The sequence below is a fragment of the Lygodium microphyllum genome, chromosome 1 (assembly GCF_053477565.2).
Source record: "Lygodium microphyllum isolate KBCC chromosome 1, Lygodium_microphyllum_v1.1.10, whole genome shotgun sequence".
Classification (NCBI taxonomy): Eukaryota; Viridiplantae; Streptophyta; class Polypodiopsida; order Schizaeales; family Lygodiaceae; genus Lygodium; species Lygodium microphyllum.
This window is the reverse complement of record NC_141135.1, coordinates 137,722,877-138,009,478: the sequence shown is the minus strand read 5'-3', so window position 1 is coordinate 138,009,478 and position 286,602 is coordinate 137,722,877. Positions and strand designations below refer to the sequence as shown.

The 286,602-nt window shown below is 41.9% G+C and overlaps 3 protein-coding genes and 1 non-coding gene across 7 annotated transcripts; 1 reads left to right on the top strand and 3 right to left on the bottom strand.

The window, feature by feature from the left end:
• Window positions 1-47,509: 47,509 nt before the first annotated feature.
• Window positions 47,510-165,514, top strand: LOC148041726 (Chlorophyll A-B binding family protein). Of its 2 annotated transcripts, XM_087681742.1 has the most exons (7): window positions 47,512-47,812; window positions 48,187-48,282; window positions 48,363-48,529; window positions 113,379-113,525; window positions 135,817-135,949; window positions 136,071-136,163; window positions 165,023-165,509. In XM_087681742.1, the coding sequence occupies exons 1-7, from the start codon at window positions 47,750-47,752 to the stop codon at window positions 165,338-165,340; spliced, it is 1,017 nt and encodes a 338-aa protein (XP_087537868.1). In that variant the 5' UTR covers window positions 47,512-47,749; the 3' UTR covers window positions 165,341-165,509. The 2 variants fall into 2 exon arrangements, with proteins under 2 accessions (XP_087537877.1, XP_087537868.1); XM_087681751.1 differs by lacking the exon at window positions 113,379-113,525 and having other exon boundaries at window positions 47,510-47,812; window positions 165,023-165,514.
• Window positions 126,580-127,512, bottom strand: LOC148041728 (uncharacterized). Its single transcript, XM_087685975.1, has one exon. The coding sequence runs from the start codon at window positions 127,510-127,512 to the stop codon at window positions 126,580-126,582; it is 933 nt and encodes a 310-aa protein (XP_087542101.1).
• Window positions 133,318-133,415, bottom strand: LOC148041727 (U6 spliceosomal RNA). Its single transcript, XR_015692641.1, has one exon. It is a non-coding gene; the product is annotated as a U6 spliceosomal RNA (small nuclear RNA).
• Window positions 165,515-217,898: 52,384 nt separating the features above from the next.
• On the bottom strand, window positions 217,899-219,813 carry LOC148041725 (uncharacterized). Of its 3 annotated transcripts, none has more exons than XM_087681735.1 (3): window positions 219,262-219,813; window positions 218,377-218,437; window positions 217,899-218,221 (listed from the first exon to the last, which is right to left on the bottom strand). In XM_087681735.1, exons 1-2 carry the CDS (start codon window positions 219,641-219,643, stop codon window positions 218,394-218,396), a joined length of 426 nt encoding a protein of 141 aa, XP_087537861.1. In that variant the 5' UTR covers window positions 219,644-219,813; the 3' UTR covers window positions 217,899-218,221; window positions 218,377-218,393. The 3 variants fall into 3 exon arrangements, with proteins under 3 accessions (XP_087537861.1, XP_087537843.1, XP_087537852.1); XM_087681726.1 differs by having other exon boundaries at window positions 217,902-218,168; window positions 219,262-219,812; XM_087681717.1 differs by having other exon boundaries at window positions 217,899-218,437; window positions 219,262-219,812.
• Between the last annotated feature and the right edge of the window lie 66,789 nt (window positions 219,814-286,602).

Sequence of the window (286,602 nt, the reverse complement as noted above, 5' to 3'; positions counted from 1 at the left end):
CTTGGGGACCTTCCGGGATTCACTACGTGAGCATACTGCGACCGATCTGCGCACCAGTGGTATCAGAGCGGAGTTGAGATCAAGAGCTTCCAATCGCTACCAATCTCGGGCGAAGGTGGAGCTCCAGGAACGATCGGGCTCTACAGTCAATCTCATCGCGAACCGTCGATACAGGCAGACTTCTAGCAATCAAGAACCCCTGTTTCTACTGTCAGATCGCGAAGGACCAGGCTCTGCAGGCGGAGGACCACGCATCTATCTCCTTCATCAAGTCGTTGAAAACCAAAGATAAGCTTCATTATTTTTATCATTACTTCTTTCAAAAAGCTTAAGAGAAAGCTTAAGAAGCTTAATAAGCTTAAAAAATTCACATCGAGGTCTAAGAAGACCCTTCCGATTTTTCCGCGCGGAGAAAAAATGCCCCCCCCCCCCCCCCCCACGAAATCACGACGACTGAAGACTAAGCTTTTTAAGCTTAATCACCTAAGTCTCAGCTAAGTCACTCAAATCAAACAGGGCAACAAAGTCATTAAACTCCGGGTCCTGCACATCAGAAGTCAAGTTCAGCAAGTCGATTGGAATCAAGTCCTGCAAGTTCATCAAGTCGACCTAAGTTCTGCAAGTCTGCAACTCTGCAAGTCGGCTAAGTCTGCAACTCTGCAAGTCAGACTAGTCAACTGGAGTCATAACTGACTAGTGCTCAAAACTCCTAGAAGGCTTGTTCCTATGCAAAAACTTTGAACTGGAAAGTTGTTCGTGGCAAGGTGTTCTACCTATCTCCAAGTTCGTTGAAGTACTTTCAGCAAACGAAGACGGAAATATTGTATATTTTCTGAAAATTGAGAAAGAAATATCCAAAAATACATAACCTTGTAACCCCGAATTTGAGCTACGCTCATCCCGCTAACCTAATTTTGAGTGAGAAAGGTTTATTGAGTTTTACAGGATGACGACCCCACATATGGATGATCCTATGACTGAAGACGACCTACCTGAGCCTACCATGGAACAAAAGATGGATCTAATCATGTTACAATTGGAAGAAGAGCGAAGGGCTAGGCAAGCATTGCAAGCACAATTGACAAAATTACAAAGAGCATCCACCGACAAAGAAGAACCACAAGCTGAAGATTTGATTCGTCGTACCATCGACGGCACTCTTGAAGCACAAACCATTCGCAAGGAATCCAAGATAAGTAAATGAAGTTTCAAATTTCGCACTTTCAATGGCATACGAGAAGGAAAGACTGTTTTATCATTCATTAGCCAGTTTGATGACTATTTCCATGAGGAAACTTATCCAGAAAAAGATAAAATCAAGTGTGTTACTAATCATCTGATAGATAGAGTATCACTTTGGTGGACTGTAGTACGCAAGAGCATAGAATGTCCTGCTACTTGGGAAGATTTCAAGAAGAAGTTCATGCAGAATTTCCTTCCACCGCAATTTCATGAGAAGGCTATCAAGCAATGGGATTTACTTCAACAACGGGATCGTGAGACTATTCCACAGTATACAGAGCGTTTTTGGAATGCACTCCTACAGCTACGCATGCGTGAAGACGTACCAGAGACGACACATAAGCGAAAGTATATGTCTGGACTTCTTGGACATTACTACGCTGAAGTGAACATGTTCAAGCCTGCTACCCTTGAAGATGCCATCTCCTTAGCTCACGACACTGAAGATAAGTTACGCAGAAGAGACAGACGACCACAGCAATTCCAAGCCAATGGTAATTATGCTTCTAAACAATTCAATTCCAATTTTAGAAGGTTTAATCCAGGTCGTTTCTCATCACCATCTTTCCGCAAGAATTGGGCTAAACCACCTGCATTTCCCTCCAATGTCAATCCAAATTCTAAGCCTATTCCACAAGCAAATCCAAATGTACCTAGACTTCCAGCCATTGCAAATAATGTAACCAAATCCAAGCCAATAGTATGCTATAAGTGTCACCAGCCAGGGCATCTCGCAGCAAATTGTCATTCAAAGAAGCCACCAGCACATATCAACTATCTTGGAGCCATGGACGAAGACGAGTAGGAGGATATGCCGGATTTCACTGAAGATGAGGATGATACTACTACTACTTCCGACACTTTACCAAGTATGCCTACTCCACATTCATTGTTGACTATGAAATGTTTGGTGCATGGAAATGAAAGAACTATTTTGTATGATGACGGTAGTACTCATGACTTTATTTCAGCAAAATTGGTAAAGGAATTGAAATTACAGACTGTACCTACGCATTATCGCATAAAAGCTGCATTTTTAGGCACTAGGTACAATGGCACACAAGAAGTACAAGATTTAGAGATTCAAATTGGTTCATATATTGAAAGAAGAAATTTCTTAGTTGTCCCATTACAGTCAAGCGACATTATTTTAGGAATGCCTTGGAGACACCAGCATAATCCAAATATAGATTATTCCACGCACACAATGAATATTAATTTTCAAGGAAAATCTATTACATTATATGGTATGCATGCATCTAATGTCTTTCCACTACTTTCGCATACTCAAGCAAAACGTGCACTACGCAAGAATACTAAAGCATATCTCATTTGGGTGAATGAATTGCACGCAAAGGAAAATCATATGCACCCTAGGTATAAGGAATTTCTTGCATATTTTAAAGACTGTTTTGTAGAAGACCTACCACTAGGTTTACCACCTTCACGACCAGAAGACCATAAGATTGATCTAATACCTGGTACACAACCACCTTGCAAAGCACCATATAGGCACAATCAAATAGAGCAAAAAGAAATCCAGAGTCAAGTTGAAGAATTACTAAATAGAGGCTTAATTCGACCTAGCAGTTCTCCATTCGGTGCACCTGTACTCTTAGTCAAGAAAAAGAATAATACTTATCGTATGTGTATTGACTACCGAGCATTAAATAAGATCGTTGTAAAGAATAGGTATCCTATACTTAGAGTTGATGACCTCCACTCTGTTAGCTCCACATTGAGCTAATAGCAATTGAGGTCAATTGCTATCCCACCCCGGGGGTATGATGCCAGGAGGCATATTCCACGGTGGATTCTGTGAGGTTTTACGGTGGATTCCGTAAACTTAGATGACCGGGGCTTATATACAAAGAGGATTCTTTGTACAAGAAGTTGATGGGGATGCCTGTCCTTTTTGGACGTTTCATTAATTTAGTGTGTACATGGGTGATTCCATAGCGGGTGATTCCGCAAAATGCATATTAAATTAATAAACGTTTATGAGTTTAGAGTGCGCACTCGTAATAAATTAAGGTTAGGACTTATTTCTAACCAGTTGATTTATTTATGTAGCTGAAGACTGCTAGGTATTCACTTTTGTCGGTTTAATTGTGTTATTTTACTAACGATTGTGAATGCTTCAGTTGATGTGTAGAGATAGCAGCAGTGGCAGAGGAAAGCATTGGAGTCTAGCGAGTATTCGACCTTTGGATTATATTTTGATAGGTGCCACGCCTATATTTTGTTATGTCTATTGAGACATTGATTATTGATTATTATTTTGTATGCGCCTATGCGCACGGATATGTTATTTCTATTTTGGACATTGAGATTGGGCGTGCCAAACTCTATGGGCACCGTCCATTAGCTTTATTTCCTATTTTTGTAGAAAGCAGACTCAAAAGCTAAAAGCTTGTCATATTTTGTAAATTGGGCTATTATTGAGTATGAAGATGGAAATATACATAAAATACATGCTTTGTGAAGCGCTCACACAAGGCATGGGGGGAGATTGAACCCAATTGGTCTCTTGCTTCTTGTCGTTCATGCTTTTACATTGTTTTTTGTGCAAAAAGGTAGAGTTCATTGTTCTTGGGGACCTTCCAGGATTCACTACGTGAGCATACTGCGACCAATCTGCGCACCACTTTTTCTCCCCCCCCCCCCCCTCTCTCTCTCTCTCTCTCAATGTATATGAAAATTTGTGTTTGAAAAAATTAAATGAATTCTTTTAAAAATATTTAATTAAAAATTAAATTAAAAAGGTTAATCTAATTGAGAGAGAGAGAAAACCTAAGCCCTACACATGAGGAGAGAGAGAGAGAGAGAGAGAGAGAGAGAGAAAGAAGGGCGAAGGAAAAGAAACAGAGATTATAAGTGAGAGAGGACTTTAAAAAAGCTTTTTAAAATGTTTAATTCAAAAAAATTAAATTAAAAAGTTTAATCCAACAGAGAGAGAGAGAGAGAGAGAGAGAGAGAGAACCTAGGCGCTACACATGAGAGAGAGGGGGAGAAGAAAAATGTTTTATTTAAAATAGACTATTCTTTTTCCTCTTTTCCCCCTCCCTCTTCTTCTTCTTCTTCTTTTCTCTCTCTCTCTCTCTCTCTCTCTCAAAGTCTGTGAAAAATTATGTTAGAAAAAATTTTACTTAATTTTTTAAAAAATATTAAATTAAAAGAAAAGTTTAAATTAACAAGTTTAATCTAATTGTAAGAGAGAGAAAGAGAGGCAAAGAGAGAAAACCTATGCCCCACACAAGAGAGAGAGAGAGGAGGGGTGGAATTTTATATTCTCTCTCTTCTTCTCCTCTCTCTCTCTCTCTACCCCTTTTTATCCTCCTCTCATTTCTCTTAATTTTCCTTTTTTTCTTCTCTCCCTCTCTCTTTTTTAAATTTTATCTTCTCTCTCTCTCTCTCTCTCTAGATATTTAAATTTAAAAAAATCTCTTTTCTCTTTTTTCCCATCTCTCTTCCTCTTTTCCTCTTTCTCTCTCTCTCTCTCTCTCTCTCTCTCTCCTCTCTTTTTATTTTTTTATTTTTCTCTCTTTAAATTTTTTCTTTTCTCTTTCTTTTAAATTTTATATTTTCTCTCTCTATAATTCTCTCTCTATGTCCAAATTCTCTCTCTTCTTCTTATTTTCTCTCTCTCCTTTTCTTCTCTCTGTCTTTCCTCCCACTCTCTCCTCTCTATTCCTTTTTTATTTTCATTTCTCTCTCTCTCTTTTAAATTTTATATTTCCTCTCTCTATGATTCTTTCTCTCTCTTCTCCCCCTCTCTCTCTCCCTCCCTCTCTTCTTTCCTTTTTGCTCTCTTTCTCTCTCTCTCTCTCTCTCTCTCTCTCTCTCCTTATTTTAATTAAAAAGAAAGTTTACATTAAAAATTTTAATCCAACTAAGAGAGAGAGAGAGAGGGGGGAGGGGGAGAAGAAAAAGGTTTAATTAAAAAAAGACTATTCCATTTCCTCTTTCCCCCCTCTCTTCATCTTTTTTTCTTCTTCTTCTTCTTCTTCTTCTTCTTCTTCTTCTTCTTCTCTCTCTCTCTCTCTCTCTCTCTCTCTCTCTCTCTCTCTCTCTCTCTCAATGTGTGAAATTTTGTGTTCAAAAATTTTAAATTATTTTTTAATAGAAATTTTTAATTTAAAAATTTTAAATTAAAAAATGTAATCTAACACAGAGAGAGAGAGAGAGAGAGAGAGAGAGAGAGATAGAGAACCTAGGCCCTACACATGTGAGAGAGAGGAGGGAGGGGGAAAAGAAAGAGAGAGATTATAAGTGAGAGAGAGGAATTGAAAAAAACTTTTAAATTTTTTTATTAAAAGAATTGTTTAAGTTAAAAAGTTTAATCCAGCTCTGTGTGTGTGTGTGTGTGAGAGAGAGAGAGAGAGAGAGAGAGAGAGAGAGAGAGAGAGAGAGAGAGAGAGAGAGAGAGAGAGAGAGAGCCTAGGCCCTACACATGAGAGAGAGGGGGGGAGGGGGAGAAGAAAAATGTTTAATTTAAAAAAGACTATTCTATTTCCTCTTTCCCCCCTCCTCTCTTCTTCTTTTGCTTATCCTTCTTCTTCTTCTTCTTCTTCTTCTTCTTCTTCTCTCTCTCTCTCTCTCTCTCTCAAAGTGTGTGAAAATTTATGTTCAAAAAACTTTAAATTAAAAAAGTAAACAAATTTAATCAAAAGAAAATTTTAAATTAAAAAGTTTAATCTAACTGTGAAAGAGAGAGAGAGAGAGAGAGAGAGAAAACGTATGCCCCACATATGAGAGAGAGAGAGAGAGGAGGGGGAGGAATTTTCTCTCTTTATATTTATATTCTCTCTCTTCTTCTCCTCTCTCTCTCTCCCTTTTTATTCTCCTCCCTTTTCTCTTAATTTTTCTTTTTTTCTTCTCTCCCTCCCCCCTCTCTCTCTCTCTCTCTCAAAATATTTAAATTTAAAAAGACTTTTCTCTTTTCTCTTTTTCCCCATCTCTCTTCCCCTTTTCCTCTTTCTTCTTCTTATTCTTCTTCTCTCTCTTTCTCTCTCTCTCTCTCCTCTTTTTTCTTTTTTTCTTCTTCTCTTTAATTTTTTTTCTTTTCTCTTTCTTTTAAATTTTATCTTTCCTCTCTCTATGTCTAATTTCTCTCTCTTCTTCTTCTTATTTTCTCTCTCTCCCTTTCTTCTATTTGTCTGTCTCCCCCCTCTCTCCTCTCTTTTCCTTCTCTCTCTCTCTCTCTATAATTTTATATTTTCTCTCTCTATCATTCTTTCTCTCTCTTCTCCCCCCCTCTCTCTCTTCCTCTCTCTTCTTTCTTTTTTGCTCGTTGTATATTTCTCTCTCTCCCTCCCTCTCTTCTTTCTTTTTTGCTCTTTGTATCTCTCTCTCTCTCTCTCTCTCTCTCCTTATTTTAATTTAAAAAAAAGTTTCAATTAAAAATTTTAATCCAACTTTGTGTGTGTGTGTGTGTGTGTGTGAACCTAGGCCCTACACATGAGAGAGAGGGGAAAGGGGAAGAAGAAACATGTTTAATTTAAAAAAGACTATTCTCTTTTCTCTTCCCCCTCCCCCCTCTCTTCGTCTTCTTTTCTCTCTCTCTCTCTCTCTCTCTCTCTCTCTCTCTCAAAGTGTGAAAAAATGTGTTTGAAAAAATTAAATTAAAAACTTTAAAATATTTAATTAAGAGAAAAGTTTAAATTAAAAAGTTTAATCTAACTGAGAGAGAGAGAGAGAGAACCTAGCCCTACACATGAGAGAGAAAGAAGGGAGGGAAAAAGAAAGAGAGAGATTGTAAGTGAGAGAGAGGAATTAAAAAATATTTTAAATTTTTTTAATTAAAAGAATTGTTTAAATTAAAAAGTTGAATCCAACTCTGTGTATGTGTGTGTGTGTGTGTGTGTGTGTGTGTGTGTGTGTGTGTGAGAGAGAGAGAGAGAGAGAGAGAGAGAGAGAGAGAGAGAGAGAGAGAGAGAGAGAGAGAGAGAGAGAGAGAGAACCTAGGCTCTACATATAGGAGAGAGAGGAGGGAGGGAGGAGGAATTTAATTAAAAAGGGGAGGGGGAAAAAAGAGAGAGATTATAAGTGAGAGACACGAGAGGGAGTTTTAATTTTAAAAATGAAGGGGGGAAGGCTTTAATGTAAAAAGAGAGAGGGAAGAGAAAATTAGAGATTACACGTGAGAAAGAGGGGAGGGGAAGGGGCTTTGATTGAAAAAGAGAGGTTTGGAAAAGGGGGTAGGTTCGGGAAGCCATTTGGAGGTTCTGGGCTTTCCGAACCTATAGCGAAAATAATATAATAGTAAGACTAGACTAACCTACCTTGATTTCTCTCTGTGTATATGTGTATGTCCATGCATTCACACTTGTGTGTATCTCATTAAGAACTTGTTTCTACATCTCTCTCTTATTCAAAAACTATTGTCACTGAAAAATTCTCTTTCTCTCCCTCACTCTCATTAATATAGATACATGTGTATGTGTGCATGTTGGAAGTCCTAACACACGCATACATATATGTATACACATATGATTAGTTTAAAAAAGTATAACTATATTTTATAGCCTAGAAATATTAATATTATAACAACATGATGTCAAGTTAGCAAAGAGATGCACAATGAGAGATCAAGATGATGCGCTCTCTCTCTCTCTCTCTCTCTCTCTCTCTCTCTCTCTCTCTCTCTCTCTCTCTCTCTCTCTCTCTCTCTCTCTCTCTCTCATTAAGAATATTGATTGGGCATCGAATTTATACTTGTTTTTACCAATCAATATCCCTTCTTGCCACCACAACAAATAATCTCCAAATATGTAAGCTTTAATAATGAATTTTTATTTTTTAACCAATGTTTAATAAGGTTGCTAGAGCTATGTATAAAGAAAAATGTTTAGTAAGTATTTGGAATGGATACAAATATAGACATATTTATATACCAATCCATGCTTACCGAAGAGAACTTACATTTCATATTTGGAAAGAGAACTTTTTCAATGTCACCCATAATGTGACCAGCAAAGCAAAGACTCTTCTAATTCTTAGAGCAAATGAATTTTATTTTGTTGAGAAAATACAGACATACCTTGCTTGGTTAGTTATGATTAAATTTATGATAATCTTTTACTATCATTGTCTATTAGTTTGTGAAATAATAGTACACTTGCCAAAGGTCAACATAATACGAATCTAGATCTAGATCGCTTGTAAAAATTATTTTGTATTGTAAATATGAGAGAGAGAGAGAGAGAGAGAGAATATGTATTGAAACACCTTTCATAATATAATATAATACGTATTCTATCAATCCAGGGTGCTAGCACAAATTATTTTTGGTTGAGAGAGAGAGAGAGAGAGAGAGAGAGAGAGAGAGAGAGAGAGAGAGGGGGGGAGAAAAAGATTGTGTTGTGTGAGAGGAGAGAAAGAGATAGAGAGAATGAGCTACTTATATGTAGAGATAGATAGATAGATAGATAGAGAGAGAGAGAAGAGAGAGAGAGAGAGAGAGAGAGAGAGAGAGAGAGAGAGAGAGAGAGAGAGAGAGAGAGAGAGAGAGAGAGAGAGAGAGAGAGAGAGAGAGTGTGTGTGTGTGTGTGTGTGTGTGTGTGTGTCTGAAGGTGGTGATGAAGGCAATGATGGTGGCGATGGTGGTAGAGCTAGCGGCAGCAACGTGACGGCGATGGTGGTGGTGGTGGTGGAAATGGAAGTGAAAGTGGATGTGGGTATATCTAAGGCTACAATAAGTGAACTATGTGGAATAAGAATAGAAGGGTTGCCAAAAAAAATCACTCAAAAAAATCACTTCTTGCCCTTCCCCACCTTTTGGATGTGGAGAGACCAAATTAATTAGTGATGAGTGCTGGTCTCTACTTGGCCTTTCTTTGATGATACTAGGTGTTCACTTGCTCTTGTATTTTCTTTTTTCAACAACTGCACTATTAATATCAATTTCTTATAAATCAATTGTAGTCTCTTTATTAGGAGATAACAAAGTGCAATATACTCCTAAGAATGCAACTCATTTTACTTACCACATCTTTGGAACCTTGTGTCTCTTGTGTTTGTTTTTTCCTTGAGTATTTCTAATATAAACCTTTCTCATTGGAGGGGTATTCACCTTCTAGGTAGTTGAGGAAGATAGGGTATATTTCGATATACCTCCTCATCCCACTCTTGCTCTATTCGGTAATCCTCATATATGCACCAACCATCCTGCATGTCCACCTAGTCCTCCCATTCTTCTGGCAGAGTTTGTATAGCCCTCCTCTACTTTTGCTTGTATATGAACCTAACACGCAAAGTTACCATTATGTTTCTAGAATGGATCGGCAAGATAGCATCACAAACATGCTATAAGAGAAGGATATTGTGAAACTACATGTATGAAAGCCTCTATGATATTAACTTTGATGACCTCTATGATTCTATATCTTTATTCGACTTGAAATTATGGAAGATGGTGCAAAACATTTGATTTCTATGTTGTCTCTTTATCTCTTGTGTGTATTGGAAGAACAAATTGTGTTTCACGCGAATGTTATAATAGTCCCTCCAGCTTAAGAGTAGTCTCCTTTTGCCATCTTATAACATGGCCCAAAAGGTGTCTTGTCTCACACCCAACTTCGAAAATGTGCATTTTCATATGCTCAAATCAAAGTTATGCTATTTAATATAATGCATCAGACTTACTATGTTGATAATATAGACAAACAATAATAATCTACATTCAAGCATATCCATCAACATTTGAATTTTTCTATGATCAAAACTCTCCATGGCCTTCAATATCCTTATGTGATCTATCTCATTTAGCTTTGAGGATGCCATTGTGTATACTCTCTCCTCATTCAACACACCCTTGGTCTTGGAGCCCCACTCCAAGCATGAGACAGTTTTGTATTAACAAAAACATTGTTACTTTGGACCAATGTAGTTTGAGTACATATTAATAGCAAGTACAAAGAGGTAGTAACTTACTGACACCACTTCTCTCTGAGGCTAGGATATGCAACTCTTGGCAAATATCAAGTTTTCTTAATGAGCTTTTCATTAACACTATAGTACGTCTCGGCCCACTTGGTTCTAAACTTAGAGTTAGAGAGCTATGTCCGTTTCTATTCGATTAGCCACAGCACCATATCATACTCAACCTGCACTTGGTAATCAAGGAAAAAGTTATTGCATTAAGGAAAAATTCATTAAGTGAAACGAATTGTTAAATTAGCTCGAAGAACTACCTACCTTCCACATGATGTGGGCAAGTACAATCAATGGTGCCTTGTACCATGCAAGAATAGATACTAGCTTTCTGTGCGCTTGCACCCATGTCTTTGAATCATCAATTAACTTGTCAAAAATAATTGCATGGTCAGCCTACCCCTTAGCATCCTTGCTTCACAAATGAGATATGGATACAAGGTATGGAAAACCCCATTTTGTGCCAACCTGTATACATTTTACATCAAGGTCCCATACATATTTATTCATCCACGTGACATTTAGTGCACAAAGGCATTCCAAGCATATGAGAAAATGATCCAATGTATACCTATTTATATAAGATATAGCTAACAAAATCTCCCCCTCTACAATGCTTGTCACTTGTTCACAAGGTGACAATCAATGCACACATGTTTCGCGTTATTTGGAAAGGTTATTGCAAACAATTAAATATGTTAGCGATGACATAAGCAACAAACACATTTGAAAATGTTAAGGTCCTATAGTTTAGGGCCACTCACATATGTGTATCTCATTCATCCATGTTGTGAGCCAATGGTTACCATCCCAAACATAAAACATGTAATTTGACAAAAAGGCCCAATTGGTGCCATTGATTTTTGCATCAAACTTCTTGTGCTTCTTTAACCAATGGGAATCCCACTTATTTCTAATTGTATCATCAACCTCCTTGCATCAATGCCTTGGAGTCTCCAATGATATTATGAATATACCCATCCCTCTAACATACCCATTGCTGAAAAGGGTCTTTGAGAGTTGCTTATACCTTGATGTAACTTGTCTTATCATAGGCATGGAAACCAAACGACATAATAGGATGGGTGGCAAAGGGGTAGATATCCACATCTATATGAAATGATGAAGTAATACCCACATCAACATAAAGAAATAAAAATCATAATCAATATCATGTCACCATCTCTTATAACCGCTCACACTATCAATGTTTCCAACTTGTCTTTGATGCAAGATTGCACAATACATTTATGGCAAGTGATTGTGAGAGAAATTTTGCCAATCGTATCCCCGTCGGTCTCTAACATGTATTTCTTTTATGTTCTTTGCATTCGTTTATTCTTGCTTTGCGTGTAGCCATGCCCTTGTTGTGCATTAAAGGACTTGATGCTTTAATGGTCATCACTCTCCTTGTCAGTATCACTCTCTAATACTACGAGTTTTCTCTTTCCCTTCCTTGTCTGCGTTGTCAAAACATGTCCACCTTCTCCTAATGTCACTCCTTTCTAAAGGGGATGCAATGGCAGTGGAGAAGGAGAAGAGGAAGATATGGGAGAGAAGAGCACACACAATGTAGGTCCTGTCAAGAATGGTACGATAGCCTTATTGCACTATCTCATATATATGAATAAAGAATATGGGCAATTAGTGTACACAGGCAGGCCCAAGGGCCTTTTACCCCAACAACCTCCCACTAAAAGGCCAATGGGGGCCACGGAGTGAAGAAACAAAGAAAAAAGGAAAAGAGACAAGGTAAGGAATCATGATATCTCACCCAACGCCCAATCGGAAAGCAAGCTATGCAATAAGCGGGAACCTTTGTGAAAGAAGAGTCAAGCATCCCCGAGTCCATGACATCCAGGAGATAAGCGATCCTACAGCTCCATACAATGGAGCAATCCAAGAATGCTTCTCATGAAGCAAGCACGACTCATGAGTGCAAGGCTGTAATGTATAAGCATCAAAGTAGCGCATAGCATCAGCATGGCACATAGGAGACAGCTAAGAGCACATAGACTCTCCAAAGTCAATCATAGAAGAAGGGCTAGCATCCCAGACACATGTCAAACGGGGTCTCAAGATAGTATGCAGCCTCAGCAAAGCGAGAGACTGGCATAGGACTGTAGCATCAACCATGAAGCGCACTGAACGTGCATCAAGAGGCTTGAGAAATGTCTACATCTCATAAAAGATAGCATGACAACTGTGTATAACCTGCTGGTGGGCATCCAAATCCCATAACCTGTAAGTCTGAAAGTCACCATCTCCATAACCAAGGAGGATACATCTATGTGACCTAGGCATATCTGGCATATATACAAATGCATGGCAGCCAAACATCCTCAAGTAATCATAGGAGGGTCTCATGCCACTCCATGCCTCGTGTGGTATACTGCTATCCAAAGTCGCACACGGCGTCCTATTAAGCAAGTAGACTGCCGTCATAAGGGCCTCAGCCCAAAAGCCATAAGATAATCTAGCTATGGTAAGCACAGAAGCAACCTTTGCCTATAGAGTCAAGCACATGCCATGAGCAATCCCGTAATACCATGCGCATAGGAAATCAATGCCAAACTGCTGAAAATAGGACTGAAAGTTGGGAGAGATAGCATGACTCTCATAATCCATTTGCAAGCACCTAGGCCTGCAAGCAACAGAATCCATAAACCTATTTAGCATAATTGCAGCATCCTCAATCCATACAAAGGGAAAAGACCAAACACGGTGGATAGCATGATCCACGAAGGTCATAAAGTACGATGCTCCACCAAGTGACAAGGAAGGCATAGGTCCATATACTGCACAATGGACAAGATCAAGAGGATCATGCCTCTCACGATCACCATAAGCCAAGGGGGATCTACAAGGACCAAGAGTACAATCAGGACAAGCATCAAGATCTGTGAGTGATGTATAAGGCATCAATGAGTCTGAACAAGACAAGATCTCCATCTCTCTGTGGTGCATATGGCCTAGGCAATAATGCCATAACAATGCATGTGGTATCCGGATAACTACAACCATAGAATCTCCCACATGAGAGACATGCACTGGGTAATGAGAACCAACTCTAGAACCTCTGGCCAAAACCAAGCAACCACGATAGATCTTCCATGACCTATCCTAAAGAGAAACAGAGTAACCTACATCATGCAACTGACAGATAGATATCAAGCTCTTACTAAGCATAGGAACATGTAATACATCATGGAGCACAAGAGAAGTCCCATCATGCAAAGCTAGGTGTATGTCCCTTGTACCAACAATAGCATAAGTCTACTCAAGGCTCAAATAAATACATTTTTCAACCTCCCTGTAAGAAGAGAACCATGCTCTATGAGGGGTAACATGACAAGATGCCATAGAATCCAATAGCCAATCTGAGGTGTGGGCCGTATCACTAAGCAATAAAGTTGTAGGGAAACTAGATGATAGGAGTACATGCTCAACTGCATCATCATGGGTAACAACATGTACCTCACCACTAGTAACAATGGTAACACCCGCTGCATCTCCTGTATCTCTGACTCTCTGCTCATGTTGAGTCCATCTCTGTCTCTACTACTCTCGAATCCATCTGAAACATTTTCTTTTAACATGCCCAAGCTTCCCACAATTGAAGCATATATCTATAGAAGAAGAATCTATAGAAGACAACAAAGAATCCAAGTTATCATGAATAGGGCTATCCATAGCATCCATGGAGCTCAAGGAGATGAGGGTTGTCCCAATGGAGAGAACCTACTCATAAAGACAATCATTTGCAAGTACATCAGTGGTAGAAGCATGCTGCAAAGGCTCATGAAACATCAACGGATGGGAGGACATAAAGGCATCAACCAAGGATGCAAAAGCTCCCACATGAAGAAGAGTCGTAGCCAACTGCATGACATAACCAACCATAGTACATCAAAGCATAAGACATCTGTCGTAAGAGCATACGGTATTCAGCCATGAAATCAGCCCATAACCATATGCATAAGCATAGCTCTGCAGTACATAATGCCATCTGGGAAAAGCCAAGTCAAGCCAAGACCGGCAAGGGGCAAAAAATCCCCAAGAGTTAAGCTCCAAGAAAAACCCACCAGGAAAAGCCCAAGTATCTATACAACAACATCCAAATAAGTGGCTCTGTAAAGTACATGACAATAGACAAAGTGCATAGCCGAGTAAGCATCAAGAGCAACTATTCTCTGAGATGTATGGGCAAAAGCAACCCAACTAGCATAGAAGCTAGGCAACATAGGAGCAACAAAGCCATAATTGCTAAACCCAAGCACTGTTAAGAAGTCCACTAATCAAGGAGTAACCCACAAAGAACCAAGCATCGATGATCAATGAAAGCCCAATAACCAACTACCAAGATAATGGAGCAAGCACTGCTCAAACATTTATCTACATCCAAGTAAATCCAAGATCCATAATCGTGGCATTAAGGGCCAAATAGCATCCAAGCTGCATAAGTGATAAGTCGACCAAATCCAAACTGCTCCACAAAATTCTCAAATGCAAGTTGATTCAAGCCCAAACATTTGCCATATTGTAGCCACGAGCCCAAAAGCATCCACATTAGACATCAGTCCCATAATGGGTAGCACGAGGCATAAACCTTGACAAGTGAAATGCCAGCTGCAAAGAAAATGACAGTGAACCAAGAATTGAGCTCTACTCTTTACTCAAGAAGCATTTGTGAGCATAAACATCAAAGTGGCATCATCCAAATACATCAACATATCACCCCGAGTAGTCAGGTGCACCCATAGACCATAGGCATAACCAAATTGGAGGTAAAATAACCTGTCAACCAAGGTAGCATAAATCCCAACCAACAATGAAGTGTCTGCATCCAAATCAAGGCTCAATAGCTCTCAAATAGCATATCCGGGCATAAACCATGATGACCAAGCATCAATACATCCAACAGGACACCCGAATGCCAACAAAGAGCATTATGCATAAGCCGTCTCCCTAATAAAACCTTGCTGTGCCCAAACAATATACAAGAGTAAATCCCTACATAAATCGAGCTATGGAAGCTCAAACCAAGTCCCAAAGCATCTCAAAACATTGGGCAAACATCCCCAAAGTATCTGGGCATCAAATACCAAGCCTCAAGAGCATCACATAAGCTAAGAGCATGACATTTTCTTGCTTTAAATCAACCTAGATCTATTGCAGAACATTTTGTGATCAGAATTTGGTAGATCTGACATCACCATTTCATCCGGAGTGTGCCAAAACCCCAAGTTAGTCTCTTATCTTGCCTAAATCAGGTTCCAGATGCCCGAGATATGAGAACAAATGGGATTTTTGAGCTAGATTTTGAAATAGTTGTAAAAAAACGTGAGCTGCTACTATGGGGCCTGCTGGTTATGCTAAGGATAAGGGGGAAAATGGGGGCATACAAGGTGCCCAATGAAGCCAAGGAACACCTGCAAAGAGCCTATGAGGACCGGGGAGTGGCGGGAGATGAAATCTTACCTCAGGGGGAAGAAGCCATGGTTCGCATTAAAGCTCCAAGCTCTAGGTCTTCAATCCAAGCTAGGTAAACTCCACGATCAAGCTCTGATCCAAAGCTCTGATACTAGTTGAAGGAGATGCAATGGCAGTGGAGAAGGAGAAGAGGAAGATACGGGAGATAAGAGCACACACAATGTAGGTGCTGTCAAGAATGATATGACAGCCTTATTACACTATCTCATATATATGAATAAAGAATATGGGTGGTCAGTGTACACAAGCAAGCCCAAGGGCCTTTTACGCCAACACTTTCCCACCTATAAGTACAATGGTGGTTGCTTGTAGCTCAATGGATGTCAATGATTGTGTTGCTCTCCCTCTTTCTCTTGAAGGGTGACTCCCCCTTTGTAATTGCATGCTGGTAGTCACAATAACATGTCTTGCTCTGGGTCAGGGAGGCAAGTGAGAGTCCTCAAGAGACTTGTCAGGTCATCACTCTCTTTCCTACAAACAACAATCTAAAATAACGTAAGAGGGGGAGATAAAGTGGCCATAACAAAAGTCAAGAGAGGGGCTACTTACCATCAATTTCATTGGCCATTGCACATTTCTGTTTTCTTTAAATTCAATCTTAGTATTACCTATGCCATAGGTCTTCACACCTCTCCAATGCATGACAATGACAAGAACTCCCACTCATCCTCTAGGGAGCAAGCTCAGTGAGGGTAATGTCTGATAGACTAAACCTTCTCCTATGCTTTCATCACCTCAAAAAGAGTGATATCATATTGTCTTTTGAAATTTGATTTGGCTCTCTCTCTCTCTCTCTCTCTCTCTCTCTCTCTCTCTCTCTCTCTCTCTCTCTCTCTCTCTCTCTCTCTCTCTCTCTCTCTCTCTCTCTCTCTCTCTCTCCACTTAAGAGACAACAGTTTGTTTTTTGCTTTTTACTTTTTTTATTTATTTAGCTAATTTAATAATATTTATACTTACATTATTTTATTTATTTAATCAATTAGTTATATTTATTAGTATATATTAATATATTAATCAGTTTGTATATTAATTAGCATGTTAGTATAGTAATCAATTAGTATAAAGTCATATCTTAGTATATTAATATTAATTAATTTATATAAATCAATGTGCTAGTATAGTATTATTAATTAACCAGCATAATAATTAATAGGATAGTATACTAATATGTTAGTTATATGGTATTTTTTAAAGGGATGAAGTGAGAGTGCAAGTGTGTGTGGGTTAGGATCATTTTGCCACCGAGAAAGGGGTCACCGCTGCCCACATATATGTTAGTTATTTGGGTTTAGGCTATGTAAGAGAGAGTGCATGTGGGCAAGGATGGTTGAAGAGAGAGAGTGCATGTGGATTGGGATCATTTTGTCAAGCACCGAAGAAGGGATCATTGGCGCCCCCATATTTGGTGAAGAAAAATACGTCAAACACCCCTCCCATCGCAGCTCTCTCTTCATACGACACATGTCTCTCAGTCTCTCTCTCTCTCTCTCTCTCTCTCTCTCTCTCTCTCTCTCTCTCTCTCTCTCTCTCTCTCCCTACTATTTATCTATCTTTGACATGCATTTAATGATCCACTATCTCAAAGTGGTTATATAAGGATATAGACCCCTATGACAGAGCCCCCCCTCCAAGGTTCTGAAATATTTACTCAATCCCACAAGTATGTACACCTCTCTCCCTTGCTTCCCCCCCTCGGCTCTCTCTCTCTCTCTGTCTTTCCGTGCCCCCTCTCTTTGGCTCTCTCAGTCTCTCTCTTTCTACCCCCCCTCTTTGTCTCTGTCATATGTGGACCCACATCCACACACACACACACACACACACACACACACACACACTCTCTCTCTCTCTCTCTCTCTCTCTCTCTCTCTCTCTCTCTCTCTCTCTCTCTCTCTCTCTCTCTCTCTCTCTCTCTCTCTCTCTCTCTCTCTCTCTCTCTCTATCAAATGACATACACTCCCATACTAAGTCTTTCACCATCACCCATATCTGACATGTATATTCATTCATGTGTATATAGCTTTGGAAATGGATCCATCGTCAAGTGCTACACCAAATACCGAGGTCCATATATATATATATATATATATCCTCCCTCTCTGCAAAACCTATTATGAACTACGCAAGAAATTAGTTCTTGATATTGAAAGAAAAAGACATTTGCAATGGCAATGGCTATCGTGTTCTTGATATCACCCATATGAATAGCCGAATACAAAGCACAGCGATCCATTGTAACAATGACCATGAGGATGGCCAAGTATATGCTCTAGACACCTTGGGCTTGCAAGACTAATTTGTCAAACAAGGAATTGGGCACACATTGCATCCTTCCCCCACAATATACCCACTCAAAGTCCTTATAACATTGAGAAAACAACAATGGAGCCCTAAGAGGAACACCAAGGAAAAGGGAATTCTCTTGCAAGAAAATCTATCTTGTAACATCAACAAGCTTGTTTATCATGTTTTATATGATCACAATGAAGAAAAGAACACCAGGCACAACAAATCTTCATACAGCATCATGCAGATCTCCCACGGATTTGATAGAATCAACCATATTCTTCAACATCTTCACAAAATCCATCAATAGAACAAAGAAAGCAAAAGAATACACCATCTTTGAATGGAAATACATCACATAGTATTCATCTTTAATATCTTCATTGTCTTCTCTCTCAATCTCTCATATACAATCACTCTGTTTTTGTAGAATTGGCTATCTCTGACTCTCTCTCTCTCTCCATCAATAATACATCATATCCTCACTACAATCTCTCAAAATCACTCTCAATAATCCTTCTTAGGTCGTGGATACCCCTCCCAAGAGGTATGTCTGATATGAAAAGTCATCAGAACCACTACAGTGTCCTTTCATAGCTCACTACTGTCACTTCACTCTAGTCTTCACTTGAGTCTTCAGAAGCTACTTCTTTCACTTCTTTCAGCTCCTTTGCACTTGTATTCACCTCTTTCCAAAGCTAGAAAACTTTCCCAAGCTACACTCTCATCCATCAGAACACATACAGAAGCATACAGAACAGTCACAGAACAGTACCAGAACAGCTACAGTACAGAACAGAACAGAAGCTCTACAGAAGGTTACAGAAGGTCATCAAAACCACATAACTCACTTTCAAACCATTCCAAACTCTCACAAACCATTCAATAAACTTTCACAAGATCTCAATCTTCATCAATCAATACTCCATCCCTCCCTACAAAAGATAATCAGAACAAAACAGAGCAAAACAGAAGGTATACAGAACCAATCACAACCTATCAGAATATCACATAACCACTAACAAACATTATGAACTTCCAAAACACCATCATTATCATCCAAAACACTCTCAAATACTTCCATTAACAATCATACATCACTTTAAATCCACCAAAAATCAATCATTTAGACCTCAAAAACAACAAAAATCAGCCAAAAAACAAGTCATTTCAACACTCAACAAACAATCACTATGAAAGCCTCACCACCGCTAGACATTGCAAAAAATAAGACCATCCCAATCACGCTTGATGTGGAAGAGGAGGGGATACGGCCATCCTCTCATGCTACAAGTGTGGCTGAGTAAATAATGTCTTTAAGGGCTGACACCGAGTGTTATGTCATTTGCTCCAAAATATGAGTGTTATAGAGAGAGTGGAGGAGATCCCAGTTTTGTATGATGGCAATGTGGTCTACGAACTTCCACCAGTAGCAAACAATATGTACCCAATGGAGGGTATGGAGCAAAAGTACGATGGCCATTGCTAGACAAAGACCACATCAACATCAATGGCATTCCCTAGTATTGTTCGTCACCAAAGCAAGTGTGTTAGAGAACTAGTGTATCCAAATTGAAATTGTGATGGCCACTCAATTTTTGGCTCACCAAACTAGGTGGCATGGATAGGTATAAGACTCTTCATTTGCAAAGTTATTAAAAGGATTGTGGGGGATAACATGACCTAGTTTTGTTAGCCTATTACAAGTAAATCATATTGATTAAGTCCCATTATATGACATGCAAGAAAACTTAATACCAACATACCGGCTGTTGGAATGTCAACTAATGGTCTCGAAAGCCTTAGATGCTTCTATTGTAAGCATCCCCCAATCTTGCTCTCCAAGTGTAAGTGTGTAGTGTATTATGTGATGTTAGTAAGCACAATATTAAGATTGTTCATCCACCATTCAAGGCACACATAACTATGAGGTGCAAAGAGGCACATGCAGAGCTAATGTTAAAGAGGTGCGAAAGATAGCAGAGGAAATGATAAGAGACTTTAGTGCAGCTGGATCTCAACACTTGCAAATGACAGTGGCTAGAAGACTAATGACAAGTGTCCTAGTTCATGAGTAAGGTGTTCCCATGTTTGGCATTGAACTCTCAATGATGCTTGAGGAACTCCAACCACTCATTTAGAGGAATGGGTAACATTTTATTCAATTCATGGATACAACGCATCCCAAGAATATCATTAAAAAGCCATGCATATGAAGTTCAGTATTTCGTGCATATAGGTTCAAACACATGGTCCATGCAACACACTGATGAACGCAACCAAGGGATGGAATTTTGTCTTTTAAAGTGAAATCAATGTTGTGCATATAGAATTTTCAATGGTAGTGCGTTTCCCGGGCAAGCCATTGACAATGATACTAGATGCTTTATATTCAAAATATCAACAACTAGGCTAACCTTAGGGTTGACTTAGTGAATCATATGAGAAGGGATAGCATTGGGGACCTATGCAATAGTTAGATATGCTTCAACCACGTGCATCATATTAATGATTAGACCACCATGGCAGTACATGTGTATGACCTAAGGTAGATTCTCTTGCACAATTCTACCATCACAACACAAACTTAATGAATATAGTTCTTCTTAAACTTCAATTCTTGTAATGTGTTTCTGTAATGTACAAGAGTTGATGACTCTAGCAATATGTGAGATAAAGGAAGATGATATAGATGGACATATACTTTTTTGGACAAAGATGAATGAAGTGATAGAGAAGTGTGGCCACCCAAGCATTGATTTTCAAGGATTCATGGCACATGAGGTAGCAGCCAACTGGAGGGCCATTCGCATAATGTTCAATGGTGGTCCGAATAACATAATGCAAGGAAGGGAGAGATCTTGCTTATTTCATTGGGAACAAAGTCTCCAAATATACACATCACAATATGTGCACAAGAGTTTCCAAGACGAGCATAAGCATTTATGCTGCATGTGGAGGTGTGCATCCATAGAAGATGATGCAATAGTGCAATACCAACTCATTTGAGCTTGATGGGCCTCAAGAAAAGTTGTGAATTGCAATACACCAACAATGAATTGTTGCCTTAGTTAGTGGCATATTTAATATCCACATTGGAGGCACACTTTGCCAGTCTAATACTAATTCGTAATAGTAGGATATGATGTGCGTTGCAATTGTTTTCTCACACTCCATACCCTCTCATGTTGGTATTTATCCAAGTGTAGAGAACATTGCTCATATGCCAACCACAAATCTAGAAGAGCCAATGCATGCAAGCTATTTGGCAGGGAAGGGATTTAAAGGATCTATCACCTAATATGATGCATGTGTTAGTAATTTAGCCAACTTTCTAATACAAAGCACAAACTGGCATGCATTCATTGGCAGAAAGTTCCATGGTGCAAGACCTAGTGCAGAGAAGCTTTTGAGTTGACTACAATAAGGAATTAGCCCCACACCTCAAGCAGTAGCAAAAGGATGGTTAAGGAGGTAGCAATGGAAACTAAATTACATCAACATCCTAATTCTTGAGGGGACAACGTGATTGTAGTGAGGAAATGAAAGATCGATGGGAAAGTGGGCCTAGAAGAAAGGGCACAAGAAAACTAAACTTTGAGGACCCTTTACCTTTCAAATGTTGGAGTAAAAGGCCCTTGGGCCTACCCTGTACAATGATCTCCCATATTCTTTATTCATATATATGAGATAGTACAATGAGGCTATCATATCATTCTTGACAGCACCTACATTGTGTGTGCTCTTCTCTCCCACATCTTCCTCTTCTCCTTGTCCAGTGCCATTGCATCCCCTTCAAGTGTTATCAGAGCTTTGGATCAGAGCTCGATCATGGAGCTTGTCCCGGCATTACTTCAGCCCCTGGATTGAAGACCTAGAGCTTGGAGCTTCAATTTCAGCCATGGCTTCTTCCCCCCGAGGTAAGATTTCATCTCCTGCCTCTCCCCTGCCCTCATAGGCTCTTTGCAAGTGTTCCTTGGCTTCATTGGGCACCTTATATGCCCCCATTTTCCCCCGTATCCTCAGGATAACCAATAGGCCCCACAATAGCAGCTCACGTTTTTTTTTGTGCATGTTTCAAAATTTGGCTAAAAAATCCCATTTTTTCTCATATCTTGGGCATCCGAAACCCGATATAGGCAAGGTAAGAGTCTAACTTGGGGTTTTGGTACGCTCCAAATGCAATGGTGATATCGGATTTTCCAAATTCTGATAAAAAAATATTCTACAACATATCTGAGTTGATTTACAACAAGAAAATGTTGTGCTCTTAGCTTATGTGATGCTCCCAAGGCTTGGTATTTGATGCCCAGATGCTTTGGGGATGTTTGCCCAATGTTTTGAGATGCTCTGGGACCTTGTTTGAGCTTCCATAGCTTGATTTATGTAGGGATTTACTACTATATATTGTTTGTGAAGTAGCAAGGTTTTATCAGGGATGGCTTATGCATAATGCTCTTTGTTGACATTCAGGTGTCCTATTGGATGTATTGATGCTTGGTCATCATGATTTATGCCCGGATATGCTATTTGCGAGCTATTGAGCCTTGATTTGGATGCAGACACTTCATTGTTGGTTGGGATTTATGCTACATTGGTTGATAAGTTATTTTACCTCCAGTTTGGTTATGCCTATGGTCTACGGGTGCTCCCAACTACTCGTGATGATATGCTGATGTATTTGGATGATGCCACATGGTTCTTTTTGCTCCCATAATGCTTTTGAGCAAGAAGTAGACCTCAATTATATGGTTCACTATCATTTTTTATTTGCAGTTGGCATTCCACTTATGATTGCTTATGCCTAAGCTACCCATGTGGGTTTATGTCTTGGTGGATGCTTTTGGGTTCAGCTGTAATATGGAAAATGTTTGGGCTTGACAAGACTCGCATTTGAGGAATTTTGTGTAGTATTTGGACGTTGATTTGGCTTTTTCCATTACAACCTTGGATGCTACTTGGCCTTATGTTCCGATGGATTGGATCCCTGGATGTTTGGTTTATGCAGACCTGTATTGAGCAATGTTGCTTCCTTGTCGTGGCAGTTGGTTATTGAGCAGTGAGACTGCTCATTGATACTTGGATTTATTACAAGATACCTGGTTGATTAGTGAACTTTACAGTGCTTGGGCTGTAGTTATGGCTTTCTTGCTCCCTTGATGTCTAGCTTCTATGCTAGTTGGGCTCTTGTTGCCTGTCCATGTTAAAGAGCAGATGTTATAGATGCTTGCCTATCTATGCACATGGTCTACTATTGTATACCTTACAGAGCCACTTGTATGGATGATGTTGTACAAGTGCTTGCGCTTCTCTTGGAGCTTGACTCTTGCAAGATGCTTTGCCACTTATCGGTCTTTACTTGACTTGGATGTTTCTAGGTGGCATGTTGTACTGCAGAGCTATGTGTATGCGTATCGTTATGGGCTGATTTCATGGCTGAATATCATATGCTCTTATGATATATATCTTATGCTTTACCGTACTGTGGTTGGTTATGTCATGCAATTGGCTACGACTCTTCTTTGTGTGGGAGCTTTTACATCCTTGGTTGATGCCTTTATGTCCTCCCATCCGTTGAGGTTTCATGAGCCTTTGCAGCATGCTTCTACCAGTGAAGTACTTGCAAATGATTGTCTTTATGAATAGGTTCCTCCATTGGGACAGCCCTCGTCTCCTTGAACTCCGTGGATGCTATGGATAGCCCTATTCATGATGACTTGGTTGTCTTCTACAAATTTTTCTTCTACACATGTATGCTTCCATTGTGGAAAGCTTGGGCATGCTAAAAGAAAATGTTTCAAATGGATCAGAGAGCAGCAGAGATAGATACGGACTCAACATGAGCAGAGTGTCAAAGATACAGGAGATGCAGTGGGTGTTACCACTGCTACTAGTGGTGAGGTACATGTTGTTATCCATGATGATGCAGTTGAGCATGTACTCCTATCATCTAGTTTCCCTACAACTTTCTTGCTCAGTGATATGGCCCATGCCTCAAATTGGCTATTGGATTCTATGGCATCTTGTCATGTTGCCCCTCATAGAGCATGGTTCTCTTCTTATAGGGAGGTTGAAAAATATATTGATTTGGGCCTCGAGTAGACTTATGCTATTGTTGGTACAAGGGACATGCACCTAGCTTTGCCTGATGGGACTTCTCTTGTGCTCCATGATGTATAACATGTTCCTATGCTTAGAAAGAGCTTGATGTCTATCCGTCAGTTGCATGATGTAGGTTACTCTGTTTCTCTTTAGGATAGGTCATGGAAGATATGTTGTGGTTGCTTGGTTTTGGCCAGAGGTTCTAGAATTGGTCCTCATTACCCAGTGCATGTCTCTCATGTGGGAGATTCTATGGTTGTAGTTATCTGGATACCACATGCATTGTTATGGAATTATCGCCTAGGCCATATGCACCACAGAGAGATGGAGATATTGTCTCATTAAGACTCATTACTATCTCATATGTCACTTACAGATCTTGATGCTTGCCGTGATTGTACTCTTGGTCCTTGTAGAGCCCCCTTGGCTTATGGTGATCATGAGAGCCATGATCCTCTTGATCTTGTCCATTATGCAGTATATGGACCTATGCCTTCCTTGTCACTTGGTGGAGCATCGTACTTTATGACCTTCATGGATCATGCTACCCACCGTGTTTGGGCTTTTCCCTTTGTATAGATTGAGGATGCTGCAATTATGCTTAACAGGTTTATGGATTCTGCTGCTTGCATGTCTAGGTGCTTGCAGATGGATTATGAGAGTTGTGCTATCTCTCCTAGCTTTCAGTCCTATTGTCAACATTTTGGCATGGATTTCCTATGCCCATGGTATTATGGGATTGCTCATGGCATGTGCCGAACTCTAAAGCAAAGGTTGCTTCTATGCTTACCATAGCTGGGTTATCTTATGGCTTTTGGGCTGAGGCCCTTATGATGGTAATCTACTTGCTTAATAGGACGCCACGTCTGACTTTGGATGGTATTATACCACACGAGGCATGGAGTGGCATGAGACCCTCCTATGATTACTTGAGGATGTTTGGCTGCCAAGCATTTGTATGTATGCCAGATTTTCCCATGTCATGTAAATGTATCCTTCTTGGTTATGGAGATGGTGACTTTTAGGCTTACAGGTTATGGGATTTGGATGCCCACCAATAGGTTATACGCAACCGTCATACTGTCTTTTATGAGACGTAGACATCTCTCAATCTTGATGCACATTCAGTGCGCTTTATGGTTGATGCTACAGTCGTATGTTAGTCTTCCGCTTCACTGAGGTGGCATACTATCTTGAGACCCCGTTTGCCAGGATGCCGGCCCTTCTTCTATGGTTGACTTTGGAGAGTCTATGTGCTCTTAGTTGTCTCCTATGCGCCATGCTAATGCTATGCGCTACTCTAATGCTTATGCATTATAGCCTTGCACTCATGATTTGTGCTTGCTTCATGAGAAGAATTATTGGATTGCTCCGCTATATGGAGCTGCGGGATCGTTTATCTCCTGGATGTCATGGACTCGGGGATGCTTGACTCTTCTTTCACAAAGATTCCCACTTATTGCACAGCTCGCTTTCCGATTGGGCATTGGGTGAGATGCCATGATTTGTCACCTTATCTCTTTTCCTTTTTCTTTATTTTTTCACTCCCTGGCCCATTGGCCTTTTAGTGGGAGGTTATTGGGGTAAAAAGTCCTTGGGCTTGCCTGTGTACAGTGACCACCCATATTCTTTATTCATATATATGAGATAGTGTAATAAGGCTATCATATCCTTCTTGACAGCACCTACATTGTGTGTGCTCTTCTCTCCCACATCTTCCTCTTCTCCTTCTCCACTGCCATTGCAACCCCTTTGTAAAAGGCCCTTGGGCATGCCCGTGTATAGTGACCTCCCATATTCTTTATTCATATATATGAGATAGTGCAATAAGGCTGTCATATCATTCTTGATAGCACCTACATTGTGTGTGCTCTTCTCTCCCGCATCTTTCTCTTCTCCTTCTCCACTACCATTGCATCCCCTTCATCAACCAATCAAGGGCTGTATCACCAAATTCTTCAGAGAAAATGGTGGTGGAGACAGTCCTTCGTGACATCATTTGGGCAAAAAGGAAGGATTCCAGTTCATAATCATACACAATGTCAAAGATAGTTGGGAGCTGGACAATAAAATTGAAAAAAACCAATCAAAAACAGGATGCATGGGATGCCTACACCATCATTTTGGGGCATCATAGAGTGGCTTAAGGGGAGAAGCTAGCAATTAACATGGAATGTAGCACATAGTTCTTGTGGTTTTGTAATGATTGTGTGGACCCTACATAAAACATTTGTTCTTCCATTCATTACACACCACCCAAAGTTCCATAAGTATGGCCAATTGCATGAGGCACAAATTTTACAGCAGAAAAAATCTACGTATTGGAGAGTGGTGGGCTTATTTTACAAAAGGTGGCACAAGGAGTGGATTCTAACGACGACTCATGTAAATATCAGAGAGGCATTTCACAAGCTATAGGGAAAGGATAGACTCAACATTAGCTCTAGATGCAACTATGAAAGGCCATACAATGGTGAAGCCCTTTGAAGCATGAGCTTTTTAAACTAGAGACTCCTAACTCAAGTGTCTTGCATGAGTTTTATGATGTGCACATTGAAAAGAACCCAACATGTAATTGTTGGGATTTTATGGACCATGTCACAAAAAGAGAAGCATATTTGGCATACAAGCACCTTGTACTATGTATAACTTTGAGTGTTTGGATGGATACAAATGTAAACATGTTTATACACTAACCCATGCTCACTAAAGAAAACTTGCACCTTGTATTTGGAAGCTAAAGAACTTTTCCAACACCACCTATATTGTGACCAACAAAGCAATACCAACATTACCTCATCTAATTTGCTTGGTTAGCTTAAGTCAAAATCTGACAAGCTTTTGGTGATGACCTTCTTTCTCTTAGTTTGTCAAGAAACAGTACTATTGTTAGAAGTTAAAGCAATATAAGTATACATTGGGATTGCTTATATGAATTGTATTGTATCAAATTCATTGGGGGGGGGGGGGGGGGGAGGAAAATGAGCTATCAATCCATTGCAATTAAAGTTCTAATAATACAGAGTGGATGCACGAGCTATCAATTCATTGCATGTATAGAGAGAAATTGAGAGAGAGTAAAGAGATGGAGCGATTAGAGAGAGAGAGAGAGAGAGAGAGAGAGAGAGAGAGAGAGAGAGAGAGAGAGAGAGAGAGAGAGAGAGAGAGAGAGAGAGAGAGAGAGAGGTGAACCATGATCTACTGTTTTGGGGTGTTGCCTGCCAGAGAGAGAATCATTTACATGACATAAAGTGCTATTTGAGGTGGTGTTAAGAGAGAGAGAGAGAGAGAGAGACACACACACACACACACACACACACACACACACACACACAGAATTATTTACATGACATGGGGCACTATTCAAGCGGATGTTAAAAGAGAGAGGAAGAGAGTGATGAGAGAGAGTGTGTATGCATGTGTTCTTTGCACATTAAAAAAAGAGAGAATGTAAAGAGAGAGAGCAAGAGTGTGAAAAGAGAAAAAGGCAATATATACGTAGAGAGAGAAACTGAGAAACTGAGAGAGATAGAGAGAGAGAGAGAGAGAGAGAGAGAGAGAGAGAGAGAGAGAGAGAGAGAGAGAGAGTGTGTGTGTGTGTGTGTGTGTGTGTGTGTGTGTGTGTGAAGTTAGTGGTGGTGATAGTGGTGGTGGTGGTGGTGGTGGAAATATCTAGAGGTGGAATAAGTGGACTATGTGGAATAAGAAATGGTAGTTCCTTAGAAAAGTTCACTCAAATACTCACTCAAAAATCTTACTTATTGCCCTTACCCATGAAGTGATAGTGATTGGCACCCTCGCCACTTGGAATGTACAAAAACTTACCCAACTCTTATTGGTGCTTCCTTAATTTCCAATGAAATTGTAGCCAAGAGCTCTTATTGGCGGTAATTGGAAATTGTAGCACTTGCATTGGAAAAATGTAGATTCTTACTCATAATGAAAACACCCATTTAACTCTATCATAAGCCTTGTCAAAGTCTATATATGACAAGGATGGATTTCTAACCACTAGCAATCACTCAATCTGGCATAACAACCAAATTTAAGATTACATCTTAAATCCTTTCCTAGAACACAAATCTATCCTAATGAGAATGAATTATTTTGGATAATGTGCATTTGAGTCTCAATGCCACCACCTTGGCCATGAGTTTATATGATAGATTCAACATAGTCAAAGGTCTCGAGTGATTTAACTTGATTTTTCCCAATGATTTAGAAATAAGCTTGACAAGTGCTTGATTCACGTCACTAAGGATGAATCCCCTGCATGCATTGAGAAGATCGGTAAAATCGTTGCTCATCCTCCCATAGGGCCTTGTAGAACTTAGTTGGCATGTCGTTATGGCCAGGAGACTTACCATCCTCCATCCTTCTTAGTGCAAATTCCACCTCACCCATCAAGAAGGTCCAATCAAGCTATTCTCTTTCTCCATTTGATAGTGCAATCTCATAGCCCTCAAACAAGATAGACATACCATAATCATGCAACTTCTCAAACTCAAATCCAATAATGGCCAAAAAGTGAACATGGAAAGCTTACTACCATTTGAATCTTCAATTTAGCCAATGAACTCTCTCCTACCTTTCTTCTTTAAAATATCAAAATAGAATGAAGGGGGCATCACCTTCAATCACCACTGGGTGTTTAATTGAATATATGCAACTTGAATTCAAGCAACTTCTTGAGCTTTAAAGAAAACTTTAATTTCTTGTAGAGAAGTAGACAAAATTGGGTCATTAGGATGAATACTAATAGCAGCAAAAATAGTAAATCAATGTAGTGGGAGCTCACGCTCAACCGCCAAGACCCATGGACCACTTATTGTTTCAAGCATTTCAAGCAAGCTCTCATGGCTATCTCTCACCTAGCCGAGGTGCCGTCGATCCTCTCGGGGTGTAGTGAGCTTACCTTAATGCTGAAATGAGTTGCCCCCTCTCTTGCACACGCCGGTAGCTCCACGATCCTAAATACTAGCTCAAGCATCCTCAAGCCTCCTCCATCTCCAAGCTCCATCCACCATAGCTGCACGCATGAGAAAAGAGAAGAGAAGAATAGAGAGAAGAATAGAGAAGAGGAGATGGTGAAGAGCTTCATCCTCTTGATCCCTCACTCCCACACACTCACTCACTCCCTCGCACTCTCACACTCCCTCTCTCAAGAGCATACACACAAGCAAGGTGAAGAGAAGAAGAGAGGACTCTTGTTAGCCACACACCAAAGAATGAGCTTCCATTTACTTTTTGAACTTTATATACAAGCCCTAAAATCCCATGGGCACCCATTCCTTTTTACATGACCGGCCATTGTGGCAAGGTCCCTTTTTCTAATTCCCTCTTCTTGCTTCATGCCCTAAGCCTATACCCATCTATTCTTTTACAAATGGCATAGGAGGGAGCCTGGCGCTCTTTTACAAGAGTTTTTTGAGTTTTTTGAGGTGCCTTTCATTTAAATTTGTGCTTTTTGCCTCAGCTTAGCTTTAGGGGCCACTTCTATGCCTTTGCTCTTTTTTCATCTTTTTTTCACTTTTTCCTTCATTTTTCTGTCATCTCGAATTGAGGTTAACATTACCCCCTCCAAGACGGGTGCTAGTCCCATGGCACTTCTAGCTGTTTATTGGGAAAGGGTAGGCGGTTGGCAAGTTGTTGGTCAGGTGATGGTAGGGCCACATGTGGACTCAGATGCTTTGGAAGCTTTGGCAATGATGGTTGATGGAGAAGCCAATCAGATGTCAAGTGGATGATGGGGCCTCCGAAGTTGGTAGTTTGCTGCATTTTGTAGTACCTAAAAGGAGAAGGTGCGGTGCTCTACCTAAGGGGAGTGTCTACCTTACTGTGTGGTGCATTGTGTTTGTGCTAGTGGAATGGGGAGCTGGGTCTAATGCACGGGTGATGTCCCACACTTGAGGACCCCGTTCGTGCGGTAGGGAGGTGCGGTGTGTGTAACGTAGGGTGACAAGTCTAACCATAGGCGAGTGTTACCTCCCTAGGTATGTCCTGCCCTTGATGTGCCCTAAGCGTGAAGTGGGGGGTCAAAAAGGGGCTAGGGGGTTAGGAGTGGAGCTGGCCAACCGAAGCCACCGGACATACCTAACTCGAAGACCCCTAGGTGTAGCGATCGTGTCATGTGTGGTCCTGGTTGTGTCTTCATGTGAGTCTTTCTTTCCATGTCTTTTTCTTTTTGTGATGTGTTTTCTTGCCTTCTTTTCTTTCTTTTATTTTTCTTTTCTTTTTCTCTTTCTCTTTTTCTTTTTTTTTTAATTTTTATTAAGCTAGGATAATAGCCAATTTCTAACTTTCATCATCAAAGTGAGGTAGAGAAGGGGGCCGGATAGTTTTGCTAAAAAACTGCTAGCTCTGCATAAATCCCTTGAGATTCATGCAAACATGGAGTGAAGTGGTGGAGAGGAAGTGGTGGTTACATCAGGTGAACTGGGTATCGTTCATATCTTCAAGAAGAGCTAAGCAAAAAGAAGGTAGAAGGCTATCTCTCATCATCAAGTGTGTCATGGCACAACTATTGATGGCGTTAGGATCAAAAAAGAGGGGTGGGAGGCCACGTTCTTGTGGGGTAGGGTCCTACTTAAGTAAGAGTTTAAGAAGCCTAAGGTAGTTACAGGTGGTTATGAAGGCTGGATCGGGGCAAGAGGAAAAGTCGGCGAGGAAGCGGGTCATGGAAACGTCTAGGCTTTCAAAGGTGAAGGTGAGAGCTTATTCAAAAGAGGCACAATTAGGATTATAGATAATCGGGAAGTCATAGCATCCATGGAGGGTAGCGTCAAAATCCACTCCTACCCTACGAGGGTATGCCATAAATGTAGGGTTGTTCCTCTCGTAGGGTAAGGTGTTGCAAAAGGCCATCCATGCAAGCATGCTAATGTCGCACACTCGTCTCCTCTAGATGGGCTGGCAAGGCTGGCAATTATATCCTTGTACAGAATGTGACACTTCAAAGACCTTATTTTGCCAAAATTCTACCTCTTCGATCCCCTAGAGAGGGATTCTTTTCTCTCTCTTCCAACCATTGCTAGCCTAGTCGGCTTCTAATCGCAATCACTTCCTCCACTGCTTTAAGTGTCATGTCTATCCTCAGGCTGTTGGGCAGAAGGAAGCTAAAGTAGAAGGGTTTATTGTCCCTTTCCTATCGCTCCCAAACTATTAATTCAGTGTGGAAACCTACTGGGAGGTCATCTGGGCATGGTGGTAAGGGTGCGGATGGTTGCACAACCGGCTTGGCTCTCATTTGTTTCCTGGTTTCTTCCTCTAGTTTCTTTCTCCTTTCCCTGAGAGCGGCTTGTCTTTCCGCAGGTGTGTCAATTGATGGTTGCTGTTGGGAATGTGGCGAGGGGGGTTGTGGGATCACCTCTTCTTTAAATATGCCCATATCAAATTGGAGTTCAGCTTCATCCCTATGTCGATCTGCTTGCTATGTTTCCTCTTCAAAGCCTAATGCATCGACCTCGTGGGGGGTTAGGCCAGCCATCAATAAGTACTTTCATTGATCATCAAAGCTCAGTCCCACGACATCGGGTTTTGGTGGCATGTGCAGTCCTGCTTGCAAGGCCTTGCAGGCTGTGCTTAGTTTCTTCTTTGCCACCTTGAGGGACTCCCCTTCCTCTGAGTAAGTGGTATCCATTAGTGTGTTCAATAAGGCTTTTTGTTGAGTGTTGAAGGCTACTTAGGCGGCCTCTACTCTACTCTTTGCAAGGATTTTCTCTTTTTCCATGAGAGCCAGGCTACTCGCCAAGGTCTTCATCCTCCGTTCATTCTATCCCTCCCATTCTTCAGCTCTCTTCTTCATTTCCTCCATGCCTTCCCCTTGCCTTTGCACCAGAGCTATGAGTCTTTGCTCCTCATCTTTCAATTCTTTGCTCATTCTCTCCTACTCTTTTCTTTCTAAGTTTAGCTTCTCAATCATGGTCTCCATCTCCTTGTGATGTTGTTCTTCCTCTTGCTTCCTTTCCTCTTCTTTGTTGGCGGAAAACTCCTCCATGCCTCGTTCGATTTGATCAATCTTTGCGGTTAGCTCTTCATGTTGCATGATCAAGAGTTTATACTCCCTCTGCATTTTTACCAACTCCTGATTCTCGTCTTCCAGCCGCTGCCTCCAGCTTTCCTCCATGTCATCCTTAGCCTTCAACTCCTATTTGAGATCAAAGATCTCCTTTTCTTGCATGGCTATCTATCGGGTCTTTTCAAGCTAAAAAGTAGCTATCGACTCTTTTTTCGCAACTAACTCGGCCACAGCTATCTTCCTCTCCTCTTTAGCTTTCTCTAGTTAAGAGAGCAATTTAGCAATGTATTTATCATAATTAGTTGATGGCATCATCGTCGTGTGGATTGGAGTGGTTGAGGCCTCCACTTTTTGGAGTTTTGGATATTGTCGGCCTCTTATGCCTCGTGGTTGTGGTTTCCATGCTCTCCCCTTCGGCTAATCTAGGCCATAAAGTTTGAGACGTCGGCACTAGTGGGGATACTTGGGGTGAGGGTGGCTGCTTCGGTGGTAGGCACCAGGAGGGTCAGGATAGGATGGATGGGGCTTTACCCTTGCCTTCAATGACGGCTGGCGGTATGATCTCCAGCACCTGAGTGCTTGAGCCTGGCCCCTCCTCCCTGGGCGAGTTCAAAGCTCCTAGGTCATCTGCCCTGCTTTGTTGCTTTATAGACCGACGTGTGGCTTCGGCCTTGTCTTCCTCCTCCTTCCTTCTCAGCTCCTCCTCTTCCTCAGCAACCCTTCTCTCCCTCTCTTCTTCTACTTTCCTAAATTCTTCCTCCAGTTTATCAACTTCTTCTTTTTCTTTCTTCTTCCTCTCTTCGGCCTCCTGTTTTGACACCTTCTTGGCTTTCTTGGCTTCTTCCTTCGACTTTTCTACTTCATGTTTCTTCTTCTTCTCCCTCTCTTTTGCCTCTTTCAAGGATTCCCGTTTTGCTCTCTCTAAGTCCACCTTCTCCTTTTTGCAGCCTTCGTCCTACTTCTTCTTTTGTGTTGTCCTCTTCTTAGGTTTCTTTGCTTGCTTTTTTCTTGATTGTTCCTTTTGTTCTCCCCTTTCTTCATCACTTTTGATCCTGTCGCTAGACAACTCTTGGTCCTGGTGAGGGGGTGATCTGTCAGGTGTTTCTCCTTCTCCTTCCTCTGCATCCTATGCCTCTTTTACTACCTCCTGGATGAGGGCAGTCAAAACACTTCCGTAGCCGATGAAAGAGGCTTTGGATTAGGCTTTCTTCCTCTCAATGCTTTTGAAGGCTAGGGACTCCCCGCCTGCTGGCTTGCTCCCCAAGGCTAGTGCTTTTGCTACCTGGTCTATGGCCTTGCGCACATAGCCATTCCAGTCAACCTCATCCAGGGTACGAGCAAACACATTCTCCAGCACAGGATCACTAATCCGATGCATGAGGGAATTGTAGTGCTAGCCGGAGAGAACAAAGAGTGCACCAGTTTTGCATGCATATGCAGGTTTCAGCATCAAGGATATCCTGGATACTGATGCCGTCATTGGTTAGCACCTCTTTCCTCTTCATCTTAAGCACGGCATAGACGTCTCTTTTCTGCTTCTTCTCCACCTTAGGCTCTAACCCCAGTGCCTTCTCGACCAAGGCTAGGTTCAAGGGTACCTGTACCTGTTTGGCCTTTTCTCCCCTTCCCACTGTTACAATCCCACATTCCTGATCTAGGTTGTAAGTTTTGAGGAATTTCACACACTTTGTGTGGTCAAGCACTTGTGCAAACTTCTCGAGGTACTTAGCGAGGTTGCACTGCTCTATGACCCTCTTGGCCGCTTCCTCCTTGGCCACTACTTCCTCGACGTTATGGATGGTTCGAAATTTTAGTTGGTTGTAGGCATGGATTTCCAAGGAGATGCCATACTGGGTGCTCTCCTCTTCCGTGAAGGGGAGTCGATGGGCAGGGTCTTGTTGCGACATCTTTCATTCCTATCATGAACCATAATTCCCATTAGTGCTTTTAAAAATAATAATTTGCTAAAAAGAAAGACTTTATGTTTGTTAAATAAAAGCATTAAGATCCAACACAGATTCTTCCCTTCAGACTTTTTGCCTTTTATTTCAAAGCTTTTGTGACATTCCTCCTACATCACCGATTTCTTATGTGTTTATGTGTTTGCTTGATCTTGATTGGTTTTAATTTGATTCACCTTACCCTCTCCCCTTCCAAATTGAGAAGAATCCTTCCTAGGATTGAAGGTTAGGAGATCGAGGGCATTCAACATTCAGATATAAGGGTTACTTGCACATGAGTCAAGTATAGAATTTTGGGTTATACTCCAGCTGAGCCTCGCAGTCCAAATCGAAGGGTTGGATACTTACATGTGTGATGTAAGTGAGGACATTTGTTAGAAAATCACCGAAATTGACACAGCTAGTGATGTGTAGCTCTTCTTCCGTCAGGAGACGATCAAGATATGGGTATCCTTTGACGTGCTCTTCCATGGGTCAGTCACAAAGAGCGGTTAACACTCTATATGAGGTGGGTGCGACATAGGTTGGGTCATACTCCAATGTCTTGATTGCGCAGCGTTGCTCAGCGTTGGTCATGATTTGATATCCTTCGAGTTCCCACTACAATTGCAGAGTGTACCAATTTCGTAAAAATGGGGAGTCAGTGTCAGCTAACGCTTTCAACTCCTCGACTTCTTTGTCAGTGATGGAAGAAGTCACGCGCTTATCGTAGGATGTAATGAGGCGTTATTTGATGGCTTCTTCTCTTGATATCTCAGTGCGTAGCAACTTGGCAGCTAAGTGGGGTGTTTTGAAAAATGTGAATTCGAATGTTTCCCAGGAACAAGACATAGTGCGAACTTCAGTTGTGCTAAAGGCTCTTGCAACAGGCCTAAGTCCAAGCAATCATAACTTAGAGCCAGCGACATAAACGTGGCATCTAAGTGTCTAAGACAAGCAATAACATCATCCCCTGTGTCTTCAGCTAGGTCTGTGGCCATAGTTAATAATGATTTCCGCTCATAGGAGGGTTTAAGGCATGCAGGTGGCTAGGGTTTGATGGGGCTAGAAGGCTTGGCAGCATATGGTGGCAGTTGCCCATGAAGTGGTGGTTGAGCCTCATGGATGAGCATCAGAGTAGTAGCTGCTATGGATGGGCTGCTACACTCAGATTGGGTTTGGCAAGTCTTATCAGAACTAGCATGGGTTGAAGTGTGTAAAGGCATTTGTGGTTTGGGCCGATAGGCTTGCTCAACTCTTCTGGGCTTATGCGTGGGTGAGCTTGTAGGAGGCGAGTCCTGGAAGCACTGTGGCTTCTGGTTCTGAGGTTCTATGGGGCTCAGGGTGATCAAGCTTGAGGGCGGCGTGTGAGTAGTGCATTGGACCATTCGAGCCTTAGGGATTCATATCCATGCATTTCCCTCATAGTAGCCTTGCGTGTGTGCAAGAGGGCTTTAGGAACCCATCTTGGCTTGATCATGCTTCGATTTCTGTAATTGCATCTCGGCCTCCTAGGTTTAGAGTTTCTTGTGCTACGAAGACATGAGCATCTACTCCTAGGCAGAGATTGCGGTTATTTAGGCCTCCATTGAAACTTAGGTTGTTGGGCCTTAGCTTTTGCTGATGTGAGTGGCGGCTCGTGAGATTCGGTGGATGGTGGCTAAGCACTACCCCCCTCCGTAGACTTGGCTGCAAGTATTTCTACCGGTGGCCTTGCGGACTTTGATGAGGTCGCACAACCCTTGTTGAAGGCTCTAACAATGCAACTTTGCCTATGGTGAGGTGGATGCGGTGCGAGTCATAATCGACATTGCAATGAGTTTGCTTCTTGAAGGTTCGCCCTAGCACTGACTCCGTGCCTGCATCTTTAGTGTTTGGCAACACGTGTCTCAAACTCAATAGCAACAGGAGCCCTGCACTTGCCAAGAAGTGCGTCTGAGCAACCCTCATATGGGCTTAATTTGGCATCAATGGGCTGTAGTGGTGGTTTACCAAGTTGGGTCCAATGATCGTGAGTTAAGACATTGAAGTCTACTCCCTCGTCGATCAAGGCATGGAAAGTGCATGTTTGCTTGGTAGTGATCGTGATGTGGAGGTATACGAGTTCTACGGCTTCCTCATCCTCATCATCAATTTTCGTAATTGTGGCGACTCGTACTTTGACAGGGGGTTCTAACATTGGTGGCTCATGCAACAGATGCGTGGAAGGGTAGTACTTCTAAATGCAACTGCCATTGAAGAAGCCTATGCCCTCGCTGTCTAGAGTCTCAGCTCAACGTTGCCAGTTCGGTTGATTGCATGAACTTTGAAAGGCCCAAGACCTCTAAACTTCATTTTCTACTTGTGTCCTTTAACTGAGTATAGGAGCACTAAGTCGCCCTATTCAAAGTCGCGCTGCTTGACATGCTTGTCAAACCAGCTCTTGCATCGTGCCTTCTCGCATATGAGTGCATGAGTGGCTAGAAGGCGAGTTTCCAAGAGGCGTTCAAGTTCAACTAGGCATTGTGTCCATGCCTCGCTCCCTTCCCATCATTCTTGAAGTGCTATTCTCAGGCTAAGAAGGAAGGACTCTACTAGTAGAATTGCTTCAGTCCCATAGATCAACCTAAAGGGAGTCTGGCCGACAGCCGTTTTATAAGTTGTACGGTAATCCCACAAGGCTAGCATCAGCTTGTTATCCCAGTCGCTGCTGCACGAAGCAAAGACTACTTTGGTTAGGACGTTTACAAGGATCTTATTTGTGGATTCTACCTGCCCGTTTTTCTGAGGGTAGGATGGAGAGGATTTTCAATGGATAATTAGAAAGATGGATAGAAGATGCACTATCAGTTCATTGATGAAGTGCGTGCCTTAGTCACTGACTAGTTCGATGGGGCAATCGAATCATGAGATCACCTGCTCCATAAGAACTTGTCACTCATTCTAGCGTCATTCTTTCGTATCGCTCTCGCTTCTACCCATTTCGTTAGGTAGTCTATGGCCACAATGATATATTTGGCCTACAAATACTATGTCGCAAGGCTAATAGGTCCTATGAAGTCGATCCCCCATTTTTCAAAGGGTTGTCGTGCAATGATTGGGGTCAACTCCATTTGATCCTTGCGAATCGGGACCTTTGTCTACTGACACTTATCATAACGCTTGACGAATCGTGTTGCGTCACAAAAAAGCGTGGGCCACCACAGTTGAGATTACAGCACCTTGCGGGCTGTCGTGTCTTTGCTAAAGTGCACTCCAGCAATTTTGATGTGCGCCTCTGCGAGCATGTTGTGCATGTCATGCTCGCATATGCATCTATGCAACAACTCGTCTTGCCCTAGTCTATATAGTTGGCCTGCTACCAACTAATAGGGTTGGAATTTGAGGATAAGTTGCCTAAGTTCAGCTTTTTCTATCAGTCGCTCAGGCAGTCCATGCTTCGGCACTTGGACGATGTCATCTGCCCAATATGGCATTAGATCAACCTTGAATAAATCTCTCTCGCAGGAAAGGTTAAATAGATGGGCATCTAGTAATTCATTAGCAATGCCTTGTCCAGTGGCCTCTTCCGTGGGGATGCGTGGCATGTGGTCAGCCATGTAGTGTTGTTTTCCCTTCCATACAACCACAGAGAAGTCGAATTCTAAAAGTAGAAGAAGCCATCGAGCTATGTCTCCTATAGCACAGGGTTTGTTTACTAGATATAGCAAGGCTTGATGGTCCACAAAGAAATTAAAAGGCGTAGCCAACAGATAATGTCGAAACTTCTTTACAACAAATACCATGGCTAAACCCTCTCTCTCAGTCGTCAAGTAATTCATTTCAGTCTCAGTGAGCTGTCTGCTAGCAAAGCTCACTGGATAGTCGAGGTTGTGTTCGCCAAGTTGGCACAACACTGCCCCCATGGTGAATTTCGAAGTATCAATATGCACATGCAATTTTGCCTTTTTGCATTGATTTGGGACAGTATGGCTGGTCATCTGAAAGACACAGCTCTCTTTAACATTGCCAAGTTGGATGATACCAACTATGGGTATTGGAAGTCCCAAATATGGAAGGTTTTGGTGCAGAAGTTGTAAATTAAACCCTTGCGTTTCAAAGGTGTCAAACTTGAGGATATGGATGATGATGTTTGGATGGAAGTTGATGAGCTATGGAAGTCTACCATTATTTTGTCACTCTCAGAAGAGGTCCATCATAATGTTGTTGAAGATGAGAATTAAAGTGCATGGGATTATGGGAGAAGATTCAGGAGCTCTATGCGCAACAAAGTCCTACGTCACATATGTATTGGCTGAAGTAGTTAATGGACCTTCGCATGAAGGAGGGGACCTCCCTTTCATCTCATTTCAGTCAGTTTCATGCTATCATGAAGTCTATTGTCATAGGATATTGAGTTCAAAGACAACTTGCACCTGTTGTTTCTGCTTGGCACCTTGCCTGAATCATGGGATGTCTTCTGTATTGCCATATGCATGAACAAGCTTGATGGGCTATAAATCAGAGATGTTGAGAGTGCTTTATTGACTGAGGAAATCAACAGGAGAAACAATGATGCTTCCTGCTCTTCACATGCATTGATTATTAGAGGTGGCAGACATGGCAGGCATGATAATGATCATTAGGGCAGGGACTCTCAGAAGTCCAAGTTCAAGTCACGTGGTCACAGTAAGTCCCGTGGATAGAAGTCTAATCTTACATGTCATTATTGTGGGAAAGCATGACATATTAGGCCGTAGTGCCATAAAATGCACAATGATAAGTGCAAGGAAAAGGAAAAAGAAAAAGCACAGGAAAAGTCTTTTGAACGCATTATTGTACATGCAAAGTCTAGTGTGAAGATAGAAGAGGTTAATGTCATGCAGGCCACTGATTCAAATGATGATTACATACTTGCAGCTTCTTCATGCGATGCCTTACAGACTTCTGAGATACATTCTATGTATGCACAGTGCTAGCTCTTGGATTCGGATGCATCCTTTCATGTGAAATCCTGTAGAGATTGGTTTCATACCTATTGTACTATGTCTGGTTCTGTGCACCTTGGTGATGACAGGTCTCTTGACATTGTGGGAATTGGAGATGACAGGTTGCAATTTCCTTCTGGCAGCTCTTTTGTTTTACATGATGTACATCATGTACCTACATTGAATCGTAGCCTTATATCAGCTGGACAGCTTGATGATGCAGGGTATTTTGTGTCTTTTCAAGACTCTACATGGAAGATTACTCATGGCAAGCTTGTACTTGCAAGAGGTGCCAAGTCTAGCAGCCTCTATCCCTTACTTGTATCCAGAGCTACATTGGATCATGTTTTGTCAGTGGGTTCTATTTCCCATGTATCCCTTTGGCATGCTCGTTTGGGGCATATGTCTCTTAAAGGAATGAAAATGCTCTGTGCTTTGTAGTATCTTCCGTAGCCCTGGGCTCTTGTGCACTCAAATGTATGTGGGCCCATGCCCTGTCAGACACTTGGTGGGGCAAAGTACTTTGTTACTTTCATAGATGATTACTCACGTAAGGTTTGGGCTTATCCCATAAAGAGAAAATCCAATGTCTTAGACACATTTCAGCATTGGCTTGCATTAGCAGAGAACCAATCTGGGAAAAGGCTCAAATGCCTAAGGTCAAATAATGGGGGTGAGTATGTACCACTTGCTTTTGAGCAATTTTGTGATGAGCGGGGTATTAAGCGTTAGTTGACCGCCCCCTACACCCCACCCTAGAATGGTATGGCTCAATGCATGAATATGACTATTCAGGAAAGGGTCCGTAGCATGCTTAGCCAGGCTGGCTTACCGCAGCACTTTTGGGCTGAGGTAGTTACCACTGCAGTGCATCTCATTAACAGGTCGCCTAGCAGTGGCATTGACTTTCAGGTTATAGAGGAGGTATGGGTAGGCAAACCCCCCTCTTATGATCATTTGCGTGTCTTTGGCTGTGAGCCATTCTGCCATGTGCCCAAGGACAAACGCAATAAGCTAGATCCTAAGAGTGTTAAATGCATTTTCATTGGCTATGGAGATGCAGGAGAGATGGGTTACCGTCTATGGGATCCGCAGGCGCAAAAAGTGATCCGCAGCCATGATGTCATCTTTCATGAGGACAAAATGCATATGCAACCTGAGAAAGTGGTTGAGGTACGTAGAGTTATCTTTCAGGGGGAGCCACCTGCTCCCGTTCAGCCCACTCCACGGCCAACTAGACAACATGAAGTATCACCTGATGCTCATGGCCCAGATGTTAGACATGCTAATGCTAGATATGATGTCGGTCAGGCAATGGAGCCTGGATTGAGGCATTCTACTAGAGATAGACGACCTCCTAACCATTTTGCACCCTCTATGGATTATGTGTTGGTTACAGATGTAGGAGAGCCTCTCACTTATGATGAGGCTATGCATCGAGGTGATTGTTACTTTTGGGAGAGGGCTATGCAGTCTGAGCTTGACTCATTGCATAAAAATCAGACTTGGGTGGTTTCTTTGCCTCAAGGTAAGAAGACTTTGCCATGCAAGTGGGTGTACAAGCTAAAAAATATCCTTGGACACCCCAAGCCAGCATACAAGGCTCAATTGGTTGCTAAGGGTTTTAAGTAGGAGCATGGTGTTGACTTTGATGAAGTCTTTTCTCCTGTAGTCAAGATGACTACCCTACACTTAGTCTTGGCCTTGGTTGCACAGCTTGACCTGGACTTGTACCAGATAGATGTTAAGACAACTTTTCTACATGGGGACTTGCATGATGAAATTTACATGGAGCAGCCTAAGGGCTTTGCAGACCCTGGCAGGGAACACCTAGTGTGCAAGCTAAATAAGAGTCTATATGGCTTGAAGCAGGAACCTAGGGAATGGTACCATAAGTTTGATACATTCATGCAGTCACATGGCTACAACTGCAATGCTGTGGATCTGTGCTTGTACATGAAGAAAGCCCATGACAGTTCTTTATTGATTTTGGTACTCTATGTGGATGACATGCTTTTAGCAGGGACAGCTCATGAGGAGCTCGATGCTCTTAAGGCTTAGCTCAAGAAGAGCTTTGAGATGAAAGATCTAGGACAAGCCTCTCATATACTTGGTATGCGCATCATACTCAATAGATCTCAGGGATTCCTCTATCTATCATAGAGGGAGTACGTACATAAAGTCCTTAAGTGCTTCCACATGTAGGATGTTAAGCCTATTGGCTATCCATTACCTTCTTATGTGAAGGTTTCACAGGTCGATTGTCCACAGATAAATGAGTAGAGGGCCGAGATGGCCAAGATTCCCTATGCATTAGCCATGGACAGTCTTATGTATGCCATGATAGCCACCCATCCAGATATTACTTTTGCAGTTGGGGTTGTGGCACGTTATATGGCTACACCTAGCAATAAACATTGGGATGCCATGAAGGGTATCATGAGGTACTTGAAAGGCATAGCAAATATGTGTCTTTGTTATGGCATCCAGGATACAGGAGTCGTGGGGTATACTGACTTTGATTATGCAGGACATGCAGATAGTAGGAAGTCCACTTCTGGCTATGTGTTCACTTATGCTGGAGGGGCTATCTCTTGGATGTCCAGGGTGTAGAAGTGTATGGCCTTTCTACTACAGAGGCCGAGTATATTGCAGCCATAGAGGCTTGCAAGGAGGCTATCTGGTTAGGCCGTTTGATTCTAGACCTTGGTATGCATACACTACATTCAGATTCTATGAGTGTCATTCAGTTGGCCAAGAATCCGATCTTCCATGCGAAGATGAAACATATTGAGGTGAGGTATCACTTCATTCGCGAGGTCATTGAGGACAAGTTTATTGACCTTGTCAAGATTCCGACTGAGCAAAATCCTGCAGACTTACTCATGAAAGGCCTCATTACCGACCGCCTTGCCTTCCTCAAGAGATTGATGGGCATTGGATGAGATGACATCTTTTTCCTCATCCTATTGTACATGTGTACATGTTGTACTATCTTTTTTTTTTCTCTCTCACTGGGGCAGATTCGCCTTTAAGTGGGAGGTTGTTGGGGGTAAAGGCGCCTCTGTCTACCCGCTCGTGTATTACTACACTAAGAGTACCCACCACTGCACACCGCAGGTAGCGGGCGCCTATCACAGTCATTTATTCTTTATTCTTTTAGTGATAATTTGAATAAAGGAAGACAAGCTTCGATCCTTCTTACCTTTGAGGTTGTATTTCACTATGCCTTACAGCACCTTGTGGGCTAGCTTCTGTTCCTCTTCCAAGTCTATTATGATGGCCTCTATCGTTCTGTTGTAGTGCTCATACCGAGCGTGCGCATTGTAGATGCTCACTAGCTGTTGAATTACCTCTAGAAAAACTCCTAAGTTGAGTTCCTCGTTTGGCCTACGGTCTGAGCTTTCCTCTGTTATGATCACGTTCTCGTGCTCCACCAAGCTGGTCAGATCCACTTCTCTAGCACCGCTTGCTTGGTCCTACTTTGTGCTTTGGTCGTCCGTCTATGTCTTGGGATCTTCTCCTCTTGGTGGGTTCCTTGAGGTGTTTATCTGGGTGAGTTCATTGACTTATTGCATCCAATCCTCAATTTATCTCTACTCAGTATGTGTGTGTTTTTTCCCATGCACTTGTGCTCAATCAGGTTTTCAGTTGTCCTTAAGTGTACTTCAAGTTCGAAAATTCTAGGTGAGTGTGGAAAACAAGTATCTAAGCGACTTATGCACTCTCGCTTTGTTTTAGGCCTAATAGGCTTGTTGACCCACTTCTGGCCATCTTGTTAGGTTTTAGGGTTTCTCACTACATTGTCTTACCCGTTTTAGGTATGTTCAAGGTCTTTGGCTCAGCTGGCTGTCGCTAGGTCTCTAGGTCTCGCAATAGCCTATTCAAGTTGCTAAGTGGCTGCGTCCTATGAATTTCCCTATTCCTTGCGCCAGAATCGAGTTTTGTGCATCGGGAGGACTCACGAAGCTTTACGTGGCCAATGGGTCTAGTCTAATTTCTTGAAAATTTGAAAAAATCCTGACTCAGTCCAAGCCATCTGAATTGCAGCGGGCCAAGTGATGGATTCGGATGGGTCAAGGGCCGAATGGAAATTGTGGGCCGAGTTGTTGTGGCCAAGGGCCAAATGGGAAGCTCGGACAGGGTGACACGAACAGGGTGATTCGGACAGGCTAAGGAGATTCACTCGGACGGGCCGAGGGGGTCTATTTGGACAGGCTGAGGCACGTGGGCCGCGGGCCGAGGGCCGAGTTTCGATATGGCCAAGTGAACTTTTCGCCGAGTTGGTTCGTTCGGACAAGCCAAGGGCCAAATGGGGTAGATTGGTGGAGATCCGAGTTGCGAGTGAGCCGAGTGATATGCTCGGATGGGCCGAATTGACTAGTGGGCCAAGTCGGTCGAGAGTAAGTGGACCGAGGACCGATTCTGGGACTCGGCCTAGGAATCGGCCACTCAAACGAGTGGAATGGCATGCAACGACAACAGCAAATGCACTAATTTGCTCAAATCTTGTGGCACATGCAATCATATCACACAAGAGCTTCCAGATCAGTATCAAGGCATAAGGGAAAGGGCTTGATATACTTGGAATGCGCGGTAGACTCCCTGGCGGCAAGATCGAATCAAATCTCCAAGAGCTCTCTCTCTCTCTCTCTCTCTCTCTCTCGCAATGTCTAGATATGAAATGAGCTCTTCCTTGATCTCTTGGCTCCTAAACCCCTTCCCGGGTAAGGTTTTGATGTCCCCAATCACTCACTTGCCGACATTAAACATCCCAAGCACTCTTTTTTTCCATTTTTGCATGATTTGTCCCCTGTTTTGTCATGTTTTACAACAGCAAAACTTATGCTTTTCCAATCTGATTTCCTAATCCTAACCTACGCTAAATGCAACAAAGATCGAAGGCAAAAAACTGAAATGATTTCTCCATCTTTTCCAATCATCAAACCAAGAAAATAACCCAAAATACTTACTTGTTTCGAAGATAAAAAAACCCAAACTTCCTACCTATCTCAAGCTCCGTTTCGGGGATGAATCCCTTACTTCGATGCTCGATATGAGGTGCCCAAGTGCTCAAGCTTGAATTCGTTGATCCCAGCAACGGAACCAAAATGTAGTGGGAGCTCACGCTCAACCACCAAGACCCATGGACCGCTTATTGTTTCAAGCATTTCAAGCGAGCTCTCATGGCTATCTCACACCTAGTCGATGCACCGTCGATTCTCTCGGGGTGTAGTGAGCTTATCTTGATGCCGAAATGAGTTGCCTCTTCTCTCGCACATGCCTATACCTCCACGATCCTAGATGCTAGCTCAAGTATCCTCAAGCCTCCTCCATCTCCAAGCTCCATCCACCATAGTCGCGCGCGTGTGCGAGAAAAGAGAAGAGAAGAAAAGAGAGAAGAAGAGAGAAGAGGGGATGGTGAAGAGCTTCACCCTCTTGATCCCTCACTCCCACACACTCATTGACTCCCTCACACTCTCACACTCCCTCTCTCAAGAGCACACACACAAGCAAGGTGAAGAGAAGAAGAGAGGACTCTTGTTAGCCACACACCAAAGAATGAGCTTCCATTTACTTTTTGAACTTTATATACAAGACCTAAAATCCCATGGGCACCCATCCCTTTTTACATGACCGGCCATTGTGGCAAGGTCCTTTTTTCTAATTCCCTTTTCTTACTTCCTACCCTAAGCCTATACCCGTCTATTCTTTTACAAATGGCATAGGAGGGAGCCTCGAGCTCTTTTACAAGAGTTTTTAGAGTTTTTAGAGGTGCCTTTCATTTAAAATTGCGATTTTTGCCTTAGCTTAGATTTAGGGGCCGCCTCTACGCCTTTGCTCTTTTTCCATCATTTTTTCACTTTTTCCTTCATTTTTTTGCCATCTCAAATTGAGGTTAACAATCAAGCTCTCATGGCACAATCCAAAGCATTATGCCTTTAACATGAAATAGCTCGGCCATGTTGCTTGGTAACTTCTATAACATTCCACCCAACATAACACTAGGTCTTCATATTGCCTCTACATATGCTCCATCCTCTTAATAAAGTCAACTTTATCAAGGAAGGAAGTGTTGAGTCCAGAGGGGGGACATCCTTTGTACCTCTTCTAAGGAGAGCCCTAAAAGTCACCTACAAAGGACAATGTTCGAATGCCATAATCTTAGGAATGATGGTAAACTTGTAGTCAAAGGACAACAATCAAACCTTATTGTATGCATACACGATCCAATCAAGTCACCACCAATGCCCTTTTAATTGATGACTATGCCACGTGAAAAGTGCTTGAGACATGGAAAAGACAACAACATCTATCAATGCATGCATGATTATAAGCATTTATTTCCATAGCTAGCATGCCACTCTTGCCATGGGAAGATCGCTTCCTTCCTTTATCATGTTTCAATCCCCAAGCATAAGTATGGGTTGAGACTAAAGTTGATTTGTGACACAATCCCACTACTTTACTTGTTTAGCTAAACTATTGGATGTATCATGTAAATAATACAAACTTTCTCCCCAACCAAAGAGATCTATAGGTGCACCCGTAAAGGATCATTCACTGTTCCATTTTCTACCACTGGATGAGAGAGAGAGAGAGAGAGAGAGAGAGAGAGAGAGAGAGAGAGAGAGAGAGAGAGAGAGAGAGAGAGAGAGAGAGAGAGACATTTCCTACCAAGACCATCATGTTAGCCCTAGATTTCTATGTTTTGACATATTCATGATAGAAATATCAAGTTTAATTACAATATCTATATAGTTTGTATATCTCCCTCTCATTCTCTCATAGTAGATGTAACGTCCTCAAGTGACAATTGTAAAATGAGACAAGCTAGTCTTAAATTAGGATGTGTGCTGTTGGGGGTAAAGACCCTTGCGCCTAGCCACCCATATATTAGTTATACAAATAGTGCCTATTTGTCAAAAGAGGTAGAAACCCTAAAGGTCACGTATAAAAGAGGTGGAAAAGAATGAAACAAGCTATTCATGTGTATGCAAACTCATGGTCTCCTTATTCTTTCTTATCCTTTCATGCTATTATGAGGGTGCAAGAGAAGGAGAGAGTGAGTAACTTACGGGAGAGAAGCTCTTGCTATTCCTTTTCTATTCTCTCCTTTCATGGTGAGAGGCAAGGTCGATATGTGTAGTGAATAAATTTGTCATAAGATTGACCTATGTGTGAGTCGATTAGGTGAGATGTAGCTATGACTAAGTGTGTCGTGCCCTTGCATCAATAAGTGTTGTGGCCCAAATCCCACCATTGAACTCATAGAGCACAACACATTTGGTGTTTGATCTGTAGCTGCAAATCGCCTAGAGACAAGTGGAAAAGGTTGGATTGGGGTGATGTTTTGTTTTGAAGAGATGTGAAGCCCAAGATTTCAAGCTCTGAAAATTTGATCCATTGAATGGAAGGTTGTCCTCAACGGGGCTCAACGGGTTGGTAGTGATGAGACGGGAGAGGGGACCTTGAGCCCTACGAGGGTCATTTGGTTATTGTTGGATGCCTTTTCTAATGGTTTCTCTCCTCTCACACATAACCCTACAATGGCCAAGGTGCTCTATTAGAAAGAAGTGCAAAGGTGGATTGACCTATAGGATGATAGCACACTCTTTGGCATGAAGTCACTCACCATAAGGGATTGAATGAATAGGGGGTTGGATGGTTAGTTGAAGTCATGAGGCAACTAAAAGACCATTGATACGCATCTTGGATAATTTGGGATGTTAGCTTACTAAAATGCTTCAAAATGGAGGTTGTAAGATTGTAGCTGATGCAGGGAAGAGATCTGACTTCACTCCTAGGGACGACAAGCAGATTTTCAAGATGTATGGGCATTGGAGAAAGAAATCTCCAAGAACAAAGTTGAGAACTTAGAAGAGAAGGATTAGAAGGATGTGGGTGTGCACTCCATCTAGAAAGCTAAATTTGGTGTTATGGAGAACCATAGTGGATAAATGGCCCACGATGGAAAGGCTTGCTAGGTCAAGAAGAACTTTTCCACTCTATGTTCTATGTAGAAGACATGTGGAGTCTTTACAACACCTTTTTTAGGAGCACCACATAGTGAAAAGGTGTTTGGTCCAAGCTAATGAAGTGGGTGGGTAAAGTTGGCTGCTATACTAATGTTAACATCAAAGGGGTTCTTTTTGGTGACTTTGGTCTCCTTATGGTAGAGCTTTCAGATGTTTTGCTAGCAATCACAATTAGGAGTATTTGAATGCATAGAGATGCCAAGTTGTTTGGATAAGTCTTGGCTTACTTTAGTTTTGCCCTAACTTAGTACAAATTGGATATTCTTATAGCGCCCAAACAATTAGGGTAAAAGTCCTCTAGCTATAGAATTTATCATAGATTTCTACTAGGATATAGTAACCTCATCAGCACTTTGTGGATGATTGAAATATTTCAAGCAATATGTTGTTATTTTACATTTAAAAAGTTATATTACTTGAAAATTTTATAAAAATAAATATAAAAATAAAAGATATGAATTGTTTGACTTGCATACAAGCAACATTCAATATCTAAGAATTTGTATCGCAGCTCTAAGTAGCCAAAAACATACATCGTGTGTTGCCCGTGGAGCGAAGGAAGTGCAGAACGTGTTGATACCGCGGCCTAGCCAAAACAAGAGGCCAGCTCGTGCGACAACAGGCCTCTTTAGCAGCAACCGTGTGAGCCAAGATGAAATGGCAATGAGACGCGTGTCCGGGAGCTAAAAAACTTTGCGGCTTACGTTCTTCGTCATCTGCTGGCCGGTAACGTTGTGACTCGTGAGGTGGTCCATGGCCATGGCCATGCTATCTGCACTCGTTGCAAGATCGTCAGCCTCGCCTTCCTGTTTCAAGGTAATGCACGCTTCTCCCTTTCTGAATCTATGAGCTTGAAACTTCATCTTGGAAGCATACCATGTATATGGCGTTAAACTAGCCAGAAAGCAAACCAAACATTAACCCGTCTCTCACAAATTGAGAATGCCTAGTTTGTTTGTCGATCGTCAATACTGGCTACTTTATTTTCATATCAAGCCAGTGACATGGGATCTCTGTGACTTGTTTTCGGTGTCATGGTGCTGCATTTAGGTTCTACATCAGCCTTGCAAGACTAAGACTTCCATGTAGACCATGCATGCGATCTTGAAGAGCATTGCTAGCAGCATATGTCTTCAGTTGCAGAGAGAAAGGGTCAAGTAATAAATTGTACTGATCCTGGCATGTTTCAGAATGGCAATTCTGAGAAGCTCTTGCAATTCCCCAATCTGGAGAGGTCGGGAAGGCCAAGGTATCATCGCTTCAGCTGTAGAGCTTCTTGGCAAGAGGTATGCCAAATTTTGGAGTCGGCCACAATCCTTGAACACACTAGAGCATGGTTCTCATTGTCGTCTCACTAATTAATCAGCTGGCAGGGGTGCTGCTATTCTCTGCTTTTCCATTCACAATTGTTAAAGCTATTGCAAATAGTCCTCTAGGGGCACAACTTGAAAGACAAATGCAAGCATCCAAGTTGGCAGCCAAACAAAAGGCTTCAGAAATTGAATATGCAAGGGAAATTGCGAGGGAAAAAAGGTGCTCAGATCGACTTTCGCAGTTTTATATCATCATTTCTCTTCCAAATGATTGGTTTCAAATTCTATTACCATTGGGTTTGGTGGTGGAAAGCATTGTGGATAGGCAAAGAAAACAGTGTGGATAGGCAAGTTTCACTTAAATATACCCCAACCCCCTTACTTATTGTTCTATGTGTGTGAGCGCTCGCACATGTAGATGATGATCTTGATGATACTCATCCATACATGTCTCTGCAATTGCTTGCTAAGAATGACAAGAATGTAATGGTAATTGGTGACAACTTCCTTAATTAATCATTGTGCTACACCTAGAGATAAAAAGGGGGAATCAAGGCAAGTTGAGAAAAATACCTCTTCTTTTTATTGTTCCTTGTGTGTGCATATGTGCACACTTGTGTGTACGTGCATGTGTTGCTGATTTGTTTGCTGCCCCTGCTTCTATTACTCCTGAAATGATTGATGTTACATTGACTTTCCTATGTCACATTCAATTCATAAAGACTACATTTTTGGTAGAGTTTGTGCAATAAAGGCAACCTGAGTCTATTATGCTTGTAGCATGCAATCAAATGTTTGTGTCAGCCTTCGGCAATTCTTGTGTGTCTCAGATGGACTTCTTGCCAGACACAATAAACCAACTCTTTGTGCATGGAAAGTATTCGTTGGAGTAAGAGTCTTTGCTGAACCGCTGATTGTTCAAAAGCCTAGAAGAGTATATTTTTATTGCAAAGAAGTGTGTTAATTCTATCCTGGTTCAAACTTTGGCCTTCTATCCAAGTTTAAATGTACACTTTGCATTTGTACATTAAGTTATTAGTTAATCATGGCTCTCAACTATTAAATCCTACCATTGATGGATTTGCCCAAGTCCTACATAACTTATGTAATACCTTGCCTGCCCAAAGAGCTAGAGGTGAATCACATGTTACACTTGAGCTTGGAAAAACACATTTGGTCACATAACCCTCTTTTGAAAAACTACAAGTGTCCTCGATTGGATGTAGGTGTGACTAAAAGGCATGCAATACTAAAATATGTTCAAAACCAAATGACACTTGCAACATTGGCCATGGCCCAATGCTGCTGCCATTTAGTTGTTTATAAATGTATTCCCAAGTAGTTGTGTATAATATCTTTGTGTGAAATACCATGCCTTCGTCTCATCCAATTCTTAATGGCATACAATAGACATTGCTGAAACATGAGGTCTCCTTAATAAAGCACCTACCACTATATTTTTCTTACTTTCCCCATGCACTATCGGAAATTGAAACATGAATTAGAAATTTGCCCAATGTCGATGCTTCTCAAGTAACTTAGACTATGCGAGAAAATAGTGCAAAGTGTGATGATCTGTCTACAAGACAAAGTCAAACCCTAGCATGTAAGGTTTCCACACAAAGAGAGCATGTACAATTGCTAATAACTTTTCTCATACACTTGTATATTTCTTTCAACACCATGTAAAAGCCTATTTTCGCACAAGGACTGCGTAAGAAAACAGCATAAAGTCAAGTGATTTGTTTGCATTACAAAGTCAAAACCCCAACAAGAGAGAGAAAGAGATAGAAGAACATGAAGATCTACTATGTAAAGTATGCTGAATACAAAGGAATGCAGATATGTACATGGTCCCAGTCCGTATGTCTGCGTATCTTGACCTTGACAATATCTCTCTACTAGACACCTCAAAGTCTGCTACAATCTGCCCGATCTCTGCCCTGAAATCTGCAATTGCAAGAATGAGAAAGTGTGCTGGTGTCAGGCTATTTATAGCCTATTGAAAATGCCAAAAAAAAAAGGGGTTGGCCGCATTTAAGTTGCATGACTGGCTGATTGTACAGCAGTCCGACTGGACTATCACGTGGCAGTCCGCGACTGCATCGTGCATGGCTGCTGTTGGCGTGGCAAACCTGCTCCGCACACCGATATTGTCTCAAATGACTGCCCGGCTGGAAAACTGGATATGTATATAGCCTAATTGGGAAAAAAGCCTGTCCAGGGGATGAAAAATCTCTAACACCCCCTCTCAGATCTTGGACGAGGCATAAGGCTTAGGGATCTGGAATGTGGGTGAAGTAGAGCCTGGGGAAGTGCCTTCGTAAACAGATTTGCAAGATTGTCTTTAGTCTGACAGTACTTCATATCGCTTCTCCCTGATGAAGTGGTATTGGATCTCTATGTGGTTCGTCCGGGCATGGAATACGGGATTTTGTGCCAAGGGAATGCAACTCTTATTGTCGCACCGCAAAATAGTAGGACGAGTTTGTCAGAAGTGGTGCAGCAATGGAAGCATAAACAACATGCTGAAATAAACTGCTGAACACAAGACAAAAGAAAAGAAAGAGATAACACAATACAAATGAGAACTCAGATGTATACTCGGGAAATGGAATCCATATACCAAGGCATGAGACAATACAGATACAATGTGAGTCACCGGCTGTGGAGACATTGGTGCCTGCTACCTCTCTCCAAGGACTATCCAGTGATGAATAAATGTGGAGGAGGGAGCCTGACAATATATAGACCAAATAAATGCAAAAAATATGATTGGTGGCCGACTGGCTGCAAATAATGCCCAAACCTCAATAAATAATGACAAGTAAAATGCCTAAATAATCTATGTGCCCAGCATGTTGAACCATAAGTCTAGACTCAACCATTAACTGACTAATCTGCTAACACCCTCTCTCAGATCATGGGTGATCTGATACAATACAATATACAATGATAATGTTGCATCATAGTACATACTGTGAGAGTGCGCAACAGAAGAAGAAAACATGAACACGGAGGAGAGACAGAGAGAAAGCAGAGAATGAAGGAAGAAGATCTGCACTGACTGAAATGGATGCTGAATACTCTGAAATGGACTGATCAGTCCCTGCACGCAGCACGGAGCGTCAGTGAGGGCACCGGATCAGGCTGGAAACAAGGGCAGAACCGATGCCGGAGTGGGAGAGGAGAGAGAGTGCGCTGAATCTGAAAGATAGAATGTAGGACTGATGGGGGGGGGGCCTGCTATAAATAGCCCCCCCAGCCCTAAAACTGGCCGATAGCCCTAAAACTGGCTGATTGGCCCAAAAGCTGGCCGACTGGCACAAAAAGCAGCCAATAAAGGCTGATTGCCACCCGAGAAGGGAAAACACACAAAAATCAGCAACACATAAAGTGATAGAGCTCCTCTGTCTCCTGCCAGACTCTGACAGGAGCTCACAACCAGGAGATGATAGACTGAGAATGAAATAGAGCAGGCTAACACCCCCTCTCAGATCCTGGGAGGGTCTGAAGACCTAACAACCGCATGTGATGAAGCAAAGAAGCCTGAGGCAAAGGCTTCGTGAAGAGATCAGCCGCATTGTCTGCCGTGGGACAATAAGCCACCGCCAGCTCCGAATCCACGATCCGCTCTCGAACATAGTGGTACTGAACCTCAATGTGCTTCGTGCGAGTATGAAACACTGGGTTCTTCGCCAGAGCAAGGGCACTCTGGTTGTCCACGCGTAGCATCGTAGGTCCTGTCTGGGAAAAGCCAATTTCTGCCATTAAGCGACGGAGCCAAACTGCCTCCATAGCAATCTAGCATAAGGCCCGATACTCGGTCTCTGTAGAAGAAAGTGCCACAATAGGCTGCTTCTTGCTGCTCCAAGAGACAGCACTAGATCCAAGGGTGAAAGCATAACCTGTAGTGGATCGTCTCGAACCCACATCACCTGCTCAATCAGAATCACTCCATCTAGAAAGAGTAATCCCATCTCCATACATGGTCCCGTAGGATCAAGTCCCCTGTAAATACCGAAGAACACGCAAGGCTACCCTCCAGTGATCCTGTGTAGGAGTCTTCATAAAAGAAGACAACAAAGCCACCACAAAAGAGATATTCGGCCTAGTGTGAATAAGCCAGATAAGAGAGCCAACAAGGCACCGGTAACGAGTGGCATTTGTAAGGGGGACTCCATCTGCCAAAATCTTGGACTCAGGGTCCATGGGGCATGAAATAGGCTGATTCTCGGCTACACCAAACTCTGAAAGAAGAGATGTACCTGTGCTGTGAGATAAAGATGCCCTGTGCCATCTGATAGATCTCCAGACCAAGAAAGAAGCGAAGGATCTCGAGATGCGTCATGTCGAACTCCTGCCGTAGAATAGACCGAGTATGCTCCACCTGCTGAGTATCGCTCCCTGTAATAATAAGATCATTGACATACAAGATAAGCAAAACACAAAGAGAACCCACAACCCTAAAGTAGAGGTTGGGGTCATAATCGGAGCGCTGAAAACCACTCTGTAGAAAGAAGCGGTCAATCCACTGGTACCAAGCACGAGGAGCCTGTCTCAGGCCATAAAGGGCCTTCCGCAGCCTGTAGACATGATTCTCCTTCCCCTGCACAAGAAAACCAGGAGGCTGTGAAACATAGATCTCCTCCTCAAGGACGCCATTCAGAAAGGCTGACTTGACGTCCATCTGATAAACAGGCCAACGGTGGTGAGCTACAAGAGCCGAAATAACTCGAATGGTAGACATCCGAGCTGTAGGAGCAAGAGTCTCAAAGTAGTCCAAACCTGCTCTCTGTGTAAAATCCTTGGCAACAAGCCTAGCTTTATGCTTATCCAAGGAGCCATCTGCAAGATACTTGGTCTTAAAGACCCATTTCACACCTATCACCTTTCGTTTCTTGGGACGCGGTACAAGCTCCCAAGTATGGTTCCGCTCAATGGAATCGAGCTCTGCCTGCATAGCCTATCTCCAAATATCATGTGCAAGAGTCTCCTCCACTGTGGAAGGCTCTAAATCCTGAAGAATCTGAGACATAAGAGCATAGTTCACACAGAGTGAACTATCCTGCTGGGCCTGTAAGTGGGCGGATTTGCGTAGACCTGTAGAAGATGCAGGAAAGTGAGTAACTCCTGAATCTTGCATAAGCCGGCGATACCACAAAGGAATCCTAAGAGACTCCTCCTGCTGCGAGGGAGATCGAGTAGTCTCCGGAACCTGTAAAGCACCTGTCTCTGAGAGGGACTCCCCCTCACCAAGTGAAGGTAGATCCTTCCATCTGAAGAAGACTCCCCATCGGATGGCGGTGTATCCCTAGAAGACTCCTGAGAGGAAATTGAAGGGATGGAAGAACTCGAAGAAGAAGGAGTCACATCTGCCAAAGGGGGAGGGGAAGCCGAAGTAGGAGGAATGGGAGGGGGAGGAGTCGATGAAGAAGGAGGGGTGCTAAGAGGTATCCTGGAAGGAAGAGAAGGGAGAGAAGGTGGGGGGGGGGTCCGTCAATGTCGAAGAAGCACCTGTAATAGAACCATCAAGCAGATCGTCGGAGGCCGAAGCCTCATCAAAGATCACATCCCTGCTCACCTCAATCTTCTGCGTTGTCGGGTCATAGAACCGATATCCCTTCGTGGTCGTGCTATAGCCCACGAAGATAAGCTGTCGCGACTTAGAGTCGAGCTTCGTCTTCCTCTTTGTCTTGGCCACATGGACAAAAGCATCACATCCAAAGATGCGAAAGTGGGATACGGAAGGCTTCCTCCCAAAGAAAGCCTCATAGGGAGTCATGTCCTGTAATGCCGAAGTCGGAGAGCGGTTGCGAATATGCACCGCTGTAGCCATCACCCCACCCCAAAGGAAATGAGGAAGACTCCTATGCTCCAGCATAGATTGGGCCATCTCCACCATGGTCCGATTCGCACGCTCCATCACACCATTCTCAGATGGTGTGTTCGGATGGGAATACTCCACCCGAATGCCGTGATCCCTGCAAAACTGAGAGAAAAGGTGAGAAGTAAACTCGCCACCGTGATCAGCTTGAACGCCACGAACTTTGGAAGTTATTTGTGTCTCCACAAACACCTTCCACTCGCAGAAACGGGAGTACGCCTCGCTTTTGTACTCCAAGAAATAAGGTCACACATAACGACTGCATTCGTCCACAAGCAGCATCAAATACTTGGTGCCCATAGGTCCGCAAAGGTCGGTGTGAACCAACTCAAGCGGAGAAGAAGCCCTTCTAGAAGCAACCTGTGGGTGAGGCTGCCGATGCTGCTTGCCCCTCAAGCAGCTAGGGCACAAAGTGTGAAGATGAGGGAAATCTGGAAGTTTCTCTTGCCGAATAGAGTCAAGGTTCAAATGACCATAACGAGCATGCCAAAGCAGCCCAAGCTCATAGGAAGCCCTCGCAGCCAAGGTTGTGAGCTTGTAAAGCCCATCCTCCTGTGTACCTGTCCAAAGAGCATCACTTGAAGAAGCATCCTCCACTGTGACTGCATCCTGTGTAAAAATGACTCGGGTACCGAGCTGAGTAAGACCATGCACATACAATAGGCTAAAGCCCAAATTAGGTACATAAAGAACTTTGGCGGAAGAAGACTGCTTGTCAGAAAACATAGGTAGCGTCTCTACGCCTCGAACAGGAACTGTAGAATTGTCACCAATGGTGATGGTGCCCCCTCTGGAATGAAGATCCTGAAGCCAATCCTATCTAAAGGTCATATGAGAAGATGCTCCGCTGTCCACGAGCCAAGGCTTCTCCTAAGTGGTAGAAGCTAGGGCTGTATCCTCCTCAACAAAGACATGTACAAACGTAGACTCTGTCGTGGCTGGGGCCGCCTTCGAGTCCTCCTTGGGCTTTAAATGGGGGTACTTCTGCCAACACTTCTCCTCGGGATGAGTGCCCTTCCCACAGTGTGGGCACTTGGGCTTCTTCTCCTTCGCATCCTTCTTGTCCTCCTTCTTGTCCTTGGCCTTCTCCTTCTGCTACTTCTTCTTCTTGCCGCCACTTGTACCTGCAGTAAAAGCCTTGGTGGAGCCACTGGCTCCCACCTCTCTGAGTCGCTCGTCATGCTCCAAGACAAGCGGGGAAAGTTCCTCCCATAGGAGTTTCTCGCGGGTCCTCGAGGTGATGAGGCTGGTGTAGAAGACATCATATTGGGGTGATGGCAGCTGAGTCAAGAGAATCATCGCCATATCCTCGGATGATATCACACGACCAAGAGAGGCTAGCTCGCCTCGCATGTCCTCCATCTTCATGATGTGCTCCTTCAGAGAAGAAGAATCATCAAGACTGAGCATACGCAACTTCTTCTCCAAAGAAATCTTGTGGGCAAACGTCTTATGCTGATACAGAGACGCAAGCTTCTTCCACACTTCCGCCGCGGTCTTTAACCGGTGAACATGTACAAGAACCGAGTCATGAAGACTCATAAAAAGAAAGGAACGGGCTCGAGAGTTGAGTCTATCCCACAAGGCTGCACGGTCCATAGAGGCTCCATCTGACGAATCCACAGGGGGACGGTCGATGGGTGAAGAAACAAGCTCCCATAGGTCAAATGTATCAAGGATGCACTCCACCTTGCACGACCAGAGGGAGTAGTTGGAACCATCCAACTTATCTTCCTTCGGAAAGGAAGGGAGAATAGGCACCTGGATAGAGGGAATCAAGGAAGGCATCCGGACATCTGAAGCAGTCTTTACGGATGGAACCTTCACTGTAGATGGAACCCTCTGAGATGCATGGATTGAAGAGGGACGAGTGCGAGGAGTCTCCTCCCGTCGTCGAAACTCCTGATAATCCTGCCTCCGCTCAGAGGAATGATGAGAAAGGAGCTCATCCTCTGAGTCGTCAAAGCCTGAAAACTGGTAAGACATCTTCCAATCTGCAAAACACCAAACACCAGAGAAAACTTTACCGATGCCGAAGAATGACCAGCAGTATGGTCACCAATCACCAAAACGCAGGCTGGGGAGGCCTACAGACACCTGGAGCTGCAAAACGAAAGGTTGTTTGATGAATATCACCAAGACAGAAGCCGCCAGCACCAAAACGCGGCCTGGGAGTAGGTTGCCAGCAGGAGGAGAGCCGCCTGGAGATGGAATGACAGCCAGATCAGCAAAGTGCAGCCTGGAGGAGTGTCGCCCAGCTGTAGGAGTGGCCACCCTGATGAAAATGATCCTTGAAAGAGGTTGTTGATGACGTGGCAGCCACTGGAGAGGGCGCCTGCAGCAAATGCAAGGATTGTGACCTCCTGGAAGGGCCGCCTTGGCAGTTGGGGATGAGGCGGCAGCAGCAGAAGAGTGGTGTGGTGTCTCTCTCCAATCGATGAAGACCTCCGTGCTCTCAGTTAGGCGATGATATCATGTGAGAGTGCGCAATGGAAGAAGAAAACACGAATACGAAGGATAGAGAGAGAGAAAGCAGAGGATGAAGGAAGAAGATCTGCACTGACTGAAATGGATGCTGAATACTCTGAAATGGACTGATCAGTCTCTGCCTGCAGCCCGGAGCGTCAGTGAGGGCACCAGATCAAGCTGGAAACAAGGGCAGAACCGATGCTGGAGTGGGAGAGGAGAGAGAGTGTGCTGAATCTGAAAGACAGAATGTAGGACTGATGGGGGGGGGGGCTGCTATAAATAGCCCCCCCAGCCCTAAAACTGGCCGACAGCCCTAAAACTGGCCGACTGGCCCTAATCTGGCCGACTGGCACAAAAAGCAGCCAATAAAGGCTGGCTGCCACCCGAGAAGGGAATACACCCAAAAATCAGCAACGCATAAACTGATAGAGCTCCTCTGTCTCCTGCCAGACTCTGACAGGAGCTCACAACCAGGAGATGACAGATTGAGAATGAAATAGAGCAGGCTAACACATACAACAATGTCCATCATAGTAGAACCATGGATACCCAAGTAGTGGATGCACAAGCCACCGCCAAGGAGCCTCGGAGAGAACCTGATGTCGATGTCGATTGTATCAGCTCCTGAAGATAAAGATCATAGTAGCTCTCAATGTCTGTCAACAATGCCCTTGATGTAGCATACGTGACCATCCTGTCACCAATGCCACAGTGCAAAAATGACCATGGATTCCTTGTCTTTGGCCAAATCGCTAAAGTGTCCCCTCATGTGAGCTCCAGACAAAAGCCACTTGCTCTCTGTCAAGTAACTAGCTCATCATGAACCTGGATGTCAATCCTAGCTCCAGGATTTGTACATACCAGACCTCGGTTGATGCGTCAGGGATGTCCCTCTCTGGATGCTGTGCATCTGTATAGACATATAGATGAGGCACGGCTGCTGTTAGAGATCACAGCTTGATCAGGGGCAGCAGGGCAGGTACAGCCAGTACAGTGGCAGGTGTGCAATCGGACTGCACAGTCGGACTGCCACGTGGCAGTCCGACTTGTGCAGCCAGTTGGCTGCATTTAATGCAGCCGACAGGATATTTTCTGGTGCCCTGTTTTGTCCAGATTCTGGCTATAAATAGCCGACATCTCCAGCAGTCTTCGACACTTCTTTGCTCGCAGATTACAGACCGGTGACACGTGCAGATTCCGTCTCTGTTCGCAGATTTCAGACAGGAGACAATGCAGACTGCAGCGGACTTCAAGGTGAACAGCAGGTTGCATCGTCGAGGTGGAGACACGCAGTCCAGTGCACTGCGCCCGTATATATATCTGCATATCTTTGTATTCAGCACACTTTATACAGCAGATCTTCATCTTCCACTGTCTCTTTCTCTCTCTTCTCTCTCTGTGTTCTCTCTCTGTGTCCTACGCTTGCACACCACTGCACTCTGACATGGTATCAGAGCAGTGTTAGAGGGCTGACTGAGCACAGAATCAGCCTGAAGAGGAGTTTCCATCGCGACAAAAATTTGCGTTTTTTGCGTTTGAGGGCAGATAAGAGGGCTGCACCTTGAAACAAGGCTGAAGCAAGTGTGGGCGCACAGGAAAGGAGTCCAGGTGGTGGACTTGCTGCTGTTTACTGCTGTTTGACGTGGAGGAAGTTTGAGTTTTCAGCCTACAAGTGCAGGTTTTGCTTTTTCGTCGCCTTCGGCGGGTGAAGAAGTTTCAAGACGCGGAAGAGCCTTAGCAGGCTGAGTTTTCCCAGTCAGAGGGGGCTGCTTTTGCGTTTGTGAAGGCATTACAGGTGAAGATGTCTATAGAGATTGACTTGGAGTTCCAGTTGATTATGGACTGGAAGGTGCCTGTCTTACCAGCTCTTCCCGCAGATTAGAAGCTCGATGGCGACAATTACCGCATTTGGCGTGTCATGATGTTGGCCATCCTTGAGTCCTATGATTTGGCGAAGCTTGTACAGGAGGAGATCGACCGGCCCTCGGTAAGAGATGAGTCCAAACTCTCTTCTGATGCTCATGCGGAGTTGGCCAAGGCTCAGTCTCATTGGGACAAACTGAAATGCCAGGATTCGTTCCTTTCTTTTTCTATCTTGTTCTACAGCCGTTATCGCTCACATCGAGCACTTGACGGTGGCTCGGGAGATATGGTTGGAGCTTGATCAGATGTACAATCGGATGACCCTTATGAAGCGGGTTTCTTTGGAGGTACAGATGCGGACCTTGTCTGTAAACAAGTCTTCTTTGTTGCGGGAACACATCAATAAGCTAAGGCAGCTTCAGATGTAGGTTCAGAATGCGGGGAAGCCGACTTCCTCCGAAGACATGGCGATCACACTTTTGTCCCAGTTGCCGCTACGATTCGGTACATTTTACTCTGCCCTTATTGCTTCGGGGCGAGAGTCTACTCTTCGGTGGGAAGAGTTGGTTCCTATGGTCTTGGACCAAGAGGAACAGTTAAAGGGACAGAATGCTTCCAAGTCGGAGGCGCTGATAGGTCAAGCCTCTCAGAAGAAGGGGAAGGACCAAAAGAAGAAGAAGGGGGATAACAAGTCCAAGAAGGACAAGGAGAAGGACAAGGACAAAGACTCCACATGCCATATTTGTGGAAAGACTGGCCATTGGAAGAAGGATTGCCCTGACAAAGACAAGAAGGACACCAACAAGAAGGACATAAAGGATTTTGGAGCGGTGGCTGCACCCTCATCAGCTGCATTTCTTCATCTAGCTGTCATTGAGGACGCTTCACCGAATGCTTCTGATGCTGCGATGACGGTTCCCCAGGCTCGAGAGTGGATCGTTGATAGTGGTGCCTCCCGGCACATGACTCCTTCATCAGATGGTGTTGCCCAGTTGCGACCCTCGCGTGGGCAGATTCTCATTGGAGACAGCTCTTTAGTATCTATTGCAAGTCGGGGTAAGATGCAGCTTATTCCAGATGGACGAGGTGGTACCCATACCTCCGAGGTTTTGCATGTACCAGGCTTAGGGTACCATCTCTTGTCAGTTCATAAGATTTGCTTCCTTGGCCTTTTGGTGGAGTTTGACAGTACTACGGTGCGAGTCCTTGATCGTGGATCGAGGAAGGTTCTATCATCCGGATATGAGGAAAACGGCATTTATAAATTGAAGTCTTCCACCGCCCTCTCTACTCTTCTTCTTACCTCTCAGTCACAGTCAGAGTTATGGCATGCTCGGTTTGGTCACGTGAACTATGATTATCTTCGGAGGGCGTCACGTGGACAGCTTGTTCGAGGGTTGCCGGATATAGTGGTGAGCCAGCAGCCATGCGTCTCCTGCATTCGGGGGAAGCAGCATAGGGATGCCATTCCCCACACAGCTTCGCGGCGGTCTACTTCACCGATGGAGCTTGTATCTATGAATCTATGTGGCCCTATGAGGAATGAGTCCTTGTGTGGGAGCTCGTACTTCATGTTGATCGTAGATGACTACAATAGGATGACATGGGCCTATTTTTTGGCATTAAAGTCAGAAGCTTTCTCACACTTCAAGGATTGGCTTCTCTTTGAGGAGAACCGATCGGGCCGGACGTTGAAGACCTTGCAATCTGACAAGGGCGGTGAATTTGTTTCTAATGAGTTTGCTCGGTTTTGTGCAGATAAAGAAATTCACCAGGAGTTTGGCAATACCAACACTCCTCAAGAAAATGGCATTCTTGAACGGAAGAACCGCAGTGTGATCGAGATGGCGCGCACCATGATGGAGCACCGACGGACCCCTCAGGTTCTATGAGCCGAGGCTGTGGCTACTGCAGTCCACATCCTTAATCGATCCCCTACTTCGGCCGTGGAAGGGATGACCCCGTTTGAGGCTTACTTTGGGACGAAGCCAGATGTTTCTTACTTTAGGGTCTTTGGGTGTGATGCCTATGTTCACATTCCCAAGGCTCACCGTGATAAATTTGAAGCCGCTTCCCGAAGACAGGTATTTGTTGGCTACAGCTCCCAGTCCCAAGGCTATCCATTGTATGATCCCGTCAAGCGGGATGTGTACACTAGTCGAGATGTGCGGTTTGTGGAGGTTCTGGCCATATCAACGGGTGAGGAGCATCCCATTCTTGGAGATCCAGGGGAGAGTTGGGCTCCTTCTACAGTTCCATTGGAGCCCGTGCCTTTTGATTATGATTCTGTTTCTGACACAGAGTCTACTGTTCCACCGGTCACCCCAGAGGAGTTACCACCGGTGGATATTCCAGAGTCTTCCGCTGATGGAGAGAGATGAGGGGAGGTTCGGCCTCCTCCTCGTTGGGCCCGTGACACACTCCGTGATTCAGGGATCGAGGGGGTTCCTAAGGAGTGGGGACCGCAGGATGGTCCGCGGCGGTCACGTTGGCACCAGGCACATTCAACGGAGCTTGTTTGCTCTAACTATTGTTTGATGACCCGTGTTATGTAGGATCGAGAGCCCACCTCCGTGAAGGAGGCTTTACAGTCCGCACCATGGAAGAAAGCTATGGAAGCCGAGTTGGAGGCTATTGAGAGGAATGGCACTTGGTCACTCGTGCCCCGCCCCCCGAATAAAAAGGTGATTGGCGTCAAGTGGATCTTCAAGACCAAATACCTTAGCGATGGTTCTTTGGATAAGCACAAGGCTCGCCTTGTTGCTAAAGGTTTTGGACAGCCCAGGGATTGACTGTCATGATACTTTTGCCCCCACCGCTCGTATGGCGACCATAAGAGCTATTCTTGCCTTGGCTGGCCATAGGAGATGGTCTGTTTACCAGTTGGATGTGAAGTCGGCCTTCCTCAATGGTGATTTGAAGGAGGAGATCTATGTTGAGCAGGCTCCTGGCTTTGGATCTTCAGATGGGAAAGTCTACAGGTTGAAGAAGGTCTTGTATGGCCTCAAGCAGGCTCTGCGTGCATGGAACGAGAATATTGATTCGTTCCTCCAGTCTCAGTTGGGATATCGGCGTTCCAAGGCCGATCCGCAGCTTTATGTTCACACTTCCGAGGATGGTTGTGTGCTTTTTGTATTATATGTTGATGATTTGATTGTCACAGGTAATGATGCACAGCAGGTCCAAGAGACGAAGTCAGCTTTACATCGGACGTTCGAGATGACGGACTTGGGTCTACTCCATTTCTTTTTGGGCCATGAGATTTATTAGTCTCAGAGGGGGATTTTCATCTCTCAACAGAGATATGTATAGGAACTCTTGGTGTCTTTTGAGATGGAGGATTGTCGGGTCCTTTCTACTCCTATGGATCCGAACTGGAAGGCCACTTTCCATTCAGCTTCTCCTATGGCGGATGCTTCCCGCTATCGTCAGTTGATTGGATCCTTGATTTGGCTTCTCAACACTAGGGTTGATCTTTGTTTTGCTGTTGGGCTCTTGGCAGGGTTCATGAGTGAACCTAAGACGGTGCATTGGCAGGCTGCTCAGAGGATACTTCGGTATCTGAGGGGGACGTTTGATTTAGGGATTCATTACCCCGCAGGGACAGATGGTTCACATCTTGTACTTGCAGGGTGGAGCGACTCGGATTGGGCCGGTGATGTGGACCACAGGCGGTCTACTACAGGTTACTGTTTTACCTTCGGTGCAGGTGTTATCTCATGGAATAGCAAGAAGCAGCCCACGGTAGCCCTTTCGTCTACTGAGGCGGAGTATCGGGCCGCGTCTTCCACCACATGTGAGGCTGTGTGGCTTCGGAGATTATTGGAGGAGCTTGGGTGCCCCCAGACTCGTCCTACTTTGCTGCAATGTGACAATGAGAGTTGCATTGCCTTGGCACGGAACCCTGTTTTTCATGCCCGGACGAAGCACATAGAGATCCAGTACCACTTCATCAGAGAGAAGCTTCTGGATGAGACCATCACTGTGGAGTACTGCAAGACGGAGGACAATCTTGCGGATTTGTTTACGAAGGCACTTCCCCAGGCTCTACTTCGGAGACATTCCAGATCCCTCAGGCTTTTACCCTGCCCAGGCTCTGAGAGGGTGTGTTAGAGATCACAGCCTGATCAGGGGCAGCAGGGTAGGTACAGCCAGTACAGTGGTAGGTGTGCAGTCGGACAGGCAGTTGGACTGCATAGTCGGACTGCCACGTGGCAGTCCGACCTGTGCAGCCAGTCAGCTGCATTTAATGCAACCGACAGGATATTTTCTGGCGCCTTGTTTTGTCTAGATTCTGGCTATAAATAGCCGACATCTCCAGCAGTCTCCGACACTTCTCTGCTCGCAGATTACAGACCGGTGATGCGCAGATTCCGTCTCTGTTCGCAGATTTCAGACTGGAGATAGTGCAGACTGCAGCGGACTTCGAGGTGAACAGTAGGTTGCATCGTCGAGGTGGAGACACACAGTCCAGCGCACTGCGCCCGTGTATATATCTGCATATCTTTGTATTCAGCACACTTTATACAGCAGATCTTCATCTTCCACTGTCTCTTTCTCTCTCTTCTCTCTCTGCGTTCTCTCTCTCTCAGTCCTACGCTTCCGCACCGCTGCACTCTGACAGCTGCCCCATCTCACCACCCTCTCACACTCCCTCTCTGGCACTGGAGAGTCCTGAGGGATATCCGCATCACCACTACGAGAAACCAGCTGAGGAAGGGGCTACTAAGCCCTTCCCACGATCTGAAGAAGAGGATCCTTGCCGCACCTTGGACTTCGCCTTGGCCGGAGGATCGGAATCGGAATCTGAGGCAGATAAGGACTCGTCGGAGGAGTCCGCATCTTACTTCGTCGTCTGCTCCTTTTTCTTCCTCGAAGCCGCTAACTCAGTGCAGTCCTTCTGTAAATGACCTTTCTTGCCACAGTGGTAACATTGGGCCTTCGACTTCTTTGTCTTCAAACCTCTCTTTGAAGCTGCAAAAGCATCATTGGAATCTCCATATAGTGTATCATCAGTGAAGGTGCACAAAGGATCCATCTGTAGGGGATTTAGAAAAGAAGTAGAGAAAAAAAAAGATTTGGAGAGGGAACACAACCAAACCACAAGCATAGACTGCAAAAAACAAGAGTTCACATACAGTATAACCCAAAAACTGATCAAAAGAAGCCAAAATCTGTTGCACAAAGTCAGTTCAAATCTGCGAGAAACAACAAAAACGCTTGTTCTGCTAGTCGCCCAGCCCAAAATAGTGCTGAAAACAACAAAACGCAGGTTGCACACTGCATAAACAGGTGTAGGGAACTGTTGCCAGCAGCCTGACGATGAAAACACAGGGCAGCAGGAGGTGTTGGACAGCAGATGATGGCAAATCTGCAGAAAACGCAGGCCAAACAGGTTGCCTGTATGGAGCAGCAGCCGCCTGATCAGCAAGAGGGAAAACAGTCCTAAAATCAGCAATAAAACACAGCAGAAACACAAAACCTGAAAAGTGATACCATGTCAGAAGTGGTGCAGCAATGGAAGCATAAACAACATGCTGAAATAAATTGCTGAACACAAGACATAAGAAAAGAAAGAGATAACACAATACAGATGAGAACTCAGATGTATACTCGGGAAATGGAATCCATATACCAAGACATGAGACAATACAGATACAATGTGAGTCACAGGCTGTGGAGACATTGGCACCTGCTCCCTCTCTCCAAGGACTGTCCAGTGATGAATGAATGTGGAGGAGGGAGCCTGACAATATATAGGCCAAATAAATGCCAAAAATATGACTGGTCGGCCAGCATTAATGCTGGCCGACTGGCTGCAAATAATGCCCAAACCTTAATAAATAATGACAAATAAATGCCTAAATAATCTATGTGCCCAACTTGTTGAACCGCAAGTCCAGACTCAACCATGAACTGACTAATCTGCTAACAGAGTTTGGGATAGCCAAGATTCTCCAACAATCTCCGGAGCCACACAGTCTCACATGTAGTAGAAGACGCGACCCGATACTCCACCTTAGTCGAAGATAGGGCTACCATGGGTTGCTTCTTGCTACTCCAAGAGAATACTTGCACCCAAGGTAAAACAATAGCTTGTAGTAGACCACCTATGGTCCACATCGCTTGTCCAATCCGAATCACTCCAACCTGTAAGGACAAGATCAAAAGCATCTGTACTTGCTGGATAGTAAATCCCTAGGTTGGAGGTCCCTCTTAGAAAGCATAGTATCCCTTGGGCAGTGTGCCAATGCACGTGTTGAGGTGCACTCATGAACCCAGCTAAGAGACCTACAACAAAACATAGATCAACCTGTGTGTTGAGGAGCCAAATCAACAATCCAATCAGTTGATGATAGCTGGTAGCATCCGCCAAAGGAGAATCTGAGTGTGAAGTGGCCTTCCAGTTCGGATCCATAGGAGTTGAAATGGACCGACAATCCTCCATCTCAAAAGTCACCAAGAGCTCTTATACATATCTTTGCTGAGAGATAAAAATCCCCCTTTGAGTTTGATAAATCTCGTGGCCCAAAAAGAAATGGAGAAGTCCTAAATCCATCATCTTGAACTTTTGGTGTAAGGCTGTCTTCGTCTCTTCGACCTTCTGGTCATGGTCACCTGTAACAATCAAGTCATCAATATACAAAACAAACAACACACGACCACCCTCGGAAGTGTGCACATATAGCTGCGGATCAGCCTTAGAGTGCCGATATCCCAACTTTGCCGAGAGAAATGAACCAATCTTCTTGTTCCAAGCATACGGAGCTTGCTTCAAGCCATACAAGGCCTTCTTCAACCTATAAACCTTCCCATATGAGGAACCAAAGCTAGGAGGTTGCTCTACATAGATCTCCTCCTTCAAATCACCGTTCAAGAATGGCGACTTCACATCCAACTGAAAGACGAGCCATTTTCTATGACCAGCCAAGGCAAGAACAACACAGATTGTCGCCATACGAGCAGTGGGGGTAAAAGTATCATGGAAATCAATACCTGGGAGTTGAGCAAAACCTTTAGTAACAAGGTGAGCCTTGTGCTTGTCCAAAGAGCCATCACTATGGTACTTGGTCTTGAAGACCCATTTGATACCAATCACCTTCTCATGAGAGGGACGAGGCACAAGGTACCAAGTGCCATTCCGCTCAATAGTCTCCAACTCGGCTTCCATCTCTTTCCGTCAATGATCAGATTGTAAAGCCACCTTCACGGAGGTAGGCTCTCTGTCTTGCATAACATGGGACATCAAATAGTAGTTAGAGCAAACAAGCTCCATAGAATGTGCCTGGTGCCTCCATGACCTCCGTGGTTCATCCTATTGTTGCCACTCCTCAGGGACCCTCTTGATCCCTGAATCTCGGAGAGTGTCATGGGCCCAACGAGGAGGAGGCCGGATCTTGCCTCAGCACTTTCGATCTGCTGAAGTTTTTGGAAGGTCCACTGACACTGGAAGAGCAATTGATGAATCCAATGGTTGGGAACTAGGCTCCTTATCCGAAGAAGAGTCCTCAAGAGACACAGGCTTGAAAGAAACAGTCACTGGGGCTGAGCTATCACCACGATCTCCAAGAATAGGGTGGTCCTTACCCCCCTTTGGAGCTGAAACCTCCACAAATTGAATGTCACGGCTCGTGTAGACATCCCGCTTAACATGAACATACAATTGGTAGCCTTGAGACTGCGAGCTATAGCCCACGAACACGTCTTTTGGAAGCTGCCTCAAATTTGTAATACTGTGTCTTCGGGATGTGAACATAGATATTACACCCAAAGACCCTGAAGTAATAAACATCTTGCTTTGACCCAAAGTACGCCTCATAAGGAGTCATACCAACAACAATGGAAGTAGGGGAATGATTAAGGATGTGAATTGTAGTAGCGACAACCTTAGGCTATAGCAGCCAGAAACGTCAGAAACGTTTAGAAACGAAACGTCAGAAACACGTTTCGTAAGTTTCTTTCAAGAGGGGATAAAATAAGAAACGCAGGTTTTTTTATATAGGGATTTTTAATAGTTTTGACTAGGAAAAGAGGTTCTAAACCTCTATGGAACTCTCTCTTAAACAAAGAATGGCCAATTAAGCTTGAGTAATAATAGAGTCAATTGAGAATAATACGTTACATATCCATGATCCATTATTGACTTGTCACTTATGCGAAAGTTAGTCTTTGGACAAGCTTTACTATGGTTTAGAACTCAAACATTATGATTTATATATATTATACAAAGAAAATTGAAATTAACATGTAAATAGCCTATCTACAATATGAACCAAGTCAAGTTGCAACATCATGATTCTCATTTTAAAACAAACTGGCAAAATGTCAAAATCGAGAATGAATCATAATATATCATAAATAACTCATAAATGAGACTAAAGTTGTATAATATTCAACTCTCAAGACAAGAATAGATACTAGATTGACAAAGTCCAATAACTAAACAAAATCACAAAAAAATCAATCTCTCATCCAAAATCTTGAGCCCTCACGAGTCATTACATATCATCGTCATCATCATGTTTAACATTGCCCAATAGTTTTGGTTAAAAAAAACCATGTTTTGGGTTCCAACTTGGTGGAAAAAAAAACACCCACGTTTTTTACTCTCAGAAACGTTTTGTACTTAAAGAAACGTTTCGTTAGTTTCAAATTCATAGAAACGCGTTTCTTAGCTGCTATGCTTAGCCCATAGACACTGAGGTGTCTAATGATGTATGGTATGGGCCATCTCAATCACTGCGATTCTTCCACTCTAAGATGCCATTCTCTTGAGGGGTGTTTGTATTAGCAAACTCCTGGTGAATACCATGATTTGCACAAAAATGAGCAAACTCATTAGAAACAAATTCTTTGCCCTTATCCAATCATAAGGTCTTCAGCTTCTGCCCCGATTGATTCTCCTCAAAGAGCAACCAATCCTTAAAGTTTGATAAAGTCTCCAACTTCAGCTTCAAGAAATAGGTACATGTCATCCTGCTATAATCATCCATAATTAGCATGAAATACAAGCTCCCTCTAAGGGACTCCTTTTTCATCGGTCCACAAAGATCAACAGAAGCAAGCTCTATGGGTGCTGAAGACCGCCTCGAAGCCTTGCTGGGAACAACATCACGAGTCTGCTTTCCACGAATGCAGGATCCACAAGGCTGCTGGCTCACCACAATATCCGGCAAACCTTAAACAAACTGGCCCTTAGACGTCGTCCGAAGGTAATCATAATTCAGGTGACCAAATCGAGCATGCCAAAGCTCGGATTGAGTTTAAGAGGTAAGAAGAAGAGAAGTCAAGGCAGAAGAAGACTGCAACTTGTAGACTCCATTCTCCTCATAACCTGAAGAAAGAATCTGCCTCGATCCTCGATCAAGGATCCGAAAAGAATCCACATCGAATTCGACCAAAAGGTCAAGTGTACAAATCTTGTGCACCGAGAGAAGATGATACGCCAAAGCCAGTACATAAAGTACCTTGGATGCATTGGCACCACCACGTCCATTTAGAATAAGATGCATGTTGCCTCGTCCTTGAATAGGAATAGACAAACTATCACCAATGTGAATCTGACCATGGGAAGGCCGCAAATGAGCACACTTGCTGAAGTAGGAGTCATGTGCCGGGAGGCACCACTGTAAATAATGCACTCTCGAGTGTACGGGGCCATCGATGCAACATCAAAAGCCATCAGGGTCGAATCCTCAACCACCTCAAAAATTGAGGAAAGCAGCTGATGAGGGAGCAGCCATTGCTTCGAAATCCTTTGAAGATTTCTCCTTCTTTTCCTTCTCCTTCTTCTCCTTGTCAGGGCAATCCTTCTTTCAGTGACCCGTTTTGCCACAAATGTGACAAGTAGACTCCTTTTCTTTGTTCTTCTTAGATTTGTCCTCCTCCTTCTTTTGGTCCTTCCCCTTCTTCTGAGAGGATTGACCAACCAAAACCTCAGATTTCGAAGCATTGGTTCCTTTCAGTTGCTCCTCTTGGTCCAAGACCATAGGAACCAACTCTTCCCACTGAAGAGTCTCAGTTCGTGCCTTGAAGCAATCAAGGCGGAATAAAAACCATTGAAGCGAGGTGGTAACTGTGAAAGGAGAGTTATCGCCATGTCTTCAAAAGTGATCACCTTCCTTGTGTTTTGAACCTGCATTTGAATCTCCCTTAGCTTGTTGATATGCTCCTGCATGGATGATGACTTGTTAACACTCATGGTCCACCATATGCACTTTCAAAGAGACTCGCTTCATGACGGTCATCCGATTATACATTTGATCCAACTCCAGCCATATCTCCCGAGCCACCGTCAAATGCTCGATATGAGAGATAATAGCTGTAGTACATGAGAGAAATAAAAGCGAGCAAATGCTAGCATTGAGTTTATCCCAATATCCTTGAGCCTTTGCCAACTCCACCTTCTCATCGGAAGAGAGTTTGGACTTGTCGCATGAAGAAGGATAATGGATAGCCTTTGTAACAAACTCCGCCAAATCATAGGACTCCAATATGGCAAGCATCATGACCCGCCAGATGCGGTAGTTCTCGCCATCGAGCTTTTGATTTGATAGAAGAGCTGGTAGGACGGGCACCTTCTGGTCCATGATCGCCTGAAACTTTGTCTCGGCCTTAGAAGACATCTTCACCTACAATGCTTGCACAAAACACAAAACAATCCCCTCTGACTGTGAAAATACAGCCTGCTAGGACTATGGTTTGCTCGTAAAAAAATCCGGACTTGAAAGCCAAAAACTCAGCCTTCCTTCTCTTGGAACAATAGCAAACAGCAGTAACTTCATCAACTTTGATCCTTTTCGGCATGCCCACGCTCGCTTTAGCCTTGTTCCAATGCGCAGCCCTCCCGCTCGCCCTCGAGCACTGGAAACGCAGCCTTGTATCATGCTGAAATCTCCTCTTCAGATGGGTTCTTCACTCAGTCAGTTTGTCTTCATTGCTCTGATACCATGTCAGAGTGCAACGGTGCGGAAGCTTGGCACCAAGACTGAGAGAGTAGGGTGAACACAAAGAGAAGAGAGAGGGAGAAAGAGACAAAACATGAAGATCTGCTGTATTAAGTATGCTGAATACAAAGGAATGCAGATATGTACACGGGCATAGTCCATATGTCTGCGTATCTCGACCTCAACAATGTCTCCCTATGGGACACCTTGAAGTCTGTTGCAATCTGCTTGATCTCTGCCCTGAAATCTGCAACTGCAAGAATGAGAGAGAGTGCTGGTGTCAGGCTATTTATAGCCTACTGAAAATGCCAAAAAAAAAGAGGTTGGCTGCATTAAATGCAGCCAACTATGTTGCATGACTGGCTGACTGTACAGCAGTCTGCCGACTGGACTGCCACGTGGCAGTCGGATTGCATCCTGCGTGGCTGCTGCTGACATGGCAAACCAGCTCCGCACACCAATACTCTCTCAAATGACTGCCCACCTGGAAAACTACGTATGTACACAGCCTAATTGGGAAAAATGCCTGTCCAGGGGATGACAATCTCTAACAGGTTTTTGGACACTTGCACTGATTTTGGTGAGGAAGACGATAAAAGCAGATCATACAGCAAAGTTCCTCATGCAAAATATCTCCCAGTACGAGATAAAAGTGGATAATATGGCAAAGTTATTCATATAGAATATCTTTAAATACCATAGCATCCTTAGTCTATCATCAATGATAGAGATCCGAGAATGATTAGTTTATTTTGGAGAGAAAATTTTGAGAATATGGAGACTACTTCGAAGTTCTCATCATCCTTTCATTCACAAACAACTAGAAAGTTCGAAGAGGCAAATTCAACTATTTTGGATCTTCTTAAATGCTTTGTGATTGAGTATAAGGCCAAGTGGAAACAATATTTGTATTTAGTAAAGTTTGCTTACAACAATAATTTTCATAGTTCCACTAGTACGGCACCTTTTGAGATTGTTGAAGGCAAAAAGAACATTCCACCTATCTTGCTCACTAAAGCCAAGGCCTTTGAGGCATATAAGTATACGGAGATTTTGAATGAAGCTTACAAGAAAATTAAGCTAGCTCTCCAAGAGAGCTACCGGATCATTGAAGGATTCATAATGCCCTTCATGTGAGTCTTTTGAGACCCTTTTAGGAAGGTGTGCAAGAGGATATGCTTGATGAGTCTAACGGTGTGAGAAACTAGAAGAAATTTTTGTTCCAGATTAGACCTTCTTATTCATTGATGCATGCAAAGTGGATGGAGGAGGGTGACTTAGCAAATTCACCTCAATTGTTGCAACTTTATCTAGGGGCCTTTCGAGCAGAATTCACTCAAGGCTCCTTGAAGTTTAATAGAGTGGTAGAGATCTCGAACATTGCTTGATGCTTAAGAGCAGGGTAGCACTCCACTCCCTTGGTATCTATGGGCTGAGAGATCTAGAAGTCACTTGATGATACTATATGTTCCTCTGAGGTGTTGTTTGTTGACAGTATATCTGCTTTGGTACTTCTATGATGAGTGATGTACACACTCTAGTTCGGCAATAGTATATGGATGTGAACTATAGCACTGAGTATCACATACACTATTGTATGGGACAATTATCATGTGTACCATTGCATTTGCAGTATATCAAGAAAGTGAATCTCTTTTGTTCTTCTCAGTAGCCCTGTTTTCATTTTTATTTTTTCCTAGTTTTTTCTCATGGTCAATCTCGTATTGCAAGAAACTTTCCCACCAAGCAATTGCATTCTCTATCAAGTGTGAAATACTGGATGGCTGCGTCTTAGTGCAATAATTTCATTCTTCTCTTGGCAACCCACAACAATATTTCTCAATTTGTTCTTCCATGGGCACCACTCTGTAAGAAATCACTGGCAACACAAAGCTTTCCTAAATTGCTTCTTGTGATTATCAATGTTTTCACCATTTGCACCGTCAAACTTGTGTGACGTAGTCTTCATATCCACCTCAAAGGTGCTAGTAAGCTACATAAATGAGAACACTTGGCTCAAACCCAACCCAATTAGATGGTGCTCTCCCTTGAATCAAAATAGATTGCCACCACTGCATAGCATTACCCTTTTTTAAAGATTGCTGCCTTTCTCACCTTGAAAGACTCTGTGAAGCTCTCTCCATAATAAGCTACATCAAACAACTAAAGAAAGGTAAGAGCTTTTAGCTTATCTTGCATAGTGGCTGCAAAAGACTCTGCACTTCTAGCATTCCCAATGGGTGTTTGGTTTACTAAAGCAGCCCCATTCACTTGTGCATATCACATACCTACAATGCCCTACTCATTAACATGCATTCGACTCTGAAAACCTGGCTGCTCACCAACATTACCATATATAACATTCTATGCATTGTGAATCCTAGGCAAACCTTGCTTAGCTGGTTCATCAGCCTGCATAACTCGAAACATTGAACCAACTTATGGGACTAAAAAACATTCACATGCATATGTTGATCCAATGGCTGTCCATCCAAAGCATCATCAATATGCTGTGACTCCCCTTTCTTGGATGATATTGGATCCTCATACAAATCTTAGCTTTTAGACATCTTTGCTGAATTATATTGCTGACATTTGATTTAAGTGTGCTTGCAGTACAGAAAACCACATGACCACCTCCTTAAAGAAGATGGTGATCTCCTGGCAATGGAACTGGCTTTATAGATGCAAAGCAGATTATTTAAAATATGCAAGCACTTAACTTAATTGCAATTCAACAAATAATCACACGCATAGGTGGGAGCTAGAATGCTCTTGCTCAGAGACAAAAGGATGAGATCGGCCCCAAAGCTTGGAGCCCCTTGTGGTATTTCTTTAGGATTACTAGAGCCATTCAACTTGAGTACAAGGAACTTGATTCTACTCTGAAATCCTAAGTTCAGCCACTAGCAATCTCTAACCAGCAAATTGTTCTTGTACTTGCTCTTCACAGATCTGTCCATCCCTGCCTGCTCACTAAGTTACAAGCTACTCTCACCCACTCTGACTAACAGACTCCAGAACAGATTACATCTATCTTGAACACTCCACTTTTTGCATAAAAAGTACTTGTCACAGATTTTTACCACTATAAACAACAAATCCTATGCCCTCATGAGAGAGATGTGCTGTGCATAGCCTGCACCCAACCCTAGACAACAAGTCTACACTGAATGGAGAAGCTTCAAGCTGTCACTAGTACCAGGCAATTCAATTTAGCCCTTCACTAAGCTGTTTAATCGAAATTTTCATGCACAGAGGCAGAGAATATAAATTGTTCTTCATGACAATCGATGAAGAGAAGAGAGAGAGTGCTGATGATGCATGTAGGAGGCCATGAATGCAAACGAAGCTACTGCCCTACTGCCAAATGAAGTCATCTTGCTCCCAGGCTGCCATGATCATGCACATATTGCCATGATTGATGCCAAACTTCCATGATCAGTCCAAATGTTTGACATTTTTTCCTTGTAGTTTTTTCACATTTGTTGCTAGAAAAAGCATAAAATAATCCTTAAATTACGAGTTTTGGTGTCTTTGCTCAAACTTTGGTTTCATGTCCAAATTTAACAATTTATCATGAACTTTTGGTCCTAAGGCACAAAAAGGCCAATTATTCTAATGTGCACTTCACACTTAAATAATTAGTCTATCTTGGCTCTCAGCTATTGAACCTTTGCCAGCAATGGACCTGCCCAACTCCTACACAGTAATACAATGCCTGCCCAAAGAGTGCTCTCTCTCTCTCTCTCTCTCTCTCTCTCTCTCTCTCTCTCTCAAATAAATAAATAAATATATACACACACCCTTGGTAAAAATTGGAAGATTAATAATTGATCGATCTTAGAGAGAGTATCTACAAAGTAGATATACATTTGCTTATCAAGGATCATGCATGGTTAATGGCCAAGGGCAATTCTTTATGGGGTCTCCACAAGGGCAGAGGATGGTTGAAATCCATAGTGATGGTGGGATGGCTCAAATACAACCCCTTTTAAACACAAATTCTGTTGAGCTAAAAATGCATTATGTACTGAATAGCTCTTGATTACAGCCCCAAAACTGAATTATTACCAAACTTTCCTAGAGAGTGTAGTGTTCCATAAGGCAAACCCTAATTTGGGAGGATCCACTTATCTATAAATAGGAGGCAGCCTGTCCACTCAGTCCATCTTTTGATTGCAGATTGTTGGCACCTTGTTCTCTACTATCCACACCCCTTCCTAGGGGATATCACAGTTCGAGCTGCTGTTCATCAGTCAGGCACCTACATCCAGCCCTCCATTTGCAATTGCTGACTAGTTTTCAGCCTTCCACACAGCTGCATTCACTGTTGTGGTAGTTCCCAGCCTGCTATCATTGTTTCAAACCATCAGCATCAGCTTTGCACCCTCCAGATAGCTGTGTTTGCTGCAAACAGGTCCATCCAGCCTACATTTTGTGGATTGCAGCTGTCGCCAGCCTTCCAAGAGCCCTTCTACAGCTGCCTTTTGCAGCGAGTTGCTGTCGCCTGCATCCTATAGAGCATATCCAACTTGCTGCCCATTGTTTAGTACTGCCACTACGTATTCAGCCTAATCTAGACTCTCTAGATCTGCATTTGCTGCTGATGATCACATTCGAAGGCTGTTTGCTACGTTTTAGGATGCATACAGAGGACGACACACTCTCCAACTCATACTTTCTGCCCTAGTCCTTCAAAGACATGGGAGTTCGAGGTTTTGTACACTCCACATAGTGTGTTTACTGCATCGAGAACTATATCTATTCACTTATTTTTATTTACTCATTATTCTTTCATCTTCTATGTTCATTGTCTTTGAGTTACCCTAACTTGCTAAGTTCTTTTATCAATTTGTGCTTTCAGCTTTTTCTATATTCGTTTTTTTGGTGCATAGTTGTAACTTGTTTTGACCATAACTTTTACATATAAACTCATAATAGGATCATCACGGTACTCATATTGAAGCAAACAAATTTGATGGACAAGTTTGCACGTGTAGAACTATGAAAATCCCTTCAAAATAATAAAAAATGCTCCTTTTTTGTAACGTGTCATTTTTTTATATTTTTCGGCTTGGAAAACTTATAATACTCAAAACAAGTCATGGCACACTTGGAATGGACTCTGGCAATTTAATTTGTGCTTATATTCTATGTTTGAGTATTTCTTTACGAAGCCTTCATGTGGAAAATGTTGGTTGGTGATCTCCCACTTGTTGCAGCCCTCTCGAGACACACTATTTCAGATGGTTTTTTCTTTGTTTGTAGTACAGCTGAAGAGACCTCCCATCGTAGGTTTTTGGTTTGCTTGGTTGCTTAGTGCATATGGACTCTCTTGTCTCGAGTTTGACGTTTAGTTTCCAAAAGCTCTATGCATTCAAAGGACTGGGTTTTTGGAAATATGAAATTACAAGTTTTGAACAACCCCATGCATTGGTGGCTTTCAAGTTTTTGTGCTTTTGGTGATGTTGGCATAATCGGATTGTCCATAATGCTTTCATTTTTAATTACTGTTTTGGCATGCATAGCCATATTGGTTGTTTGCAAGGCCTCCTTTAGTAGTGATAGTTGAGCAAAATGGAGTATGCAGGTCTTCTTATTATGAATGATCTAGCTCCTTGGCAATGCTGCCATTTATTTAGTCACTTTGGGTGATACTTAAGAAGTCATGTATGTGTTATATTCTTTATAATTAATACAAGTACCCATTACACGAGAGAGAGAGAGAGAGAGAGAGAGAGAGAGAGAGAGAGAGAGAGAGAGAGAGAGAGAGAGAGAGAGAATCTTGTACTTTTTTTCGTAATTAATACAATTACCTTTTACGAAAAAGAGAGAGAGAGAGAGAGAGAGAGAGAGAGAGGCAAGGTGACTCAGAAAATTGAGAGAGAGAGAGAGAGAGAGAGAGAGAGAGAGAGAGAGAGAGAGAGAGAGAGAGAGAGAGAGAGAGAGAGGGATTCTGGCCGCTACGTTGACGTCGAACCCTGCCGTCGTTGTACCACCATCCCGTTGTCTCTTGGACTTGCGCCCCCTCTCCGCTGACGCCTAGACCTGCGCCCGTCGCTTGCGTCCGTCGCCTGGACTTGCGCCCTGGCTCTGGGCCCGACTGAGTTCGCCAGGCAATCGCGTCGCCCCTGGTCACCTGCTGCACACCAGCTCGCCTCCACTGGCTGCGCCACCTATCCTTATAACCAGTTCGCCCTCACTGTTGTCCTTGCCTGTCTGCGAACAGCTGGTCGCACTACACTGCGCATCGCAGAGAGAGAGAGAGAGAGAGAGAGAGAGAGAGAGAGAGAGAGGAGGATGAGGTGTGACGAGAGAGGATTGGCCGCCATGGAGATCGCGTCGCCTGTGCCTGTCGCGCCGCCATAGCCCGTCTGCGTCCACGTCGTCGCCTGCAGCTGCTGTTTCGCCGTCGTCCGTCGCTTGCCCCTGCAGTTCCGTCGCCTGTCGCCCGCGGCTGCAGTTCCGTCGCCCGTCGCCTGTCGCCCGCCCCTGCAGTTCCGTCGCTCGCGGCTGCCCTTGGCGCCCTGTTCCGTAGCTCCCACGCCCGTCAGGCGCGACTAAGTCCTCCGCCCCGCTGCGGGTCGGCCCATCGTCAGCGGCCCTTGCCTTGCTGTCGCCTGCCTGAGTGGCGGCCTCTGCACCAGCACTTTGATCGTTTGCCCTCTGTGTTTAGGGTTTCTGCTGGCGAGGCCCCTGTCCTGTGCCCTCGACTATCCCGCGCTGCCGTCGACTGCCAGACCTGTGTTCCACCCTCAGGCCCTTGCACTGTTAGGGTTGCGCCCTGCCACACGTGCTCTTGGGACAGGCCACGACTCAGGTTGACAGACGGTGGCAGCCCTTGGCCCTGATTCCGATGCAGAGGAGACAGAGGATATGGTGCCATGCACGGAGGAGCTGCCTCCGGGTTCTGAACTGCCGCCTGCTGGCAAACGCTCCAAGCACACTTCTGATGAGCCAATGGGTCCTCAGGAACGGTCCTATGCGCAAGTGGCCTCTGATCCTGTGGATTCGCAGGAAATCGACTGGGAGCATTTGCTAGACTTTGCCAATACTCTGCTTGGCGATTATGTCCAGCATAATACTGAATCTTTTTCTGAAGCGGGAACGGATGATGTGCTGGAAGCTACGGTGGACCCTAAATCAGTCTTGAGATCTTTCTCGGTTTTTTATGATCGTGCAGTTATCCTTTTCTTCACTGGCAGGATCCCGGTGCTGTCACATATTCGCCAGTGGATGCACCATTTATTGCAAGGGGAGTGTGTTGAGGAGATCTTCCTTGGACCCCGCGGCTTTTATGAGGTGCTGTTGAAATCGGAAATGCATCGAGCTGAGCTCCTGTCCAAGTTGCCACTATTCTTTGATCGCCGCCTGGTCCATGTTGTACCATGGCGCCCCATGGCCGACTTCCAGCGTCTGCTTCAATGAGAATGCCCGGTGTGGGTGGAGGTGGAAAATTGTCCGGCGGTCTATTGGCCAATGTTGAAGGATGCCATGGCGGTTGTGGGCACGGTGCTGGTCCCCCCAAGCCTCAGGGCAATGAACCGGAACCATTTATGCATGTTATGGGACACGGCCAGGAAAAGGCCCGCCTGGCTTCGCCTCAGTTGTTCAGGCATGCATCCTGTGCATTTTCGCTTGAAATGGGGCAACTTTGCGGGGCACTGCTTCTCATGTGGGAAATTGGGACATTTCATGGCTGAATGCCCTGAAAGGCAACCGTCTTTGGAAGATCCACAGGTTATGCTGCCCAAGGACGACATGGTGCTTGATGCTCCGCCCCACGAAGTCATGGATAAAGGCAAACAACCGGTCCCGGGTTTGGATTCCCGTCGCATGGACTGGATTGAGGCACGTCCCAAAAAAGGTAAAAAGTTGGATGCAGGCCTGACAGATCCTGGGCCTCCTGTTTCCCAGGACTCTGTGCGCACGTATACGCGCAGAAAAGAAACGGTCACTTCACAGCAGGCTCCGCGCACTACGGCCCCGTCGGCCCCCCATAATCAGGCTCCAAGGAAAGTCTATATTGATGGTCCCAAAGGCCCTCCTGCTAAGCTGGCGTTTGATACCAAAGGTAATGTGATTACTCCCTGGATCGGCGTTATCCCCGCCCCACTCCCAAGGCAGTGGATTTACCCTCTACCTCTAAAGCAGGTCGCCAGAATTCCTTTGCAGTATTGGCTGATTTTTTGGATGAGGGCGTCCTGGATGCTCTCGCGGAAAAGGTGAAATCGAGGCAACAGGTGCCTCATTCCTGACTTTCTTTTTTGAAGAGATATGAAGCTAGCCACATGGAATGTTCGAGGCATTTGCTCTCGCCATAAGCAACATGCCATGTGGACCGTCTTGCATGAAAATCGGTGGGATGTATTGTGTGCAGTTGAGCACAAAAGTCACGGTGAAGCAGGGAAAGTTGTGGACTGTCATGGATTCCGTCTGTTTTATGCAGGCACCCATGCTACGCACTATTCGGGCGTGCTGATGATTGTCCATGAGAAATATCAGCCTGTCCTTATTAAAAATGATGTGCAGGGCCGCTTTCTGGTTATCGAAGTCTTATTTGAAGGCGAGATTTTATGGTTACTGGGCCTCTATGCGCCGAATGATCCCGCATCCCGACGGGATCTTTGGTCCACTTTGCAGGCCTCCATGTCACGTGGCCGAAGGGGGCTTTTGATGGGAGATTTCAATATGTGTATTCACTCTTCTCAGTCCACTTCAGCGCATTCGGTCATGGATGCGCCGGAAAGCCGGGTGTGGAATTCCTTTGCTTTGCATGTTCTTAAGCAGGATCTTTGGTCCTGGCTTCACCCTTCCTTTTCGGGGTTTTACTTTTCATTCTGCACAATATGCAACTACTTGGTCGCGGCTGGACAGAATGTATATCATGCAGGGGGACGATTTTCTTCCCGAGATGCTGGAAATGAAGGTCTTGCAGCAGTATGCGTTGTCGGATCATTTCCCCCTTCAGCTGGAGATGCGGGCACAATCTATTGCACCTTTTATGCAGTTGCTGGATAGGCTCCCGTTACGTTTCAACTCCTCTTATTTGAAGCATCCAATTTTTCAGGCCTATATGCAGCAATTGATCGAGAGGTTCTTATTGGACTTCGCCTCTGAGGGCTTGCCTTCATTTGCACGGTTGCTCTCTAATGTACGGCGTGTTGCTCGGCAGTATGGGATCCATCATGCATCGCTTTGCCGCCGTCGTCGATCTGCAGCAGAGGAGCTACTGGCTTTGGTCCACTCCTTGCTCCTGGATTCCCCAGATGATGATTTTCTGCTGTCATTGGAGAGGCGTTTGGCCCATCTTCTTCAAGTATTTCAGTTGAAATCTTATCAGCAGGCCAAGCTGCATACCTTGACTGACACATTTCAAGATAGTGCCTGCTAGTCTCATAAGTTCTTTCGCGCCCTGCATGCGTCTCCAGCTCGCGACAATATGACCAGACTCCAGGATCCGGAGGGTCGCATGGTCATTGATCCGCAGACCATTGTCAATATGTGCAGAAATTATTTTATGGATCTCCTTGGTTCTTCTCCCTTGCCTTCTAGCCAGGTTACGCATGCTCGCGCGGTCTTCTATCATCTGGTCCGACAGCAGGTTCCATTGGATATGCAAGCCACTTTGGAGGCGGATATTTGCGAGGAGGAGGTCATGGATGTTTTGTTGCACCTGCCGACGGATAAAAGTCCTGGCTGGGATGGTCTCACTAATGAATTCTTTCAGAGCTCAGCCACTTAGTTGGTGAAGCCATTGGTGGTCTTGTTTCAGCAGGTTTGGGAAACGGGGGTTATGCCCTCCTCATGGAAAGAAGGCCTTATCAAACTGATTCCAAAGGTCCCTTCACCGTCAAAGCTGCAACACTGGAGACCAATCTCTTTGATGGGCTCCATGTACAAAATCTACTCCAAAGTGCTGGTGAATCGGCTTCACAAGCACCTTCCCGCTATTGTGCATCCTCTCCAATATGGTTTCATTAAGGGCCGCAACATTCTGCATAATATCTTAAATGTGCAAATGGCTATTGACTATGCGCGACACTCCGGTCAGGAAGTGGTATTGATTCAATTTGACTTGGAAAAGGCGTTTGATTATGTGGACTGGTCTTTCATTGCAGATCTCATGTCTGCTATGGGCTTCGGCACCCGAATGTCCCGATTGATCTACACCATTAGTGTTGCGGCTTCATCCAGAGTTATGCTCAATGGTGGGGTTACTGAGCCCTTTGTCCTTGCACGCTCAGTCAGACAGGGTTGTCCTTTGAGTCCGCTCTTTTTTGCCCTGGCGACGCACCCGGTCCTTTCAATGTTATCCTCCATGGCAGATTCGGCTCAGCTAGCAGGGCTGTCTCTTCCTTTGGGCCACCACTTCATTAGCCAATCTTTGGCTGATGACACCTTTATGATTTTGCAGGCGGACAGGGACAACATTTGCAAGGCATTAGATGTTTGGACGCTTTTTGGTCAAGCCTCTGGGCTTCGCATCAATGCCTTTAAGTTCGCCATTCTCAGTTGCACGGAGCCTGATTTACAGTCATTAGGCTGGCAAGGCCAGGTGGTTTCCCGTGGCTCTATTGTCAGACATCTTGGATACCCAGTGGGGGTGGATGTACGGCCAAAGGACCTGCTGGACTGGATTTCACAAAAACTGGCGGCAAAGTTTATGTATTGGAAGTCGCAAGCGTGGCCCTTCCATGTCCGCCTCAAAGTGGCTCAGTCAATTATGCTCCCAATGCTATCGTATTTCCTGCCATTGTTGCCATGGACGCCTACTACTTTGAAGCCTCTCACTCACCCCATCCGTTTCATGCTATGCAAGAAGGATTCTCTGCAGGCAGGCATTTCTTGGATTTCATGGTCGCATACATGTACCCCTAAGCGCATGGGTGGTGGAGCTCTTTTGGATGCAGAACATCATATGCTGGCTCTCCGTTGGTCCCTTTTTCGGGCCATGTGTGTGAATCATCACCCGTGGACTATCATAGCCCGTTATTTCCTTGAGGACGGCGGGCTCCGCCATGGTAACACCCGGCTTCGGGCCTCCTGGTGGCATGTCCTTAATGCTGATTTCCGTTTTTCCAGCTCCTCTTCCCCTTTGTTACAGCACTTGGTCGACTCTTGGAAAGTGGTGCTCAAAAAGGCCCGGTGGCACCCGGTAGGGGACCGCTTGCAGACTAACTCCTTTCAGCTGGAATTGTTGGCAGTATCGAGACTACTTTCATGGGAAGACAAAGATCAGCTCAGACTGCGATTTAACCGCATGGCCCGTTTAGGTGTGACGTCGGTTGCGGATGCTACCCTTGCCACGCGCAATGTCCTCATATTCTTTCGGACTGCTAGGCGACTTTTCAAGATCCCGCGCGGATACCGTGATTTATGGGGAAAGCTGTCGGCGGAGCTTCAGGGCAGGCAACCCTTTCCTGCCCTGGCTGTGGATCGCCCTTGGCAGGACTGGGACCTTGCAGGCCGGTTGAGTCTGGAAAAGGCCTCTACTAATCAGGTCTATCATCTTCTTATTCAGGATCGCCAATGGCTGGGTGACAAAGCTAATACTGTTTGGGGACTGCGGAAATCGCTGACATGGTGGCAGACAACGCTGATGGAGGGCTGGCTGAATAAGGCACCTTTCAAATGTAAGGTCTTTCTTTGGCGGGTAATGATTGGTGGTCTTCCTCTTGCCTCGGCCCTTGCCAAGCGTCGCATCTCCAATGGCACTTGCTTCTTCTGTACCACAACGGCGGAATCAGCTCGACATCGTTTTCTTTCTTGCCCGCTCGCCAAGAATATCTGGTTACTCTTGTCGCACATTTGGCGCACTGTGGTGGGCTCCTCGCTAACTCCTTTCGACTGGGTTTTTGGGCGCCCGAAGTATCCCACACCGCCACAGTTGCATATGAAGATACTATTTCACTTCTTCAGATACTGGGGATGCTGGCACATTTGGACCACGCGCAATGCTTTTCTCTTTGATTCGGTCTCTAATGTACCGCGCCATGTTGCCAGGCTTAAAGGCCTCTTGCACTGGCAGTTAGATCTCATCCGACACGCTGACTTGCTCCCTCGGGAGGATTTGCTTCCTTGGCATATGGCAATTGCCTCTGGGTCGTTGCCATGATTCGTGTAACTTTTTAGTACACTACTACTGGGATTTTCCCCACGTTGGCCTAGGGCCCTCGTGCCTCTTGTAATCAGAAAGAGAGAGAGCTAGCGAGAGAACTTTTTCACCTGATGGCTTAGTGTCATCAACTATCTTGTAATCAAGTAATCTTGTATTTTTCGTAATTAATACAATTACCTTTTATGAAAAAGAGAGAGAGAGAGAGAGAGAGAGAGAGAGAGAGAGAGAGAGAGAGAGAGAGCTCGCCCTCTGCCTGGACGTTCCGTCGCCCCTTGCCTGCTGCCCGCCCTGATCTGCCCGTTTTGCCACCAAGGGCCAGCAGCCAGTCCCACCCAGGTTGCCACATAGAGCGCGCGACAGCGTGAGCCAGCAAAGGGAACGAGCCCGTCTCTGCCTGCGAAGAGGAAGAACGGCTTGTGCATTCCTGCCTCCCGTGAGATCTTCGTTCGGCCTCGGACCGGTATACGCAGTGATACACCATGGCCGGCTTGGACCTGGATTTTATAGACCAAACGGTGGTAGCGCTTAGTCCGGACTCTGATACCGAGGAACCCGATGATATGGTTCCGTGCAATGAAGAGATGCCCACTGCTCTTGACTTTCAGCTTGCAGGCAAACGCACCAAGCACACTTCGGAGGCGTCAATGGATCATCAGGATCGTTCCTATGCTCAGGTTGCTTCGGACTCTGCAGACTCTCAGGATGTTGACTGGGAGCATTTGCTAGAGTTTGCCAACACTTTACTTGGCGATTATGTTCAACATAATCAGGAAGCCTTTTCTGACTCTGCACCGGAAGATGTTTTGGAAGCCACTGTTGACCCCAAATCTGTCTTGTGCTCCTTTTCAGTATTCTATGATCGCGCGGTGATACTCTTCTTCACTGGTAGAATCTCCCAGCTTTCTCGTATTCGCCAGTGGCTGCACAGCTTGCTACAAGGGGAATGTGTTGAAGAGATTTTTGTGGGGCCCCGAGGTTTTTTTGAGGTGTTGTTAAAATCTGAGACGCACCGTGTTGCTCTTCTGTCTAAACTGCCTCTGTTTCTTGATTGTCGTTTGGTCCATGTTGTACCATGGCGCCCAATGGCAGATTTTCAGCGCCTGCTACAACGGGAGTGCCCTGTATGGGTTGAAGTGGAAAATTGCCCGGCTGTTTATTGGGCACTGTTGAAGGACGCCATGGCTGCTGTGGGCACGGTTCTGGTCCCTCCAAGTTTAAGGGCAGTGAATCGTAATCGCTTGTGTATGCTATGGGACACTACCAGGAAAAGGCCTGCGTGGTTACGTCTCAATTGCTCTGGCATGCATCCCTTACACTTTCGTTTGAAATGGGGCAATTTTGCAGGACACTGCTTTTCCTGTGGCAAATTAGGGCATTTCATGGCCGAATGCCCAAAACAGCAACACACTTCAGATGCGGGGCATGTTGCGCTCCCCATGGAAGATATGGTATGTGATGTCCCATCGCAGGATGCTATTCACCCACCTAAAGCTCTGGATAAAGGTAAACAACAGGTTTCGGTTTTAGACTCCGACTCCCATGGCCCAGACTGGGTTGAAGTACGCGCAAAAAAAGGTAACAGGGTGATTGCTGGCATGGAGAATTCTGTGCCTTCTGCGCCACAAGATTCCATGCGTACTTATATGCGCAGGAAAGAAATGTTGCCGTCAGAGTACTCTCCTCCTGCGATGGCTTCCTCTGCCCCCCGTCCTCAGCCCACTCGGAGAGTGTATTCGGATCGTCCAAAGGGTCCACCAGCTAAGCTGACTTTTGATACGAGAGGCAACGTCATTACCCCGTGGGATCGTCGTTATCCCCGCTCCATTCCCAAGCCAGTAGATATACCGTCTACCTCCAAATCATGTCCGCAGAACTCTTTTGCCGTGTTGGCTGATTTCTTGGATGAGGGAGTCCTGGACATTCTCGCAGAAAAGGTCAAATTGAGGCAAGCTGTGCCTCGTACCTGATTTTCTTTTACAAAAACACATGAAAATAGCCACTTGGAATGTGCGAAGAATCTGTTCTCGCCATAAGCAACATGCCATGTGGACTGTATTGCATGAGAATCAGTGGGATGTCTTGTGTGCTGTTGAACACAAGAGTCACGGTGAAGCTGGAAAAGTTGTAGACTGCCATGGCTTTCGTCTGTTCTATGCAGGGACACAGGCCATGCGTTATTCTGGTGTGCTCATGATTGTACACGAAAAATATCAACCTCTTCTTATTAAAAATGATGTGCATGGCCGCTTTGTGGTGATTGAAATTTTACTCGATGGAGAAATCTTATGGTTACTTGGTCTCTATGCACCGAATGATCCTTTATTGCGCCGGGAGCTTTGGCATACTTTGCAAACTTCTTTGTCACTTGGCAGACGGGGCCTCTTCATGGGAGATTTCAATATGTGTGTTGATTCCTCGCAGTCCACATCGGAGCATTCGGTGATGGACGCGCCTGAAAGCCGCAGGTGGCATGAGTTGGCTCTTGCTGTTCTTAAGCAAGATCTCTGGTCCTGGCTGCACCCGTCTTCTACAGGGTTTACTTTCCATTCCGCTCAGTATTCAACAACTTGGTCGCGGCTGGACCGCATATACATAATGCAGAATGATGATTTCCTCCCTGAGATGCTTGAAATGAAAGTGTTGCAGCAATATGCATTGTCGGACCATTTTCCTCTACAGCTTGAGATGCTTGCACACCCCATTGCACCTTTTAAGCGATTTCTGGAGTGGCTCCCTTTGCGTTTTAACTCATCTTATTTGAAGCATGCAATCTTTCAGGGTTATATGCAGCAATTGATTGATAGATTCTTACTGGACTTCTTCTCTCAGGGCACTGCTTCGTTTGAAAGATTGCTCTCTAATGTGCAGCGGGTTGCTCGCTAGTATGGAATCCATCATGTCTCTCTTTGTCGACAGCGCCGGCAAGCAGCAGAGGACTTGTTGGCTTTGGTCCGTTCTGTGCTGATGGACACTCCAGATGATACATTTCTACTAGCACTGGCAATGCATGTGGCTCATCTTATTCAAGAGTTTCAGTTGAAATCGTATCAGCAGGCCAAATTGCAGCATCTGACGGAGACTTTGCAAGATAATGCGTGTCAAACTCATAAATTCTTTCGAGCCCTCCATGCCTCTCCTGTTAGAGAGAATATGACTAGACTTCTGGATACAGACGGGCACCTGGTCCTTGATCCGCAGACTATTGTGCATATGTGTAGGGATTATTTCATCGATCTTCTTGGTTCCACTTCTCCACCTTCAGCCCAAACGACTCAGGCCCGTTTAGTCTTTTATGACCTAGTTCGTAATCAGGTTCCGCAAGACATGCAAGCCACTATGGAGTCAGATATTTGTGAGGCGGAGGTTATGGATGTTTTGTTACACTTACCCAAGGATAAAAGTCCTGGCTGGGATGGTCTCACCAATGAGTTCTTTGAGGTTTTTGCTACCTAATTGGCGAAACCATTGACGGCTTTGTTTCAGTAGGTGTGGGAAACGGGGACTATGCCTTCCTCATGGAAAGAAGGACCTATTAAATTGCTTCCGAAGGTTCCTTCGCCGTCTATGTTGAAACATTGGCGCCCAATTTCTTTAATGGGTTCTATGTACAAAATCTTTTCCAAAGTAATGGCGAATCGGCTCCACAAGCATCTCCCTGCCATTGTGCATCCTCTTCAATATGGTTTCATTAAGGGCCGAAACATTCTGCACAATGTGTTAAATGCGCAACTGGCGATTGATTATGCACGGCATTCTAATCAGGAGGTCGTACTGATTCAATTGGACCTGGAAAAGGCTTTCGACTATCTGGACTGGTCTTTTGTTGCAGAGCTTATGTCTGCTATGGGCTTTGGTGATCGGATGTCTCGACTGATCTACATCATCAGTGCAGCGGCGTCTTCGCGAGTCATGTTGAATGGAGGCGTTACCGCGCCATTTGTCCTTGCCCGGTCTGTCAGACAGGGGTGCCCATTGAGCCCGCTCTTCTTTGCCCTTGCGACTCATCCGGTTCTTTCGATGTTATCTCATATGGCAGCTTCCACTCAGTTGGCTGGATTGTCGCTTCCTTCTGGACAACATTTCATTAGTCAATCCTTGGCTGATGACAGTTTTATGATTCTGCGGTCGGATAAGGATAACCTTCGCAAAGCATTGGATGTTTGGGCTCTCTTTGGTCAGGCTTCCGGCCTTCGTATCAATGCGTTCAAATCAGCCATTCTCAGCTGCACGGAGTCAGATTTGCAGTCATTGAATTGGCAGGGTATCGTTGTGCCTCGTGGTTCCATTGTCAGGCATCTTGGCTACCCCTTGGGCGTTGATGTTCCACCAAAGCAACTTCTACAGTGGACTTCTCAGAAACTGGCAGCTAAGTTCTTGTATTGGAAGTATCAGGCTTGGCCATTCCATGTTCGCCTCAAAGTAGCCCAGACAATTATGTTGCCGATGCTCACATATTTCTTGCCCTTGCTGCCCTGGACTACTACTACTCTGAATGCTCTGACTCAGTTTATTCGTTTCATGTTATGGAAGAAAGATTCCTTGCATGCAGGCATTTCCTGGATTTCTTGGTCGCATGCGTGCACCCCCAAACGCATGGGTGGAGGAGCTATTTTGGATGCCCAAACTCACATGCTGGCCCTCCGTTGGTCTCTTTTCCGTGCTATGTGTTCAGATCATCATCCGTGGGTTGTTATAGCCCATTATTTCCTTGAGGAGCAGGGGCTTCGGCATGGCAATACCCAAATCCAGAGTTCGTGGTGGCATGTCCTTAATGCCGATTCCCGATTCTCTTGTTCCTTTTCATCACTGCTTACCCATTTGGTATGTTTCTGGAAACTGGTCCTCCGGAAGGCTCAGTGGCATCCAACGGAGGATCGCTTAGTTGCTAATTCTTTTCAACTGGAATTGCTGGCAGTCTCGCGGTTACTTTCATGGGAAGGTAAACAAGAGCTTCGACCACAATTCAACCATATGGCACGTTTGGGCTTAACTTCAGTCGCGGATGCCACCCTTGCTAGTCGCAATGTGTTAATATCATTTCGTACAGCCAGGAGGATCTTTAGGATCCCTCGTGGATACAGGCCTTTATGGGAACAGCTTTTGATGGTGCTCCAGAGCAGACAACCATTTCCTGCCCTTGCTTCGGATTGTCCTTGGCAGGATTGGGACTTTGAAGGCCGGTTGAGTTTAGACAAAGCTTCCGCTAACCAAGTCTATCATCTTCTGATTAAAGATCATCACTGGCTGGTCACTAAAGCTAATGCGCTATGGGGATTGTGTAAATCCCGGTCATGGTGGAGGGCAACTGTGATGGAAGGGTGGCTAAACAAGACACCCTTCAAATATAAGGTCTTTCTTTGGAGGGTGATGATTGGGGGTCTTCCGCTTGCTTCGGCTCTTTCCAAGCGACGAATATCCAATGGCACTTGTTTCTTTTGCACCACCAATGTCGAATCTGCTCGTCACCGATTTATTTCTTGCCCTATCGCTAAGAAAATATGGTCGTTCTTGTCAGCCGTTTGGAGAGCAGTGGTTGGTTTCTCGCTAAGGCCCTTTGATTGGGTCTTTGTGCAGCCCAAATACCCAACGCTGGCACAGCCACATATGAAGCTCGTGTTTCACTTTCTTCGATATTGGGGCTGTTGGCATAACTGGACCATTCGGAATGCTTTTCTTTTTGATTCCGCCTGTAATGTTCAGCGGCATATTGCTAGGCTTAAGGGTCTCTTGTATTGGCAGATAGATTTTCTTCAGCATTCTGACTTACTTTCCCGAGAGGACTTGCGTCCCTGGCATATGGCAATTTCCTCTATATCTTTGCCATGACCTTGTAACTCTTAGAACTAGAACTGTTTCACATGATGGCTTAGTGCCATCATGTATCTTGTAATCAAGTAAACTTGTAATTTTTTTCGTGATTAATACAATTACCCTTTACGAAAAAAAAAAAAGAGAGAGAGAGAGAGAGATGGTTCCATGGCATGCTACCATTTCTTTAGTCACATTGGGTGAGAGAGAGAGAGAGAGAGAGAGAGAGAGAGCGAGCTATTATGAAAAAAGTGGGAGAGAGATCTATTTGACCAAATAGGTGTAGCTCAGTTGGTTAAGTTGAATGCGTGGTGACTAGAAGGCCTTGGGTCCATGACTCCTACCTTCTGCACGATCATTTAGTATAGGCCTAGAAAAAGGGGGATTTAAACTTGGGTTAGTGAGTTAATAAAATAAGTGGCTTGTCACTAGGGTAGCCACTTGATTAGGAAATAATAAAAGAGGGAGATCCATTTAGGGCCTCCATACACACAGGCTTTGGTGGAAATTGACCATCGTGGAGGGATGGATCAATAAAACCCCATTTAAATGAAAAGTTTTTCTTTGGCGAATGGTGATCGGTGTCTTGATGCTTGCTTCAACACTCTCTTAACGAAATATCTTTAGTGACTCTTGCTTCTTCTTCACTACAAGTGTGGAGACTTCTCGCCATAGTGGCTGTGAGGTTAGGATTTAGTAGCACGCACACACTCATGTACACTCACTGTGAACGAGTGAACGGCAAGAGAGAAGAGTGTTGGAAGGTCACATCCACTATATGAGAATGATTTGAAAGTACAATTCCTAAGGTACTAAGTACCACACCCATTGATGGGTGTCCACATGGAAAAAAACCCTTATTTAGCCAAAAGGCAAAAAGTATCCGTGGATAAGGGAATGTTCATACTAGAACTTCAGAGGAACATGATAAGTATAATGAACCCGTCTCGAGTGAATGTATATAGGAAATAGGCAGATCAATCCCCAAATGATATCAATCCTAGAGCCTTGCAAAAAGGCTTCAAATTTCTCTAGGGAGAGCTTTTATAAATACATTTGCCAAATTATCTTGTGTAGGGATATAAGCCAAGTCAATCTCTCTTGCATGGAGTGTCTCTCTGACATAATGTTGATGCACCTCAATGTGCTTAGTGCGAGCATGAAAAACTATATTTCTCGCAACTGCCATGACACTCTGACTGTTAGTATAGATAGGTGTGGGTGATAGTTGTCCCATACTAAGATTGATCAAAAGGCATTTGAGCCATACACATTTCAATATGTTGAGATAGAAAGCTCAATATGTATGGACATTGATGGTGAACCATTTGGTTAGATGGATCCGTATGTCTATACTTAGGAGGTCGGATGACTCTTACATGGCCATTGACTTGTTACTTATTATATTTGGTTGTTGCACCTATCTACAGCTGGCATAGTCATAGTTGCATTCTTACTACGTATGGACTAGTTCATTCCATACAGTTTATAGCGTATCGTACGGTATGTATCCGTATTAATTCGTATAAAAAACAGACCTGTCATGAGATGTGACAAGTGGTGGGACTCTTGGAAACTTGTGTGACAAGTGTCTTGACACTTGTCTCTTCTCTATGGCCTTTCTTTTTGGGCTGAATACTGTCAAGAATAGAAACAACCAAATTTAGTAAGCACAGTCAGAGTACAAAATTTACTAATTTTAGAATGACATCCCTATTTTTTAGGACTAGCATTTTTAGGCTAATTCGAGGCTCCTAAATTTTAGGGACCTATGTGGTTGGACACTTGTCTTATGCTACTCCACTTTTCCCTTTTGTACTAGCTCTTCCCTCTCCTATAAATAAGAGTTCGTTTTTCTTCATTCAGCATTATTTTTCTTTGTTGTAAACTCATGTACAGTACCCACAGATAGCCAGAAGCTGGCCCCATCCATCCCCATCATCATCCCCCACTTCTCCATTATTAAATTCCTCCATATTCCCTCTTCTATCACTGCTGTTTTATAGGACAACAAGCCTGTAAATTCATTACAGCACCTTCTTCTCGAGCTCTTTCTTCCATTTTAGCAACAAGAAGCAAGCCCTATTCATGTACTGTTGATCAACGATGGAGAAAGGTTGATTTCCCCTCTTTCTTCTCTCATACTGTAAAGAAATCAGTTCTTATCATTGCATAATAGGTAATGCATGTGTGCTTGTACATCTTTGCATGATCTTGTGAGAGTGAGAATTACTTCTCCTCACTCTCAGGTTGATTGTAACTGAGCTTTTCCCTAAGGGACTTGGGTTGAGCAGAAATACATTCCTTCTTGGGGGGGGGGGGGGGGGGGGGGTTTGCCCATCTTCAACCCTCAATCTTGTCTCCATTACTTTTACATTTTCATGGCTGTAATTTTGTGAGTAATTTTCATTTTCAGCTTTAAGTGTTCATTCTCTTTTATATTAAATCTCGAAAACAAGCGAATATCATAATTGTTAAGTATACTACGTTGTTTGGGGCGTTTACAAGACTACTTTTTGTCCATGAAGACTGGACCATACAATATCTTCCAACTTCCAAGCCTTATATTTATTATCATAATTTCAAGCCTCTCTCACTCTCTCTCCCAACTTCCAAGATGAATACGCAATTTCAAGCCTCTCTCACTCTCTCTCCCAACTTCCAAGATGAATACGCAATTTCAAGCCTCTCTCTTTCTCTCTTTGTCTCTTTGTCTCTTTTTCTCTTTCTTTCTTTGTGTCTTTCTCTTCCCCTTTCCCCCCCAAACTACCATGCCTCTCTCTCTCTCTCTCTCACACACACACACACACATATACAAAAGAACGAAGAGCCTCTTTGTCCATCCACCCTACACTTTACTTTTTTGTACGATGTACGATGTATCTTGTATATAATCCCATTTGTCTACTTGTAGCACGTTGTGCATATTGTGCGTCAAGTTTTGTCTTGTTACCCTTGTGTATTCACCTTATTAACTCAAGTAACATTGCTATTTAAGCTCTAAACGTGTGTTCTATCGTTTGTAGTCGAAAATAACCAAGGTAATTTTCTTTTTCGTACCAATAGCGTACCATACCTTATAAAATCTTAAGGTATTAATTAGTATCATATTTTATCATATCATATTGTATTGTACCTTTCATACTTGACAACCCTGGGTATAGTTATAATGCCAGCCAATTAGTATAGTCCATTATGCACTATTTGACGTAGTAGGTCACTTTTCTTTATGTTGTATCTTATCTATACTTTGTGTACATTAAAAAATGTGTGAAAGAAGAAGAAGAAACCAGCAAGAAAACGTTTTGGCTTCCATCTCTTTTTATGTGTTGTTGAGTGAGTTTCTCCTTGTGTGTATTGTGTGTGTTTGGCGCAACAACTTGAGTAAGTCTCCCCACTATGAAATTTGTGATATGGTATGAGAGGTATATCATTGATAGAGGTTGGTTTTGGAGGTTGAAGTGAATGAGAAGAAGTAAGGATTTGAATAAGGAAGCAATGGGTAAGAAGCTCTACCATTTTCCCACTCTTTTTCTTGGATAGTGCCTGTGGAGGTATTGGATACAAGGTAGAGCAAAAATCTTAGATTACTGTGAGATTTGGTATGTGAACAAAGGAGTATAGATTTTGCAAATAAGCTTTTTAGGAACCAGAGCTGAGTAACTTTGTGATTGCAGATGAATTAAAGGTATGGAAAGAACGGAATGCAAAAGACAAAAAGATAATGTATTAGCTATCTGCAATTATTAATAATACTATGGTTGATGTGATAAGTAATTGATATGCATCTAGTAGTGATGCATTGGATGATATTGATGTGAAGAAAATTGCTAGGGTTTTTGCACCGAGGACACATAGAGTGTACGACCATGACAGAAACACAAAGAGACAGACATAGATACAGAGGGCAAAACTCAAACCCTAAACGTAAAACTCAAAAACTCAAACCCTAAACGCAAAACTCAAAAACTCAAACCCTAAACGCAAAACTCAAAACTCAAACACAGAAACTGAAACACAAATAGAACAAGGAAGAGAGAGAATACAACTCTGAAGTGAATGAATGATGTAAATAAATATAAGAGTGTACAATGTGCTCAAGGGTAGAGCAATGTCAGAGTGTGATGTCCATCGGAGATGGATCACAAGTTTGTGACCTTTAGTCAAAGTGTGAAGAGAGAGAAAACTGCAAAACGCTGGTACCAGGGGTTGCTAGAGACAGAGGTGACAGCTGTAGAGTGGCGAGATGACACCAGGCGGCTCTAGAAGGATGCAAACGTAGGCTGTAGGATGTCACCTGATGTTGGAGATGTTGGCGATGGTAACTGGAGACTAGACGCAGCCTGGGAGATGGCGCGTGACAGTGGGTGACAACTGGAAGAAGGCTCGGGGACACTGCGAGGCAAGAGGGAGAGGTGGCAGTAGTCGCAAGGGCTGGACAGCCACGTGGAGGTAGACTGATGGCTGAAATCTGCACTGGAGAATGTGAAATCTGCACAGACGGAATAGTAGTTGAATGGGGACAGCTTGTCTATTTATAGATGTGGAGGGGCGTCCCAAAAATTAGGGTTCACTAAACTCTCTCGAGCCGCTTCTCGTTTTAGGGTTTTACTCTAAAAGAGCATTTTTTAGTGTGTTTTGGGGCTATTTAAGAGGTAATCAGCAAGTAATGCATGTTTTAGCTCAACACCCCCTCTCAAGCCCAAAATTTAGCCAAAAGGTTAGGCTAGCCATTGTGATGTTTAGTGACCCCAAGGCGTCCCACCCCAAAGCAGTTAGGGCATCAGACAAAGGGTGCACGCGGCGGCTGCCCAGTGGCCTACCAAGACTATAGAGGCGATGGGTATCTTACCAAGGGAATCCAAGTAGTCATCCCAGAGAGGATAGGGCATTGGACAAAGGGTGCACGTCCGCTGCCTAGTGGCCTACCAAGCCCTACAAAGGGGGATGGAACCACATGGTTTTTTTTTTTTTTTTTGGAATAAGTGAGGTAAATTTTATGGGAAGTGGCCGATTGAGTAATAGTGACCCAGAAGACGAGAGTAGGGAGGGTACACCCAACACATCACAAAACAAAACAAGCTAACCCATCCAATCAGGGCGTCGATGACGAGGGAACATAGGTGATGAGGTATCCATGTGTTGAAGAAGGATGGTGGTGGGGTAACAACTACCGCCAGTGGAAACAGCTTAGGATCCGCTCAAGTGGTGCTTTGCATAATGAGATGCAAAGTATGCTACATGCTGAAGAATGCTCATGCAAGAGGTGCCACTTGGACAGTGTCCCTCATGGGAAAATTGTTTACTTGCCCAAGCGCTCTAGTACAAAGATAAGGAAATCATCATGCAATGCAAAGGGTAAGGTACAACAGGGGGAGAAGCCGATGTCAAAGACAAAGTGCTGAAGCCTGTAGAATACCAAGAAAAGTAGGAAACCCCTCTCAACTTGGATGTGGATGCCGAAGATGAAAGAAGAGCCTGATGTCGGTCTTCGTGTGGTGCCAAGAACCATAAGGAATGAAAGAAGATGAAGTGGATGAAGCACCCTGCTAGAAGAGCAAGGTAGAAGGCACTGCTATGATAGGATCGAGAGAGATGCTACACGATCTGCCTTGGGAGGGGAAACCACCATGTTGGAAGAAGAGCAAGCACTCCTAGGATGATGAAACCATGAAAGGAATGGTGCGCATCCCCATGTCTCTAGCCCAGGTAGGACCAAAGAAATTTGCAAGTTAGCCCTACACTGAAAGACAAGACATTGTAAAAGAGATGAGAATCTGCAAACACAGAGGTTAGTGGTGAGATGCTCCAAAGCAAAACATAACAGAACGAAAATTTAATTCAAAATAAATGCAATGAATGTGTATGTGTGTGAGTAAATGCAGCGGAAGTTAAAAGAATGGAAAAGCTAAGGACAATGAAACCTATGGGCCCAACTCTAAGAGTGAGAAAAATGAATGCTAGACTGACCTAGGGTATCCGAAAGGACCTAGAGACATGCTAGTCTAAGAAGGCGGCTACCATCGTGTATGTCTAGTAGCAGGGCTTTGCCAAGGGAATGCTTGACAAGGTGGGGAGGAAGGTGAGATAGATGCACGAAGTGCAATGGGATCGGAGCCTACAACCAATCAGCCAGTTCCTTAGGGGTAGTGAAAGAGATGGGCTGCTGAGGCTGTACTTGAGCCACATGTCCAGTAGCAACGGCGGGTGTTGAAGGAGCAAATGAAGCAGGAGCGGAAGGTGTAGCCCCATTGGATTGTGCAGTCGCAACGGTCTGCAGAGACTGTTTAGGTGGAAGACCTTGGGCATTGGAGCGACACTCCTTGTCCACATGGCCTGCTCTCTGGCAGTGTGTGCAAAACCGGTTTTTCTTAGGGAGTTGCTGCCAGATAGGTCTAGATTGTTTGGTTCCATTTGAGGAAGAGGAGTCACCCTTGGATTGGCTTGCCTTTGCATTGTGCGAGTTCTTGCCACTGGTGGTTTTCCCTCTCGAAGAAGAGGCAACTAACCTCCTCTGCTTTGAATAAGGCTGTGATGAGGATTTCTTGCGGACTTGATTATGCAGTCTCGCGTAACGCAAGAACTGGCACTCAAACTCGTAGAAGGTTGGCAATCGAGGTTGGGAGATGATGTGTTGAATGAAATTGAAGTATTTTTCGGGCAACTGATCCAAGAAGAATGTAACCTGATCGTCAATCTAACTTTGGAGAGCCAGTAGTGGCGAACTCGGCAAGTAACCGCCTATATTCAGCCAGCTTGACTTTCAGATCATCCCCTTCCTTATTAGAGTACTCTTGAAGCTCAAACTCGAGATTGATGTGCCGAGTATGATCACGAGCTGCATAGCGGTCGAGAGGGTGACTCCAACGCTTTGACGCGAGTGGGAAGTGCTGCAACGGAGAGTGAAACTCAGGAAGCAGTTTTTGCATCAGCTCAACATTGGCTGTTGTGTTGCAGGCTCTCCATTGACGGATGTAATCAAGGTGAGCTAGCCGGCATAGGCTCTAGACCAATGACGAGGTCCCAAAGACCTGAGACTTATGCACTTGTTGCATGAAATTAGACTAAGTGGTGAAATTTGACCCATTAAAACGTGTCTTATCTGTGAAGGCATTTTTGGCCCTTGCAATAGGAGTGTTAGTGCTCAGAGATGGATAGTGTGAAAAAGTGTAGTGTAGGTAGGTAGGATGGGGGAGTGGAGTACGCTTGCGAATGAGCCCCAGAGTGCCCACCAGACATGCAGGTAGTGTGCAAGTTGGATCCATAGGTAGGGATGGGCTGACTAGGCATGGGCATGGTAGCCACATGAGGAACCCAAGGAGGTGGGACGGGAACAGGGGAAGCAGAAGATGGGAATCCCTGCGTAGGTGTAACCCAAGGAGAGTATGAAGATGCACCATAAGCTGAGGATGGAAACCTCTGCGTATGAGTGGTCATGTGAGATGTGAAGTTGGGGATAGTGAGGGGGATGCCTATCAGAGTCGACCCAGGAGTTATGGGTGTGCTCATTTGCTGAAAGGTGAGAGGCATTGTGTTAAAGGGTGGCATTTTCCCTAACGAAGTACCATGGTGCAAAGAGGTAGAGAATGTGGTGGAGAAGGAAAAGGTGCTAGGAGCGGAGATGGAAGATTCAACCCCAAGAGTGTGTGATGCAGATGTGGAGTGTAATCCAAGGTTTTGGAAAGATGATGAGAGGTGATCAAGGTGTGATATAGAAGAGGGTGGGATGGGAGGGAAGTGAGAAGTGTGTGTGATATGCTCAAATGAAACAGAAGCTGTAGATGTACCTGAATTCTGTCTGCTTCTTGAGCCCCCTCTATTGAAGTTCACATACACAAAGCCATCCGGATCCTATACCTCAAAAGAAGAAACAGACGAGGGTTTTGAATCATGCAACATAAACGAATTGTACAAACCTGACATTGGACCTGGCTAAGATGATGAAGATGGATCACCAAACGTTCCGAATGCCGTATGTCCTCCATGATTGGAGAGGTGGCCAGCCTCACCAACCGGTCCGAATGTGGTAGCAAAACTGGTAGGAGGGGTGTAAACATCACCGTACTTGTTGCGATAGTACTCCTCAAAGTTCTTTTCTGTCATGTTAGTGAAATCTGGTGAAGGTGGAGTGTCGTCCTCCTCACCGAGTCTATAATGTCGTCTCAGGGCCTCCAATGATGGAGAAGCCTGATAAGACATTATAGAAACTGGAGAAGAAGGTATCTGGGACATTGTGATTCGGTTATGAGTCGTATTGTGTGCCTCGCACACAAAGACTAGCTCTCCACAATAGCCACAGGATACTCTTTACAAGAGCACCAACTCTGATACCATGTGAAGAAAACTGCTAGGGTTTGCACTGAGGATACATAGAGTGTACGACTACGACAGAAACACAAAGAGACAGACACAGATATAGATGACAAAACTCAAACCCTAAACGCAAAACCTAAATCCTAATCACTTTATGTGAGAAAGGGAGATGGAGATTTGGTCATCATAGTCATCTATGTGGATGGCTTGATTATTACAGGTGACAGTGATAGTGGGATTGCTAAAGTCAAGGACCTTTTAAAGAAGAAGTTTGAGATGAAGGATTTGAGTGAGCTAATGTACTTTATTGATATTGAGGTGATCAGATGTGATGATGGTATATGATTGTCCCAAAGGTAGTATGGGTTGGATATGTTGTCCAAGTATGGTATGATAACGTGTAAGTCTCTTTCACTGCCATTGGAGCAAAATGTGAAGTGAGTGCTAATGTTAGGAATGAGATAGAAGACCCTACTATGTTCAGGAAGATAGTAGGGAGTTTGATTTACATGACTATCACAAAGCCAAACTTGAGCTACATGGTTGGTCTTATTAGTTAGTTTATGTAGATGCCTAGAAAGCCTCATTTGTTAGTTAGGTCGATATTGAGGTATGTGAAGGCCACTTTGCATTATGGATTTTTTAACAAGGCAAGTAAGGACATACAGGTGTTTGGATACACAAATGCAGATTGGGTTGGTAGCATGTTTGATAGAAGATCTACCAACAGATTCATGTTTTCCCTTGGTAGTGTAGCAGTTATGTGGAGCAGTAAAAAGTAACCTATAGTTGCTTTATTGAGTATAGGGTACGAGTATAGAGGTGTTGCCATGGCAACATGTGAGGTTGTATGGCTGTAGAAGTTATTAGGTGATTTGGATTTGCACATAGATGGTCCAGTTGTCATTCATTGTTACAACATGAGTATCATACATTTGGCTAGGAACCTTGTGTTCCATACTAGGACAAAACACATGGAAGTGCATTACCACTTTGTGAGAGAGAAGGTACTTACAGGTGAGATCAACTTGGTATATGTCAGCACACAGGATCAGATAGTTGATATCTTTATGAAGGCATTGGGTGGAGAGAAGCTTCAAAAGTTTTGAAGCTTTTACTTGGAGTTGAAAAGATGCAATTGAGCTTGAGGAGAATTGTTGAGATGGCAAGCTCAACATGTGCAGACATTGATGATGGACCGCTTAGTTCGAGTGGTCCACATGTCTACACTTAGTACATCGATGGTCATTATGATTTTTACATGGCCATTGACTTATCACTTATTTTATTTGGTCGTTACACCTATCCATAGCTGGTATAGTTATAGCGCCAGTCGATTAATATAGTCTATTATGCATTGTTTGACTTAGTAGGTCACTTTTCTTTATGTTGTATCTTATCTCTACTTTGTGGACAATAAAAAGTGTGTGAAAGAAGAATAAGAAACCAACAAGAAAATGTTTTGGTCTCCATCTCTCTTTGTGTGTTATTGAGTTAGCTTCTCCTTGTGTGTGTTCAACACGATAGCTTGAGTAAGTTCCCCCACCACACGATTTGTGACACTGTGTAGCTATAAATGCTGCCTTGTATTTAGCCTCACATCTAAATGTGGCCATTGTTGATTGTTTCTTGCTTAGCCAAGAAATACATGAATCACCAAGCACGAAACAATTACTGCTAGTGGACAATTGCATTTCAAATCAGCCAGCCCAATCACTGTTTGTGAATGCATGCAAGCAAAGAGAAGTGCCTTTAGGATAAAAAATAGCTAATGTCTGGGCCTTTGAGATAACAAAATAATGTTTAATAGCTTGCCAATGTGTGGTACCAAGGCTGTGCATGAAGTGTGGAAACTGAGAAACCCCAAATTGAATATCCGTCTGTGTATTACACAAATACAATACACAATCAACAGGCCAGTGTTATAAAGAGAAGCATCAAATGTATCTCCTATATCCTCAAGTGTAAACTTCTAGACTGTCTTAACTAGTGTAGAGATAGGCTTGTAGTCTTGCATCTGAAAGTGTGCAAGGAGCTGCCCGATATATCTAGACTATTGTAAAATAATGCCCCCCTCAAATGCAGTAAATTGTATGCTGAGATAGTAGTGCAAGTAGCCAAGATCTGTTACATTGAAAGCTTGCGGCAATTCGGCCTTTAAGTCTCAAATCTATGTTTCATGAGGTCTAGTCAATAGCATATCATCCACATAAAGGAGAATCAAGAGGTTATCCCCATCTTTGCGGACATAGAGTGTGCTTTTAGTGTGTGAATTACTGAAGCCAAGAGTAATCAAATATTTATGAATCTTTTTGTACCATTCCCTAGGTGCAACATGCTTGAATTAGATTTCTCAGAAAGAGACTAGTCCACATGTACTACATTAGTGCTTGCAGCTTTACTCAAGTATAACTATATCTCTATCTTTTTTTATAACCGAATTCATGATTTGTTTTATGTCAATACACAATGGTTGGTGGCTATTACAACCCATGAAAGGGTTGCTAGTTTTGGACTTGGCTTTTGCTTGCTATGCATGTGTGCAAATCCACGGTAGTGGGTTGCTCTTGTTTGCTTTGAAATAGAACACTCAATTAGGGGACACTATTGATTTTCTTGTGGACAATATGCTAACTTGCATTGTGGTTGCTACATTGTGATTGTCGGTGGTTTTTGCATTGCATTAGAGGGCTTTATGCAATGAGCATACTTTGCTCTTTGAGCCTTTCTAAATAAAGCTTGGAGGTCATGTGACATAAACCTTCTTATGAAGATCACCATTTAGAAAAGCAGTCTTTACATTCAATTGATGCACATGCCAATCAGAATGGTTAGCCAAAGCAATGACATTGCGAATGGTGGTCATACGTGAAGTGAGTGCAAATGTCTCATCATAGTTAGCCCCATGCAATTGGGCATATCGTTTGGCAACTAGACATGCCTTGTAGTGATCAATTTGTAAATCCACTTTGTGTTTATAGCACACTTGCCAATAGGTAAGTCACATAACTCCCATGTGCAATTTTTATAAATAGAGTCCATGTCTAATTGTATAGCTGCCATCCAATGCTTATCCTGTAAAGCATCATGTAAAGAAACAGGTTCCTCATTGTATGCAATAGTTACGAGTGCCTGCGTAACCAAGTTACCTTGTGCATGCTTAGTGGCTGCTCTAGTTTTACTAGCAAGTGAAACGAATTGTTTGCTGTCCCATAATGTCCCATAATGTATTTAGCAACCATCTAGGGACTATTTTAGCTTCCTAAATAATAGTTCTCTCATTAGCCACTTCATCATCAGCAATGCCTTGATCACTGGGCTGAATATTAGGTTGCTGTTTAGCATGTGTTTGCTACTGATTGTGCTGCTGTAAATCCTCAATAGGTTGTTGAAATTGACCAAAATTAGGTGCATTTTGGTGAAACAATGGCTACAAATTGTCAAACATGTCCATAGGTCCCATGTTTGGACTGATTTTTTAAGTCCATGAAGGGTTGACCAGCACGTGCAGTGAATACATCTCTACTAACAAAAATCTTGTTTGTGGAGGGTTGGTACAAGCTGCACCCTTTACTTTTTGTATTGTAACTGATAAACATGTATTTGGCTATGGCAAATTATATAATATTGTGGTTGTGGCACCAAAGCATATGCTAGACAATCAAAGATATGAATATGTGTTACCACTGGACTCTAGCCATTCCAAGCCTCATAAGACATACATTTAGCCAATGCTTTAGTGGGGCTATGATTCAGCACATACAATGCAAACATGATAGTATCAAGCCAAAACTTTCGGAGTAGTTTATTATGTGAAAGCATACAACGTGCCATTTCTATCAAAGTGTGATTTTTTCTTTTAGGTACACTGTTTTGTTGAGATGTGTAAGGCGCGGTACATTGATGTGTAATGCCGCTTCAGCCAAAAAAGAGTTGAACTCTTGTGATATGTATTCCTTTCCTTCATCTGTACAGAATGTAATCAGATTGCATTCACTACCATTTCCGGCCAAGGCCAAGAAGGTTTTAAAGCATGCAAACACTACGAGACAACATAGTTGTTGTGGAGAAGAGCCTGTATATTCTCCACAGAATGGCATCCAATTAGGATGCATATCTTGGGGGGCTTTCTGTTGGCATGCAATTACTCAGGGTCTCTACCTCTTGTACAAGGTAGAGAGGCATGATACGATTTTCATCATCGAGGCAAGCCACTATGTTGTGGTCAACTTAGATGCACTGCCTAGTGGACCCTACTATAGAGCACTCAAAAGTGTGGGAGATCATTGGGAGCCTCACATGGTGGCACTTTTGGAAGGCACATTGTTGAATGATCTTTGATAATGAGTATGTATCACCAAATCGGGACCTTAGTTGACTCTAGACTTTCATCATCCACTCCCTTCGTGGTGGTTATTGGGACCATGTGCAGGGCGATTTGAGCACACTAGGAGCTCCCTCATCAATTCTTGCTCACCTAAGCACATGTGATGTACATGGCAATTATTTCATGGTAATAGGCCAAGGACCTTGAGGATGCAGTGGGTGTCAAAGGCAAAAGTTGTGATAAGTTATGCCAGTTGGGCTTTGGGATTAGTTGGTGTCAGTTTTGACCCTTGGACAGTTATTTGGCCAATAAGTGATGGTGGTGATACTAAGGACTAGCATTAATTAGTTAATGAATGCCAGTCTAAGGGTCAACAGAGATTGGGGACCACTCCAGGTTGCAAATGGCCTAGCCAATTTAATTATGGATGGGCACATTTAATTTTGGGCAGGGTCAGAAGGGTTGAAATTAATTTTTGAGATTATTTAAAATTGAAAATTAATTAAATGGCTGGATAATGCTGAAAAATGGGTTTAGAAGACAACCACTTCGCAAAAATGCCCATGCAAACTAACCAAACGTTTTTGGGGGTTGGTTCTTAGCCATTCGGTTAGTTTATAGCTTGGGAGAGGGAGAAAAAGAGAGTTGTTGGTCCATTTTTTGATGAGAGAACAGCAATTGCTATAGAAGACAACCATTTGGGGGCCTGTATAAGTAGGGGACAGTAGGGAGTCACCTCTTAGGGGTTGGCAACAATATTGTTGATCAGGTGATAGCATTTTGGAGGTGCCTAGCAGTAGGTGACTACATAAATTGTAGATTGGACTAGGCAGCAGGCAGAATTCAGGGTTTTCTCATGAAGAAAATCATATTTCTCCCTCATATTGGCTTTCTCTCACCTTCTCCAACCCATTCTCAGGAGATCTTAGCATTTCTCTACCATTTTGAGTAGATCTCAGCCAAATTTGGTGGATAGCAGAGAGATCTCTGCTGTAAATCCTAAATTTGTGCAGAAATTGGGGTTTGACAGCTACTTTGAGACCCATGCCGATTGGTGAAGGCATCATACACTGAATTCAGCTCGTGAAATTTGTGTAATTGTTAGGGAATTTAGATGCCAGCCCATTCATTGTAATTTGGAGTAGCATTGGGCTAGTTGGTGGTTGCATTTGTGCAAGTCCTGGATGAAAAATCAAGGGGCAATTGGCTTGAATTGATTGCTGTTTGTCGCTACAACAAAGAGGCTTTTTGAAATAGCAAAGGAGATTGTAAATCTCAGCTTGTCCTCATTCCATTAGCAATCAAGTTAAATAAATACTGAAAGGGGTGCCAGTTTTAGGGCCAATTGGGTGTCCAATGTCCGAGATTATTAAGGTACTTTGTGCATTTCAAGATATATTCATTTGCTGATTATTGTAGTTAAGTGCTAAATTAGGAAATTATTGCCCTTTCCAAGAAGGAAGGTTGGTTTCAGTAATAAAGTACAAGTATCCTTGGATGGATTTGACACTCATTGGTCCACAAACATCACTATGCACAAGCTGTAATTTCTAATTAGCATGCATAGATCCACCTTTGGAAAACAAAGGATGATGCATTTTGCCAAGTACACAAATCTCATATATATTATGAGTAGGTGCTAATGGAGGGAGATCAAGCACTATATTTTTGCTTCTCGAGCAAAGCAAATTGCCATAGTTAAGATGACCAAACCAAGCATGCTATAACTCAGTGACATCCACAATGGTGGTATCAACCTGTAACGAATCCTCTGATGCTCTTCTTTTATATAAATCAAGCTGATAGATACCATTGTACAATGTATTAGTGACAATGAGGGGATCTCCATCACTACAGTCATAGATACTATATCGATCCATGTAGAATTAAACCACAAAACCAACACATGCAATGGTTGAAACTGAAAGAAAATTTTTCTTTATGCCAAGAAAAAAACAAGACCTTTTTAAGCACAATGGTTTTCCCATCTATTGCAATAATGGGAATTTGTGCAATGACTTGAATTGTACACAAGTCTTATTTGCACATACAACTAATCTCTCCCTTTGTGCATTTGCATATGATACAAACAAGTCATGAAAGGATGTTATATAAGCTCCTCTGTCAACATACCACATGTTGCGGTTTTCAGCCACTGACAAACCATATGCATGTGAGGAAGGATTATATGAACAATGCATAACAGAAGCATAAGACTGACCAATGTTCAAACTTGCTAAATGTGCTGTTGTATCCTTTGCACTTGCTAAATTTTCAGCAACACTCACGCTTAATTGTTTCCTATTTTCACTTGCTATCCTCTTTTACATGCTCCTTTTTCTTGCAATAATTTCATCTTTTTCTCTTAGCACCCTTGTCCTTGGTGCTTAAAGAGTCTGTGGAAGATGTTGATTTGCTTTTATCCTTTGAGTTGGATGGCTGCCATGACTTCCCTTTGTTCCTATGGTTGGCTGCAAAGGCTTGATTTTCTATACTTATGTTAGAGCGGTTCACCCGTGATTGTTCTTGCAATAGCAATGACACGAACGCATCAAATGGTATACTTGACATCTTCTTTTACAAGTAAGCAAAGCGTAGTGGCAAAACTTTGAGAAGTATCAGGTAGGCCAGCCAAGAAGTGGTTTTAGACAAAGTCCCCAAATTTTTTGATTGGATAGAAATTTATGTCTATTGCAAAAATCCCATGAACAATGGTTTAATATTGATGAAGGACGAGTATTACCAACTTTATCCTGAAGTGTAATATTATTAATGTTGAAGAGAACCAAATGTGGACTTGCGTGCTGTGGCGGAGCTGTTGGTGTTTACTCGTTGGAGAGGCGTGAGCTATATCGGCTTGTGCACTGCTTGTCAAAGTTTAAACATAGTTATTGGGAGGCTCAAATGCAGCTATCGGGTGCAAGAGAATCAAGTGACAACATAGTCAGGGGAAAGGAAGGATAGGTGGCAAGTTGGGTAGGTTGCATGGTGGCAGAATGGACAGGTGGCAGGCAGGGCATGTTGTATGGTATTGATGGAGGCAGTTGGACACCAGCACAAGGGCGGGAACTATCAAACAGGAGTGTGTAGGGCAGATGGTGAGGAGGAGAGCAGCCAAGCTTGAGGCTCAATGGCGGCTCAAGCGATGGTGGCGGTGGCTGAGAGGTGTAGCTTTAATACGAGTGCTAGCTTAGGATTCGACAACACGCACACGCGCGCGCATGCACACTTACAGTGAACAAGTAAATAGCAAGAGAGTGTTGGAATGCCACATCCACTATGTGAGGATGATTTGAAAGTACAATCCCTAAGGTACTAAGTACCACACCCACTGATGGTTATTCACATGGGGAAAAAACCCTTCTTTAGACAAAAGGTAAAAGGTGCCAAAGGATAAGGGAGCGTTCACACCAGAACTTCAGAGGAACACTGTAATAGTGGCAAGGAAGATTAGGTCTCTTTTGTTGGAGATTTGGTGATGGGTGGTGTGTCAGAGTGAAGCAATGCAGAAGTGAATGACCAAGAAACAAAGTGTGAACAGAGAGAGAAGAGGGAGAGAGAAAGAGACCGTAAAATGCAGAAAATCTGCAGTGAAGAATGCTGTAAGGATGTAGAAATATACATGGGTGCAGAGAGAATATTTGCGTATGTCTCCACCTCGAAGATCTCAGTCTCCATCAACCCCAAGGGTAGTCTCCACGGTCTGTAGCATGAAATTTGTGAAAAGAACTGTTGAAGATTGCTGAAATTAGGGCCAATAAACAGGCCAGAAAAATGCCAAAAAATAATGCAGGTAGCCGATTGGACAGCTGCAGTCTGACTACAGCAGACTGGCCGACTGTGCCAGGTGGCACCTATGCCCCCTGATGCTTGCTGTATGGACTGAATCCATGTGGACTGCCTAGAGAACCTGCTGCAAAACTGCTCAAATCTGAAACTGTGTGTATCCACGGCATGCCAAGATGCCATTCTCTTGAGGGGTGTTTGTATTGGCAAACTCCTAGTGAATACCACGATCTGCACAAAAATGAGCAAACTCATTAGAAACAAATTCTCCGCCCTTATTTGATCGTAGCTTCTGGCTCGATTGGTTCTCCTCGAAGAGCAACCAATCCTTAAAATTAGAAAAAGCCTCTTACTTCAGCTTTAAGAAATAAGCCCATGTCATCTTGCTGTAATCATCCACAATTAGCATGAAATACAAGCTCCCTCGAAGGGACTCTATTCTCATGGGGCCATAAAGATTGGTAGAAACAAGCTCCAAGAGTGTTGAAGACTGCCTCGAAGCCTTGCTGGGAACAACATTATGAGTCAGCTTCCCACGGATATAGGATACACAAGGCTATTGGCTCACCACAATATCAGGCAAATCTTGAACAAGCTGTCCCTTTGACGCCTTTCGAAGGTAATCATAATTAAGCCAAACCGAGCATGCCAAAGCTTAGATTGTGAGGTAAGAAGAAGAGAAGTCAAGGCAGAAGAAGACCTCAACTTGAAGACACCATTCTCCTCATAACCCGAAGAAAGAACCTATCTCGATCCTCGATCAAGAATTCGAAAAGAATCCACATCAAATTCAACCAAGTGGTCTAGGGTACAAAGCTTGTGCACCGAGAGTAGATGATATCCCAAGGCCGACACATAAAGTATCTCGGAGGTATGGGCACCACCACATCCATCTGGAATAAGATGCATGTTGCCCTGTCTCTGTATAGGAATAAACGGACTGTCACCAATGAGAATTTGGCCATGTGAAGGCTCGCAAATGAGCAACACCTGTTGCTGAAGGAGTCATGTGCCGGGAGGCATCACTGTAAACAATCCACTCCGGAGTGTATGGGGCCGTCAACGCAGCATTAGAAGCTGTTAGGTTCGAATCCTCAACCACCTCCAAGTGGAGGAAAGCAGTTGATGGGGGAGCAGCCATGCCTCCGGAATCCTTTGAAGATTTCTCCTTCTTCTTCTTTTTTTCCTTGTTAGGGCAATCCTTCTTCCAGTGACCTGTTTTGCCACAAATGTGACAAGTAGACTCCTTTTCTTTGTCTTTCTAAAATTTTTCCTTCTTCTTCTTTTGGTCCTTCTTCTTCTTTTGAGAGAAATGACCAACCAAGGCCTTGTTGTGCTAAGAAATGTACTTAGCCACTCAAACAGTTCCAAAACATGCTTATTTTAGGCTTCTTTTAGCCAAAACCCTAAAATGGGGAGCGGATCGAGAGAGTTGGGAGAGGATCTAGAATCCTAATTTTCTATAAATAGACAGCTAGCTCTCTACTCTTGTCTAATCTCGTTTTTGCAGATTTCAGGTGTTTTAGCTTGCTGCCTATACCCCGTTCGCGGAGTACATCTCAGCCGAAGCTGTCCATTGTTGTCTCCATTAGTTGGTGCTTGATTTTCAGCCCTCTTCACACAATTTGGAGTTGATTCCAGTCAGGCAATTGTTGTTCCTGTGTAGACTTGCTGCCGTACAGCCTGCCACGTCATCACAGTCATGTTGCTTGCGTTTTTAGTCTTTCTCTCTCCTGCAGGTTTTCCTGCCTACGTTTTTAGTCTTTCTATCTCCTGCAGGCTGTCCTGCCTGCGTTTTTAGTCTTTCTCTCTTCTCACAGCTGTCTGCATCAGATCCAGCTTCTCATTGGTGCATTTGTTGGTGTTCAACATCCCGAGGCTGTCTTATTGGGATTCGGGATCCGTTCAGAGTACGATATACTCTCCAGCTCATTACCCCTGTCCTGATCCTTGAGATACATGAGTTCGAGGTACAGTATTCATTCACTGCATAGTGTGTTTGTTGCATGAGCATTGTATATTCAATAGTCATATCACTTCATTCATTCACTGTGTTCATTGTCTCTGAGTTACCCTAATCCTAACTGTGTTCTTTTATCAGTCTGTGCTTTGTCGTACGGTTTTTGTTCATGTTTCTATGTTAGGGTATTTCTTTACAGGCCTTCGATTTAGAAGCATTGGTGCCTTTCAATTGCTTCTCTTGGTCCAAGACCATAGGAACCAACTCTTCCCACTGAAGAGTCTCAAACCGCCTTGAAGCAATCAAGGCGAAATAAAAACCATTGAAACGAGGCAGTAATTGTAAAAGAAGAGTTATTGCCATGTCTTCAGAAGTGATCACCTTCTCTGCGTTTTGAACCTGCATCTGAAGCTGCCTTAGCCTGTTGATATGTTTGTGCATAGAAGATGACTTGTTGACACTCATGGTTCATGTCTGCACTTCCAAAGAAACTCGCTTCATGACAATCATTCGATTGTACATCAAGCTCCAGCCATATCTCTCGGGCCATCATCAAATGCTCAATATGAGAGATAATAGTTGTAGTACATGAGAGAAATAAAAATGAGTGAATGCGAGTATTGAGTTTATCCCAATGTGCCTGAGCCTTTGCCAACTCCACCTTATCACTAGAAGAGAATTTAGACTCGTCTCGCGAAGAAGGATGATGAATAGCCTCTATAACAAGCTTCGCCAAATCATAGGACTCCAGAACGGCAAGCATCATGACCCGCCAAATGCAGTAATTCTCGCTATCGAGCTTTTGATATGATGAAGGGCTAGTAAGACGGACACCTTCTGGCCAATGATCTCCTAAAACTGTGTCTTGGTCTAAGAAGACATCTTCACCTACAATGCCTGCATAAAACACAAAAAACAGCCCCCCTTGATTGTGGGAATACAGCTTGCTAGGGCTCTTTTGTGCTCGTCCCGCTCCTTCTTCACCCACTGTAAGCGATGAAAAGGTAAAATCTGCACTTGAAGGCCCAAAACACAGCCTTCTTCCTTCTCTAACAGCAAAAACCAATAGCAGCTTTAGCAAATCTTCTCCTTTCTCACACGCCCATGCTCGCCTCAGCCTTGTTCTAATGGGCAGCCCTCTTGCTTACACTTGAATGCTGAAAATGTAGCCTTGTGTCGTGTTGAAATCTCCTCTTCAGATAGGTCTAATCCTTCAATGCTCTGATACCGTGCCAGAGTGAAGAAATGTGGAAGCAAATGACCAAGACAAAGAGTGAATAGAGAGAGAAGAGAGAGAGAGAAAGAGATAGTGAAACATAGAAAATCTGTAGTGAAGAATGTTGTATAAGGATGCAGAAATATAACATTTGTGAAGGAATCGATTAGGCACGGAGATAGAGGTATCTGAAGGATGCAAAAATATAATATTTGTGAAGGAATCAATTACGCTCAGTGTTGAGAAGAGAGTGAACACGTTTTTTCGATACAATGACGAGTGTACCACTTTAGGTTTTAAATAGATATATGTATGAAAGTACAATGTGCTAAGGGTGTGTTCACACTCATGTACATATGAAAGGCACGATGGCCCTTTATTCCCAACAACCTCCCACCTAAAGGCAATGTGCCTTAAGAGGAGAAAAGAATCAACTAAGTCTAAGTATGTACAAAGCTGAAATAAATATATCTATCCAACTCTCATCATCTGTCGGCAATAAGCAAACCGCTCTGCTGGAAGACCCTTCGTGAGAAGGTTTGCAGGATTATCATCTGTATGCACTTTGACAAGCTCAATGCTCTTGCTGTCAAGTACATCTCTAATGAAGTGATACTTCACGTGTATGTGCTTTATCTTTGCATGAAAGACAGGATTTCGTGCTAGCATGATAGCTCTCTGACTATCACAATGGAGAACATGTAACTCTGTGATGCCAAACTCTCCCACCAGATGTGAAAGCCATAAAGCCTCCTTGCATGCCTCAGTGGCAGCTACATACTCTGCCTCTGTAGTAGACAATGCAACACACTTTTGTAGCTTGGAGATCCAAGAGACCGCTCCTCTTGTGAAAGTAAACACATACCTAGAAGTGGACTTGCTACAGTTCGCATGACTAGCATAGTCTGTATCCGTAAAGCCATTAACAGATGCCTTTTGCTTTCCAAAGTAGATGCACAACTCCTTTGTGCATTTGAGGTATCTCATAATACCTTTCACTGCATCCCAATGCTTCTTGCTAGGGGTTGCCATGTATCTGCTAACCACTCCCACTGCAAAAGCAATGTCAGGACGTGTAGCAACCATAGCATACATCAAACTGCCAATAGCTGAAGCATATGGTATCTTGGCCATTTCAGCCTTCTCATCATTAGATGTAGGGCTGTCCTCTGCACTGAGTTTCACATATGGAGGCAATGGAACCCCAATTGTTTTTCCCCTTTGGGGTGGATTATGAGGGGTAGTGAGCTCCCTCTTTATCCCTTTGCTGTCACAAAATGCTTGAAAGGCTTTGGACACATATTCCCCACCATTGTCAAAGCGAAGACACTTAAGTATCTTATCTGTCTGATTTTCAGCCAATGCCAAGAATTTTTTAAACTTGTCAAGCACTTCATCCTTGCTACGAATAGGGTAAACCCATACTTTCTGTGTAGCATGATCGACAAAGGTGACAAAATATTTCTTTCCCCCCTAAAGATAATCCTGGCATTTGATATACATCCAAATGTACTAACTCTGGAGGAGAAGATTTCAAAGAAAGAAACTTTTTGTGAGAAGTCTGTGCATGTTTGCCATAAATACAATGATCACAATGCTCAAAATCAGCATAACGAAGACAAGGCAAGTAACCCAAACGAGAAAGCACTTTCATTCGTGTTTGACTCATGTGTCCCAACCGGCCATGCTACAAAGAAACACTTGGCTGCTCGGTCACAACAACAACATGGTCATGCGCACTAGATACATGGAGTGGATACAACGTATCACTCTTGCAACCTCTGGCAATAACCCTAGATTCCTTACAGATCTTCCATTTTCCATTACCAAAGGTGGTATGAAAACCATTATCATCTAGTTGCCCTGTGTTGATCAAGCTCTTCTTGAGCTGAGGTACATGCCGTACTTGTTGAAGTGTAAAGACAGAGCCATGCTGAAACTGTAAGTGCACACTGTCAATACCTGCAATCTCACATGCATAGTTGTCCCCAAGATGGACAACACCATGTCGATCCCCTGTATATGCGGAAAACCACTCACGATGAGGGGTGACATGAAAGGAAGCACATGAATCAAGAATCCAAGTATGCATGTCATCATCTGTATCTGCAAGTAGAGCAGAGCACTCTCTACATCAGCATACAAAAGGATCACATTAGAATTGCTCATAGCAGTCCTGAATGTATCCCAACTCTCTAGTAGAGTGCAAAGCAAGAAAGTAGCCTTAAATTTCTCATCAATCATGAACTTCAAGGCAACCAGCTGGCTGAAAATGGAGTTAAACTCACTCAAGTGAGTAGACATTGCTGTACCTTCTTTCATACGCAAATCCATAAGCTTTTTCAGCCAATACACTTGCAGCGCTCTTCTGTGTATACAGTTCTTCCAGTCTAGTCCATATAGCATATGCAGAATCCAAACCTTCAACGTTGAAGAGCAAGGCATCAGAAATCGATAGCTCTATGGTTGAGCGTGCAAGCTCATTCAACTCATCCCAATCGTCCTGATCCATGTCCGCAGGCTTTGCCCCTTTAGTTTTGATCGGCTTTGCTTTCTTCTTTTGTAACAGGATATTGTAGCACTGTTTTTGCCACACTGCAAAATTATGTGCGCCTTCAAGCTTCTTTATATGCATCAAATTACTGTTGTCATTGCTGCCAGCCATGGTTTTCAGCTCAAAAGTGACAAAAAAACCAGTAAATGCAGGCTCAAATTGTCACCCAAGTGACCAAGGTACAAACAAGTACCAATCGACAATAAATGACGACGCAGAAGTACAGATTTCAGATCTGTAATTCAGTTTTTAGAAGTATCAAACCAAGTGCTACAGCATTATCCAACTGATTACAGCTGTTCCAAAGGGCATTTGCATCACATTACATGAGAAATCCCAAAATCTGTGCTGCAATTTCTGTTGTACGTGTATCCACGGGCATAAAATTTGACATGAACAGTCAAAAGCTCCAAAATTTTGTGCTCAAAAGCATCAAATACACATCTGCATTTCCTCTGTCATGCATAGGACTGTCCAATTTTGCCAAAATAAAGTAATTTCAGCAAAACCCCCAAATTTCACCAAGTGTTGATGTCCAAATTTCGCGGAATTCAACCTGCATGTACATAAAATGACCAAATGCTGCACAAATTTTGCCCAAATTGTAAAAGCCCCAAATTGCGGGGGGTCCAATGTGCCTCAATGTCGAGAAATTGAGTTAATTTCAACCCCCAAATTGCACATGTACATTAAAAGCCCCAAATGTCGGGGACAGAATGTCACAAATTCCTACAATTTCTGAGACAGATTTGCTTATCTTGCATCGAATTTCCCAAATCTGGGAAAAGCCCTAAATCTCTGGCTCAATTTTGCACAAATCTGCACAGTGTGCTTGCGTGCGCGAATGCCTAGAGGAGAGGAGTTAAAAAAAAAAGGATTTTATAAAAAAAAATTTGGATGATGGGTCCGTTGACCTGTCAGGCCTGTCCTCGCCTGTCTCGATGGTCCCGTCACGCGTCGCGCGCCTCGTCAGGCCTGTCCTGCTGGTCCCGTCACGCTCGCCCAATGACGAGTGGCCTCATTGCCACCTCAAGGCAGCGCCTCTACCGTTCTGCCACATTCGCCCGAGCCGTGGCGCACAGCTAGAGCCTGGCCCTCGCACACTCTCCACAACCTGTCCGCTTTCTACAGCTCACGACTGCCTCAGCTTGACTGACGATCGTCTGCAGCACCTGCAGGATCTTATGCTCTGATACCAGTTTGAAGGAATCGATTAGGCACGGAGATAGAGATAGACAGACCTTACGCTCAGGGAGATAGAGAGAGTGCGAGTGAGCAGAGTAGAGAGTGAACACGTTTTTTCGGTACAATGATGAGTGTATCACTTTAGGTTTTAGATAGATATATGTATGAAAGTACAATGTGCTAAGGGTGTGTTCACACACATGCACATATGAAAGGCACGATAGCCCTTTATTCCCAACAATTTGCCTAGGTCTTCACCTCAAAACTCTCAGTCTCCGTTTGTAACCAGCCTTCCTCCTCAGATAGGGTGGTAAATAACTTGATTAAGCACTATTTACAACAATTAACAAATTTGCAAAACTAAAATGCACACTTTTCCATATAATCTTGGACATTGGACACCCTGTTGGCCCCAAAACTGGCACCCCTTTCAGTATTTATTTAACTTAATTGAAGAAGAAGTTGATGTACAATGGGATTCTCCCAATCTCTTTCGGTAATCCAACTCCCCTTGTTGTCTAAAATGACCAGCAAGTCTTCAATTTGAGTCGCCTCTTGATTCGAGTAATCAAGTGGCCTTCACCCGCTTTGATCAAGATGGAAAATGCCCCAAATTCAATGATTTGCTGGTCCCTCCACTTGAATAGGCTAAAAACAACTTCAGCCTTGTTGAATCTAAGTCTTGGAGCTTCTAATTTCTGGCACGCTTCTCGAGGCTGCTGCTAAACCCTTATTTTTGCTGCTGATTAGGGTTTACAGCAGTGAAATCTGAAATTTCTCAGCCTCTGATGATCTCAATGCTGTAATCTTCGGAGCAAGGTTATAGAAAGGCTCGAAGATGAGAGAGAATGCTGAGAAGAGAGGAAATTCAGACTTTCTTCATAAAGAATTGAAGAAAACTCATCATTTACTATTGTTTCCCTGTCTCAACAGCTTATAGAGACAAAGAACTGAAGAAAATCAGTTATTTACTACTGCCGCCGTGTCTCAACAGCTTGTAGATGCTGTCACTTGCTGTTCATTGGCCTTCTCTTGCCCCTGGCTGCCTCAGAAGGTCCTCCAATGCCTACAAATCAGACCCGTAGCATCTCCTCCCTCTCTCTTGCAAGCTGAATACACTAAAAATGCCTCTCTCTAGCCTCTAAATACGTTTTTAAGTCTTGCATGGGCATTTTTGACAAGTGGCAGCCTTTCCAAATGGTTTTTCCAGCATTATCCATAACTAAATATTAATGTTTAGTCTTTAAATACTGAAAATTAATCTAATAATTATTTCGGTACCCTAAAAAATTTCATAACCGGCCAATAATTAAATTCGTTAGGCAACTTCCATTTCCAAGTGTCTTTGTGCCATCTTTGACCATCAGATTGGCGTTAGGTACCATTAAATGCCACTTCCCTAGTGTCACGAACAAATGACACTTATGGCCAAATGAATGACCTAGGCCAACAACTGGCACCAGGTACCACCAAGTACCTGTGCGGCATAACTTATAGCAACTTTTTGGTCATAAATTTACTCTAACCCCAGTTACACCTCACATTTGCAACATTTACTTAACCATGTAATTAATAATTAATCCACATGTTAAAGTGAGGTTTCAAAAATACAGGGCAGTCTCCATGGTCTGTAGCTTGAAATGTGTGAAAAAAACTGTTGAAGACTGCTGAAATCAAGGCCAATAAATAGGCCAGATAAATGCCAAAAAATTATGTAGGTTGGCTGCATTAAATGCAGCCGACTGGACAGCAGCAGTCTGACTGCACTGCCCGACTGCAGCAGACTGGCTGATTGTGCCACATGGCACCTGTGCTCCCTGACACCTGCTGTATGGACTGAATCCATGTGGACAGCCTGGAGAACCTGCTGCAAAACTGCTCAGATCTGAAACTGTGTGTCCAGGGAATGCTAAACTCGTGGTGGGACCTATTCTGTGTCCCTATGATTGGGTGTTTGGCAAGCCAAAATTTTCCGATTCATATGTGACTCTTGTACTTTTCGACCCGGGTAGTTAATATAATTACCCTTTCACAGAGAGAGAGAGAGAGAGAGAGAGAGAGAGAGAGAGGAGAGTTTAGAAGAAAACCTACAAGGAGAATTCGATTGTAGATGAAGTGTGTTGTGAAGAAGGATCCATGGGAGTAAGAAAAGTAGACCTAAGGAAGAGGGGGAAGGGTAGAGATTTTGTAAGACATAGAAGAGAAACAAGTTTTAACTTGTACTAAGACTTTTGGTACAAAGATGTACATTTGAATGCCCAAACATAGAAGTAAAGACCTTAAGGCTTAAAAAGGTAGTAAATGAGGGCTAAAAGTGGGTGTCAATGGAGAAATAAGGATCACCAAGCTTCCATAGTCTTAGAACTTTGAGGGTCTTCTCTTTATGGGGATGGATCACCCCCCAAAAGGCAAATGAAAATTTTGAAGCTCCAATGTGAACTCTCCAACCATTTAAAAGGTCCTTAGCTTACTATTTTTCTACTTTATCTTCAATAGTGAACACCCCTTTTTTTGGTTTGCAATGGCTTTAGGTCCATACTGTTCCCAAACTAGTATGTCACTAAGGTTAGGAAAAATCAACAGTTGTAAGGCTAACTGTTTGACTAAGATATCACTTCATATAATGTGCAGCCTTTGGTATGGAAGAGAGAGGCCAAAATGGTTGGGACCTATTCCTTTTGAGTATCCGAAACACTTGACTGGTGATACCCCAGGTGACTATGGATTTGACATTTTTGGTCTTGGAAGTGATGGAGCCAACTTTAGCAAATACTTCAAGTGAGTTTATTGCGGGGCTTTTTGCAATCAATGAAATGATTTAACACTTCTTCTTTCAGTTGTTAAGTAGGTGCAGTGAGCACTTTTGGGTGCAATGCAAACATGGTCTTGAATGCAAGTATCAGTCCACCACCTCTTAACTTTGATTTGAGGACGATTATGTGTCTGTATACATTGTAACATTATGATGGCTTCCAAAACTTTAATAATAACATGTATTGGCTATAGAAATCTGGTGATAGTTTCCACTTGGTCAATGTAGACTTTAACTATACACACATTGTTTTTCTATATGTTTGAATCTTTCAAGGCTGCAGTTTTATGAGCATCACCGTCTACTAATTGTGTTCTTCATGGAAAGGCATAGACTTGGCAATGTTGTCAAGGCTGCGATTTTATGAGCATCACTGTCTACCTATTGTGTTCTTCATGGAAAGACCTAGACTTGGCAATGTTCTCAAGTCTTCAAAATTAAAAGCTGAAGAGAACATGAAAACAAGTGGCTAAACTTTCGTTTTCTGCAAATTCTGGAACTTGTTCATGTTTTGTGTGGATTGCTTTTTCTCAACCCATGTTTATTTAAGACAAGCTGGAATATTGAATGCAGGGAAGCTAGCAACTTTATTTTTATTCAAGGGAAGTAATCCCTAGCTCATTTGATATGATCACATTTGTATTGTTAATATATTCCCTAAGATTGGTGCTTTTCACATTATCTCGGGTTGGTAACTTTCTTTTTGGTAGTATCATTTGGTAAAGACTTGTAATAGGTCTGCGGACAGATGAAATGGTTGCAGGTCATGATTGACTTACACATTGGTTAGAATAATGAAATGCACACTTCAACAGTTATGACTTGATTGGGTGCTTATGGCTGTACAGTTTGAATACAATCAACAAGATGGCATTAACTGTAAATTGTATGTCTTGTTGGTTGGTTTGATTTGCATGTCTTCTTATGTTAAACATCCCAAATTTGCAAATCTTATTTTTTTTGAAAATATACCAGACGAGTTTTTATTTTACTTGTTATTTGGGTCCTTAAAACCCCAAATGCATCCCTATAAAATGGGGTCCTAAAAAAATAGTAGCCTCCAATTGACCTTTTCTAGGTCAATTTTGAATAACAAAGATTTATCTCATCTGACAAGACTCAAAATTTGGCTCTTTCCTTTTAGGCAGTTTACACCTCACTATTGAAAGATCTAGAAGTGTGATATGTGTTGGGACACTTGTTTTGAACCTCTAAGTGTCCTTCCACTTGTTGATGAGCAATCCCTTTTGTAGACTCCAAGCTTCAAACTCAAAAGACTTCTGATCCTGTTACTCATATACTTCAATTTAGGGTTCTTTATCTGCCAAATACCTAGCACCTGTTTACAAAACAATCAGAGTGTCTCCCATTATCCTTATTCTTTGGACCTGCATAAAGAAAGTAACTTGCAAAGCCTTCTCAAGCATGGCATACCCACGCATATAGTTGCTTTCAATTTCCAACTTTATACCCTGCTTCTTAAACGAATAGTCTTCAAGATCGTAATACATATAAAACAAAACTTCCAGATGCTTCTTATGGATTCTTAAATATGATTTGTAAAAATATAAAACGAGTTCATTGTCTATGTTAGGTTGTTCAGGAGCTTGTATCTTCACTATAGTGATTTTGACTATTTTAAGGTTCTCTTTGTAAGCAACAAATTTGTCAAACTAGGCCTGGTATGCTCTTCAACCAGAAAAAGAAATTAAAAAGTTTCAAAATTCTGTTACTCATTTAATCAGTCTTCTTGACAGTTTTGCTCTGTTTATAAGTTGAGACATGAGAATATAACTTGTTAAGAAGACATCCCAAATCGTTTTTTACTTTTAAGAAGACATCTTCACAATCTGGGTCCACATTGTAAGGGTCCAGTCTAATTGCCTACTACCAAGAAAACAATAGTTGAGAAGAAATAAATGTCGATAACTGTTTAACCTTTCAAATAACTGTCATAAGCTGTTTTGTGTTGACTGGTGACTGAAGAAGAGTCAAAGCTTTTACCTTTTAGGATCAGCCTTAATGCCATTTTCTAAAACCATATGACCAAGAAATTTGACTCTTGCTCGAGCTAATTTGCATTTGTTGGGATTCAACTGGCCACTTGATTCATTTGACTTTTAAAAGCCATTTCCAATTTCTTGCAATGCAAGGCCCTAGAACTATATATTCAAAATTCTTCATCAGACACTTAAATGAATCTGTCAAGTGAAGGTAATTCACTCTTCTTTGAAACCAAGATGGTCCATAAGATAATCACATGAAAAAACTCTGTATAGCATCCATGGTGTGATAAAAGTTGTCTTTTTAAAATCTTCAGGAGCAATGGGGAGTTGAAAGTCACCAGACTAACCATTGCACAGAGTACCTTTTATAACTTGCCAGTTCATTTATGTTTTGACTAATTAAAGGTAAGGGATAATGATCTCTTTGGGTGGCAGAAATAAAGTCTTGAAATTCACAGAGACTCCATCCTTGTATCTTCTCAGTATGGGCCACATAGAGCTGATCCATTCAGAGAGGGTAACCAAATCCAGCCTTTAGTAGTTTGAACATCATCTTTCTCCTTGGGTACTTGTGCTTGTTCTTTTGACAAGGGCCTTAGCTTGTGACAAAGGGGCTTAGCATTTCCTTTAAAAAATATGAGAATCCCAACCTTACAACCCCTTGTTCGTTTATTAGAATTGACAATCAAGTCATGAGACTTACTAGGCATGATTTTGTTCCGCCTTTACCCTTTATTCGATAAATCCTCTCTCAACATTTTATCTATAAGAAACTCTTTCTCACCTGTTTGAAGCTTGGCCTTCGTAAGCTCTTCCATTTCTTCAAAGCTAATTGGCAGGTCTTCAACTTCCAGGACTTTTCCCACATATGTCTCATCATTTGATCTTCTAAAACCAAAAAGACACATCAAAGTCCTCTTCTAACTCAAAAGTCTGAATCTTCTTCATCCTCTTCAACATAGTCATTGTCGTCTTCATCTTCTTTATAAGATTCATTCTCAACGGGTGCACCCTTCTTGTTATTGAGGGTAATTATACTCTTTCTCAGTCATGAGTTGCTCACATATCAGAATTGTGGTTGTTCGAGGGTAAGAGGAAAGGTTCCAAATCCTGCTGGCATGACGTAGCAGTTTATGTTAAAGAAACACCAACAATAGCTCTCATTTCCAATCCCTTGATTGCTCTAAACACTTAGTCTTTGCATATTAGCTGATCTTATCTTGAATCCAAACACATCCAAACAAAGCTTTTCTGATGCTGATATCTATATGCCTTGGATCCAGTATTGGGTAAATGTCTGAAAGCTCAGTGCTATACACTCTGATTGTTTCTCTTTTAGGCTCTTTTTTCGTGGGGTCCAAGCTCTTTGAATTTGTTCTTAACCTTAGACCATTGCCCATCATTTATATCATTTTTCTACTCCAAATATCCTTCCCTAGGTTTGACCTTTCTTTCTTTCTCCTAGAGGGAGATCAATTTCTTGGAGCTTCTTGCGGCCTTTCTTTTTTGCTTCGATGATGGCCTACATTTCCTCATTAGTTCGTACTTGCTTTCCTTTCTTTTTCCTAATCCATGTCTCTCTCTCTCTCTCTCTCTCTTTTTCGTAATGGATGTTATATTTATAAAGTACTAAACAACAAAAGAGTTACAAAAGTCATGGCAAAGACGCAGAGGAAATTGCCATATGCCAGGGAAGTAAGTCCTCCTGAGGGAGTAAGTCAGAGTGCCGAATGAGATCTATCTGCCAATGCAAGAGACCTTTAAGCCTAGCAATATGTCCCTGAACATTAGAGGCCGAATAAAAAAGAAAAGCATTCCGAATGGTCCAATTGCGCCAATAGCCCCAGTATCTAAGAAGGTGAAACAAGATCTTCATATGTGGTTGTGCCGGTGTGGGGTATTTGGGCTGCACAAAACCCAATCAAAAGGGCTTAGCAAGAAACCGACCACCGCTCGCCAAATTGCTGACAAGAGTGACCAGATTTTCTTAGCGAGAGGGCAAGCAATAAATCAATGACGGGCCGATTCCACACTGGTGATGCAAAAGAAATAATTGCCGTTGGAGATTCGACGCTTGGAAAGGGCCGAAGCAAGAGGAAGACCACCAATCATCACCCTCCAAAGAAAGACGTTGCATTTGAAAGGTGTCTTGTTCAACCAGCCCTCCATCATGGTTACCTTCCACCATGACCGAGATTTACGCAATCCCCATACAATATTAGCTTTAGTAACTAGCCATTGATGATCTTTAATCAGAAGATGATACACCTGGTTAGCTGAAGCCTTTTCTAAATTCAGCCAGCTTGCAAGGTCTCAGTCCTGCCAGGGACGATCCGAAGCAAGGGCAGGAAAGAGTTGTCTACTCTGGAGCACCATCAAAAGCTGTTCCCATAAATCCCGGTATCCACGAGGGATTCTGAAAAGCCTCCTGTCTATACAAAACGATATCAACACATTGCGACTGGCAAGGGTGGCATCTGCAAACTGAAGTCAAGCCCAAACGTGCCATGCGGTTAAATTTTGGTCTGAGCTCATGTTTGCCTTCCCAAAAAAGTAACCGCGAGGTTGCCAACAATTCCAGTTGAAAAGAGTTAGTAGCTAAGTGGTCCTCCGTTGGATGCCACTGAGCCTTCTGGAGAACCAGTTTTCAGTTACATACAAAATGAGCAAGTAGAGATGATGAAGGACTAGAAAACCGAGAGTCTGCATTAAGAACATGCCACCAAGAACTCCGAATTTGGGTATTACCATGCACAAGCCTGTGATCCTCAAGAAAATAACGAGCTATAAAGACCCACGGGTGATGATCCAGGCACATGGCACGAAAAAAGAGACCAACGGAGTGCCATCATATGAGTTTCGGCATCTAAAATAGCCCCACCACCCATGCGTTTGGGGGTACATGTATGCGAGCAAGAAATCCATGAAATGCTTGCATGCAAGGAGTCCTTCTTCCATAACATGAAACGAATATACTGAGTAAAAGCATTCAGTGTAGTAGTCGTCCAAGGCAGCAATGGCAAGAAATATGTGAGCATTGGCAACATAATTGTCTAAGCCACTTTGAGGTGAACATGGAAGGGCCAAGGCCTGTGACTTCCAATACAGAAACTTAGGTGCCAGTTTCTGTGAAATCCACTCTAGTAGTTGCTTAGGCCGAACATCAACACCCAAAGGGTACCCAAGATGCCTGACAATGGAACCACGGGGAACAACCATTCCCTGTCAGTCCAGTGACTGCAAATCTGACTCCGTGCAACTGAGAATGGCTGATTTCAAAGCATTGATACGAAGATCAGAAGCCTGACCAAAGAGAGTCCAGACATCTAATACTTTGCGAAGATTATCCTTGTCCGCACGCAAAATCATAAAGCTGCCATCAACCAAGGATTGACTAATGAAGTGCTGTTCAAAAGAAAGAGACAATCCAGCCAATTGAGTAGAAGCTGCCATATGAGATAACATCAAAAGAACTGGATGAGTCGCAAGGGCAAAAAAGAGAGGACTCAAAGGGTAACCCTGTCTCACGGAGCGGGCAAGGACAAATGGCTCGGTAACACCACCATTCAGCATAACTCGCGAAGAAGCCGCAGCACTAATGGTGTAGATCAGACGAGACATCCGAGTACTAAAGCCCATAGTAGACATGAGTTCTGCAATGAAAGACCAGTCTAGATAATCAAAAGCCTTTTCCAGGTCTAATTGAATCAGTACCACCTTTTGATTAGAGTGCCTTGCATAGTCAATAGCCAGTTGCACATTTAAGATATTATGCAGAATCATAGTTAACGGGGAACGAGAACGGAAACGGGACCCCCCGGAACGGGGGGAACGCCCAAACTTAGGGAACGGGAACGGAGGGAACGGCATAATATATTCATATATATATATATATATATATATATATATATATATAGAGAGAGAGAGAGAGAGAGAGAGAGAGAGAGAGAGAGAGAGAGAGAGAGAGAGAGAGAGAGAGAGAGAGAGAGAGAGAGAGAGAGAGAGAGAGAGAGAGACATTCTGCATAATATCTTAAATGTGCAAATGGCTATTGACTATGCGCGGCACTCCAGTCAGGAAGTGGTATTGATTCAATTGGACTTGGAAAAGGCGTTTGACTATGTGGACTGGTCTTTCATTGCAGATCTCATGTCTGCTATGGGTTTTGGTACTCGGATGTCCCGATTGATCTACACCATTAGTGCTGCGGCTTCTTCAAGAGTTATGCTCAATGGTGGGGTTATAGAGCCATTTGTCCTTGCACGCTCGGTCAGACAGGGTTGCCCTTTGAGTCCTCTCTTCTTTGCCCTGTGACTCATCCGGTCCTTTCAATGTTATCCTCAATGGCGGCTTCTGCTCAGCTGGCAGGATTGTCTCTTCCTTTGGGGCAGCACTTCATTAGCCAATCTTTGGCTGATGACACCTTTATGATTTTGCGGGCGGATAGGGACAACATTCGAAAGGCATTAGATGTTTGGATGCTCTTTGGTCAGGCCTCTGGTCTTCGCATCAATGCCTTTAAATCAGCCATTCTCAGTTGCACGGAGCCTGATTTACAGTCATTAGGCTGGCAGGGCTAGGTGGTTTTCCGTGGCTTCATTGTTAGGCATCTTGGATACCCATTGGGGGTGAATGTACGGCCAAAGGACCTACTCGAGTGGATTTCACAAAAACTGGCGGCGAAGTTTATGTATTGGAAGTCGCAAGTGTGGCCATTCCATGTCCGCCTCAAAGTGGCTCAGACAATTATGCTACCAATGCTAACGTATTTCCTGCCATTGCTGCCGTGGACGCCTACTACTTTGAAGGCTCTCACTCATCCCATTCGTTTCATGCTATGGAAGAAGGATTCATTGCAGGTAGGTATTTCGTGGATTTCATGGTCACATACATGTACCCCTAAATGCATGGGTGATGGAGCTATTTTGGATGCAGAAACTCATATGCTGGCTCTTCGTTGGTCTCTTTTTCGTGCCATGTGTGTGGATCATCACCGGTGGACCATCATAGCCTGTTATTTTCTTGAGGACAGCGGGCTATGCCATGGTAATACATGACTTCGGGCCTCCTGGTGGCATGTCCTTAATGCTGACTCTCGATTTTCCAGTCCCTCTTCCTCTCTATTACTGCACTTGGTCGGCTCTTGGAAAGTGGTGCTCCAAAAGGCCCGTTGGCATCCAGTGGGGGACCGCTTGCAGACTAACTCCTTTCAGCTGGAATTGTTGGTAGTATCGAGATTACTTTCATGGGAAGACAAACATCAGCTCAGACCGAGATTTAACCGCATGGCCCGTTTAGGTGTGACTTCGATTGCGGATGCTACCCTTGCCACTCGCAATGTCCTCACATCGTTTCGTACTGCTAGGAGACTTTTCAAGATCCCGCGCGGATACCGTGGTTTATGGGAACAGCTTTTGTCGGAGCTTCAGGGTAGGCAACTCTTTCCTGCCCTGGCTGTGGATCGTCCTTGGCAGGACTGGGTGGGGGACCGCTTGCAGACTAACTCCTTTCAGCTGGAATTGTTGGTAGTATCGAGATTACTTTCATGGGAAGACAAACATCAGCTTAGACCGAGATTTAACCGCATGGCCCGTTTAGGTGTGACTTCGATTGCGGATGCTACCCTTGCCACTCGCAATGTCCTCACATCGTTTCGTACTGCTAGGAGACTTTTCAAGATCCCGCGCGGATACCGTGGTTTATGGGAACAGCTTTTGTCGGAGCTTCAGGGTAGGCAACTCTTTCCTGCCCTGGCTGTGGATCGTCCTTGGCAGGACTGGGTCTTTGCAGGCAGGTTGAGTCTGGAAAAGGCCTCTACTAATCAGGTGTATCATCTTCTCATTCAAGATCACCAATGGCTGGGTGTGAAAGCTAATACTGTTTGGGGACTGCGGAAATCGCAGTCATGGTGGCAGGCAACGCTGATGGAGGGCTGGCTGAATAAGGCACCTTTCAAATGCAAGGTCTTTCTTTGGCGGGTAATGATTGGTGGTCTTCCTCTTGCCTCGGCCCTTTCCAAGCGTCGAATCTCGAATGGCAATTGTTTCTTCTATACCACTACTGCGGAATCGGCCCGACATTGTTTTCTTTCTTGCCCGCTCGCCAAGAATATCTGGTCACTCTTGTCGCAAATCTGGCACGCAGTGGTGGAGTCCTCACTAACTCCTTTCGATTGGGTTTTTGTGCGCCCAAAGTACCCCCCACCGCCACAGTTACATATGAAGATCTTATTTCACTTTTTCAGATACTGGGGATACTGGCACATTTGGACCACGCGCAATGCTTTTCTCTTTGATTCGGCCTCTAATGTACTGAGACATATTGCCAGGCTTAAAGGGCTCTTGCATTGGTAGCTAGATCTCATCCGGCACTTCGACTTGCTCCCTCGGGAGGATTTGCTTCCCTGGCATATGGCAATTGCCTCTGGGTCGTTGCCATGATTGGTGTAACCCTTTTTAGTGCATTAGTACAGGGATTTCCCACACGTTGGCCTAGGGCCCTCGTGTCTCTTGTAATCATGTAATCATGTAATCTTGTACCTTTTTTTCTTAATTAATACAATTACCTTTTATGAAAAAAAAGAGAGAGAGAGAGTCAAGTTTCAACACTTAAGCCTAGATTCATCTAGAGATATATATCATGCATATGTGCAGGCGAGAGAGGCGCCAGGCAGGCGAGAGAGGTGGGAGTCGCGAGAGGTAGCCCTGGCAGTCGGGCAATCGGGCTAGGCAGTCGAGAGAGGCACGAGAGGCGGGAGGCAGGTTAGGTAGGCGAGAGACGGGAGTCAGGGCAACTGGCGCGAGGCGAGACAGGACGCGATCAATATTTTTTAAAAAAATTTAATGCCCCGCTGTTGGAACGGCTGTTCCAAACACGAAACGGCCAGGGAACTGGCTGGAACATTCCGCCAGCGTTTCCTGGGCTCGGATCTCCCGGAACGCGTTAATCTATTCCTAAGTCCCTGAACGGGCGTTCCCTGTTTCTATGTGCAGAATGTTTCGGCCCTTAATGAAACCATATTGAAGAGGATGCACAACGGTAGGAAGATGCTTATGGAGCCGATTCACCATCACTTTGGAAAAGATTTTATACATAGAACCCATCAAAGAAATTGGTCGCCAATGTTTCAACAGAGACGGTGAAGGAACTTTTGGAAGCAGTTTAATAAATCCTTCTTTCCATAAGGAAGGCATGAACCTCGTTTCCCAAACCTGCTGAAACATAGCCGTCAATGGTTTTACCAGTTGGGTAGCGAAAACCTCAAAGAATTCATTGGTGAGACCATCCCAACCGGGACTTTTATCCTTGGGTAAGTGTAACAAAACATCCATAACCTCTGCCTCACGAATATCTGTCTCCAAAGTAGTTTACATGTCATGTGGAACCTGATTGCGGACCAAATCATAGAAAACTGAGCGGGCATGAGTAATTTGGTTTGAAGTTGGAGGAGCAGAACCAAGAAGGTCTAGAAAATAATTCCTATACATATTCACAATAGTCTGCGGATGAATGACCATTTGACCTTCTGCATCCTGGAGTCTAGTCATATTCTCTCGAGCAGGAGAGGCATGGAGAGCTCGAAAGAACTTATGAGTCTGACAAGCACTATCTTGTAAATTCTCCGTCAGATTTTGCAATTTGGCCTGCTGATAAGATTTCAACTGAAACTCTTTAATAAGATCAGCCAAACGCGTAGCCAATGACAGCAGAAATACATCATCTGGAGTCTCAAATAGTAGAGAACGAGCCAAAGCCAGTAATTCCTCCACTGCTTGTCGATGCCGCTAACAAAGAGAGGCATGATGAATCCCATACTGCCGAACAACCCGTTGCACATTAAAGAGCAATCGTTCAAAAGAAGCATTGCCCTCTGAAGAGAAGTCCAACAAAAATCTGTCAATCAGTTGCTGCATATAACCTTGAAAGATTGAATGCTTCAAATAAGACGAGTTGAAGCGCAAAGGGAGTCTATCTAGAAATTGCTTAAAAGGTGCAATGGGTTGTACAAGCATCTCAAGTTGTAGAGGAAAATGGTCCGACAAGGCATATTGCTGCAACACTTTCATTTCCAGCATCTCAGGAAGAAAAGCATCATCCTGCATAATGTACATGCGGTCCAACCGCGACCACGTAGCCGTATACTGCGTAGAATGAAAAGTAAACCCTGTAGAAGAAGGGTGTAGCCATGACTAGAGATCTTGCTTAAGTACAGCACGAGCAAACGCATTCCACACACGGCTTTCCGGAGCGTCCATCACCGAATGCTCTGATGTGGACTGCGAAGAATCAACACACATATTAAAATCCCCCATAAAAAAACCACGTCTGCCAAGTGACAAGGAGGTCTGCAAAGTATTCCAAAGATCCTGGTGGGATAAAGGATCATTTGGAGCATAGAGCCCAAGTAACCATAAGATCTCTCCTTCAAATAAAACTTCAATCACCACAAAACGACCATGTAGATCATTTTTAATAAGAACAGGCTGATATTTCTCATGTACAATCATAAGCACACCAGAATAATGCATGGCATGTGTCCCTGTATAAAACAAGCGAAACCCATGACAATCCACAACTTTTCCTGCTTCCTCGTGACTCTTGTGCTCAACAGCACACAATACATCCCACTGATTCTCATGCAATAAACTCCACATGGCATGTTGCTTATTGCGAGAACAAATGCCTTGCACATTCCATGTGGGTATCTTCATGTGTATTCAAAAAGAAAATCAGGAACGAGGCAAAGCTTGCCTCGATTTAACCTTTTCTGCTAAAATGCCAAGGACTCCCTCATCCAAAAAATCAGCTAACACGGCAAAAGAGTTTGGACGGGCAGATTTAGAAGTAGACAGTGTATCCACTGCCTTGGGATGGAACGGGGATAACAACGATCCCATGGGGTAATCGCATTGCCTTTAGCATCAAAAACCAACTTAGCAGGTTGGCCCTTCGGACCATCCGTATATACTTTCCTAGCGGGCTGATTGCGAGGTGCAGAAGAAACCATAGCATGAGTAGTGTGCTCTGAAGACAACATGTCTTTCTTGCGCATATAAGTACGCACGGAATCTTGTGAAGCATTAGGCACAGTATCTGCCATGCGAGCATCAAACCTTTTGCCATTTTTGGCACGAACATCTACCCAGTCATTGTCAGGGGAATCCAAACCCAAAACATGTTGCTTGCCTTTATCCAAAATTTTAGGTGGTTGGGTCGCATCCTGCGACCGAGCATCAAGCACCATATCTTCCATGGGAGGCAAAACATGTTGAGCATCTGAAGTCGGTTGCTTTGCTGGACACTCGGCCATAAAATGCCCCAATTTTCCACACGAAAAACAATGCCTTGCAAAGTTACCCCATTTCAAACGAAAGTGCAAAGGATGCATGCCAGAACAATTAAGACGTAACCAAGCAGGCCTTTTCCGATCCTGTCCCATAGCATGCATAAACGGTGACGATTCGTGGCCCTTAGGCTCGGCGGAACCAAAACAGTGCCCACAACGGCCATGGCATCCTTTAACAGTGGCCAATAGACTGCCAGACAGTTTTCCACTTCAACCCACACCGGGCATTTGCGTTGAAGCAAGCACTGAAAATCCGCCATTGGGCGCCATGGCACAACATGGACCAAACGGCGATCAAAGAACACTGGCAGTTTAGTCAGCAGATTAGCACGATGCTTCTCGGATTTCAACAGCACCTCATAAAGGCCTCGGGGCCCAACAAGAATCTCTTCAACACACTCCCCTTATAGGAGACTTTGCAGCCACTGGCGAATATAGGATAGCACTGGGATTCTACCAGTGAAGAAGAGTATAACAACACGATCATAAAACACTGAGACTGAGGGCAAAACATTTTTAGGATCCAGAGTGGCTTCCAGAATGCCTTCAGCTCCCGAGTCAGAGAACGCTTCATGATTATGTTGAACATAATCACCAAGCAGAGTGTTGGCAAACTCCAACAAATGCTCCCAGTCAACATCCTGAGAATCCACAGAATCAGAAGCAACTTGAGCATAAGAACGTTCCTGATGATCCATTGTAACTTCCGAAGTATGCTTGGTGCATTTGCCCGCAGGCTGGAAGTCAGGACCAGATGGCATCTCCTTTGTGCAAGGAACCATATCCTCTGGTTCCTCTGTTTCAGAATCCAGACCAAGGGCTGCCACCGTTTGGTCAATAAAGGCCATGTCCAGATCAGCCATGTTGTATCACCCCTTTAACCAGAGATCTGAAACTATTTGCAGGGCGCTCTCTCTCTCTCTGCTGCCACAGTCTGCCTGCTGTCCTGTGCAGGGCCACAGTCACGCGCTCCCAGATCCTGACAGTTCTCTGATACGGCGGCTCCTCTCTCTCTCTCTCTGTGTCAATCGCAGAGTAGGGCTCCCCAGGAAGGCCAGCTGTTCACGAGTAGGCAATGGCAGGTCACGAACATGGTAGAACGGACCCTGCACTGTTCTGATGAAGGGGCTCAGGCAGCGCACGAGCAGGTACACACGTCCGTTGGGCAGGGGAGGCACGTCCGCAGGCAGGTAACACGACGCTTCTTTCCTGCGCTCGCTCACTCTCTTTCTCGTGCTGTGTGTCTAACTCTGCCTGCGTGCAGAAGCGGGGCAAAATAATGTAGACGCAGGCCCGATAGTGCCAACAGACGAGGTCAGGTCGTTGCAGAAGACGGGTCACGGCAGGTCGCCATTATCGCTTCTCTCTCTCTCTCACACACAGCATTGAAAAGCACTCATTAGCAATTCTCTTGATGTAGCTTTGTGGACCACCCTCTTCACCCACTAGAGCTTCCCAATGTCCTCCATGAGCAAGTCCAAACAATGACTTGCACATGGAGTCCACACAATCGTAGGGAACTCGGCCTCAAGCAAATGGCCCATGCACCGACAATTCGATGCATTGTCAGTAACAACTTGCACCACATTTGAGGGGCCCACCTACAAACACAATTTACAAATTACAAGTTATATATAAATCAAATTTCAATTATGAATCATGATATTATCATAATGGAAGAAAGTGAAACAAATTTAAAATACAAATTGCAATGTATACCTCAATGATAGCTTGTCGAATGTGGCAGTAGATGAATGCGCTTGCCGTTTTTCTCCCCCTCTTGTCGGTATCTAGGGCCCTCAAAAAGTAAGTGCTGAGCGGACATGAGACGAGTATGTTGATGATGCCCCGTTTCTTACGATCGCTCCATCCGTCGGTGAGAATGGAGCAACCATATTTTATCCATGCGGCCTGAATAGGATCAAGAGCTCTATCAATCCTCTCCTTCTCTTCATCAATCTTTCTTGTCCTCATGTCGTTGTATGTGACACCGGTCCATCCTTCACATGGACCCACATTAACAATGGCTTTTACCATCTTCTTCCATTGCTCTTGCTTTAGGACATTGAATGTAAGATTGCACTCAATCACTGTGCGTGCAATTTCAATGTTCGCAAGTCGTTGCCTTTCTTTAAGAAAGGCAACTAATCCACACACATGACCTGGAGCTTGAGAGAGAGACGATTGTCTCTTCGGCACTGCATGAGCCTCCACTCTTTGTCTTTTACCGGAGCCGGATGCGGATGTGGAGCCCCCACCACCAATGGTAGAGGCCTCTCCCACATCGGTTGAAGGTACGCCCACATTGGATGCTTCCTTGTTAGTAGGCATAGGAGTTGGTGCTGATAAGCCACTTCCTCCTCCTCTTGTGGATCCCCCTCTCATCTTGGCGAGAATCTCCTCCGCAATGTTCTGAGGGATCTTCTTGCATGGAGCAACTTGCCCCCCTGTCTTGGAAAGATGTTGGAGAAGCCAAGTTGCACCACTTGTATAGCGCTTCCCGCAATACTTACATGTCCAATGGTGGGAGTTGGACTTCTTTGTGTCCCTCTCCACATGGATCGCATGTAAATTGAAGGCCTTGTGGTTCTCATGAGTCATGGTGCCGATGACGAATAAATAGGCCCGAGAGAGAGAGAGAGAGAGAGAGAGAGAGAGAGAGAGAGATGCTTGAGTCTTGACTCTTGAAACTTGAGTCTTGAAAGTTGAAAGGGAGGGAGACTCAAGAGGCTGGAGGGTTGGGGTAAAGTTGAAAGAGCAAGAGTGAGAGATAGGGACTGGGAGATGAGAATGGCAGATGTTTTGATAGGGTGCGGGACAAAGTACGGGTTGAAGCAAATGTCTTTAAAGATTTCCTTACCTTGAAGACTCTTGAGATCAATGGTATTATGGTTGCAAAGGCCTACTTCAACATGAAAGATATCAATGTTATTGATGTAGCAAAGTCTATGAAGGGAAACATATCAACTATCATTTGAGAATCTACTAAGTTGTGGCTTCAAAGTTGCATCATACACAAGCCATCTATCTCCTCTTGTTCCAAAAATCCCTTTGTAGAGAAAAGCAAGCCTTCGTGGAGAAAAGCAAGGAGAAGATCAAAGAACCGGCTATTTCCATGGTAGTTGAATCTCCAAAGATGCTTTTAGCACAACAAGAGACGATGCTAAAAGAGGCTTCAAGCCTAGATGGAAGAGCATGAAGATTAATGTTTTCTATAGTTAAAGAAATTTTCAAAAAGCTGTTTTTTTTACTAGACAATTTGATACTACTTTTGATGGTGAAGTTTATGCATAAAAATCAAAGATTAGAATAGTTAAAATGTGTCTAAAGGATTTTGTTTTAAATTGATGGTGAAAAGTTATTCAAGAAGGAAAGGAACCCAAGTCTTGGAAGGAATATAAGGAGTTTCTACCTTCGTCTTTGAAGCTGATGTGCAAGGAATGGGATGAGTTAAAGTAAGGTCAAGGAGAAAATGTAGAAACATATATCAATAGGTTTGCAGCTATTTTTCTTAAATTCACATCTTTTAATGAAGCTCCTTCCAATATGGAGACAAGAAAGTTTATCCATGGGTTACATCCAAAGATAGATGACAAAGCTTGATACTTTGGAAGCAGCCCAAGATGCGACCTTGGAAGTTGAAGGACTACATATGCCATGGATGCTTGGTAAGTGCTCCAAAGAAGAACCACAAAAGAAGAAGTCTAAGGTGTTTGACCAAAAGAAATTAGATCAACAAGAGCCAAAGCGAATTAGAGGTACACTATCTTTGCCATCCAAAAAGAAGCTAACATATTGCCAAATTAGTAGAATATACTAGATAGTAATTCAAGAGTTGTTTTAATGTTTTTGGAAGTTCTAGAGCTGATTGTCACATCAGCTTTATTAAATTTTATACGATTTACAATCTAGAACAGGTCCATAATTTTCCTCAAATGTATTCTTTTCACTCATTTTTATTTGATTCATGCCTAATTTTTTATATGATTCATGCTTCCTTATATTATATCATGATTATGGATAGACAAATCTATTCATGTTAACATGTATTTATGACTATTTATTAATCATATTCCTAATTATTTATTTATTCACCATCTTCTTGATGTCTTTTGTTTCACACAAAGAAAGTTTGTGTGTTGATCATATCCTCCTCATTATTCCAATGATTTTTGTCAAAGATCCTAATAAAGACTTCGGAGTTGAAAAGTCCATCTCAGATATCTCATCTCAGATATGAAGAAGGAGCGAATCTATTCTTAAAGGACGGTGAAGTTTGTTTTTGCAGACACTTGATCTAATGAGTTACCATAGGAGAGACTAGAAGATAATCACATTGGCCTCATTTCTAGGAGCTCACCTCCAAATAGGCCACCTTATTGTGTGAGCCCAACACAAGAAGAAGAGATTATGAAGCAAGTGAACAAGCTCTTGGAGAAGGGTCCAATTAGACCCATTTCTTGACCTTTTTACTCTCTAGCCCTCTTAGTGCAGAAGAAACATGGGTCTTGGTGCATATGTGTGGACTTCAAGATTCTCAATAAAATTACAATACAGAACATGTTTCCCATACTAAGAATTGATGATATCTTGGATAGGCTAGATAGATCCAACATATTTAGTTGGATTGACTTGAAGAGTGGTTACCATTAGATAAGGATTGCTCTTGAAGGTATTTATAAAATAATATTCAAGACAATCTTTGATTTATATGAGTTTCTTGGGCTACCACTTTGTCTCACCAATGCATTTGCAACCTTTGATAGAATGGTGCTAAGAATCTTTAGAGCATGTTGGAAGTTTATATGTACTTCCTTTGATGATATTTTGATTCATTCAAAATATGAAGGAAGAAGAGCATAAGCAACACTTGAAAATAGTGTTTCAAGAACTCCGAAAATACAAATTTTATGTGAACGGAAAAGAGAGTGAAGGTTTTTTAGAAAAGATTATTTGCTTGGGCCATATTGAAGCTATTGTCCTCTGGTTGAGTCTGTCTCCTGCTGGAAAAGGCGTCTGTAGTACTCGGTGGCAATTTCCATCACCTCGTCTGGGCTAGAGCGGATCCTCCCATACTGATCTTGAAGGTTGTGTATCTGCTCTGCTAAGGTGCAGGGTTGATGTGTTTGGAAAAACTCCTTGCACATCGTGTCTCCCTTCCATGCCCAGAAGGCTGCTGAGTTGCGGAATGAGAACTCCGATCACTTGTCCTCTAGGCTGGCGATTGGTGCTCGTGCGCGCATCTCCTGTGTGTGGAGTATGGGATCCCCTGGTGCCTCCTGTAGTAATCTCTATGTGGCTGCTAGGTCATGCCGGAGTGCTCTCTCCTCCTCCCAGCTCTGTTACCTGGCTTGTAGGGCTGCCTCTTGGCAGATACTGCTCAACTCGGCTAGGACCTCTGCAACCTCCTTTGCGATCCGGTCCCTGCTACCCCACTCCCTAGTCCAAATCTGCTCAATTTGACTCTTCACCTCCTCCCTTGTGTAGATCGAGTCAAGGATCCGACAAGATCGTGTGTCTAGGGAAGATGCTGGGGTATCAAGTGTTAGGAGAATCGGGTAGTGATCGGAGAAAGTGGTGCCAGCCATATGTTCTATCTAGCCTACGTGAGAGCATCCCCACTCTCCCACATAGAACTTATCCAACTGCTCCAGCAAGACTCCGCCTAGCCGCTTGTATCCATAGCAGCCAGAAATGTCAGAAACGTTTAGAAACGAAACGTCAGAAACACGTTTTGTAATTTTCTTTCAAGAGGGGATAAAATAAGAAACGCGGGTTTTTGTATATAGGGATTTTTAATAGTTTTGACTAGGAAAAGAGGTTCTAAACCTCTATGGAACTCTCTCTTAAACAAAGAGTGGCTAATTGAGCTTGAGTGATAATAGAGTCAATTGAGAATAATACGTTACATATCCATGATCCATTATTGACTTGTCACTTATGTCAAAGTTAGTCTTTGGACAAGCTATACTGCCCAGTCACAATAAGCTATTAACTGAAAGAGTGACTGCTTGCCTTGATCTATAGAAACTGTGGTATATTCTTTGTCTCCTTCATAGCCACCTGTACCTTGGGGACTCCTGCGGTTGTCATTGCGTCCATGAAAGAGGAGGGAAGGACAATGTTGAAGAGTCGTCCAAAGTCTTCTATTAACTGGTGATACTCTATCACCAGTCCGAGGAAGAGTAGGGTGACGGGGGGTCTAAGGAAATTGTTGTGGATTGCAAATGCCTCCACTGTGAAACCACTGTACCAAGGAACCATGTAGATGGCCCCCTTCGTGGAATCATAGGGTGAACTTGCCAGTAGCTCACGAGTTGGGTTTGCTGAGGTGAGTCGTACCATGAAGATCCCTTGACATATTAAGACCACCTCCACGATTTGCGCTATGCCAATGCGCAGCGTGGAGTGAAGCCAATCCCGAAGCTGGGCCCTGGATGGGGAGTGTGCAACTACCTGACCAAATATCATTGTTTCTTTAAGCTCCAGCTCTGTGGCCGGGATGGCTAAGAGCTATTCCTTAGAGAGGACGATGCACAAGGTGTTCCACTAGGGGGCACTCGCAGAATGCATTGGTGTTTGACCAGAGGTTTCCATTGCGCGTGCCTGTTGAGATCCTACCTATCATGTTGTTGTGCTACCGGAGGGGGAAGTTGCTACAGAGGAAGGGAGTAATTGGAGGGTGGGGGGATCGATGGTGAGGAGGGGGGGATTGCTGTTTTTTGTGCAGGTGGTGGGTTTGCATGTCGAGGCCGGCGGGCTTGAAGGTGGAGGAGGCAGGGGGCAATGCAGGGGGGGGGGCAGAGCAGGGGTGGATAGCAAAGCCTTGCCTGGTCGGAGGGGGGGGGGGGGGATAGATAAGGGAAGAGGCGGGGCGGGGGTGGGCGGCAAGGGGTGGAGAGGGCGGAACGGAAGCGAGCGGGATAGGCGTAGGAGGCGAGGCAGGCGGGGCAGGCAGGGACAGGTAGGCCAGGCGCAGGCATTAGGATGCGGCCAAGATTAGACGGGGACGTGGAGCAATGGTATAGGTGGGGGCAGCGGTCGTGACGCAATAGGTAGGGAGCTCGGGGACCTGACTTTTTAATGCTTTTCATATTTATCTCTTGAAACCTTATGAAAGGCCTTCACTATTGGAACTTGTAATAGAGGATCCACTTGAAGTAGATCAATAAGAAGAGGTACTTCAATCAAAGCAAATAATTTTTTATATGATCAAGAAATGAAAATGAACATTTTTAGAAAGTTTCTTTTGAAATTTAAAAATTACTTACATTTAGATTCTAAATGGATGCCAAAAGAGTATTTTAAAGGCTATCCAGAATTGCTTGTAGCTTATGAAGAAGCTGTATGATTAGGAGTATTTCAAGCAACGTCTTGAGGACAAGATGGATTTCAAGAGGGAGGGAATGTAACCAACCTTTTGTATATTAACTACAATCTCTTATCAAGATTTATTAGTCTATGACCAATTTGATGCTTATAGAACTTGAAAAGCAATTTGTATTATTTTGAGTGTTTCAAAATATTTTCAAATGTTTATCTTTTTATTCAAGGGTGGCCAATGGCTCGAATGCCTTGTAGTTATACTTGCTTCATCATCAATGAGATATCCGAGAGAAATTAAATGTTTAGTTTAGGAATTAGATTGGCTAGAAAGTCCAGATGACTAAGGTTGGAAGCCCATAGAATGAGTGGTTTCAAAAAGTGAAACTAGATGCTCATTAAAGATCAAAGAAACAAACCATGAATTGGTGAACCTAGGTCCTATATAATTAAGCTCTCCAAAATCCAAATTTGGCAACTTCTAAAATTTAGGGGGTTATTATTTTTGGAAGGTACTCAAATGGAAATTCAGTTCATATCAAAGGCTTCAAAATTTTGCAAGAAACAATTATGACTTTAGCAGCTATCTCAAATTCTTAACCATTTGACAGATTTTTAGAGATTTAGAAGCTTCTGTGTTTAGAAAATTGACATGTGGCATCTAGAATAGGACTTTTGTCATTTTGAAAGTGACGAGTGTCCCTACACTTGCCATTTTCAACAAACATTTGTCATTTATAGCCTCTACTGTCTAGTTTTGAGTACCCAAGCGCCACACCTATTGAAGGTGTCTCTCTTTATTTTCCAAAATCTCTAATGCTGAAATTTCAGCCACATACTTTGTATATGCTGATTTAGCACTTGTTCAAGAAGTTTTTCTACTTACCTTGAACACATCAAAGCACAAGAGAAGGAAATCAACTTGGTGTTTGGTGTATGTAGAAATTAGAATTTTAAAACTCTAATTCTCAGATTTGCAGCGAATCAACTCCATTACATATGGTTCAAGCACTTTGTGCTTGTGTTTTGTTTCAATAAAGCCCTGTAAAGGGAGAGGGGCCAGTTTCCCTCTCATGGTGCTGTCATCTCTCTCTGTCTCTATGGATTTGTGCGCTTTATCCTTGTGCAAGGGCCATGCTAATCTTCTCTGTATCGTTTCAACTCTCCCCCCCACATGAAGATTAGCAAAGAGGAGTTGAACTGCGTCATCAGGGTGGATATTATTCAGCTACACACAGCCAGGACATGGGTGTTACCGGCCGAGGATTTGGGGAAGAAGATGTCCTTCTACCGAGAGCACCTTCTACACTTCACATCTAATGGCTTCATTATACGCCCGAGATACATGGATGTACACCTGTCCCACGGGGTCCGAAGTGCCATTAGGCAACTCCGTACGTCATCACACCAGCTACGGATCAAGACAGGTAGATACAGAGCAGACTCTCTCCCCCCAAAGGACAAGATTTACCAACTCTGCCAGCTAGAGCCAGAGACAGAAGAACATTACATGTGTAGATGCCGGGTGTACTACGAGATCAGAGGTCGCTTCCACTATCTCTTTAAGGAGGGATTCGGACCACTCTCCCAAACATTAGACTTCCGCGACCAGAAATGCCTCGGGCTCTTCCTCCTGGAACTACACTGACATAGGGACCACCTTCTACGGGTCCGGGACCAAATAGTCGGGAACATGCAGCAACGCACCCTCCAAGAGTTCTACAGACCCTCGGCCACCCCCTCTACAATGAGGACTGTAGTCAACCGACCAGTGGCCCCACTCCAAGGAGTCACCTTGGATAGAGCTACAGAGAGAGGCGGAGCTCGCCGCCCACACCCAGCAGGCCCATGCCCTTGCAGGAGACATCACTTATAGATATAGTGGATACTACAACGCCACCGGGCAGCCATACCCCGCCGTTTTAGCCTCTGCATGCTAGACAAGCCCATGCAGGATATCTTAAGATAACCACGCTCCATGACTAGTTTCACACTGCACTTGAAGTGCATCTAGATTGTAACGAGTTTGTATACCATTTTGTACCTACTCACCTAGCTCACCATAACACCAGATTGTAGCTTTACTGGGACTTGGAAAACTTCCTAGACATTTTGTATGTAACCTTTTGGTCTCATAGGCCAACTTGGCCTCTTGTAGACGTTAATATAACTTTCTTTCTTTCTTTCTCTCTCTCTCTCTCTCTCTCTCTCTCTCTCTCTCTCTCTCTCTCTCTCTCGATCGCTTGCTCTAGCCTCTTTCTTAATACTTCTCTCTTTCTCTCCCTCTATCTTCTAATTTTCATGGTGATAATTGATCAAGATTGTTAAGTTCAAAGTAGTATTATATTTACATTTTTCCCATTGCTTACAAGAGGCACTATTGGTGGAGGTTATTGGTAATAGAGGTAGCTAGTGCAAGTACTCATGAATTAATGTCCATCATGCCGGCCCAAGTGATGAAGGGGAGCCAATGGGTGAAACTTACCATCTTTGGACTTACAAGATGTCAAAATCCCCCATTTGCAAGGGGAGAGGGGACTTAGTGTAAAAACCAATTTAGTGGAGCCATTGGACTAGTACCTTGTGCGGCTGTGCCACTAGATATTGAGGTGGCAAGGAGAAGGGAGGCACAAAGGTTGTGTGGTGTGCTTTGTCACGGGAGAGAGGTGGGAAAGACCCCTCTTGGAGGGGGTGTGGGTGAGTTGGGAGAGGGGGGATCGGGCATGAAGGAACCACTTGGAGTTTTGTTGTTTTGTTGCAGGGGAGGGAGGGTTATAGAGGTGATGATGGAGATATGTTTGCAGAGGGGTAGGGCGTGCAAAAGGCACACATTGCTTGCCAACTCGCCACTCTGCTAGGTCTGCATAGTTGTCTTGCCATCTTTCCTCTTTCATGGCACCACTGGATTTTAATGAAACCGTTGTCCATTGTAAGGTGGGCATTGCTTGTGAGGTGGTCTCCCTCTAGGCCTTTTGTCCAAATCTAAGGTAGTTTGCCACCACTCATTACACTTGAGGTATCAACTTGGCTTCTTGGTGATGATCATCTTAAATCAGCTGCCAAATCATGGTATCACTTGTCATAATGAATTTTGCAATCTTGCTAGTTTGTGTGATGGTTACCTCAACCTTTGGCACGTTGGTGCTACCCATCGATACATGAATGGATGAAGCAGGAAGGATGATGCCAAAAGGATGGCTGAAAGTTGTTGGGTGGTATTCCACCACCAAGCTAGGGACCAAAAATTTTCCACTAGAAGTGTCAATAGGTGATCAACCTCTGAGTGGTGGGTCATTTCAGTGACCAGTCTGCATTGCTCTTATTTTCAGTTTCCCTTGTACCTTAGTATAGATCTCCCAATCACGTAGGAGCAACTGATGATAAAGAGGCCTGTGGAGACAAAAGAACATAGTCAATGTGTGACATTGTTTCTAATTTTGCATGCATCCTTATCTCCAAGATGCCAGTGTTCGATTCAATTCTTACTTTAGTCAGATTGATAAACAAGTACTTTAATGAGTTTACGAGTTTCGAGAAGTTGCAAGTCTGAATAGACAATAAGTAGTTAATGTCTTTGTTCAGTTTTGAGGTGCTACATGCTCGCTGGGCTATGCTAGCTGCACTTGGGGTTGTCATTCCAGAGTTTCTTGAGAAGTTTGGTGATGTGGAATTTTCTGAAGCAGTTTGGTGGCGAGTGGGATATGCTAAGCTTCAGGCAACTTCAAGCACTGAAAATTTAAAGCTTTGTCAGATTTTATAAACTGTGCTTTACAAGAGTTATCTTAGAGTTTCAGCATCTACTTGTCATTTTATCAAAAGTTCCATTTTTTAACCAGGGTGATACTTTGGATTATCTTGGCATACCGGGCTTACATATTGCTGGAAGTCAGGGCATTTTGGTAATAGCTGTATGCCAATTTCTCCTGATGGTAACTCTCTCTCTCTCTCTCTCTTTTTATTCCCTTCTCATAATGTTAGCAATTAAATTTATAATGTCTCCGATTATGTGAACTTTTTCATGTTGCAGAAACTGTGTACACAACTGAGATGATAGGTAGGAAAAGAGGCTTTTGAAAACTGAAATCAGTTGAAAAAGATGTTTGACACTTCATTTATACTTGTGCCGTAATAAACCAGAAAAAAGGAAAAAGAGACCAGGATTGGGTTGGTAGAGTGTGGAACTGGTAATGATGGGGTTCGGGTTGAACCCGAAACTATGGTAGAGGATTCTTGTGGGTATGTGCAAGTGGCAGGGAGTAATTTTTTAAAGCTAATAGATTGTGTGGACTATGAAGAGAGAGGGGTTGTATTATAAGGAAAAGAAGACTTCTTGTGTTACTAGAAAGTAAGGCTAAACGAGACGCATTAGAAGTGGGACAAGTGTTGGACACTTCAAAACTCATGTGGTAAGTGTCCATCTGTCCTCTAGATTTTTCCCTTTGTGAGATGTAAATGTCAAAAATAAGCACAAAAGAATTTAACACCATAGTCAGGGTTCAAGAACTACTAAAAATACCCCGTAACTTCAGAAGATCCTTGTTTAGGTTGATTTTTGATTTGAGATCCCTAGTTTTAAGACATTGTTACACCTATAAGTTCCTCTTGTAGTCATTCTATTCTAGTGTGATTCATGAAGGTGCTTTGACACACAGGCACATTTTACCTCTTGCTGGGGATGGGGTTCCGTCACGTGTGACTGCTCTCTCAGGCAGTGGTTTTTTGTACATTAGAACTATAGCTTGCTTTTCATTCAAGCAACTCTCATCTAACACAAGCTGTTTTCTTCTCTGGATCTAGCTATCTCTTGCTCTTACTCTCTCTATCTCCTAACTTCTTGCTTCACTATGTGTGGGTGGGTGCATGCTTTTGCTTCGCAGTTAGTCAAGAACTAATAGTGGTATTAGTGCAAAGGATCATACTTGTGATATTTGAGCTTCGTTTGCCAGTGCATGTGGAGTCTTCCACTTGTGCACTTTCCTCTTGCTGTTGCTCCTTTGTTGCACACGAATTTTGTGTTGGTTAAGAAGAGTGATAAGGAGGAGGAGAAGAAGAACTGATTGTGTTTTTTTTTCCTTGTGAAGATAATTGAATTAAATAGTAAATATTTACATCAGACCATTGGGTCAGCGAAGAAAAAATAGATACATATGAAAGTCTACCAAGACTCAACACAAAAATATCACACAAAAAGGACAGCTGGTGTGGAGCGAGCAATATTCAGCCAGGGAGCAGCAATGTCAAGAAGAACCAGATCAGTTGACACCATAGAGGAGATCTGCCATAACACTATATCACGAACACGGGCCACATGACCATAGATGGCCGATGCTGAATAAAAAATAAAGGCCTTCTGAGTACGCCAAATATGCCACAGGGCTGTCCATCTAAGGAAATGGAAGAGGTAAGAATAATCTGAATGCAAAGTAGACATAGAGGTCATCTTTCCCATAATCCATGAATGGGCTGATATCCGGTGCTGAGTCGCCGAGAACTACACACAGAAAACAAAACTCCAAATCTATCGAGCAACATGGCAAGAGACAAAGAGATGAAGCAATGTCTCATCACATGTAGTGCAAAATACACAATGACCAGTAGAGATCTTGCGAGCATGCAACGCATTCCCAGTTGGAAGACCCCCAATAAGCAACCTCCACATGAACACTTTACCCTGATAAGGAACCTTAGACTTCCAGAGTTGGATGAATCTTTCCTGCCACTTCTTTTTGCTACCCTAAATATTCCATAATTTATTAGCCTTTCCAGTGACCCATCTCTTGGCCTCCACCATCTGATGATATATTTGATTAGCTGACTTTTTCTCGAAATCATCAAGAAGCACAAACGTCCAATCTCGCCAAGGAGACGATGGCTGTAATGCAGGCAAAGGAGGGAACCTTAGAAGCCTGTTGTGTATGGACAACCAAATGTCATGATATCCTCAAGGCACCCGAAAGTGCTAACGAATATGCCAGAAAGAACAAGATGGGGCTGCCGGGGAATGATATCATCAAGAATTGTCTGCAACCCCAAATAAGCCATCCGATTAAACTTGTCTTGCTTCAAATCTTTATCAGGCCAGTCCAACAACTTGGAGGTAGCCAGTAGTTCTCATTGCAGCGAATTCTCCTCCTTACGAAAATCAGGAGGGCATCAAATTGCAAAACGTAACATCTCCTGCCAAGATGCAATCAAATGAGAAAGGAGAAAAGATTGGGAGACCTTAATAATAGGCCTTGTGGAATTAAGCACATGCCACCAAGAAGTGTGAATAACGGTGCTACCGTGCGAGATACTAGTCCTTTCCATGAAAATTTTTGCAATAGTGTCTGCAAAAGAGCTAGTCTCAAAGCAGCCATATGCAAATTAACATCCAATAAAGCTACTCCCCCTATCATTTTAGGAGTAGTCACATGCTGCCACGAAATCCACACCTGGCCCAAAGGATTCCCTTTCTTTTTCCACAACATGAATCAGATACGTTGAACTAGTTCCAAAAGAAACTTCTTAGTCTAAGGAAGTAATGGAAAAAAAACGAAATCATACTGGTCACGATACATTGAGCAACTTAGTCTCATATGAAGAGGCCAGCCTTGAGATTTCTAGTACATGAACCGATCATGGACAGGGATGACATCCAATTAAGCAAGGCATGGGGAGCTACATCAACACCAATAGGATAACCCAAGTGTTTGGTTATATCTCCCTTAGAAATCACAACTCCATGCCATTCCAAGGCCTACAAATCATTCTTCGTACAAGAAAGCAGTGTAGATTTCTGAGCATTAATATGAAGTCCCAATGCTAAAGCAAAAAGATTCCACTCAACCATTGCCCGATTAACGTTAGTGCAATTAGCCTTAAGGAACATAAAGGAATCATCAGCCAATGATTGACCCAAAAGTTGGGCACCACTGGGACGAGACAAACCAACAATCTCACCTTGGTCAGCCAACTTATCCAACAATGAGAGCATTGGGTGAGTGACTAAAGCAAATAGCAAAGGGCTGAGAAGGCAGCCTTGCCAAAGAGACCGAGACAAGGCAATTTCATCTATGATCCCTCCATTAAGTACAATACGAGCCACAACACCTTGACTAATGGTATCAACAAGATAAATCATGCGAGGACCAAATCCCATGGTGGACATTAGCTGCTGCAAAAAAGACCAGCTAACGTGATCAAATGCCTTTTCAAGATCAAGCTGAAACATAATATCCTATTCACTTGAAGCTTTGGCATAATCAATCCCCAGTTGAACATTCAAAATATTATGCATTATATTCCGACCCTTAATGAAACCATATTGACGTGGATGAAGCAAGTGCGGAAATGCTTTCTGCAATCTGTTGGCAATGATGTTAGAGAAGATTTTATATAAAGAACCCATAACAGAAATGGGTCTCCATTGTTTCAAAGAGGTCGGAGAGGGAGCCATAGGCAATAACCGAATGATAGCAATCTTCCAGTTTGAAGGCATCATACCAGAATTCCACACTTGCTGACACATGCGAGTTAATGGGTCCTTAGGCTGCTCAACATTGGCTGAAAACAGCTCATTAGAAAGCCCATCCCAGCTAGGGCTTTTCCTTTGAGGCAAATGGGACAGCACATCTTCCACTTCATCCTTTGAAATATCAGCCTCCATCATGTAAGTTGTCACCTACAGCTTAGGACCATTAGAAAGACTTCTGATTCCTCTTGCATATTGTCATTTGTACTAGAAGGACCTCGTGATGTTGTCATTTGCTCATGGAGGGCGCCAAACTGTTGTGACATGTGTAGAACTAATCCTTGGTGGCTACAAATCACATCACCGGCATCTCCTTGCTCTCTAATAGCCTTCATCTCTCTCATAATTACTAGAATAGATAGACTCCACTAGCCCCTAAAAACGTTTTCTAATCCCATTTTCTAGCATTATCTAGCTTATTAAATTGATTTTCGAAATATTAATTCTAAAAATTAATTTAATAATTAATCTAGTGTTCAAAAAATTAATTTCACCAGCCAATTTGTTTTCCAAGTATCCTTGAGTAGTTATTGATCTTTAGATTGACATTAATTAATTAATCAATGGCTAGCCTCTAATGTCACCGCTAACATTAGTTGCACCAAGTACCACCTAGTACCTGTCAGGCATAACTACTATAACTTTTGCCTTTGACACCCATTGCATCCTCGAGGTTCTTGGCGTATTACCATGAAATAACTGCCATGCGCATCACATGTGCTAAACAACCTTGCACAAATGTTATCAGCAAGATTAGAGCATCTCAAAATTTCATGTCCCTGTGATAGTAATACGCAATTGGCCTTTTGCAGATACTATAAGACAAGCAAAATCTTTTTACCTTTTATTGGGGTTTTCATAAAATTATAAAGGACTATGATTATATTGTTGAACCCTTGACATGATTACTTAAGGGTATCTGAAGTAAGAAGCAACACGTTAATCCATCAGTTGTTTGGACTAGTGAGCTCGATCAATATTTTTAAACATTGAAATGGCTCGTTACCACTAGACCAATGTTGTAGATTATTGATCTGAATAAACCTTTTGAGGTATGTGAGTGACTATACTTTAGGTGTTGTACGTTGTTAGGATGGCCGACCTATCGCATTCGAGAGCTGTAAGCTTGTCGATGCCCAAACACATTATATTACCCAAGAGAAGAAATTATTGGCCGTCATCCATGCACTCAAAATATGGCGTCAATATTTGTATGGTACCTGGTTTATTATTTGGACGGATTACCACTCGAAATGCCTATGTGATTAGCCCGATCTTTGTGGCTGCAAGGTGAGATTGGCAGAGCTTATACAAGTGTTTGAGTTCAAAATTTGCTATAGAAAGGACACAACTAATATGAATGCTGATGCTTTTAGTTGAAGTCATGAAGTCAATGACTTGTCCTTCTCCGAACTCTCGATTGATTTCTATCTTTCTCATAAAGGGCGTTGCCAAAGCGATCTTGACTTTGTTAAGATCTGATAATTGGTTTAAGAGGAATCTAGTAGCTTGAGAAGCTTGGACGCGGTCCGAACACTAGAAAGACCGGTTAGTGAGAGAAAGATAGCAGAAAAGTATTCCATTTGTAATAGATCACTCGGACTTTGGCCTTGGTCACGCATTATTTTTATTGGTCGCATATTAAGACTATGGTCAAGTCTTATATGCGTGAGTGTTTGTAGTGTTAGCTTAATAAAGCTGAACGGCACGTAGAGGTATGGCTATTGTACCCTTTACAAATCCCTAATAGGAAATGATGTAGTTTTCTATGAATTTTATAGTAGGATTGTGAAACTAGCTTTCCTTCCGTGGATGGGTGGTAATTCCTTGATTACAACTTGGTTACAGTAATAACATTTATTAAAAAAGTGAGAAATACAAATTTATTCACAATCTTAGACAATGGACACCTTGTTGGCTCCAAAATTGGTGCCTCTTTCGATATTTCTTTAACTTAATTGAAGAAAAAGTCGATGTACAATGGGATTTTTCCAATCGCTTTCGGTATTCCAAGTCCTTTTGTTGTCCAAAATGACCAACAAGTCTTCAATTTGATTTACCCCTTGATTTGGATAATCAATTGGCCTTCACCCACTTTGATCGAGATGGAAAAATGCCCCAAATTCATTGACTTGCTGGTCCCTCAACTTAAATTTAATGGAATATAGCTTTAGCCCTGTTGAATCCAAGTCTTGGAGCTTCCAATTTTTGGCATGCTTCTTGAGGCTATTGCTAAGCTCCAATTTTTGCTACAAATTAAGGTTTACAACAGAGAAATCTGAAAATTCTCAGCCTCTGGTAATCTTAATGTTGTAATCTTCGGAGGAAGGCTGTAGAAAGACTAGGAGATGAGAATGTTGACGAGAGAGAAAATTTAGACTTTCTTCGCGAAGACATGAAGAAAATCAGTCATTTACTGCTGTTGCCTATCTCAACAGCCTGTAGATGCTGTCGCCTGCTGTTGGGAGCCATCTCCTTGTTGTCACCTACAATAAATGCTATTGCAACTAGCCTAGATGTTGTCGTTTGCAGTTTGAGGGTCCCTAGGAGCTGTCACTTGTAGCCAACCTGCTCTTTCCTGCTGGAAAATGGAAGAAAAAAAATCCCAATAAGCTCCAACAGCTCCCCATGATTCACACAATAGAATGGTCACGTTTTTCCTCTTCTTCAGCCTTCCACCAGTCTTTGTGGGCAAGTTTGCCAAATGGCAGTCTTTCCAAATGGTTTTCTAGCATTAATCATAATTAAATATTAATTTTCAATCTTTAAATATTGAAAATTAATCTAATAATTATTTCGGTGCTCAAAAAAATAATTTGACTAGCAAATAATTAAATTGGCTAGACAACTTCCATTCCCGAGCATCTCTGCGCCATCTTTGACTATTAGGTTGGTGTTAGGTACCATTAAACGCCACTTCTCTAGTAACACTAATTCACACTTCTGGCCAAATGAATGATCTAGGCCAACAATTGGCACTAGATACCACCAAATACCTATGTAGCATAACTTATATCAACTTTTGCCTTTGACATTTGGTGATTTCCTCCAGTCCCGGTCTTGTAAATTTACTCTAATCCCAATTACACCTCACATGTGCAACATTTACTTAACTATGTGATAAAAAATTAATCCACATGCTAAGCGAGGCTTCAAAAATACATGTCCTCATGACAATTGCCTCCTATGAATTGAGGTCATGATGCAATTTGGGTTATGGTCGACCGATTGACGAAAATGGCTCAATTCATTCCTACAAAGGCGACCATGAAAAGCCATGAGTTGGTTGGTCTCTTTGTCAGATACCTTTATACACTTTATGGTTTACTCGATGAAACAATTAGTGACAAGGATCCTAAATTCATTGGCCATTTTTGACAAACAGTCTTTTAAAAACTGGAAACTCGATTGTCCATGTCGTCCTTAGAACACCTAAGACCGATGGACAAACCGAACAGACGAATCAAACCATGGAGGATATGCTTTGTGCATGTCTCTCGTAGACAATTTGATGGGGAGCGTTATCTTCCTTAGATTGACTTTGCTTAAATCAGTACTAAGCATTCGGCTATTGGTTACAACCCATTTATGCTTATGTACAATTATGAGCTAAAACCACAAATTTCCACAAAGCTCAAGGGGGTGAAAATGCAATCTATAGGTGACTTTTTGTACGATACACAGGAGATATAGATGCTTACTAGGGAAAGCATTAAAGTTGTCTAGGATCATGCCATGTTTAATGCTAACCAATATCGTACTCTTAGGGAGCTCCAGGAGGGCATGTGGATTTACCTTAAAGTCCCAAAGGACTTTGATTCAATGACTACCGGCAAGTGTTATAAATTGTCTTTGAGGTATTGTGGTCCTTTCCAAATTACCAAATAAGATAAGTTGCCTATCCTATGAATTGGACTTACCTTTGCAAATCCGAGTTCACCCTATGTTCCACATGAGTTGTTTGAAAGAACGGCTGGGATAAGGTAAACAGATTGTTCTGATTGAAGAAGTCCTGTGACTTGAGGAAACTGCGCGTTATGTTCCACTTGAATCCAAATTGGTTCTTGATATTAGGACTAAATGATCTCGCCGACCGTTTATCCTGAGTATTTGTTCAAGTGGAAAAACCACCCAGAGATGGAGCCTATTTGGGAGTTGCTACGTGCATTGGAGAGTCATTTTCCTCACTTCCTCCCTTAGAAAATTGTTGAGAACAGCAATTATTTACAAGGAGTAAAGTGTTATGTCCTTGGATATCTAGATGGGCACTAGTAGCATTGGTCATAGTGGTCATGAAGTGACGACTTAGTGCAAATACACTAAGTACTTCGGGGTTAGGGAAACCGAGTTCTATTTATAGGATTCAAGGCCCTATTGTGCAGATTCATTGTGTGATCATTGCTCTTGGATTCTTGGCTCGTTGGTTGATGCATCCGTACACCAGGATGATGTGGGCTAGTAGTATGGGATGCTAACCCTTGAATTGTGGTCATGGCCTGGAGTGTTGCTAGCTCCTAGGCTTGGGGGTGAGCCTGTTTTGCTGTATGGCTAGGAGGTGAGCTTGACGTTTAGTCCCTATTATTGTGAGTTTGGCATGTGTCATGTCTCGTGTTGAGATTGGGTTCTATGGGTACATTTCACACCTAATATTATAGTTTCTTTTGGGCACGTCACCAGCTCCCGAAGGGTCTCTTATTGTCTAGAAATGTCTTGTTAGCTATTGCAGCAACAATGGCAGCTCTCTCTCTCTCTCTCTCTCTCTCTCTCTCTCTCGCTCTCTCTCTTCCCCGCCCCCAAAACCTCGAATATGTTTTTCCACTTGCATGGGCAAGTTTTTCCAAGTTGCAACTGATTTTTAGCATTATCTAGATTTATTAAATTAATTTTTAAAATATTTTGAAAATTAATTTAATAATTATTTATGGCTCAAGATTGGCGAACAATTAAATTGGATAGGCCTATGTTTTGACCCAAGTGATCATGAGTACCCATTAGCCTAGAATTGGCATGAATTAATTAATTAATGCCAATTCCTTAGTGTCACCACTGACACTAATGGCTAATTAAATGTTTTAAGCTAAGTTTTGACAGTGGCTGCCGCCTAGTACTTGTTAGGCATAAGTTATTACAACTTTTGCTAATGTCATCCATGATCATTGGGTTTATGAAGGTTTCATTGTCACTTAACTGACTTGCATTTCACATGTTTATCTTACATGTGTACAACTTAATTATGCCAAATCTAAGCATTAAAAATACACATCCTCATGACACCAACTGTGTTTGCTCATTAACAACATTGGAAACATCATGAGATAGTCTTGGCATTGCCTTCGGTACCTTCTGCTATCTCGAAGCTCTAGAGGATGACTTCCTCTTTTTGCCCTTGTTGTCCTTCTTAGGTGAGTTAAAATTTAAAAATTTGAGCAAATTGAGGATCCTTTGCCAACTGAGCAAACATATCAGCTGCTGTCCTCACTCGCGAATTGGTCATCAAATTCTTCACCCTCTTGTTGGCCATTAGCATTATTAAGCATAGAAGGCCGTGCATTTTGGTCAACACCAACATTTTCAGCTTGTTAACTATGCTTCATGCCTCGTCCAATATCAGGCATTGCAGTTTTCCCTTGACTGTGTGAATTTCCAAGCTGAGGGGATCATCATTGCTTGATCCCATCTCACTAAATGAAGACATTCTTGCTGTAATACTCAGCTGAGAACGATTTCAGCACTCAAGCAAAGCTTCTAACTTCCAATTGGGTGCTGCGGGCCCACCAATTTAAAGGATTTGATGGTATCCCGACAATTGAACTATGCAACTAGCCTTCCTCAAGGGAAAGGGTGGTAATGACCTGATTGAAGACCAATTACAGCAAGTACTAAATTCACATGAACTGAAATTGAAATGTTACCAATTGATTCTTGGACATTGGACACCCTGTTGGCCCCAAAATTCGCACCCCTTGCGGTATTTTTTTAGCTTATATTGCAATTTGTTGGAGTACATTGGGATTCCTTAAATCTGCTCCACTTATCCAAATGCCTTTTGTTGTCATAAATGACCCTCAAGCCTTTAATCTGATTTGCCCCTTAATCTTTACAAGTAATTCGCCTTTACCGCTTCTTGGATGACATATTCAGCCCCGAATTTGATGTTGGCTGGTTACCCTCTTGAATCTTCCAAAAATTCTCCGATTTTAGCTACTGTAATTCAAGTCCTAGGCCCCCAATTTTGAGCACACTTGTTGAGGTCGCTGTCAAACCCTAATATGTGTTGTAAAATTAGGGTTTACAGCATAGATTCTTCAAGTGCACCCTCCTAGGACTGAATTTGGCTTAGATCTTTTGAGGCAAGTTGTGAAATGGCTGAGAGAATAGAGAGGAAGTTGTAGAGAGAGAAAATTTGAAGATTTGTTGTGAGAAATTTATGAAATTGAGCTGGTGTCCTTGTTTTTCATCCCCAAATGGATTCACTAGCAACAATAGGAGCGTTAGAGGCTGTAATCTTTAGGAGAACATGCAATTGGCTTCACCAAAATGGCCTCTAATGGTTGGAAAATAGCCCCAAAATGAGGTAGTAGTAGTCCAATAGCTCTCCCCAATAGCTTTTGATTGCAAAAACGAGATTTCCTTGTCTCCTTCAGCCCAATTCAACCTTTCTAAACTTTGAATAGGAAATTTTGCCAAGTGGCAGCTTTCCTTATTGATTTTCCAGCAATTTCCCACCTTATTAAATTAATTTTTAGAATATTAATCGGTAAATTAATTTGTGCCTAGAAAAATAATCAAACTAGCTAGTAATTAAATTGGTTAGGTCGATTTGTCACCCAAGCATACTAGAGCATTTTTTGGCCCCTAAATTGGCATTAATCAATTAATTAATGCCTAGTTCCTAATATTACCACCACTAACATTCATGGTTAATAAAGTGATCTAGTCCAAAATCTATTGCTAGGTACCTCCTAATGTCTATTAAGTACAACTTGTTACAACTTTTATCTTTGGCACCCATTGACTTTTCAGGGTCCTTGGCCCGTCAATGTGAAATAACTAACTTACACAACCTTGCATATCATATGTGCACTTCACATTTGCATATTTGATTAATAGTTAATCAAATGCTAACCAAAGCATAAAAATTTCACTTGCTATGACAACAATGGTAAAACGCAGGCTATGGATGATCAAAACATAGATGGTAGTAGCTCATATGATGATGACATTAGCTGGTTAGACATCTGGATGTAAAGACACAGTATATGCGTCTTCCACTAGGCACTCCTTGTGCCACCTCTCCTTTCTGGGCCACAGAGATCGTTCTACATCGGCTATGAGAGTACTATGCTCAAGGCAATAAGACGTATCCAATGCGCACTAAGTCTTTTCGAGCACATGGAGGATCGATTGGCGCTACGACCTCTTGGAGATCATTGCAATGCCAGCGGCAATCTTCTCCCACCTATTTTCGGGTACAGTGGCTACGAGGGCCCACAGTTCTGCAGTCTGCTCCATCGAGAGACAATGATTGTTTGATACCATCTCCTTGTCAATCTGCTCTTGAGAGAGACAGTGGCTGCTCGACTCCTTCCTCTACTTCGGCTACCCCATCTGCTCCACTGAGAGACATCGACTGTTACCCATCTCTTTCTCATTGTGAGCCCCATCCTTTCCCACCCTCGACTACTCAGGTTCGAGAGGCTACCTCTGGGAGCTCTTTGGCACCCCAGATACCTTCTTCAGCACGACTGGCGGCACTTCCTTCGTCATCAGACATTTCAAAGTCCATGATCCATGAGTTTTTGGATTCCCTCTCTACTTCAGAGGGGGATGTTATTTCTTTGCCCTCAGAGGGGGCATCTACTTCTTCTTCAACTTCAGCAGGGGCCCCTCCACCTCCCACCTCAGAGGAGGAACCTACTCCACATAAAGTTCTTCACCCATCCTTTACTTTCTTGGGTGGTTGTCTCCAACCAGTTATCTCCTCTCCTGATACCCAGGATTTTTAGGTACCACCTTGATTGGGACCTCGAAGGTTCAACTGCGACTTGGTAACGAGGCCTTCATATTTCTTCCAGCATGGATGCACGGAGCTAGTGGCTTCTCTCCAGAGGTTGAGTTTCGGGTTCTCCAGTTCACTTTGTCTACTATTCTTTATTGCAGGTTCCCTTTGTGGTAGAAATCTTGGATCTTAGGGATCCTCTACATCTTCTTCCTCCTTCTCTTCTTTCCTTGGTCACTTGGTTAGCATGGAGCCACCTCCCGAGATCGAGTACAGGCATATCCTTATGGTTCTCGGCACCACACAAAGTCCGACATTCCTCCTATGCATTGCATGTTTTCATCATCTTTGTACTAGGGCGCTTGGGAAAGTGAACAATTTTCCCACGAGGGACACTGTCCAAGTGGCACTTGCTACATGAGCATTCTTCAGCATGCAGCATTGCATCTCCACCTCACTCTTCTCTTGTTCCTCTTTTTGGGCTTGAGAGGGGGTGTTGAGAAACCCTTCACCCTTCACCTGTAGTTTGCGTTTTTTCGTTTTGCGTTTAGGGTTTGCAGCCCCAAAAAGGGGCGCCATCCTAGACTGACTGTGCCTATTTATAGGCCACTCTCTCATTCATTCCTCACGGCTGATTCATTCAATCGGTCACCTCTTCTCTCCAGCCTCTCCACTATCCTCACACCCCTTTAGGAGGACATTGCGATTCGTGGTTCGTGGCTGTCTTCATCATCTTCCTTGTGCTACGGCACCCTTGTTCCCTTGTATTACATTCACTCCATGACTCGGAACTTCATCATTCCATTCATCAGAGTTTCTTCTCTCTTCTCTTCTCTTCTCCATGTTTGCCTCCGTGTTCCTCCCCGCAAATCCTACTGTCTCGCTGGTACGTCATCTTTTGATAGTGTGGATGTAAAAAGTTATACCACTCTTTAGGTTTTGGATAGTTATATGGAAAGGACTGAAGTACAAGTGCTAAGGGTGTGTTCACACCCGAGCATGTATAAAAGGCATGATGGCCCTTTATTCCCAACGAATTTTAGACTAATGCATGCCTCCTCTTTAGTGGCTCAATAGTGCTTCTTGTATATTAGTCACCATTGTTATCCCCAAATGTAACTTGTACTATGGTCCACTAGCTTAATATTCATAAGTTGATCTTCAACTTGGGAGTGTTGGCCAGCAGGTAGCTCATCATCTACAACTGTGGCTGGTTCACCATCAAGTATCCTTGAGAAAAGATCAGCCAGAACATGATTCTTTTCTTGCCAACAAAAGTCTTGAATTCAACTTCCATCAAGATTAGAAGCCAGCTTGTGATACTTTTTGTGGAACAAGCTTTGTTACTCAAATAGAGAAGGGGACGGTGATTTGTGATGCCTTAAAATTGTTTGCAAGCAGGTAATGACTAAACTTCTGAAATATATAAACCATCTCTCATGCATTAGTATCATAGTTGGGCCAATATTACATAAGATTACTTGGCTTAATAATCCATTACTACATATCTTGTTTACCGACAATCCTTTAAACAAAGAGATGTGGCTTTTTGCAAGTTTTCGCACCATTCCATAGTGCATGCTCATGTGCTTCTCCCCTCTTAACAATCCATTGGGTCTTTAGTCTCTCTTGCAATCCATCTGTATAACACAGGACGGCTTGATGCTCAGAATCCTTCTTCGTTAGTCAATTGATGCATGAGATATTGTGTGCTATTGTAAGTTGCTGGTCAATGTTGTTGCCTAATTTCTTGCAATTGCCATTGAAAACCAAGAATAACAAAATTTTGTAAAAGTTAACTACGAGAATAGTTTTGTTGTTATAATCTAAGCCAAGGTACTTGTAAGTTGTCCCCTATACGACTTCCAATTGGAATGCTACGCCTTGAAACTACCATTTATAAGCCATTTGTGTAACGTGCCTGCCTATCGGCTGTCCAGCCATGTTTTTAGCGGTTCATCGAGAGACGAATCTGAGCGATGCCGCTTGGCACTCCCATGGAATGTTACATGGCTTGTCGCCTAGCGTTTCTCGAGTCCGCCTCGCAATGGAACTTTCGTGGCCGAACCCACTAGGATCGACCTGAAATTTGAATTCCTAGTGGACAAGGTCTCCTGATAGCATTCTAGTGTTGGATCGTGGACATCCTAGTTTGGGCAGAGATACCCAAGATGAAGCAAGTCTATGCCACACTTGGTTCAAAGAGAATGGGAAATGAGAGGGATGCGGCACTCAACCTCTCTACCCGTAGGATATAGTTCCATTCTGGTCTCCTAAAATAGCATGAATCAGGTTTGTGATCTAACAATTCCTTGTGAGAATCGGGGTTGTGACCTAACAATTCCTAAGGGTTGGTCGTCGGGGGTTCCGCCCACCCGCTTCCCTCAGAAGGCGTTCTTTAGTTATTTAATTAGGTCCTATCACATTTATGTGTGACATTTAAAATCAGTTTCCTTAATTGAGTCTTTTAGGGAACAGGGTTCATTCGCGTAATTTATAGTACTGACACGAAAACAGAGCAAACAGTTCTTTTGACAAACAAGTTTCTTAACTTATTTTCAAGTTAATCTTTGTCTCCTATCCATACATGAGTAATTATTTATTCCTTTTGCCCTGCAGAAGTAACTGGTCCAAATCACATGGCTCCACAATTTCCATCCTTTATCTAGAATAGGATCTTCCAACGCCATAGACGTTGGGGCCACAGAGATCCTCTACTCCATTCCGGACTTGGCAAGGGGTGTTTAGAGCTCCACCTGACACGCAAACTGCCTAGGAGTGAAAACATTATTCTCGTGGTTGGCCTTTTCACTACTCGACCTTCGGCCCATGAATTGAGCAGTGCCCTTTTCGGGTTGATCCGCGGTGCGATCTTGCTCCGTGCACGAAACCTTTCCTTAATTATATCGTTTAAGAATCAAGCATAAACAAGGCATTCAGTCCTAATATTATCTTTCAGAAAACATTCCTTTATTTCCATGGCAACTTGTCATCACAGACCCCTGCCATGAAATTACCATCAAACACAAGCACTTGGAATAATCTTTCAGAGAACAATCCAACAATCAGTTGAATGTAAAAGCATTTAGGATGTTGTTTAACAAAACCAATTTTATTTTTCCAAACAATGCAAGAATAGTCGCGATAACATTTCCATCCGCATATTTGCTCTCCCCCTTGGGATCTAAGAGCGATACTATGTAAAATTTTACTTAACACTCACTTCCTTAAGGCGTATGATAAGGTCTCATACAACTATACAAGATGTAAGTTCTATTGATCACTTACATTGATCGATAACCCAGCCTTCTTCCCAACAAGTATAAAAGTATCAGTCTTTCCTTTGACTTAGGGTTTCCTAATCCTTGGGCTCTCCACTTGCCTTTGAGACTTGGAGTTGTTGTTTGTACCTAGCTTAACCGCGAATTGGCTTGATGAAAATAGTAGTTATCAAACGGATCTCAAGGCATCTTAGTTTTAACCCTTATGACCATTGCTTGTACTAACTACGCACATCATCAAGATCCCAATCTATCAAACATGAGTTATCAGTTCGTGTTGTTGGCAAGAGCTTTGGGCAAAGGCCTAGATTTCCTAAAATGAATTTCCTTGAGACTAGATTGCTTACCATGCAATCCGTCAAGCATGCAAGCTACAACATACTTTCAGTGTGGTGAAAAACATATCTATTATTTACAAGAAAAGAGGAGTCGACAATACCTTGGAATCTTATATGCTACTTATGCTGTATATGGATTTTATCACATAGCAACTAGATGCAATTTACTTCTTTTGATACATGTACTTCGCAAACTCCATCTTCAAATATTTGAGATGAAATTTATAATTTTCAATGGCCTATTCTAGTGCGGCATAGTATGGCCCTGATGTGTCTCATGCGTAAAGCAAGCAGCTAACAACTTAGAAATGTATTATTTACATCCGGTACGGTAGTTGGATTGGCGGTGATACCCTCGCCCGAGGCTTTGTTGCGGATTGTGGGATTTTCACCCGCACTTGACATTCTTCACTTGGGGGCCATTCTCGATCTGCCTCGTTCCTAGGCGTAACCCCCACAGGATCTTTAGCAGCCTCTTGCCCGAGAAGAGGGGGGGCAATTGGGGGAAGTCGGCTTGTGGGGTAGGGAATACACTTAGGAACGAAAATAAAATAAAAAGCGCATGTGGCCACCCTCTGAGGAGGGAAAAAGAGGGAGGAACTTTCTAGAAGGTTCTCTCTCTCTCTCTCTCTCAATGCCCACTTACGTCCCATTCCTCCTCCTTTCCTTTGATTGGGGGGGGGGGGGGGGGGGAGGAGGGGGAGGGGAAGGGGTGGTTTATAGTGGGAGGGGTAGGGAGGAAGTGGAGTGGTGGTGGTGCCACCACCCATCACTTCTCCTTGATTATGGCGGTGGCGACGTAGCCTTGGGGGGGGGAGGGTTTCCTATGTGAAGGGGGTGGGGAATATTACGATTTGCCACCCCCAAGCGTTCCAGTACCACACAAAAGTCTTTCAAAAAAATTCCAAGTAGTCGGGTGTCGGGGGGGTATTAAGTTGAAGCCCTTAATTGCGGGGGTTTAAGAGAGAAGGATATAGAGAGTAGGATTTGAAAAGAAAAAGAAAAGAGAAGATTGAATCAATTTGAGAACCAAGAAACTCTAGTGGAAGTTGTCACAAAGCCCTTTGATTCATATGATGCACAACAAAGCAAGTCCAAATTCCAATACATGTACTAATGGTAGGAGCGCAATATCCTGTGTTGGGATGATTGCCTAAAAGCTCTGAGAGGAGAACTTTGGGATAACCCTGTCCTGGAACAATACCTTGCTGTATGTAGGCTTTATGCTGTTGGGTATTTCACTCACGCCTCACTTATGCCTACGCTCACATCGGAGTGTCGGTGATTAGTAGGACATTGGGGCACTTTTTGCTCTCGGTAGGAGAGGTTTTTTTCCCTAGGCTTATTGTATTATTTCGTATGTGCTTATGACACACACTTACGGGCACTTACTGTGTTCGGGTGTGAACATCCCCCTACAACCCTAAAGTTTAAGGATTGTACCTTGTACTTTCAGTTTACACTCTTTCAGTCTATTGCATTGGGTGTCGTGCTTCACTCTCTACTGTCTACTGTTTTCTGTGCCGAGCTTCGATCTTGCCGTCCACTTTCACATTTGGTATCAGAGCTGAGGCTCTGCTCAACCTCCGAGAGTTCCCGATCAGTCTGCTCTCTGTGTTCAGCTCAGACTTCTCACTGTGCTTAGGCTTGAACCTGTCGGCTGCTCGTTAGCAATAGTAGCCAACAGGTGCATCAGAAGCTGTCACTCCAGCAGGAGACAGCCTGCCCGTGTGCCCTGCACAGCACCTCCCGTCAACGCTTTGTGCAGCTCTGCCAGCTGCAACGACAGCTCTGCCAACTGTAATACCTGGTAGCTGCGATGCCCTGCAGCCGCTTTGCAGCTTGTGCGTGAGCCGCCACGCCTTGGGTGCGCCGCGTTCAGCCCCTCCAGCGCCGCTTGCGCCTGTTCCTGCTTCGCCTATTGCAGCGCCGCCCCTGATCAATGACCACGTTGCCCGCCTCTGACATTGCTTGAGCTGTCTGCCCACTTGGATCTCAAGTGCACGCTACTTGTGCCTAAGAATCGCCACCGTTTAGTCCCTGCGCTGCCAGCTCTGCCAGTTCCTGCCCTATGTTGCCTCTCTGTCCTACGCCCATCCGCCAGCTTGCCTACGACGTTAGCCACGTTGACCACTCCCACACCCGCTTGTCGTCAGTGACAATTCGTCTTTTCAAACGTAAATTTTTAAAAAAATTTACGTTTTTTATATCAGAATTAATTTCTGGAAGAGGGGGTTCCCAGGGCACAGGCACAGAATTCAGGATACGTGTCAAGGACACGGTTGATGCAAATTTCTGGGCACATTCATAAAAAATTTTGGCGCTTTTATGTTTTCTGGGAACATTGGCATACGCACTGCAGTTACAGTCACTGACAGACTGTTTTGACAAACCCGAGGCGAGGAAATTTTGGGGATTTTGCTGGTACAGTGTTGCTGAACATTGATTGCACGCTGGATTGCGTGAATAACATACAATTTTGACAGAGTGCACCTCTATACACTAATTGCAGAAAGTTATTTCTTGCAATTTCTGGAAATTTTCAGATTTCCAGTGAAGTTCTGCTTCGACATTGCTCTTTTGCATTTTTTGGTAATTGAAAAATCATGGCAAATCCGGGAGGAGATGTTTTCACCTAGGTATCTAAGGAGGACAAATTGGATGGAAATAACTATTCATTTTGGTCCGTCATGATGAAGAATGTACTTGTGGCCAAAAATTTTTGGGATTATGTCAGTGGAGAAGAAGCTCGACATGGAGTTGTGGCTCCAGCTACTCCTCCTCTAGGAGGACGTGCACCACGGGCACCTCAGCCTGCTCCACTTCAGCCACTTTACCAAAGAACAACAGCTCAAAAAGCATGGGATACACGGGATGCACAGGCTTTGTCGCTGATTGCATTGGCAGTTCAACGGTCAATCATCCCCCATATTCGTTCAGCAGCTTCTTCACGAGAAGCTTGGCTAACTTTGGAGCAGATGTTTGCAGGCGAGAATGCGACTCGCATCTCTTTCTTAAAGAAAGAGCTAGAGACATTGAAAATGGATGAAGGTGATTCTATTCAGGATCGCTTGAACAAAATTCAGGACTTGCGAGAGCAACTCATGAATGTTGATGAGTACTATTCGGATGCACAGATGATATCTACCACTTTGAACTCATTACCTCCTTTGTACTTGGCTTTTCATACAGCCTTAAACCTCACCATGAGGATTGCCGCGCAACCAATCACTTTTCTTCAGTTAGTCAGTTTGATTCTAGAGGAGGAGCAAACACGGAGGAACAGTGGTGTGGATGCTATAGCCTTTGAGCAGACTTTTATGGCTAGACAGAAGGGCAAAGGCAGTCAAGTAAAGAATGCTCCGCAGAGTTTTGGGACTTTTGGCACATTACAGGCTCCGTAGAGTTTTGGGACTTTTGGCACATCACAGGCAAACAAAAAACAAGGGGGCACGCAAGCCAAAAAAGGCAAATGCCATTATTGCAAGAAGCCAAGCTACTACATCACTGAGTGCAGAAAGCGCATTGCCAAAGAGAAGAAAAAGAGTCAAGAATGTTTGTTTCTGATGCTCCTTCCACTGCTACTGATTCCGCGTCCTTTGTTGTTGGGACTATTGTTTTTACACATGCAGTTATGACACCTCTTGGGCAGATTGAGCATTCAGCTCTACTGAGGATGCAGACACTTGGTTTTTTGACAGTGGTGCTTGTGGGCATATTACATCTCGCAGAGATTTATTTGCATCTGTTCATGCAACTCCAATTGGTAAGTCTATACAGTGTGCCAACAATGCATCATACCTTGTTAGAGGTATTAGGGAGATTGTGCTTACAGCCATTGATGGCTCTATTCTCCGCCTACAAGATGCTTTATTTGTGCCAGGCATAAAGAAGAATTTGCTCTCTATCTCTTCTTTGGCACGTTGTGGATTATAGGTCACATTTGATGATGATAGATGCATGGTGAGAGACAAAGAACGCATGACTTTGGTCTTGACAGACACTTTATGTCATGGGTTATATGAGTTGGATGTTCTTTCAGTTGATCAGTCAATGTATTTGACATCCACTCTTACTCTTGCTATAATACAGGCAGAGTTATGGGATGCTAGGATGGGGCATGTGAACTTTGACAGCTTGATGCTCTTACAGCGTACGAAGATGCTAGATGGATTACCTCTACTACAGAGACCTCCTGAGCACTTATGCGAAGGATGTATTTTGGGAAAAATGCATCGTTTTTCGTTTCCTCGTGATGTTGCTTTTAGAGTAACAGCCAGGTTGCAGTTAGTGCATTCAAATGCATGTGGACCTATGCAAACAAAGTCGTTGGGAGGATGTTACTATTTTGTGACTTTTATTGATGACTTTACTCGATTTTGCTAGGTCTACTCTTTGGTTAAAAAGTCAGAAGTGTATGATGCATTCTTGGCTTTTATTGCACTTGTTGAAAATCAATTTGGTTGTAAAATTAAGACTCTCCGTTCGGACCGAGGGGGGGAATACATGTCCTCTATGCTGAATTCCTTTTTGAAGCAGAAGGGCATTGTCCATCAGTACACTACTGCTTATACTCCACATCAAAATGGGTTTGCAGAGAGAAAGAATCGGTCACTCATGGAGATGGCCCGATGTATGCTGAAGGCAAAGAGCTTGCCTCACAGTTTCTGGATGGAAGCCATCATGTGTGCTTGGCATGTTTTGAATAGATGCCCCACCAAAGCATTGAAGAAAATTACACCTTTTGAGGCTTGGAACAGCCGGAAACCTTCTGTTGGACACTTTCCTACCTTTGGGTGCCTTGCATATGCACATATTCCAAAGGTACTCGGAAAAAAGTTGGATAACAAGGCTATTAAATGCATTTTTATGGGATATAGCAGTGAGAGCAAAGGCTACAGACTCTATGATCTTGTTTCGAAAAAGGTGTTTGTGTAGGGATGTACTATTTGATGAAAAATCAGAATTGTCCCTGGCTGGTCTAGACACATATCAGGCTGCCCGTGATGTATTTGAAGGGCTGCTGCCCATTACATTTGGTGATTCAGTTAGAGTTTCAACAAGTGAACTCAATGTTCAGCCAGCTAATCTTTTGGAAAATGCAGAAAATCAGTCATTGGCTGATCTGAATATTCAGCAAAGTGCTGAAACTGAAATTTAGCAAGAGCTTATGCACAGTCATGAGGCAAGACAAATGCCTAGATGGTATTTACAGAGTATGAAAGATAGTCATCTGGATGCACCCATGGCTGGTCGTACTAGAAGGCAAGCTCGTATGCATGATACTGCATATAGCATGGAGTTTGTTATGGCAACAAGCACCCTTGGAGAAGAAGAGCCTGAATGTTTTGAGGATGCACAACAGAGAGCATTGGATGGCAGCAATGAAAGCTGAATTGGAATCTATCACTAAGAATCAAACATGGGATTTGGTGTCTTTGCCATTTGGGAAGAAAGCCATTGGAACAAAATGGGTCTACAAGCTGAAACGGAATGTAGATGGATCCATTGGCAAATACAAGGCAAGGCTTGTAGCTAAAGGCTATGCACAGAAAAAATGCATTGACTATGAGGAGACATTTGATCCTACTTCCCGTATGACGACCATCAAGTCTATGGTTACTTGGGCTGCTCATTATGGATGGGCTGTGCATCGGTTGGATATTAAAACTGCATTTTTGACATGGGGAACTTGATGAGGAAGTATATGTATAGCAGTCCATTGGTTTTGCAGTTGAAGCTTGGAACACTTGGTCTACAAGCTGAAAATAGCTTTGTATGGTTTGAAACAAGCTCCTAGAGCTTGGTATGCAAAGATAGATGCTTTCTTGCTTAGCCAAGGATTCATTAACAGCTCATCTGAGTCTACCCTTTAGATATGTAAAGAGGGGGGATCCATGCTGTTTGTCTTTATGTTGATGATCTCTTGCTTACAGGGACACATGCTGATTAGATTTCAGCATTCAAACAAAATTTGCATCAAACTTTTGACATGTCAGACTTGGGGTCTTTGCATTATTACTTGGGCATTGAGTTCATACATGATGCTAGAGGTATTGGGTTATCACAGTCAAGATACATTGATAAACTTCTTGAGAAGTTTGGCTTACAAGATTGCAAGCCAGTTTGTACACCAATGGAACTTGGACTTAAAACTGTCATTACATGATGTCAATGATTTATTTGATATATACATATATGCTCCAGCAGTTGGATGTCTTATTTACTTATGCAACACTAGGCCAGACATACAGTTTGCAGTTTCAGCCTTGAGCAGATATATGCTTTAGCCATGCATATCACATTGGGAAGCTGTTAAGCATGTCTTCCGTTATTTGCAGGGTACTAGATCTCTTGGATTGCTTTATGCCAAGGGGGGACTGTTGCAGTTACATGCTTACAGTGATTCTGATTGGGGTGGTGATTATGATTCATGTCACTCCACTAGTGGCAATTGTTTCTTTCTTGGCTCGTCTTGCATATCTTGACTTAGCAAGAAACAGTCCACTGTTTGCCACATCGTCATGTGAAGCTGAATACAAGGCAGCTTTTACTACCACAGTTGAATGCGTATAGATTAGATGCTTGCTTGTTGATCTGGATGTATCTGTTACGGAGCCTACTCCTTTGTTCACTGACAGTCAGAGTGCCATTGCAGTGGCACAGAACCCAGTGTTTCATGCATGCACGAAACACATTGAGATACATTATCACTTTGTCTGAGAGAGGCTACATGCAGGTGATATCTGCCTTGTCTATTGTCCTACCACCAGTAATGTGGCAGACATCTTCACCAAAGCTTTTTCTCGTGAAAAATTTGAAGCATTTCGCCATGCTTTAAATTTGATCTCCTTTGGTGGCAAATGATCCTTGTACTCTTGACCACTCTTCACTCTAGGGGGGTTTGTTGGGTATTTCACTCATGCCTCATTTATGTCTACGCTCACATCGGAGTGTCGGTGATCAGTAGGACACTGGGGTACTTTTCACTCTCGATAGGAGAGGTTTTATCCCCCAGACTTATGGTATTATTTCATATGTGCTTATGACACACACTTACGGGCACTTACCGTGTTCGGGTGTGAACACCCCCCTACAACCCTAAGGTTTAAGGGTTGTACCTTGTACTTTTAGTTTACACTCTTTCAGTCTATTGCATTGGGTGTCGTGCTTCACTCTCTACTGTCTATTGTTTTTTGTGTTGAGCTTCGATCCTGCCGTCCCCTCTCACATATGCAACCACAAAAGCTTCAAATCTCATCTCTAATCCAAGAAAACATAGTTGCTACAATCAACCGGGCATGATCCCAAGTGATGGTAAGCTTTGAATCTTAAGAAATTCCTATATGGGACTGATTACATGATTTCAGCCCCATTTTACTATCAAAACGACTAAGTGACCAGAGAGACAGTTGGGTTTGTGAGGGAAAACACCAAGTGTGTACGGCAAACACTGAGAGAGAAAAGTAACACAGAAGATGATGAAAAATGAATCATGCTGATGAAGTGAATTTGATACAAGGGTGCCGTAGCTCAAAGGAAGCCCTGGAGTGTAGGAAGATTGTCGAAGAAGCCTCTGAGTCTGCAAATGCAGGATGAGGAGGTGTCACTTAGAGCAGTGAGACTGCCGTCGAAGGGTGAGGAGTCTGTGAATTTGCAAACACAGGAATGAAGAGTGGTACCTACGAGCACGGAGACAGCGGATGAAGCCTCCGGTTGCAAATGCAAGCCTGATGAGGTGATGCCAGGTGGTGAGGATGAGCCGGATGCTGAAAACACAGATGAAGACAGCCTCTGGGAGTGAAATGCCAGCTGTGGAGTGACATCAGAAGGGTGGGAAGTAGCCAGGAACCAAATGCAAGGTGCAACTACATCTGATGAAGGTAGCGCCTGCCGGAGAGAGATGCCAAATGGTGAGGAACCTCCCTGGCAGCCAAACGCAAGAAGGTGGAGCCGCCAAAAGGGTGGAGGATGACACCAGATAGGGTGGATGTTGACGCCAAGAGAGTGTGGACTCCATACGCAAGGTGTAGGAGCACAGAAGATATTATTGCCAACAATGGAGAATGGACGCCAGCTGAAGAGGAGCACATTGCCACCATAAATGCAAGCAACTGGAGATGAAGGCTGGCGCTAGGAGAGTGTGGAGATGGTGGTAGGAGAGGAGAGAGAGAGACGATGGAAGAGAGAGTGTTAGAAGACTAACAAAGAGAGAGTGGGAGTGACAACGACTGAAGGATCAGCTGTAAGGAATGAATGAGAGAGTGGCCTATAAATAGGCATAGTCAGTCTAGGGTGGCGCCCGTTTTTGGGGCTGCAAACCCTAAATATAAACCCTAAACACAAAACGCAGAAACGCAAATTGCGGGTGAAGGGTTTCTCAACAGTTATTGCTATAAACAGCAGTAAAAAACCTCCTTTATACAGCCCCAAATTTACCCTAAAGGGGGGGTTCTTATATAAATCAAGCACTTCTTTGCTGCCCAAACAAACCCTTGGATGATCACAGAGTTTTCAGCCCTCCTTATTGTTGAGCAAAGCTTCAATTTGCACGAGTACAAGCCCTTTCTCTCTCCATGTTTGTTCCCCAACTGATCTGCCTTGTTTGTACCCAAAAATGTCATTCTGAATGCTACCTTTTTTCTCCGTCCTTTTGTCCCCTTTTCCCTTTCCCGAATAGTCTCATTAGTTCCAACTTATTCCCTACACAAGGTTGTATGCATTCTCCCCTTTTATTACTGACTTACTTGACTTTCTCTTAGTCTTCTTGTTCCCAAGTTTCACACTTGTCAATAGACATGCAAACAAGTCACTGCAACATCTCTTCATCTTGTAAAACCCATCTTCCTTTGACCCACATGCATACCACTTAAAGTATAAAGGTACGGCTTCTCTTATAGTTTCATAATGTAGATGTAAAGCTGCATGACATCCATCCCCTCCAAACCTGCACATCCTTCAGCTTGTGCCAAACTATCATTCTTCTATAGGTTCAAAGTCCTCGTCATCCAATTCAAGATTACCTCATCCTCATCCTCAACAGTCTTGGGAGCCTGTGTCCAACTCCACTTCCTCATATGCATGAGGCTTACGTCTTTTGAAGATTTGATCTGCTTCTCTACATTTGAGGCAGTAGGTAGCATTATCGTGTACAGTTTGGGGTCAGTACCTTGCATCCGCCATGATTAGGCATTCCCTACTCTCAAAAATCTATGATAGCCTTGTCTTAAACTACTCATAACTTTTACGTCGGTAACTCAAATCATAAAGCTTTCTAAAGAAATCATAGTTAAAGTATCCTCTTTAGTCACTATCAATGTATCAACTACATTTACAAGCAAAGCATACGTATCACCCTCAAGCAATATAACGTCCTCTACCACTGTATCTACAATATCCTTACGTAATGTATTTGCCAAAAACATATTTGGACATCAGACAACTCATCATCATTATGTTGAATTTGCCCAACTTTTCTTTGAATATTGCTGCAAATAACAGAGTTTTTAGTCAATACATCAGTAGTTTTACCCTCAGCCAGCTCATTTACAGCATCAGCCCTTTCTGAAAGAGCACATGCATTTTTTCCATAGTTAGTCTATATGCCTTGCAAATTGGGCTCTTCTTTCATTCATACCATGGCATTTGCCGAATCACCTAAGAAATTGTCATTTCCTCTTTATAATGTCAATTATTTCATCATGAAATTTACACTTTGCAAATACCAAGCACCTCCCAAAGAGTAAATTTCACCCTGCTATTGAGAATACGCTCTTCAAGCACTTTCTGTATGCCTATCACAGTGTTAATGTCAGACTGTAGCTTGTAACTCGTATGTTTACCCTTTTTCTTTCCATCTTGTTTCTTTTATTGAGATATATCCTCCATTACATGCTCAAGAGTGAACTGAAGCCTTAGGCTGCTCAAGATTTCTATATGTCACCCTTTTTGAAGTCTTTGTAGTGTCTCCATTCCTCTTTCTCTTATCTTCCACAATTACACACTCCTTAATACTTTGCCCTTCTCAATTGCATGCATCCCATGAGACCATATCTTAGCTTTCTAACCAGCCATGACATACCCAGAGACTTTCTCTATCTACAATCCAAATGTAGCAGCGTGCACTGCTGCGTATGCATTTGTGGTAGCCATATCATTCAATCATTTTTGCTTTCCTCCTTTCCCAAAGTTCAGAGCAACAGGAAGACTTGTTTCTTTAGCATGAATTTGGCCATTCTTTCACAAGACTGAATCCCTCTCTCATGCATCACGGTATATGTCACAATTATGCCTCTGATATTGAGGATTGTCACACCATATACAATGACTAACAGAGACCTCCCAAGGAGGCTTGAGAGCTACATCTTGTCTCTTTTCATCCAACTTCGTAACGTAGTTGTAGGTTGCACATCCCCTTTCTAACTCATCCATAACATTCCCTTTCACTGTAGATACAACAAGTACAGCCATAGGTACAAGTGTCTTAACTATAGATTTCGATGCCTTACTAGAAGCAATAGACAAAGTCCCAACAGGCAATTTGGCCCTTCTTCTTTGCTTCTTCACAAATGCACTAACAGCCTCTTTTGGATGATGCCAATCTGTCTTAAAACCCATTTCTGTTGTTTGGTCTTCCAAACTCTCTTGTAAGGTAGCATTTTTTGTCTGTAAAACCATCTCAATCTTTTGTGCCCCTAGAGTTTGCAGCTTTGCTACATCCAAGTGATTCTATTTGCTTTCAAATTCTCATAGCAATTTAGCAGCTACAAGTTGCTTGTTGGGCTTAGTTACCCAGTCTTGGAACAACTTTGCAAGTAACTAAATTAGCATCTTCTATGTAAAATTCTTCTCTTAAAGCCTCTTTAAATTTGGCCCAATTTGGATCCTTTAGATAGAATTCAGTAATGTGTGCTTTCAATTCATGTATGGTGAGCTGGACAAACTATTGGCTCCATGCAAGTCGTGCAACCCCAAAGAATTCAATTTTCATGCATCTAGATACAAGTAAGCTGAAACATTATGGCCATTAAACAATTTCAATTCATTTTAAATCTACAAGGCCTTAACCACTGGAGATTTCAATTTTGCAAAAGCCTACATCCATTGTTGCTATTGCAACTGCTGCTGCTGAGACTGCAAACACATATTAAAAGTTTGAATCAACTACTTCATCTCATCATCTACTCTTGTAGAAGAAGAACTTGAACCTAACGCGTCACCTATCTTGCATCCTTCTGATGGCCCTCATGTCGGGTTCACCAAATGGGTTTAAGAGGGAAAGATGCAAAGAATACAATTCAAAAAGAATAAGAAAAGAGGAGATTGAATCAATTTGAGAACCAAGAAACTTTGATGGAAGCTGCCACAATGCCCTTTGATTCATATGATGCAGAACAAAGCAAGTCTAGTACATGCACTCACCATACGAGCGTAATACCCTGTGTTGGAATGATTGCCCAAAAGCTTTGAGATTAGAACTCGAGATAACCCTGTTGTAGAACCATAGTTGTCAGATACGAAAGGTACGATACGGTATGGTATGATAAAATATGGTACTAAATGGTACCCTAAGATTTTGTAAGGTACGGTGCAATATTAGTACGAAAAAAAAAAAACTTGATTATTTTGGACTAAAGATAATAGAATAGATATTTCAAGTCTAAAAAGCAATGCTATTAGAGTATATAAGATGAGTACTTGAGGGTAACATGCCAAAACCTAATGCTGCATGCGCAACATGCGCTATTGCTACCTACTACTTTTAACTACATAGATGGGTGTGGATACATCACACATGCATGATCATACAAATAAGAAAAGTGTGGTCTTGAGAGAGAGAAGGTTGAGAGAAATTGTTTGAATCTCAAATAACTTAATCTCATGGGAGAATCATATTAATATAAGGAGCATTTAGCTTGTCCCAAAGTGCAGTTCAAATGGGAAAGATGTATCCATTAAGTTGGTACCTTATGGTACTAATACGTAAGGTACGGTACCTAAAGTATGGTATACTATCAAACCTTTCGTACGTGGTACTAGTGCAACTATGTGTAGAACAATACCCTACTGTACATAGGCTTTATGCAACCACAAAAGCTTCAAATCCCATCTCTAATCCAAGAAAACATAGTTGCTACCATCAACCAAGCATGATTCCAAGCAATGGTAAGCTCTGAATCCTAACCAACCCTTGTATGGGCCTAATTACATGAATTCAGCCATATTTGACTGTTATAAACAGCAGTAGAAAATCTCTATGCAACCCTAAATTCACCCTAAAGAGGGTTCTTCATATACTCCAAGCATACACTCACTATAGACAAGCATATGTATGTGATATTGAACCCAAAGATCAAAGAAGCATGCTAAAAATTCCGGACAGCACTATTCAGCCTGTATACACTGTTTTGCCCTCTTCCAAACAGTTCATAGAAGCCACAAAAGCACTCCTTTGCTGCCCAAACAAGCCCCTGGAAGATCAAAGAGTATCCAGCCCTGCTGCTTGTTGATCACAGCTTGAGTTTGCATGAGCATTTGCCCTCCTCCTCTTCATGTTTGTTCCAGACTGATCTCCCCTGTTTGCACCCAAAAATGCCATGCTGAATGCTGAGTTCCAACTTATTCCCTGCACAAGGTCATATATGCATTCTCCCAGTTTGTTACTGACTTACTTGACTTCCTCTTACTCTTCTTGTTCCCAAGCTTCACACTTGTCAGTAGACATGCAAACAAGTCACTGCAGTAGCTCATCTCACAAAACCTGTCTTCCTTTGATCCACATGCATACCACTGAAAGCATGGAGGTACGATTTCTCTTACAGTTTCATAACATAGATGTGAAGTCGCATGACACCACTTACCAAAGGTCTAACACCACTACCAAGTAGTATACTACTTGTAAATATTTCTGTAAAAAACAATCTAAAAGTGGTCCTCTACCACTTACAACTTCTCCTCTAAAATTTACAAGTGGTCCCCTACACTTGTAATCGGTGCGCTACCACTTGCAACTGGTTACCTACCACGTACTAGTAGTGCTCTACAGCTCCCAAGTGTTCCCATTGAACTTGTAATTGCATGACAAGTCATGGGGGCTGACACTAGCACATGATGCATTGTTAGCTTGTGCTCATACATGAACATTTCTGTAAAGCTTTTCAAGCAATTATCTCTGTATTTTCTTGGATGATTTTAGCCTACTGTTTACAAACTATTAGCTAACTCATTATACACCTAATCATCAAGACCTGTATAATGTGAGATTAATAAGCCAGCTCTATGCACCAACCATCCATCCGTGAGCTATCAATGGCAAGTTTCAGTATCACAATAAGTTGAAAGATTTTATGTCATTTCCGAGTGCAGAGAAGTCTTCTAAAGCACATTCCATGTTGTCTTTTTAGTGTATCTTTCCTGGTAAGGGTTGTTATAGAGTTGTGAGATTTGGTGAGAGTGTATGGCATGCTATTTATTGGGGATTCAAAGTCTCGCTCTTAGCCTAAGATTGTCAAAGGGATCTGCTGGTGGATTCCGAATAACCTGATTGAATTGGCCTTTTGTCTAAGAAGCACACTTAACATTATATCTTCCTTAGAATGCATCTGTAGATGCTGCTGTCAGTTTGCAATTTTAGCATTTTAATCAAATGGTTTTGCAGATTGGGCCTGAGTATGCAAGATATTGTGGTATCGAGGCATTGGAACCACTAGGCATTTTTCTGCCTGGAGATATAAACTACCCTGGTGGTCCTCTGTTTGATCCTCTAGGTTTATCCAAGGAACCAGCTGCTTTTGAAGACTTGAAGGTGAAGGAAATAAAAAATGGAAGGTTAGCCATGGTAGCATGGCTAGGATTTTATGCACAAGCACTGGTTACTAAGAAAGGACCTGTGGAAAATCTCCTTGACCACATAAAAGACCCTTACCAAAATAACCTAGTATCGTACATTCTTTCTGGCCAGCACAATGTGTTATGATTATAGCATGAGCCAGTTTTTGGTGGAAGAGTGTTACATATCAAGGCTTTAAACTACATATCCCAGTGATGTGGTTATTTCTGTGTAGTGTGGTACGTTATGTTTAAGTGTTGTTTTCAAACACTACCGTCATAAGGGACTGCATTAACTGTACTGGGGTGGGTTATGTTTAACTAGTGTGGGTTATGTTCAACTGTTTTTTCCAGACACTACCATCATAAGGGACTGCATTTAGGTAAAAGTTATGTGCATCTTCCATCAGAAAATGTGAAAATATTAAAATCCAAAAGGACAGCTTACTAAAGGGACTAAGATAATTTATTCAGAGGCATGATAAAATATCCTCTGAGTCTGTCCTCCCTTCAGCTAATCAGACAGCCCAGCAGCCCTTGTAGGCATTTAGGATAGGTGTCTACAATCCCATCCATAGAGTATCTAGACATCCCCTCCAAAACAGCATTCCTGGTCATCCAGATCTTCCTGTAAACAATGGCTCTAGCAATCTCCAGATCTAGCAATTTCTTCATTTGAGGAGTGGATTTCAAAACCTTCTTCACTCTCCTCTTCTACGTAGGCAAGCTGTGTGCCTATTCCTAGTCCCTTAATGTATAATCATTAATGTGTGCCTATACTTAGTTCCTTAATATATATGCATTCTAAGGAAAGGTTGTATGTAAAGTCATTTCATACATTCGATCCTATCAATGGCTCAACTTTCATAGACAATACTCCTTTTGTTGTCCATACACCTAACTAACATAGGCAACTCATGAATAGCATTTACTGCACAACCACCCATCCATTAGTGTTGTTCGATGAGCCCAAATATCACGGTCAACAAAAGAGGATTTTGTTTAAATGAAGATTTTATGAAAAAGCAACCAATGTGAAGGTGCGAGTGATATTAAGATGCCTCAAGTAAATACATGGACTAAAAGCATTGTGAATGTATGAATATTTTAAGTTTTTGTACATGATTGTAATACAAATTTTATGAACATGATGCTTTGTACATTTTTGCTCATTACCTTATTTTTTTGTTTTAAGTATTATGCAACAAGCTTGGACTCTTTCTTGACTCAATTATTCATATAGAATCTTTTCATATTTTCTATATCGTCATGTGTTTTATATTAAATAGATATAGGTATGCTTGTAAGCTTAATGTAAATATTCAAGATATCTCAAATACTTATGTAGTTCTCTTTCCAATGGAGTATTGTGTTCTTTAGTGTGCTATGTATGCATGTATCAAATATAACTATTGAGAGCACTTGTTAAGGTGAAAGCCTCTAATAGAGTAGGTTAGAAATCCATAGTTTGTTTTCAAGGAACCTAGAGCAAGAAAATAAATGAGCATTTTTAAAGTTGTATGCTTTCAATGGAAATAACAACAAATCATCTAAAATCTATCACATCATAGGAGTGGACTTCATTTCTTGGCAATGGATTGGTTAGATGGTTAATTGAGGTATCGAGTCTCACATGGACTTCCTCTCTTAGCAATCATAGTACAGGGGTTTCAAAAACGGGAAAAATGAAAACATTAAAAATTAGAGTTGTGAAGTTTTAGCTAAATTTTGGAAACATTAAAATATCGTTTCTAATTCTACACTAAAATAAATAAGTTAGTGTGTAGCTATTGATGTCAATCTTTAGATGGTTTATGAGTCATGAATTATTGTTTTTTTTAAGTTTTGAAATTGGGTCTTAATTAATTAAATCATGGAGCCTTTACTCATGATATGTATAATGAATCATAATTTCAATCATATGACATGAATACTTTGTTTTATATAAAATTTTGGATACATGTAGTTGTAGACATTGATATATTTATATATCTATATAATAACATATTTATTTTAGTGTGCAATCCAAAACACCAAGATTAGAATTTAATTCCCTTGTCGTCAAAATTTTAACTTGGAAGAAGACAAATGATTTGAAGTTAGAAGAGGTTCAAGGCTTAAAGCCTTAAGGTGAAGGGCTTAGCTAATTAGAAAGAAATTAACAACTTAAAAGAAGGTTGGAAAAGAAAGAGGAGGCGAAGGAGGATGGGAAAAAAAATCAAGAATTTAAAAGGATGAAAGAAGAAAAAAGACGGAGGAAAGGAGGAGGAGAAAAAATTGGGAGGAGCTACAAGAGAATGATCCTCGTAAGATCTCAAAGCGTCATTTTCTCGGTCTTGTTTTGGGTTGAAACGATCATCCCATTATAAGGGCTTTAAAATGTTGTTTGAGTGTTATGTTTGCAATGGGTCTTCCTTTTTGTGTTGTGTATTGTATAGAAGAAGATTTTAACTTCTTTGGTTTACAATCATCTTTCGCTTCATGTATATCTAAAGTAGAAAAAGAAGTAATTAATTGAAATCTATAGATTTTTTTTCATTTAAAAAAGCTTCGCTAATTTATGCACACAATGCTTTTAATCCATATATTTTCTTATGATCTTTTGATCTCACTTGCATATTTGTGAGAGTGTTTCTTAAATGTAGGAAAATTGATATTATTATCTTTGTTTGAATAAAATTGGTTAGTAAGGACATTCTAAATGAATATAATTTGTAATTATAAATAAATCTTGGTATAATATGATATTGTATGAGTTTTTGAAAAAAAATTATTTAGAAAAATGATGCGTGCATCTTGAAAAGATTGATTATTTAAAAATTTCATATATATATATAAACCTTTTAGGTTGGAGATGTATAATAGAGGCATGTCATTTCCAATTATGTAACTAAAGTATTAGTCAATAGCATTAGAACTTTTCTTTGTGATAGCTTGGATCCTACATAAAATGATTGTGACAAAAAGAATCAAATATATGATTTATATATTGTTAAGCCTAATGCATATATTAGAGATAAATTTAGAGGGAGATTCAAGGCCTTATGGGATTTCTTGAACTCATTCCTTCTTTTGATTTAACACATATATTGGGTGATTGGAGCTTATGGTGTGCTATATTGCTCGACATACCTTTAGTCTTGAGATTTACTAAATCTACTTATCAATATCTTTTTTCTTTGTGCTAATTGGTTATGGCATTTGTAAAAGCCATTAAAGTGGTGGAGAAAACATTTGAAGGGTGGTTGGAAATAAATTCTCTCTAAAATTGTGTATTCTTTAATGGAGATGCTTGGTTGGGGTACTAGAATCATGCTTGATTAAAGTAGAATTGTGACTTCTATTTATGCACATTCTATCAGCTTAATTCGAATAACTCAACATGTTCATTGATTCTGTCTTTATTTTCATAATTTAATTGATGTGATTTTTGATTATTTTCATGTGTTTTAAAAAAAAATTGGGAAACAAATTTGGCTATTTGTGGTAATATTTCTAATCCTTCAAGGGTATATAATTAGTTTTCTAGAGGTATTTTGTACATTGGGGATCGTTTCAAAATCTCATGGTCCTTAGTTTGATAAACTTAACTTTTTGGATTATAAGGCAACATCTGCAACTCCAAATTTTTGTTTGAATAAGTAGCTTGAGTAATATTTATGATTGAAATTATGGATTCAAAGGCTTGGTTGCATAAGGTAAATCCTTTTAAAAAGGAGAGATGTGAAAAATAAAAATTCTAAGAAAGCTTAATTAAGGCTTAAAGAGAGCGACTTGAGCCATCATTAAATGAGCCATTGTATGAAAATAAGGCGTATTAGGCCATTGAAATGCAAATGGACTACCAACAAACAAAAATCTAACTTGGTGATGAAATTTTCAAATTATGCATTATTTACAACTTTAAATATTTGTTTCAATTAGTCAGTACTAGTCTCAAGTCATTTTCATGATTGAAATCCAAGATTTTGATACTTGATTAATCAAAGAAAAACAATAATAAATAATAATATGTGAGGACGGATTAATTATCAATACATATGATCAAGATGCTTGTCCATTCTCGATTGGTTTGGCATTCTCTAAGATAAGGTGAAACTCTACATCATTTTGTAGATCCACTATTGTTTGTAGAGCATGTAATTGAGGCTTGTGACATAGATGGAGACTAGAAAAAATCATTACTTAAACTCTCAAGTTTGGAAAAAACGGCTTTAATGAGATGTGAATGTCGCTCCAACAATATATTCTTGGATCCTCAAGGTTACCCAAGATATCTAGTCAGATAAGAATGATCACAAGATTATCAGCTTTCACCAAGCTATTAGTTTATTAGTGAGGCTTTTTCACCGAAATCTGAGAATAATTGCTCAAGGTGTTGATTGAGACCTAAGGCACAATATCCTCACATAGGAAGTTTCGCTCCTATGGTAGCATGGGAACCAATGGGTCATGGTGGTAATCTTAATTTTTGGTCCCATGATGAAGAAGAAATCTTTGTAAGCTTGATACGGCAAGCATTGAAAAGCTTGATTCTAGATAAGAGCAAGGTGAGATTTGAGAAGGGTTAGATTTTCTACTTCAGAGTGAAAATGTTGCACATAGTAAAGATTATTTTGAAAGGTTATTTGGACTTGTTTTCGTATATATGCTTGAAGGGCATTTATAAGAAGCTTGTTAAAAGGCTAATTAGGAAAGCTATTTTTATATGCTCACACATAGTGATTCTATTGTATTCTTAGATAACACAGTGGACATTATCCTTGACAGATGTGTCCTATATGATTAGGTGGACTAAATTAGTTGAGTGACTTTCAAACAATCGATATTATGAAAGAAAATAGATTATATTGTTAGAGCCTTGAAGCAACTTATTTTAAGGAGGAGAGATAAGAGAACACTAGTTCTTGCGGCCATGAAGTATATACCTCTTTTCATGAACCAATTATGAGTTGATCTGTGCTGCACACTAACACCTCAACCCAAAGGGTACATCATATTTGGAATTAGAATTTTTAAGGATGACCAATGCCATTTGTAGGTCAGGTGTCTCCTCAGTGCTATTGTCGAATCTATTGTCCAATTGAAATGGGTCCATCACACTTTGGGACATACATTTACCTTTTTTAGGAGATCTTTGAAAAAATCCTCATAAGATTCCAATAAACTTTGAGATACTAACCAAAATGAATACTTTTCCTTGTTTTCAATGTTTTTTTGTTTTGGTTTTGGCTTTGTTTACATTATCTATAGCTATCTTTGTGCATTAGTATACTATAATCCAATCATAGTTCCACACACACACGTGCGCGCGCGTAAAGTGAACTTGGGATAAGGACAAAAGTTAAGAGAGGGGATATTGAACAAGGTTATGGTATAGATAAAAAGAGGGATAGTGTTTATAAATGTAATGGTGGTGGTGATGGGGGTGGCACTAGCAATAGTAGTCTGAGGAGCAAAAGACAGCTAGAGTACACTATCTTTATAGCTTTGATGCTCAACTAGACCTTGAAAGGAAAAATTAGCAAACCTTTGAGAACTAAAAGCTTATATTAACAACTCTAAAGAAGTTAAGACATCCTCAAATATAGTATTTGATATGGCATACCTTATCTTAAAAAATAATCTAGAACTCAACAAGCACAATCACAATCCATATCTCACAATAGAACTATGGGTTCTTACGAACAAAAGAAAACAAGGAAAAAATTCTCAAACATATATACATACATACATACATATATGCCATATTCTATGACAATGTCATAAAGACTAATTACCAAAATCCCATAGCATCAAAAGTGGTACTAAAAGACAAAAAAAGAAAATATGCTTACTAATTATATATATGTGCAATCCTAGAAAGTCTACTATAGATATCCTTGACTTTGGTAAAATTTGGCAAAATCCTTCATATTACTCACTTTGTATCTCTTCCTCCAATAGGGTCCAAGGCATATGACACCCCATGGTTATATGAATTGTCAATAAAAAGTTTGAAAATTTGGTTTTAAATGTTTGTGATGTTGTATGCATCTATGTTTCACTAACCAATTGGTTATTAGCATAGTATTTTGAGAAGACATATAAGTTATTGGATCTTCTATATATATTTGTCCTAATGGGTCAAGGAAGTGGAAAAAGACATGCCATTTTTTGTAATAAGCTCTAGAGAGTGTTTTCTTCTCTCATCTTTTGTTTCTTGTGTCTCATTCGTGCATCTAGGAATTATTGACAGTGGGACTGTGAACGAGTATGAGTGATTTGTTATTTTTGCAAGTGCATAACTTAGTTTTGTAGGATTCTTCTCTTCTTCCTTTTATCTTGTCCTTTTGCTTTGTATGTTCTTCTCCTCTACAATTTTGTCTTCTCTCTTCTCTATGTCAGATAAAAAAATGTTAGTGCAAGAATGCCAATAAGGTAAGATGAATGTAAGCTAGCCCATGACAATTCAGCTATAGTTGATTAAAGTTTCACTTAAACCCACAATATTTGACAAATATTTATTCTTCTTAAGGCTTATTGCATTCTTATTTTACATGCCTCTTCCTCCTTATAGTGGATATTGCCTAAATATTGGCATTATTGTTGATGATCAAATAGTGTTATGCTTTGCTTTGCTTTCTCTTACCTTTTTTTGCTAGTGGACATAAGGAGATTCATTGCACATAGCATAAGGGCCACATAACCTATTGGAAAAGTTGTGTGGTTGGAAAGGCTTAGATTGGGAAGGATGAGATTGCTAGGATTGCTTGGCTAGGTTCTTGTTTATTATGACATCTTTCACTCGCTAGGGTTGCCTTCTTGCATTATATCCATGGTTAAGTCAATATTTTTCTATCACTTAACCACTCATAATATGTTATCTCTTGCATGGTGTTGGCTTAAGATTTCATTTTTGGTGTAGTTCATACATGGTTGCATCTGGATAACTAAGACAAAAAATTAACTTGTTGATGGGATATAGAGGATAAGTAATTTACTAGTATAGATAGAGAAAATCTAAATCCTCTGCACTTTTAAAATTCTAACAAGATTGGCTATAAGTCTAACTACACCTATACCTATGTCAATAAACCATATGCACCTCCGCCTAGCCGCCTGTGTATTACTACACTGATAATACCCGCGCTTGCACACTACTTATATATATATAAGATCCAAAAATTGACACATTGTTATTGGAGGTAAAGGCACCTCCGCCTAGCCACTTGTGTATTACTACACTAACAGTACCCGCGCCTGCACACTGCATGCGGCGGGCCCCTGTCACCGTCACTTTATTCTTTATTCTTTTAGTAACATATGAATAAAGGGAAGGCCAGTCACACATTGTGACTGTTGGAGTTCCCACATTGAGAGTCTCTCTCTCTCTTGCTCTTGCTCTCCCGTGCAAGCTTTGATCCTTCTAACCTTTCAATTGGTATCAAAACATGGTTGCTTGAGCATTCGAGCATGGTTTGTGGCTCTTTCAACATTCATTCGAATCCCTACACCATTGGTTCTCACTCTTGGCAACCATATTCGACTCCTTCGAGCTTCGAGCACTCCTCGTCTTCCCGAGCACCTATCCGATCCATTTGGGCAGCCTCAGGGCATTCCTTCAGTGGTATTAAAGCATTCTTTTGAGTGTTTATTTCAGTTTGCAGGGTATAACAGGAAGGGGCAGCAATAGCTCCAACCATTGGAGCTTCCCCATTTCATATCTTGGCTCCTATTGCCTGATTAGGCTTAACAAGGCTTTGTGTCGGCCTTCTTTAGGCCCTACTTGAGTCCCCCTTCCACCTCGTTAATGCCACGTGGATCAGCAGCATACCCAGCAACATTAGCACTGTTTGCACCAACTTGAAGATCTGCAAAAATTTTCGTTTTTTACTTGAGCCCTACCTTGGCACTCATTGGCAGCTTGAAAACACTTTATTTGGCACTTGGGAACACCCCCTTGATGCCCGGCATTGGTGGTTTATTATTGTCATTGATTTGTGGACTGATTGACCTCAGTCCATGATTGTTTTCCATAGTCCACAAGCAACCACAAATAATGTTACATCAGCACTTTATGTTTATACTTGGATAGCATTGGCTATTTGATGCCCGAATGCCTATGGTTGATGTCGAATGTTTGGGGAATGTATGCCTACTGATTTGCCATTATTTTGGGCTGATCTTGAGCTGAAAAATACTCAGTTTCATGGAGTGAATATATGCTAGAAAATTCACAACTGAAGTGGTTTTGTCAGAGGTTTCTTATACCTATTGCAATTTGGTTATGTCTTGGAAGTTTTATATGATGTATTGATGCTTGGGATAGACATAGAGCTTGACATTGATCCCAGATGTATTGTTGAGCTTGAGCTCTATCTTGGTTAGCATTTTGGATCTCCGTTTGAATGTACTTTGACATGTATTGACCACCTTTGATATGCTTGATGCTTATGTCATCTACACATGCTAGTTACATTGAATGCTACTGGAGCTTTGTTTGGGCTTGATTTTGGATATTCTGAAGCTTATTTTGGTCTTGCTTTGGCTTGTTGGAGATTGATTGGGATTTCCTTCATGACATTGGATACTATCATTGGATACTTGATCGCTCATATGCTTTAGATGTCTTACTGATGTATGATCTTGGATACTTCGTCATCACTAGTGCTCTTACATGCTTTGTTTGAGCTTATTTTCTTAACACTTATGACTTTTGTGCCAGTGGGAGTGTCTTTGTACACTTATCAAACATTGAGCAATGCGGGTTATGCATATTGAGCTTTTGGATCTTTGAGACCGCGATTTCCTCATGGATGATGTATGGTTGATATATCTTGGTATGTGTAGATGTACTTGGGCTGTTTCGGCTTTGTATTCACTGAGCAGACACCGACTTGTGTCAGGTCTTAATAGCGGTATGTACATTTTGCCATGTTGATTTGGGGGGTGTACCGACTTTACTGACAAACTTTGTCTGACGTGCTTGGGTGTTGGCTCATGTCAATTTGATTGTTACATGCTTGTTTATGCCTGCTTGATGTTGGTTTTGCATTGACAATTAGTGATTGACCTTGAATATTGGGTTTTGCCTACTGTCAGCTCTCATTGTACACTGCTGTCATAAATTACAGCAAGCATATATCTCCAGATTGTCATGTATTTTCCATGTTGAATCATCCTGGTTTGATATACTTTTGATGGTACTTGGTAGCATCATTAGATACATGTTTCTCACCATTTTGCCTTAGTTTTGGTGGTTTTTTGGTCATTTTCTGTAGTTTATAACAAGTAGTTTTGAACTGTTTGCACTGTTTTAGCTTGTAGTATGGCATCTTCTTCCACTGACAGTGATATCTTCAATATCACTAAGCTTGATGGTACGAATTATGCCTATTGGAAGAGCCAAGTTTGATAGGTATTTGTGCAAAAATCGTAGATAAAGCCACTAAGGTTGAGTGGAGAGCAGCCTGAAACTATGATGAATGGATGGATCTTGATGAGTTATGCAAGTTCACCCTCATCTTGTCTCTCACTAAATAGGTGCATGACAATGTGGTTGAGGAAGCACAGAGTGCTTGGTAGCTTTGGGATAAGATCAAGAATCTCTATGACAAGCAAAGTCCTGCAAGTCAAATGTATTGGCTGAACTTATGGATCTCCGCATGAAAGAGAATGTGACCATGTCAGCTCATCTGACCATGTTAGCTCATCTGAGCCAGTTTCATGCTATTCTTAAGAACTTGGTTTCGCAGGGCATTGATTTCAAAGAGGATATCACTCCGTTGTTCTTGCTTAGAACTCTTAATGAGTATTGGGATGTATTCCGCATTGCCTTATGTGCTTCTTCCACTACTCTGAAGCTATCTAATGCTGAGAGATCTCTTCTGCAGGGAAGAGATAAACCGTAAGATTTTGAATGCCTCTCGTGTGTGTCATGCTTTGACACTTAGAGGCTGACACGATGGAAATGCAAAGAATGACCATGGTAATGGTGGATGGGATTCGCAGAAATCTCGGTCCAAATCGCATGGCAAGTTGCGTAGTAAGTCTCGTGGGAGAAATGCAAATCTGACTTGTCATCATTGTGGGGAGAAAGACCACACTGTAATAAATTACACAATGAAAGGCACAAAGACAAAGAGAAAGAGAAAGTGCATGAAAAGTCTTCTGATCGCAGCATAGTACCTACTAAGTCAAGTGTTAAAATTGAAGAGATTAATGTTATGCAGCCCGAGGATAGTGATGGGGATTATATCCTTGCAACAACTTCATCTAGTGCTTCGTAGATGATAGAGATACACTCTATGTATGCACACTGTTGGCTCTTGGACTCAGGTGCGTCCTTTCATTTGACACCTTGTCGAGAGTGGTTCCATTCATACTGTTCTGTTTCGCGTTCGTTTGCTTGGGTGATGAGAGGCCTTTTGAGATTGTCGGCATTGGTGATGTTAGGCTAAAGTTTCCTTCTAGCAGCAGTTTTGTTAGGCACGATGTACGTCATGTACATGCATTGAAACACAATCTCATGTCCGCTAGACAACTTGATGACGCATGAAATCATATATCTTTTGGAGACTCTACACGGAAGATTACTCGTGGGCTGGACACAAAATAAGACCACTAAGATGCAATTCCGCAGGCTTGTGCTTGCGACAGTTGCCAAGGCTGGCAGCCTCTACCCCTTAGTTGTTTTTAGATCTACAGTTGATCATGCTTTGTCTGTGGGGTCTTTACCTCATGTATCTCTTTGGCATGGCCGTTTGGGGCACATGTCCGTTAAGGGAATGAAAATGATTTTTGGTTTGTAGTACTTACAGTCCCTTGACTATTCTCATTTTGATTCTTGTGATCATTGTCTTTATGGCAAGTAGACTAGGTCTACGCATAAGAAGTCTGGAATGTCACACATGAGTGAGTCATTAGCTTTGGTTCATTCTAATGTCTGTGGACCCATGCCTTGTGAGTCTATGAGTGGTGCAAAGTATTTTGTTACTTTCATGGATGATTTTTCACGTAAAGTATGGGCTTATCCCATAAAGCAGAAGTCTGTTGTATTGGTAGTTTTTCAGAGGTGGCTTGCTTTGACAAAAACCTAGTCTAGGCATTGGCTGAAATGCCTAAGGACAAATAGTGGGAATGAGGATGTCTCACATGCTTTTGAGCAATTATGTGATGAGAGGGATATTAAGCATCAGTTGACCGCCCCCTACACCCCTCTCGAGAATGGTAGAGCTGAGCGGATGAATAAGACCATCCAGGAGAGGGTTCGTAGTATGCTTAGCCATGTAGGCCTACCCTAGCACTTTTGGGCTAAGGCAGTTATGATTGTCATGCATATCATTAATAGATCGCCATGTAGTGCCATTGATTTCGAGGTTGCAAAGGAGGTATGGACAGGAAAGCCTCCCTTTTATATGCACATTTACTTGTCTTTGGATGTGAGGCATTTTGCCATGTGCCCAAGGACAAGTGTAACAAGATTGATCTTAAGAGTGTTAAATGCATATTCCTTGGCTATGGAGATGCAAGAGAGATGGGTTACCATCTATGGGATCTACAAGCGCAAAAAGTCATTCGTAGCCATGATGTAGTCTTCCATGAAGACAAGATGCATAGGCAGCCTAAGAAAATAGTGGAGATACACAAGGTTATATTTCAGGAGGAGCCACGAGCTCCCGTACAGCCAGCTGGATAGCATGCAACAACAGGAGGTACTCATGGCTAGGGTGTTGGACGGAAGTTGGGTAGGCAGCAGAGCTTGCAGAGCGGCGTTCTACTAGAGATAGAGGCCCCTTGACAGATTTCAGCCCTAGATGCATTATGTCTTGGTTACAAATGCATGAGGCTATGCGCAGGGGTGATAGTCACTCATGGGAGAGGGCTATGCAATCTAAGATAGACTCCTTGCATAAGAATGAGACTTAAGACTTGGTTTCCTTGTCTAATGGCAAGACGGCTCTGCCATGCAAATGGATGTACAAGTTGAAGAGTACCCTTGGACAACCCAAGCCAACTTATAAGGCAAGACTTGTTTCTAAGGGTTTTAAGTAGGAGCATGGAGTTGAGTTTGATGAAGTTTTTTCTCCTGTGGTTAAGATGACCACCCTCCACTTGGTGTTGGCCTTAGGCATGTAGCTTGACTTGGACTTGTATCAAATGGATGTCAAGACGAAATTTTTACATGGGGATTTACATGATGAGATTTACATGGAGCAACTTAAGGGCTTTGTAGAGCTTGGCAGGGAGCACCTAGTGTACAGGTTGAAGAAAAGTTTTTATGGCTTGAAGTAGGCACCTAGGAAATGGTACCATAAGTTGGATGCTTTTATGCAATCATAGGGCTACAACCGTAGTGCTATGGATCTGTGCTTCTACACAAAGAAAGCCCGTAATGGATCTTTGCTTATTTTGGTACTCTATGTGGATGACATGCTATTAGCAGGGAAAGCTCATGATGAGCTAGATGCTTTTAAGGCTCAGATCAAGAAGAGCTTTGAGATTAAGGATCTGGGACATGCCTCTCACATACTTGGTATGCGCATTAGACGCAACAAGCATCTATCAGAGACTCCTCTACTTGTCACAAAGAGAGTACATTCATAAAGTCCTTGAGCGCTTCCGCATGCAGGACGTGAAGCCTATTGGCTGTCCATTGCCTTCTTATGTGAAGGTATCAGAGGTCGATTGTCCGCAGACAGATGAGCAGAGGGCTGAGATGGCCAAGATTTCCTATACAACTGCAATAGGAAGTCTTATGTATGCCATGATAGCCACTCATCTAGATATTGCCTTTGTAGTTTTTGGTATTGTGGCACGCTATATGGTTGCACTGGGCAAGAAGCACTGGGATGACGTGAAGGGTATCATGAGGTACTTGAAGGGCATTGTAGATATGTATATATGCTATGGTAGCGAGGATACAAGAGTTGTGGGGTACATTGACTCTGATTATGTAAGACATGCAGATAGTAGGAAGTCCGCTTCTGGCTATGTGTTCACCTATGTTGGAGGTGCTGTCTCTTAGATGTCCAGGGTGCAAAAGTGTACGACTCTTTCTACCACTGAGGCTAAGTATGTTACAACCACTGAGGCTTGCAAGGAGGCCATATGGTTAGGCCTAAAAGGTGAGAAGGATCGAAGCTTGCACGCGAGCTATGGAGGGAGAGCAAGAGCAAGAAAGAGAGAGACAAGAAATGGGAACTCCAACGGTCACAATGTGTGACCGGGCCTTCCTTTATTCAAACTGTCACTAAAAGAATAAAGAATAAAGTGACGTGACGGGTGCCCGCCACCTGCAATGTGCAGTGGCGGGTACTGTCAGTGTAGTAATACACGAGGTGGCACTGTCAGTGTAGTAATACACGGGGCGGCACGGCGGAGGCGCCTTTACCCCCAACAACCTCCCACTTAAAGGCGAATCTGCCCTAGTGAGAGAGAAAAGAAAAAGAAAAGACAGTACAAATGTACATAGGTACAAGGGATGAGGAAAGGCAACATCTCATCCAACGTCCATCAACCTCCTGAGGAAGGCAAAGCGCTCAGTAGTGAGGCTCTTCGTGAGCAGATCTGCAGGATTCTCGTCAGTGGAAATTTTGACAAGGTCAACAGACATGTCCTCCACGACACCACGTATGAAGTGATACCTCACCTCAATGTGTTTTGTCTTCGCATGGAAGATCGGATTCTTAGCCAACTGAATGGCACTCATAGAATCCGAATGCAGTGTAGGTGTAGCATCAATCCCAAGGTCAGCAACTAGACAGCCTAACCATATGGCCTCCTTGCAAGCCTCAGTGGCTACAACATACTCGGCCTCAGTGGTAGACAAAGCCGTACACTTCTGAACCCTGGACATCCAAGAGACAGCCCCTCCAGCATAGGTGAATACATAGCCAGAAGTGGACTTTCTACTATCTGCATGTCCTGTATAATCGGATCAGTGTACCCCACGACCCCTGTATCCTGGCTGCCATATCAAATACACATATCTGATGTGCCCTTCAGGTACCTCATGATACCCTTCACGGCATCCCAATGTCTGCTGCCAAGTGTAGCCATATAGCGTGCCACAACACCAACTGCATGCGCAATATCTGGACGAGTGGCTATCATGGCATACATCAAACTGCCCACGGCTGAAGCATAAGGGATCTTGGCCATCTTGGCCCTCTGCTCATCTGTCTGCAGACAATCAGCCTGTGATACCTTCACATAAGAAGGTAATGGACAGCCAATAGGCTTTACGTCCTGCATGCGGAAGCGCTCAAGGACTTTATGAATGTACTCTCGCTGTGAGAGATACAAAAGCCCTTGATGCATATCACGCTTAATGCGCATCCCAAGTATATGTGAGGCCTGTCCCAAATCCTTCATCTCAAAGCTCTTCTTCAGCTGAGATTTAAGAGCATCTAGCTCATCATGAGCTTTCCCTGCTATCAACATATCATCAACATAGAGTACCAAGATAAGCAAACTGCCATCACGGGCTTTCTTCGTGTAAAGGCACGAATCCATAGCACTCCTGCTATAGCCCTGTGATTGCATAAAGGCATCAAACTTATGATACCATTCCCTAGGTGCCTGCTTCAAGCCATACAAGCTCTTCTTCAACTTGCACACTAGGTGCTCCCTGCCAGGTTCTGCAAAGCCCTTAGGCTGATCCATATAGATCTCATCATGCAAGTCCCCATGTAGAAAATCCGTCTTGACATCCATCTGATATAGATCTAAGTCAAGCTGTGCAACCAAAGCCAAGACTAAGCGCAGGGTGGTCATCTTAACCACAGGAGAGAAGATCTTATCAAAGTCCACACCATGTTCCTGCTTAAAACCCTTTGCTACCAATCTAGCCTTGTATGCCGGCTTGGGGTGTCCAGGGGTACTTTTCAGCTTGTACACCCACTTGCATGGCAAAGCCTTCTTGCCCTTAGGCAAGGCAACCAAATCCCAAGTCTCATTCTTATGCAGGGAGTCTATCTCAGACTGCATAGCCCTCTCCCAGGAGTGACTATCACCCCTGCGCATAGCCTCATCATAAGTGAAAGGCTCTCCTGCATCTGTAACCAAAACATAATGCATAGAGGGCTGAAATCTATCAGGTGGGCGTCTGTCTCTAGCAGACCGTCTCACCGCAGGCTCTGCTGCCTGTCTAACTGCATGTCCAACACCCTGGCCCTGTGGAGGAACTACTGCAGGCTGTACTACTGGCTGTGCTAGAGCTCTAGGCTCCTCCTGAAAGATCACTCTGCGGATCTCAACCACCTTCTCAGGCTGCCTGTGCATCTTGTCTTCATGGAAGACGACATCATGGCTACGTACTATTTTCCGCGCCTGCGGATCCCATAGGCGATAGCCCATCTCTCCTGACTCACCATAGCCAAGGAATATGCATTTAATGCTCTTTGGATCCAATTTACTCCTCTTGTCCTTGGGCACATGGCAGAATGCCTCACATCCAAAGACACGGAGATGCGCATAAGAGGGTGGCTTACCAGCCCAAACTTCCTCTGCAACCTGGAAATCCAATCCACTGGAAGGCGATCGGTTTATGACATGCACTGCCGTACTAACTGCCTCAGCCCAAAAACTCTGGGGTAGGCCTGCATGGCTAAGCATAGAGCGCACACACTCCTGAATAGTCCTGTTCATGCGCTCAGCCAAACCATTCTGGGGTGGGGTGTAAGGGGCGGTCAACTGACGCTTAATACCCCTGTCATCACAAAACTGCTCAAAAGCACGTGAGACATATTCTCCCCTATTGTCAGTCCTAAGGCATTTCAGCCTATAGCCAGTCTGGTTCTCAACAAGAGCAAGCCAATGCTGAAAGACTGCCAAGACATCGGACTTTTGCTTTATGGGATAAGCCCACACTTTCCTAGAAAAATCATCAATGAAGGTAACAAAGTACTTCGCGCCACCCATAGACATGCAAGGCATAGGCCCACAAACATCGGAATGCACCAATGCCAAGGGCTCACTCATGCGTGGCCTACCCGATTTCTTATGAGTAGACCTATTCTACTTACCATAAAGACAATGATCACACGAGTCAAAACGTGCATAGTCCAAAGGCGGAAGATACTGCAAACCAGATAACATTTTCATTCCCTTCAAAGACATATACCCCAAACGGGCATGCCAAAGTGATACATGTGGGATAGAGCTTACTGCCAAAACATGGTCTACAGAAAACCCAGATACAACAAGAGGATAGAGGCTGCTAGCCTTGGCGCCTCTAGCAAGCACAAGTCTGCCTTTGGTAATTTTCCAGGCAGAATCCCCAAAACAGACATGAAACCCTGCATCATCCAACTGTCCTGCAAACATAAGACTACACGTAAGCACAGGTACATGACGTACATCCCTGAGCAAAAAGGAACTGCCAGTGGAAAACTGCAACTGAATATCACCCATGCCCACAATGTCAAGAGACCTGTCATCTCCAAGTCTGACTGAACCAGATATAGTGCGGTAAGAGTGAAACCACTCACGGTAAGGCGTCACATGGAAGGACGCACCTGAATCCCATAACCAGTACTGTGCATATATACTAGATGTCTCAGTCAAGTGTGAAGCATCAGAAGAACTAGCTGCAAGTATAAACTCATCACCACCATCGGACTCCTTAGTCTGCGTGACATTAATTTCCTCAATCTTGACGCTGGACTTCGCAGATACTATGCTGCAATCAGAGGACTTCTCTTGTACTTTATCTTTCCCCTTATCCTTGCGCTTCTCATTGCGCAACTCATGACACTGTGGTCTAATATGGCCCTTTTTCCCACAATGATGACAAGTGACATTTGCATTGCACCCATGCGACTTACTACGCGACTTGCCACGAGATTTAGACTGACCCTTCTGCGAGTCACGGCCTCGGCCATTACCACGGTCATACCTGTCATTCCTGCCTCTAATTGTCAAAGCATGACTACCACGAGAGGCATCCAAGTTTTTGCGATTCACCTCTTCCTGAAGAAGAGCACTCTCAACATCTGCCAATTTTAGAGTAGCACTAGAGGCACAAAGAGCAGTGCGGAATACATCCCATGACTCATTCAGAGTCCCAAGCAAGAAAAGAGGAGTTACTTCCTCTCCAAAGGTGATATCCTGCGAAGTCAGGTTCTTCAGTATAGCATGGAACTGGCTCAAGTGAGCAGACATAGTCGCATTATCCTTCATGCGCAGATCCATAAGCTGCTTCAACCAGTACATCTGACTCGCCGGACTTTTCTTATCATAAAGATTCTTGATCTTATTCCATAGATCCCATGCACTCTGTGCTCCCTCAAATACATTATAATGTACCTGTTCAGTGAGAGACGATACAATTGTGGACTTGCATAGCTCATCAAGTTCAAGCCAGTCGTCATTGTCCATAGTTTCAGGCTGCTCCCCACTCAACCGAAGTGGCTTAATCTGAGATTTCTGCACCAAAACCTGCCATATTTGACTCTTCCAGTAAGAGTAGTTGGTACCATCCAACTTTGTAATGTTAAAGATGGCACTATCATGCGAAGATGACGCCATTATGCAGGCTGGAAATGCCTAAACAATCCAAAACTGCTTGCTGTTTTACTGCAGAAACTGCCCAAAAATGACCAAAACGGGGTCCAAAGGGCGAGCAAAGTGTGCCAAAAGTTGCTGCCCACTTAGTACTAGGTGCAGTACACTAAATCAGGATATTTCAGCATGAAAAGTACACCTCAGTCCACCAATAACTGCTTGCTGTAATAAATTGTAGGTATGCAGTCTAGAGAGCAAACTGTCCCAAAATAGGATCCAATGTCAAGCAAACAATGCTAGGTCCAAAGCCGGCATGAAATGGACATAAGCAAGGCCAATGACAGTGAGAAGAACATGAGCTCAACACCGAAGCATGTCAAAATAACATCTGCCAGTGAAAGGCACAGCCCCAGACACTCTAGGCAAAGTGTTTCTGTAACTGCCAAAACCTGACACAAATAGATGTCTGCTCAAAGAGAAAGATCCAAATATGAGACTCAGCTCATAAGCATCCTGTGAACCAAGAGTACATCAATGCATATCCATAAAGATCGGAGTATGATCCCAAAGTCTCAATGCGTATGTAGCTGCTCAAGACATAAACTGCTCCAAATACATGTAAGTGCTCCAATAGCATGCAACTATCAAAGGTCAAGCAAGCATATAAAATGCTCCCACTGGCACAAAAGGCGTACAAAGCAAGCTCAGAAGCTCAAACAACCCAAGAGAAAGCACCAGTGATAAGTGACCATGTCAATGCATCAAGCGCATCCAAGAGAGCATGACATACATGAAGCACCAGTCGTATTAACCATGAAGCAATACATAAGCCCAAATAAGCTCTCGGTCAACTCAATGACATCCAAATAGCAACCAAGATCAGTGATCAAGTAAGCCGGGAATGCTCAAATACATCCAAATCCAAGCTCCAAATGTCGGTATGGCATACATGAACCAAATAGCATATGTCACGAACCAAAGCATGTAATGCAAAAGCCTAACTATCAAGTAGAGACATGAGGCATAGGCGGTCCACGAGTATGCCAAGTTGGTCCAAATGCCAGTGAAGACGGAGCTAATGCGAAGCTCAAAAGCATCCCATAATCTCATACATATGCTCCAAGTCGTCCCCAAATGTCAGAGACATCATGCCAAAGCTCAAAGCATACATCCGGTATCGGTAGGTAAGTGCCAAAGCATGTAAAATACCTTCATCCCACTATTATTCCAGCATGTATTTACTGTTCTAAACAGTAGATTTCAGCCCCGAATTCAAGCCAAAATCATGGTCAAACCAAATGCATACATCCCCAATACATCCGGGTAGGAAGTAGACCGCATACGGGCATCAAATAGCTCCAATGGAATGAGGCATAAGCAACAAATGTCAGTGTCAGGGGTGCTGCCCTGTTTCCAGCCCTGTTATGCAGTGAATGACAGTTTCAAAACCGAGAATGATCAGCTCCCAACCTCAATGTCAAGCCAAAGCATCAAAATGACATCCAAAAATGGCTCAAATGCCCTCCAAATAGGCCAATGATGGGTGCTCCATGAGCAGCAAAGCATTCAGCTGTAAAACGTGGAGGTCAAAGTCTGAAAATGGGCGCCATATTCAGTGTGTTGAGGCCTGGAGTGCTGCTTTAATCACGTGGCTGAATGTTGAGTGTGGGGGGGCTCAATGATGGCCCAAGGTAGGCACATACCAAGCCATGAAGGCCCAATGCAAAAGGGAGGGAAGATATGAGCTATGGAGCTCAAGAAGAGTGGCTGCCCTTTGTTCCTGCCCTGTTTCAAACTGAGAATACACTGAAATGCCTGCAAATGCTGAAGCAATACCTCAAGGGCAAGGCCCTGATGAAGCTCAAGAAGGCCGGGATGGAGCTCAGGAAGCCGGGGAGAGTCGGGAGCTCAAGAGGTCGGCTATGGCTGCCAGGATGGAGACCCAATGCGTGAAGCGAGTCGATGCGAAGGTCGGGAAGCATCGAGTTGAGCTCGAGCAAGAGAATGCCAAGCTCTGATACCAGTTGAAAGGTGAGAAGGATCGAAGCTTGCACGCGAGCTATGGAGGGAGAGCAAGAGCAAGAAAGAGAGAGACAAGAAATGGGAACTCCAACGGTCACAATGTGTGACCGGACCTTCCTTTATTCAAACTGTCACTAAAAGAATAAAGAATAAAGTGACGTGACGAGCACCCACCACCTGCAGTGTGCAGTGGCGGGTACTGTCAGTGTAGTAATACACGGGGCGGCACTGTCAGTGTAGTAATACACGGGGCAGCACGGCGGAGGCACCTTTACCCCCAACAAGGCCATTTGGTTCATGACCTTGGTATTGATGTTATCCCTACATTTTATTCGGATTCTATGAGTGCTATTCAGTTAGCCAAGAATTCTGGTCTTCCATGTGAAGACAAAACACATTGAGGTGAGGTATCACTTCATACGTGGGGTCATTGAGGACAATTCTGTTGACCTTGTCAAGATCTCAACTGACCATAATGTTGCATATCTACCCACCAAAAGCCTCTCTACAGAGCACTTTACCTTCCTCAGGAGATTGATGGGTGTAGGATGAGATGACGTCTTTCCTAATCCTGTTGTACATGAGTACATGTTGTACTATCTTTTCTTTTTCTTTTTCACTCCTCACTAGGGCAGATTCGCCTTTAAGTAGGAGGTTGTTGGGGGTAAAGGCACCTCCGCCTAGCCGCTTATGTATTACTACACTGACAATACCCACATTTGCACACTGCAGGTAGCGGGTGCCCATCATAGTCACTTTATTCTTTATTCTTTTAGTGACAGATGAATAAAGGGAAGGCCGGTCACACATTGTGACTGTTGGATTTCCCACATATTGTGACTCTCTCTCTCTCTCTCTCTCTCTCTCTCTCTCTCTCTCTCTCTCTCTCTCTCTCTCTCTCTCTCTCTCTCTCTCTCTCTCTCTCTCCTATGCAAGCTTCAATCCTTCTCACCTTTAAATTGTTTAGTGTGTAATGGCAATAATTATTTTTTTTAAGTGGACCATAAGAGGAAAAACACTTTATTGATCAAAACTTGATAGCATTAAATTCTTGGAATGGTCCTAAAAGGATTAAGATCCACAAATCACTAAAATTTCACTTATAGAAAATTTGAACCAAAGAATCATTTACATGTACTTACACTTGCAAAGGGATTCGTTGTAAACCCCTACAACAATACGTTATAGTTCATTTGAGCTTTGAAGCATCTAAAGGAGAGAAAATCTTCCAAGATTCAACCATGAAAGGCTTATTAATAGAGATCCTACCCCATGTAGAGCAACTTGCACATATGCTTAAATGTAGGATGCCAAGGGCATTCATTACATCTCTTTTGCAAACCCAATTTTTCAAACATGTGTTTGGTTTAAACATTTACATATAATCCAATCTTAAATATTTCAACAACTCTGCTCACATGTCCCTATCTTAGAATGCATAACGAGCAGTCGATGCCTACATGCCTAGATATGGCCATGCTAATATTAGGGTCAAAAGGGACATAAATACCAAGGATGTGCGTATTTTCTCATGTGATATTAGTAGATCTAATTCCTATATCATTTGGACTACCATTAGCCCTTGAAGGAAGCATAAAACCTCTAGGGCTAGGCCATGCTACCATAGGGAGAATACAAACTTCCTCTTTGGCTTGGAAGTCCATTATTTTCCTAGCAAGGTCCAACACAATTCTTGGGAGGAGATATCCAATCAAATTTAAGCATTTTTCTACCCTCAAAACCTAGCCTAGCATTTCCAAAATATTTGTAGACCAAGGGGTGGGTACGGAAGGGAAGTTGCAAACATGCACATTAGGGACACTAGTAAACCTAGGCCTCATCAGATCACCCATGACCTTTCCAAGTTGATGAGAATGTTGATCCACTTGACCATGTAGAGTGTAGGGAGTAGATGTATGCTAGCCTTGGGATCAAGGACTTAGGGAGTCACTATAGGACCTTGAGCATGATCCATACAAAGGAAAGTTGTTGGTCATATTAGGCCTTGATGGATCCTGACAAATGGATCACTCCACACCATGAGAAGCCTTCATACATGTATTTTCATCACATTTCTCGAGGCACTATTGGTTCGCTCTAAACTATGTTTTTAAAGTAGGCTTTTTGGTGTTAATGTATCACCATGTCATTCAATTTATCATGGAAATTCTAGCACGACGAAAGTATGAAGAGTCTGGGATCCTAGCCATTAAAGCACCTGGACTGCAAAAAAAGAAGGTAATATTATAAAACCTACAAGTGATCTTGAAGTATGAATGCCCTTTTACTCAAGCCTCATTTTCTAGGCAAAAGAAAACATGAAAAATCCCTCCCAAATCAAGGCATGTAAACAATCATATGCTATTGTTAAGCAATCATTTGTACACCTCCTTTTAATTACCGACATTGTATTAAGAAGATCACTCTCTAGGACCACCTCTTTTGTCACAAAGTTGAGGTGTATTCCTCCCTTTTGAATGTGGCATCATAACCATACCTATTATGACATTGGGCTTGGAGTATTTTTTACCTTATTATATTTGCCTAGCAAGCTTCTCAACTTGTAATTCCTTTGAATAAAGTCATGTTTATGATATTCATCATCAATAATAGTTTTACTATGCTTGTCACATGCATCCATATAGCTTGATATTTCCTTCTAATGAATCCTTCAACTGCAAGTGAGCTAGGCTTTGCCAAGTTGGTGATCATTACATATATCTTATGACCCTTATATGAGGTAATGTTGTGTTTATACAATCAAATGATTTTACACAAAGCAACAAAAAAATCATATGGATACATAAATGATCTAGTACGCAATTTCTTAACAACACAAGTGTGGCAATTATGGCATTATGCTAGGATAGTGGGTAGTTTGCATGGATGAGAATGACATTGATGTGTTTAGTTCACAATACACACGAGGTATAAGGGACAAGAGAAGCCTATAACCAAAGTAAAGTGTGAAGTATGTCATAAGAGAAAATAGAAGCTTGTAATCAAAGTCAATTGTGGAGTATGTCATGGCTTATATTGTATTAGCTTCTATTGTGTACTCAATTATATTGAATTAGCTAAATGCATGGTAGGGGACTAGTGCAAGAGCACATTGTTGGAATTGCAATGGAAGAAGGAGCCTCCTTTGATTTCATTGTTACACGCACATCTTCTAAACATACTATACTATCCCAACCAATACAACTATCCTATGATCAATTGCTACTAATAAGGCCTCATTTTTATTAGTAGGTGTTCAAGACATGCCTTTCTTTATTGGGTGTTTAGATAGTCCATTTTTTGGTATGTCAACAATGTTATTAGTCCAATAAGGTGTTAGTTCAATCTTAAAGAGCTTAGCTTGAGCCTCTTTGTGAAGGATAAACAACTAAGAATATGGGAGATTATCTTTGATCTCAATTGTCTTTTCTCCATCTTCACTCTTAACATGTGGTCTATGATGTGATGTTGCTGTCCTTTCCTTTTACAATAATATTGTCATCAAATTCAAGCAATAACTGTCACCATAGCCATGTGTCCTATAGAGCAAGTCTTGTTTACTAGATATAGCAAGGCCTTATGGTTTACAAAAAAGGTGAAAGGGGTGGCAAGGAGATAATGACTAAATTCATTCACTATGTGCACCATGCTAAGTCCCTCATGTTCTATCATTGAGCAATTCATTTTAGTTTTCATGAGCTGTCGACTAGCAAAGCTCATTGGGAAATCCATGTTCTATTCTACTAACTAGTAGTGCATAGCTCAGTAGCAACCTTTGATGCATCAATGTGCACATGGAATGTTAGCTTATAGTTACAGGCTTGTAGGATTTGTTGGTTCACTTCCAATTCACTAAGAGCTAGTACAAGGGTCTAGCAATGGATCCATAGTTAGGCATAAAGTATCTATAGTAACTAATGTGTCCAAGGAAGAAGTAGACTCCTTTTGAGTTCTCCAGTAGTGGCAACTCCACAATGAGGTGATTTTTTGAAGTGTCAATTGCAATTTTGTTCTAGGACACAACGTGCCCTAGTATGATACCATGTTTAACCCAAAATTGACACTTGAGTGGATTTAATGACAATTGGTATTACTTACACTGTTTGAAGATGCTCAAAGTTTCTCTGAGTGTTCTTCTCATGAGGAGTTTTTGCAAAGGTCATCAACAAATACTTTGAGATATTTGTGAAGTATTTCTTTAGAAATTGTGCACATCAAGCCTTGGAAGGCTAGTGGTGCATTTATCAAACCAAAATGCATGATAATGTACATAAACACCTCCCATTGAGTGGCAAAGCAGTCTCATGCCTATCATTAGGATGGACTTGCACTTGTTGTAGCTTGAAAATCTATAAAGGAAGTTGTATGCCTCCTCGCCTTCCACCCACTCAATCATGTGCTCAATATAAGGCAATGGTAGTGGTTCTTTTTAGTGGTTGCATTTACTTTCTTGTACTTTATGCACATGCGAATTTTTCCATTCTTCTTGAGTATTACCACAATGGGAGACACCCTATCTTTATGTTTGATTTTGTAAGAAGCTTGTCTAGCTCTTCTCGTATGACATGTGCATATCTTCGTTCATCGGACATGATCTCTACTTTTTTAATTTAATACTCGAATCTATCACGATGGTGTGTATAAGCACACATGATGAGGGCACTCTGGCACTCCCTTCAGGTGGATGTAATTCCAAGCAATCACTTCTCAAAATTCTTTGAGAAGTGACATTAGTTTTTCCTCATTCTCTTTCACAAGTTCATTAGTGCCTATGGTAGTTTTGAAGGTTCTCCATTCTCAGCAAGATTTGCCTCCTTAACTCTTATGGGTCCTTTGATCAATTCGCTAGATTTTCCTTCACATTTTGCTTCTAGTAGAATGACCAAAATGGCCCCCTTTTTGAAGCGAGTAAACCTCTTTGAGAGATCTTATGGCTTTTTCTGATTGTCATCATCATCAAAGTTGAATTTTTCTTGCTTGATTCACTAATTGAATTCTCGTCATTGTCGTATGCTTCCTTGATTTTGAAGAGTGATATCAGGATTTGGGATAATGTATGGAAGCTAAATTCCTATTTGCTCATGATTGAGCACTTCCAAATATTCAAGCCACTCTAGCTTCAACTTTACTCTGTCTGACAACTCCTGTATCCACAAGTAGTCCATCCACCTTTTTGGGTTTGGGACCTACTAGGATTTTTTCAATTGTCTTGCCATCTGAATCATATTCTCTCAACTCATTGCCATCATCTTCCTCACCTCCATTATCTGTGAAACTTTCTTCAAACTCACCATCATCTTGTTCTTCCAGCTATCTTTCTTTCATCATGATAATCAAGTAGTTCCTGGTGCAACCTTGTCCACTTCCACTCATGTTGCTAAAGCAACTCCTCATATATTAACTCTCCATCAAAGTTATCCTCTTTAAACACCAAAACCATTGAGTGAGAATCCTTCTCAACTCCCAATGGTTGCTAGGAATGTTGGATCCCATGACATCATGTCAAAAGATTCATAGGATCATCATGAGGATAGATATTGTAAGTTTGGAGTCACTAGGCTAGATTAGGTAGGCAAAAAGCTTGTCCTCACCATCTTGACTTAGTGTCTCATTTGTCTTATTGTACTCCTCTTCTTCCATGAATGGTAAGCCAAGCATGGCTAGGATGTGCATCCAATATTGCTCATTATCCATGCATGGGATATATTTGTTCAAGGACTTCACCATGGCAGTACATTCTAGATCTCCTATATGCTAGATATGGCATCAAGATGGATAGGCATGGTTTTCCAACTTTTCATTTCTATCCTCACTATGTCTCTCTAGTTTCCCAAGAAGACCAATCCATTACCTCAATCTTTGATGAGTCAAGCATTCCACATCCAAGGGTGCAACCTAGAAGCAAGTCATAGTCCACTCCCTTCATCACTATGAAGTTTACCATGAACTTGATATTCACAATATTAACTAGCCAATCCTTCAATATGCCAAGTGATCCAACCTTATAGCTTTCACTATCAGATTGAAATGAAGATTTTTGATAGGTGTGGTTTTCCCAAGCCTTTAGCACCAATTGATTGATTATGTTGACTCTGGCACTAGTATATATGATCCCTAATCTTGTGAGTCTCCTAGAATGATGCGATGCTCCTTCCCAACGAGCATTGACCCTAAGAGCTCTTAGAGAAGGGTCAGTTGCTTTCACATATACATTACTTCTTCTATGAATCTTGTGAATTGTTGGTTCTTGCAGTTTCAGCCATGCCATTTATCCAACTTTTAGAAGCTTTCTAATGGTCAATAGCCCAAGTGGTATTGTCACTTAGTTGGGGCTAGGGTGGCAACAAGGCCAGGTTCCACATTCTTGTAGTGAAACCATTGGTTTGGCAATTTGTTGGTCTATTCAAGGATTGTGATGTAGTGGCTCACTCCAACTTCTAGTGCATTATGAGATAGCCTTTTTGTCTTGATTCCTTTTCTTAGTTCGGGGTCAATGGTGACATGCTTGACAACCCTATGGCACTCATGTCAAAATTGGGGTTTGCTCAGCTTGTTGAGCTTCTTTCATCCACTTCTTGACATTGTCAATGATCTCCAATTGTCACTCGTAGCATTGACATATTCCTTGATTTTAGAAGCTTCCACCTTGTCAGTGTGAGTACTAGTAGTTGCACTCTCAGCACAATATACATAGCTTTGTCCATTGCTTCTGTTGTAATTCATTCCATTTGCAATAGAAGCTTCTCTACTTCTTTTTTCCTTCTTTTCTTAGCATTCCTTTCCTAATCATTGATCCGTTGGTGATGGATGGATTTGGGATGCTAACACATGATTTGTTTCTCCAAGACCTTGTAATGGCATTAATAGGTATGGGGATGGTATCCTCATTGTGAATCATCTCTACCCCAAAGAGCATGAGAGGCACAGTCAGGACAATGGCTTTACTTATGTTGACCTTCCTTCTAGGATAGTCAAGGTATATATGGGTTATGCCACATTGGGACATCACTGATTTGGTTGATATCATTGGTTCTATTTCTTAAGGACATCTCAAGAACACATGTATTGACTACCCACAATTGCAACATTCAATGGAATCCTTCTATTGGGTTAATGCTCTATCTCTTCCTCACCCTAACACCATGATCAAAATCGGTCAATAGTCCATGAGGGTTGTGTTACCCTCCTTGTCGTATGTCACATAGGGATTCAAATATTCCTCATTTCCTTGGTCAACTCCTCGATGTAATGTGTGGGAGCATCACACAAAGGATGAATGACTATCAGGGCTAGAGGTCAAGGTATTCCCAATGGGTTAATCTCCTCTCTTTTGAGTTGCTAGCTATTGCTTATTGGGGGCTAACAAGGATAGTTGTTGCGACCTAGGGTAGTATGCTACCCTGTTTTGCTATTGGTATGGTTTGTTATTGTTCAACTATGCATAGCATAGGCACCTTGGAGCTCAACAATAAGCTACATCATGCCCTAGAAGTCCACAATCCATACAAATGCATGGAGGTCTAGAATATTCATATGGGAGATGTTCACCCCCACAATGCACACACTAAATGATTGGCTAATAAGGCCACAATTGCTTCAAGGAATATGTCAACCTTACTAGCTCAATCTCATGTTACTTAAATGCAGTGAGCATTTTTAGTGGCGTTGCACTCAGCTTATCACTATTTTTTGATGACGATGCATCACTTTCAACTAATAACTTTTTTTTCTCTATTTCTCTCTCTATCGAGATTATCTGTGTGCATGGCTTCATCCAACACATCATTCATCTTTGACCTATCGATTGTTGAATTATTGGCTATGGCCTCTTATATGCAGCCACCTCATATCGCCTTGACAAAAGATTTGGAGATGGCCTTGGAATTTAGCCGCTTAGCAATATGGATTCACTTATACAAGATTCAGATCTTAGAGACATGTTTACATATGTTTTCCTTCTATTGTTGTCGTAGGTTCATGAGTTGTACAATGAGATTGTCCCAATATCCGACTTCAGCAAATTGCACAATAGGTCCTTGAGGGTGAAAAAGCATGGTTTCACATTTGCATCCAAACCCCCCCCCCCCCCCCCGAACCAAGTCCTATCCTTGTCACTCAAGCAAAGGCCAAAGGCTTAGGCCTTCTTGTCATCAATTATGAGTTTATGTGCTTCACACACCTAGGTCATTGCTTAGTCAATATTTTTTTATTTTCTTGGTGACCAATAGGATTTTAGCTTGGTTAGAGCCTAGCACATCTCCTATAGCTATCAGCAATGTGTTGGCTACTTTTGAGCGAACATGGATGGAAAATGAATTGTTTATTAACCTTCATTGCACTAGCTTAGTCATCATTAAATCAGAGCAGGACCTAGGGACATTTGCATTAATCAATAGTTTCCTTATTTGGTTCATCTCTCTCTTTATGTCTTCCTTCTCTCATTGGGTGTATCCTTGCTTTGTCCAACCAAGGTGCTATAATGATATTCTAACCTGATTTTTGACACCTCACTAGCATCTTTATTGGTCGTAGCCCTAAAGTTTGCAAGTGCCATTTTCTACTCCTCGGATGCATCTCTCAAGAATTCTTCCTTATCCATCATGCTAGTCTTGGCTAGTGATGTGTTCTAAAGTCCAAGTCAAATCACTTTCTAGATTGGTCTATTTGTTGTTCCTTGAGTTTCTTGTTTTGTTATTTTCCTTATGGCATTGTTAGATTCTACATGTGATGGGCCTCGAGATTTCCTTTTGTTTGGTTAATCACAATAACAATGGTATTGCCCTTCCCAATTAGTAGACTCAACCTACTTGTGCCTCATGCTCAATTGGATTTGTATAGTTTTGGCACGCAATGTGACACATGCAAAATAAGTATTTGGTGAGTGTAGTGCTCTAATAGGATTTTTGCTTTTTTCCAAACAAGTGTAATGTTAATGCAAGTAATAAATGTTGCAAAGCTTGTTAAATCACACAATAGGTTTAGTATTCATGGCAATGCAAGTTCCCAATCAATGAGTTTTTATGGTTTGACAAGTTTCTCTCTATTGCCTTGAAATTTTGTCTTGAGGATTTTTCTCTTTTTTAATTTAATTTTTTATATTCTATGTTGTTGGGTTGTCACATTGACAGCTTTTTCACATTGACAAGTTTTTAACATGGATTGGTCCTCATTAACAAGTTTGTCAACTATTGATGAGTTTGTCAACAAGTTTCTAACATTGATGAGTTTCTTCTTTTTGACATGTTTCTAACCACCAATAGGTTTCCAACTATAGAGAAGTTTCTAACCATTGATAGGTTTCCAACCGTGGACAAGTTTCTAACCATTGAAGGGTTCCCTCATTGACAAGTTTCTCTCAGTTGTGGCAAGTTTGACAAACTTGGTCTCAATGTTGACTCTCTATTGACAAGTTTGTGTCCATTGATAAGAATGTTGTGTTGATAGGTTTCACTCCTATTGATCATTTTTACCAGTTGACAAATTTTGAAAGTTGACAAGTTATGTGCACTGGCAAGTTTCTATGATGAGTTGTCTTTGACATTGTTGGATTTTACGTTAACATGTTTCCATCTATTGATAAGTTTCAGCAAGTTCTATTTGATTGATGAGTTTTTAACAATTGTCAAGTTTCTATTGTTCACAATTTTTCCTTGTTGATGATTTTATTACATTGACAATTCTCTCACTATTGACAAGTTTTGCACCATCGATAAGATCCTTATCGTCGACAATTCTCACCCTCGAGGAGTTTCTAACCGTTGATAGGTTTCCTTTTCATCGACAAGTTTTGAACATTGATAAGTTTGTAATTATTGGCAAGTTTGATATTGAAGGTTTTAGTATGGCATTGATAAGTTTTGGGTGGAAAGTTTGGTGTTGACACTTTCATGTTGATGTTGATGTTGACAAGTTTATTACTATCAATGTGTTGGGAGTTTGATGTTTGATATTGACAAGTTCTGCTGACAAGTTTCTTCCTATCGACAAGGTTGGTGTTGATGAGTTTCCCCTTTGTTGACAAGTTTGATGTTGGTAAGTTTTGGATTGATATGTTTTGTGTCGATGTTAATAGGTTTGACATTGACACATTGCCAAGTTTCAAATAGTTGATGAGTTTCCATCCACTGATGAGTTTGCACATTGGTGATTTGGGTTTGTGTTGACAAGTTTTCCCATATTGATAAGCTTCCTCCTCATTGACAAGTTTATACCCCCATCGATGAGTTTTCACATGTTAACAAGGGGTAAGTGGACTTACAACTAGCAAAGTGGTTACAAGGGAATCTTTTCAATATGTTAATGTAAATTAGAAATCCAAAAGGACAATCAAGCATGACAAACTCCTCTCCTCCCAACTAGTTTCATTATAACTAACTCTAATCGATGCCCCACATTGCAATCCATTTTAAGATTTATGCATAGTGCAAGCACTTTTTTTTGAAAAAAAATTAGATCATGGAATACGTGAATGTACCTCTCTCCTTATCTTTGTAGTGCACAGCTCTTCCTCTTGTAGGCAGTAGAGTGGTGGTGCTTCCTCCTTTAATGGCATCTCTATCTTACGGTGGTAGCAATGATGGTGTTAGTAGCAATGAATGAAGGTGAATCTTGGTAGTAGCTAATGGATTGAAGGAGTTGTGGTAAGGTTAGTTGGTGGAGTGGCAAGGGGAGGTTTTGGTGGAGGTGAAGAAGAGAGGTGGTGAGTGGGCAATAAGTGGGCATGGGAAGATGTGGTGGAGAGGAGGTTCAGTGGTGGTGAGGCTAAAGATGGTTGTGGATATGATCGTGGGGATTCGGGTGTTATTGTGTGGTGGAGAGAGAGGGAGTGATGAAGAAGGATACAACAGTTTTGATGGTTGAATGGAAAGAGATGGTGATGATGTTGATGGAGGCAACAAACTACAACACATGGTGGATGGTGTGGTGGGCTCTAGTGGCAATGAGGACCCGACTACTGCATTGCAAGTCATGGGGACAGCATGGCGAGAAAAACTCATCATGATATGAATGGCAGAGAGAAGGCAATGAATGCAATTGATGAGGACAATGCATAAAGGTGGAGAAGGCACATGTAGGGGATGAAACCATGGAGGTTATCCTTAGGGTTCCCCCCTAAAGAGAAACACGCTTAGCTAATTTTTTAAAAATAAAATAAATAAAAAGAAAAGGGGAGGCTTAGCTCCCCTCCCCCATGGAACACTTTCCCTCTCTCAATGGTTAGTCTCCCCTCTCAATGGCTAACCAAATATTTCAAGGTTCACATCCCCTCATGCATGCGAGGAGCATGTTGATCCCACTCTCTTACCTCCTAATCCATGGAGTGCCCCCTTCCATGCACCTAAGGGTGTGTCTTATGTTTGCTCACTCTCTGACGAAAAGTAACCCCATTCATACACAAAGATGAGCCTTTGCTATTATGTTAAGAGTGCAATACATAATCAAAATTTCTCCTTCAATCCCACATGTGATGTTTTTTGAAAATGTCTCCTTTTCTTTCTTTTCTTTTTTTCTTTTTTTAAAATGTAATTAAAATAGTAAATCCAAAATAATTCATTTGTTTCTATCTTCCCTAAATTTGAGCAATACATTTAGTAAGAAAAACACATTTTATTCCACTTCATCAAAATAACTCTAAGCATCCAACATCAATCAAGGATGAACCAACTAACTATTCTTGAGTACATTTCAAAGTTGGTGATCACACCCTTTCCTTCCACAGCTCACAAACTTGCAAGCGCCTTTTGTGGTTGATAAAATCCTAGTCTAGATGTAGCATTCATACACTATGTCGAGACCATGGACATGCTCCTATTATTTCAAGACTTTGACCATGAAAGCCATGGCTATCTCTCATTTAGCCCACTCACATACACTGAACACAACACACGATCTAATCAATGGTGTATCAAGTGCACTTACCTTTACTTACCATATGTCGAGACCATGGACATGCTCCTATTATTTCAAGACTTTGACCATGAAAGCCATGGCTATCTCTCATTTAGCCCACTCACATACACTGAACACAACACACGATCTAATCAATGGTGTATCAAGTGCACTTACCTTTACTTACCATATTGTAGTCGTGTAAACGAATAGCCAAGTATTGCTCCACGGCCCATATGCATTGCTCCTTGCTCCCTACCTTGCATCCATGGTTGCTAGAATGATGAGTCATTGTAGACAAGTAGAGGGGAAGAAGAGAGAATGAGGGTTTCACACACGTATTCCTCACCCATGCTTTACACACATGTTCCTCACCCCCTCACACTTAACCTCATACTCTCTTGCACATAAACATACTCAATACCATGGAATGAGAAGAAGAAGATAACGCAAGAAGGGAGAAAGCTTCTCTCCTTGTCCCCCACTATCTCTCACTCTCTTCCTCTTTTTCTCTCTCACATGAAAGACAAAAGAAGATAAGAGCAAAGTTTCCACACACATAAACAGCTTTTTCATTAGTTCTCATCCTTTTATATGCCCATTTTATGGTTTTTGCCTTTTTTGGGCTCCTAGCCCACTTTAGTGGCTCATGACCACAAAATTGCATAAACCTTAGTGAGGGGAAAGTGACCAAGGGTGAGTGAGGGGAGCGGCATTCTACTCCCCCCACTCATCTCGGGTGTGACCTAACTCTTAGTTGTTACAAGCAATGGAAAGCACTTCCTTTCTCTTTTAAGATAAAGGCTTATACAAAACCAAAGCTTGAGGCATTCCTTGGCTATGTAGGCTTAACACAAAGAACTCCACAAATGTTTGATGTAGAGAATTGGACATCTGTGCCTGCAAGCACTACTCCAATGCACTCCTCTCCACATGACACTTTCTCCTCTTCTCAATAGTCTTGCTACAACATTCTTCTACCATGCTTCCTCCCTTTCTTCTCATTGTTGTTAATACATGCTCCTCCTTCTCCACTATTCTCAAAACCAAAAGAAAAAAGGACAAGGGCTTACATTCGTGCCTCCTACTTTTTGTGTTTGGCAAAGATCTATTCTCCCCACATATGAGATTATTTAATGGATTTTCCCACTTTTAAACAAGAGCATAACAAAGAAAATTCTTCTCTCATAGAGACCCTAAAGTTCTTTTTTTTTGTATTTACATATGTATATATTTTAAACTTCCATCAATTTAAAAATAACTATACTTTTTCTATACCATAAAACTCTCAGAAAGTTTCAATTCACAAACATACACCTAACTAGCCACAAGCATTTGGAAGTTTCACATATCAACAACCACCTATTCATCTACATGATTAGAGTGAAAGTGACCTCATGCTTGAAACGTCCCTATCCTAGCAATGGGACCAAAATGTTGTGCTTTAACACATGCAACATGTGAGACATAAGGATGTACCCTTATTCATTCAAGAGCTAAACACACTGGCATCATGCAGCTACCTCTCCCATAACCATGTTGCACACTCTTCTCAAGAGCAATGTAGCACAGCTACCATTTCCATCTTAGAAAGATCAATACAAACTTATTTTGAGTCTAGTGAATATGGACTTATCTCTTCATTGTAGTCACTCTCCAAGGCTCATCGCCATGTACTCCACAATCCATGTGATGCTCTTTGCATCATCTAAGCTCTCACCACTACCTTTACATGTACATGGAAACGAGAAGTTGGAAAAAAAAAACTTCACTCTTATACGTCACACTTTCTCACTCAACCTCACACACATCCATTCCTTCATCTCTAGTTAAGATGGGATGGAGAGAAAGAAAGAAGAAGCATTAGGAAAAAAATGAACTCACAAATGGGCCCTTAAAAATAATATAGTTTGAGATGTGGACCTTTTGGATTGTCCAATAAGAAGGCTAGATGTTGACATCCATGGAGGGAAAATCTTCTCTCTCCAAATCTTGGGTTTTCTATTAAAAAAGGGATAGTGGGGGATTAAAAAACGGGAGAATGAATAGTACACAAAATTTGAGTTTCTCTCACCTTGTATTTTTCCCCTTTTTTTGGAGAATTTTCAATTTCAGTTTTTTTAACTCACACGAAATCAATTTGACCCAAAATTTGAGCAACATACCACTTTCCCTCTCTTCTCTATACTCGTGAATTTTCATCTCCATTGAAGCTCCTTGCTAAGAATAATTAGGGTTTTGAGCATTTTGCTTACATCTGCATTGTCTTCTCCATGCAGCTCCAGATTTTGGGCAAAACACAGGTGCCCATCTCTCTTTGCATTTTCTCTTGTTTGCTATTTTTTTAATAGGGTTTGATGTGGTTTCTTATTGTTATTGTTGTTTTATTGCAGAGGTTTTTTGGGGCAGGAGACAGAGGTGCTCATCTCTCTCTCCTTTCTTTCCCCCCTCTCTCTATGTGTTGTTTCTCTTTTATGTTGTGTTTTCAATAGAATTTGATGTTGGTTCTAATTATTGTTTTCTTGCAGAGTTTATTTGGAGCAAGAGGCAAAGGTGTTAATCCCTCTCTCTGTTTGGTTTTTTTTTTTTTGCTGATATCTTTTCAATACAACATAATGTTAGTTCTAACCCTTGTTGTTGTTGTATTGCAGATATCATTTTGGGTAACATTGCATAAGTGCTCATCTCTCTCTCCCTCTCTCTTTCTCTCCTATGTTTCCTCTTTTCTACTGTTCTTTCCGTATACCTTCATGTAAATACTAACTCTTGCTATTATCTTTTCCAGAGATCAATTTGGACAAGATTGGATAGGTGCTCATTTCTTTCTCTCTCCCGTGTACTCACACACTCTCTCTTTCTTCCTCTCTGCATTATCCCTTTTCTACTATCTTTACAATAGGGTTTGATGCTAGTTCTAACTTAAGGATCAATTGTTGTTGGAGCACTTAACACAAGGTAGAGCAGAGATTCTGTAGCTCAATTTACAGGTAAATCTGCCATATTTTGTGGTGCCAAAATTTATTCATTTAATTAGTGACTTTTATGTTTGATGGGATTGATGTTTTCTTATTGTCCATCATTTGCAATGGGTTTTGATTAGCAATGATTCAATCGTATCTTCAGTAGCTCAGCTTATAGGTAAATTGACCCTATTTTGTATTACTTCTATTCATGTAGTTATCTAGATATTTTTTGCTAAAAGGGATTCATGCAAGTATTTTTATCAAAAGGGATTCATGCAGGGTTTTTTTTGTACATGTAGGTGTTGTATAAGGTTTAGGTGAAGCATATAATTCTTGATCGACTATTTTGATGTGGTGAGTGATTCCCTTGTGTTGAATGATATGGATCTACTAGAAATAGATGGTTTAAAAATCCTCTACTTTATTGGTCCTATGTGTCCATTTGGATCTCCATGCCAATTGGCAATGATCCATGAAACTCTTATATCATATCATCCATATAACACACAATGTGTTGAGTCTTAGAATATCTCAGGTGTCAATCCAATGTGCCTATTAAGATTTGCATGCCATGTGGCTGCTATCCTTGTAACAACTACTCTATAATACCCACATTTCATACAATGTATTGAGTTAAATCAGACTCCTCTTCATTATAATAAAAATTATTTTGGCGAAATTCTCTGAGTATTCTTGTGTTATTCTTTTCATTATATTTCATGTAAATGGTATGATTAAAGTGATGCCTTGAAATTAATTCATGTATATATCCACATGCAATTCGATATCGATGTTTATGTCTATTTACAAATGTGTAAACATCTCTTAATGCCATGTTGATTTGTATGGCATATTGGTGATTACTGGATAAACTTAAAATGCTTATTATTTAGGGGTTAATACATACTTCTTTACATCTAATGCGTAGGTTATAATACCTGAGAGAAGAACAAGCATTCTCTCGATAGAAGTACGTAACAGAAAAGATGAAGAAGGAAATTGGATCACTGATGCATATCATTGCTTGTCTTAGGTACATATGCATCCAAGTATGAAGGGAGCATTCAGGGTGAAAGTATCAGCAATTGCAAATGTATTAAAGCACTGGAAGGGTAAAATGTTAGCTCTCAAACAAAGGAATGTTGATTCTCACCTTGCAATAGAGGCGTTTGTACAACATGTATTCATGCAAAAACAAATATATATTGCGTCCACTATGCCCTTTCAATGAAACATTGCAAATAGTAAGTATTTGCAACTCATTGAGAATGAGAAATTTCATGATACCTATGTAACAACTTGTCTCGTATTTACAGAAGTATACCCTTCGGATTGGTGTGAGTGAAAAAATGTTGAGAGTTTCACTGGTTCTTTTAAGTATTACCACCTCAAAATTGGTAGATTGCTCTTTGAGGGGCGTACAGCTAAGCAGCTTGTAGAGGATCTTGTTTTTTTCTATGACTCCAAGTACATATTTCCCAAGGGGAGTCAAGAATATGGAACCCTTGAGTCTATGCATGTATCGAATCTCAATAGCATAGATATGTGTAGCACAAAAATTTGAGCAGACATATTGAATTCTATGAAGCCAAGCACCGGCTCAAATAATGTACATCTAGGCTGGTTCATACCGATTGCAATTTTTGCACACATGTTCAAGGAATGTAAGGGTTTGAGATGTACCAAAAGCACGTACGTCATAAAAAATACATCAAAGGATTATGTAGCAAGGATTCTAGGTAAAACTTGGACATCAAAAAAAACTCACATTCCTAACACAATGGAGTGTCGAGTCACAACAAGGGACATGGCTTTCAGGTAAAAATTTTCTCTCTTAGTTGACTATTATCTTACTTTGGGATGAATCGGCTAACTTCCAATTACAGGTACTTTGTCGCACAACAGACTTTATGCCTAGTGTTCAAGTATCGTAGATGGAGGATGCTCAAGGGTAAATGGTTGTGCCTTGATCAAGACATGCATGGAAGTGCAGCTGTGGATGTTACAGTCATTTGTGAGGGCCACGTACCCCAAGTGTTGCAAATGGAGGATGATTGGCCCTTGAGTATAATGCGCCAGGAAATTATAATGTTAATGCAGAATCCACCTGTTAGCTTCTACTTTAAACTAGATGGTAGGAAAATTCGAAGCCACGCTGAGGATACTATTATTAGCGGAAAGTGTGTGGCTCCACATATTTTAGAAATTGTAGAGTCTCCCTAAAAATCCCCAACACCACAAGTTGTAATATCCAACACCTATAAATTTTTGGATTTTTTTTCCCAATAGAATATTGTCGCTTACAAACTTGCAATATTTAAAAATTATGATATTTATACAAAATTATACACTTGTTATAAACTTTTCATATCAACACATTTACACATGCATGTAAACTTTACAAAGACATAAGTAAAGCCATAACTAAATATCGTATGCAAACAACCCTTAATGGTTTAAAACTTAAGGTTTTTAAGGTAGAACTAGTTTAGTTATTGTTTCATTGTTTCATTTCACACTTTCTCTCTTCATCTCTTTATATCCACCACATCCCTCCTACCTACTACAATGGATGCTCGCGCACACTTTGATAAGTGGATCCACGAGACTATCTTTGCCAACCAGGGTGACGAAACATTCCAGGTTTTCTCTAAGAACTTCAACCTTGAAAGCGTGCTCTCATCACTGGATCCCCCCTTCAGGTTTTGGAAGACTTTGTGAGCACCATTGCTACATGCACATACTCCATCAAGGGATCCGACACAGAGTATGCCTTGTTCCCATGGGAAGTGCACTAGGTACATCACCTTTGGATCTCGTGGAGTGTGATTGCGCATTGGTAATTTACCTCCTTGCATTGGATACACCCCTAGAGGAGGAGAGCAATGAAGATACAACTCCACAGGTTGTTTCTATCACATACATGGGAGAAGAACTGATTGAAGAGCTCATAAATGTTGAAGAGGAACATCGAGTGGTGGCAGAGCAAGGGTTGGCTCTCATGGTGCCATCTTCTTCAGAACAACCACAAGTCGACAAACCCAACCTTGCCTCCTTAACACCCATTGAAGTAGATGGTGTACAATACTTGCTTCTATCAGATATACTGCAATAATTGAAAATGAAGGAAGAATAGTTATTTTCTATCCTAGTCAGGGATTCAATGGAAGACCTAATCGATTATGATTACATGGATGTGCATCTGACAATGGCAGAGATTGGAAGATATGATGGCACAAGCTTAGATACTGTGTGTGCCATCATAGCAGCACATGAGCATATTACCTCGGTTGAAGAAGATTACCTTATTCCAGATGCTGAATTTGAAGCACTACATCATGATTTGTTTGGATCAAGGCCCCAGCTTCCTACCAAGGAGTTTGTAGATCCCTCTGCCCAAAGAGGTACCTCCCTAACACACGAGGAAATGAAGATACAATATGATCTGGAGAAGGTGAGATTTCTAACTACCATATATTTTTATGCAGTGAAACTTGATAGTAGGGTGCATCACGTCCCCGGGAGTCCACCGATAAAATCTTGGCCAAAAGTGATGCCTGCAGCTGCCCTATCCAAAGTTTGGCGTCTGGGGCCACTTTCCCCAAACGCCAAACTTCGGACAAGGCAGCTGCAGGCATCATTTTTTGCCAAGATTTCACCGGTGGACTCCGAGGGACCCATGCACCCTAACGTCAAGTTTCATCGATTTATGATAACTCTAGGTTAGTTGCTAAATATATTGTTTGATTTGACTTTTTCATTCATGACATACTGTATATAGATGAGTTTGCATCAAGGCAAGGAGGACTCGACATGCAGATCGATGGAAGAATTCAGCTCTGAAGGCGTATATTGGTAACCTTGTTGCAGATTTGGTGGTCTTCCATAAGAAGTGCTCACCAGAAGGGTAAGAAATAATCATGAAAATTCAAGCTTTGACCAAGTTTAGACCAAGTGATACATGTGGCATCTAGCTTGGAGAAGGCGGTGCTAATCAAGCGGTCAAAGCTTCTTTACTTGTTTGAGCAAATGTGTGGTGAAGCAATGTGTGTGCTTGCTACATTAGGCGACCTCACTAAAGTGTCAGATCCACTTCTCCTGGAGAAAGAGCTGAAGGGAGGACGCATCATTTTTAAAGTAAAGAATGAACTTATATTTTCATCGGAAGCTGGCCCCTCCTCTCCATCGATGAAAAAGCCAAGGAACAATTGAGAGTTCTTGTTGGCTATCGGCTTTTTATATCTACCATCAGCCATCACATGTATTTTTCTTGATGAATATAAGATACTTTACTTTATTCCTACAAATAGATATTTATTAAATAAATGTGTGGTTCGTATAAGTGTGACGATAATGTGTGGTACGTGAATGATACATTCGCATACGTTAATATAATTCAACGCATAGTACTGCACTTGCGATTATGTAAGTGTGACGATAATGTGTGGTACGTGAATGACGCATCCGCATACATTAACATAATTTAGCACCTATTATTGCACTTGCAATTGTGCATAAGAAATAACGTAACTTATATAAGTACATATTACTACTTTTGATGTGTTCGTACATTAAACAAAAATTAAGAGTCATGCGTTTCAAGAAACAAAACAAAACAACTTTACTCAATTATTTGAATTCAGTACACATCGCATGAGATATTATGTATATATAAATAAATATTCCAATGTGGCAGAGTATACAAATGTTTTTGTCCTTCTAAGATATTATGGTGCTATCACACTCATTGCAAACCTTGCATCATTAATCTAGTAAACTATGGTGGAGTCCCCTTACCGTGTTGAAGCCGAATGATAAAGTTCATGTATTTATCTGTGATTGTGACACGCTTTGCATGGATGGCCGCAAGCTGTGTATCATCGAACAAGTCGATGAGAAACCCCTCTACAGCTATTTGTAGGGCCTCCATAGCTATAGTAGTCCACCTTCCTGTTGGTGGACCATCCTGCACTCATGCCCAAAATCTTCACATCCCTTTCAGCTCCAAGTCTTGCATGACTTCTCGAGCAACCCTATGAAAAGAACTTTTCGAGATGAGAAGCTCGTATCCGCGTTGGATTCTCATTATCTCTTGAAGAGCGACAATGCCCGGTTTCCATCTCCACTTCTTCTGTGGTGGTGCTTGTGCTCTATGGGGAGCACCTGTTGCTACACTAGAGGAGGCTCCACCTTGTGCTCCAAGTGGCGAGCCTTGGTGTGATGTCTTCTCGGGGCCAAAACGACGACATGCTTGCTTGGTGCGTGCCATGCAAGCTCGAGGAGGGCAAGAAGGAGAAGATATAGAGGTTGGGGATGTGAAAATGGAGGAAGCAAAGAAAGCAAGATGTAAAAATGAGAAGAAGAATGAACTTTTAATCCATTTAAACCCCAAAACCGGGTTAATGTATCTTCATACGCATTGTCCATTGTGTGATCGTAAATCCATAACCTTTTATCGGAATGCGACAAAACTTCACATGCGTACTCGTTAGGTGGCCAAGAGCCCTTTTTTTGGTTGAAAAAAAGTGCCTGCAAACCCTTGGTTCGGAGCCCTTTTTTTGTTGAAAAAAAAGTGCTTGCAGACCCCTGGTCCGAAGCCTTTTTTTTGTTGAAAAAAAGTGCTTGCAAACCCCTGGTCCGAAGTCTGTTCAAACCAGGGTCTGCAGGCACTTTTTTTTCAACAAAAAAAGGGCTCTTGGCCACCTAACGAGTACCCGTGTGAAGTTTGGTCACATTCTTATACAATTTAGTATTTTAAAAATTATCCCACACCAAAAGTATGGATGGATCGATAATTGAGAAATCAACATCGCAACTACTAGCCCTTAGAAACTTCGCACCACAGAGACTATATAGAGGCCTCAAGAGTAAAGTCTGCAACAAGAAATTGTAAATTTTTGCATGTTATTCCTATTGAAATTGACAATGCTAACAAAAACTGTAAGTAAGAATTGAAAATATAATGAAGATGCACAAGCAAAGTTGAGAGCGAAGGACAAGTGTAAAATTTTAATTCATATTTTAAGGATGCATACAATAATTTTGCACTGGGACATAGTCATATGTCCAATGCACGAGAATAACACTATGCCAAAAAAGATAACATTACAAATTGTGTTCATTCCATTGGAACGAATGCATCCTTCACTGCTTGAAGATTTCTTACAAGTTGAAAGTCCTTGGGAGTTACAATGATGCACTTCGCATGTATTGCACAATGTTGAGCATCAGTCATCAAGTCAACTAAAAAGGCCTCTGCAGCACACTGTAGAGCATGAAGACATTCTTTTGTGAAGCGATCAAGTCTATCCTCACCTTGTGCCAAAAACCACCTCCTGCTTTCTGTGCAGTAGAGGTCTTACACAATCTCGTGAACAAGTCTCGAGAAGCTCGCCTTCGAAATGATGAGATCAAAAGAGCGTTGATACCCCCTAATTTCTCTCAAGGCCACTGTACCTGGCTTCCACTTGTGTTTCTTGTGGGGATTCTGAGGAGGACCCTTGTGAGGGTGGCTTGAGGAAGGTGGATTAGGTTGAGAAGGGGGTGCATCTGAGCTAGTAGATGCTCCAAGGGGCTGAACACAATATGGGGCTCTGAGCGGAAGCTTATTTGCAACTACATTAGACCTAGACATCTTTCTTGCACAATAGATGTGAGAACTCAATGAATAAGATAGAAAGTGAAACCCTCTTTTATATAACCCTAAACTGTGAGACTCATTCGCATAGATGCACACTCTCTCTTTCTCTCTTAAACTATGAATTGCATTCACACTGAACACATTGTTCATCTTACTATCTTAGCTCTCTTCGAACCCATTTGCTGCCTTATCGAAGCCTTGTTTCTAGCCACTTAGCATGGTCTTCTTTCGCACTTGAGGCTTCATAACGCACTCTTTTAGTGACACGACATGATTCCATCATGTCTGCAGCCGATTCATCAGTACTTTCATTTGCTCTCTTTTGCGAGGGTTTAGCTTCATCAGCTACTATAATCCTATACCACCAAGATAGCAATTGGATCATTGGATTGCTACCATTCACCCCTCCACCATGATCAGTTTTTCTTTGGTATGCACCACACGCTATCCAATGTGAATTTTCTATCCCTTGTGTGGACCAAATTCTGATGCTTCCCTTTTCTGCAAAGTATGGTCCATCTGCCTCAAGGATATGCTACAAAGACACATATCACACATGAGTAAAACTATGCTCAATAGTTTATACAATTCATACAATTTTAAAATATTAACTTAGTACGCACCATGTAATGTGTGATAGAGCTTTTGCCCAATGCTTTCACCATGTTTTCGTAGAAGCTATGCATAGCATTGACAAATTCTTGCTTATCTTGATTGTTAAACACCTTCTTGCGAAGTAAGGAAGCCAATTTGTTAAGACTTATCCAAACCTTAGCTTTGGACAATCTTGTTTTTCCTCCATTACTTCGATCAGGAATTGCAAAATGTAACTTTTTCCACCCATCGTAGTCCTACGGCCTATGAACCATGACATTCCTCTCCTCATTCATGGGTGCTGAGAGAAACTTCCTAGCCTTTGCTCCTCCAAAGCAAGGCTTTTTTGGCAAGTTACCAGATTTTCATGATCTCTTCTCATCTTTTTCAATCGTCACTTGATGCTTGTGTAGCCCAATTTTTTATAACACTCGCTCCACATTCCTACACGTTGCAATGGCTTCTTTTTCTGGTTGCATCCTATAAGCAAAGCAAATGTATTCATATACAAGTTTCTCCATGATTCTGACAAAAGCATGCAATGAACAAATGTGAATAAGATCCAAGGGAATGTTGAAGATGGGCTTCCAAGTGGGATCTTCTCTATTGCGCGTCGGTGCAGCACTTGTCACCCTTCGCTAGTTCTTATTTCTGTCGTTTCCTTCCACCCTCTCTATCAAGCAATATAGGCATGGATTCTTTGTATTTGCACCATTGGAGATTCCACACATGCATTTTAAAGTTTTCAAATCTTCTCCAAGATGCCATTCAACCAAGTATTGACTATACCCTTCAACCGAGAGCATCTCACCATGTTCCTGACGATCGATGATGCTTGGAATGCTTGTGTGCATAAAGAACAGCTGCAGCACCTCAAATGTTTCCTTAGGAACTTCAAATGCAGTGAGCCACTACACATGGCGCTCAAATTGAACACTAAAGTTCCCTAGGTTGTTCTTGTCAAATTGTAAAGCTCTATTCATCATAGTTACACTAACTCTTTCAAGCTTTACTCCTTTGATGACCTCACTTTCATCTAATTTTATAACAAACTACAATTTACCATTACATTCCTCAATAGACATATTCTAGTACATTATCATTTCTGACTGCACCTTGTTCAAATCTAAATAGTAATTGTTGAGTTTGGTGAACTTCACCTCATATGCATTTTTTGTCCCAACCTTTAGTGTTTCCACACATTGAACATGCATGGGATCTCCTATCAACTCCAAAACATTTGTATTAAGTTGCCATCGGACCTCTATTAACTTTGAAGGTTGAGGAAGAGGCACGATTCTATTTCTCTTCAACACACGACCAAACCCAGCCTTCACACCTTTGAATATATTTGAGTAAGTCGTTGTGCCAATATCGGCCCTGTCACAAATAGATTGTGCATCCATAGCTGAGAACTCATTTGACACATCTTTTAATGTGCACTCAATCACCTTTTCATTCACAGCCTTAAACTTAGAATTGCTCAAAGCATTTTCCAATGTACTTGCCTTCAACAATCTACTAATACACGATCCAACCTCACCCTCACCTAGGTTCTCTTTCTGAGCTACCTTACATGCTTTGATACGTCGCTTCCATTGGCCGCTATTCACAATTAACTCATTGATTGGCTTCTTCTTTTGTTTGTGCCCCTGTGTTAGCTTGCTGTTGATCTTTCTCAAGTCATCCAATTATGCCTTTGCCTCCTCATATGAGATACCAATGTCATGGATAGTGTCTTGCATTGAAATAATTTGATTGTTTTGTTGAATTATAGTGTCATTCAACTGTACCACTTGTCCTATGAGTTGTTGTATATGAGGTTGATGCGCAGCGATCACATCATGGAAATTTTTTATGGTTGCTTGGCAAGTTGTAAATACTTTGAACGCCTAATCATTGAGCCGCCTAATATAACCAAGTAACCCATTTTCACCCTCACACACATACTTCAGTAAATTTGTGATTCCTGAGAAAGTTGAAGGTCTATTGTTTAAGGGGTCAATTGGGTAGATTCCCCCATCAACCCACAAATCCACATGTTTCAATCCCATTTGCCTGTAACTCTGCAAAACTTGAGGGTTGACACTAGTACGCTGGGTTCTTTTGAATAATGGGATATATTCAATCTCTATCTCAATATGCAGCTCCTTTTTTCCTGTATTCATTTTACTATTAATAGAAACAGGGAGCCTACTTGATTGTCACAAGAGGTAGAGTGGAGATGCACAGAGAGGCACACAAAGGTGCCAAGGGAAAGGAGGGTGTAAGTAATTCACTCTGTTAATGAAGGTTGCATAAACACAGAGAAGAGATCACAATAGAGCCATGAGAGAGTATAGATATGGGGAGAAATAGCTCAGAGGGTAGGGATGTCCAAGACTTTTCGTATTTTAGATATTTCTATTTTGCCTCCAAAAACATCTCCAAAAAACACGAAATTTGATCAGTTGGTTTGTTTTTTTACCAAAAGCTAGAATATAAAAAATTCCCAAAATATCTTAAAAGGAACTTTTGAAATTTTATTTTCCTTGTTCTCAATTAAAAAATCAATTACCTCATATCTACTAATCATTTTGCATTGAAAATGAAGCACCACACTCCCGTAACTAACTCATTTTTGTATATAAAATTTGGTTGAAAAAGACTTCTTGAATGAGGAGAGAGAAGGAATCTGAGTATATTTTGTAGATAATATAAAAAGGCAAAACGAGATTGCAAAAGTGGAGAGAGAGGAGGATTATTTTATTATTCTTCTCTCCTCTTTTCCTTGTTTTAAGGAGGAGAGAGGGAGGGGCTAAAAGGCCCATTTGTGAGTTTATTTTTTTCCTAATGAGAATGAGCTTCATCTCCCTAGTTCCTCACTTTCTCTCACTCTCACTCTCTTTCTCTCCTTTACTCTCTCATAAGCATGTAAAAAGAAAGCAAGCGCATATAGACATAAAGTTTGCACACACTTGAATAACTTCTTACATTCTTTTCCAGCGCTTACATACATGAGTTTTAGGGTTGCCATCCTTCTTGGGCATCCGACTCTTTTCATGGTATCATGAACACTCCTAACCTAGTTTCATGCTTCTTATAAGGTCCATGATACTTCCCTTAAATGGGAATTATTTGTGGCACCTTACTTTAACCTTGTATATCTATGAAAAAATTTGTAATTTGAATTAGAGCGAGGCCAGAACTCATTAGATACAACTTAATAATATTATGCTTTAAAAAATACAACTGTTCAACAAAATAATCTCATTGTAGCTCAAAACTCATTTATCCTTTGGGCAACTTCCAACACTTGCATTTATCTTCATAGTGGATAGCTATTCAAAAATGTGGTCGTTCAAAATTCTCATTAACACTCTAGGTACAAGAAAGCTTAGTGGGGCTATAAGCAATAAATGTCCATGTATCCTAGGACAAGAGTGCCATCACACATGACGTGACCTTACAAGGTTTAAAGGTCCCATCCTAAGTAGGATAGTTTTTCCACTCTTGTGGAAGTGAAATATTGTATTCACTTCTAAATAAATATGATATATTTTAATTGATCATTATATGCTAAGGGATTGCAATGAACCTTATATACTAGGTAAAAAAGAACATGTTGCATGACATAAGATTGGGTACAATCTCCCCCATGCATGGGTGAGCACCTCCTCCATGCATATATTTATAGATTTATATTAAGATTTTGTGCTAAAAAATGATTGAAAAGTATCTCCATTTTAGACTATTACTTTCTTTGCATGAATGCCTTACTTTTGCCCTAATACTTTGTAATTCCTATTCTAATAAACATATTCTTTTCTAATTCATATCCTTATAGTACACCTATTCTAAGGTTTGCAAAGTAATAATCAAGCCCTCTCGGTCTTGCACAATAATTACATCTACGTAAATAAATTGCGCATATGCACGTACAATATCATGGCGCTAAGAAGCGCCCAAAAATACAATACTTCCACACTATAAAGCATTCAAACACAAATAATTTCTACACATTAGACTGTGCTTCCTTAAAAAATTTATTCTACATAACTCTATGTAATAATCTTCTCACCACAACACAAAACACATTAGTATCCTTCCATCTATCTACTAGACATAATGTGACCAATATCACATGTGTGTACACGTGCAGCAAGTCACAAATCATGCAGCAAATAGCCAATCCACAAAAATAAATAAAATAAAAACCGTATTATTTTCACAGTAAATTATATGACATACTATACAATTCACACAAGGATGAAACGGATGTCTTTGATGACATAGAGAGGGAGCTCTTAGAAAGATGTTTTACACCAAGTATTGTGAACACAAAACAATATTCATCCTCAAAAATATAGCACTATCATATTCATAGTCTTCATCAAAGTACACAACATTTTTTATCTATAGCTTGCAAATCAATAGCATCAACATTGCAATCCACTCCAACTTCACCAAAAGAATTGGGTAAGTAGAAGCTCTTCATTCAAATGCACAACATTCTTGATCTACATCTTGCAAATCCAATACCATCAACATTGCAATCCACTCCAACTTCGCCAAAAGAAGTGGATAAGTAAAATCTCTCAATAATCCACTAGGAAGATCTTGAAGCCTTGTCAATCCCATGTATCTAACCACCTTCATCTTCCTCCATTAGTCAACTCTTGTGTAGGACTCCACACCTCCACGACCCTTCTGTGATGGTTGTTGGGCCTTCAACATGAACACTTGTAGCAACCTATCTTCGCCCTTAGCACCTCAAGTGTACATTCTTCTCTCCTTGGGCCTCTATCTCCACCATTCACCTCCCTCTCTATCATCACCACCTCCCCTCTTTATAGGTGGCTCCATCTCATAAGTAAAGCATCATTTGCTTTTTAAAAATGTGACCCCATACCTTCACTATGTACTTGTTTAGCTATTCATGGCTTCTCTTTTGATTTTCCACCATCCAATAAGAAAAATAAAAGTTTTAGGAAGCTTGGTTTTAATAAAGCTTAGCCTTACAATCTTAAAAGCTATTTATATAGGCATATTTTTAAAGAATCTTAGGCTCTCATTTATACGCATTGGAGATCATGAGAATTTAGCCCTCATGTGAAGCTCGATTCTTGTGTCAAAAAGTAACAACATTAGAAATTCACCTTCTAAGAAAATATGATGGACTCAAGTTGCATGGATAATTGCCCTATGCTAAATGACATTTGCCATAGGTCTTGGGCATTCCTCCCATCAATGCCCTCTGTTCTCACAATACTCACTTTGCACCTTGTATTATCCTATGGTCCATCTTGTGACAATGCATGATCATGTCTCCCCCTTTTTAGGCATAGAACATCTTGTCTTTTTGTGCACCATCATCACTTTCTATGTCATTGAGTCCTTATCCCATTGATATATTTTCTTCTCTCTTGGAGTTAAAGGTTAATGCTAGAAGTACTGCTCCTTGAGCTTACATCATGATTGTATGATACAATATTTTGCTCTCTCCCAATTCTAGGCTTAATGCCCTCTTTCAATAAGTCTTCAAATGTATTTGTGGGGTTTTTCATTTTTTGAGTTGGCCAATGCTTTAGATGAGGTGCCATTAAAAAATCAAGATCAGATGGCTTTATCAATCAATGGCACAATCAACTAGATATACATATCTTTCATTTTGTCCACAAACTATATTATTATCAACTCATTCCACTTGAGCTTGCTGGGCTTCCCTAGTATGTCTTTTTTTTCTCTCTCATTTCTAAAGGTGGTGATCAAGACCTTTGCTATAGTCATATACATGGGCAAGTTCTGAAATGGATAGTGGAAATAACTTTTTTTTTCATTCACTTTAGCTACATGGGAAGATATCCCTCCCAATCCTCCCTTGGTATGCTCTTTAGCTTCACCCATGTTTCAAATGCTTGAACATGTACTTATATGCCTATCCTCTTGGTCCTTTTACATTATGACATTTGAATTATTAGATGTATGGAGGTCTTGTTCTTATGTCCCCATCCTTCTAAAATATGGTCCCTCATGGATCCTCAAACCTCCAACCTTTCCTCAATCCCCCCCTCCCCCAAAGAGCTTCACGGTTCTTGACTCCCCTAGCCCCTTGTAGGTTTCCAATCATTGAGAAATCCCTTCAATATCCTCTCCATCTTCTCTATCTAGCTACCCCTAGCATTGATAGTTCTCCACTAGCTCTCTGGCTCCTTGTACTAGCTAAGCAATCTTTCCTACTCATTGCATAATTGAGTGATCTCTCCTACTCCTTCACCCTGCCAAAGGCTCTCTTCTCCTCCCCGGCCATGTTAGGGATCCTTTAGTAGTATCACTAATTATGCTTTAAGTTCTTTCTAATGATCTACTATAGTCATTCTTCTAGCCTTTGTATTAGACAGCTCCAAGTCATTGTTTCTCCCACCTCTTCTCCTCTAGTTAGGTGGTGAGTCAACTTCATTAGCAAATACATTACCACCAAGGGTATCACATTTTACACTTAGTTGGCTACTCCTTCGAGGTGGATCCTACTTTATTGGCTGGGCCTTAATGATCATTCTATGCACAAGCTCTTGAACCTCACTTCTACTCTCGGAAGAAGGATGCTCCTAATGGATAATCCTTTAGCAAGATCACCAAACATTAGCAAATTGTTGGCAATAGGTCATAATTGAGTATCAACCGCCACAACTACTAGTGGTTCATGCCATGTAGTGCTCATATACATGTTGAGAGTCAAATGTTGGGTGAGAATTGTCCTAGAAATGAGTCAAAGATGTTATAAAATGAGCATAAACATGAATGATTGAAGAACAAAAGCAAAACAGACATGGGAATACTATAAGTATGAGAGACCAACCTCAAAGCTCAAACCAAGTAGATTGATTAATAATAAAAATTACAAGCAAAGCCACAAGGGCTAAATACCAATCGTACAATACTCAAGTGTCATGTTATCATGTTCAAACTACTAATACACCAATCACAACCAATAAGAAAAGCTTAGAGGCAATCTTAGTGGGATAGAGTCTTGGGGACAAGAAAAGGGCTCAATGAATAGCTCAAACAAAATCATTTCTCATACAAGCAAGAAAAAGGGAAAGAACAAGTTAATGGATCCGATTGAAAAGAAATGTACAGGAATTAGATAGCCCCATTCTTTCCACCTCTTGCTCTCTTATCCATAAAGCTAAGTGAGAAGTGGGCAAGTTGTATGACATGTAATTTTTATTTTACACTTCTACAACTAGGAACCATGAAACATGCACAAGAGGGTACTCTATTTTATTATATGGGGCAGCTTGATGAAAATTATGTGTTTTGATATGCTTTGCAAATGGCTCTTATATAGACTAATAAATTATGAGAATTAGTTACTATTAAGGCTTAAGTTCATATCAAATAGTGTTTTCTTATATAATGATATTTCTAATTACCCATGGAATGGTTATATGGTTTACGCATTTAAGTGAAACTAGAATGCAAAAAGTCAATCTTAGAGAACTTGGTTGTGCTTAGAGGAGAGCACATTTAGTTTAAATCCAAAACATATGGGAGAGTGGTTCAATCAAAAGTGACATTTTATAAATTTTTAGGAAACCCTTATACAAGTTCCAATCCTACCTCTCCTAATTTTTTAATAAATTGTTTAAGACATAAATGAGGCAGATGCATTGAAATAGTAAATACATGAAGAACTATGCTACACACTATGTGGTTCATCAACCTTTTAAGCATCAACCAATTAGCCAATCCACAAATCTCAATACTAAAGGCTTATTCAATTAGCTAGATAAAAGAAAGTTGAGTGAGGAGCTTCTAATGGCCATGGTTGACTGAAGTGATGAGGATTTACTATTTTCATTTTCTACAATAGTGGTAATTTGATTGGTAATTTGATATTCTTTACAGCTTGATCTAGCCATACTTTTAATGGCTAATCAAGCACCTCTTTTCTCGCTTAACAATTCATCCAAAATGCAAATGATTGTGTTATTGTTTTTGTGTTAGTTCTTTACTCTAGTAATGTCATTGTTTTAGCATTTGACTTCTTTCTTGGGACATTTTCAGTTTTCATTTCAAGGTTGGAGTAAAATACAATTAATTTAGAACATTAGCAAATGTGGTGCATAAATTTTTCATTTCAAATTATTTTTTAGCATATTGCTAAGCTGGATTTCATGTTTTAAGCTTCAAAATAGCACAATGGCAAAAACAATAAGGCCATAATTATGTCCATAAAACATAGAAAGGACTATGACCATAAAATGTAAATTGATCATAATTTTGTCCATGAAACAACAATATGGCAATGCATTTAACCCTTTATGATAAAAAAGAACCTAAGGATACATTTTGAGGAAGGAATCAATACACAAATAAACCAAACTCTCTTTTATTTGCTAGCATTTACATGAGATAGTGCCAATATATGAAGTTAGAAAGAAATCATGTATTTTGGTCAAGATGTGTCAAGTGCACATTTCAATATGAGCTTCGATTATTATTAGGAGCATGTACTTTTTCTAATCAATAGGCAACGCCTCTATCCAAACTCAATGCATATGATGTCGACAACACATCTCAAAACAAGCATAATTAACACGAACCGGGCAGTCTTTTCACAACTAGTTATTTGAGAGTCACATGATGTTGGGTCTCCACATTGACAAGGAATTTTGAATTTGAATTAGTACTTCATGTTTGGTTCACATTGGATTGATGAATTATGTGACTTTCAAAATAGAATTATTATGCATCACGCTGTTGGCTCTTCTACACAAATACCTTGTTTAGATCATGTACCATAGAAACATTGTGAAAAACTCTACCCCTCTTCATAGCTTGCATGCTAGTGTCAATGGTCCTTGCCAATAAGCCATAATATAATGGAACCACATCATATAGTTCAGTAAATCTTGTAGTAATCTAACAAAAATATAATATCTCAAGAAACCATGCTACTCATTCCTTCACCTTATATACCAATAGTCTCTATTCATCCTCTTATCATTGTTATTTTACAACTTTTTAGTTTTTATTTTAAGGTTTTGTATACTGTTGGATTACTTTGAGAACCATTCTCTAGACTAAGATTGTGTCTGCTGCGGGTGATTTTTCGCAAAATTTCTTAAATAATGGTTGTTCCATTCTAATTAGAACTTCATTTAAGAATTTTGGATAGAAGTTGTGTGCTCATTAACTATTGTACATCTCGAGGCACATCTCAAGAGAATGCACAATAGGGAGTTATTAAAACCATTAATTTACACCTCCCAAGACCATAAATGAAAGACATTTCATGACTGCCAATGCTGAGGAACAAGCAAGTTGTGCTTTGTAGTGCTCTGACCTGTGTTGGTGTACAGCTCATGATATTAAATTAATGTCTTAACGCAAGGGCAAACAATGTATCCATTAGCTAACCATGCAGAATGCAAGCATCTAGGCACTCTCAAGAGAATGTACAATAAGGAATTATTAAAAGAATTTACATCTTCCATAGACTATAAATGCAAAATTTTTTATGGTGGCTAAAGCTAACGAGCAAGCAATTTGTGCTTTGATAGTGTGCCTTGTCTGGTGTTGGGGTAAAGTTCAGTTACGATCCACATGTTGATTCTGTTATAACATTTGGTCAACTACACCTTCCATAATTCCAGGCTTCAAATTTCTTTCATTATTTCTGTGATTTGAAATTTTATGTGGCATTATTCATCTGGTAGCCTTTTCCTTTCTTGTATTAGCCTTGCGTTGGTATCTAGCCTATACGACTTTGAACGTCCTTTTGATGATCACCATCTAGTTCTACTAAGCCAACATTAAATAGAACTGAAACTGAGCAATCATCCTAGTCTTAGGCCAATTATCCTAGTCTTAGGCATTGTTACATAAGCCTAGCTTCTAAACCCCCAAAAATGAAGTGCTCCGTTTCCAATCAATTCTTCACTACCACCACCTCGATTCACCTCCCCATTGACCGATACTGCACTCCAGCATACTCAAACGAGGCACCGCACAGACTAGCACAGTAGTCAGCTCGTATCAATTTACTATCGTCTTCAAAGAGGAAGCATTGAAAGAAAGCTATATAAGCATTCCAAAAAGTCGGTAACGTCAATGCTGCTCTTCTCAAGGCTCTACCCACAAAATCCTCAATCGTAGGAAGAGGCTGAACAGCGTGCATCTCTGTTTACCGGATTTCCAACAAAATGCAATAACAGCGTTAGCGCCCGATTCGTGTGGTCCCTTTAAGTTATACAGTATAGTCGACTCCGTCGTCAAAGGGCCTAGCACACTCTTGCTTATAAATTCTCAAAGAACTCTGATTATGCACGCACAACCCGCAAACTGAGTCGTCATCAAGCAGGTTCCACAGGCATAACACCTAATTGCTCAGACTATCACCCTTACCAGCTGCCGTGATAAAAGAACTCAATCACCAATAACATTGGCAGTCAACGAAATGTGAACGAAGGTAGTGACCATGGTCTGCATCCCTGGAACCCTGAAATTAATTTTTCGCAGTAGATACTAGACCGTCATATGAATATATTCTTCAGAGAAAGAAACACCTCAGGCCTTCACGATTTTAACACAGGACACCAGATTATCTACAATAACTATTAAACGTACTGAAACCTCAAAACATAAAATGCAACTACGGTAATTGGAACTTCCAGTTGCAGCAGACGACACTACGACTAGACTTGGGACGCTTTTGAATTGCCTGCAACATTCTCCAGGGAAAAGGAAAACACTGCCACAAACAAGCACATGACAAATTCGATTGCTTGCGACAAAGCTCTGCAAACAATGCAAAGAAGTTGATATAATTCAAGCATTTCAAAACAAACCAATGCCCTTGCTGGCTGCTCTTTCAGATGATGCAAGAAACGTCACTCGAGTCTCATAAGACAAACAATTGTGTTCTTGCTTTCAGAACAGGAAACGTGTGCTCTGGCTTTCAGAGCCAGAGAACGAACTAGCTATACTAACCACACACAGAGCACCCAGGTTATCATTGAAAGTGGAAAAAAACTCACTCACACGGTCATAACCAACGTGCAGGGCTCCAGCAGCCACAAAGTTCTCATCTAATGCAAAGAACATTTCCAGAATACTAAACTCATGTACACTATGCAGAATCCTAACACCATAAATCACATTAGGCAAAGGTCGACAATTACATTTTCTATCTTTTGCTGTACATGAGATTATCTTACAGTTTAATATAGAGGGAGGAAATGGCAGCAGATTCAACCATTACATATGAGCCACACGAGAAGGCCCAACTAAGAGCAAGGTTACACTGTTGACTCTAACTGCCATCTGCCTTGTGTACTTGCTTCAACACAATGTTGAGCAGTTCCAAATATTTAACCTCCTGCATTTGACTCCTGAACCGCAGAATCAAATATTATCACTGTTTTTTTTTCCTATAAAAATGTTGCTGTGCATTACCATTTCCAAAAAAAAAAAAAGAGAATGAATTGCCATGTTCTGCCATGCCTAGGCATAATGCCTAGAATCGAAGTAGGTAGAATAAGAAAACAGGATGTACTAAGTTAAAACGGAATCTAGGGAATGTAGAAAGAGTGGGAACACCTTATAAAGCTGCCGACTTAGATCCTGAAAGGAACCTTCCCTTCTGACTTTCCTGACGCATCTAGAAAACAAGAAAGAAAATGATATTATACGCCTGGGAAGGAAACAAGCGAAGTAAGGTATGGAGAACTTCGAATAAACACCTGCTCATTCTTCTTGAAGTTAGCCGTAATGTACACATAAATCCTGAACTAAAAATCCCAAAATAATCACTCTCAAGCATTTTCATGACTTTAACGGCCCTAGAAATTTAAGTAGCCTGTGCTCTGTATCGATCCAAAAAAATAATAGACGTGCCTCTTGGATCTTATTGTGGCTTCTAGACGGGTACAGAATGAACATCACGCCTGAACCAATGTTCTATCAGGTTAAGGCGATATCTCTCCTACGATTGCTAAAAAATTTCCACCACCTCAGTATGCTGTGCTAGCTATCTCAGAAATCAATCGAACAAAAATGTCAGCTAGTGTGGAATATTGGAACGATCCTAAACGTTCCTGCCTATGATGTGCAGTGCGATCTTCTCAATGCGCTGTGATATTCACGAATAAGGTTTAGATGCCAGTAGGCACACCACAGAAACAGTCGAAAACGTTCTTCTATCAAATCAATCTTGATATTTTCGAGAAGATCACGACTATCGATAACATACTGGAATGACAATACCAAACCAGCGGTGCCATGTCTTAGCCTCTCAATGTCCTGTAGCTCTCACGAATAAGATGCAGACACTCTTATGCACACGACAGAGGTCGAAACGTTCCGCTATCAAATCGATCTTGATGCCAAAATCGAGATTGTTGATAACCTACTGGATTAACAAATGAAACTAGCAATGCCATATCTTAGCTAGAACGAGAAAGCCGAAAGACGGTGGCAAGTTACCTTCGATTGAAGCAGATAGAGTAGGAGGAGCAGACGAAAAAGTTTCAAGGGGCGCGCCTGTAGCTTCAGAGACGATCTGCGTGAGAGTTCCAATCCTGTGCTTGAGGTCTTGGTTCTCATTCCGGAGAGAGGTGTTCTCCTTCTGGAGGGAGGCGTTCTCTTTCTGGAGGGAGGCCTGAAGCTCCTGGAAATGATGCTTGTGGTTGAGCATGGAAACGCTGAGGAAAAGGCAGGAGCCTGCGAGGACAACGACGCCGAGGCCTTCTTTGTTCTTCTGTGCGCTCTGCAGCAGGAGCCGGAAGAAGCCAGGTGGCTTGGGAGGACGGAACTCTTGCCGCGTGGTTGACGCGGGTTCGGGAGCCGACCGAGGGATTGCATCCATTTTCTTCTGCTTCTCCTTCTCTTTCTTCTTCTCCTCGTCCTCTTTCTTCTCCTCGATTTCTGATTTCCTCTCTCAAGCTCACACTTCTTTGGTATCTTAGGGCAGGGTTATGCCGCATGCGTACGTTGCGGTGTCACTGGTTATTTTGGCTGCAATTCTCGATATTGTAAAATGGAACTGCAGTGTTAATGCAATCATATGACATCGCAATTCTCCATTTCATCTCCCTTTAGGTCTCCCTTTAGGCTAAAGGAACCACCACCATTGTGTCAACCAGCAATAGCTCACTTGGAGGGAGCTCGTTCCATAGGGATCAGTGATTCGAATCCCATCAACTTTTGCTAAGTGCAATTCTCCAGGAAGATAAAACCCTTTAGGGGTTTGGGCAATGTCTCATCTTCAAATAAGAATACTGCAATGGCATTGCATTGGAAAACAGGCTACCGTTGTGGTAGGTTAACCTCACCCCATTTGGCCTCGTAAGCCAACAATGTGCATGTTGGAGAGCTAGGTTCAATCCCAACCAACTGCAGACCACCTTGAATTCATTGATCTCTACTTTGACAATACCTTAAAAATGTTGCACTTTTTTAAAAAACGTGTCCTATTAGATCTAATATTTTTTTAATCAGTAGAAACTTATTTTATGCAAAGTGCTTGGCTTGAAGTTATTGTAAGCAAAACTCAAGAAAATATTTTAAAGCAACTAATCTATTAGAACAAAACATCATAAATGTCAAATATAAGGTACTTTCTTTAATGTCCAAAACGAGTGCTTTTTTTGGTAAGTGGTCAAAGCCCAACTTCCCAACCAATAGCCACCTAGACAGTAAGAGATAAAAAGATTTGGTTCACTAAGCAAACTCCAACTCTACCTCACAAGGGAACCACATAAATCCTATGGCCACCAAACCCTAAGCTCAAACTAAACCACTTGGCGGTTTGCAGAATCCATTAGGGTAGACCAACTCTACAGGTTCTCAGTGAGCAAGGCACAACCATTGACACAATCCCCTAAAATGGGATTGATTGCGTTCTAATCCTCATGTTTTGATCTCATGACTCTAAGTTCTTTAACTTGATGAGTTGTTAGAAAGTTTCCCAACTCATTGAGCCCATCCACATTTAGAATATGACCATTAAGATCATATCATCCCACTTTGCACCCAAGCATTCAACACATTTTAGTTCTCTGAGACAATTTATACCACCATACTTTTGGACATAAAAGCACCTTCCTTTACTTTAATCATTTACACTAGGTTCCTTTGGTAATAAGTCCCTAGATCAATGATACTTCAATCCATCTCCTCTATTGCATATTGAGATTTGGTTCGCTAAAAAACCAATTTAAGTTTTATGATCAATAACTAGCAAAAACTTGATTGGGAGTAGTTTTAAGTCATGTGTGGCATAGTTGGCTTTACCATCCTCGACTTCACCAGTCTTCCTTCTTAAAATAATGCTTCTTTTATAAACCAAGCGAATGGAACATCAAGATGCCACCAATTGCAAGTCCACTAGCATCTATGACTACCTAAAACTCTTTTGTGAAATCTATGAGTTTAAGTACATGAATTGAGATAAGACGTCTCTTTAGTCCATCAAAACTTTGATTATGTACTTCTACCCATTTCATCTATCTTAACTTCTTCAAGAGATTATTCAATGGTGTGGCAATCTTTGTGTAGTCAGTAATGCAAATTTTTTATGATCCTAAAAGACCTAAGAGACCGTATACCTCCATAACTAACTTGGGTGGGAGTCAACCAAGAACACATTTGACCTTAGTAGGGTTGATAATACATTCCTTATTTAGAGACTATATATCCTAGAGATGATTTTCTTTATCTCCCATTGTCTTCTAGTAGACAATGATGTCATCAAAGAATATTAGAAGAAATTCATCCAAATAGGATGGACCTATTTGGAATGCATTCTCCATCAAATGGTTGAAGGTAGCCAAGGCATTGGTTAACCTATATGGCATTACTAGAAAATTGAATGACTACAATGAGTATTGAAAGTTATCTTTGGTATGTCACTTCCTTTATTATAATTTGATAGTACCTTGATCTTCTTTCTATTTTTGAGAAGACCTTTGATCCATGAAGTCTATCAACTTATCAAGGCATGGGATAGGATACTTATGCTTGGTGGCAACATGATTCCTTTGTAAATCAAAACATAAACAATGGAGTAGGACACTTATTCTTGATGATCACCTCGTGCAATCCTTTGTAATCAAAACATACATAGAACAAGTTGTCCTTCTTCTTTTGGAAAAGGATGTGTGCTTCCTAGGGTGAATTAATTTGGGAATAATCCCATTCTCTAGAAATTAGTATAGATATTTAGCTTTGAGAACTAACATTTTGTATAATGACTCTCAAACACTACTTTGTCTATTAATCTTAATCAAGTAAATTAATTGTTTGTTGATTAATATTTAATAAATATGTTGAGTATTAGCTTAATTTTAAGTTACCTTAACTTTCCTTGAGTCCAAACTTTTCATTCCTTGAAAGTTCATCTCCTAGGCAGACAAAGGGCATGAAAATACAATAGATCTAGTTGTTGGGAATCAATGTTCACATTTACATTCATGCACAACTTTGGAATGGCCTTCGGATAATTATGTGAATGCCTATGTATATACGCTAGGTACCAAGCAAAGTGAGCCATCAATCTCACTGAAGGATATGTAGAGAGTGAGAATGTTGTTGAGAAAAATGTAGATAATTCTAATATGCTTGACTGGTAGTCATTCACTCCCCTAGAATCAATGGCCAAATTAATTTGAGGTCCACTATAAGAGAATCAGTTGAGCTCCATCCTCATCGTCTAGGAATCTTCTGATCAACCAATGCCAATCAAATTGTTAGGCCAATGGAATGACCAATAGATGATCATGGCTATGAGTGAAGTGCATTGAATGTCCTTAACAAAGTCAAGGATATGATGAAGCATTACACTAATATGATTTCCAAACAATATCGACAAATAGTCATTGATGTTAATTTCCTTAAAAAACAACAAAATCTGATAGGAAGTAGACACCCTGAAGAGGGTGGCCCATCAAGATTTAGTTGTAAATGGTGTGGCAGCTAGCACTACCCTAAAAATTGCCCAAACATCAAATGCGATATTTGTGGGAAGTCCGGCCATTTGGTTGCCATGTATTGGAGTAAGATTAGCTCTCTCCAGTAAGGTAGTAGATAGCCAGGTCTTGTTAGCCATCATGCGCAAGGAAACAAACTTTAGCAAGATGGTGGGTTGAAACAAATACTTCAAAGAGGTAAGGCTACTGTAGAGGAGTTGCCTAGTGGCAGTGGAGTTAGCCTCATTGAGGCTATAGCGGTTAATGGCACCGAAGCTTCTAACCTGCGGGCCATTACGAGAGGTCAAAAGGGTAGAGAAGGAGACAAAGATAATGTGAAACATATCGATGGAAACCCTAAAGAGGACGATAAAAGGGACACAAGTCCTTAACCCCGATATGGAAGGGGAACCTCTAAAACCCATAGAGAGTAAAGCCGACGCCAAGAAGGGTAAAGAATTACCAAGGAGAAAGGCAAAAGCTAAAAAGGAAGCACCAAAGCTAGTTCAACGACCAAAAGAGAGAATGGTCTGGCGAGAAAAGAGAGCCCTAGCAAATTATCACGAATTTAATTTGGCAAGCTCTCTTTGTGAAGTTAAACCAGACGTGAATCTCTTGCAACAGTTGATTAAGATGTCTCCAGGAGTATGCAAGGAATTTAAAAAGATCTTGCATACTAGGTATATCGTGGGTGGAACCGTTGGGCATAGCGTAAGTAGGAGATGATTGGTGGGAACATGTTGAAAAACGTTGCCCAAGAGTTGTAGCCTACATTGATGGAATTCTAGTAGACCATACTATCGCAGATACAGGATCATTGGTTAACATCATAAGTTCATAATTGATGGAGAAGCTGGGTTTAGCAATCCAAAAAGATGCCTCCACAATTCTGTGAATGGCTAATGATAATCTAAGGCAACATGAAGGTTTTATTACCAAAGTCCTTGTGACCATTGCTAGTCTGGATTGCATTGTGGACTTTAGGGTTATTAGGTTTGCAAGACGACCAAGCTATCAAGTATTGTTAGGAAGGCCATAGATCTTGTGATCCGACTGTCAAGTGGATATACCTATTGGTCGATTGATATTTGGTAGAGGTGCCAATCGTGTGGTAGTAGATGCATATCCTGAGTCTCCTCAAAGTGAGAGAGCTCATGTATCCTCTATGGAATTAGAGACATTAGAAGATGTACCTGCCAATGAGACTTCGTCAATTGATGAATCCAAAGAAGGGTCCACTACAAAGGATATCTATCAAATAACTCTGAATGAGCCAATAGAGCCGCAAGATTGAATAAGAGATGCGGATGTGATTGAGCTAGATCTTGGTATGCCAAACGATCCACGGCCAATTAAATTAGGGTCCATGCTCAATATGGAAGAAAGGGAGGACTATGTGTCCCTTATCCGAGAGTTCCATGACATCTTTGCCTAGAGTTATAATGATCTGAGAGGTATTTCTCCTAGCCCGGCTATTCATACCATTCCTCTAAAGAAAGGTAGTCGTCCTGTGCATTAGAAAGTAAGGCGTATGCCTTTCGAACTACGGGACGGTTGTTCGAGAAGTTACAGAAACTGTGATAATTGATCTTTCCTATTCAGCACATTAAATGAGTTCACCTGTTGTTATCAGGAAGAAGAAAAACAATCAAATCTAGCTTTTCATAGACTCCAGAGAGCTTAATAAGCAGATAGTTAAGAACTACTGCCCATCACCCTTTATTGACCAAATTTTGGACTAGTTTAGCAGGTAGAGAGATATATTCATTTATGGATTATTCCACGGGATACAATGATATGGCAATTGCAAAAGAAGATAAGCTGAAAACAACTTTCATTACTATCTTCGATACCTTTGCGTACCATGTGATGGCCTTTGGTTTATGCAATGCACTTGGTTCATGGCAAAGAACAACAAACAAGACCTTCAGTGATGTTTCCCCATAGGAGTTGAAAGTATTTATCGATGACCTGGGGGCAGCCACCATAAGAGAAAGGTAGACAATTTTGCATAGCTCTTAACCCACGAAAGTGTGTCTTTGGGATGTCTTATGGGCTATTACTAGGCCATGTGGTCAATTCAGTAGGGATCGTGAGACTAACCCTGAAAAGATCAACAAGGCCATAGTCGCCATAAGTCCGCCATGCACTCTGAAGGAAGTACACATCTTTCTGACATCAGTAGGGTATTATCAGAGGTTCACAAATGCCCTGGCAGAAAGAACATTGCCCCTAACAAATTTGGTATCCTTTAGTTTTCTATTTGAATGGAGTGACCCTTGTAAGGTAGCTTTTGATGATGTGAAATAGGAGCTAGTAAAAGCACCAGTTTTAAAATCACCTAAAAGGGGCGAAGTATTCTACATATTTTCAGCAACCACCATGCATAGTATCAACTGTTGTTTATCCCAAATCTGGGAGGAAAAATGATATCATCCGATTGCTTTTGCAAGTTGGACGTTGGGTATATTATAAATCAACTACACCTACATGGAGAAGTTGTGTCTTGCAATGGTATTTGTGACTAAAAAATTCAGGCACTACATCCTCTATGAGAATGTAGTTTTTTATACGAAGGCAAAGGGGCTTAGATTGCTGATGAACAAGCTACAACTGCCTTATCATTTAGCAAAGTGGGTAATCACTTTGCAAGAATTCAACTATGAGATTAGAAGTAAGCCACTGAAGCTATAGAGTTTTGTGGAATTCCTTGTGGATTTCGGGGAGCTGAAAGAGACTTTGGCTGAAGAAAATGATATTGAGGAAATGTTTAAAATTAATACAGCTTCGATCTCATCTTGGTATGCTGCTATCATGCATTACCTATCATCAATAGGAGAGACGAGAGCCAATTTATCAAAATCAGAAAAGCAAAAAATTAGACATCTGGCTTTGAAATTTTCTTTGATCACAGGAACACTATATTGGCAAGGGGTTGATGATATCTATCGCCGATGTGCGATGTCCGACGAGGTTCCATTCATTTTGGAAGAGTGCCATGACTCCGCTTTGCGAAGGACACTTTGCTGGACGGTTGACATCCCAAAAATCTTTAAGAGCCGGATATTGGTGGTCGTCCATTTTCCAAGATGCATTCGAGTATGTTAGGAGATGTGATACTTGTCAACGACATGACAGTAGGGGAGAATAGGAAGCAATCACTTACTCCGATTATGGCTATACTTCCCTTTGAGAACTGGGGCATCAACTTTGTGGGTCCTATTACCTCGTCACCTTCTACATGAGATATATCATAGTGGTGTGACTGGCTGTTTTACAAAGTGGTCAGAAGTACAATCAACGAGGAAGGATGATGCAAAGGAGGCTTCCAGTTTCCTACTAGAGCAAATTATATGCTGATTTGGTCCGCCAAAAGAATTAGTATCGGACCGTGGAACCCATTTCCTAAACAAGGCAATTAAAAGCCTGGACTGAAGTGTGGCAAATTAAGCACAATAAGACGACTCCTTATAACCCACAGGCGAATGGGCAAGTTGAAAGTATTAACAAATAGCTTGTGGGTATTCTATCGAAAATAGTATCTGAACAAAAATGAGACTGGGATACGAAATTATATGTGGCGGTGTGGACGTATAACAAGATGTTTAAACAATCCAATGGCCACGCCCCCTTCAAGCTAGTCTATGGGGAGGAGTGTGTTTTTCCCTTAGAGATTGAGTTACCGACCATAAGATCTGCAATCAATCATTCTTTGGGTGACAAGGATGCCCTCTTCGAGTGCTTTATGACTCTGGCCTAGTTGGATGAGCTCAAATTGCAAAGTATGTTGCACTAGGAAGTGGCTAAGCATCGGATGAAGCAACTATATGATTTAAAAGCGAAGAAATACACCTTTAAGAAGGAACAATTAGTTCTATATTATGATGCATGTAGAGAGCTGTTTCTAGGAAAACTTGAGCCCAAATGGGACCGGTCCCTACAAGATCATAAAAATAGAAAAAAATAAGTCCATTGCACTATTGGTTGATCTTGAGGAAGTGGAGTTTAAAAATAGGATTAATCTTAATAAGATCAAACCCTAATGAAATAAATACCTTGTAGGTCAATGTGGGGCTGATCAGAAACCTGTAAGCAAAAATATTGGTTGATGGGGCGGTTGATTCCTTACTTGGAACACCCATACTTGGAACAGAGATATCATCAGGGGAAGCTTATTTGGTGGAGTAAAGGCTATAAAGTGATTGAGCAAGAGAACGGATCATTTGTCTAGGAAATTAAAGTTTTTTGCCATCGCTGCTTTTTGCGAGTCTTGACAAGCATCCCTGTTGTATTCAACGATGAAGGTGGGATGGAGCCTTCAGTACATCCTCTGAATATGCTAAATTTTGATTAATCATAATTATGAGTAGAGGTGACGATGGCTGGCTATGTGAACCCATTGTGGACGCACACAATTTACTTTGATGGAGCATCCAAGGGTCCCAAAAAGAAAGGGAGTATAGGGGTAGTTATTAGAGATCCTCGACGTAGAGTTGTGATGAAATTAGTTGTTTATCTCGAGGTTAGATTTACCAATACCATGGTGGAATACAAAGCTTTAATTATGGGACTAAATATTGCTAAGAGAGGTGGTATCCATTCATTGTTAGTGAAGGGGGATTCCCAATTGGTATTGAACCAACTAAATGGAACTTACATGGTACAAAATCCCATTCTTTCTATGTATTATCGCACTGCTATGACCATGCTCGACGGGTTTGCGAGAGTGTCTCTTCAGCTGGTTTCACGATATTGGAATCAGTTTGTGGACTTGCTAGCAAACTTTGCTTATGAAGAAGATCTTTTCTTCAATTGTGGTCTTGGTTTGGATATCTCTATTAATGATGAGATAGGACCCAATCGATTATGGGGCCTTTTGTCAAAGTACGCCCTATATGACAGACGATGGTTAGTATGGGTGATGCAAAGAGTAGTCGAGACTCATTTGCCTTTGTTATCTTGGACCCACAGGTTGGTCAGACAACACATTATGCTTACACCTCTTGTTATTTATGTAGGAGGTATGGGTCACAATATAATGCATTTAGTTTAGGGCAGGAGCCCTATTTCCTCCTTGGGATGGAGCATCTTGTTGTATATTAATAAGATTTTACAAGGGGGGATATATATAGGCTCTTTTGCTTGATTCAATTAGGCCAAGAGGGCCGGTTTTTTTTTTTTTCATTGCTTTATTTCTTTTGGGCAAGAGGGCCATATGCATGTTTGGTGCATGTATGTTTAATGGTTTTCTGTTTTAGTGAATTGCATCATAAAAGTTGACGAAGTCACTGGAGGGAGCCTTTGCTGCGAGGGAGCTTCTTGTGGCCATTCCAGGTAGTTTTGTCCCCTTTCTGCATCTTTTTCCCTTAAGCATATAGTGTTATCTATGTATGTGGGAGTCCATTTCTTTTTGTTTGTTGGGGACTCAAAATCAAGGCATGAAGCCCTAGGGTTTGGTTCGGTATATGTGGGGGAGATTTGAGTAGTTGTCTATCTCTTGTTAGGACATTGTCCGGTGTTAAAAACCTGTGTTAAAGGATAGTCCTTGTGACCCTGTCCTGCGTGCTTGCTAGGCAGCTATCCTAGGAGTCCCTGTTAGTGTGAGGTAGTTAGAGAAGCTTGCCAAAGTATTCAAAATAAGAGAAAGTTCTAAATCTATCTAACAATAAAAAGTATAGAGGTGTGTAAAAAGGGGTTCTAATCCCTCAATAAGAACAAATAAGGAAAAATGGAAAAAATCCTACAAGTAGTTGATTATCACCTTGCAGAGGCATGGTAGGTTCCTGGGAACGAGTCAGAGACCTGGGGGGCCGATGCCTTGTCTTCCTAGGGGTAGCAGCTAGTTAAAAAGAAAAGAAAGGAAGGTTGGAGTGAAAATAAAAGTGAGCGTTAAAAAAGGATTAAGTGTCGCCTTGTGAGAGCTTGGTAGGTGCTTGGATATCGAGTCAGGAGACCTGAGACTGATGCCCTGCTCTCCTTGGGTCACTCTACGTTTAGCTCCCTCCTTTTTATATGCCCAAGTATGAAACCTTGAATGGAAAATGTGTTATAAGAAAAATACAATGCCCAAGCTATAATAGTCCTCGCCTAGTAGGAGGTCCTGGTCGAGTTGTCCTAAGTTAGGAAGGTAGTTTAGACCCCCACTAGGATGACCTCTTTGATAGGCTTTTTAGCCAGTCCGTGTTGGAGCAGTTGGTTAGAGACTTGCTCTGGATTTCTGTTAGATTATGCTGGGCCTATCCTTTGTGGATTTTCATGCCTTGATTTTGTCAGGGGGTAGGGTGAGAGCTATTCTTATGCTTTGTTGATCATATGTTTTGTATTAGCTTGATGCTCTTTATAATTATGCATGTGTAGATCTGTTTGTAGGATTCGACGAGCTGAATCGCCCTACCATGTGGTCATCAATGAGAGTTGGATTTTACGAGCCGATTGTGAGATGTGCTTGAAGCATTTGAGGCCGTTTTTAGAGCAAGAAGTACCCGAGAAGTGCTAAACACCAAATTTTCATGAAAAATCAAACAGTGGCAGATAGCTGAGCTGGAGTTTTCCTAGATGCATTTCGATGTCAAGAATCCAATGCAAGTCTCGGTTTGTCGATCAAAGGTCGTTTGACCCCCCATTTAATCCCCGCAAGGTTTGGCGTTATAAAGCAGATACTGGATTCGGGAGCCAAAAAGTGTGCGATGAAGGCCAATCTTATAGATTCCAATGCTGTGAAGTTGTGTGTCTAGACAGATCTTGAATCCGAGTCTGTTTGCCCATCCAAAATCGAAATATCCACTTACGGGACAGTGTGAACACATAAGACTGAACCGATTATTTTAGAGATTTAAACCTTAAGCTTAATAAGAAGCCTCATTTTAATGAAAATTTTGATGAGCAGGAGGAGGGACACAATTTTCTTTGCGCCTCCTCAAAATTGCTCGATGTCTCCAAAATCGAAATATCCACTTGCGGGACAGTGTGAACATAGAAGACATAACTGATTATTTTAAAGATTCAAACCTTAAGCTTAATAAGAAGTCTCATTTTAATGAAAAATTTGATGAATAGGAGGGGGAGACACAAATTTTTTTGCACCTCCTCAAAATTGCTCGATGTCTCTCCGATCCTTAACATTCTAGATATATATATATATATTCATGATCAGAAGAGAGAGAGGAAGGAGATGATTGTAATTTGCTTGATTTTTATGAAAGATTAAAAAATCTGATTTTCTAGTATTTCTCTCTCCTCTCTCCTCTTAGCAGTTGTTCATATGCATCAATTCAAGAGAGGGGGGAGAGTTGTGATGACGAATCTAGAGCAAATGATGATGTTGGAGCGATGGACGTAGATTGGGCTAAGAGAGTGCATCAGTGGCAAAGAAGAAGCGTCAACAGCCTCCTGTCTACGAGATACGAGTCTCAAAATCGTGGTTTCTATGCATAAGTGAGCGGCTCTTTTGTTTTACAGAAAATGGTTATGATATAATAATTTCCCGCGAAACATGCAAAACCCGCAACTTGTGGTTTTGATAAAAATAATAGAATTTGGGGTTTTTGTTGATTGTTTTGGGGTCATATGGGATGAAAATGATGTTGAGTGTCCTTGATAAGTAAGAACTCATGATTCTAAATAAAAAATAAGAAAAATTAAAATAGTTTTCTTGCCTAGAAATTTAGAAAAAAAATGCATTTTATGTCCATGAGCATTTGGAGCATGAGGATCAGGCCTCAGTTAAAGTTTCATTTCCATGTTATAGTGTGTTTTTATAGATTTTTACATGAAAAACTACATAAAAATGAACCCTACAACTACCCCAATGAATGCAAAACCTAATTGGTAGGAGGGAAGAGGGATTATGAAAGTGAGTGCTTCGCTAAAAATATTTTAAATTCTGATTTTTTTGATTATGCATAGCCTACAAGCCGATCACTATTTAAGTTTAAGAGAGACTAGTAGCATGAGGAAACTCGGTGCTAGTCTCTAGCAAAGCTGCAATTATGAGTAGCTTGGAAATCATTAAAGGATTGGTTTTGCACCTCACATGACTGGGTGTTTTTTAATCATAAAATGCTTGAGCATGAGGTGTGTCATCCGCATTTGCATTGAGCATGACATGGTAACTCATGGATGCATAGCAATTGATTGCCAATTACATGACCTACACCGAGTTGTGAGGAAACCCAAGCTATAGGCTAGATGATCGAATCTTTGAGAAATTGTCAAGTGAGGAAATTTTATCTCCTCGATCGTTCAAAATATATAAGAGTGGAGATTGTTTGTATGGTCTTTATGATAGATCAGCACATCGAGGGGCCAATCCTCTCAGTGTAGGAGAGCTGCAATGGGGCCACAACATTCAATCAAAGGGGTTGCCTCCTATGTTTGTGTACGTGGTATATTACACCAAGATGCATGGGATTTCCCTCTGAGGAGTAAGGAAGGATAATTGTTGGACTATGTTCTACTACAAATGCAATATCTCTAGTAGTGATTAGGGTAGTGTGCCCTTGGACGCTCCTAGCCGCGAGGCCTTGTGGGGTTGTCTTGTGAGTGTTAGAGAGGTCCGGCTAGTGCCTATAGCCAGTGTCAGGCCCGTTTTAGGTCTCGACAGTGTACTGAAGCCATCTCTCTCCTTGGCCATCTTAGAGTGTCAAGATTGACATATCGGAGCATGCCAAGGTAGAATGCGTAGATGTCAATCGAGACAACTTTGCATTTGCAATGTCCTTGAAGAGCGATATCTAATCCAGAGACATCTACTCGAAATTCTCATGCAACTCCTCATCTATACATTGTCAGCTTCCTACTCTTTCAACTGTTTCCACGAAACCAAAAATAGATCTTAGGACATTCAATTTAAAGGTGAAAGTGAAGCATGGTAACAACATATACCTGTGAATTCGCAAATAAGCTAAAAAAATGGAATAAAGTATCAACATGAGTGATAATCAATGACTTTGATAACAAGTAGACATAAATACGATTGATCTTACGGCTCTATAACAAGCTCTTATTAGCATAGCTCAACATACTTTGAAAGGTCTACGTAGAAATCTCCATAAATGTGTTTCTCATTGTCCTTAGTGGAGTCCTTGATTAGTTGAGCAAAACTTGTGTTTCCATGACTGATACCATCTAGTCCCCTTCTAGAAATGGTGGAGTTAGTTGTTTATGGGAGTTCTAGCTTTACTTTGTAGAGGAAAAACCCTAAGTTCTCCATAAATCAACCTTCTAACATGCATCTAATATGGTCACTTGGCCAACTAGAGGCAAGAATAATAGACATTGTACTTGGTTCAAGGAAATTGTGAAATGTAGAGGCGAGCACAAGCTCAATCACCAAGACCCACAAACCCCTTATTGTTCAAGCGTTCTAAGCCGAGCACTAATGGCTACCTCTCACATAGGTGACGCGCTATCCATCTCTATGATTGTAGTGAGCTTACCTCCATGCCTAATCGAGTTGCCTCCTTGCCCAAGCACTCCGATAGCTCCATGATCCAAGTGCAAGCTTCAAGTGACCTCCATCCTCAAGCTCCATGCTCCAAGCTCCATTTCCACGAGAAGAGAAGAGAAGAGAAGAGAAGAGAAGAGAAGAAGAGAGGGGAAGATGGAGAGCTTCTCCACCACGGTCACTCACCCTCACACACACACTTCCTCACACTCTCACACTCCCTCTCTCAAGCACAAGCACAAGCAAGCAAGAAGAAGAAGAAGAAGAAGAAAGCTACTTTTGGCCACACACAAGAATGAGCTTCTCAATCCACTTTTCAACTTTATATACAAAACCCTAAATCCCTTTAGGGCGATCATCCACTTATCCCCTTTTTTACATGGTCGACCGTGGCCTAGGCCCTTTTTCCCATCGTCCTCCTATCTTCCTAGCTTCCTTCCTAGCTTCTGTCTACCTTTACAATTTGCACGCGGGTGAGAACTTGACGGTCTTAAAATAAATCATGGTGTGCCTAGTGTTCTTTTACAAAAGTATTGACTTGCGCTTTTTCTTGTGTGCCTTTTTCCTTGATTTAGGACTTTTCTACACTTCTTGTGTTTCTAGATTTTTCTTGGCAGACCTTCATCTTTCGTTTCACTTTTGCCTTGACCTTGTCTTCTACTTTAGATTTTTTGGATTTTCTACCTTGTTCTGTCTGAGGGTTAACATTATCCCCCTCCTAGACGAGTGTTAGTTCCATGGCACTCACCATCGTAGGTAGCAGGCTTTGGCATGCACTGAAGACGTGGGTGGAAGGGACTGCTATGATTTGCCTTGGAGTTTTGGTGGTGCGGATGAAGGTGGTTGGTGGCACTTTGTTGGCCTAATTGGTTGGTGATAGGGTTGGTTTTTGTTGGGAGTTGCACTCATGGGTTGGCACAAGTGTTGATGTTCTGGGGATTCTGCGGTGGGAGACGATTCTTTGGCGGGCTTGCAGGATGATAAAGGATAAGAATTTAGAGTTGAGTGTTGATGAAGAGTTGACAGTAATTTCATTGGATTCTGCAATACCTATAATTAAAAACCTCTCATATGTGGTCTCTCCCTAGGGTAGTGCTAGTCTTCTTATCGTGCACAAGACGTAGATTGATTAGCTTGGGAGACATATCAAACTCTAAGCAAACTGAGAGTATTGCCTTGCACTTGGCAGATATTATGTGAGTGCGTGTGCATACTGAGATATGGTGGCTATGTGTAGTGGTTGAAGAGTACAATGTATTTTCCATGGTCTTCCATGCCTTGCTTACCACCACTGTTGATTACAATGGCATTGAGATGGAGTGCGAAAAAGAATTGTGCAAATGATTCAGGGTGACAGGGCGAGATGAGCTCCCTAGGTATGTCTTGCCCTTGATGTGCCTTGAACAATTGTGGGGAATGTGTAAAAGGGCTAGGGGATTAGGGATGGAGAGCCAATTGACCAAGGTCACTAGACGTACTTAATTTGAGGACGCCTAGGTGTTGCGCTGTGTTTGTGGGTGCTTTTTTCTTTTCTTTTCTTTTTGTTTTCTCTTTTTTTGGATAAAATGAATACAACCAATGCAATACACTAAGGCTATCAGCCTTTCATTTGGACTGAGAAATGTCGAGATCCAAAGGCTATGAAAAATGGATATTACAAGGGTGATTGTGTTACTAGCCTCCATGCTAGATGAACCGTTGTTGAGATGGAGAGATACACTTGAGATTTTGCAAACCTCTTTGTAACATGTGAGATATCGGTACAATTGAGGTAGCAACTGTAGTGAGCCAAATGTAGAGTTTGGCCAAGAAAGAGAGAGTAGCCAATGACTATGCTTTGGGCCATGCTCAAATGCAATGTGTGCTTTCTGTAGGGGTGACTTTCTCTTCTAGTAGTAGGGCTTTCATCATGCTTCTTTGTTCTTAATATTTATGTCACTTTTTCCATAATGGTTCTTTGTGGGGTTGGTGGTCTTATGGTGACTTGGACATTGAACGCTTTTGTATAAAGACCTATGTTGTCCTGCATTCACTTGACAACTCATAAGAGTACATACAAGTCATATGCTTCAACCATAATGAACAAGTGTAGCTCAAAGAGACATCACGTATCTGAATCCCATGGTGTTGATTTCAATGCATATCACTTGCGCTTGATTATCATTGCTTGTGTGTGTGCTGGCTTTTTTTTTGTATTATCTATACATAGACACAAAACACATTGTTTATTTATATACACATTTATAAATCCATGTCACTTCGTGAGGATAAAAACTAATTGTAGAACTCAAGACTGTACTTGAGTGTGGCACAAGCATCTAGTACTCGTGGCAGCCTACTCAATAACAATATATATTTTGCAACATCGAGTAGCATGGTACCTTGTTCGAGTCTACTGGCAACATGTAGCTCCTCCTCAGTGAGAATTTTATCAATCAAAGAGTTCTCTTGGCTAGCTCCAACTAAGTCCATACCCCGAATGACAATTAGTACTCGAAAGGAAGTTGGTGCCACACAGGTTGGGTCTCTTTGAGACCGCCATTTGGCCAATTGCTCCTCTCAGACTGTCATAATTTGGGCTCCAAGTTTGGCCATTGTAGCACGGTTTTCAAAACAATGTTTTTCAAATTGACTTGGGCCCTTTGATTGTTGCTTCAATTGCTCTATCTCTAAGAGATTTGGTTGGCAAAGTGCTTCATTGAATGTCACAGTTAGGCGTAGTTTTTCGGCCTCCTCATCAGAGATGAGTTGCATGCGTTCATGTAGGAGATTGTCATAGTGGTTGTTAAGATATTCCTACTCTTCCTAGAATAGAGGATATGGCAAGTATTCCTCAAGCTGCTCCTTAGGGAATGTACCCTGTTTGCAAGGATGTAGACACGTGCAAATAATTTAAGTTTAGCATCCAACTCAGTTAAGCATTTTGTAACACTTCTATGTTCTATGAAGGCTTGCTTGGTTGCTATCTCATGCAAGGTCCTGGGGGCTTCCCTAGGCTTTAGCATAGCTGGGGGCTCAGGTGGCCTAGATGAGCAAGATTGATCAATGCTAGGATTGCTTATGTCCTCGGGGTTGCCATGTTTCTCTTGAGGCTTTGCTATTATTGTGTCATGGTTCTCCTCGAATGTGGCTGGTATAGTTTTGTCACCCTGTTGTGACAATGGTGTATCCACTCTTGATTGGTCAATGCAAGTTCTGTTGTTGTCAGTGGATTGAGTGTTGCAAGCAACCGTTGATGGTAATGGTTGCTTTTACTTATCAGAACACACGGATGTGTCTGAGGTTTTGCCACTATTAGGAGAGATGGCAATGGGTTCATTGGTGGATGGGCTTGATGTTTTATTCCTCAGCTCTTTAGTGCTCTTGGTCTCGATCTTCTTGGCATCTATCGCCACTTGCAAGTGCCATAGTTTTCTTTGTTTTCTCCTCTTTTTCTTAGGCAATTGAGGTGTATCCTTTAAAGACTTAGGACCTTGAACTAGGTCAGCCGTTGATGTGCTTGGTTGGGCCTCAACGTTCTCTTTTTTTGGTGTATCCTCATAGGACATAGCTGCAGCCAGCTAAATAGCCTCGCTAGGTTGAGAGGGTACAACTGACACTCTTTGTGGAGAATCTAGGGTTTTTTGGCCAATTCTCTTTCATTTAGCCCCTCATCCGATTGCATTGGCAATTGCTCTTGGTCAAGGGACGTTAGGCTCTTGCCCTTATCCATTGGAATATACCTCCATTGCTTCTTATTAGAGTGGGTGTTGTGTTTAGAGTTGTTTTTCTCTTGCTTTGGGGGTTTGGGTGAATCTAGTGTAGAGCCAAGAGACGGTTTAGGGTTCCTACCATATAGGCTTGGACAAAACCAGCTGAAGAAGTCAGGGTTGTATTGATGGGAAGCATAGGGATTCAGGATTACAGGGTCTTGAGTGAGGCAGAAGACATATTTGCTAACATCAAGTACCATGCTCCCTACTCCTAGCCTGCTAGCCACGTGTAGATATTCTTCTAGAAGCAATTTATCGTACAAGGGATGCTTTTGGATAGTGGTGGCAGAAAGCTGGGCCTCATAGACCATTGCAAATAATCGTAATGAGGTTGGGGCAATGTATGTGGGATCATGTATTGATGTCCAAAGGGCTTTCCTTTGCTTAGTGAGTGTCATTAGTTAGTGGCTAATTTTGGCTCCCAAACTCTGGTTGGAGTACCATTTCTACACAAATTTGCCTTGTCCTTTCCCTTTCCGTTTGATTGCTTCAAGCTTTTCCTTGTTTGTCTCACATTGAGTAGTATAGAGTGAGGGTATCAAGTGCAATCCTCTAGCTATGGCCTTTGGGATATCCTTTATGACTTCTTCAGCAACAGCTATATAGCGAGAGAAAAAATGTTGTTGCTCATCCCAAGTTAGTGGTTTGGCTACGAGCTTTGTGTGCTCCGATATTTGCCTTCCAATGTCCACATGGATGTATGCACGTGTAATGGCTGTCAGCTTGTGATCAATCTTCATTAGGCACTTCATCTTTGGTTCATTGGTTAGATGCACCATCTCCTTGGCCAAATCTTCAAGAGATTTCTCCTCAAGCCTAGGCTTTAGGTGCTTTGGAAGTGCTAGAGGTGTCAAGGATGTTGCTTGTGACACCTCTTCTGCATTTGAATTGCTAAGGACACATTCTGTAAGAGGCACCGTCACGATCAAAGGCTATGACTACTGTGGTTCCTGATTGGAAGTAGTAGTGGCTAGTTCAGTGGACTGGCACACTATTGGTAGACTACGGTATCAAGTACTTAAGCAGATTAGAAGTGGCCATGTCTTTTGTTGCCCTTTGCGCATTCACTTGTGCGGGTCTACTAGTCACAATGGATTGCAGAGGCATATCCTTAGGCCGAGAGCTACGGGTAGTGTCATATCCCACCTCTTGGATAGTTGGATGCTTAATTGGAGATAGAGATTAGGATTGAGCAGCTGCACTTGATGACTGTTGTTGTGCTTTCTATGTCCATTTAGGGAAAGAGGGTGTAGGGGATTTGGGACTCTTAGGTGGACTTGGCATTGGTTGGGAGATTTTCTCGTGGCTGTTAGATGATTTTGGCCATTGCTTTGATGAGAAATCAGTCCTTCCATGAGAAATGTTGCGCCTATGATGCTTGTTATCCTCTTGGGAAATCAAAGGCTCCTTGGCCACTAGTGGCTTATGTGTACCCTCAACAATTGCATATGATATTCACTTATTAAGCACGCTAGGCTGAGGATCTATCCTTCAAATAGTCCCATTTGGTTTATTGATTTCAATCGTGAGGGGCTTGGTCACTCCAATGTTTTTGACTCAAGGCTAGGATTTTCGTTTAGATTTCCTCCTTCACTTCTTTGCTTTTGATACGATCTGGCCTTTAGCTAATAGAGGTGGTTTAGCAGGGGGTTCTGGCACCCAAATCCATCTGTTACCTGCGTAATACCCTTGAGCACGTAGCAATGCTTTGGATGTCCATCGCGGCATTGTGCTGGATCTCCATCTATACCTTCATCTATAAGGCTTAGGTTTCTTTTGTGGTCTTCTACGATATTTGTAAGTTCAAAGCCTATCCTTAGCATTGTCTCCTGACCTTCTTGTTTCAAGCATGGCCTCACTTGCTAGTTCGCTTTGTTCAACATGGGCGTTATCAACTCTTTCAACAAGTCCTTGCTCTCATTACTAGGTTTGCTTGGCATGTCAGAATGCTCCTTGACTTTTCCCCGAAGTTTGGTGAGGTCACCCTTACTAAAGGTTGTGATTATCCTCACACCTGGTAGTGCCAAGTGTATCATTTATGCTACATAGTTGGCCTCATACTTCGTCGCCCTTTTGAAGGGTCTTCCTAGGAGGGTTTCCTTTCCACAATGAGCACTATTTGGAGGAACATGGAATAGGATAGGCAAGCTTTCCGTTTCAATAGTTACAAGGAACACTATGCTCTCTTTTTGCGGTGAGTTTGACCCTGAGATAAGCGGGCGGTACTATGTCTTCATCTTTCGGGTCTTGGCTTATAAATTTAAGCCTTCTGATACATGCCCTTGAGTCCCCAACTGCACAACCATATGTGGATTCTCTACTGATGTCTTGGGTCATCTGTGTAGTGCCATTCAAGGAGCATCTATCGTCAGGACTGTCATGTCTAGTCCTCCTCGCAATTGCAGCTTGATGTTGTTGCATCCCGCTTTGACTAGATGTAGTTCAAATACAATATGTGGTGTGGCATTTTTGCCCTTGTTGGCTAGATTGGCCCATTGAGGTTCTAGGGTCTATGTTTGTCTTTGTTTGTGTATGAGCTTTTAGTTGTCGTTTTGCAAGTGAGAATCTATGCTTGTGTAGAGTAATTACTACATTAGGATCTAATTTGGAGGACTTGTCACAATGCGTGTTTTCTCTCCAGCCTACTTGGGGGAGGTGCACAGGGGGCAGAGCCCCCTTTGTGAGGGTCCGAGGGGAACTGCCCCTAGCCCATAGGGCCGTTACACTAAATGCCATGTGTAATTTGAAGGACCGTTCATAGCCAAGTTTTGATCTACTTGCTCTAGATTTTAGTCTAGTGATAGATTTATGATGTGCTTTTGGCTCTATATGGTATTTGGGTCAGTTTCAGGGTCTACAAGTTAAAATTTAAAAAAAAATCCAAATTCGACCTAGGAAGTTCGAATTGCAGGGGCCGAATGTCCGATACGGCCCACCGTCCAAATGTCAAGGGTCGAATGAGAAAAGGACCGAATGCAACTGGTCCGAATATCAAATTTGGCCAATCCGAATGTGGTTGTTCGAGGACCAAGTCAAGTGGGCTGAATGCCAGGTTGGTCCAAATGGTTGATTTAGCTGGGTCGAATGTCAACTCATCTGAGTGGGGTTGGGTTGAGTTGATAGGTTCGAGGGCCGAATTTTCAAGTGTCCGAGTAAGATGGGCCGAATGGTTGATTCAGCCAGACTGAGTCCTAAGCATCCGAATGGTGGTGGACCGAATGGCCGAATATAGGAGGGTTGAGGATCGATTCTAGGACTCGGCCCAGAATCACCATCACTTGGATGACAGGCCGAATGTGGCATGATTTGGCCGATGCAACAATAAATTGCTCGAATCACACGATTTAGGTCACGACCTATCGCACACACCTCCAGATCAAAGCTATGGATAGAGGGGAAGAGTTGTATATACCTGGAACAACAAATAAACTAAAAAATGCAAATTGATAAACAAATCAAACCCTCTTGCCCTATTATGACAGCAGAAATCCCAGTGCTTGTTTTCCTTCTTTTTCTTTGTTTTTTCCTACCCTAATGTATACAAATCACAAAGCAATTACCTACACTACTCCAACATGCTTTTCCAAATGCAAAAAACCAAAAACTTACTTGCTAAGGAGATCGAATACTGCTTCAAACTCCCTTGCTTTCTACCTATCTGCCTCAAGCACCGATTCGGGGAAAACCCTACTTTAATGCTCAATTTGGAGCGCACAAGCACTCAAGGCTTGAATCCGTTGGTCTTGACAATGGAACCAAAATGTAGAGGTGAGCACAAGCTCAACCGCCAAGACCCATGGACCGCTTATTGTTCAAGCATTCCAAGCCGAGCACTAATGGCTACCTCTCACATAGTCGACACGCTATCCATCTCTACGAGTGTAGTGAGCTTACCTCCATGCCCGCCGATCGAGTTGCCTCCTCTCCCGAACACTCCGGTAGCTCCACGATCCAAGTACAAGCTTCAAGCGAGCTCCATCCTCAAGCTCCATGCTCCATTGCTGCGAACAAGAGAAGAGAAGAGAAGAGAAGAGAAGAGAAGAAGAGAGGGGAAGATGGAGAGCTTCTCCACCATGGTCCCTCACCCTCACACACTCGTTTCCTCACACTCTCACACACTCTCTCTCAAGCACAAGCGCAAGAAAGCAAGAAGAAGAAGAAGAGAGCTACTTTTGGCCACACACAAGAATGAGCTTCTCAATCCACTTTTTAATTTTATATACAAAACCCTAAATACCTTTTGGGCGGTCATTTCCTTATCCCCTTTTTTACATGGCTGGCCATGGCCTAGGCCCTTTTTCCCATTGTCCTCTTATCTTCCTAGCTTCCTTCCTACCTTCTGTCTACTTTACAATTTGCATGCGGGTGAGAGCCCGGCATTCTTAAAATAAATCATGGTACGCCTTGCGCTCTTTTACAAAAGTATTGACTTGCGCTTTTTCTTGTGCACCTTTCTCCTTGATTTAGGACTTTTCTACACTTCTTGCGTTTCCAGATTTTTCTTGGTGCACCTTCATCTTTCGTTTCACTTTTGCCTTGGCCTTGTCTTCTACTTTAGATTTTCCGAATTTTCCACCTTGTTTTGTCTGAGGGTTAACATGAAATAAGGGTGAGCTAAGTGCCAACCTATTCTAAATGGACTTGTATTATATTCTATCCTAAGAAAGGTCACATTTTAGTGTCTCTCTTATCCATTTGTTTGGAAAGATACTCGATTTATTGGGTCCACCTACCCATAGAATTCACTTGTTAGTGTTAATTCTTTCACTTTTTACATAGATACTCTTCTTGGAAGAGCCAATGGATCCAAGCTACCTAAGCTTAGGAAAAGTCAAGACCTTGGCCACTATATTGGAAGCTTGAATAATCAAACTAGTGCAATTCAACACAAGAGTTTATCAAACTCTCCAAGTTTACCAATGATAGACCTAAAAGCTATTTCCAAAGTCACTGGATCTCAAGTTTCCAACACAAGAGTGGAGAAGATAATTTTGGTGGAGAAGGAAGAAGCTATAAGAGTTTTTGGCTACATGCATGGTTATAGTGGATCTAGAGCTAGATAGTTTGGAGTTCTTGGCTCCCAGTTATTCTCCCATGTAGGAGATGCAAAATATTTGAAGCTCCTCCCAGACTATAGAAAACATGAGTTCTTGAAATGTAGAGGCCTTATTGAGTGGGATGAAAACACAGATGCTTCTGTAACAAAATCAAACTAAAAATATCAAAGATTCAAGGGTTTCTTGAAACCAACCTTTTGTCTTTTCTTTGTTTAGTTTGTAACCATTTTGAAAATCTATAGTGTGCACAAGATTTTAGATATCCCTCTTTTCTTTTTTGGGTAGCCATTTGTATAGTTTTTGCTAGAGGTGATGTATTGCATGATGTGGTAATGTATTTAAGCTTGAGTTTGTGCCAAAGTTATTTATAGAACCATTGAAAGACCTCTATTAAACTATTTGCTTTGACTATTCAATAACCAAAGAGACAGACTTTAATTTGCTTGATGAAATATGGAGCATCGTTGTATAAAATATGCTACATAGTTAAAAATAAAGAAAATTAATTAAAAATCGCATATGAGTTAGATAATGAAGAAACCTAATAATGCAAACTTCTTACAAATTTGGGCTCCAATTGTTAGACAAATTGTGAATACGGGCATAATCTTATCACTTAGTAGACATCTATAACTTTCACATTACTTGAATACATTAGATAAAAGTTCTACTATAAGCTTCATAATTGAAATATTAGTACTTATTACAAAGATTTGAAGTTGAAATGTTTGAGATGAGTCCCTTTGTCAACCCTTGATTCTTATGATAACATCGAACAATGTAGTGTACTTTGCCTTCAAACAAGCTCTTGTGATAATATCACTTTGATGCAAAGTTTTAGGCATGTGATGGGAGCACATTCTCAAAGTTTTCATGATCTTGCTTTGGTATATGCTTACATTCTTGAAGCCGTACTCAAAATGACAAGAGGGAACAAAAGCTAATATTCAAAATGAAATAGACCAAAGCATCAAAGAGAGTTGAAGTCCACAATGAACAAGGAGCCAATAAAGGATGAGTCCAAAGCTCAAAGCAAACAAAGAAGAATATCAAAGTGAATCAAAAAGTCTTTAAAACTAGTGTAGCTTATCACAAGTATTGTACCTCTATCAAAGAAGCCCATAGGAAAATCAAGATCCATAAAGTAAATTTGGCACAAATTCAAGGTCCATTTTCAAATATACCCTAGCAAAGTGATCCTAGAAAGGAGAGAATTGGATGCTCCATTTTGGAATTGTGCCAAGGGCCAAAGGATTGGATAGTCAATTTTAAGATTGATTAGTCCATTTTTGAAATGGAAGAGGTTGGGTCCTCAATTTTCAAATTGAGTTTAAGCTTTGGAGGAGTGGAAGGCTTACTTTTGAAATTGAACCTTAGACCCTTGTACGCTCAAATTTAAAATGAGCTTTAGGAAACAAGGAATGTGATAGCCTATTAGAGATTGAAGAGTGATATTGAGCCTAACAAGAGGGCCTATAGTTATTATAGAGGTTCAATTTTGAAATTGATCCTAGGAAAGATGAGTTACAAATCTTTTAGATGCTAAATTTTGAAATCCAACCTAGTTAAGGAGAGGTATTACAAGCTCAATCAAAAAGTTGTGTAAGATTAATTAGAGGCTCAGTCTAAAAATTGGACCTAGGAAAAGGGGAGTTAGATCCCAAATTCTAAAATTTATCTTGAGGGAGTGTGCAGTTGAAGGCCCAACTTTGGATATTAAGCCAAAGGATTCTTACACTCTCAATTTCAAAATTGAGCCTTTAAGAGGCCTTTAGACTTTCCAAGGTGAGTAGCTTAGAAATAACTAACTCATTCCTCCTCAAATTGAGCCTCCAAGTGGACTCTATTACCTTTCCCTTTAGGCTCAATTTCAAAATTGAGCCTTTAAAAGGTTAGCAACATCTCTCATCTCATGCTTCGAGTTTAAGCCTGACAAGATGCTCCAACTTTGAAATCAAGCATAAGGGTTCTTATAGGCTCAATTTCAAAATTGAGAACCCTCAAAGATGAGCATCTCCAATATGTCTAACTCCTATCTATTCAAATTGAATATCCAAGAGGACTCTAGCTCCTTTCCCTTATAGTCTTGATTTCAAAATTGAGTCTCTAAGAGGCCTCTGGACCCTTGAACATGAGTATTTTGGATACATCTGACTCCTCTTTCCTAAAATTGTGTTTGCAAGGGGACTCCTAACTCCTCTTTTCTCAAATTGAGTCTCCAAGGGGACTCTAGCTCATGCCCCTTTAGGTTCAATGTGAAAATTAAACTTCTAAAAGGCCACTAACATCTTTTATCTTCTCAAATTGAGTATCCAAGAGGACTCTAGCTCCTCCTCCTTATAGATTCAATTTCAAAATTGAGCCTCTAAGAGGACTCTAGATCCTCGAAGGTGAGTATTTTTTAGATCAAACTCCTCTTTCCTCAAATTGACTCTCAAGGGGACTCTAGCTCCTATCCCTTTAGGCACAATTTGAAAATTAAACCTCTAAAAGGCCATTAACCTCTTTTATCTCACACTCAATGTCAAGGTTACGCTCAGCACTTCTTAGAGGCTCAATTTCAAAATTGAGCATAAGGAGAACGAGGCATGAGCTAGCCTCTTAAATAGTTAATTTTGAGAGGGAAGATGTAATGCTTATAGAGGCTCAAGTTTAAAATTGATCCTAAGTAAAATGAGTTAGAGACTTATTAGAGGCTAGAATTTGAAATTAATAAAATAAGAAGAGGAGTTGCATGCTTTATCATAAATGGAGGTGGAGAAGAGCAACTAGAGTTCTTAATACTAAAATGGATCTAGGATGATGAATGTCATAGGCATACTTTCAAAATTGAGTTTAAGGAGGGCAAAGTAGAGGGCCCAAAATTGAAACTAAGTTCAATATTGTTGGGGGTTAAAGGCCGCATGTGCCTAGCTACCTACATTTATAGTACAATATACAGATCAACATATTTGTAGATTGTAGGTTGTGGGCACCCATCATTGTCACTTTATTTTTTATTTGTATAGTGACAAAATAGAATAGGGGAAGGCACGTCACACATTGTGATTGCTAGAGTTCCCACACACCAGTCTCTCTCTTCTTGCTTGAATCTCCATAGCTCTTGCTCCCTTCTTACTTTCACTCATGCTTCCACCTTCTATTCACCTTTCAATTGGTATTTAGAGCATGAATTCGAGGAGCTTTTTCACGATTTGCTTCAGCCTAGATTCAAAGCTTTAGCTCAAGGTTTTATGATAGCCATTACTTTTTCTTCTTGAGGTATGCATTGAGCTCTTCCTTCTCTTGGCTTGTTCCGCACTTGTTAAGGCTTGTTCCAAGGACCATATGGACCTCCTTGAGCTTTGCTTGAGGCTTAGTAGCAACCAATAATAGCAACAAACACATTAGCCCATTAAGCATGAATTATACTTGTTTTTATATCTCTATCCTTGATCTGTATAGTGACCACCAAGTCATTCCTTACTCCTCTCAAGCACTTGGCAATCGTCGGGTACTTCCCCAACATTGGATGCTTGCTTTTGAGAATCATTTTGGAGCTTCCCAACCTTTGTCATGACTACTATATATAGTAGACCTATTGCATATAGGTTTATAACAATTGTTCTTTAGTGTTTGAAGCTCACTTATGCTTCTATTGATGCTCATATGCTCATGTATTGTTTCCTAGATGCTTGGAGGATGTATTAAGGTAATGTGGGGTCACATTTGAGCTTGCTTGGCTTAGTTTTGACAAGGTATTCACTGTTGTAATATGTGGAGAACAAACTTTTTTCCCTGAGAAGGTTTATGCTTATTGTATGTACATGGGATTTTAGGTATGCTACATGCATACACTGATGTCTATAATTGATGTATGCACTTGGATGTGCTTATGACATGCTTTGAGGATTAGCTTTGAGCTACATTTGATGTTCTTGGGCTTTGTGTTTTGAGGTTTGGTGTATTACTCACTTATGGGCATTGAATATTCATTAGATACTTATACTCTTGAATGTATCTTTGATGTGCTTCGGCTTCCCAAATGCTTTGATGTATATGTCTTGAGTTATGCTTACTCAATTTGCTCCCCTGTTTTTCTTCCTATGGGAGACACTTGTACTTGGCAAAGCTTGGTTCTGAGATAGTGAGACTCTTGATCCTTGTATATGATCTTGTATGCTATTGGATGAAGTTACTTCCACTTGTGGGCTGATTTGATTCCATATACTTTGGACACTAGCACTTACCACTGTCAGAAACTTGTCCCTGATGCATACATACATATTGGTTATGCACTAAGTGTCATTGCACTTTCTCAACCAATTGTACATTTGGCATATATTTGCAGTTACTCTTGAGATCTTTTACATGCATGATGTATATGCTTATGGGATGTATTATCTATTGACACTTTTTCATAATAGTCTTTGGTATTGGTGGTCCATGTATATCTTAGTTGCTACCTAGGTATCCCTGGCAACGTGAGCTTGCTTTGTTGTCTATTTGTCACATAGTTGGATTGAATACATTGCCGCATTTGTAATTCTTGTTTTTAGCATTCTTTTGGAGAGGACATTTTTAAAAACCTCTTTTGATTGTAATTTGTGGACAACTATACCTTCATGTATTCTCGCCCTTTTACCCACCTTTTGGATTAGTTCTAGGGTCGTTTCTGCTGTGATTATAGTAGCTGCTACTCTTGCCATTTGGAAATATTTGCAGTCATTATGGTAGGTTCTCATGCATTAGTTGATAGTGGTATTTTCAACATTGAAAAGCTTGATGAAAATAACTTTCAATATCAGAAGACACAAATTTGGCAAGCCTTGGTGCAAAAGAGGCAGGTTAAGCCATTGAAGTTAGAGGGCATAAAGCTAGAGCTTTATGATGTAGAGGATTGGGTAGAACTTGATGAGCTATGCAAGTCTGCTATAATTTTGCCATTATCAAAGCAGGTGTATTTCATGTCATTAACACTGAGGGTGGTGCTTATGCATTATGAAAAAAGATTCATGATCTTTATAATAAATAGAGTCCTGCATCTTAGTTGTATCGATTGAAGAAGCTTATGGACCTTTGTATGAAGGCAGACATGCCTATGTCTACTCATTTGAATGAGTTCCACTCTATTTTTAGCTAGCTTGTATTGTAGAAAATCAAGTTTGAGGATAATATCAAGTCCTTGTTCTTACTTATCACAATGCTCAAGTCATGGGATACTTTCATACTGCTATGAATGCCAATCCCCCTGAGGGTGGTTTTAAATGCAATGATGTAGAGAGTACCATATTGATGGAATAAATAAATGAGAAGATTATTTATGCAGCCCACACTTCTCATGCATTGATTTCTAGAGGCAAAAATGGTGGAAATGGTATTAACAATCGCGATAGAGACTCACAATCCAACAGGGGGCAAGTCTCAGTCTTGTAGGATCATGGGGAGTTTCATAGACGTAAGTACTTATTGATATGCCATTATCGTGGGAAGCAAGGTCATATTAGGATCCAATGCCATAAAATGCACAATGATAGGTGCAATGAGAAAGGTAAGGGAAAATTACAAGAAAATGCAAAGTCCACTAAGATTGTACCTAAGTATAGTGTGAAGATAGAGGAGATAAATGCATTGGAGTATAGTTCTAATGACTATATTCTTATGACTTCATCTCTTGATGCCACTTAGTTAATCAATGCATCATATGCTTACTTTCAATGTTGGCTTCTTGAGTCGGGGGACCTTCTTTCATGTTCCCTTGCATTGCCATTGGTTTCATAGGTGCCATATAGTTACAAGTTCTTTTAGATTGGGAGATGACACTACTTTGAATATCATTAGCATAGGTGATATTAGACTTTGCAATTTGGTACTAGTGCCCCATTTGTGTTTTATGATGTAAGTCATGTCCTAACTTTGATGAAAAGCCTTATTTTAACTCAATAGTTGGATGATGCTAGGTACCATGTCTCTTTTGGTGATTCTTCATAGAAGATTGCTTATGATAGACTTGTTTTTTATAAAAGTGCCAAGGTTGGAAGCCGCTACCCTTTGCTTGTTTCTGGGCCTATTGACCATCTATTGGTTGTGACCAATCTTCTGCATGTATCTTTATGGCACTGTTGCCTTAGGCACATGTCTTTGAAAGAAATGAAAGTTTTGACCCATTTGTAGTATCTCCCACCCTTGGATTATTCTTGTTTTGATTCATGTGATCATTATCTTTATGGTAGGTAGACTCCTAATTCGCATAAGAAGTATGGTTCTACATGTATGGGTGAGTATTTGGCTCTTCTACATAAAGATGTCTGTGACCCTATGCCCTATCAGTATTTTGTTATATTCATTGTTGATGATTTTTTGCATGCACATCCCCCTACCCCCCCCCCCCCCCGCCCCCCCCCAAGAAAAAAAAAACACTTTTACCTCTTACATCATGGCCCCTTGTCATGTGGGCCTCATTGAACATCTAAATAGTTTTGTTTTGGGAGGGGGCATTTTTTTTCTTCTCTTTCCAAAAATGCTATTTTTAATTCCAATGTTCATCTAGTTGTGTATAGTCAACCTTGTTTTGTATCTTTCTGTAAGAACTACTTCTTGTTTTGGGCATTCTCTCTTCTCTATGTTACAAATCTTCATATCATAGGTTTTGATGATTACCTTCCTTCCATATTCATAGTCATAGCCATATCCATATAGGCACCTTTGCCTTTTGGTGCTACACAGAACCGATGTTTATCTCTTTTTATAATAATCTCCTTATATACATTCTCCTAAGAACTATCCTCCTCCTCCTCCTCCTCCTCCTCCTCCTCCTCCTCCTCCTCCTCCTCCTCCTCCTCCTCCTCCTCCTCCTCCTCCTCCTCCTCCTCCTCCTCCTCCTCCTCCTCCTCCTCCTCCTCCTCCTCCTCCTCCTCCTCCTCCTCCTCCTCCTCCTCTTCCTCCTCCTCCTCCTCCTCCTTTGCCCCATGGTCTTCTTCTTCTTTCATTACAGCAAGATAGGCCTTTTGGGACCTCTTTCTGGCATGGCAGAACTTCTCAGTGTGTCCGGTCCTTTTGCAAAAATCATAGAAAAGTTGGTCCTTCTTGCCTTTGTACTTGTTGTCAACATATAACACTTGTTCATCTCTAGAGGTGCTTGGCTCTTCATTAGTTTTTAGCTTCTTTTCCTCCTCTAATAGTGATACCTGGATATCAACAAGCTTAGGGTTTGGCATATTGATTAAGGTTGTTGATACATTATTATATTCAGGAGGCAAACTTTGAAGCAGAATACCAATACAAACATATTATTCCATTTTAATGTTGATTCCTGCAAGTTGGGTTAGAAGTCCTTCCATGTAATTTAGATGTATAGCAAGTGGTGTGCTGGACTTCATGCCAAGCCTAAAAAATTCCATCAGGAGACCATACTTTGATGACTTAGACTGTGCACCAAACAAGGTTTCCAATCTCTTCCATGTATCATGTGAGGTCACACAGTTATCCACATGGTGGATGTAGCTGTCGTCTAGCTCTAGTTTGAAAATGGCATGAGCCTTATCATCAAACTTTTGCCAAGTGACTGCAAGATCCACCTCACGAGGCTGCCTTTCTTTTCCACTTGTGATGGCCAAGAGACCCTTCTTCATTAGGATAAGCTTGATGCGGGTCTGTCAAGTGTGAAACCCGAACCCCTTAAAGTGAACTGTCGGAGAGTCCTTGCCCATGTTGGACTTGTAGGAATAGCAGTAAATTAGCTCCAAAATTCTCAAATTTTAGCAGCAGAAGAAATGATCTTGAGTGTGTTAACAAGCACAAGTGCCCAAAAAGCACTAAGTGACTAGTATCAAGAGATACTTGTGGAGCCAGATACTTGGAAAATCTTCAATAGGTCTTCAAGAACTTCAAGGATCTTCAATGTTGTATTCCCCTCCTTGACTTGATGCTAGAGTAGCCCAAAAAATCTCAAATCTGATGTAAGCCAAAGCTAACACAAGTGACAAGAGTCATTGGATAAGTGTCAAGAGACACTATGCTTGAATCTTCTTGAAATGCTTCCAAATCTGCCAAGAACTTCCCTCCTCAATGATTTGATATGAGAGTATGTGCTAGAACTTCATTATTCAGTCACATCAGAGTGGCAGTGGACTGATTTAAGCGTCAGGAGAGAGAAAAAATGAAGTAAAGGATGAGCTTGGAGTTGAGAATGGACAAGTACAATGATATATAGAACTGGGGAGGTGCAACCTTTCTTCTCTATGCCTATGGGATTCAGTTGCCTGCATGTCCTTAGCCCAGGAATGCCTCATACAAAGAGGCTATGATAGGTGTGATTGAAAATCTCAATAGGTAAAACTAAAATGTTCCAACACACGTGTATAGAAAATATCCCACAAGCAAAATAAGAAAACTTTATGCATACATTTCAATACCTCATGGGCTTTTCATGAAGGCCTAGTCTAAACACATGGCATTGTCAGTGGGATAAGAAAGGGATCAAAGGTTAAGGGTGCCTAGCCAAAAGGAAACTCCATGTATATAATATGTGAATATAAATAGAGACCTCGTTCTTGTTTGTGCAAACTTTGAGCCTCTTCTGCTCTATCTTCTCTTCCACTAGCTTGTGGCCTCCATAGCTTGAGGGTGAGAGATAGATTTAGTGACAAAGTGATAGAGAGTGAGGGAATAGTGAGAGAGAAGTTATTTCCTCTCCTTTTTCTTCCATAGCTTGATGAGATAAGAGATTGAGTGAGAGAGAGATTGAGAAAGTGAGGGATTGTGAGTGAGGGACTAGTTAGAGAAGCTCATCTCCATCATCATGACCTTCATCTTCCTAGTGTGGAGTGGCTACATTTTATGGATTGAAGAGGGAGCAACAATGGTTTGAGGAACATATCGCTTGTGAAACCATCAACACCCTCCTCTCTATTTAGAATATGTCAACAAAAAGGTAATTGTGGTGAGTCTGTGACAACTCATGAGTGTAAAAAACTCATCTTTAATCTTGTGGGGGAATTTTTTTGGCATTCTTTTCAAGGGTCACTTTCACAAATTGAGAGCATGTAATGACTTATGTGCTTGAGTGCATAAGCTTGAACCTAAAATGGTGTTTTTGAGGGGTCTAATCTCCAAATTGTGCACATTCATGATTGTAGGAAACTTTTCTACAAATCTATGTGTATGCATAGCATAGTAATCTTCTCCATGTTTGCATGATTTAGAGACTTGCAAAGATAGTATGCATTGTCTCCAAGGATAAGTGATCATGTTCAAGATAGCAAGCATTATCTCCAAGGGTAAGTGACCATGTTCAAGCTAATGATATTTGATCTCAATGATTGCTACCCCCAGATGTCCATAAATGATACTCACATGACATCCATGAGTATTACTCACAAAATCTCCACAATTTTGTGTGAGATCACCTCCATGACTGCCTACAAACTTGTATCTCCATGACTATATACTTGAGGCTCTTCAAAATTGATCACCTCTAATGTTGTATACATTGTCAAATCTAAGATTGTGAGCTTGAGCATCGCTAAGACCTTAAAAGGCACAAAATTCTCTAATCTCCAAGACTACACCTTATGCTCATCTCTTAGACTACTTGCACCTAACCATCTCCAAGACTGGTTCTCTCTAGTCCCATGACTAGAAGAAAGTGAACATCTCCATAATTGCTCCACCTTAAATGATCTCCATTATTGCTAATTCTCATCACCTCCATGATTTCTTCCCCTTGACCATTCCCATGATTGCTCTCTCAAATTTTAGACAAAAGTAACTCTCCACAATTGCTTCTAGGGCACATGATAAGGCTATTGACATTCTAAAACATTGTGGTCATTGATAAATAGTAAGAGGAAGAGAGGGATCTGAATTAGAGTAGGAGAAAAAGCAACAAGAAGGATTGAACTCCATAGCCATGGAGCGAGAAGAAGAGGAGCACACATCATAAACAAGCAATCTACCACTGCACAACAAACATACTTCTCAAGATAAGATCTAGTAACTTCTCTTGAATTTGATTGGCCATGCATGCCATATTGCTACGATGTTTGCATGAAGAATGAGATTGTCTTCCCTCCCTCACCTTCCTCTTCATCATCTAGCACAATCCCTATCTCAACCCTCTTGCACTCTATAGCTTCTACCTTGTATCCCACCATTACTTCCCTCTATAAAACTCATATAAGAGCTAGGTTCTGTGTTCATGGGAGCTCCTACTTGGAGAAAAAAGCACGATGAGTGAAGATTTGTCACAAAGCTTCTTCTTCGACATTGATGCTTGGTTCTCGTATATTAATAGAGTCAATATTCTCATCCTCAGGATCTAGATGTAAGTCAAGCAAATGTTGAGGCTCAATTGGGGCAACAATAGCCCATTTTGGCATCAATTTGGGTAGCCACCATTAGTGGTTGGGATTGAAGCAAAATAGCTTGGTTTTGTATGCTTTAAAAGAGGTCTTCCTATAAGGTTTGGATGCATGCAAGCGTAGGGCTTAGTTAAGTAGGGGGAAGCTTGTCTCTCAAAAGTAGAGGGTCTACTTATTGTAAGCAAAGGGTTTAAGCAAGTGGCTCAAGCTAGGGACTTAAGTATAGGCTTTGCTTGTGTTTGTCAGAAATAAACAAGAGAATAGACTTTTTTTTTTGGCTTGTTCAGCGAAGCATCTAGGTTCTTAAGTTCAATTGCCTATTGTTTGATGTAGATCTAGAGTAAAATCACCCCATTTTGAGAAAAAAAGGCCATCATATAAAAAAGTGGTATCTTGTGGATTGCCATAAGGTTCAAAAGCACCTTCCTTACCTATCTAAACTTTTTGTAGGTTCAAACGTTAATTGGTTGTTTTGTAGCCCATTGTATACTCTCAAACCAGCTCAAAAGCTTTATATACACTTCAACATAAGCAAATACATAATTTTGGAATAAATTTTTGCTATACCATGCTCAAATTACAATAACTATACTATCTACAATGGATATGCAAAAGTGGTTTGTATGCATTTGATATCGTGTGCCTATTTGATAGTTGGAAAACAATTTGATGATTACCAAATAATTGCAAGAATTTATATGCTTTTGGGAGTGATAAAAGATCAACTTTTCATTAGTTTTATGTTGGTTTGATATTGATTTTCTTATTACTCAACTTTGCGGGGTACTCATTTGTAGTGAATTGGCCTATTTTAAGCTTGTAGTTGGGCACATCTAGCTATCTTTGGTGTGTAAGACATATTATTGTCATTATGGCTTTTTCAACAAGTTTAGAGAATGCATTGTTTAATATTAAAAAGCTTGATGGAACAAATTTTTCATATGGGAAAGAACAAAACTAAATGCATTGGTCTAGAAGAAGCGAGTGAAGCTAATCAAATGTAGTGGGACTAAGCCTAAGGATATGGATCCAAATGTATGGGAGGAATTGGATGAGTTGGCATGCTCCACTATTATGCTGACATTCTCAATGTCCATGTATTTTAATGTGAAAAACATGGAAGGTGTATAGAAAAATCTTAATGACATGTGTGAAAAAGAAAGTGTAGGCTTGTATTTCTTTGTTGAAAAAACTTATTGATCTCTACATGAAGGAGAGGGCTTTGATGTCTAAGACATGTCAAAATCTTGTCTTTCATGATTCAATGGAAGCCATGTTCTTCTTAGTGACCTTATGAATGCGAACATTGAGAGTATTTTTTACTCAGTTGGAGATGAAAAGAAAGAACAATGCAGGATCAAAGAGCTCAAGTGCACATATGGTGAGAGGAAGGTCAAATGCTATGGGAAACTTGAAAGGTAGAATAGGAGTGGAAGTATGAGTAGAAGTAAGAGAGAGTAAGATAGTATGTGGGAATTCCAATAGTCAATGTGTGACCTACCTTCCCTTATTCTATTGTCATGTAAATAATAAAAGATGACATGATAGTGATGTATGACCGCCACCTATAATGGTTAAAGTGTATAGTGCTAGAGGCACATATAATGAATCCCATAAGCATAGAGGAAGGTGTGTATCCAAGCTAAAAAAGCTATAGAAATATGTACTTGCTCAACCATCAATTAATCAAGTTTTCTTCCATGATATTATGGTTGCATTCTTATTCTTTTTCTTCCCTCCTTAATCCACCATTCTCTTTATGCTCAACCTTGTTTTGTAACATAGTATTAGAGCCTCTTTCCTAGAGATTGTGAGGCTTTGAGAGCTTCCATAGCTGTGGCTCAAGGTTCAAGAACCCAAGCATTGGGGTTGCTATTATCTAAGAGGCTCAAGGCTTGGAGATTGAAGGCTCGCAATCAAAGGATGTGGAGTCTGATTTCAAGGAAGAGGTATATTTCCTTCATTGGGCTCATCAACATACTTGAGCCTATTTTGAAGGTTGTCATTGTTGTGAAAGAAGGAAAAGGCTTGCAATCATTGAGGAATGGTTTTAAGCCCAAATTATTGGCATTTCTTGAAGGCTATAGCTAAGCAAGGGGACTGCTTGAACTCTCTGCTAAGGGGGACATCTGAAGGGACCTACTTCCATGGAAGCTCAGGGGTAGCTTGTTAATTGCAGCACAAGAAAAAGCAAAAAAAGCAGAAAAGCGCAAGTCGGGACCTAAAAGAGGCGACCCAGAAGGAAATTGGACACAATGGAAGAAGTAGGAAGGGAAATGGCCAAAAGCGCAAGGGCGGCCTCAAGAGCTAAGGCAAGGGCAAAAGCACATTTTTAAATGCAAGGCGCCCTTAAAACTTTTTGTAAAAGAGTGCCAAGCTCTGTCTTATGCGAATTGTAAAGGTAGATGGGTGGTAGGAAGAAGGAAGCTAGGAAGATAGGAGGACAATGGGAAAAAGAGCCCCAACCATGTAAAAAAGGGGATAAGGGGATGACCACCCAAAATGAATTTAGGGTTTTGTATATAAAGTTGAAAAGTGAATGAGGAGTTCATTCTTTGGTGTGTAGCAAAGTGGACTCATCTTCTTCTCTCCTTCTCTCCTTCTTGCTTGCTTGTGTGTGCTTGAGAAATTGAGTGTAAGAATGTGAGGGGGGTGTGTGAGGGTGAGGGATCAAGGAGAAGAAGCTCTCCCCATCATCTCCCCTCTTATTCTCTTATTTCCTCTTCTCTTGTCTCACATGTGGCTATGGAGAATGGAGCTTGAATGTGGAGGCTTGAGGTTGCTTGAGCTCACATCACAAATCATGGAGCTATCAGTGTGCTTGAGGGAGTAGGCAACTGATTTGGGCATCAAGGTAAGCTCACTACACCCTCGTAGGATTGAAGGTGCATCAGCTAGGTGAGAGATAGCCATAGGTGTTTTCTTTAAATGCTTGAAACAATAAGCGGTCAGTGGGTCTTAGTGGCAGTTGAGTGTGAGCTTGCCTCTACATTTTGGTTTCATTGCTGAGACCAATGGATGTAAGGTTGAGCACTTGCACACCTCAAATTGAGCGATGAAGTAAGGGTTTTAATCCTAAACTAGAACTTGAGATAGGTAGGAGGTTTTGGCTTTTTAATCTCTGCAACAAGTAAGTATTTTGGTCTTTTGATGATTAGGCAAGTAGGAGGAATCATTTCAATATTTTACTTTTGATTTTTGTTGCATTTAGAGTAGGTTAGGACCAAGAAATCGAGGGAAAAAACTTTAGTGTTTCCGCTATTAAATAGGCCCAAACAAGGCACAAATAGGGAGAAAAATGAAAAAAAAAGAGTGCTTGGAGGTGTTAGAATTGCACGGGGAGTGATCTGGTAGATTAACTCAACAAGGGGAGACCTTGGGAGGCAAGGGAGACCTCATCTTTAGGCTTTGTAGTAGAGAGAGAGAGAGAGAGAGAGAGAGAGAGAGAGAGAGAGAGAGAGAGAGAGAGAGAGAGAGAGAGAGAGAGAGAGAGAGAGAGAGAGAGAGAGAGAGAGAGAGAGAGAGAGAGAGAGAGAGAGAGAGAGAGAGCGCTTGAGAGCTTTTGCAAGACTTGGTGCTTTCGTGAATCAATCGAAGGCCACATGAGTTTTTTTCTTGGATCAAGTGTGTAGAAACCTTTCTGTGCTTCTAACCTTGGATCCCAATGAATCTTGCTAGCATGTGTGGCCAAAAATCATTGGCAAGAAGAGATTTCTATTCCCACTATTTAAAAACTGATGGAATCAGATGCAATCTATAGGTGTTCGATTCCCAGAATTGGATGCTCAAAATCCCTACACTCGTCTGATTTTGAGAATCGGACGGCCAACTCGAACCAACTTGACCGGTCTGATCGGACTTAGGAAAATCGGACTTAGGCACTTGGACATACCAGACTCGAGCACACCAATAATCAGACCACTACCAGGCATCCGATCTTGAGGATTGGACACTCGGACTTGACCTCGTCTGATTTTGAAAATCAGATTCTTAGACCACCCTATCCTATTCTGGAAATCAGACACACTCAAATCCAACCATCTTGACCTATCCGATTGGACACACCTTGTCCGATTCCTAGAATCAAACATCCCATAATCAGACCACTCGAAATGGAACATATTAGAATTTGACACCTGTCAAATTGGACATCAGATTCATGAAATCAGACACTACAGAATCAAACTTTGCAGAAACGGCCAAATTTGGCACATCAAGATTGACAAATTTACCGTGTCTTATATGACACAGAGCACAACCCGCAATAGGAGAATTCACCACAAGCTTAATAGGAAAATCTAACCCTAGAAACTATAGTTGAATGGCCATGCATAGTGCTGACACTCACATCAACATATTTGACACACTTAGAGCTGTAAGGCTAAGTAGCAGATCCCATTTGACCCTAAGTGAGCTGAACGATGTAGTAGAGACCCTAAGACCAGTGGAAGTGGCCAAGAATAAAGCCTAGAGCCCCATTAGGCCAAGAATGTAGACGAGAGTGCGAAAGCTACAATTATCACTATGTATCTGCACTCACATGGTTTTCCAACACTTGAAGTGCACTTAAGAAAAGTTAAAAGCCTGATTTTGCAGAGTGTATGGAAGAGAGAGCGCGCGCACACACACACACACACACCGAGTGAGTCTAAGTTGAGGATTATTTGTAAAATAAGGAACTCACTTAGACCTAACCATTAGAACGAACCCAATAGTAGGAGAAGACCTTAAAACGTAGTTGAGTGATCGAGAAGCCTAAGAGTCCAACACCATTGGAGGAGTGGATCTACCCCACTTGATCAATCTCATCGACAACCTAGTGGAACATGAGACCGCAAACATGGCAAAGTCAAGAACTAACAATGGACGTGACGAAGAACTTGACCTAGGTGATTTCCCAATGGAAATCCAGCAATTAGTCACCAACTATGGTCTATAGACCCGGACAGACCACCACAGTAGGACATTCGAGGATATCATAGCGGATCTCGAAGAGGAGAGGAGACTAGTGCGGGAATATTTGTAGGGCATAGTGGCCTACAATTAGAAACAACAAACCAGAAGCTTACGACATAACATAGAAATGTGTGAGATTCGGTCTGGTGCAGAGAGGGAAAGAGTGCTAGAAGGTGACCTCACATTGAGTGAGCTTCTTATGAAGCAATTGTTAAACAACTCATCAGCAGAGTAGAGTGCCGCTACAATGGAAACCTCATTGCTTACAGGTTTAGGAGTTAACCAGGGCTCTAAGAGTCAATCAAGAGTCCCTATTGTGGCTAAGCAACTAGACAAGTACTAGCCAAACAATGACCCATATAGCTTCGTAGAGCAGTTTGAGCAAGTCTGCGAGGCCAATGGCCTCATCAACCTTACTCTGTGCTCACAAGCTTTTGGTCTATACTTAAGGAGATAAGGGTAGGACCTAGTACACGAGTCTGAACCCTGCGGAGCGGACTAACTTCAACAAACTCAAGAGTCTCTTCATCAAGAGATTCTATGAGCTTGGGTACTCCGATAACCTTCTAGTGCAGTTGATGAATGTCAAACATAAAGATAAGGAGGACATCACAAACTACATCACCCACGTGCGAAGTCTCTTCACAAAAGAATCCCGACTGGTGAGTGACCCACCGAAAGAGCGGTCTCCGTAGTCTTCATCAATGGGATATGAAGTGAGGAACTCTACAAGGCCTTGGTAGGCAATTTGAGCTTGTAGTAAGACGTGCTAGCTAGGGTCTTTGACGAGGCAATTAGAGTGGACAATCATCTTAAAGAGAGAAGCTCTAAAAGCTCGACATGGAAGAAGACTAATGCTAGAAACTCTGAGAGAGTTTCAATGTGAGGTGAAAAATCAAGCCCAAGTACTCTAAGGTTAAAGGAAAGGGCATGGACCCGAAACACTATGATGAGTGCCAACAGACCAAGGTGCTAGTTTGCAAGGACAAAATGGAGCTAAGTCCCATCATAGCACAACAACCATTCGAGATATGGGGGATCGACTTCATTGGGCCCATCAGTCCTACGGTTCAATATTTGCAAGCCAAATACATCATCATTGCCACCGATTATCTCACAAAGTAGGTGGAAGCTCAATCCACTTGAAAGAATGACACATGAACCACTACTAAGTTCTTATGGGAGTAGGTAATCTCTCGATTTGGCTGCCCCATCAAACTTGTCAATGATCAAGGCACACACTTCATCAATAAGGTGATTGCTCATCTCCTATCCACCTTCCTAATAATCCATCGAAAATCCTCACCCTACTACCCTTAGGCGAATGACCAAGCGGATGTCCTAACCAAGGTAGTCTTTGCTTCGTGCAATGACTAGGCTAATAAGCTAATGGCAACCTTATGGGCCTATTGGATAGCCTATAAAACGGTTGTGGGACAGACTCCGTTCAGGTTGACCTCCAGAACAAAGGCAATTCTACCTGTAGAATTCTTTGTGACTAGCGTGAGAATCACCATTCAAGAGAGATGGGAGAGGAAGGAAGCATGGATGGAATGTCTAGTTGAGCTAGATTGCTTATCGGAAACTCATCTTCTAGCCGCCCATATGCTGATCTGCAAAAAGGCACGACGCAAGAGTTGATTTGACAAACACATCAAGTAGCGAGATTTTGAATAGGGGGACTTAGTGTTGTTGTACTCGGTCAAGGGACATAAGCAGAAATGAAAATTAGGGGGGTTAGGACCTTTCAGAGTTTGCACCATAAGCCAAACTGGCAACATGGAACTCGAAACCCTGGAAGGTGAGGGCATATGCTTCTTTAATGGCAGACACATAAAAAAGTATTACCCCCCCCCCCCACATATCCACTTCATGAACCCTCGATGCCAAAATCCCATGTCAATGTATGTGTAGCCACCATTACGGAGAGTGAAGCGAAGGATGAGGAGGCAGTAGCTCTGGCTTACCTACACATGACCATTACAGTCTAGGAGACACATGCTATTGATGCATTGATTGATGAAGGTGCTAACTTTAATATCTTGACTCACGATCATTGGACTCAAATTGGCAAACCATAATTATAGCCTATGAACATCAAACTCAATCCATTTGGCAGCCGATCGTATGCACTTTTGGGAAAGTGTAAAGTTGCAGTCTCTATCGAGACTGAAAGCTTGCCCATGATCTTTTATGTGTTGTTGAACACAAAAGACGCAAGCTCAGAATCACTATTAGGATGAACCTTTAAGAAGCAAGCCCATTGTAATGTCGACTACCAGTCACAGTGCATCCACCTGGCCATCGGCAACGCATGAATTATCACAACTTTCATCAAGGGCTACGCGACCCCATCACAATCCGCAAAGCCACCAGTAGAGAAACTCACCATCGAGCCTAAGAAGGGGGGTTGTAATTCATCATCGCCCACCAAACCTCAACTCTAACGAAAAGCCAACCACAAAGCTAAAACCCTTGAACACCAACTCAAATGGGTACCAACACATTCTAGGTTGCTGCCTGAGAGTGCCCAACCATGCACTCGTAAGGCTAGAAACCTTCCCTCGAAACCTAGGAGGCCTTGAAGCACCTACACGCATCGACGAATGGTCAATGGGTCCCTAAGAACCTATTGCAATGCAAGGTTATTACGTAGGTAATACCTGGATTTGGGTACATTTGGGTACCTAAATTCAAGATGGCCAAGGAGACTACTCAAATGCCACCCTCAAGCTCGACCACACAAAGCATCATGATGAATCAAGCATCAGTGTCACAAAAGTCTTTGACCACAGGGCCCATTACCCTTCCAAAATCTAAACCCATAGAGACTCAGCAAGTCCATCAACCCAAACCACAACTTGCTACTCATAAATTGCCTTAACCTTGCCCTACTAGTACTCCAACTGCCGCCCCAACTGTCGCCCAAGCATCTAGTAATGCGCCACCCACCGCACCGACCACGCCTACTACACCAAGGTCACACCCCTAGCCGGAACCACAACTAGAGCTGCATCCATCAGCTACTAAACTATCAAGCCCAACCAAACCAAAGCCACATGTTAGCCTTAAATCCACTTACTAGTGGAGATCTAGTCTAACCTTAGCCACCGACTTAGTTGAGAACATAGGCGACAACTTGGTTTCTTGCCTCTAACGCTTGGATGTCAGGTTTACCATGCTGGCTAAGAGCTACGATTAGCTAGACCTAGGTATTTTGGAAGAAGCTTTAGCAACGGAAGTATAAACGCTACCTTGCTTATGGGAGGAATTGAAATTCGTGTTTGCCAAAGCTTCCCAAGCAGTCAAGGAGCTCATGATCACCGAGATTTCCATTGAACGAGCGTGCAAATAATGGCTTATCACATCTTATAGCAAGAGCAAAGTCCTTACTACCCCCCTGGACCAAGAAATTAAGAAGTTGAAGCAACTTGCAGGTAGCAACAGCTCCTCTTTCCTATGCAAATGGTACGCCCTTCGCCTTTAGTGGGCATTAGAAGGATACCAAGTCATGACAAACACTGAATAGAGATGTGTGATCAAAACTGCAAAGTATGACCCGACGTATGTAGCTCCAACTTCCTATAGGGTGTTGACCACCGCTCACAATCGACCCCTTGAAGACCACGTTAGAGGGCACCCCTATTTATTTCAAATTCTAATTGAGGAGGAGCTACAATTGCCAATTGAATCAACTCCAATGACTTCCTCATGGATGTTCTCACCTACATTACTCAAGTAGGCGTCTGTTCTTGCAACATGGATCACTATGCTAATCTAGGATACAATCCAAACTTCTACGATTGGCTCATGCAAAAGTAAAACCCTGCCACCAAGCGTTGATCGCCCTTGACCTCTCAAACCTTAATCATAGGAAGGATTCTTCTTCTTTCCACAAGGGGAGGGGGTAAGGTGGAAATAAGAATAAAACTCAAAAGCAAATGGAAACAAATCAAAACTAATTTGTGATTAAGAAAAAGGGGCATAAAATTTGGGATGTATGGACTGCTCGAGGGTGAAGTTTAATCCTATAATTAAGCATTTCAATCCTGGAAGCATGTGATCTTGTTCATCTGCAAATAATTGTTTTGAAAAGCACTAGTGGCGAACATGGCTTCATGACATGCACCCAGCATGGTAGGCCAAACAAGTTGCCATTTTCAAAAGAAGAACAGGCAAAATATGGCCTTATTGTGGAAATAGGGACCTTTAACTAGTTCAAGTTTAGGCATGTCTTGAACTTGGGAGGATGTTGCCATGGAGGAACAAGTAGTGAAGCAGATTGTTGAACAATGCCATATGCAAAAGTACATTAAAGCACTCGGCCAAATCTATCGACTACTATGAGAAGTGCGCAGAATTTCTACGGACCTTTAGTAGAAACCATGACACTATGATAGTATGAGAAAGAGAAGAAGCCTATCAAGTATAGATTGAGTTAACCCTAGAATTGGTGGAGAAAGCATTGGGCTTGACAAACAAAGTGGAGAGGCGGACAAAGAGAGATGTGTATGCCATGTTAGGAATGGACAAGATGGCGGTCCATACAAATGATGGCATCAGCTTGGCAGATATCCCCGACCCCGAACTCCAACTCTAGACCAAGATGATGCATGTACTATTCTCCAGTCATGGGTACAACTGAATAATGAGCCGACTCAATGTGCCTATGCTAGAGAGCATTGTAGCAGGATCCCTTGACAAAGTGAACCTAAATGGCTTTGTGCAAAAGACCATTCAGTCTTTAGCAAAAGCATTGGCAATAGGAGGGAGACTAGCAGGAGGAGAGTCCCCTGCTACCAAAGCAAAAAGAAAAGCGTCATCCTCAAAGGCCTCTACTATCAAATTTGGTGGGGTCTTGGTAGCCATAATAAGGGAAGCATTGGGGGAAGATTGAGTCGGAGAAACACTAGAGAGGTCATCTCCTCACCACGAACAACAGCCACACTCCAGTGAAAGGATAGTGAGCGAGGATGAGAAAGAATAACAAGAAATGCAAAGTAGCCAATGGAAACCCAAAAAACCAAAGAAGAAGGATTCACAAGAGAAGGCCAAGGAGAAAAGCATGAAAAAAGAAAGAGCGGACTTACAAAAAGCTAAAAGAGAGTCTAAGAAGGAAGAGGAAGAGAGAAAGAAGAAAGAAACGGAGTCGGAGGGATTGGAGGAAGAATCAAGAGAATGTGAGGAGGAGTTGAAAACATGGCTTTGGCAACATGCTTGTCTATAGAGCAGCTATGCAGGCATGACGAGTTGGGCACCATGAGCCTGTCTACTAGAAAGGAGGGCTCGAGTTCAAGCACACAAGCATCGAAAATTGCACCAACTGCAATGAAAAAAGGCAAGGGCAAGGCCCCGATCGATCCCACTCCTACCCTTAGAGTGCCTGCCACTCCCACAATCATGTCTGCACCGAGCTCCACGGCCAAAGTGGATGCTACTAACCTCATGGCTTGGGTATAGTACTTCATTAATAAAGAAATGGCCCAAGGGGAATGGGAGAGGGTATCCCCATAACAAGAACTAAAAGATCGGTAGTAGATGCTGAGTCTAGGTAGGATCCCAAGAAGCAGAAGAGGGAGACCTCCACAACCTCCATGCCCACGACAGAGCTGCTCTACAGATTATGATGAATATGCCAAGGAGATCCTCTTGCAACTAGAGAAGGCAAAGGAAGATAAGAGGATGGCAGTGGTGGTTGAACTAGAGGTAGAAAAGAAAGCCATGGCTGCATCACAATTAGAGAAAACTCGTCAAGTAGCCATAATCCAAAAGGAGATAAGTGAGCTAAAGGAGCAATTGCGAGCCAAAGACAAAGCAGAAATCGAGTGGCAGGCAAGGCTGGATGAAGAGACTCAAGCCTTAGTAAGATTGGGATGCCATAATGATGGGCTCATAAGGATTTATGAAGAAATACAAGGGGAGATAGAAAAGGTCCTTAAATCCATAGAAGAGTTAGAGGTGGTGAGGGAAGAAAGGACACGTAGATACCGAGAGGAGATCGAGAAACTGAAGCAAGAAGCAACCTCAGAGCAGGAGGAGCAACACAGGCTGAGAAGAGAGATCAAAGATCAAGAGCAGAGGTTGATGATGCTAGCTCAAAGGCAAGGAGAAAGCCTCGAGGAAATGGAGAAGAGAGTAGAGGATTGGGCAAACCAAAATGAGAGAAAATTCAAAGCTTTGGCACGCTGTTTGGCTCAAGTGGAAAAGGACAAAGTGCTAGTCGAGAGCAGAGCAGAGACTGACTAAGTGAGTTTTGAAGCCAAGCAACACGCATTCCTAAGCACACTATTGGATGTCACTCAAACAGAGGAAGGGGAGGCCATTGACTCCACAAAGAAGAAGCTAGGGATTGCACGCAGGGCCCTGTGAGCATGCCTGCAGATGCTAGCACAACCCGTGGGTATCAGCCTTGGCCTTGAAGATCAACGAAACAATCTATTGCAAGAGAGCTTGACCCCACAAGAAGTCAATGCAATGGGGTTCGCTGAGAGGGCACAACAAGTGGGCCAGCAAAAGGAGAAGAGGCTAGCAGGAGCTTTGACATGGGACCTCACAAAGAAGAACTTTTTCCATAGCCTCCTTCCCCATGCCTAGAAGAACAGCAGAGCAGGTAGACACCTCTGTTGAAAGAAAAGCATAGCTTAAAAGGAAGAGGCAATGGATGTTGGAGCAAGCAAAGTGCAGGTTGAATGCCAAGCCAACACTGGTGCCGAACGCACCCAACCCATCAAGCAAGGGCAATGGCCCAACAAGCTTCAATGCCAAACTTGTGATCTGGGAGCAACAGGAGACCGCTAGAAGGCCCTTCGAACTTAATTTTTTATTCCCTGCCAACTTTGTAGAGTACTGCCAATCAAGGTGGTGGAAGAAGTGATTAATATGGGAAGCTAGCTAGGAGGTAAATGGACCTTAGAGAGAGAGCAGAATTCCACCTTTGGGGGACCAAGGACGCAAAATTTTGGCAGGATAAAGTTTTTGAAGTGCTCGGGATTGTGAAGGGCTATGACTACCAACCCACATGGAGGAGGTGTATTTTTTATGTGAACATGGATGCCTAGATGGCTTTTTGTAACACCCTACCCTTTGAGCGAAATAGTCCAACCTTCATGCCATATCCGAGAAGGGTAGATGTGGATTTTAACCCAAGCATCCCCATGGCTGGTATGACTTCCCACGGATCTACAATGCCAATGCTACTAAACTCAAAGAGGCCCTTGTTTTCGTGCCAGAGGACCTATATGATTCTATAATCCACTTCATCGATGAATTCTCCTCTTGTCCCGATCTTGCCTTCATCACTATCTATAATTATCTTAGACTACTTAGGATACTACTTAGACAGGATCCCGCACCACAAGGGCATCGCCTTCCACCCATATTTTTTGATCCCAATGGAATAGATAGCTGCACCATGGCAAGATTGATGATGCGAGTAGCTCTACGTCCTTCATTTTGCTTAGCCCTTCTGGAAGATATGAATGATAGCCACTTCACACATTGTAATCATCCATTTCTTTCCACCACCACTCTTCAAGTATGCTTGAACCTTAGAGGGTACTTACAGAGTTGGCAATTCCTTAGTAAATCTCGTAAGTCCCCCAACTCCACCCTCTCCCAACATAGATGATGAAGATTAGCCCTAGTCATGATGACTATGATTACACAAACTAGGTCCTCAAGTGTGGGACAACACTCAGGCTTCAACAACCCAGCTCCCAGTTCCACTAGCAGAGCACAATGCATCATACGGTGAGGTAGACATGCCCCCAAATAGTGCACCTTCTAACAAAGGAAATTCGGTATGGCAATCTCTATACTATGCCAAACTCCCTTCTGCCACAAAGTGAATGAGGTAAGGGCACCACCTAGTCACGGAAGAGCGGACTAGGATGCTATGCAAGAGGGAGAGGAGCTTGTGAGGGAGAAGAGAGGAAAACTAAGAGAGAGAGAGAGAGAGAGAGAGAGAGAGAGAGAGAGAGAGAGAGAGAGAGAGAGAAAACTACAAAAAATAGATGAATCAATAAAACTTAAGAGGGCACAAGAGATGGAGAACCCTCAAGACATAACCAATATACACAATATGGACACCAATAGCATGGGCTTATTACACTGTAGAGCATGCATAAGCTATAGTAAGGAAATGAACTGCATAAGCTCATGAGAGAGGATGGGGAAGGCTCAATAGGGCTGAAGAAGGCCTATTGGCTCTCTCTTGAAAATTACAAAGGAGAAGGCCTCTTTATAAAGGCCTTGAGGGTGTTTAGGGAGGAGGTTAAGATAGAATAGGAATTAACACCACCAAAGCTGCATTAAGGCGGTTCCACCAATGTGGAAGCTCCATCTAGATGTTTTGTTGACCAATTTTGTACTTAACCAAGTTCCATAATAGGGGAGTTGTCTCCATTCTCCCCCCATAGCTTGAGTCCAAGAGCTCTCCTATAAAAAAATATAGAGAATCTTCATAAAATAAGATCATATCTAGCAATAATGGAGAGAGAGTAGTGAGAATTCATACATTACTACTACAATTAAGGATGATATGAGGGTGATTTAAGAGGGAAATTCTAATGGTTTATTAGCTTGAGAGAGAGGAGAAGAGAGGGGAAAGGGTTGGGAGTCTAATGAATGATATTTTATGGAAGTGTTAAGTGTGGGGAAGAAAGTGTGGGTGTGTATAAAATTGGGAGGTGGTCTCCACCGTAGTCGGAAAAAGTTGGCATCCACCAATTTGGCCATATCTCCTGACTTGTAGCTTTAAAAAATTATAAAAAATTACCAGCCAAAACTTCAGCTCACACGCTACAACTTTTAAGTTGAAATTTTTTTTTGGATCAGAGTGGAAGTATTTTTAAAAAATCTTACAAAATCATGTGCCTAATTTTTCTTCCACTAATGCTTCCAAGAAGGGTCCCATTTGTTTGAATTATCATAAGGCTCCAAAGCCATGACATTGTGAGCCTCACATGCCCTTTGAATGGCTCCAAATCCATTTCATGTCTTTTCTTTTCACATTACATATTTTCCCTTCACCTTCCTTCATTGATCTTTACTTTTCACACCCCCTTGGTAAACTGGTCCATGAAATATTTCCATCCAATGATTTCCTGGATTTCCCAAGAGGTTGTTCCCACCCTCTTCTTTATTTCAAACCTCCAAATGTACAAAAAAGCAACAAAGTGTTAGACAAATATTTTTTTGTGATTTTCTCAGATCACTTCTTCTCTTTTTAGGTAAATACAAATGATGCAATCCACCAAGTTTGAAGGCCCCATCATTCAATCAATTTACTATTGGTCCCCAAGACCAATCCCCATGAAACCCTATCATCATTGATGTTCACGCCCATTATCGCTTGATGTGTCATCATGCAACCGAAAAAAAGCAAAGGAAGCCCAAGTCAAAAAGTGAATGAAGAAGCTCATTCTGCTCAGGTAAGAAAAGTGCAGGAGATGGCAACCTTAGAAAAAATGTGGGGGAGCTTCGCGAAAACTTTGGGGAGGTCCTCTCAAGGATAAGGGAGGTCCTATCAAGGATGAAGGATGCTCTCTCAAGGACAAAAGAAAGCGCCAGATACTCTAGCAAGGCTCTCTCAAGTATCAGGAAGTACCTCCGAAGGCTCTTGCATGAAAAGCACGAGGTGCAATTTAATTCATTTTATAAAAACTACTAGGTTTCCTCCTATGCAAGTGGTCAAGTCTAAACGGCCATAGGTGAAGGGATAAGGAAACTTGCAGGGAATAGAGAAAAGCCATGTTAAGTTCGTAGAGCATGTGGGGGGTCCGTCCAACACCATCGTCGATTTCAAAGATAGATCTACCCACCTGCCAACCTCCTGGAGGGATTAGCCCCGACACCATATTCAATTTCAAGGTCCAATCCATCCAATACCATCCCCCGCAAGGGCTTGTACACAAACTCAAAAAAGCCATATGGCTACACCCATCCCACCTTCCAATTACTACCTATCAATGCCATGGGATTGACACTAAGCTAGGAGGGGGGTAATGTTAACCGCAGCACAAGAAAAAGTGAAAAAAGTAGAAAAGCGCAAGTTGGGACTTAAAAGAGGCAGCCTAGAAGGAAATTGGACACAATAGAAGAAGTAAGAAGAAAAATAGCCGAAAGCACAAGGGCGGTCTCAAAAGCTAACTCAAGGGCAAAAGTGCATTTTTTAAATGCAAGGCGCCCCTAAAACTTTTGTAAAAGAGTGCTAGGCTCCCTTTTGTGCAAATTGTAAAGGTAGATGGGCGGTATGAAGGAAGCTAGAAAGATAGGAGGATGATGGGAAAAAGGGTGCTTAAGACACCCGGCCATGTAAAAAAGGGGATAAGGGGATGACCGCCCAAAAGGGATTCAGGGTTTTGTATATAAAGTTGAAAAGTGAATGAGGAGCTCATTCTGTGTGGCAAAGTGGACTCATTTTCTTCTCTTCTTCTCTCTTTCTTTCTTGCTTGTGTGTGCTTGAGAGAGGGAGTGTGAGAGAGTGAGTGTGTGAGGGTGAGGGATCAAGGAGAAGAAGCTCTCCATCATCTCCCATCTTCTTCTCTTCTCTCCTCTTCTCTTGTCTCGCGTGTGGCTATGGAGAATGGAGCTTGAAGGTGGAGGCTTGAGGTTGCTTGAGCTCACATCATGAATCGTGGAGCTACCGGTGTGCTTGAGGGATGAGGCAACTCGTTTGGGCATCAAGGCAAGCTCAGACACCCCAGTAGGATTGAAGGTGTATTGGCTAGGTGAGAGATAGCCATAGGTGTTTACTTGAAACTCTTGAAACAATAAGCGGTCCGTGGGTCTTGGCAGTTGAGCATGAGCTCTTGCCTCTACATAGCTTGTTAGAACAAGAAGGGAGTGTACTTGAAGATATAGTTAGAGACAAGAGAAGAAACATGATTGAGTTGGTACTACATCAAGAGCTCAAAGCTCTCAAACTAGTCATGTGCTACAGGAAGACGATAGATGCAATCAATGGTTGAGATTGGACTTTGATTATCTTTGTTTTCCTTATCTTCTTTTAAGCACTAAGATTAAAACCTTAGCTTTGAAAAAACTCTATTCACACCTTCCTCCAAACTAGTTTTAAATGGCCCTTGTTGACATTGTTAAAATATGGTATTTTAAAGTCTTGTTCACACTACTGCCCATGTAAATTAGTTTACATGTAAAAGACTATTCATATGTACTTCAAACTGAAAAGTATCCATTTAAGAATGTTGTTCTCATATTAAAATTTGGTTAACCCTCTTTGTAAATTGGAGTTAGACACTGTTACATGAGTCATCGGCAGTTGTTTGCCAAATATTGGAAATAGAAGCAATGGCAAAATTTAATGGTGATGGTTTTCATACATAGAGGATGAAAACTATGTATCATATCATGTGCAAAGACTTATGGGAATTGTTTGAAGAAGCGGAAGATCCTAATGACCCACCACATCTTAGGCATGAAAGGGGAAAAATATGCATGGCAAGAGCTTGATAAATCTCCAGATGGACTTCTTCAAATTGGACCTAAATAATATTGATTCCCTAACATCACGTATGAGCAAATTTAAAAGTCTAAAAGTGAAACTCTCATCCCCATTAGAAACGATAATGAAGAAGATGAAGCTAAAGCTATGCTCCTAAACAGTATTGACAAACTAGACAAAGGCTATAAACAAGTTGTGGCTACACTCCTAAACAGTATTGACAAACTAGACAAAGGCTATAAACAAGTTGTGGCTACACTAAGGAATGTACCTGATAGAAAACTCAATGTAGTGGAGGTTGTTTTGTACAAGCAAGAGAGCAAGATCAAGGCAAAGACGCAAGAAACTTCATCAAACCCTATAGTTTTTGCACTCTATAGCAAGGGATCTTCAAAGACTATTTATAAAGCATGCAAAAAAGCTGGATATAAGGGGAAAGATTACTGGAACAAAGGGAAACCCAAGTGCAAGAACTATAACAAATTCACATACACTAAGAAGAATTGCTAGAATAAGAAATCCAATTATGTACAAGATTAATTGAGCTCCAAGCAATACATTGAATTTTTTTTCTAAATAGATGATTGCCTACACCTTCTTTGACACTACATGAACTAAAGGGATTGTGGGTATTCAAGGGGGAACCTACATCCTTAGGTGCACTTACCTAGAGGGTGAGCTAGCACAAAGGGGGAGTGTTAAAGTGTATGCTACTAGAGGCATATGTAATGAATCCCATAAGGACAAAGGAAGATGTATATCCAATCCAAAAAAAAAAAGATCTACTTTCACAACCATCAATCAATCAAGTTTTCTTGCATGATGTTATGGTTGCATTCTTGTTCTTCTTCTTTCCTCCTTAGTCCACTATTCTCTTTGTGCTCAACTATATTTTGTAACATAATGTACATGTGTATGGGTAGTGAATACAAGTGAATGTAGGTGGCTAGGTATAGGTGGCATTTAATTCCCAACAAGATGTATATGGGATCTTTGTCATCTTGGCCTTCTCATAATCTAATTGGGCACAATATGCCTGTGACTGACCTTCACATGAGAAGGTAATGGCTAGCCAATAAACTTTCGACCTTGCATATGGAACCACTCAAGGACTCTATGAATGCACTCCTATGAGAGGTAGAGATGTCATTTAGAGTGATTGTGCTTAATATGCACACTAATTATATTTCTCTCTCCCTTCCTCTCTCCTCCCTCTCTCTATTTCTCTCCATCTCCATTAGATTCCTCTATTTCTCTATCTCTATTCCTCTCCCTCTATTTCTCTTCCCCCCTTCTCTCTCTCCTTCTATCTCTATATCTCTCTCTATTTCTCTCTCCCTCCCTCTCCATTTCTTTCTCTCCCCTTCTCTCTCTCTACTTCTCTCAGCTCAACTACACACATAGAGCTAGACTTTCTATGGAAGTTAGGGTCTATGTCCCATATAAACAAACAATGATCATAAGAGTCAAATCATGAATATTCAAAACTACAAATGAGTGAGTACTTTCCTCCTTTAAGGGATATATGCCCAAGATGATGATACCAAAGATATGTAGTACAAGAAAGTTTAGTCACTGCCAAAACATGATCAATAGATCCAGATACAATCAAGGGATATAGGCTGTCAAACTTGGCACCTTTAGCAAAAAAGAGATTGCCACATATAAACTTCCATGAAAAAACATCAAAAGAAACATAGTACATGTCATCATCTAACTCTCCATAGAGATAAGGCTTTTCCTCAAAGCCGTGGCATGACCTATATCATGAAATACAAAATTGAGCACCGACACCAAACTACAATCTCATATTACCTATGTTGACAATGTGGGATACATGATCAACCTCATTTGGACGAACATGTAATAGTGTGATAGGTAAAAAACCATTGATAATTCGAGGTAACATAGAAAGAAGTCTCTGAATCATCAAGAAGATGAAACTTGGAATAAGCAAACTGAACATCAAGTAACTGAGTAGCATCAAGTGATGAAACAACAAGTATGTAATTATCTAAGTTGTACTCCAAGGCATTTATCTTTTCTAGTTTAACTCTAGACTTAGGAACAATGTTGCGATCATAAGAAGATTTGGCATTATCTTGTGCTTTCCCTTTCCCTTTTTCATGCCTATCACTATGCATCTTATGGCACTATACTCTTTCCACTCATCTACATCGTAAAGTCATGGTTTTATATCCTCTAATTTCAATGGCTTGACTTGCATCTTTTGCACCAATACCTACCAAATCTGAGTCTTCCAGTAGTCAAGTTACGGACATCCAATTTCTCTATGTTGAAGATAGTAATATCATTGGAAGAGTTTGAAGCACTTGCCATTATGTGTGCTAAACAAAAAGAATAGGAGGTTTCGTAATAACAAAAAATCAACCCCAAGACCAAGTCAAAGAGTTTGTGGTAGGAGAAAGATGGAGCTAGTATATTGTTGCCCACAAGCAAGAAGCACTAGAGTGCTAAATACAAGTGTCAACTCTCAAAGAAACGGCTCAAAATTGATTTCCAATGTGGCCATCCACAGAATTATGGTAAATCAATGTGTAAGTGTAGGGAAACAAAAGAGTAAGGTCCCATTACTGGAAAAACTTGGGTAGCAACCGGGATGTACAATGCAACTAGCAATGTAAAATCAGAGCATAAACCACCAAAGACCATCAAAACATACAAGGTATTAGGCACATATATGCATACCAATATGCATGCCAAGCATGCATCCACCACTGACAACCCACTGCCAATAAGTAGCACAAGGTATCTAAATCAAAAGCAAATCAATTGACAATCATAGACCTCTATAGTGACAATATGTGCATAAACTAAGAGAGAATTAGAGAGTCTTTCACTAACTCAAATGGATAAGCTCTACAAAAAAATTGCAAAGCATTCCTACCAGAGCAAATCCAAAGTAGCAAAAGAAGCTCAATGCGTAGAGCTCATAGCATCCCAGTGCCCAAAATACATAATTATACATTCACGAGCATATATCTTCAATATATTTTCAAGCCCACAAGTGGAAATCACTAAAGAAAATAGACACTTCCCAAATGCAACCAATTGAGCTCAAATCCAAGATGTAAAGCTAAAAAATTAGATATTTGCAAGCTAAAGTCACACAGCTAGTATTTAAAACTAATTTAGCACAAGCCCCTCTTCAAATTTCTTACTATCCCGAATGGATTCAAGCTATAAAAGGGCTATATTCACATGCACATAAATGCCGAATCAACTATTGTAAAAGGATAAAGGATTGTTTGGATGCAAACCTTGAGAAATTTTCTCTAAAGCATCCTTTGAGCATTGCTAAGTAAAAATGCCTCGGTAAGACCTCTCTAAAAAGCTTATATGCATGTAGCTTAAAAATTGAAAAATATTGATGTCATAATCCAATGCCACAAGCCAATGTTCTGTCAAGATTGTGGGAGAGAAGGAAGGAGTCTCACGTGTAGCTTTCTTGCTTGCACAATGGGGGAATACACACAAAGGTGGAGGCTGAAAACAGTTTTCCTCTTCTTAGTTGTGTAAGCCAAAAGAACTCAAGTACAAGGAAATAGAAGAACCCTATATATGGGTCTCAAACCAAACTCAACTAACTAAGGTGGCATACTAACTGAGCCACGAACTAGAGTAGATAAGGATAGCTATCATGTAGCTATTATTCAGGGGCGGTGTACCAACCGCATCTGCAACTGACAAGTCGATGACATAAATGCACAACGGTCACCCTGGCATATCACGAGTGGAGCTCGATATCTCAACACTCCCCCTCGAGCTCAATCCCAATTCCTGCACACCAAGCAGGTCTCTGAACTTGCGCAGCTTCTCTGCGCCCAATGCCTTCGTAAATATGTCAGCTACCTGATCCTCTGTGCTAACATAAACTAGATCGATAAGACCTAGTAAAACCCTCTCCTGCACATAGTGATAATGCACCTCAATGTGCTTTGTTCTAGTATGATAGACTGGGTTATTTGCCAAGTGTATACTACTCATGTTGTCACAATAAATGACAACTGGCCCATCTGTAGGCTGATGCATATCATAAAGTAGCTTATGCAACCAAGCTACCTCACATGTAGCCATTGCTGCGCCCCTGTACTCAGCCTCTGTGCTGGATAAGGCAACTGTAGGCTGTTTCTTGCTACTCCAAGTGACTGCAGCACTCCCAAAAGAGAACACATATCCACTGGTAGATCGTCTATCAGAAATGCTACCAGCCCAATCAGCATCACTGTATCCATACAACTGTATCTGAACCCCAGTCTCATAAAATAGTCCATACTGCAATGTGGACTTCACATACCTGAGTATGCATCTAGCCGCATACAAATGCGGTTTCCTTGGAGCCTACATAAACTGACTTACCAATCCAACAGCATAGCTCAAATCTGGCCTGGTAATAGTCATATAAATCAAGCTTCCTACTATGCGTCTGTACATAGTAGGGTCTTCCAGAAGCTCACCTGCATCTACGCTCAGCTTCACATTCTACTCCAAAGGAACTGAAATAGGCTTATAGCCTGTCATCCCATATTTGGACAGCATGTCCAATCCATACTGCCTCTGCAAGAGTTGTATTCCACTTGGTAATCTAATCACCTCAATGCCCAAGAAATAATGTAGCTCTCCCAAATCCTTCATCTCAAACTTCTACTTCAATAGCATTTTCACATGAAGGATATCTTCATCACTGTCACCTGTCATAATCAAATCATCAACATAAATGACAAGTAGCATAATACCTTTCTCTGTTTTTCTCACATAAAGTGAGAAATCTGCCTTGGAAATCTGAAAAACAATAGTGACAAGATACTGTCCTATCTTGTCAAACCATGCTCTAGGTGCTTGCTTCAAGCCATACAAAGCTTTCTTCAACCTGCAAACAAACTCAAGATGAACAGCATGCACATAACCTGGTGGCTGCTCCATATAGACCTCTTCTTGCAAATCACCATGCAAGAAGGCATTCTTTACATCCATTTGATGTAAAGACCATCCCTTTGATGCAGCCATAGCAATGACTACTCTTACGGTTGCCATCCTTGCAACCGGACTGAATGTTTCTTCATAGTCAATGCCATATGTTTGTGCATACCCCTTGACTACTAATCTTGCCTTGTATCTATTCACAGAACCATCTGCATTGTGCTTCACCTTATAAACCCACTTACAGCCAATTGCATTCTTACCTTTAGGCAAAGGTATCAATTCCCATGTAGCATTTTCTTCCAAGGCATCCATTTCTTCATCCATGGCTTTCTCCCATTTTTCTTTTCCCATGGCTTGCTCAAAAGAAGTGGGTTCTGGTTCATGTATCACTTTGACCATATATGCATAGTGAATGGCTATAAATCCATTATATTTCAGCCTATCCATAGGATACCTAGCTCTCGTAGACCTGCGCAAAGTCGGTTCACTCCCAAGTTCTCTCAAAACATCCCTGGTCTTCCTTACTCCAGGTGTAACAATAAAAGGAATACCCAACTCATCATCAATGCTCTGTTCTGAGCCACTGGATTCACCATCCACATAAGAGTGACCTGCATTCACATCAAACATGGGCTGATCTACCTTTTCTTTTTCTTTTCGTGATACCTGCATACCACTATCTGCATTGCTTTGAGAAGATTCTCCTGATCTCAATATGCTTGTCCATGGCGAAGAATGTGAACCACTGCTAGAGGACGCTCCAGGTCCACTAATATCTTGTGACTGCTGCTGTGAATTCTGTGCAGCATTACCATTTTGTGCATCTACATTATCAATCACATTTACTCATTTATACCAGCTAGTCATCTCATAAAAAACATCTCTGCTCACTGTAAACTTATGAGTAGAAGGGTTACAGCATCTATACCCTTTCTGCTGCAAAGAGTAACCAATAAAGATGCACTTCTTAGCTTTTGGATCCAACTTGGATCTCAACTCATCTCGCACATGAACATAGGCAATGCAACCAAAAATTTTCAAATGAGAAATATCTGGTTTCCTACTAGTATACCTCTCCTCTGGAGTCATGCCATGTATTGCTGCAGTGGGAGTCCTGTTCATTATGTAGACTGCTATAGCAACTGCCTCAGCCCAATAAAAATCTGGCAATTCTTTTTCATTGAGCATGGCACGAGATACCTCTCCAATATGCCTATTTTTCCTTTCTGCAATTCCATTTTGTTGTGGGGTATGACTGCATGAATATTACTGCTTTATGCCATGCTCCTGCAGGAACCTTGCAAACTCATTTGAGAGGTACTCTCCCCCTCCATCTGACCTTAGGCATTTTATTTGCAGGCCTGTTTCTTTTTCAACCATAGCTTTAAGAGTTTTGAAATGCCCAAAAACTTCACTTTTCTTTTTCATAAAATACACCCAAACTTTTCTGCTATAGTCATCAATAAAAGTGACAAAATAATGACAGCCTCCAAGAGATGTAGCTTTAGTAGTCCACACATCAGAGTGGATTAATTCCAATGGCTTCTCACTCTCTTGAACATGTCTAGGAAATGGTTTCGTTGCCTGTTTTCCAAATTGGCAGGCTTCACATACCTTATGCATTTCTGCAACCTTGAATTTAGGCAATCCTGCAACAATATTTTGGGCGCGCATTGATTTAAATCGCTGTACATTAGCATGACCAATGCATTTATGCCAGATATCAATATCTGCAACTACACCGTTCCCATGTGCAAACATTACTGCACTCAATTCAGGCATGTCTGCATTCAACGTAAACATTCTGTCCTTCTTCTTTCCTTTTGCTATCAAGCGACCTTTATTTTTCATATCCTCAACAAAGCATCCATGAGGATTAAATCTGACCTGCAAGCCCTGCTCAACCATTTGACCAACAGAAACCAGATTCTTGGTGATATTCGGGACATGAAATACATCGGACATGTATTTCTTTTTCCCATCCTGCATAGACAAAGAAATTTTTTCAATCTGCACAATAGGATGTGCAGTATCATCACCAGTCTCCACAAATCGTGGTTTTTCCATTTTCCTTGCATCCTCCATCCATTCTGCATGACCTGTCATGTGGTTTGATGCCCCTGAGTCAACATACCACACATCATTGTTTTCTTCTACACTTGTCATAGAATTGTTCATGTGCTACACCACAAACAAATGCTCATTTCTGTCATCACCCTGTCTACTAGAAGATGCATAATTTCCTTGTTGCAATTTCCCATTCATGATGTCATTCTGCTTTTTATAGCAGTCTTTAGCCATATGATCCATTTTACCACAGTAGTAGCATTCAACATTGCTGTTTGCATTTTGGCCTCTTTGCCATCCACCACAACCTCTTTGGCTCCCCCTGCCTCTAGAGTTACCACGTCCTCCTCCGTAGGACTGGTTTTCTTGAGTTTGCTGCATATTCTGATTTCTACCACGGCCTCCAAATCGGCCTCCTCTATCTCTGCCTCTACCTCTTCCAGCATTTGAGTAGAAGACAGCTTCTTTTGAGGTTCCTCCTGAAGAAGATGCACCACCATTTCTCTGCTCCTCAGAAATTAGAAGAGCAATCAACTCCTCAAAATCAGGAAATCTTTCACGGACGGAAATGGATGTTCGGAATTGTGCATAATCCTTTCCTAGACCATTCAAGGTCACAGAAACTAAATCATCAACTTCCACTGGCGACCCAATGGAAGCAAGTGCATCTGCAATCTTCTTCACCTTCATGTGGTAGTCATTGATGCTCATATTTTCTCTTTGCACATTATGCAACTGTTGCTTGAGCTGCATTTTCCTGGCTTGTGTATTTGTGCTATACATTTTGGACAAAGTATCCCATGCCTCCTTTGGCGTACTTGCATCCTGAATATGCACAATCATAGAGTCTGAAATACTGATAGACAGCCAGTACATAACTTTCATGGCTCTCTCCTGCCATGCTTTGAATGCCTGCATTTGCTGTTAATTGGGAACATCAGGAAGAATTGAATTAATGCACGGGGGGGATGCTACAATAGAGTTGGTTTAGATGGATGCAAATAAAACTTTTTTCATGGAGATTCGCATGAGGACATTTATATGCACAACAACCTAAATGGTTTTTTGTGAAAGGGTAGTTAATATACAAGCTACATAAGAGCTTATACGGTTTGAAATAGACTTCTAAAACATTGTATTATAAGTTTGATACCTTATGTGATCTCAATGACGATACACTAGAAGTGAGATTGACTAGAAAGTCGGTCATGGATGTGGATCCAATAAAGAAAAGGTTGTCTGAAATCTTTAACATGAAGGACTTAGGGAATGATGGTCACATTCTTGGCATGCACATTATGTGGGATAGAGATAAAAGGATACTCTATTTGTCTCAAAATGAGATGTTCATGTTTTTTAATTTCTTAAAAAATCAACTTTACCTTCAAATATATTACCAAAGAAACTTAAAAATTGATCAATGATTTTGTTTTTTGACTAAAAGCTAGAATACAAAAAATCCCCAAAAAATCTTGAAAGAAACTCTCCCATAATTGATTTATATTTGAATATAGAATTTTATTAAAAAAGGGCTATCAAATGAGAAGAGAAGGAATTTGAGCAAATCCTTATTAGACAATATCAAAAAGTAAAAATGGGATTCGAAAAGTGAAGAGTGAAGACAATTAATTAAGTATTCTTCTCTCTATTTTTTCTTGTTTTAAGTAGGAGAGAAGATGGGTTAAAAGACTCAAAAGAGAGTTCATATTTTTCCTAATGGCTTATGTTTTTCATTGCTACCCATCACTCTTACTATCCACTTGCTATGTTGACAATTGCTCCACTTTGCTTCCATTTGACTAGGCCACCCTATTGTTGCCTTATTGTCTGGTTGCCTTGACCCTTGCCAAATGCAAGTGACCTATTTTTGCCCTTTTGCTCAAGGTTTCTAACATCAAATCCATGGACTACTAGAGCTATGTTTTATTCCTATATGACTATGATGGCATTCTTTAATATCTAAGCTTTGGTGGTGTGTTACTTCAAAATCATTTGGAGATTCTCTCCATCAACTCCCCCCACTAGCCCGCTCTTAGAGAAATAATGGTTTGAGTTCTCCTTTGATATTTAAATATATATTATTTCATTCAATTCATTGAGTTATTCCTTCACTCTATACTTTTGTGTTTTGTATTTTTTGAATTTCTCTCTAAGTTCAATTGTTGTAATTGAATTCATACATGTTTTATAGAGAAACATGTTCTCCTCACACTGCCAACCCTCTCTTTCTCTCCAATAAACTTCAATTTTTTTTAAAACTCCATATTTGATTTAATCTAGCCATAATCAAAGTAGATGACAATCCCAAATGTGGCAACTTTACTTGTATACATATCTATAATATATCTCTCTAGACCATGTTAACCTTAGGTAAATCACTTAAGATATTTGATTATTACCCTTAACCAAGTATGAGAACATTGTCACACATTACTTTTCCTCTTGAATGAAAAACACTATCTTCAATATCCATTAGTATTGCAAAATCCAAAAGTTTACAATCCCTCCCATTATTTTTTCTAATATAAATTCGAGCAATGATCAATTACTTGGGCAAAGTTATGGGGTACCTTTATGTGATGTCCCTCTCACTTGCTCAAAAAATCTATACCCTTGTTTAAATCTTTGGAGGGTGATCCATAATAAACTTGCTCAAAAAATCTATACCCTTGTTTAAATCTTTGGAGGGTGATCCATAATAAACCTCAAAAGTGTTTAGGGTAAAGGCTCATGTTCCTAGCCGCCCATGTATTAGTTACACTAACAGTACCTACATAGCCGCACACTTATAAACTGTACACTACCAGTCCATCACTGTCACTTCATTCTTTATTCTTTCACTAACATTTGAATAAAGAGAAGCACGGTCACACATTGTGACTATTGGATTTCCCACATCTTGCATCTCTCTCTCTCTCTCTCTCTCTCTCTCTCTCTCTCTCTCTCTCTCTCTCTCTCTCTCTCTCTCTCTCTCTCTCTCTCTCTCCCTCTCTCCCTCTCTCCCTCTCTCCCTCTCTCTCTCTCTCTCTCTCTCTCTCTCTCTCTCTCTCTCTCTCTCTCTCTCTCTCTCTCTCTCTCTCTCTCTCTCTCTCTCTCTCTCTCTCTCTCTCTCTCTCTCTCTCTGTGGCGGGCGCCCATCACCATCACTTTATTCTTTATTCTTTTAGTGTGACAGTTTGAATAAAAGGAAGGCCCGGTCACACATTGTGACTATTGAAGTTCCCATCGTCTCACCTTTCAAGTGGTATTAGAGATTGGATTCATGACTGCTTGAGCTTGGTTCTAACTCCACCTTCCTATTGAATCCCTTGACTTATTGGGTCTCCTTCCCGGCAGCCATAGTTGACTCTCTCAATCTCTCATCACTCCCCGACTTCCCCAGCACCTTCCTGGCCCCTTTGGACACCCTCAGGACATTACATCAGAGGTATTTCTTCATTTTCTTCAAGGTTTCATTGAATTCATAGGTACAATAGGGTTTGGAAGAGCAGGGGTAGCCATAGCTCCCACCATTGGAGCTTGTTTACACCATATCCTGATTGGAGCCTTTGTAGGCTATCTTGGGCTTGCACTAGGCCTTCATTACTCATGATTGATCACCCTTTGACCTTGGATAGCCTTAGCAGCAACAGCAAAATGCTCCAACCTAGAAGCATGATTTGTGCCAGTTCATGGCAGCCCCTAGACAGCTCATCTTTCACCTATTGATGATCATGGTTGTTTTCTTAAGCATTGTAGCATTCTTGGCAATGATATTTGGTATGTTTTGAGTCTTGAAAAGGCCTTGGGCAGCACTGAGATTGAGCTCCACATTGACTGTATAGTACCATGCTTGGTTATGTCTACAACTGAAGCTTATTGAAGCATTGGAGCTCTCTCCTATACCAATTCATGCCTATATGCCTATGCAATGCTTGCCCAATGTTTGTGGATGTATGCCTAATGGATGGCACTCATTTGTTTGCTGATTTGAGCCACTATCTACTCACTTTTGGACAGTGAATCACTGCTGTACATAGGCGCGGGCTGAAGCTCATTTTCTTATGTTTGGATATGGCTATTGGATTCGGCCTATGTCTTGGATGTATACATTGATGTAATGACTCTCGGCGATCAACATAGAGCTTGGATTTTCTCTCGGATCATTGGTTGAGCTTGATTTCCCTTCGCATAGCATTTGGATCTCCATCTTTGATGTACTTATGGCATGTACTTTGCTTATGTCTAACCGGTCTTGACATGCTTGGCTTATGCCATCTCTATACATGCTAGTTACATTGTTTGGAGTTGGATGCTTCTGGAGCCTTGCCTTGGCTTGACATTTGATTGCCCGGAGCTTACTTTGGCTTGATATTTTATTTCTTGGAGCTTACTTTGGCTTGACAGAGTTATAGTTTGGATGTACTTGATGTGTATGTATGCTATGTATGGATGGTACACGGCCTACATGCTCGAAATGTCTCATTGATGCTTGATATTGGACACTTGTCACTGGTGCACTCTTACATGCTTTGTTTTAGCTTTCTTGCTTGACATTTACAACTTTTGTGCCAGTGGGTGGAAGCATCTTGATACACTTGACAAACATAAAGCAAGTGGATTTATCCTACTTGAGCATTCAAATACTTGAGACTGGGATCTTCACTTGGATGTTGCATGGTTGATATGTCGTTGTCCTCACATATGTACTTGGGCTAATTTGGGCTTTGCACTCCCTGATCATACACCTATTTGTCTCAATTCTTGCCAGTTTTGTGTACACTTTGCCCTATTACATGGGTGGTGTGCCAGCTTACTAACGGATTCATTTAACATACTTGGGTGTTTTCTCGATGCCTATATGACCGTCACATGGTGATTTATGCCCGCTTGATGCTGGTTATGCTTTGATAGTCAGTGGTTGACTTGGTGCATTCATTTTGCCTACAGTTTGCTCTCATTGTACCTCGTTGTAATTTATTACATCAAGCAATTATGCATGGACTGTGATGTATTTTTCATGCTAAATCATCCTGATTTTATGTACTTTTGATGGTACTTGGTGGGAAGAATCATTAGCTATCAGTTCATGTTCATTTTTGCTTTGGTTTTGGTGGTATTTTGGTTGTTTACAACAAAAAACAACAAGCAATTTTGACTTGTCTGCACTGTTTCAGCTTGTAGTATGGCATCCTCTTCCACTGACAGTGCTATCTTCAACATCACTAACCTTGATGGTACGAAGTATGCCTATTAGAAGAGCCAAGTTTGGCAGGTATTGGTGTAGAAATCGTAGATAAAACCACTAAGGTTGAGTGGAGAGCAGCCTGAAACTATGACTGATGACTAATGGATGGAGCTTGATGAGTTATGAAAGTCTACCCTCATCTTGTCTCTCATTGAACAGGTACATTACAATGTGGTTGAGGAAGCACAGAGTGCTTGGAAGCTTTGGTATAAGATCAAGAACCTCTATGACAAGAAAAGTCCAACAAGTCAGATGTATTGGCTGAAGCAGCTTATGGACCTGTGCATGAAGGAGAATGGGATGATGTCTGCTCACTTGAGCTAGTTCCATGCTATTCTCAAGAACTTGACTTTGCAGGGAATTACTTTCAATGATGAGGTTACTCCATTGTTTTTGCTTGGGACTTTGAGTGAGTCATGGGATGTATTTCGCATTGCCTTATGTGCTTCCGCTACTACTTTGAACTTGCATGATGTAGAGAGTGCTCTTCTGTAGGAAGAGATCAATCGTAAGAACTTGGATGCTTCTCGTGTGTCGCATGCTTTGACTGTTAGAGGTAGAGATAGTACTAGAAAGAATGACTGTGGGAATGGTCATGGCAAAGACTTGCAGAAGTCTAGGTCTAAGTCACGTGGTAAGTTGAGCAACAAGTCTTGTGGGAGAAATACTAATGTGACATGTCATCATTGCAGCAAGAAGGGTCATATATGCTCACCAGTGTCATGAGTTGCACAAATGAGAAGCACAAAGAGAAGAAAAAAGACAAAGTACAAGAAAAGTCCTCTGATCGTAGCATTGTGCCTGTGAAATACAATGTGAAAGTCGAGGAGATAAATGTCATGCAGCTTGAGGACTTTGATGGGGACTACATACGTGCAGCTTGAGGACTCTGATGGGGAGTACATACGTGCAGCTAGTTCTTGTGATGCTACACCATTGATCGAGGTTCACTCTATGTATGCACATTGCTGGCTTTTGGATTCTGGTGCTTCATTTCATGTTACACCATGCCGTGAGTGGTTCCATTCCTACCACACTCCGTCTTTGGTTCAGTTCACTTGGGTGATGACAGGTCACTTGCTATTGTTGGCTTTGGGGATGTATGGTTGTAGTTGTCTATTGGCAGTACTTTTATGTTACAGGATGTAAGTCATGTACATGCACTTACACGTAGTCTTAAGTCTGCAGGGTAGCTTGATGATGCTGGGTTTCATGTCTCTTTTAGGGATTCTACTTGGAAGATCGCATGTGGCAAACTTGTGCTTGCTAGAGGTTCCAAGGCTGGTAGGTTCTATCCTCTTGTAGTTGATGGATCCTCTCTTGATCATGTTTTATCTATGAGTTCCATCCCAGATGTATCTCTTTGGCATGCCCATTTGGGCCATATGTCCTTAACGGGAATGAAAATGCTTTCTAGTTTGCAGTATTTACCACCCCTTGACTCATGTGAGCATTGTCTTTATGGCAGACAAACTAGGAATACATATAAGAAGTCTTGTAGGACACGCATAAGTGAGCCCTTGGCATTGGTACATTCGTGTTTGTGGCCCGGGGGTCCACTAGGGTTTACCGTATGGTACCATGTGAGTGTAAGGGAGGGGGGTTATTTAAGGGAAGGAAGGTACATTTTATAAGGTAAGGTCCCATAAATAGGGGGTAGATAAGGGGTATTTACGTATATTTCTTGCATGCAAGTGATGTCTCCTTATTACTACTAGTGAATCCCTCATGGTTTGTGGGCCCATGCCTTGCCAGTCTATGGGTGGTGCAAAGTATTTTCTGATGTTTATTAACAATTTTTTGCATAAACTCTGGGCTTATCCCATTAAGCTTAGTCAGAGGTGTCTTGGCTATGTTTCAAAGATGGCTTACATTTGTTAAGAACCAGACTAGGCATAGGCTAAAATGCCTTAGGACTAACAATGGGGGATAATATGTGTCACATGCCTTTGAGTAACTATGTGACGAGAGGGGTATTAAGCATCAGTTGACCGCCCCCTCTATACCCCACCCTAGAATGGTTTTTGGCTAAGCAGATGAATAGAACCATCTAGGAGCATGTAAGCAATATGCTTAACCATGCAAGCCTACCACGGAGCTTTTGGGATGAGGCAGTTAGTATAGTTGTGCATATCATAAGTAGATCACCATCTAGTGGTTTGGAATTCCAAGTTGCAGAGGAGGTATGGACTGGGAGACCTCCGTCTTATGCGCATCTACGTGTCTTTGGATGTGAGGCATTCTGCCATGTGCCCAAGGAAAATCATAGTAAGCTAGATTCTAAGAGTGTCAAATCCATTTTCATTGGCTATGGAGATGCAGGCAAGATGGGTTACCACCTCTAGGATCCGCAAGTGCGAAAAGTCATCCGCAGCCATGATGTAACCTTCCATGAAGACAAGATGCATCGGCAGCCTGAGAAGGTGGTAGAGATATGCAGGGTTATATTCTAGTAGGAGGAGCCATGTGCTCCTACATAGCCAGTTGGATAGCCTGCAGCAGCGATTGGTACACATGGCTCGGGTGTTGGATAGGATATTGGACATGTAGTACAGCCACTAGAGATAGATGTCCTCCTGATAGATTTGAGCCCTTGATGCATTATGTCTTGGTTACAGATGCAGGAGAGCCTCTCACCTATGATGAGGCTATGCATAGGGGTGACGATCACTCTTGGGAAAGGACTATGCAGTCTGAGATAGATTCCCTGCATAAGAATATGACTTGGGATTTGGTTGCATTGCCTAATGGCAAGAAGGCTTTCCCGTGCAAATGGGTGTACAAGCTGAAAAGTACCCCTGGAAACCCCAAGCCAGCTTATAAGGCAAGACTTATTACTAAGGGTTTTAAACATGAGCATGGAGTTTACCTAGATGAAGTATTTTCTCCTGTGGTCAAGATGACCACCCTACTCTTGGTTTTGGCTTTAGTCGTGCAGGTTGACTTGGATTTATACCAAATGGATGTCAAGACTACATTCTCATGGGGATTTGCATGATGAGATTTACATGGAGCAGCCTAAGGGCTTTGCAGAACTTGGCAGGGAGAACCCAGTGTACAATTTGAAGAAAAGTCTTTATGGCTTAAAGTAGGCACATAGGGAGTGGTATCATAAGTTCAATGCCTTTATGCAGTCACAGGGCTACAACAGGAGTGCTATGGATCCATGTCTTTACACGAAGAAAGCTCGTGATGGCTCATTGCTTATTTTGGTACTTTCTATGGATGATATGTTGATAGTCAGGGGAAAGATCATGATGACCTAGATGCTCTTAAATCTCAGCTAAAGAGGAGCTTTGAGATGAAGGATTTGGGATAGTCCTCTCACATTCTTTGTATGTGCATTAAGCACGGCATGCATCAGGGACTACTCTACCTCTCACAGAGGGAGTACATTCATAAAGTTCTTGATCGTTTCCACATGCAGGACGTGAAGCCTATTGGTTGTCTATTACCTTCTTATGTAAAATTCTCACAGGTTGATTGTCCACACATAGTAGATGAGCAGAGGGCCGAGATGGCTAAGTTCCCTTATGTATTAGCTGTGGGCAGTTTGATGTATGCCATGATAGCCACTCATCCAAATATTGCCTTTGTCGTTGGTGTTGTGGCATGCTATATGGCTATACCTACCAAAAAACACTAGGATGCCGTGAAGGGTATCATGAGGTAACTGAAGGGCACAACAAATACATGTATTTGCTATGGCAGCCAGGATATAGGAGTTGTGGGATACACAAACTCCAATTATGCAGGACATGCAGATAATAAGAAGTCCACTTCTGGCTATGTATTCACCTATGTTGGAGGTGCTATCTCTTGGATATCCAAGGTTTAGAAGTGTACGACTCTATATACCCGAGTATGTTGCAGCCACCGAGGCTTGCAAGGAGGCCATATGGTTAGGCCGTTAGGTTCATGACCTTGGGATTGATGCTATACCTACGCTACATTTGGATTCTATGAGTGCTATTCAGCTAGCTGGTCTTCCATGCGAAGACAAAACACATTGAGGTGAGGTATCACTTCATACTTGGGATTGTGAAGGATAGGCTGTTGACCTTTTTGACCTTGTCAAGATCTCCATTGACAAAAATCGTGCATATTTGCTCACAAAAATCCTCACTACTGAGCACTTTGCCTTCCTCAGGAGTTTGATGGGGCGTTGGATGAGATGACATTTTTTCTCATCCTGTTATACATGTGTACATGTGTACATTGTACTATCTTTTTTTTTTTCTTTTCACTCCTCATTGGGGCAGATTCACCTTTAGGTGGGAGGTTGTTGGGGGTAAAGAGCAGGAGCAGCCACCACCACCACCACCAGTCATTCCCCCTGTGGTTGAGCGAAATGTCGAAGAGGGTCCGAATTTCGAGCAAGATGATGACGAAGAGCCACAAAGGATGCCAAGTCCGCCTCAACCCGATATCCCACAAGAGGAACCTGCAGATGCCGATCTACCTAAGCACATAGTTGCAGCAAGGAGAAGGAGACAAGAGTTAGCTGAGGAGGCCCAACGCTGAGCACGCACACTTCCACGACAACTCCCTGAGGAGCCCATGCCACTGAGGAATGATACACATCTTGTAGACTGGCCCCAGGAGTGCCTCCGCCTAGCCACCCGTGTATTACTACACTAACAGTACCCACCACTACACACTGCAGGTGGTGAGCACCCATCACCATCACTTTATTCTTTATTCTTTTAGTGACAATTTGAATAAAAGGAAGTTCCGGTCACACATTGTGCCTATGGGAGTTCCCATCTCTTGTCTCTCTCTTTCTTGCTCTTGCTCTCCTGCCATAGCTCTCCAAGTTCAACCTTCGATCCTTCTCACCTTTCATATTCTCTCTCTCTCTCTCTCTCTCTCTCTCTCTCTCTCTCTCTCTCTCTCTCTCTCTCTCTCTCTCTCTCTCCACCATAGCTCTTGCTTTTGCTTTGTGCTTTCACTTCAAGGCTTACTCCCTTCAACCAGTATCAAAGCCATTGCACCGGCGTTGAGGAGCTCAACCCAACTCAGCTTGTGGAGAAAAGCTTCAACTCACAATATCAATATGGTAGCCATGGAATCTTCACCCTGAGGTTGGATTAAGCCCTATCTTCCACTTGGCTTCTTCCCTCCTTTTGAAGCTTGTTCTAGGGCACCTTAGAGTGATGCCAAAGCCTCAATACCATTAGCAAAAGAAACAATAGGAGTAGCAGCAACAAAAAGTGAATTGTTTATGTTGTTGCTGCTTCTCACTCCCTAATCAGTCTTCCCCATCCTCCAACCTCTTAGCACTCTTAGCATCACTGGTGAACATTGGCAACACCTCTTGGCACTTGTATTTGGCATTGGGCATAAATTGGAACTCTTCGGATTAGCCATTAATTCACAATTTGTGATAGTTTTCTATCATACAGTTCAGAATAGAACTTCATTTGTTGTCTGGAGGTTACTTATGCTTCCTGGGATGTCTATTTGATGTCAGATCATATGGGGATGTTGTGCCAATGTATTAAAATACTATGGAACTGATTTGGCACTCTTTTGCTCAGTTTTATAAAGATTTTTTAATGCTATAATAAGCTTACTGACTATTTGGGTTGATGTACCGATGCTTATGATTCATGTTATATGCTTGGTTATACTTTTGAATTGTCTTTGAGCTGAGATTGGAGCTTTGATTCTTGACAATGACTATCATTCATTGTTATGGATGGTTATTTGATACTCCAGTAAGAGCTTTGCAAGTTACTTGGGTCGAATGCTCCCACATATATGCGACTTCGATCTTGGATGTATGGATGCCTTCTAGATTATGTTTTGAGCTTTATTTGCCCATCTAACATTTGACTTTCATTCTATGGGAGATACTTCTTGACATTTGGATGTTACATTGAGCATTTAGTTACGTAGTTGAGCTTGAGGGTCTTATGGTGAGACTGTGGGACTTGGTGACATGTACCTACTCTTGTCACTATTGTGGGAAGAAGGGTTAGAATCAGTCATAGTGTCATAAAATGGGTGATGAGACAAGCACAAATAAAAGGAAAAGCATAAAGTGCAGGAAAATAATGATGATCACAACATCATCCCTAGCAAGTCTAGTATCAAGATTGAAGAGATTAATATCGTGCAAACTAATTTTGTAATATTTATGCAATGAAATATTAATCAGCCCTAAACCCCGCACATCCCATGCAAAAGTGGTGCAAAGTAATCTCCCGCAATGGAAAAATGTTGGTGGCTAATTGCTTTCTCCGCGTGCATCAATCAAACTCCAGCCCATGTTGCACATAAGAGACTGTGGCTAAAGACCCGAAGTCACACGGGAACACCCTTCTTGGGGCAAAAAAAGATAATGAATTAGTGCAAAATTTTTTAAAACTCCCCTCCCCTTCAGCCCGTTGCATGGCGAGGGAGGGGAGTGTGAGAGGGAATATGAGCTAAGTGGAGTAGAGAGGAGCATGGGGAGGGGATCATGCCACCCTACACGTGTGTGGTTACCCCCCCCCTTTAAAGCCTATAAGGATCCCCCCCAAGCTAGAGGGAGGGGAGAGAGGGAGGGAGGATCGTGCAGGCCGCTGCCACCATTATCGCTAGGACCGCCACATCACGGGCT

Coding starts and splice junctions, on each gene's coding strand:
- LOC148041726 (XM_087681742.1), top strand. CDS start 47,750: ATGGCCATGGCCATGCTATCTGCACTCGTTGCAAGATCGTCAGCCTCG. Junction 48,530..113,378: donor GAAATTGCGAGGGAAAAAAG/GTGCTCAGATCG, acceptor TATAATGTGCAG/CCTTTGGTATGGAAGAGAGA. Junction 113,526..135,816: donor AACTTTAGCAAATACTTCAA/GTGAGTTTATTG, acceptor GTCTTTGTTCAG/TTTTGAGGTGCTACATGCTC.
- LOC148041728 (XM_087685975.1), bottom strand. CDS start 127,512: ATGACTCATGAGAACCACAAGGCCTTCAATTTACATGCGATCCATGTG.
- LOC148041725 (XM_087681735.1), bottom strand. CDS start 219,643: ATGGATGCAATCCCTCGGTCGGCTCCCGAACCCGCGTCAACCACGCGG. Junction 218,438..219,261: donor TCTATCTGCTTCAATCGAAG/GTAACTTGCCAC, acceptor CTTGTTTTCTAG/ATGCGTCAGGAAAGTCAGAA.